We start from the raw sequence: 280,400 nt of genomic DNA on the forward strand, positions 1-280,400 counted from the left end.
TTGAACTTGGTGATGCATGTTTGCATTCTTCCCCCCTCCCTACAAGGCCTGCTATTTAAGGGGTAGTATAGTAAGAGCAGAGTTGGCAGGCATAGCATGGCAACCAGCGTGACCACATGGGAAATGCTATCTGTGACAGTGCAATGTTACTTCTGTGGAAAACCTTTCTCACACTAAGCTCCTTTCTCATACCTTTCTCACACTCAGCTCCTTTCTCACACCTTTCTCACACTCAGCTCCAGCCCCAAATTTCCAGAAATTTCCCAACAAAAGCTGGCAACCCTAAAATGTAGGGTGATTTGATGAGAGGAAAGCACACTTGCACTGTTATTTCAGCATTGCCCCAGCCCAAATGTACGAAGCACAGCAAAGAAGCTTGATGGATTTATTATGGTACTGCAACTTCATGGAATTCAGCTGACTGAACTTGGATTTAAAATTTTCGGAATCAAGAAACAAAGCAAAACTGCATGTCATCAGAAGGCAGAAAGAGGAAACAAAATCCATATCTCAGAAGTCCCATTGTTTCATGAAAAACAGGTACAAAGGTCAGTGTGATACTGTGAGCAAAATGCATGCTAACCATAGTATAGAATTATGACAGAAGCCATCATAAAAAGCTCCAGCTAGATAAAGATACAATGCATTACAAGATAGTAGATTTACCTGAAGTTTGGAAATGATTTCTAATGTTGGAGTAGCTCCTTCAGTAAATTTCACATTCTGATGCTTTGTTATTCTTTATGGTTCCCAAAAATACAACAAAGAGAAATAAATGTCAAAACTTGGATGAACATTTAATTGTCTTTTTCAGGCAGCTAGTTCACTTGTAACTAAAAGAAAGAGCATCTGTACAATAACAGCTTGAGTATATATTTTCACCTATATATGTCATGATGGCAGCCACAGAATGTAAATATTATTCCAGTCCTTCCTGAGATTCCTTTTTCCCACCCACATAGAAAGGCCTTCAGTATTGGCTGTCCAGATAAAGGATAGCTCCTTGGAGAAAAAGGGAGAATGGGTTATTATGGTTAACAGCGTTGTTAAGGAGAACTCTAAAATAACTTGTAGCAATTAAATTATGAATGCATTTACTAATTATTTATGTCCACACATGCTCTCATAGTTTTGTTTATAGACTGAGTCAGTTTTAAAGCTTATTGTCTTGCGCAATTAACTTAAATAAACTGCTAACTGCTCTTCCGAACTCTCATGATAACCAGAACACTAAGGAATTTAGAAGGGCTGTTTGGAAAATGGGATGCAGAGTGTTTAGATGTAGAGATATTTAGATATAGAGATATTTGCAGGGCCAGCAATGGAGATACGTGCTGCAGGAAAGCCCTTTGGAGAGGGTGGGGCGGTACCACAGCAGTGCCATCTTTGCCCAACAGCCCTCTCTGGATTGGGCTGCAAAGCAGCCTGGTGAAATCCATCTGGGAAAGAGATTAACGTTCTAGTTAGGGAACTAGTAAATCTGAAGAACTTCAAAGATGGATAGTTTCCCACCCAAACCTGTCACATTTTTGTGGAAGGGGAATGGGAAAAGGTGTCCTTGAAGAGTGTTATTGTGAATGGGAACTAGGATCTAGGCCAAATCCTGTCCCCTGAAGTGTACAGAGTAATCTCTCTTGATGATTTTGAGTGTATGGACCAAGTGCTGGCTGAGGCCAGGGGACCAGCTTCAGGTCGAATAGTGTGTGTGGAAGATTAACCTTCCATCTGCTCCACAAAACAGTTGCTAATTAGAGAGCAAAACTTCTGATTCCTCTGCAGTCTGCGAAGAATGTGAACGTTGGAGAGGAAATAAAACATCTCTCTACGAACTCACACTGTTCTTTTGTGCTTCTTTATCCCATCCACTTTCAATTAGTACTTCGTTTAAACAATGTCAGATTTTTCCATCACATCTGTGGTGGAAAAATTAGCCAACCATTCTGTATAAGAGAGGTCACGATCTGTATCTTTCTTCAAAGGTTTGACAATGGAAATTCTGTCATCTGTGTGGTGTGAATAAGAAGCCACAAGGAACAAACATACCCTTCTAAAAATATGGCTCAGACAACCCTATGTGTGGCTTAAACAAGCTAACTTATTTGTGCCTTGTTCTACAGACACAGGTAGTTTTGCACTTAAAGACTGAGCTCCAAAGATCTCATGTATGGGCCAAAAGGCACAAGGATCCTGTCCTTTTGTAATGTATTTAGTTTTAGTGAACATGCATCATCATTAAATTGAAACATCTCTCTTTATGACAGTCAAAATCTTTTTTTCCTTGTAGTATAACTGATGTTTTAAACTGCATAGGGTTGTGAAACAGAAACCCCCTTTTTTACAACAGACATTAAGTTCTCTAAGTGAATAAGTTGATTTCAACTGGCATTTTATATATGACATTAGGCAGTTCCCTAGGTTGCGAGATGGTTCTTGGAAAATGTCTTATACAAGATTGGAAACTTTCTGGCCACAGCTGTCTCTGCTCTTCTGCAGAACATTTTAACATGTCAGCATGGGAGGAACCACACATGTGCTGAAGTACAGTGGATTAACTCAGAGGCTGTTTTAAAAGTTTGATTCAAATAAAATTAGCCACACCATACCGGAGTGACTTACTGGAGACAATTTGATTGTAAAAGTTGTTTTCTAATAACTGGATCTTGATTTGATGCTTATGAAATGGTTTCTATTTTGGTAAAGAATTACATTACTTGCAGTTTTACATAGGATTTGATACAAGACAGAGCTTAGCCTCCCCCAACTACACACATGATTTCTCCTGCAATGTTTGGCAACCCTTATACCACTAATATTCCAAGTAATCTGATTTCTGGTCAGTATGACCTGGATTTATCATTCTGTAAGATAAGTTGCTGTATTGCCTAATTAGCATTCAGATATTAAAAAATGAATGGAATTACGCATGTGGCAGCTAGATACTTTGGGAAGCTAAGAGTCAAAGTAGCTGTTGCTCACAAATGTATTGTAACTTTATTCCAAAACAGTTTTCTTAAGGCAAAGCAGCTTCCCCAAGCTGTGACTGAGAGCAGAAGAACAGGGGAGATATTTACTGTTTATTGTTGAAGGCTTTCACAGCTGGAATCGCTGGGATTTTGTGTGGTTTCCAGGCTGTATGGCTGTGTTCTAGTAGCATTTTCTCCTGACATTTCGCCTGCATCTGTGGCTGGCATCTTCAGAGGGTCTGATGGTAATGAAGCAAGTGGAGTATATATACCTGTGAAATGTCCAGGGTGGGAGAAAGAACCATTTGCCTGTTAACAAGTGTAAAGGGTGCAGTTAGCAAGCTTGATTTGCATGTGTTGCGTGGGATCCACCCATTCAACATGTGAGTAACCATGAAGATAGCATAATCAATTAGTGAGGCATCTGCATTGTAGTAGCCTGGCCTTTTGATCCATTTGATTGCTTACTGCCTAGAGACATCTTTTGTCTGGGTAGTGTTCACTAGCCTTTTATGCCTAATAAAGGTTTTTGGATTTGGATTTAGTGTTCACTAGCCCTGTGATTTCTTGCTGATGGCTGTTTTACTGTTTCTCTGATGGCTGTTTTTCTCAAGTTTTTCTCAAGCTCAAGCATTAAAATTATTTCTCAAGCTTCTGCTCCCTGTTTGTATCTGAGGCACACACAACATTCACATGCAGAGAGAAAGAGAGAGAGCAGAATAATGGCTGATAGGAGAATTCTTCTCAACCTCCCAAGGTTATCTTCATTAAGGGAAACTTGTGTAACATCAGTAATTTTCTTTGGTCATTTCCGCACAGTCAAAATATCCTGGGTAGCAAGAAAATTATCCCTGTGCAGCCAAGAATTCCGCATGGTTCCTGGTCCTAAAGCAGGATTGCCCCATGATATTTTCCTCATCCCAGAGTATTAAAAAAACTGCTAAATTGAAGGTTCTTTTAAAAAAAATCGTGCTACAGGCTGCTACCATGCAAAAACCAATCGAGAGAGGGCCAGTTTATTTTTCCAGCCCAACCTCCTGATCTCCCTGCCTGACGTTCACTCAAGCTGCCACTCAAAAACAACAGTCAATCAGAATGCTCGATACCATGGATCCTCAGAGATGCTTCCAGATGCCACTAAAAAACAACAGCCAATCAAAACACAGGACACTGGGCATGCTCAGATATGCTTCCGAAGTAAATACAGAAGTCCTGGGCTTGTGTGAAACAAACTGGAATATTTCATCCCAGTCTTCACTGGATTTCTTAAAAAATGGGCAGACATGCGGAAGGACACCGTGGGATAAAATAGACCCAGGTTTAAAAAGAACACAGTGGTACACAGGTATAATTTTGCTGTGTCTCTCTGCTGGAAGAGCGTGGGGGTGGCAGATACACCCCTGCTGTGAGGTAAGTCAGGCTAAGAGTGTGTAACTGGCCCCAACTGATCCAGTGAACTTCCATGGTACAGTGGGGATTCAAACCTGGGTTCTCCCAGACCCTAATCTGAAACTCTACCCACTAAATAGACCCAGGTTTTTTTTTAAGTGCCTTTCTTTGGAAGGGGTGGGGGATTATCATGGGATCTCTCTAAAAGGCCCAAACATTTCTGGAGCCAGTGCTCCCAGTATCTTTCCTGGTAAGGCTTAAGAGCTGGCAACACAGTTTTGCTCCCCTAGCATTGCCTCTGAGGACATCTACGGTATTTCTTAAAGCTATAGTTACTTGCTTCTACCATTTTAAATTTCAATGGATTTTTAACATTTTAGATTTGTAAAAAAAGATCAGATTTTTCTGCAAACCTGGGTCTTTTCTCAAGTTTGTAGAAAGATCTGTCTTGTCTGTTCGTGTCCACAGTCTCTGGATTTAAGTATCTACAGATCTGGTCATGTTGAGAATTAAATGTATTGATATCCAGCTTCAGTTTCCAAATGGGCTACATTAGTAATGACTTTTCAGAGGCACAGAAAAGGCATGATGGGCTACTCAAAGGTTGTACATTGCTTACCTTTATGCTAGAAATGTGTCAAATGAGAAATAATGTTCAGGAACACTGGACAATCTCAGTAAGGGAATATCAATTTTCAACAGTCAAATACAGTAATCAATTAAATTGAGAATGTGCAACATCCTCACCAATATAGGATGCATTCACACCCATTAATGGTAAGCAGAGAATGTTTATTTTATTTATTTAGGTAGTTTTATTTGCTGTCGTTCCCCTCACAGGCTCAGGGCAGCTTACAATATTTAACAATAAATACAATAAAATATATTAAAACCCAACATGGATCTTATGGAGGATAAAATATCAGGAGAGCAAAGAGAAAGCAGAAATGAAACAAAATAAAGCAGGAGATGCAGGGAAGCCAATGATTGGAAAATGGTAGTAGCCTCATTTTAAATGGTTTGTCTTCATTTTAGAATCGTCTGTTTGAAAATCGCAGAAACTTTGAAGACATATGCCAGAGAATATTCCAATGAGACATGTATATTGCCTGCTTATGCTAAAACTTAGTTTCAAAAATGTTTCAAAAAACACATTTTAAAAAAATATAAAAGTTGTCTACATGTGCAAAATGTAATAACCTTAGTGTTTGCAAGTAAGCTTGCATGTGACCTCAGCAATCTGAAGTGACACAGCTGATATGATAAATCTAGCAGGAAGGATGGAGTCTGAACAGTTCCCAGAACCCATGCTCCTTAATCTTAAGCCAGTGGCTGTTTCATCTAAGTTCTGGAAGAGTAAGGAAACAATAAAATGACTCTTCTTGGTAGGAAAAATGAATCTATTTTTCGCACGAAATGTGGAAACAGAGAAGCACTGAAATATTAATTAATCCTCCACTTTCCAGTCCAGGGGATAGAACCTCTTTGCTAGTTCCCTTGTAGAGTGTGACAGTGTGATAAGGAAAATGAAATTTGAAACAAATCAACTCTGATTTCTCTTGTAATAGTCACTGGCCCTAGTCCAGCTCTGCATACACCCAGGAAGTTTGCATGCATATTTCATATCCATCATTGCTTTGTGAACAGAAAAAAATGAAGAATAAATCCATACTTCCGTTCATCCAGAAGTGATCAATACAATAGCTGATTTTCTGATAATCCTCCGGCCTCAGCACATAACCTGCATCTGAGAAGGAACTACCCTTGTCTGGATGGACATGTCCACTTCAGTTCATAGTATCCTGTTTCCACCTTGGACAAGTTCAGGGAGATGAGTTTTTCTGGAAGTTTGTAGAAGTAGAGTTTCTAACCTCCAGGTGGGGACTGGAGTTCTCCTGGAATTACATCTGATCTCCAGCATACATAAATCCCCACTAATTCCCTCACCTCCCCAAAAGGCAGCATAAAATGCAAACAATGCAGCCTGTGTGTGTGTAAGTGTGAGTGTGTGTAAAGTGCTGTCAAATTGCTGCACAGCCTGTGGGATTGCTCGTGCGAATGGCTCCAGGGCTTCCATTGGCATGAATCATGCCGATGCAGCCCCACAAATCTGACTGTGCGGAAACAGCCCAAGTTAATTCATGCCACAGTATTCCTTGTTACTATGTATGGGTGTTATTACTATGTATTGGTGTGAAATTCGAACAATGAAGAAAGCTGAAATAGACTCTGCTGAAATGTGCCAATGGAAAAGAGCATTATGAATACTGTAGACTGTCCAAGTCCTCCCCCCGCCCCTCAAAAAAATGGTTCTGGAGCAAATCAAGCCTGAAGTGTCCCAAGAAGCTAAAATGACTAAACTGAGGTTGTTGTACTTTAGTCACATAATGAAAACACAAGAGTCACTGAAAAGGGTGGAAGGCAGCAGAAAAAGAGATGGACTGACTTGATAAAGGAAGCCATGCCCCTCCGTTTCCAATCTAGGCTGTTAATAAAATGTTTTGGAGAACATTGATTAATAGTGTTACCATGAGTTGGAAGCAACTTGATGGCACTTAACACACACAGAACAAGAACTAATGGAAACAAACACAAATACACTATCTCCTTACAATGAGTTTGTAATTCTGGCCAATGAATTCCAAACTTGCTTGATATCCCAGGAGAACTTGAGGAGAATACAACCCTGCATCTCTGATTCATATTTACAGCTCTCATTCCAAATAGCCACTGGCTTGCAAATTCATTCAAGTGTGAAGCATTAGTGACATAGCAGCATAATCTCCTTTGGGGTTCAGACTGCCATTGCTTAAGGTTAGATGAAGTAAAGAATCAAAATTATTTCAAATGCCAAGATTGTTTTGTTAATACTGATCTGAAACATGTTTACTCAAAAATAAGTCTTGGTGAGATCTCAGCATGCTTACTTGAAAGTAAATACCACTAAGTGATACAGGCCTTACTCAAGCATCATTATGTAGATGCTGCAGTTCTATGCATCCCATCCAGAAGTAAGTCCTGAGTGTTTTTGAGTAAGCATGCATAGGTTGGGTTATATGAAATGTTACTACATTAATATGAAACTGTGGTGGATGTAAGAGTTTTATAAATATATATATGTGGAATACTGGACTGTGCATGTACCAATTTCAGCATTTTAGCTGATATGAAAGTATCTTAATAAACCAGAAGAACAGCAGTACCTTAAAAAAGTGAGTCATAAATGTAGAATAAATTTTGCTAATCTTTAAGATCCACTGGATTTTTGTGTTTCATTTTGCTACAGTAGACATTTTGAGATTATATTTCATGTTTTTGCCCTATAGGGAGACAGAAAAAATTATTTTTTTAAACAAATCAGGATGCCTTTGATCATATGGGTGAAAACACTTCAACAATTTGATGCTTTGGAAAGCAAGTCCATCAGTTTCAAATGCCTTTTTAAATCAACAAACATATAATGACATTTTATTTTTGAATTTATACAATTGGGGAACTGACAATGGGTCAAATACTTCCTGTATTATAGTTGTGGAAGGAAGTTTCTCCCAGTTCAGCAAGAAGGTCTATAAACCTGATTAGTTTTGATCCTAGAATGATCCCTACAATGTACTTCAACATTCATGTTTTTGTGAAAATAAATCCCCAAATAGAACATCATCGCCACCTACAGGGCAGTTGAATGAATAAAACCTAACAGCAAAACTTTTCAGTTTTTCAGCATTTAAAAAATTTATTTAAAACATTAATATGCACATAGGGTCCCCAAGATGGTGAACATTAAAACATTTTATCATGAAAGCGTAATTTAAAATATGTGTATCTAAAACATTTAAATAATTCAATAAAACAGATAAACACACATAACAACAGAATTGGGGGGGGGGGGGCAGGGGGGAATGTGACTACAGAAAATGGTCCCTGGCGCAAACACCCTCCTGGACTCCGCTGCCCCAGCACGGCCTCCGCAGTGGGGCAGTGGAGTCTGTGTAGTGTTGGGTGAGGTGCTGAGCAACCCTAGTTGTGTTAACTGGAAGAAAAGAAGCAAGGAGAGAGTGATTTTTTCCCTTGGTCGCCCCAAAATCACCACCACATCACAGCTCAAGTACATAGCCACATGCCTGAACACAACAATCACACATACCTCGCTTCGTGGCACTGAAATGGTGCAAAAACATGGTTAAAAAGCATGGAAACTCATAGATCCTCCTGATTTCCTCACTTAATCACCCACAAATTACCGCCAAATCACAGCTCAAGCCCTTAGCCACAACTCTGAACACAACAATCACTCAACCCATGCTCTGTGGCACTGCACTAGTGCAAAAACGAGCAAGATCCAGATGATTTCAAACAGATCATCATAAATTCATATGATTTTTTGATTGGAATGAAATGAAACCACCATAAAACTATAGACCATGTCTTAGTCTACAGGTAGCTCATATTCCAGATGATTTCAAATAGATCCTCATGAATTCATATGATTTTTTCATTGAAATGAAATGAAATCACCATGAAACTGTAGAGCATGCCTTAGTCTACAGGCAGCACCAAAACAAACATGCATCCCATGTTCCATGGCAACGCAGTGGCGCAAAAACCTGTTTGATAAACATGGATCCTCATGATTTTTTCCCTTGGTCACCCCAAAATCACCACATCACAGCTCAAGCTCATTGACACCTGACTGAACACAACAATTACTTTTCCCATGCTCCGTGCTGCCATAGTGGCTCACAAACCTGCTTGAAAAACATGGATCCTCATGGATCTGCCTGTTTTTTTCCCTTGGTCACCCCAAAACCACAACCACATTACAGCTCAAGCCCTTTCACACGTGTCTGAACATGACACTCACTCCTCCCACACTCCGTGGCGCCACAGTGGCTCACAAACCTGCTTGAAAAACATGAATCCTCATGGATCTGACTGGTTCTTTCTCATGGATCTGACTAGTTCTTTCTCTTGGTCACCCCAAAACCACAACCACATCATAGACTAAGCCATTTGACAAGTGCCTGAACACAACAATCTCTCCTCCCATGCTCCATGGCGCCACAGTGGCCCAAAAATGTGCTTGAAAAACATGGATCCTCATGGATTTTTCTGGTTCTTTTCCTTGGTCACCCCAAAACAACAATCACATCACAGCTCAAGCACTTTCACACTTGCCTCAACATGACAAGCCTTACTCCCACACTCCGTGGTTCGGCAGTGGCTCAAAAACCTGTTTGAAAAACATGGATCCTCATGGATTTGCCTGGTTTTTTCCCTTGGTCACCCCAAAACCACAACCACATGGGCTTGTTGTGTTCAGTCAGGTATCAAAGGGCTTGATCTGTGATGTGGTTGTGGCTTTGGGGTGGTTAAGTGAAAAAAACAGGAAGATCCATGAGGATCCATGTTTTTCAAGCAGGTTTTTGGGTCCCTGCTTTGCCATGCAGCGTGGGAGGAGGGCTTGTGTTCAGACATGTGTCAAAGGGTTTATTCTGTGATGTGGTTGTGATTTTGGGGTGATGAAGTGAAAAAACCAGTCAGATCCATGAGGATCCATGGTTTTCAAACAGGTTTTTGAGCCTCTGCTTTGCCACGCAGCGTGGGAGGAGGGCTTGTTTGTTCAGGCATGTGTCAAAGGGTTTGATCTCCGATGTGGTCATGATTTTGGGGTGACCATGTAAAAAAACCAGGAGGATCCATGTTTTTCAAGCATGTTTTTGGGCCACTTTGTTGCCACGGAGTGTGGGATGCATGATTGTTTTGGTGCTGCCTGTAGACTAAGACATGCTCTACAGTTTCATGGTGATTTCATTTCATTCCAATGGAAAAAATCATATGAATTCACGAGGATCCGTTTAAAATCATCTGGATTCTGCTGGTTTATGTGCCACTGCAGCTCCACAGAGCGTGTTATGCGTGGTTGTTGTGTTCAAACATGTGGCTAAGGCCTTGAGCTCTGATTTTCTGGTAATCTTGGGGTGATTAAGTGAGGAAATCAGGAGGATCCATGGGAATCCATGCTTTTTAACCATGTTTTTTTTGCCACTGTAGTGCCGTGAAGCATGGTATGTGTGATTGTTGTGTTCAGACATATGGCTATGTACTTGAGCTGTAATGCGCTAGTGATTTTCGGGTGACTTAGAGGTGAAATCAGAAGGATCCGTGGGGATCCATGCTTTTAAAGCAGGTTTTTGCGCCTCTGCCGCGCCACAGAGCTTGGGATGCATGATTGTTTTGTTCAGACATGTGTCTAAGGCCCCGTGCTGTGCTGTGACTGTGTTTTAGGGATGATTTACAGCACAAATCAGGAGGATCCATAAGGATCCATGTTTTTCAAGCATGTTTTACACCACTGCATTGCCACAGAGCGTGGGATGTGTGATTGTTTTGGTGCTGCCTGTCATCTAAGACATGCTCTACAGTTTCATGGTGGTTTCATTTCATATGAATTCATTAGGCTCCGTTTGGATCCACTTTTTACCTTTGCCAATTTTAACTACCGTTCCTGTACATACCATTTCCCTTTGTTTATTTGCATCACGCTCAGTGTAAGGAGCATCACTGCTGTTCCAGGAGTGATTCCTCCCACTTACCACTAAGGTTCGCTTTACCCCCGGCCGCCGATTAAACCTGCTGCGCCCTTCACCCCCAACCTTGGGCAACAGACGCCAGAACAAAGCAAGCTGGCGGCAGCCTCTACTAGTCTTCCTCAACCATTTGCACATGCGTGCTTGGAGGGCGCTGTTTCCTTGGCAACCGAGGGTTGTTTGAGGCGAAACCATTTTTGCGAGCGTGGAAGGGGGAGATGAGAAGCAGAAGGAAGGGGAAGACCATTTTACTCGGGAGGGGTGGCAGTGTCTTCGGATTGTCGCCGGCGGAGGCGGCTGCAGATGGAAGCAGCGAGGAAGAATTTGGGAAAATGTGAGTCTCTCTCTCTCTCTCTCCCCCCCCCCCCTTTCCTCTTCTTATTTAGTTCCTGGGAACCCGGGCATGAACTGGGCTCTCCCCGGCCGTCCAGGCTGTAGTAACCCTTGGCAGTAGATTGGAGGGAAACTACGTGGCGTGCTTGAGCAGCTCCTTTTTCCCTCCCCAACAGCTCTCTTCAGAGAAGACTCAGCATCATCATAATTCGCCCTGGAAATCTAACAGGGCCACCATAAATTGGCTGCGACCTTAAGGCACTCTCTGTCACCACAAACCTGCAAATGCCTGCTAAGAATTCCTCTTCGTATATAGAGTTCCCACCGGATCCTCCCCACCCCTATTAGGAGCAGGGCCGTATTGGGGCCCTAAAAAAGAGCCACGCCCTCGGCCTGCCCTAACCCTGCCCCTCAAAGGAGGGAGACAGCGCCAGCCCAGGAGGAGGAGGTTGCCCTGTTGAGGCAAGGCCAGGTGACATGTTGCTGTCTTGTCCTGGTAAATGATGCTGTGCGGGACAACCTTGTCCTGTCCTGTGCTTCATAGAGGCCAAGTACACTTCCTTTATGTGGTGAGGCTGGGCCCAGAGGCCCCATCCTGCCCCTCACTGGGAGAAATCAGACTGGGCAGGGAGGCCCTGTTTCTTACAGCAGCAAGGCTGAGTGGTCCAGTCCCATCCCTTTCCAGGGGAGGGGAGGCCAGGCAGGGATGTTCCATCATGTCCTTCACTGGAAGAGCTGAGGCTGGGTGAGGTGTTCCTATCCCCCCTCAGCAGGTGAGATGAAGCCTTTCTGGAAGGCCCTGTCCAATCCAACACTGGGTGAAGACAGACTAGAAGGGGCAGCCTGTCCTATCCCTCACCAGGAGAGTAGAAGCTATGCGGATGGCCTGTCCTGTTCCTTGCTGAGAGAAGTGAGGCCAGGCAGGGTGGCCTGGTTCTTGTAGCAATGAGGCAGAGCCAGGCAGCCTTACCTCTCACTGCATATGGAATGGGCAGCCCTGGCCAGGTGAGGTAAGGCTATGCAAGACAGCTCTGCCCTGTCCCTGGCTGGGTAAGGTGAGTCTACGTGGGCTGACCCTCTTCTGTCAGCTCTCCATGCAAGGTAAGGACAGGCAGGGACAGCCCTATCCTAATGTGGTATGATCATATGGGTGACCCATCCTGTACTTCACTGCAGCTAGGCAGGGCAGCACCACCCCTTGCCAAAGCACCTACCCCTCTATTTTATTTGGGGGTTTCCCTGCTGTGGTGGTGGCTTGCAGGACAGGGTGTCAGAGTTGGGGCAGGGAAGGGAGACTCTTCCCAGGAGCCTTAATGGCTAATCTGTATCTGATTGCAGGAATAGCAGTTTAAGCTCTTCCTATAGTGATGTGATCATGTACTAAGTTTTCTTTTGCATCCAAACTCTGCTTATTCATCCCTCTTCTCCAAACTGGCTATTCTACTATAATTAGAGGGTGAGGGTGATATCTCTCTCAAGATGCTTGTGGTATTCTTACTTAAGCATCCTCTGTAGACACACATGATAATGCATGAGATTGCGGTTTAGAATGGCCTTTACAAGATGTGAAACACATCAAAGTAACAAGAAATTTGTGATGTCTTAAAGACTTGCAGATTTATTGTGGCATAAGCTTTTGAACAGCCAAAGCTCACTTTGGCAGATGATGATGATGATGATGATGATGATGATGATGATGATGATGATGATGATGATGATGATGATGATGATGATGATGATGATGATGATGATGATGATGATGATGATGATGATGATGTGTCCCCACCTATGCCACAATAAACTCATTAGTCTGCTACAAGACTGTTTTCTTTTGCAACACAGCTGTGTTTTTTTAATTCACATGTTGTTAAAGAACAGGAAAATCTCCAGAAAAAGGGACCTGCCACAGAGTGTCTGATACTTGTGTATCCATTTTTTTCTTACATTAAATATTACCTAGAATGACAAAGTACTGTATTTTGAACTAAGTCTTTTTCCATTAAAAAAACCTTTGTAGCAATTGTCGCCGGGCTTTTTTAAAGAATATTTTTTTTATTGGCTAGCAGATTTTTTTTACTTGAAACCAGGGTTTTCTTTTAACTACTGGTGTTTACTATAAGAGGAAATCATGTCTATTTTGGGATGGGCTTGTGCTTGGTAGACATCCTTATCTCATTTAGGTTACTTGATTTAAGAGGCTAAATACACACGCATGCACGCACACGCACACACACAAACACATGAGGGCTTTTTGTATTTCTTTGTAATGTTTAAATAGAAAAGTAATAAATCTCTATTTAAACAAAAAGAGATATATATAGCTTACTTACTTTTGCTGCAGAATAAGTTGGCAGTTTTAGAAGTTCTGAATTTTGTTGACTGAGGGAATAAGTAAATGCTGCAAGGTGGCTTTCTCTATTGTGGTGTTTCTCCACCCTTTCCAAATGTATGCAGTAGGACAGGGAATTATACACCATAATGATGCCAGTACACGTGATTTGTTAAATTCAACATTATTTGGGGGTGGGGGGGAGGGATAGACTCTGGCACAAAACTCCCATTAGTGTTTCTTATGTATACATCTAATTCTGAAGTGTGCCCCCTGCCTAAGGAGACTTTAATCTGCAGATAGGGGGCACATTCACCCAAACAGGTTTTTATGTAGATTTAGGGGATCCCTAAATCTGCAGAAAAATCTGAAACTTAAAAAAAAAAACCACTGGCAGTTTAAATCCCCTGGGCCGTTTCCGCACGGGCGAAATATGACGTCGTGGAAACGGTAAAAGAACCGCCATAGCGAGAGCGTTCGCACGCGCAGCGGCGGAGGTGCGCATTCGCGCCGTCGCGGAAACGCTAAACCGGCGCGAAGACGCCGTATTCAGAAAACGCTGTAAACCACTCTTTTTCCCCCTGTGACGCATCGACGCCGCACTCGTGCGAACAGCCGCAAGGGAGCCGTCTGCAAAATGGCGACTGCCAGACGGCCAAGCTGGGTCACCTTTTCCCCCCCCACACACACACGTTCGTCCCTGGTGCTGTCCCTGCATGGCCAAGCACCTTTCCCAGACCCATGCACTGGGACTGACAGTAGCTGGGAGGGGAGGCACTGACAGATGGGGGACGGGCAGGACATCAGGGCAGTCACGTTGTCCATCGCACTGCTGCGTGGGCATGACGTCGGGCCTGCACGGCTTCGCAAGTGCGCAGGCGCAACATCGCGAGACGCCGCTTCCGCAGCGCTTCAGTGCGAACCGTCACATTTCTGCGGGGCTGCGGACGCCCGCAGCTCCGCCTGTCTGTGTGAACGCTTTTTTTCGTATGCGTCGCAATTTGCGACGTCATCGCATCGCTGCTTTTGGCCGTGCGGAAACGGCCCTGGATTCTTAGGAAAGTGTTGTCTGCTGCTGCAGCAGAGAACTGGACAAGAGAGCAGGGCTGGGAGTGGGGAAGCAGGCCTTGCCACATTAGCCTAGAGCTTGCTAGGCGAGGCAGTAAGATGGCCGGTGGGGGGGGGGGGAGAGGCCTAAAACTGTGATGAGGGGAAGATGGAGTTCCCACTCTGTGAGTTTCATAGAGTTCACTTATTTTCAAAATCCTAGCATTTATATTAGATATAGTTGAGGGATGTGATATACCATGTTGATAGTAATCTTGATTCATGGAATAGGAACAGTAACTCCAAATATTCCTCCAATAGTTTGATAGACTTAATTTCAGAATATTTACTTCAGCAGTAAATATTTGACTTGATTGTTCATTGTGTTCCCCTTACTATAAAAGTAGTAAGTTTTTAAGCTAGTACTGCAACTGATTGAGTAAAATGCCACTTTATCCTGTGGATTGTTTTGCTGCCAAATAAATATGTCAAATTGTACCTTTCACTGATGCATTGTCATATTTCTATTGTTCTTCAGTGTCATTATAAATAATCTTAGAGTGCTGTGCTGACTTAGCAGTGTAGGGTCCTACTGAAACACGAGCAGCGATCACTATTGGCATATGGGACACACTTGTAGCATACTGAATCTATAGGCTATTCTGGGCCTTTTGCAAGTGTGGATTATTTTAATTTGTAATGAATAGTTATGTGTTTTTTATATTTAGCCGTTTTATGTTTTGTGGCCCCTTCAATAATGTCTTGACGTTTTAGGTACTTAATTCTAGTTTTGTAGGGTTAAGTTTGTTCCCTTTTGTTTCTGAATACTTAGTCTATACATTACATGTCATATGTGAACATAAGAACATAGGAACTAGCCTGCTGGATCAGACCATCTAGTCCAGCACTCTGCTACTCGCAGTGACCCACCAGGTGCCTTTGGGAGCTCACATGCAGGATGTGAAAGCAATGGGCTGCTGCTGCTGCTGCTGCTCCTGAGCACCTGGTCTGCTAAGGCATTTGCAATCTGAGATCAAGGAGGATCAAGATTGGTAGTCATAGATCGACTTCTCCATAAATCTGTCCAAGCCCTTTTTAAAGCTAATGTGGAAGCTGAATTCAATTGAGAATAGTAAGCTTCTTTTGCATGGTGCAGTGGCTAAGAGTGTTGGGCTAGTATTTGGAAGACCCAGTGTGAATCCCCACTCATGGAAACTCACTGGTTGACTGTGGGCCAGTTATACTCTGTCAGCCTGACCTACCTTAGAGGGTTGTTGTGAAGATAAAATGGTAAAGAGGAGAATGGCATAAGCTGCTTTTGGTCCCGTTAGGGAGGAAGGAGAGGCATACATTAATTAAATAAGTAATAAATAAATAAATTTTGTGCCATGCCTCAACATAGTTAAAGCATGAAGCTGTTTTAATGAAGCCATTTGCCATGGGGTTGAGAAAAAATGTTTACAAGAACAGCCAATCTCTTGACAAGAGGCACAATGAGGAGTAATCTAAAATAGGTTCCATGAGGTGGCTATTGCCGCAGAATGTCTTGAAGACATTATAGAGCACAAAAATAAGTGGAGAAGGATCAACTAGAAGCAACTGCGTTCAGTTCTTAAGCATTTTGGCCAGCAGAGAACCAGCTGTATTGTTATAACCTAAACCCGTGGTGGCGAACCTATGGCACTCCAGATGTTCATGGACGACAATTCCCTTCAGCCCCTGCTGGCAGAGGTTGATGGGAATTGTCATCCATGAACATCTGGAGTGCCATAGGTTCGCCACCACTGACCTAAACTGTAACTAAGATGAGATTATAGACCAATGTTTCCCAACATTTTCAATGTCACGGTACCCTTGACCTCACTCTTCATATCTCATGGTACCCCTGCCACCCCCCACCTTCCCCTCCCAGTGCCCCTGCTTGCCACGCCTACCCCCCACTAACTTCTCCTCCCAGGGTGAAGGGAAGCACTGTGAAGCGGGAAGTGGCTGCTGACCTTGTGGCAGGTCCTGACCCTGGGCCAGCTCCATGTCCTTGCTGGCACCAGCGAAAGACACTGCAAAAGTTAGGGGGTCTGGTAGCGTTGCCACGGTACCCCTAGGACATGCTCACGGCACACTATGGGTACCACGGAACCCTGGTTGGGAATCACTGTTATAGGCTTTAGTCAGCATATTAGGATGGATTTGTCTCACCTTCCGTGTATCTCATTCTAGTAGGGACTTCTATCACCTCAAATTACAACCCCTTCTACAGTGAGATGGCTCATTGACTATCCTGCTCTTATGGTGTTTTCTTCCTTCCCCAGATACCATTCTAACTCCCAGCATCTTCTGGAAACATTTGCCTTTTCTTTATGGGGCTGGCTTTTAATGATTGAGGTTTAATTGTTTGCTCTGATTCTTAGCCTTTTGACTAAGTTCAAGTGCACTGTATCCGATTGCAGTGGTTCCAGAGGTGGTAACTGTGGCATTCTGTTGCAGCAGATTCGAACAGGAATCTAGTAGTATTTTAGAGACTGACAAGAGTTTTATTCCAGCACAGGGATTACAAATCAGGGCTGAATGAAAAGTTCTGGGGGGGAAAGCTCTTCTAATCTTGAAGGCATACCTGTTTAATTCCGGTTGTAGCATGCTGTCCGATATTTATCAGTACTTATCAATTCAGTGACTTGTTTATATAAATGGTTTAAGGAAGTGTTATATCATCTTTTCAGCAGGGGGTGCTAGAGCCCTTTAAAAATCCACAATAAGGTGATTATGCTTCATGTCAAAAGTCTGTGTAACAGACTTCCCTCTGTGATACACCTCTGAAGATTCCAGCCACAGATGCAGGCGAAACATTAGGAACAAGATCCACCAGACCACGGCCACACAGCCCAGAAAACCCACCAGAACCAATTGAATCCAGCCATGAAAGCCTTTGACAATACATTCCTGTCAAAAGTGGTGGAATTTCAGAGAAGCATTGGGAGATATTCATTGGTTCCCTCATGATCATACTGATTAATGTTTTTTAGGGTTAGTGGGTACAATCTAGGCACCATCATGCAGGAGCTTCTTTTGTGGAAGACCCTTTGAAACGTAAGGGAAGTTTGTGTAGGGTCACAGAATACCAAAACCAGCATGGAAATTCAGTTGCTTGACTACATCACAGTCTAAAACATTTGCACTGTTGTACCTGCAGCACGGCTGTAGTTTTGCAACACTGGTATAAGTGTTATCTGATATCATGTTGCTAATCCATTCCTGTTTGCCTGGTGCTACATATGTGTGACTATCAATACATCTCCAAATAATGTTATTTAAACCCATTTTCTTTTGATCTTCTTTTGTATGCTTGTTTGTTTTAATATGATTCTAAAGACAGGGTAGGCTTCAGTGGGCTTAGAAGGATATAACTCTGCTTAGGATTATGCTACCAATAACAGAAAAGAAGTTATTTAATTACATTTTTTACATTTTTAATTTTATTACATTTTTATGCTGCCCTTCCCCTTGGAGGCTCAGGGAGGCTCACAGCAAAATTACAATATAAAGCGTAGAACTAAAAGGCCAACATGCAGTTCAACATTAAAAATGTAATCCATAAAACCCCAGATGGCGATTTGATTGTTTCCTGATTTTATACTATACCTACCTTGATAAAACACCCACTGAGGTGATAGAGAAGAGGGAGAACACTTAGATGGCACTACTGTAGCTGCCTCAACCATAAGCCTGAAGGAACAGCTCTCTGTCTTGCAGGCCCTGTGGAACTGCATCAAGTCCTGCAGTTCCCAGGTCTCACCCAACAGAGAGTTTCACCAGGCAAAATGGCCAGGGCTGAAAACGCCATCACCCTGATCGAGACTAGCCCGATGTCCTTTGGGCCAGTTTTTATTCGCTGAATGCAGTGCCTGTCGGGAGACATACTAGGAGAGGCAGTTTCGCTCATACAATGGCCCATTTGTTTAAGGCTTTAAATGTAAGCACTAAAACCTTAAATCTGATTTGTTATTCTACCTAAACCCAGTTCAGCTGGCAAAGCACCGATTGTATATGTGTGCCCCACGTTGCCACATTTTGCACGAGTTAGAGTTTCCAAAGCAGACTCAAGGGTAACCCTGCATAGAGTGAATTGCAGTAATTAATCTGTAGGTGACCTTTACATGGATCACTGTAGTTAAGTCAGACTGGGACAAATAGGGAGCCAACCACCTTGCCTGGCAGAGATGCGGGAAAGACTGGCAGGTCACATGTGCAATCTGAGCCCCTATAGATAGGGAGGTATCAAGTATTGCTGCAGGATCAATTGTGTGCCGTTAAGAGCCCTCCGGGGGAGGGCGGTATATAAATATAATCAATCAATCAATCAATAAGAGTTTGCAGTTGGCAGGCCCCACCCAACCCCTTCCAACCCAGCCACAGAATCTCTGTCTTAGATGGATTCAGCTTCGGCTGGCTCTGTTTTAATCATTTCCCCATGGCCTCCAGGCAGCTGACCAGAATATCTGGGGTGGTTTCTAGATGATTGTCCATCAACAGAAATAATAACTTGGTGTCCTCAGCATACTGATGGCACGCAAGCCCCAAAGTGGGTGCATGTAGATACTAACATTGCCTCTTGTAGGACGCCCCACATCAATGGGTGGCATGCAGTGGATCTGTTTAACAATGGCTACCCTCTGTCCCCAACCCTGGAAAAATGAGCAAAGCCACTGCAAGGCTGACCCACGAATCCCAACACCAGCAAGGCAATAAGGCAAGATGACGTGATTGACAGGTCAGACATTCTGACAGATCTAACAACAGTAGCAGCAACAACCCACCCCAGTCCAAGTGTCTCCACAGGTCATCCGTGAAGGCAGTCAGAGCTGCCTCCATCCCACGGCCAGTGTGGAAGCTGAACTAAAATGAATCCAAGTTGGAGGAATCCAAGTTGGAGGAATTGAGCAATTGTGTGGTTTAGGAGCCAAATAGTTGCTTGTGCTCTCTAAGTATAACTTTTTATTGTTTTTCTTTGAAGAGCAGACTTTTCCCATTTTATATGACAAATTGCTTTTTAATTTCTCCTGTAGCAAGAATCTTTGCACACAGTAGGCACTTCCATAGCAGAGATGAAAGCACAAGAGATTGGTTTGAGCTGTCCAAGGAACTGAGATTGCTGTTGGTGAAATAAAGCATTGGAAATAGCTTCATTTTTGATGTAAAGTGATAAAATGTAGTTGAAATCTTGAATTGTGATTCGGAGGATAAATGATAAAAACCAAATTAACTTGCTTTCAAAATATTCCAGTAATATATCCAGTAGTTTGTCCTTAATTGTACTTTATCAGTTGTCTCATTAGCAGCCTGTAAAATATCCTGGTTTTTATATGTTGACACAGAACTTGGACAGAGGAAACTGGAACATATTGAGTAACTCTTGATAAAGACCTGAAAATGCCAGCAGGTGAGAACTTTTTGTGTATTATGTACGTTACAGAATTTTAAACAGTTTTCACAGTGAATACTATGATTGGTAAATGTTATCTGACATGCATACTTTCTTACTGCTTGTGAACCTGGGCCATGATCCAGAGATTACCCTTATGTGCACTTCAGTACATGGTAACTGGTTGTCAGGCTGTGCCACATTCCCATAATGTCCCCATCTGCAACAAATTGCATATGTAAAAATTGAACTGCAGAACCATTTTGCAGACTTTTCTCTCTTTAGTGCAAAGGAAATGTATGTGCTTCCTTCAGGGTATGTCTGCTTTCTGTGCACACTGCTTGCATTACGTCCATGTAATGTATGAAGGACAGTGGCATTCCTGCCTAGGGACAGGGGGTGCCCTATGTCCCCGGGCGCCCCCATTTGGTCACGTGGGGGGTGCCAACATTTCAGGGTCGTTTGTGTGTTTTTAAATGTTTAAGTGTTTTTTCACGTGTTGGCCTGCAGGGGGCCCATTTTTAAAGCTAGCGGCACCATGATTTCAGGATATCATCCAGAGACTGTCCTGGTGATACCACCCAAATTTGGTGATGTTTGATTCAGGAGCAGCAAAGGGGGTGCCCCCATCCCCATTGTTTTCAATGGGAGCTAACCTGAGATGGGGGCTACCCATTTGAGGGACCATAATTTTGGTCCCCCTGAACATAACTTCACCAAACTTGGGTGGAATCATAACAATAGTTAACAGATGATACCCTGAAAATGTGGTGTCACTAGCTTTAAAAATACATCCCTTCCAGGCACCCCAAGAAATTTGCCCAAGATTCTTTGTTTTGCAGTGACTTTGCTCCATTGTAGCCAATGGGGAATTTCTGAGTGTGTAGGCAGGCTGCACATTCTTGAAGAAGGAGTTAGAGGCACCAGATCTTTTCAAGAGAGGTAGGCTCCAGGAGCGCCTCCTGGTAATAGCACCCAGGTTTGGAGACCTTTGCTTCTGGGGGTTCAATTTTATGGGCCCCCAAAAGGCTTATTTTGTTTCCCCGCTCCTGCACATCAAAGCCTGTGGGCTAAGTTCTCTCAGAACTCTCTCAACTTCCCCCCCCCCCCCACTTCAGAAGCAAAGCTCACCAAGCTTGGATGCTATTATGCCCAGCTCTGTGGTGGAGGTTTCAACAGGAGGCACTGTGGTAGTGGTCTTTCTCTGGGCGGGGGCACTTATTTCCTGCAGGGCTGCTGGTGAGTCTCCTGAAAGGAACCAGCCAACTTTGCTAAAGTTTGCCTGTGATGGCCGAATGCTGTGGGCATCAGGTTCACCTTCAACTCAGTGCCTACAGCATTTTCCTCTTCCACACACATTTTAGCAAATTTAGCTGGTTCCTTTCAGGAGACTCACACCAGCAGCTACAGGAAATGCCCCCTCTACTCCAGAAAGCAAAGATCCCCTACCACAGTGCCTCCTGTTGAAACCCTCCACCGACAGAGCCATCTGGGCATGTAAACAGAAAAGCCCCTATTGAAGAGTCTATGGTGGGAAAAGTGAATTCTTTTCCCACCACAGAGACTCTTGCTGGAAGAGCCTGGCAGATTCTGGGAATGTCTGAGTGTGTAAGCTTTTGGCTGGCACATTTTGAAGATAGAGGCTCAGACTTTCAAGGTGGCTCCAAAGAGTGCCTTGGAGTAATAGCATCCAAGCTTTTTCTGGTGAGCTTTGGCTTCTGGAGTGGGAGGGAGTTGAGAGAGTTCTGAGAGAACTCAGCCCACAGGCTTTGATGTGCAGGAGCGGGGAAACAAAATAAGCCTTTTGGGGCCCATAAAATTGAACCCCCAGAAGCAAAGGTCTCCAAACCTGGATGTTATTACCAGGAGGCGCTCCTGGAACCACCCTGAAAGTCTGGTGCCTCTATCTTCAAAAATGTGCAGCCTTCCTACACACTCAGAAATTCCCCATTGGCTACAATGGAGCAAAGTCACTGCAAAACAAAGAATCTTGGGCAAATTTCTTGGGGTGCCTGGAAGGGATGTATTTTTAAAGCTAGTGACACCACATTTTCAGGGTATCATCTGTTAACTATTGTTATGATTCCACCCAAGTTTGGTGAAGTTATGTTCAGGGGGACCAAAGTTATGGTCCCTCAAATGGGTAGCCCCCATCTCAGGTTAGCTCCCATTGAAAACAATGGGGATGGGGGCATTCCATTTGGGCATCCATAACTTTGCTGCCCCTGAACCAAACATCGGCAAACTCGGGTGGTATCATCAGGGCAGTCTCTGGATGATGCCATGAAATCATGGTGCCACTAGCTTTAAAAATGCGCTCCCTGCAGGCCGGAAAAACACCAACCCCCCCCCCCAACCCCAAATACCTTACATTTGCATTTGTTCATGTTTGGGCAGGACATAATCGGACAATTTTTGTCCAAATGTGCTCAAATTTGCCCAGATTCCAGCCGAATATGGTATTTGTTTCATCTGAATCTCCAACCCTCAAAAGTGATGCTGTTTCAGGATGGGGGAGAATCCACCCCCAAACAGCATCACTTTCAATTTTGTTTTAACCGGGGACCCCGGATTCTCCCTTTAAGGTAGATTTGTAAGGAAGAATCTGAGCTCCCTAGTTTAAACACCATTGAAAGTGATGCTGTTTGGGGGTGGATTCCACTGGAGGTGTTTTGTGAGAGATGATGCTGACATTTGTTTGGTAAATGTTTTGCTGGGGGTGATTTGTGAGAGATTTACATGCTTAATGCCGACTTGCACTGGCTTGGAGTTGTTTCTCAGGCTAACAACCTACCTCATAGGGTTGTTGTGATTAGGAAATTAGGAAAAGAGTTGGTGGGGAGAGAGCCATGTATGTTTTGCTGGGAGTGGGAGGTGTTTTGTGATCTGGTGCAAAAAATCATTGTTTGGTCATGGTGGGTGGCACTTCATATGTCGGGCGCGCCAAACTCAGGTTTTGTCCCCGGGCGCCAGTTTGCCTAGGTACGCCCCTGATGAAGGAGGATCACTGTGCTGATGATCAAATTCACTTGTAACAAATCAATTGAAGTTCTTTAATTGTTGCCTGATCTTTATAGTGGAGAGTGAGGCCAAGGCTAAAACCAAGGTTCGCTTTGAAGAAATATTCAGAAGTCACGTTGGGCTAACAGATAAAAAGAAATCAAAGAAGAAAACCTTAAACACTCAGGAAAATATTGTGGTGAGTTGGGTGAACCATGAATGTTTGTAGATCTACAAATACAAAGTGGTCAGCTTTAAACAGCCCTTGTATGTGTGTCTGTGAACAAAATGCCTTAATTAGTGTAAAGAAATTCAGGTCATTCTCTGTAGGGTCCATTTTTCAGGAGAGAGAATCATATGCCTTCACTTTAGTTTCTTTCTAGATTTAATTTTCTGCTACCCATATACTAAAGGATTGTATTCAAAATCACTGTTCATATCAGATTCAACACTGGTACCTCCCTGTTTAAGGTGGAGAGAGTAAGGCCATCATGGGAAGACAACACATAGGAAAAGACAGTAATGCTAGGAAAGGTTGAAAGCAGCAGGAAAAGAGAAACATGAGATGGACTGGCTCAATAAAGGAAGCCATGGTGTTAAGTTTTCAAGACCTGAGCAAGGCAGTTAATGATAGGATGTTTTGGAGGTCATTAATTCATAGGGTTGCCACATAGTTAGGCAATTGTTATTCTTTATCATTTGTAATTGTTATGTGTCTTGTATTATTCCAGTGAATTTTTTTATTTATTTTGCACATGTAAACATCACATACAGAAAGGAAGAAAAGAAAACTGAACAGCAGGAGAGAGGAGGAGGGATGAAATTGTTGGATTCTTTTAAACCGCCATCTATTTTTATACACTATTTATTAATCCACTGTTTTAGCATGTTGTACACATTTGTATAGTTTTAAGGTTCAATGCTGTATTTAAATGTTTTATTGTGTTTTAACTGCTGCAACCCTCCCTGAGCCTTTGGGATAGGATGGAATAAAATGCAATAAAATAAAAAATAAAAATAAAATTTAAAAAACCCAAATTAATAGAGGAACTTCCCTGTATTCCTTTCCTCTTTGGCATGACTTAGTGCCCTTTGGTATAAGATTAATTTGGGATCTTTCTGTTAGTTATAGGCCCACAGTCTGGTGTATGTGTGTACAAAAGGAGGAACAAGCGGTAACAAAATGGTGGTCCCTGGGCGATTAGGGTCTTGGGGGCATCAAACTATCTTTGTGGGGAGATTCTTTTATGGATTTGCAAGAATAGTTGTTAAAGTCTTCAATCATTAGTCAAATCTACCTAGGTAGTTATGCAATTATGTCATTCTAATATTGAAAAATTACATTACAATTGTGTAAAATGATCAGATTACAAATTGGCTGTATTTAAAACAAGTGTTCTTAAGTAGAACTTTTATATTATGTTAAGTATTGCCAGCTTTTGAATTGTGAATTCGTTCTATTGAATGTTATTTTAGTGAGATAATGCGTTCTACTTCTCGGAACTAAATATGACATGATACTTAGGTTTAGCTTTTAAATATTTCGTTAGCTAACATATGGATTCAGAACAGTTTCATAGAGATTCTAGAATATGTTTAATGGATTCTTCTAACAATATGCTTGGAACTCTATAGTAAAAAGGCTACTCAGATCTGAAATCTTTTCATGTGTTCTGTGAATATCCTGTGTTAACTTTAAGAAAAAGTAATTAAGATTCACTTAGACTTTCATTATGCGCAGTAAATGTGTAAAACTAGTCATTTGCAAAATTATTAATGTAATAATGCAGATGTTTATAATTAACAAAAAAGGCTTTTCATTGTCTTGTTTTGATTTTAGCTTGAGACATTCAAAAATCATCTTGATCTAGCTAAAGAGCATGAAAATGACGAGGTAATTATAAACAACACTTATATCCCAGAGGAAAGGAGCCCAAGGTTTACAAAAAACAAGCTCAGAGACAAAACCTCAGTGGCAGAAAAAATAAATAATAATGTCGTCAGTGGAGAGGACAGAATGCAAGCAGGGTCTAGGAAAAAGAAAAAAGAACAACTTAATGAGGAAGAAAACCTGTATGAAGTTACTCTGGACAGTTCTGAAAAACAGATTCATGTTTTTTCAAAGAAAAAAACCAAAAGTGTATTCCAGGCATATGTACCTCATCAAGGGGACAGCAACATAAGAAGTGCCTTGAATGAAGCGAGAGAGAGATTGGAAGTAGATGAGGAAGAACAGCTGATTCAAGCCTATCAGCAGCAAATGGCTAAGGAGGAGGCAAATGCAATTAAGAAGAAAATTAAAAAGAAACTTAAAGAACAGATGTCCAACTTCACCTCCCATGTGCCGAGCCATGAAGTGGTATTGAACAATGAAGTGAGGGAAAAGAAGAAAAAGAAAAAAGAAGTGCCAGTTACATCTGAGCCTGAAACAAGGTATGTGGCAAATGATAATCAGTGTGGAATATGAATCTTCAGCAACTATTTGTCTTCTAGTCCTCAGGGAGGCCAATGCCTGGACTCAGGGTGCCATCTGGCATTCGCTTGGCCTATTATGAGGTGTTGATAGGCTTGAAGGAGCCACATGATAGACATGATTAAAAAACAACTAAGGAACAGTTTATTTTAGTGGTATGTATGACTTAGCTGTTTGGTTGTTTTCCTTTTCTCTTGCCCTTTCAGTATTATTATAACAGAGTTACTAGAGAGCTGGGAGGGGGTTCTGAGAAAGTGTAACAGAGCACATTTCTTGTTTGACTGATTCTGATTTCTAACATAGAACAGAAAGGCTGTTTTTGACAGAAACCCAAACCTTTATAACACACAACAGTGGGCTTCCCACTTCAACAGTTTTTGACAAAAGCAAGATTCACAACAATTTGTCTTAACCCCCAATTTACGTCAAGTTAAGCATGAGACATCAGTGGCTACAGAACGGACAAAGCAGCCAACCTCTGGCCATTCAGAAGGCTTGGCATAACGCCACTATGGCTTCAAAAGGATATTTGGGGGGTGGGGGTTGTATTCCATCCTTCCATCCACCATGATATGCCACATCCGTAAAGAAACAGTGGGGTTCACCTATCTGGGGATGGGTGTGACATTTATCTGACTGATTTTTGTCAAGTCCTGCTTGACAGAATAATCAGCAGACAAGGAATGTTAAGCTGGGCTAATCCCTGACCTGTGGTACCAATAGAACAGGCTGAGGATGGACAGGAAGGGTTAATGGGCAAGCAGTCTGAGACATCTGCATGGTGGAAGACAGGTCTGGAATAGGTATTAAAAATAAAAAAAAGTTTATTTAGGTTGCAGCACAAACAAACTCTAAGGAACAAGCCCTGTTAGATGCAAGGATCAGAGGTTTTAATGTAGTCTTGCCCACGAGGCCCCAAGGAAGAGACGAGACGTGGAGATTCCATCTGGTGGAGAGCGCCAGCGGCAGGAAGCGCGGGATTCCGTGATCCTGGCAACTCTGCCGTGTGCTAGGCTCTGCCTCCTTTTATTAGGGTTTACAAGAGGGGCAGGCAGCTGTATGACCGGACCCGGCAGGCAGAGGCCGAGAGGCGAGGGAGACCATCATGTGATGCATGATCTCACTCGGGGCTGCTACTGCAGGAGGTAAAGCATCCACGCCTGGATCTAATCCCACACCTGGGGCGAGGAGCCCCTTGTGTCCCTTTGTCTGGGGACATCTAGTGACCGCTGGAGTCAGGCATCTCATGACCTGTGACTCATGGGGAACGGGGGTTGGGGGAGCGAGTGCGCCCAGAAGGCCGTAGCCGGCACCGGCATGCCAGGCGCTCCTTCTGTGGTTCTGCTGGGTTCGCCCATGGCTCACCCCTACCATCTCCCCCCGTTCTTGCGTATGTTTTAGGAAGGAAGCCGAATCAGTTGGGGCACCTTAGGGGATGCTTGCCTCCCCAGGAACTCTCGCCAAGCTGGTTGAGCTGTTTGTGCAACATGAGGACCTGGCTTAACTTGCGGCGTAGGGAAAAGTCAAAGGGTCTCTTTACACACATTATAAGCAAGGCTGGAGATTACATTACATAGAAAAGGCTTCAGCAATAAGGCATACAATCAAACCAATGCACCAGAATTGAACAAAGAGTACCTTAGCATCTTGCATACTCACATGCACCTTCATATGAGACTAACAAACAGCAATAAGCAAATCAATAGCGACGCATGATTATCTAAGGTCGCTTTTGATCTAAGCTTTCCCTGCTGTCCGGAGGCCAGGAGCATCCAGAGTAGTTGAGGTGGAAATGATGGACTTACGAAGGGCATCAGAGCCCGTGAACGGCCGACAGTCTTGGCGCTACAGGGGAAACAAGGTCCGGGGACTCCCTACAGGGAAGTCACGCATTTAGAGAAACATACTCCTGCCTCGAAGGGGCAGCCGGCCACAGCTCAAGCAGAGGAGGTCGAGGGAGAGGGTGAGGCGGTGGCGATGCTTCTGCCCTTCCCAGAGGCGGAGCCTGGGCAGGGAGCTGATGGTAAGGCGGGGCTGGAGACAGCAGAGAGTCCCAGTGGAAAGATGAGCCGGGATGTAAATAACAACGCCAAATAACATAACTTCTAAAATCAAGGCATGCTTTAATAACTTCAATCGCATCAAAGGTTACAGTAACAATAAACATTGCTAAACAACACAAGCTGGATGATGTACAGAAGGGAGGCAGCCCATGGCTGCATTAATTGTCCATAATGCATGGTAGAAACTCTTGCTGTTTGACTACCAAAGCTGTAGAGCAATGGTGTTAGGAGTCCATGGATTTCTCCCGAGAGTGTAGGGAGAGCTACTGATAGTCTTTAGCATTGCAAGTTCTCAGTGACTCTCACGCAGCAAGGCCTGTGAGAGAGGGCATGTTCCTGATAACAATCAGGGTGGCTGGAAACAGCCGAGGAGAGTTCCAAAAGGTTAACCTATCCCAGGGAGAATGTCTCACTGGCTGCAACTTCAGACTTCAGCCAGGGGGGGGCGTGCAGAGAGGGAGAGAGAATGGCGGCTGTAGATGAGGGAGCAGCGACACACAGCATCAAACTCTGAGCCATAGCTGGCCCAGGCTGCCAGGCTCCTCTGGGGAATTGCCCAGCCAGGGCTGCGATCTCCATGGAAGAATAGGTGGTAGCTGGGACTCCAGAGAGATCCTCCGCCTTGGCCCAGGCTGGGGAAGCAATCGCAGTTCTCCTCAATAGGGGCCAGCTTTCCTCGCCTCTGGGATTGAGTTGGCCCCATCGAAAGCTGGGAATCCTGTGTGGAAGAGAAACAAAGCAAGGCTTTTTTCCCCCCCGTGGTTTTTTTTTGCCTTTGCTGAGTTAGTATAGAGAATAGTACTTTGGATATGGTCTGCTGAGTGTGAGACCTTGATTGGGTCTATGGGGAGGGACTACTCACTTTCTTTCGTTTGTTTGGCCATTCCAGTGATCGGCTTTGCAACATTCAAGGCATTAGTGAACACACATGACACAGCAGTAAAAGGTCACACCCAGGTCCTGTAATTCCGGGTGCACTTGTTTTGCAAAAAAGCAATCCCACCACTGGCCGTCTAAAGTGTGGGTTTTTTTGAAAAAAGCAATGTAAAACAATTCACTAATTATGAACATATCTTAATAGAGTGCATCACATAGAGAGTGATATGAGAAAGAAAAAGAAGATGCAGGGAGAACAGTTCCTGGAACTGCGGTTTGCTCACACGAAAGCAACTTGAGAGGAGGAGGTTTTGCAAAAAAACCTTTATCAAAATCCTAGATTCGAGGTGGGGCGGTTAGGCCCATTTGCGAAGAGAATGCAAAAAGGCAAATGAAAAAGAAAAGGGAGTGGGGAGGGCTTGGAAGTTGGCCCCCACCTTTGCCCTCCTGTAAAGGGAGGTCCTAGCTGCTAGCCTCGGCTTCCTATCCCTCACACAGTGGAGACTGCTGTGAGATAGGGTGCAGGCTGAGAGACAGACCCCCTGGCACTGTGACTCAAGCCAAGGTGGCACTCAGCTCAGAAATGTGGGATAACGGAAGTAACTCTGGTTTCACATATAAACGGCCTGTGCTACTAATGCTGCAGATGTAGGCCCTCAGATAGACAAAGGAAAAGGTTCTCAAGGAAAAGCTGCCAAGAGAGAACTTCTTGAGGGTTTAAACTAAGATAGAGGTAGCTTGGAAGCAGACTCCACAATGGCATCCTAGGGAGCACTGTGCCCCTTAAAGGCTGATACCATAATGGGTGAAACCTTTCAAGGCATAGGCACACATAATCAAAAAAGGAGGGAGAAACTTTAAATTTAAGCACAAGAGTATAGCTTTGCAGGAGCAATGGAAAGTGCAAACTCTCTCATGAGGGGAAAACTTTAAGGGGTCTCTAAAAAAGGAGGCAAGAGCCACAGAACATACATAAGCATACATAATAACAGGAGGAGGGTTTGCAATTTTGACTCAAGATCCTTCTTCAGCAGGCATCATCCAGTGAAGGCTTAATAAAGCAAGAAACTTGAAAAGGAAGTGTGTATAGCAATTCTTCTCCTAAGCTCTGCAGGAGGTGTATCCAAATCTGAATCATTTTATTGAGCACACAGCCGAGACATATCTGGGAGGAAACAACATGAGCTGGAAACATCCGGCTTCCCTTCCCCTTTCCTGGGGCGGAGCCACGGCTCTTGCTGTGAAAGAAAGGGGTTTAGGTGAGAGTCGATGGGGAATAGTGCAGGCCTTTGTTCTCTATGAGCTTGATTCAACCGCTCATTCTGGTCTTCAGAGGCACGCACGCAGTTGGATTTTATGAAGGTGGTTACAGCTGAATTTGGGGAGCTTACTTGGTCCGGCGAGGGCGTCCCTTGCAGGCTGTGATCCTGCTCTCCTGGGTACTGGACGATTTTCCTGGTACTGGGAGCATTGAGCTTTGTATTTCTGCATGCTCAGAGACTATGAGATCTGGCTTAAACCTTGCGGCTGGAGGGGCCAAGCGGGCCTCTTCTTTGCGATCACGAACACGGGGTGTTCCACGGGAGGTGGAGTCTCAATGTGGCCGGCTGCCAGCTGTTCTCTACCAGCTGATGCATGGCGGCTAGCTTTTCTCCTTGGGTAGCTGCCACTGTTCCACCCAGATGGGGGTTTCCGTGACCCAATGCGAAGGGGAGAGCGGTGGGGCTGGCTTACTCATTTCAGTCACGGCTGCCTCGAGCCTGGCCCTGGGATCCTCCCACTCTAATCACTGGACACCCGAAAAGACGCTGCTAACTGTGAAGTGCCGCTCGAGGCCCCGGGCTTTGGGCTGCTAGTGGATGTCCCTGCTGCACGCTGCAGTGGTGCTGATCGGGTTCGGTGATCACCTGGCTCATGGCTCCTATCGGGCCGGGCAGCGGTAGCTTGTGGGACAGGAGGATCAGCTACGCCAAGCAATTCCGTGGGGCGGCTCCTGTGGGGCTTTATCCCCACCCGCCGCGCAGTGATACCCTGGGCCGTGGGAGGTCAGTGTCCCTGAACGACAGACAATCCTCGCTCAATGGTGGAGGCCTCGGGTGAGGCTAACCCGACCTTTTCGGGAGAGTGGAATCGCCATACCGGGCTAGCAGAACGAGAGCCTCACAGAGGGCGCGGGTCCGGTTCTTGGGGTCGCCTTAGCACTCTCCCCCCCTGGCCCTGGTTGGGGGGGGCCCGCCGATCTTTCCCCAGGGACCCTGCGTCCCTGGGGAGAACCTCCCCTGTCAGGGTCGTGAGGCCCCCACCGGCAGCCTACAATCCCTCCCGAAGTGTCCCCGCTGCCGCAGTTGGAAGCACTTTCGTCTTGGGGCTGTCTCCGGCGGTGGAGGTGCTGCGGCTAGGAGGTTGGCCTGATGGGCGGAAGATCCGGATATCCTGGCAAGCCTTAAGCATGTCGGCCAGCTTGGGGTTCTTCCCTACTGGATCGCTCTGGCGCACCGGGCGGAGGCGTTCTCTTTGGCAAGGCGCAGGGAGGAGCTTCGTGTTGGGCTACGCCATTGTCGACGAGCCCTTCGCAGGGCCTCCTGGAGCCTGTTCAGGAATTCAGCCGTAAGGCTCCTGAGGCCTCTGGCCGGACGTTGGAGAAACTTTGGGCTGGCTGTCCAGCATGGGCACTCTCACAAACGCCTTTGTGGCAGTCAGAGGCAACCTTAAGGGCATCTGGCCGGGCAGGACACCCGCGCTGCTTGGGAAGGGCGGTAAGCCTTCGAGCCATAGAGCTGCGCTGCATAGGCGCACAGAGGCTGCCCTCTGCTTTTGCATTGTTGGCGGTATTCGCTTTCCCAAACAACATATTGCGCAGGGTTCAAGAGCATGTGAAAAGCGGTTCTCCAGTCCGCCGGAACCATCACGTGATTCCGCACGACTGCTTCCAACATGCCTCTCACATAGGAGCTGGTGATCCCCGTCGCCCCGCATTGCCTTGGCGGAGCTCAGTGAGAACGTTATAGCCTATGGGGCGATACTGACTACTAAGCTGGATGACGCCGCCCTCCCCACGTGGTCAGTGAAGTGGGCTGGGCAGATCGCGAGAGAGGTCGGCATCGTCTTCTTCGGCCAGGGTTTCCTCTGCAGATGTCAGGGTAATAATGCTCTGCTAGAGTTTTGAAACTTCGCGCCATTACGTGCGGCATTGACGGAGGTGCGGTGGCTTCCAGAAACGGGAGGGGAAGTGGAGCAGAAGGCGGAGCGAAAGAAGGAGGCATGCAGGGCAAGAGGGCGAAGCCGGAGAGTTTGGATGAGGCAAAGAAGCAAGTGAAACAGGAGGAGGACAGGCGGCCCTGCTTAGTGGATAGAGAAAATTCCGGCTTGAAATTGTAGGTGAAAAGATCAAAAGGAGGGAGATCCATGGCAAAGCATACACCATGTACCTGCAGGCTGATGGCGACATAACACTGTCTCCATCAGCCAGTGTTTAATATCACATTCCAGGCTCTCTGTGCAGAGTGCTACGATGTTTTCCCCAGTCCTTAAGATTGAATGTCCCCTTTCTGGGTACCATGGACATTGCCTATCAATCTCCTCAGCCAGTCGCTGCCAGCTCCCTTTACGGAGACCCTGCCGCTTCGCTAGCACTTTCAGCTCGCTAATCTGCTTGTCAAAGCCGCGGCTTACAAGCGCCCATGCCACCCGGTGTGGTTCGGCCAGACGGCAGAGTGTCCTAGAACACGAATCCCTGGATGCGCTCGATCCAGCGGATGGTCTGTACCGAGGGGTGGGTCCCTGGATGCCCGATCCAGCCGGACGATCGGGTACCGAGAAGCCTTTCCAGGCGCATCGTGGCACGGCGAGGTTCAAGGATTCCTGGGTTTCGCACCAGCTTGTAGTCTTGCCCACGAGGGCCCCAAGGAAGAGACGAGACGTGGAGATTCCATCTGGTGGAGAGCGCCAGCGGCAGGAAGCGCGGGATTCCGTGATCCTGGCAACTCTGCCGTGTGCTAGGCTCTGCCTCCTTTTATTAGGGTTTACAAGAGGGGGGGCAATGTGGGCGGACCGGGAGGCAGGAGAGCGGGAGAGCGGGAGACCATCATGTGATGCATGATCTCATAGGGCTGCTACGTGCAGGAGGAAGCATCCACGTCTGGATCTAATCCACACCTGGGGGCAGGAGCCCCTTTGTCCCTTTGTCTGGGACATCTGGTGACCGTGAGTCAGGAATCTCATGACCTGTGACTCATGGGGAACGGGGGTTGGGGGAGCGAGTGCGCCCAGAAGGCCGTAGCCGGCACCGGCATGCCAGGCGCTCCTTCTATGGTTCTGCTGGGTTCGCGGGCTCACCCCTACATTTAAAGTCAGTCAAGACTACATCATTGATTATGTCATAAAAACAACACCCTTAACATGATATTACAGGTTGCACCTATGACAGATCACTACGTGGGATGCATATACATTTAGAGGTGGAGATTTAGCATTGAGGGGCATTAATCTTTACATTTAAATGAGGCAGGGGTCAGGTATTTCACTCAGATCCATCAGGCTCCCTCTTTCACAAGACCAGTCTAACTATGCCTCAGCCCTACTCACACTTATCTCCTCAAAGTAATGAAAAGAAAATAATTCTTCATTGCACTTTGCTTACCTTGGTGCTTATCATCTCTAACAACATTCCTGGAGAGAAAACACGAATGTTTTCTCTCCTGGTGGGTTTTTTCCTAGAAATCAGGGCAGCTTGAAATACTGGGTGGCTTTATACTGTTAGCTATAGTGCAATTTAGTAATCTGTAGTAAATATTAGTCTAAACTACTACAACTACTGAACCGCAGATACATTTTTCTTAAATGTGTCTACATTTATGTAAGTTGAAGACAGTTAAATGTACTCGTTGAACTCATGCTTGGTATTTCGTGTCTTCCTTTGAAGGGTCACAGAGACCATAGCATGATTCAGTAGGTAGCACAAGGGTTTGTGCTTCTGCTCAGTTCTCAGATAGAGGGAAGGGGGTTGTCATTCCTATCCCTCTCCAGTTCATCTTTCACACATCAGAGCTAACTGATCTCATGAAGCTGATTGACCAAGCTGCCACAAATCCTTACATTCCTGCCTCCCAACCATGTCTCATGAGACTGGAGAATATGGATGTTGCCTAGCAATTATAGTAGGATTCTTCCGATATCATCCCCCATAATGATAGGGCTGTGACTTCAGTGTGACAGTACTAGTGTGACTGGCTCCTACCACATCACCTCTTCTTGTCTTGTTGCTCTCCTCTAGTCTTGTTGCTTCAGCCAGTCCTGCGCATGGTTTGCTTACCTTATCTTGGGAAGAAGCTGGGGGGATGGCAGTTTTCAGAGTTGTGGGATCTATGCATGGTCAGAGTTTTGACACCATCTCAAATATAAAATATTTCATCTTTCCTCTATTGAAATTCAGCTACTTTTCTGGTGAGGGGAAGGGGATGATGAAATATTCTTTACCTGTATCTTTCACAAGCTGTAGTTGCTACTTTATTGACATCTGAGAAGTGTGTATGTTTCTACACATACTCTTGCTAATGATGAAACCTACTTACTTGCAGTTCAGTGTCTCTTTCTGAGCTGCAGAATGACCATAAGGAAGAAGATACTGTTAAAAAGAAATCATTGGAAAGACAACTGAAGTTGGTGCCTGAAGAGAATGACATGTTAAAAGAGGAAGAGCTGCTGGATGGGGACCCTGATCAGCAGACATCTAAAGGGAAGAAAACAAAAAGAACATCTAAAAAAGGTTTGTGTGGTTTGATTCTGTATTTTTTAAGCATAGATGACAGTAAGGATATGTGCATTCTACATCAGGCTATTGTCATTCAGATCACACTGTGTTTATGGAAACAGGTTCAGCATATGCACAAAGTGTGGTTTTGAACATTCCCAGCATGCTTTCAAATCCAGGTTGGCTGGTGGTATGCAAAGCTATCATATGAGCTCATCGTGGATTATTTCGATGACTTATTGGCCATCTGCATCGTGCAATCTAGGTAGAAAACAAACTGTCTTAATTCACCTAGTGAATGGGTAATTTCATCTCAACTATGTTTTAGAAGAATTTCTGAATATAGGCTAATTCATACATTATAATTAACAATAATCATCATATAATAGTTGTAAAGTGAAAGTTCATTTGAAAGGTATCTAGTAATGAGGTGGCTGAACTGGAAATGTGTAAATAACTGCTCAAGCAAGTTTCAGCATCTTCTGAGAATTGTGCCATTCTTGTGAAGAAAAGTGCAGGGGTTGTTTCATTGCCTATGAATTGGCTATCCCTTTACTGATAAAACCTTCAGTACTAGTTTATTTCATATTTGTTTTCAGTTTTGTGTTCAGTAACTTGTTTTATGCACACAAACAAATCAATGAAGTATACCAAACTTGACACTGTATGTAAAAAAATGTTCATAACATTACTGTTTTCCCAGATTAATTTTAATAAGTAACTCTCACGTGAAGCATTATTTTTTCTATTCCTAGCATTAGAAGAAAGTGTAGAAAATGCTGAAGAAAATATGCCATGTGCAGCTGCTGGAAGTGTTTCATCAGAATCAAAACCTCCTTTTGATGATAGTCTTGTTTTGGGTGTTTACATCCATCGAAGTGATCGGCTTAAAACTGATCTCATGGTATCCCATCCGATGGTTAAGATTCATGTTACCGATCAGAAAACTGGCTTGTATGTCAGGAAAGAACATAGGTAATTTATTTTATTTTTTAAAAAAATTAACTTATCCCGGCTTCATTTCTTCTTCTGTTTTCTTTTTGTTATTTCTTTATTACAATAATTCTAGTTTTTTCTTATTAATTTTTTTAAGTATTGATATAACACTTTTCTCCTCAGTGAGGACAAGGTGGCTTACAACGTTGTTTTCTCTTCAGTTTTTTTTAGAACTTGTGTATCATTGCTTAAAGTTTTATATACAGTAAGAATTTGTGCCAAAATATGATTTTCAAATTTCATAGCTTGGGTTTTGGATTTAGGATAAAAGTTGAAAAGTTTCTCATTTTTTCTGAAATTGCCAGTGATGACACCTGCTAATGAAAGTGGATTTCTCCCCAGGAGCCACTTTTTAATCCAGTAAAATTGCTGTAGGAAGGGAGCCATCACAGCCAAATAAAAGCATGAGTTTTTGAGGGGATTGCAGTGGGGAGGAGAATCAAGTTAAGACTGCCCCTCTTCCCTCTTCTATATGTCAAGGAGTGGTAAGATACAACCCAGTAGTTTCTTTGTAGTAAGGGTATTTTTCCCCAGTACCATGAATATCTACAATAAATTGTTTGTATTTTTCTTTGTTGACCATAGTCAAATAAAATAAATAAAACTGAACTGAACAGCATTTATCGTTTTTGTACAGCAGTCGAGCAGTTTCATCTTTTTATGAACAAGAGCAAGTGGAACATATTCTTCCTATCATGACCCAGCCTTATGATTTCAGACAGTTTAAATCGACACTTCCACAATGGGAGGAGCAGATCATATTCAATGAGCGTTTCAACTATTTTCTCCAAGACTGTGAAGAAAGTCCAAGCACAATACTGTTCTTTGAGGTACATGATGGATTGTTGGGGCAATAAAAGTTTGCATTTTGTTGTGTTCTCTTTAATCCTGAAAAATATTTTTTATTTGTAATTGACATTTGTGACATTGTGTACTTGAAAAGCATCACAAATACATTATTTGCATACGTATGTGATGTTGGATTGACAATATTAATATATTGTCTAAATTGGAGCCAAGCAGACTCCTGTTGCAGCAGAGCTGCTTTTCTAGGACTGGGAAATCTGTGGGAAATTTAAAGGGGCAGCTATGTGTTGCCTATCAGTCAGTGGCAGAGTCTAGTGACCTTTTCAAATTCTACTTTTCCAATTTTCATCTAACACCTTTGCAGGGGTATCTGGAAAGCAGACCAGAAGGCAACAGAGGAAGGTGTTTAATGAGAAGTGTTTTTGATCGCTGATAGATACTTTGAACCTGTCCTCTCTGCTAATTTCCCTTCAGAGAACAACTCTATCCATGACCTTCAGTACCCATTTGTTTCTTCTGACTGTGCTGTCCAAATAGTGAGATCTGAGATTCTTCAAGTACAGTAGAAATTTTGATTTCTGTATATACGAACATACAAATTCTCAGAATTCACCATGATAGAGTCCTATCAGAAGATTAGTTTGCCACATTAAATGGCTTTCTGAATTAATGTTCTTGTTTGCAAAATGTGTATATAAATTATGCAACATATTTTACGATTCCAGATCCTTGATTTTTTAAGCATGGGAGACGCCAAGGCCAACTCTAATGTTCAAATTCAGGAAAGTGGTTTCCGAAAAATCTGCTGGGCATTTCTAAAGGTATTAAGACATTTTTATTTACAACGAAATCATTTTACAAGGCATTTAAGGTAAAACCATATCAAAAGCGAGCACAGAAACAGTTCTGTATTTTAGTGGTGAAGCCAACCAAGGTGTTTCTAGTGTCCTGGACCCTGACATGGACGGCCCAGGCTAGCCTGATCTTGGCAGACTTCAAAAGTTAAGCAGGATCAACCATGGCAAGAATTTGGATGGGAGACCTACAGGAAATACTAGGGTGACTTTGCAGAGGCAGGCAATGGCACAGTTCCTCTTTAGTCTCTTGCCTTGAAACCCCTACAGGGTCTTGTTGAAGGCTTTCACGGCCGGATTCAACTGGTTCTGGTGGGTTTTCCAGGCTGTGTGGCCGTGGTCTGGTAGATCTTGTTCCTAACGTTTCACTTGCATCTGTCGCTGGCATCTTCAGAGGTGCATCACAGAGAAAAGTCTGTTATCTGGTAATTTATCTGGTTCAGCAATAAACAGACAAAGGTCTGCATTCCCTGTTCTCATAGATGAGCCAATATTTTTGTGCTAAATTGATTCTTAATGCTAGTTAACGCAACCAGTGAATTACATTATTAGTTATCAAGTGATTTGTTTGACAGTGATGTGGTGGGAACATATTCTTGTGGATGAAATATAAATATATTTGCTATATTTTATCATTCAGTCAGCTGACTATAATGTTATGAATGTTGCACAGTCACGATGTTTTGCCTTTAGGTATTAAGCATGCCAATGTAGTCAATAACTTTGAGTTAGAATTTTTTTTACTTCAAAGACTGTACCTTTTCAGCTTGTAGGCACAAATGGAGTTCTGAATGTTGATGGGAAACTACGCCTTCAGCTTTATTGTCCTCCTGCAAGGTCCAGACCGCAACTGAATGTAGTAGAAGTTTTTGACTGGTGGGAAAGGTATCCCAGAAACCGTTATCCTTCAACATTGTATGTGACTGTAAAGGGCATTAAACTTCCAGATCATGTAAGTGAAGTTTCATATGTATGAACAAAAATTCACCAAAGATTTTTGTGTGTATATGGAATTGGGAAAATTCTTTGTCTTTGTAACTATCAGTAGTAAAGAAACAACAACTGCAAGGCTTCATTACAGATTTAAAATTTTCTGGTACTTTGAATATTTTTTTTTATTTTTACAATATTCAGCATAATTGTATAGAAGATCAAGGCAGCAGAAAAGGATTTTCAGTGTCTTCATTCTCCTTTGTACATAGGAGGTGTGTTACTGAAATTAACTAGTTTGCAGTAGAAATCCATCAAAGGAGAATGTACATATAGCATGTTATTTTTTGTTTTAATTCACGTGACAGTTGATTTTGCAGCTGAATCTGGTTTTGCTCTGGACAGCTCTTTGGAGCAAAACTGAAGGGAAATCTGTACTTTTTGAGCCTTGTTGATTCTACTTTTTCTCTGTTCCCTCCTCCCACCCCCTCCCAAATATCTGGAAAACCATGAATGCTGAGAAGTTTTTTTCCCCTTTAGGTATGCACATCTTTTTTTTAAAAAATAAATAATTTGTGCATATCTGTGACCGCAGTAAAATGGTTATTTCCATGACTGCCCGTTTCAAAACTCCTTTGTGTGCTGAAAAGCATTTTTAATTAAAAAATATTTTGGCACTCAAAGGACTAATATTGAATGGCTAATTTTGAAATGATTCTTTTTATTTTGGTGGTGATATTTATGTTGCCCTACAGAGGCATTTCTCCGAAGTCCCCCAGTTTTTGAGATCATGGAGGCAGAACATTTACCACAATGCAGTGACGCTTCTAGACAATGAAGGAGGGCTTCCCACGAATCAGAAAGATGCGTACGTAAATTATATCATGTCAGCAGGAGTATTTGTAGTCTGGTCTTAATATAGGTTTGTGGCTTCACCTTTTCCTTCAGGCATTCTGAGCCAAGTTATACCTCTGTGTGAACGCCTGAAACCTGAAGGAAAACAGAAACTCACCTGGCAGAGATGCTCCCAAGATTCTCCTCATATGCTACATAGAATTTTTATATGACTGAACATAACTGAATTAAGCTGGAATAAGCTTGCTCTGGCAGGAAGACCCTCTTTAGTGAGGCAACCCAGGGCTTTTGCAGTAGAATCTGTTTGGACATTTCAAACTGCAAGCAATCAAGTGTTGTGATGTGATGAAATTATGTAAATGCACAAGTAAACCAGTCCTGTGAATGGCATGGAGTGGATTGGGTCATTGATCCATTTACAATTAAGTTACTGTTAACGTAATTTTTTCTGGCACCAGTTTTCATTTTCATGTTGACCTGTACTGCATCCACAGTTTTATTTATTTATTTATTTATTTATTTATTTATTAAACTTTTATACCGCCCCATCCTCTAGGGGCTCTGGGCGGTGAACAGCATAAAACATGGTAAAACAAGTCACTAAAATCTTTAAAACAGCGGTAACAAACATTAATAGTAATCCATAGAATAGCTTAAAACTCATAAAACAGCAAAAAACCATAATACATAATAAAAGGCGTCCGACCCCAATTTAAAACCTACCCTATGGGGGGGGGATGGCTGGAACCCCTCAATATGAGGGGACCTGATGCTTAACTACCCTAGGGAGGCAGGAGCAGTAAGGGAGCACCATGTCAGCAACTGGACACTCCAAGGCCCGGTGGAACAACTTTACAGTCTTACAGGCCCCTCGCGGGAGACTCACCCAGGTCCCGCTTGGAGACCCGTGACAACTGGAGGAAGGGTGTTCCCACCAGGCGGGGAGCCAGTGCCGTAAAGGAGTCCCTGGCCAGCGTGGAGGTCAGCCGCATCATAGAGGGGCAGGGGGCCACCAGTAAGATTGGCCTCTGCCCAGGCGCAGAGGCCGAGTTAGAACATATGGGGTGATCACGGTCCCGAGAAGGTGCACGAGGGTCCCAGGCCACGCAAGTAGCCTTAAAGGTCAAAACCCACACCTTGAAAGATGATTGAGATTCAACCCGGAGGCCAATGCAGCTGTGTAAGCACAGGCTGTGGATATTGTTGTGTGTTCTCTGAAAGCGCCTCCTGTGAGCTGAAGCGTGCTGCAGCATGTTGGACCAGTTTAACACTTCCCGAGATCAAGCGCCAAAGGAAGAGCCGGCGTACAGCGAGTTACAATAGTCCAGCCTGGAGGGTTGACCGTTGCATGTGGATCACAGTGGCCAAAGATCCGCCTGGGAGGAGGAAGGGGAGCCAACCGCCCGGGGCCTGTGCCGAAGATGGAAAAAAAAAAAAAAAAAATGCAGTCCGGGTTGCTTATGGGCCACCTGGGTCTCCATTGACGGTAGAGAGCGAATCCAGGTGGACCCCCAGACTGCACTAAACAGAGGGGGTCGAGCGACCAATGAGGCCCCCCTACCACACCGGCGGCTGGAAATCCCCTAACCTCTCACCCCTCGCGGTCTAGCCAGAAGGGATTTCCGTCTTCGATGGATTCAGTTGCAACCTGCTCTGCTGCAACCAACCAGCTACCGCCTCCAAACAATGCTGGAGAGCCGCGGGGGCGACAACGGCTCCCCTCCATCAACAGAGATATGAGGCTGAGTTGATCAATGTCCCAGCATATTGATGACGCAGATCAGCCCAAAGCTCCGCACCAAGCCTGAGCAGAAGTGGTAGCATATAGAGTGTTAAAATAATGGCCCGGGGATAGCTTAGCGCTCCCTGCGGTTACTCACACTGAAGCGGGCACCTCCGGGAGAGCTTCATCCCTGCACCACACTTGCTGACTCCGGTCCGGAGAAGCGAGGCAATCCCACTGAAAGGACAGTGCCCCGTACCCCGGAAGCGGCGGTTGAAGCGGTTGCCAGGTCAAAAGGTCGAAGTGTGCGACCATATCAAGCGCTTCGCTTGGTAAAGATCTAAGCGCAAAACCAGCAGCGCCCGATCCGCCCCGGTCGAGAGTTGCATCACGGGCTGATGTCTGTGATGGCCGAGAAGAAGCGGTCTCCGTCCCATGCCCAGCACTGGAAGCGGACTGGAAGAGTTCGAAAGCGGTCGTCATCCAGGAAACCCTGAGAGACTGCTCCAACACCCACTCTCTCAGCAATTACCTTCCCCAGAAGCGAAAGATTCGAGGCCGGAGGCGGTAATGGCCAGATCATCCTGGATCTAACGATGGTCTTTTCAAGAGTGGGGCGGACCACTGCCTCCTTCCAACCCATCGGGAAGACCCCTTACGCTCAAGGGAGCCATTATTGATGATGTTCAACAGATGGGGTCGTAGCTCCGCCCGGCACAGCTTTTATAAGCCAGGAGGGGCCGCCGGATCCAGAAGGACAGGTAGTAGGTCTAACAGCAGCCAAGGCCCACCTGTCAACAGGCGGCTTCGGAGCAGGGGAGGAACTGTGGCCAAACTTGGGCCACGAAGGCGGCAAGGGAGCCTCCAGTTCACTAATTGTAGATAGCGTGGGGCGGGAAGGTCGGCGGCTGCGTGACTTTATCTGCAAAAAAAAGCTCATGAATGCCCTCACAGCTAATAGCCAATGTCGATGATTTGTAGACCCTTCCGATAAAGGAGGTCAAAGGAACTGAATTATACCGAAATAATTGCCCGGGCGGGGAGCTAGCAGGCGCCAAGAGAGGAGGAGAAAAGCCCTCTTCGTACCTCGCTTCGTTTGCGCATCTCATAGGCCTTCATAAAGCGTCCTATAAGATGTTGTGCGCAGCTCCGTGTGAATTTCACGCCACACTTTCGCTCCTAGTGCGTCTAAAGCATCCGTTTCATATAGTAAAACAGCTCCTACGGTATACCAAGGAGCCTGCCGAACCCGTTTCCGCGAGGCCCGAAGGGCCTTGGGGAGCAACAATCTCCGATGGCATCGAGCGGGAGTTCCAGTCCTCCACCTGCTCATCGAGTGTTGCCCGAAGCGGAGTTCAGGGTCCCGCAGAGCATTCAGAAATGTCCAATCGGATCCACATAAGTCTCAGCGGAAGTGCGGGCATAAATCAACCCCATACGCCACAAACCCGGGTTTTGGCGTGGCTTAGGGCCATCCGAACCTTCAAAGCGTAATGGTCCGAACCATGGCATTCTATCCGTGAGAGGATATGACCATATTAACCCCCAAACCAAAGACCAAATCCAGCGTGTGGCGGCCTCATGGAGGTGGGGCCAGGAGACTTACCAAGGAGAGGCCTAGGTGATGCAGCCATGGATGACTTACCAAGGTTCGCAGCCACTGTACATGGCCCGGTGTCGGCATGGACATTAAGAGTCCCCAGAACAATAAGACTTCAGGAGGAACCGCAATGCCCAGGTGCCGCCACCACACTCCAGCAACGCACCAGCAGGCTGTCCCCTGGTGCGCTAGGCGACCGGTACACCAGGAGGACCGCCATCCCTCTCCACGGCCAACCACTCTAAGGCTGACCACACTCCCATGCGACCGGCAATCTCTGGGATGGGGAGACGCCCTGAAAGGGAATGGAATCACAGGATGAACTGTCGCCACACCTCCCCGGCCCATGTGTGCGTGTAGCTGGGTGGAGAACGCATGAACCCGAGGGTGAAGCGTGACTTCGCCCTAAGAGCGGCGCTTTCACCCCCTCCGCACACCAGGTTTCCCGGTGATACAAGCCAGGTCCATCTGTTGAGCTTGAGATAATCTCGGAGACACAGCGGTTTTATTGTTGATGGACCTGGCATTGATCAGCACCAGCGACGAAGCAGAAGTAACCCTGAACTCTGCCACGTGCGATCTCTTGGGATAAGATTCCCCTAGGAGGTCAGAAGGCGAGCGAGCATGACCGTATCTTGTTAGGTCTTCTATCATATGGCCGCCCGCCCTACAGCTATATATCTACCCGTCCCATCAATACCGGGATCCCCTGCCCCAAAAGTAGGGTTGCCCCACATTGTTCAGCCCAGCTCTCCCCAAAACCTATAGCCTCGCCATTAAACTACTACCACACCAAGCAGGCAGACCAACAGGAGGGTCTGTCCCAGGCAGGGCTGAGCGGGCTTGGCTGCCTTGGGCTGCTGGGTTGGAACTCCTGGGCTGCCAACTGGGCCCACACCTGCAGGTGTTCCGAAATGGGGTGGGTGGGGAAGGACTCCTCACTCCTTCCCAGTGGCAGCGAAGCGGCAGCTCACCAGGTGGGACTTCTACTTGGCAGGCAGGCAGGCAGGCAGACCAACAGGAGGGTCTGTCCCAGGCAGGGCTGAGCAGGCTGGCTGCCTTGGGCTGCTGGTGGAACTCCTGTTGTAGCTGCCAGGCCCCACCCCCTGCAGGTGTTCCCAATGGGGTGGGTGGGGAAGGACTCTCACTCCTTCCCAGTGGCAGCAGGCGGCAGCTCACCCGGTGGACTTCTGCTTGGCAGGCAGGCAGGCAGGCAGACCAACAGGAGGGTCTGTCCCAGGCAGGGCTGAGCAGGCTGGCTCAGGCAGGGCTGAGCAGGAAAATATTTTATGGAATATTTTCCATCTATGAAGATGTATTTCTTTAGTACATATTTTATCTGTTTATAGGTAGATCCTTCTTTTCGTTCTATGATGGCTATTCAGCAGGAATATCATTCTCCATCCTTCTTGGACCTGCATAGTGAAGCATGTAAAATAGCTGATGATTCTGGGCAACAAGTCAAAAGAGAAGAACCATTTAAATGGTCCAGACTTCCAGGACAAGTGAGAATTTGTACACTTTTATCATATGTATAAATGTTTGTGCATATATATATATATGAATTGTTACAGGTTTGCCAGAAATATAGGGGAACAGAAGATAGACTTGACCAAAAAGTTCATGAAGAATGTTGCAGCACCCAGAGTTGCAGCACCCAGAGTAGGCCAAGAAGGGAAATTTAGAGACTCAGCACAGAATAAGCAAAAAAGAACAGTAAGAAGAGTACAAAGTGGCAATGATTATATGGCCTTGTGTAGATTAGAAGCTATCTAACCCATTATCAATAAATACGATGTATTGAGACCCAGGTGCAGAAGCCTCTGATCATAGCAAGAAACCCCAGATGTGAAGATGTAGGTCAAGGTTGGGATTATTGGTTGGAGGCCAGAAGAGATTTATATGTATGAAAAATTGTCCTAATTATTTTTTAATAGTCCTTGTATAAGATAGTTTAAACTTTTTAAAAGTTTATGGTTTAACTGGTATTTTAAAATGTTTATTTTACTGATCATAATTTAATGTGATTGTTTTATTGGTTGTACACCCCCCAGAGCCCTTTGGGGATGGGGCGATATATTAAATCTGACATATAAATAAATAAAAGAGCAAGAAGAAGAGTTTGGATTTATATCCCCTCTTTCTCTCCTGTAGGAGACTCAAAGGGGCTTACAATCTCCTTTCCCTCCCCCTCCCCCACAGCAAACACCCTGTGAGGTGGGTGGGGCTGAGAGAGCTCAGAAGAACTGTGACTAGCCCAAGGTTACCCAGCTGGCATGTGTTGGAGTGTACAGGCTAATCTGAATTCCCCAGATAAGCCTCCGCAGCTCAAGCGGCAGAGCGGGGAATCAAATCCAGTTCCTCCAGATTAGAGTACACCTGCTTTTAACCACTATGCCACTGCTGCCTCTGCTGGGACACTTGAAAAGGAACATACGCACTTGTTAATGATAGATAACCTTGTGCGGTGTTCAAAGTTATGAGATAATCAGTTAGCCAAGAGTGTGTACCCTTATACAGTGGGACACTTAACTATTGTTAGGAGATGATTTTAAAATCCTTCAGATGTGGTATTTTAATGATTAAGAGCTTTTTCTCAGGGGGGGCTCCTTCCCTGTTTACCTTTGGAGTAACTCATATAATAATTAAAGGGCAACTATATGTGTATCTAGGGAATATTTAAAGACAGATGTCGTCAGGGGTCCTCTTGTGCCTGGAAATGAGTATCCATTCAGCAGGGCTACTATATTGGGTTGAGGACACATTCTTCTTTGGCTGTGGAGCTGAAAATGTGCTTCTATGGAAAGCAAGCTGAGAGCATGAGGAAAAAAAGAAAGAAAATTCCTGGAAGTCCCTTGTAGTAGACCTGGTTATTGCCAGAGAATGGGCTTCTCAGCTCCAACACCAGCATCACTCTTTAGGTTGGCACACGGGCAGGGATACCTGTGAATAAGCACTCCCCCTGCTATGCCAGGGCGGTATGGTAACAGTCTCATTGATTTGCATTGTGTAATCCACCTTGAGTCTCCATGAGAAACGACTACAAATAGTTAAATTATTTAGAATCAAGGCTAGTATTAGAATAAATATGAATTCAGCAGTGAAACATGTGCAGTCAATAAAGAAAATTGCTTGATAGCAACTAAAATAATTAAAAAACCAAGGCAGCAGAATGTCCAGAATGGTCCCTAGTCCATTGCAGCCACTTGTGTTACAGTCCGCTCCACGTTTTACTTTAGAAGCTAGCCTTCAGCTTGCTAATAAACTCCTCTCTCCCTTCCTATGAATATTTTCATATATGGAGAAAGATATGGGCAATTCAGATTAACTTGTACTGTGGAATATGTCTTGTAGGGTTCTTGTTATTTTTTACCATTGGTAGAGTGAGGGTGGGAGAAGAAACATGCAGATCTGAGATCTGTACCCAGGTGGTCCTGTTTCATCTCAGTAGAATCCCAAAGATAAAGAACCATGTGACCTGGCACACTATTTTTTTTACATTTGTTTGATAGTTTATAATGTATGTTGTGCAAATAATGATTTTATTTGGTAATGCAGGTTTGTCGAATACCAAACAAGCATCTGTTTTCTCTGCGGGCAGGAGATACAGGATGCTTTTGTATTCGCTTCTCTGAGGATGGCCGAAGATTAGCAGCAGCTTGTGCAGGAAAAGATGGGTATCCTATTATTTGTAAGTTTGTGAAACATGGACATTTTGGGTTTAGGGTGGAGTCACAAAGGAAACATTTTACCTCCAGGATTTTGTTGTGGTGGTTTGTTTTCCTGCTTTGAAAAACTTGCATTAAGACATGCATTCTTCTGTGCTGAGTTGATCGACAGGATCCAGACAGCCATGCATATAACTGTGCATGCGCGTGGGGTTCTCCACTGTTTCCCTTCTTGCTACATGCCCTTGAGCCACATGAAAGTGCCCCTTTCTAATCTGAGGCACTCTCTGGAGTGCCTCAGATGCAGTGTCATGCATGGGGTTGCAGCCAGACGGGAATTGGTAACTTCTCTCCCCAGTGTGTTAGCTGAAGTATCTTCTGCTCACTCATGAGGCTGTTTGGATCTGGACATTTGCAAGACTTAATCATTATTTTCTGTAACTATTTGTTGGGAAAAGCTTTTAAGATTGAGTAGCTGCACTGAAGTCAGTGAGCCTAAGGCTTTTTATCTGAGGCCCTCCCTGCTCAATCTCCCTCTTTTTCCAGAGATGGAAAGGATGGTCCTGGACAATAGGGTCTTTCTGTTGTGGTACCTCCATCCTGGAATGCTCTCACCTTGGAGGTTCACCTTGTGCTGGATTTCCAGTACTTGGTGAAGATTGATTTATTCTCCCATGCTTTAAAGTGAGATGTGCTCTGCTGCTTTGTGTCAGTATTCTCCTCCCTCTTGTGTGATTATTGGGAACTTTTGATTTTTTTTAAATTTCTGCTTTGTAATTTTTGGATTTTGTTCTTTTAATACTAAGTGATGTTAGATTTTCAGAGAGAACAATTTGCTTCCAAATTAAGAATAAATGGAGAAAGTTGAAATCACACGCAAACACAGGTAGTTTTCTTCCTGCTTGACTGATATACTTTTTTTTGTGGCTGCTGTTGTCACCATAAAAAATAACATACTCAGATATTTGATCAAAGATTGTTTTGACTATGAGGCCACCCTGCAGAGGAATATTTGGCAGCTAAGGCTCCTTCATATCGTAAGGGAGTTTGGCTGAGGATAAGAGGTACATGATCTCTTCTCACAATGCCAAATTTCGACTGATCTTTTCCCTTCACCAATGTCCTGAAATTGTTAAATGTCTAGTGTTTTATGTCATATGGGAAGTGAAACAACCCTATCCTAGACAGCTTACGGTCTGAGCTAGATGAACTTCAAGCATTAACATTTACTTACCTCAAGTGACTACCTACCAGATCTTGTGTTCTGAAGACTCAGAGCTTCTGGAATTCAACTGCTATATAGGCAATGATTTGACAATATCTAGCTTCATCATTTTAATTACTGGAAATATCAACTGTATCAGTTTGTATACCATGAAGCGTTTGATTTTGTTAGAAATATACTCTTCAAATTCTTGATGAAAGCAAATACTTTGCACCCATGAGTCTACATAATCTGACTCCCTAACTTTGCACATCTCCAACTGTGCACCCCATCCCCTCCCCATCCCCCCACCAACTTGGGTCAGAAGAGGGTAGATTGAACTTTTAGGCAAGGATCACCCTAAATAATGTGCCACTATAGATATCTGGTTTTAATGTTAAATCATTTTCTATTATTAATGCTGTATTTTTAATTCTCTTGTAAGCCCCCCTGAGCCCAACCTTGGCCAGGATTGGGCGGGGTATAAATAAAATAGAATACATAAAATACATACAAAAAATAAAAATTATTTAATATTAATAATTGCACATTTGTACATATACCTCAATTTTTTTCTTTCTTGTGCTTTGATTAGTGTATGAAATTCCTTCAGGACAACACTTGAGGGAATTTTATGGGCATTTGAACATTGTGTATGATCTCTGCTGGTCAAAAGATAATCAGCATCTCCTTACTGCATCCTCAGATGGCACTGCAAGGTCAGTATAAACTGAGTTTGGCATTTAAATGTTTATATAAGCTAAACATTTGTTGCCTTTTTGTTCTTGTTGCGTTGGATAATTTAGCCACATGTTTTAGTAGTATTTGCTTTGTTTTTATGTGCTGTCTTGAAGATTAAGGCAGAACTATAGCCTTTGAAGACTGAATAAGAATGAGATAATAGCTACCGCAAAATGCTAAGGAAGGGAAAGAACTTGACCATAAGAATGTACTTTAATATATTGTTCCTATCCCTTAATATGATTTAAAAGTGCAAGGTATTTATCACACCTAAGGCTGGGAAAAATCCCAAAATCTAGTCCATTTGTGTGAGTTCTAAATGCAAGAGACGGAGTGGGAATATATGAAAAGGTATTTCCTACAACTTTTGATATCTTGGAATCAGTGGTGGGATTCAAATAATTTAACAACCAGTTCCGGTGGTGGGGTTCAAATAATTTAACAATTGGTTGTATACAAGCACCATTTTAACAACTGGTTCTGCCGAAGTGGTGCGAACCTGCTGAATCCCACCGCTGCTTGGAATGTTCCGTAACAAGCTGGTGCAGTTTGCACCCTATCCTGGCTGGAGTTCTTGATTGATGCTATGTTTCAGAGTTTGGTTGAGGAGAATCAAGTCCTGTATTAAAGAGGAATACATTTTCCTTTCATGATCCCTCACATATATGAACAACCAATGTGAAGAATATGGGGCTTTCTTATGAATATTGTAGTTACCATGAAGTGACCACTTAGGGTGTTTATCCCTGAATATAGCCAATATAGTTTTAGCCTGTCACTCAGAAAGAAGCTCTTTCCCCCAATACCCGGCAGGTTTGTTGCAGCCCTTTATTGGAAGTGAATCTGTCCACTTGGAAGAACATTTCAAATAGTGGGCCAGGATCTACTTTTGAATGTGCTACTTCTCATGGCATGGTGGGGTGTTTAGAAGTAATGCTGCTGCTCTTTGTGCATTTAAATTTCATATTTGCATAGAGCAACAACAGTCTGTTCCAGGTGGAGGAGAAATAAAAAGGGGATAATGTGTCCCTTCTGTTGTGAAAGGTACAAACATAGCTTGAGAGCATAAAGGGTTTATGGAACTGTGTACACCCACTTTAAAACAATTTATATGCATATTTAAAAATATTAATCTAGCATAATGTATCTTCACAAGCATTTTTTGCCCAGCCTCATCCCATCCTCACCATAACTGTGTCCTGAAAAGCCTACACACCATTTTAAGTTCTTATAACATTTGTCATAATTGTTGGGCTAGAACCTGCTGCCTGTCAGAATGATATCAAAACAATTAAACAAATTAAAACTTTTTTAATGAAATGTAACAGTCGGAATTTTAAACTAGTGTGCAGAATGGTGGTGCTGTCAATTGAGGCTCAGATATCCCTGCTGACATGAGTTCTGTTCTGGTTGAAGGAAAGAGTGAATTAGAAGAATTAGAAGAAATTAGAATTAGAACTAAAACTAAAACTAGAATTAGAAGAAAAACTAGTGGTTACCAAGAGTTTTCATTTCCTGTAGCATATGGAATATGAATGGGAAAGCTCAAGTAGCATGTGGAATTAGTAATAATGTAAAATTCTGGACTAGAACCACACACCCTTCTCTAGTCGTCCTTGCTCCCTGATTGGTTTGTCAATATGCAGTTAAAATAAGTAAGAACATATGAAGTTGTAAAGTTCCATTGGTCTATCTAGGCCCATTCTCTAAGGAAGGTCTTCCCGGGCATCTGCAACTAAACATTCTTTATGTGGAGATGCAAGCTCTCTCTCATAATTGAAGCCTGCTTGGGTAGCTTTGGACAAGTTACTATCTCTTCATCTTATATTCCTCGTGCCAAGAATAAAATAGAGTAGCTCTATGGACACAGCCCAAAGCTACTTGGAAGAAGGGTAGGATTCTCTTTCTTGGCATTCATAGAAATATGTGCCATGCAATCTCCCTCAGAATTATTTTATCACTGCTGATATGTTTGCATAAATATTACAATGTTAATACCCTGTGCTTCTTGGGAAACTAGGCTGACAAAATGTGTAGGCATGTCTCTAGTCTTTCACTGGAATATTTAATCAGAGGTTCTTTTTAGATGAAAATCACAGATCCTCCATGATTAAGTGTTTCTATGTATTTTTAGCATCTGACAACAAGGTCAGCAAGGAGAACTCTACAAGAAGTTTTATCAGGTGCCAGAAAACTTGTGCTTCTGTATGGCCTGCAAACTACATGGAAGCCTTTTCTTCATCTGTATCTTGGGAACTCCTTTCTGTCTTATACTGTCAAATCCCAGGAAACACAAAGTATTTCACCTAGAAAACAATCCCAACAAGAAATTGTCCAATACACAATCCATAAAATGAAAGGAATTTCTTTTTTAAAAAACTGCCATTCATAGCAATGGTGCTTGAGCAAGAGAATTTCCAACCTCTGTCTGCACCTGGAGATGAGTTGTGCTGTCCAAAACCATTGCTAACACATTAATTTAGCCATGGTGTCATCCTGAATCTAGTTACTGGCACATATTGTAACCTGTAAAATGTCCTGCAGGCTAAATTTGTGTCATTCTTTCTAGATTTTGATACTACATAACTCCCAGTCGGAACACATGTGACATATCACATAATGATTGCATTTCCCAAATTTTGTTTCCTTCTAGAATGTGGAAAATTGAAGCCCAGGCTACATCTGCTGTGAAGGTTTTACCTCATCCATCATTTGTCTACACAGCTAAGTTCCACCCAGTAGCTGACTATGTTGTTGTGACAGGATGTTATGACTCTATGATTAGGGTTTGGAATGCAAAAGTGAATGAAATTCATGGTCAGCTTCTGCAAGAATTTGATGGCCACAGAAGTTTTATCAATACATTGTGTTTTGATAAAGAAGGTAGGTGTCATGGATGACATTTTCTCATGCATCTTTGCAGTGAAATTGGCTTGTGTAATCTATGGCCCTTTCCACACGGGCCATTTACAGCGGCCCAGGGATGGCAAAAACGCTGTCCCTGGGAAGCTGTTCGTACAGGCAGCGCAGCAGCGCCGTCCTGTGTGGCCCCGAGCGGCGTGAAGGTGCCACTTTCCACCTCCCTTCCGGAGGGAGGTTTTTGGAAGGCGCCGCTTTCCCGCCCCCCCCCCTCACCTCGTCCTCCAGCGTCAGTCTGGAGGGCTGCTGAGACCCACCCATGCTGCCCTCTGACCCCTGGAGGTCGGAGGGCAGCATGGGTGGGTCCCTGCAGCCCTCCAGACCGACGCTGGAGGACGAGGTGAGTTGGGGGGACACAGAAGAGGCGGCTCTGTGTGGAGCCGGCTCTTCTGTGGTGGCATCTGCGGGGGCCGCTCGCACGCTCCCGTGCAAACAACCCCCTCCCCTCCACCGGCATAATTTCTTGTCTCTTGTATGTCAGATAGAGATAGTGAAGATGAGAGGCCTAATAGTTTTGTTCACCATCCTTTTATTGAGAAATACCTTATAATTTAAAACTATCATAAAAAGTCTTTGTGTTTTAGTAGATGTAATTAAGTCTGGAGGGAAAATTATGTGGCCCATTAGATCATGCCTCACGAATCTTAGCCATTAACCGTTAATGGTCCACCCAACCTGGTTGTGGTCCACCCAACCTGGGGGGAGTGGGGAGCGTGTGGGAATTGTTTATTTAAAGCATATTCCACCATTTCACAGACCCTGCTTGTGTCTCACAACAGAAAATATAAAATTATCAAGCAGAACTCATTAAAATTAGCAATCATTAAAAACTAGACAAAAAAACCTAGAAGCAAGTAAAGCATACAACAGCCTAGAGCAGGGGGGCTCAACATTTGAGTCTTTGGTACCTTTGGTGTTTTGAGAGGATGAACGCAAGCCCAGAATGTCTGCTTCGTGAGGTGGGGTGAAATGGAATACCATACACCTCCTGGGAAGAAGGGGGAATGAAATCACATGCTGAATGGAGAAAATCTAGATGTTTGCTAGTCTTACTGATCTTACAGTGGAAAACACTTTCATTTGAGAGAGAGCAGCCAATAGCAAGTCCAGCCTTATAGTGGTCCTGCCCAGTTTCTTAAAACCTCTGTGGACACCAAAAGAAGTGCTAGTTGGCACCATAGTGCCTGCAGGCCCCCTGTTGAGGATCCCTGTCTTACAGCATAAAATATTTGGCAGGCTAAATGATTCTCTAACCATCCTCAGAAGCGGATTATAAAACCAAGTAAAAAAGATCAGACCACAAGTTAAAAGTGTGTTTTTTTTAAAAAAAGTTTTGGTCTGGCACTTAAAAGAGAGTAGGGAGGTACCAGGTGAGCCTTAAGGGGAAGGACATTCCACAGTTGAGGTGCCACTACTGAAAAAAGCACTACCTCTGGTCAGTAGCTGCCTCACCTCTGCAGACTGGGGAATAGAGAGCAGAGTTTGTGAGAAGACTTTTGGTGGGCTTAATTAGTACAGCAGAAGGTGGTCCTTGAAGTATCATGGCTGTAGATCATTTAGGGGCTTATAAGAAGCAGTGTTTTGTATTATGCTTGGAAACAGATGGGCCATATCCCCAGCGATATGATTCAGATTGTGCTTTACTCAGAAAATGCAATATTCTTGCCACAGTTTTAGAAAATATGTGCATTAGAAATAGGAGACAAGTACATGTTTAATTGCTCAAAATGACTATGCTGGAAAGCACTGACAAGACTTGAAACTAGACAGAAGATAAGATGTTATCAGTTTAGTACTAAGCAGAATTCTTTTAAGCCCATTGACTTTAGTGAAGTTAGACATATGTAATTGCTTAAGTATTGCATTACTGGTGCGCACAAACAGCTTTGGGAATTGTTAGAGTAAAGGTATTAGCTAAAAGTGTGAGACTTAAGATTGATTATACTTACTATATTTTCCCCAGTCACATTGATGTTCTCCTCCAGTAAATAAGTAAATAGCATACGTGTGGGAGAAAGCAATTTGCAAATTTGCTGCTACAAATATTGAAGTAGCATTTGCATACCCTTTGCAAGTGTAAGTGCTTTGTGCAATTTGAAGCAATCCTCTTTGAAAGTATTCAGTGAAGAGTGAAAAGAGCCAAGGAATGCTAAGGAATGTACCTCTGGAGAAATTTAGGAGAACTAAAGACATGAAGAAGAATTGCCACAGAAGCCATGCTATGTTTCTGCTCACTGTTGACACGTTTCTATTCATTGTGATGCTTGAATACAGCTAATACCAAAATTACTATTTCAACATACTAAATTCACTAATTATTATTTTCTAGGACTTCACATGTTCTCTGGAGATAGTACAGGGCTAATAATCATCTGGAATACTGTTGTGAAAGGAAGTTCTCAATCATTGATTCAACATTGGGGGATTGATAAGGTATATGTATGTTGTTTTAAGTACCATCAAGTTGCTTCCAATCTATGGTGATTCTATGAATTAATGACCACCAATATATCCTACCCTTAATAGCCTTGCTCAGGTCTTGCAGACTAAAAGCCACAGCTACTTTTATAGTCAATCCATCTCATGTTGGTCTTTCTGTTTTCTCAGCTTTATTGTCTTTTCCAGTGGCTCTTAAGAACATAAGAAAGAGCTTCCTGGATCAGACCAGAGTCTGATCCAGCAGGGGAGCTCACATGCAGGATGTGAAAGCAATGGCCTTCTGCTGCTGCTGCTCCCGAGCACCTGGTCTGCTAAGGCATTTGCAATCCCAGATCAAGGAGGATCAAGATTGGTAGCCATAGATCGATTTCTCTTCTATAAATCTGTCCAAGCCCCTTTTAAAGCTATCCAGGTTAGTGGCCATCACCACCTCCTGTGGCAGCATATTCCAAACACCAATCACACGTTGCGTGAAGAAGTGTTTCCTTTTATTAGTCCTAATTCTTCCCCCCAGCATTTTCAATGAATGCCCCCTGGTTCTAGTATTGTGAGAAAGAGAGAAAAATTTCTCTCTGTCGAAATTTTCTACCCCATGCATAATTTTGTAGACTTCAATCATATCCCCCTCAGACATCTCCTCTCCAAACTAAAGAGTCCCAAACACTGCTGCCTCTCCTCATAGGGAAGGTCCCTTAATCATCCTCGTTGCCCTTCTCTGCCCTTTTTCTATTATCTTCGATATCCTTTTTGAGATGTGGCGACCAGAACTGAACACAGAACTCCAAGTGCGGTCACACCACCGTTTTATATAGGGGCATAACAATTTTTGTCAAGGCAGACCTTTGTCCATTTATTGCTGAACCAGATAAATGATAAATAGATCCTCTGTTGATCACACATAAGAAAGCCTGCTGGTTCAGACCAGAGTCCATCTAGTCCAGCATTCTGCTACTCACAGTGGTCCACCAGATACCTTCGGAAGCTCACATGCAGGATGTGAAAGCAATGGCCTTCTGCTGCTGCTCCCGAGCACCTGGTCTGCTAAGGCATTTGCAATCTCAGATCAAGGAGGATCAAGATTGGTAGCCATAGATCGATTTCTCCTCCATAAATCTGTCCAAGCTCCTTTTAAAGCTATCCAGGTTAGTGGCCATCACCACCTTTTTGAGATGTGGCAACCAGAACTGAACATAGTACTCCAAGTGTGGTTGCACCACTGCTTCATATAAGGGCATGACAGTCTTTGCAGTTTTATTATCAATTCCTTTCCTAATTATCCCCAGCATAGAGTTTGCCTTTTTCACAGCTGCCATGCATTGAGTTGACATTCAAATCCCTTTCCTGGTCTGTGATTGATAGCACTGACCCCTGTAGCGTGTATGTGACGTTTGGATTTTTTTGCCCCTATGTGCATCACTTTACATTTTGTTACATTGAACTGCATTTGCCATTTCTTAGCCCACTCGCCTAATTTATAAAGGTCCACTTGGAGCTTTTTGCAATCCTTTGCAGTTCTCACCACCCTACATAATTTGGTATCATCCACAAACTTGGCCACCATGCTACCCACCCCTACTTCCAGGTTACATATGAATAGGTTAAAGAGCACTGGTCCCAAAATGGATCCTGGGGGGACACCACTCCCTACATCTCTCCATGGTGAGAACTTCCCATTTACACCCACCCTTTGCTTCCTGTTTCTCCACCAGTTTTAATCCATAGGAGGACTTCCCCTTTTATTCCTTGACTGCTGAGTTTTCTCAATAGTCTCTGGTGAGGAACTTTGTCAAAAGCCTTTTGGAAATCCAAGTAGACAGTGTCCACTGGTTCCCCCTCATCCACATGCTTGTTTACAGCCTCAAAGAACTCAAGATCCAGCAGGCTCTTTCTTATTTTCTTATGAGATTTGCCCAGCTACAAACTGCTTTTGTAAACCAATGTAATTTAGAAGGGATCTCTCTTACCTTGAAAGATCAGGAGTATGGTATGGGTATTTTTGATGCCCATATGGTGTTAGTGAAAGGGATGCATTTTGTCAGTAACATATAACATTTTATTTGTACACTTAATTATGCTAAAGACCTGTAGAGGTGTGTTTTGCCTGTGTTGGACTCTTCCTTACACTTGTTGATGTTCCTTTACATATTTCGGAGGGAGGGAGGATGATTTTATGTTGTCAGCTGTCTGTTCAATGGCAAATGGAACTTTTAAGATGGTGATTTTTTAAATGTTTTGTGATTTTATTGAGGTTAATTCTTGTTTTGATGTGTTTTTAATTGAGCTGTAGGCAGCTTTAAGTAGCAAGGTGACCTGTATGCTTTAAAATGAATAAAATAAGTGGAATGTACTGTATCACTGTCATGTTTTGACTAGCTCTAGTGTCTGTATAGGAAATACAAGAAGATGATATTAAAGGGACCCCAATCAACCATTTGGAGGTACATCCAAATGGAAGGCGTTTATTGATCCATGCCAGAGACAGCACTGTGAGAATTATGGATCTTCGAATGTAAGCACTGCAAAGCATCTTAACATCCAGAATTTATATTGTAAGACTAATTTACTATTTAGCTACGATGTGTATTATTTTTCTTTTCCTTTTAACACACACATCCTTTAAAAAGCTTAAATTGCTGCATCATTCCTAGGCAGTGGTAAGAAAGTTTTATTGGACCTTTTGAATGTCCCAGCATTGCAGTCGCAACACAGAATCCATTTAGATTCTTTACCTGAAGGGATGGTCTTCCAACTAGCAGTGTAATTCTGAACCCATTGACTTCAATTGATTTAGAAAGGTAGAACTGTTTAGGATTGCAGGGTAAGCCCATATTATGAACTGCTGGGAAGAGTTTTCACTGGCTCTTATGTCTTGGAGGAATTTGAGTCAGCAATTCATTTACTTTTTGAAGCTGCAGCAACCTTCCCATTTTAGCTAGGGAAAACTGAATGACAGTTGAACCGGGGGTGGGGCTCAGTGGTAGAGCATCTGTTTTATATGCAGTAGGACTTGGGTTGCATCCATTGCCAGAAAACTGCTTCTGCCTTTCTTGCCAGCAGGTGCTCCTAAGCTGCATGCCAAGGAGTTGAACTCAGGCAGAAACCAACATGTAGCTTATTGGGCTACAAAAAAAAAGCCCGAAGAGGCACTTTGGGAGAGCACTTGCTCCTCTCCTGAAGGAACAGAGAACTTGCAGCACCACTCCAGCTTCCTTTGAACTTCTATTGCAAAGGTGGCCCAGACAAGTTTACTTTAAAGTTTAATGTAGCCTTATTTAATCATATTTGTGGGTTCTCTGAGGTAAATCTATGTTGCAACTCTAAGGGAGGACCATCTTGAGCTCCAAGGTGTCCTCTGGGCCTGTCCTGGAATAATAATTCACAATAAATTGAATTTCACTTTAATTGAAACTTTTGGATGATACATCCAAAAAGGTAAACAAGATGTTGGAAAAGAGTTTATTTTTTCTTTTCATTTTAGCTTTGCTACAAAGAAATATATTGGTGCCACAAATTATCGTGAGAAAATCTGCAGTACCTTAACGCCATGTGGAACATTTCTTTTTTCTGGAAGTGAAGATGGTGTAGCATATGTCTGGAATCCAGAAACAGGTATGAGAGTTAATTATACCATGGTAGATGGAATCAAGGCTTTCCTTTGCTAGTTCTTTCAATGTGGCTTAGATGTCTAGATTTGGAGGCAACACATTCTAATTTGCTCAGGCAATTGGGAGTTGGTGTGAAACTGCAAATTATCCCAGCGACATTGCACCACTCATGGACAGCCACTGCAATTACCATCAACCAAAAAAGCTACATTTACTTCCTCTCCTGGCGTAAAGCCTTCACATTCAGTAGCTCAGTTACCCATTCTTCTGGTGGCAGCTGTTTCAAGGTGGGAACCACCTGCCAACCACAAGCCCCACAAGTAAAGGGCCTTGCCCACACTCCTGAAACACAGAGCAGGTGGCCCATTAGGAAATGGTGCTCAGAAAAGCCACAGGTGCCATGTCAAAGAGTTACCTATGGCTTCTGAACCACTTAGTATCACTGCTCTATCCCATTCTGTGCATGAAGGCAAGAAGAAATTAAGAAGGAAGAGTGAGGCTAACATGCAGTTACAATCCTCAAGTTGTGTGAATATTTGTCATGGCAAAACAGGGGCTTGCTTCTTAGCACGATATCTGAATGTAACTTTTGTCTTCTGTTCATGTTTCCCCATCTGCACTGAGCCAAGGATCTACCCCTTTGAATTATGTTTACAAACAGCTGTTGCTAGTGTCGAGTGAATTGCCCTATGGCACAGAATGGGAAGCTGTAGTACTTTAGTCAACGATCTTCTCATCACTTGAGTTTGATCTTGATGGAAGTTGGTTTCAGCTTTCCATCCTTCTGAGATCAGTAAAATGAATACCAGCTTGTTAGAAGTAAAGTGTAGATGACTGGGGAAGACAGTAGCAAACCATCCTGTAAACACAGTCTGCCTAGTAGATGTTGTGATGTGATGTCGCTGCTTAAGTCAGTAACGACACGGTGCTTGCTTACCTTTTTCCAAAAGAATTTTTGTGCCTTTCCTTTTTTTAATCTTGGCACTATATGCTTGAGGTATTTCACTGAACTGTTGTATTCTTCTTGGCATGTCTTGTATGATATATTTTTCAAAAATTTCCACAGCACTAAAAACTGTTTTGCCAGTGTATTGGATTCTTGTTATTATATTTGTCTTTCATTTGTTGTGGAATATCTTGGATGTACGATTTTAAAATAAATGATGTCTTTATATAAGTGGTTTGTGTGCTAGTGAGAGAGGGATAGAGAGGGAATTCCTTTGTTTGCAGTGGCAAATCACCTCATCCAAATACTAACTAGGACTGACCCTGATTAACTTCTGAGATGTGACAAGCTCAGGGTGGTTTGGGCCATCTAAGTCAGGGCACATAATAGGTAAATGTTAGTACTACTTAAAGTACTTTTCAACATCTTTTCCACATGTTAAAATCATGCTGGGTGTTGGTCTCTGATTTGTGAAAAACAGGTAGGGTTTAATGTCTTCATATTGGATTTAAGAACAGTCGGATGGCCATGCAGTAAGATAGATGTGCATTTGAATTTCAGCTTCCTGTGCTTTGTAAGTCACCTGTGTTCTTGGTCTTAGATACAACAGCCATATGGTCTCAGAACTAAAACCTTTTGTAAGCTTATGAAGTGTGATGAATGAACATTTCTTCATTATATAGTTTGAAAGTAAACTAGAATTGCTGCAGAAATTACATAGGAGTAAAATTATGGGCTAATAAAATGCTAGTATTGGTGTATATGCTAAAGGCGGAAATGGAATTACTGTCTAGGGGTGAAGCATGTACTTTATTGAAACAAGCATCAAAAAGGAAGGAAAGTTTTTATGACAACTGCAGGTGTTAAATTAAGAAACAAGCTGTTCTACCAGGGGCTAAATTGTATATACGCCTTTCCTCACACATTGTACGAGGACGTGTTCATGCTTTTGGCCTGGATGTGCTGTGTGATTGACCCTGGGCCTTATTCATACCAAACTTGTGTTCTACTGCTAAGCCAGAGGGCCTTCTCAGTACCTTTATTAATGTTGTTCTTCTGTACACTGACAAATACTTAATATATGTTTGAATGATGCATGTTCTAATTTCCTTGGTCAAATCCCCAATCTTTTCATTTAATCTTAAAACATTTATGTCCTCTGGCTCCTATGGGTTCAAGTTGGCGTAACGTTTACAAAATTTTTTTAAAACAAGTACATATGACAATTCTAGATCTATTTGTCAGAGGAATTTTTTGAATAAGGGACCTACAAAATGGCCATACTGACTGACAGTTAAGTGTATAAAGTTCTGTTTGTCACACCTTCTTTTCTTTTATAGGTGATCAGGTAGCAATGTATTCTGACCTTTCCTTTTCATCTCCCCTTCGTGATGTCGCCTTCCATCCACATGAGCATATGGTGTCATTTTGTGCCTTTGGTCAAAATCACCCGATACTTGTGTACATTTATGATTACAAAGGTAATGTAAGAACACTTTCTGTCCTGGTACTGTAATGTAAATATGTATTTGGAGCATTTTGATCTATTTTAGGAAGTGAATTTCATTATGCTTTGGTCTGACTAATGCAGAATAGAGTGGCACTATTACATTCCTCGATCTAGACACTATACTTCTATTTATGCAGCCTAGAATCACACTGACTTTCTTGGCTGTCACATCACACTACTGACTCATGTTCAGTTTGTGGTTTACTAAGACTCACAGATCCCTTTCACGTGTACTATTGTCAAGCCAGGTGTCACCCATCCGATACATGTACATTTCATTTTTTTTCCTGCCTTTTTCTTACATTTATCTCTGTAGAAATTCATTTTGTTAGTTTTGACTCATAGCAGATGGGAAGTTCTGAGGATTATATTATACTAATAAATTGCCTGTTACCTGTCTATAATCTATGTGCCTAGAAATGTAATTGAAGAGGAAAATTAATTTTAAAACAATTTTTCTTGCAAAACATATCCACAATCTAGTTCTTGTCCTATGTGCATCTATGATTTGTAAAATGTTTAGAATGATTTTGTGAATCATCAATTCTGTGTTGTTCAATTTTCTCCCTCTACAGTTGCCCAGCAAGAAGCTGAACTGGTAAAAGGCTTTAGAGGGCTACATTCATTAGCATCGTCTAGAGGTCCACAGCTTCTTAGCAGTTCTGCAGATATTTCTGTACAGAAGGATTCAATAACGTCTCAACCTGACCAATTTGCCAGTGTTTCAAGAGTATCTTTGAGAATGCAAAAAGTGAAACAGAAGCTGGATTTGGTCACAGTATGTTAATTATTTTTACTATTTCTCCATGTAAAAGGGAGGCAGGATTTTTTTTTGCCTCTTGTTCTTAACTGTGTGGTCCTTGTGCAGAATTAAGCTGTCCCCAATTGACTGAAACCAATAGCCTTGATCTGGCATAACTGTCTAGGATTGCATAGCTGAGTAATAAAATAGATATATTTTACTTAACTTGTACTATTGGCCTTGGCCTTATTTTTTATGTCATTGCAAATGTTTTGACCCTTGGAAAGAATTTCTCTTTTCGGGGCATTGCTGCAGAAAATGGTACTCAGGACAAGAACTGAAATTGTGTGTGCCCCCCCCCCCAAAAAAAATCAGATATTTTTGAAGATAACTGTATCAAAGCAACACCCCCTCCCCTGTTCCCTTAAATGTTTCCACACACACATGTCTCCACTCATATGCAGCACGTGCATAAAATAAAGACCATCTCTACAGCAGGCATCTCTACTCCATGGAATTTTTAAAATTATTGTTCACCACCCCCCCCCAAAGTAAACCAGTTCTCTCTTCCCCATAACTCTTCCCCATTACTGGAAAAGAAAAGCTTGTGAAAAAAGCAGGGAGAGATGAGAAGAGAGAGAAAAGAGAGAAAGAAAGGAGAGAAGGAAGGAGATGTCTGTAGAAACATTCCCAGATAGTTTTAAATGTTGTTTTGATGGGTTTTAATTTTGTGGTATGTCTTGAGTCCCTCTGTGAGCTGTTCTTGGACAGGGCCGATTCTTTAACAATGTACTGTGGGGGGGACTGTAAGAGTAGGAACAAGCATGTCCCTACTTTTATTTGTATTAATTGTAAGGTATACATGTACACAATGGTATTTCCTGGCAGCAACTACAGATATATTTACATTCCCTGTAAGTGGTAAAGCATATGAAAGTGTGTTGATTTTGGATGGCCACTCCGAGGAGTGAAATTCCTGGAGATTTGGGGGTGGAGCCTGCGGAACATGGGTTTCGGGTGGTACCTTAATAGGACATAACTGATCAGAGTTCATAAGAAAGAGCCTGCTGGATCAGACCAGAGTCCATCTAGCACTCTGCTACTTGCAGTGGCCCACCAGGTGCCTTTGGGAGCTCACATGCAGGATGTGAAAGCCTTCTGCTGCTGCTGCTGCTCCTGAGCACCTGGTCTGCTAAGGCATTTGCAATCTCAGATCAAGGAGGATCAAGATTGGTAGCCATAGATCAACTTCTCCTCCAGTTCAAAGCAGGGGAGCTTTCCAGGGGAGCTGATCTCTCCAGAGATAAATATCTAAAGGGGCCTTGCTTAATTTTTTCCCCAGGAGTTCCCTGTCAGCCAGGCTGAAGCAGGAGGATCAAATGGTACAAAAACACTGAGCACCCAGTCAGTGGCTTGGTTTTCGAATTTAACTATTTCTCTCCTTGGCATCACCATCAGTCATACTGAGGTGGGAGCAAAGAAATGTGATACCACCACAGAGAAACTTGTCATAGAGTATAATTGACATGCCCTTTCAGAAACTGGTGAATAAAGGGGGAGAGAGAACTTTAGATTTTTAGGAAATGGGTTGTGGCTGCAGAAATTACTTACTGTTAGGATCTTAGAACTCCGCCTCTCCTTCTCAAAAAAACACAATAACAACCTCCCCCCCCCCCCCCCGGCACACACAACTTTTCCTGAGACTGAAACTCACATTTTGCATGCATTTTAAAATGATGCTAATCAGGCAAGTATTAATCATTTCCAATTGTCATGCCTGATTTCTCTCCCCTCCCCACCCCCTGCCCCTTTATCTGCAGAGAAATAACAGAACAGGCTTCTAGTCTCCACCCCCATTGATCAGCCAGTTGATAGTACCGAAAAGGGGGGGGGGGGAGTTCTGCACCTTGGTCAGCCTTCTTAAAGAAAAGGAGCAAACAAACCTACTCGAAGGAGAAAAGGTCACTAGACAAATTTTCTTCTTTGTGTATACCTAGATGGGCTGAGGGGAAGAAGACTGCCCTCTCACCCTGTTATCGTGGCATGTGGACAAAAGGGTTGGGATGACTTTTTCTTTGTTTGGGAGGGGTGGCACTTGGAGAGTGGAGTTCTTGTTCATCTGCTACCTGCCCGCTGCTCCCCTCTCCCCCTCCCCCCTCCAACACTTTCAGCTTATAGCCTCAAAGTCAATTTGTGTTTTACCCTATAAATAGAAGATGGAAGAGGATGAGATTAATTTTTAGTTCCACTGTTCTGGATCCCCACAATGAATAGGTGGATGTTATTCCTTCTCCCCACGTAGGTTTTATTTAGTGTGTTTTTAAGATGAGGGTTTTATTTTTGCCCTCCTCTCTCTCCACCGTCAGCAGTTGGGAAGCAGTAGTACCATGGCTGATTGATAACCTCTTGCCGAGGTTGGGTAACACCCCACCCTGCAGTTTTAAGTTTGTCTATGGCCCCTTCCGCACACACAAAATAATGTGTTTTCAAACCACTTTCACAACTGTTTGCAAGTGGATTTTGCTATTCCACACAGCTTCAAAGAGCACTGAAAGCAGTTTGAAAGTGCATTATTCTGCATGTGCGGAATGAGCCTATCATATTCCTCCCTTTATTTCCCTTTCTCTTCTTAAAACTGCATTTAAAAAAGACTCCCCCACCAACCCATTTTGCACAGTGCCAGTCTCATTGCTACGCAGACTGGGATGCACATCAAAAGAACCCACCTGAGAGAAAGAAGGATAGATGAAAAAAGACAGTGAAGAGACCTAAAGGTGAAAAGAAAGGAGAGAAACAACCCAGCAGAGGTACACCCATCCCTTCCCTTACCCCCGCACAGAAAAAAACTAGATCCTTTCCATTTCCCCAGCCCTTGCTTACCAGCGCTGCCCAAGCCCAGGTAGAACCTACTCCCCCCAACAAGTAGCAGCTGGTGTCACCCAGCCTGTCTTCCCTCACTTACTGGAGTATTACCTCTACACTAGGTTGTTCCTCTCTTGCCCAGTCCAAGGGCCACGCTCCAGCCACCTTTCTGGCCTGCCACCCACAGGGGAGGCCCCTTCCATGGCCTGCTATGCCACACTCTCTAGACGCTTGCTGCTAGAGGGAGGGAGTGGGGGCTGGCTGAAGTTTATTATGATTGACTATTGCTCTTTTATTGTTCTTGATAAAACACTTTCCTGTGTAAAAGTTTGTGCTGCAGAAAATTTGTTAGACATTGAGTTGCCCCAGAACTCTTAGGTGTTTTGAGATCTAGTCACTCCTGATTAATTCTGTTGCATTTAGTATATATGTGAATAAACAAACATGTGAGACTGCCTGTTCTACCTGAGATGGCTGTCAGTCTGCCTCTTGCTCGCCCTCTGAAGGAAAGTTCCCACAGGCCTCTGAATGGGGGGGGGGGATGGCACCACCTGGTTCTCCCCCACCCCACACACACATGCTGGACTTGTCCTTCTGTATTCTGGGCTGGCCAACAACAACTTCCTTTCAGGTCTGCTCCTGAAGCCTCATTTTTATTCTATCTCCATTCTTCTTCCACACCATTTCCACCTATCCTCAGCCTTTTTTCTCTCCCACTGGAAAGCAGCCTCCAGGTACTTCCCATGTCACTCATCTAGGCTGCCTTCCCATTGGTTCCCTTGTTCCAACTTTCTGCCTCCCCCATGTCTCTCTGCTTCAGCCTCTGCCTATCTTGGCTGCCAGCAGGATCCCAGTCAGGTTGTGTGGAGGGGGAAAGAAGGCAATGATAACTTTCCTTATCTAAGAAGCATTTGTCTGAACCAGGGGTCGGCAACCTTTAACACCCAAAGAGCCATTTGGACCCGTTTTCCATAGAAAAGAAAACACTTGGAGCCACAAATACTTTTTGACATCTAAAATGAAGATAACACTGTATATATTCTCATGCAGGGAGAAGTTCCCTTCTTTGGGGCCCATTTTTACCCATCAAAGCAAAAAAAAAAAGGGGGGGGGGTAAAAAGCCTGCTGTTTTGTACATGAGTCAAATGACCAGCAATAGTATCCCTGTTTCACACATTTCTCTTTTCTTATGTTGAAAGACACTGATTATGCCCCCCCCCAAAAAGAATCCACTCAAATTCCACTTAGATGGTGGATCAAAATTGGTGCCTTTAATGGGGTCGTCAACTTCTGGTGGGGGGGCTGAACTTCTCACCCCCCCTGAGAAAATGTCTGCCATGGAGGGTGGACTTGACAGCCATATTCTTCACAGAGCATGACCCCCACCCTGGTCCCAAAAGCCACAGCTTCTGAGAATCTACCCCCAAATGTCCTGGGATTTGCTTGCCAGGTGTTGGCAACCTACGACAACCATGGCTGAGGATAATCCCAGCCTTCCTCCCTTCCACGATCTACAAGCTTACCCTCCACTGGCTGAAGTAAACCTTCCAAGATCCACGTGTAAGGCTTTCCCCATGCGCTCCTGCCCTCCTTGGCAATGCAGAAGCAAACAATTCCCACCCACCCCCGCCTCCCCATCAAACAGCCCCGATGAGTGCAACCTGGCAGGGCTGCAGGTAATAACTCCTTTAAAACCTGACATTGTCTCACTTGGACTCAGCCAGGCTGCCATCTGCCAGGAAAGCCCCTGGAGCTCAACGGGGGTGCTGGGGGGTCTGCAACCCAAGGGAGAGCTGCTGGGGTCCTCCATATGGTCCCGCCCCCCAAGCAGGACCTGGGGGAGAGGGAAATGAGGCCACCCAAAGCAGGGTCGACCCCTGACCCCCCATTCAAGGGGGGGACTGAGGTTAGGATTGCGCTGAAAATCTGCTGTCCTGCAACTCCCTCCCGTTTCCCTCACTTCTCCGTTCACCTATTCAAGAGGATCCACCAGTGGTGCTCTGCCCTCGCCCTGCGCCGTCATCACCAGCATCAGTCAACCAGGCAGCTGGGACAGGGAAGCCGGAAGTGGCTTGGGATAGCCATCTTGGACTGTGCTTCTCTAGGAACGGGGACTCTTTCACATTAACCCTTAGGGTGACTCTCCGAAGGAGGCTGAGAGGACCCAAGCCACACGGAGCCACAGTGCAAGGATGAAAGAGCCGCATGCGGCTCTGGAGCCGCAGGTTGCAGATCCCTGGTCTGAACAGTCCATACCACCCGATTCTCTGAACCTCCAGCATGTCTTCAGAAACCTACGTTTATAATGCCTAAGTAGAGTGACATCTTTTAAAGTGCATTGACGTAAATGGGCTTAGAATGATATAATTGTGCGGTTAAATACTGAATTCCAGTAGTAAAGCTTCTCAGTCCACTAGTCTCATGTTAGACAACTTTGTGATTATTGTTAACAATAGAAGCCCTGAAGTCTACCATTGTTTTCCACCATCCTTAAAAGCCCATTTGAAAATACAGTGGAACCTCAGTTTTCGTTGGTAATCCGTCCGAAAAGAATCGATGAAAACCAAAACCGATGAAAACTGAGGCAAACTTTTCCATAGGAATCAATGTAAATCCAATTAATCCGTTCTAGGCACTCCAAAAAACATACCAAAAACACATTTTTTGATGAATAAACATAGTGTTTAATGCTGAAAATAGTAACAAACAATAACACTAGGACCAGCTTCAGAGCCAGTGGACCAATGTCGCACCAGAAAGCTGTCCAAAGAGGTCTGTTTCTGACGCCTCTTTAAGATTTGTCTGAAATGGGGCAAGACATTGTCATTAAAACAAGTTGCAGATACGGCCTGCAACAGCTTTGTCCGGGTGATTTTTCTCCACAAACTCATGCACCTTACTGCAAATCGATGAAAACCGAGGCAAATCGATGAAAACAGAGACAAATTTTTCACTGAAAAAATTGATGAAAACCAAAACCGATGAAAACCGAAGGCAATGAAAACCGAGGTTCCACTGTATCAGAAGGGAACTCAGAACTGACCCTAACATAGTACAATTCTGCTATCACTTCCAGTGGAATAGGAGAAATTAATTAGTATCAGAGACTACTAGAGCACAATAATTGATTTTTGTTCCTATTCCTTAAGGAAAACTCATTTGGACTTTCTGTTTTTTAAGGACACGTGACAGAAAAGTTTGTACACAGTTTAGCATAAAGCAGTTAAAGTGTGTGAGCACAACTTAACAGTATATCATCTGAGATCAATATAGTTTAAGATGAAAAACCTACATGCATATGTAACTATTGTTATTACTAGAGGCAAAACACACATAGAAGCATTACCCTGTTGAAAGAAAGTACCATCAATATTTCAGAATTCAATGAAGACTTGAAAATGCGTAATTACAGTAATTGGCATGCTCATAAATTTCAGATGTTTATGTAATGCCTTCCACAAGTGTGTGTCAGTACGTGTTATCTTTGAGGACCATGTATAATTATGGCTTTTTCATCAAGCGATACCACTGCATTTAGAGAACTTGCATTTGCATTCATTTGAAAAGTTCAAATACATTTGAGTGTTTTGCTTTTGCTGATTTCCTCACTATCTTCATTTACTTTATACCAATTATTTTCTTCAACTTTAGAATGATAAAAATATATTTGGATGTTCAGTACTCTCTATTTACCTTATGCAAACCATTCTGTAAAGGCCTTATAAAAAAAAGTTCACGTTAGCAATGATAAAGTTAAATAAAAGCTTTAGAAGGCCAGTACACAATTCCTCTGATTCCTTAACACTTTCCAAGTATTTCCAGTTGCTCTACTTAGTTTCAAAAAAAAAAAAGAGAGAGATGTCCAGAGTTAAGACTGTTTGGAAGTGTATGACATGGAAATCTCCCCCCAACATCAACTCCTGACTGTTGTTACTGAGTAGAGAGAGATACCCAGTTCCCACCTGCCTGGGACCTTTAAAAAAAAAGTTTTCCAAGTTTGAGCTCAGGGCTTGCAAAGATATGCCTGAGTAATCATTAGCTGAAATTAATGGAAATCCCAAAGGAAATTGTAAGAAGTTTATTAACAGGTAACTGCTTTGAACCACACCCACTTGTAAATATCATAAATATTCTAATCCAAGCATAATTATTTCCTACATTTTCAGAAACTTGGATTTGCTTGTAATATTGTGACACTTTATATGGTGAAGTAGTTTTGCATGGGAAACCATTCCAGTGCTGAACAAAAGAGAAGGTAGAGTTTTTCCTAAGTGGCTATTGTCAGCTTCATAGTCGGACAAACACTGTAATTTAAGTATTGTTGTTTGTTCAGGAATGGCATGTCCAAAAGGCATAAAAACTTCAAAAAGATGCCTGAAAAGCTAAAAGGCAAGAAACAGGGCTGACTTTGCCACCTCATTTGACTTGCAAGTATATATGAAAATTTGGATTGTGTAAATTGAAAAGGTTACAACTCTGAATTACCTGCGGGGAAATAGAAAACTGGTTAGCTGGTTGAGTCTTGAACTATTTTCTTTTTGTGTGCAATTTAGTTTTTTTACATGAAAATTAGGCCCATTGAAAATGAATATTTGCATAATTTACATAGAGCTGCTATAATGCAGAAAGATGATGCAAAGCAGCTTTGTTTAAACTTGGCAGAAATATGTGGACTTCTCTTTATCTGTGTTTTCTGTCTTTTTTTTAATGACCTTTTTGTCCATGTGGCCTTTCCTCAACTCCAGCTTTGTGGCAAACTGCCTTTGATAGAACTGCAGGGTTTTAAAAAAAAATTAGCTTAGTTTATATGCATTAAGCAAGCAGAGTTTGAAAAAATGAGTAAATTGGTCTTGGCTATCTTAGGCAACCTTTTCTTGTTGTTGAAAAGGTGTTTAGAAATTATTTTTCACAGCCTGCATTTCAGAAATAATAATTGTTTCCCTGTAATTGTTCAATAGTGGTGTTATTACATGCTAGACTATTAAATGAAAATAGGGCGAAAAGTAAAAGTCTGTTTATTTTTAATGATAGTATCAGAATATGTGTGTAAAGTGCTGTCATGTTGTAGCTGACATGTGGCATTCCCAGCAAGTGGCTTCCAATGCAAGTGAGAAACAGAGAGGGTTAAATGTTGTCTTCTCTGCACCGTCTTCCTTAGTGGCCTCCCTTCCAAGTGCCGACCCTACTTAGCTTTCAAGATGGGGCTATATACCATGCTCCCTTCCCTTCCAGTATCCAAGGACATAGGTAAGAGGGGGTTCTTGGGTTCAAACCCCCCCCCCATTCATGTCCGAAGCTCCGCCCCAACGTTTGTGGGGTTTTAAAACATTTTAGTGGTTTTTTTGTTTTTGGCCTGCAGGGGGCGCATTGTTTGGGCTAGCAGCACCAAACTTTCAGGGATTGTTTGGAGGACTCTCCCGATGATACTACCCGGATTTGGTGAGGTTTGGTTCAGGGGGTCCAAAGTTATAAACTCCCAAAGGGGATGCCCCCATCCTCCATTGTTTCCAAAGGAGTTATGGACCTTTGAGGGTCCATAACTTTGGACACCCTGAATCAAACTTCACCAAACCTGGGAGGTATCATCAGGAGAGTCTCCCTGAATCATTTGACTGCACCAGGCAGGCAGAGATTCTTCCATTCAATTGTATGTTGCAGGGCCTTGAGGTTGTGACCAAGAGCTAATGCGATATACGTGATGGCAGCAGCTGTCTCCATGATTGCTGTGGCATTTTTTCCAGCACAATTGACTGCAGTAATAAAATTTCATAATGGCATGAAGGGAATTTGGCAGTGGGAATTAATGCTACATTTAACCTCAACCTGGGAGATACAACTGACCAAAACTATATTATAAAGATGGTTGTAATAATAATTTAAGGAGTTCTAGCATTTCTAATCAAGATATACTAAGTCAGACTTTTCATCCATCTAGCTCAATATCATATCTGGCAGAGAAAGGTAATTCTCACAACCTCTTACCTGAGAACCTTTGACTGAAATTTGAACCTGAGACCTTCTGCATTCAAAACATTTTCTACTACTGAGTCACAGCCCCTTCCCAGAATTCTTCATTAGAGGATTCCAAGTACAGAATAATGTATTTCTCAGTTCAAAGAAGTATAGGCAGCTGTAGTAGGCAAGAGGCCAAGCAAAGAGCACAAGAATTTGTTTTGAACAATTCAGAGTTCTTGAACTTTACAATAATACCGGATTTGAATACCACAGGGCACCCTTGCCTTGTTCATAGTTTTGAATATTTTAAAAGCAGGAACAACCTGATTCTCTCTACTTCCTCTGACAAATCAGAGAGGTATTTGGGAAATACAGAAATATTTAAACTAACTAGATCCGTTAGAATGTATTGAAGTGTTAATTTTTAAAGTTTTTATACAGTTGGGCACACTGACAAATGCTTTTGGAACATCTTCCCAGATACATTTGCTTGGCACCCACTTTGTAGCCCTTTAAGAGCCTGGTGAAAGTTAGATTGCCAGCTCTGACTTGGGCAATTCATGGAGACCTGGGCGTGGTCTTTGGGGAGAGTGGAATTTGTGAAAGGGGCAGAGCTCAGCAGGGATGTGAGGCCATGAAATCCACCTTCCAAAGCTGCCATTTTTTTTGCAGGGAAACCAATCTCTGTCGTCTGAAGATCAGTTGTCATTCCAGGAGGCCTCCAGACTCAGCTTGGAGGTTGGCAAACCTTGGGCTTGTGTTTGTGCTTATTGCTGATGTGCTAATAGGCCCTTTCACAGTTTTAGCCCTTATCATTTGCTGTTCTATTATTTGCTAATTGGTCACTGTCATTTTATTTTTTTGTTTCAAAACATTAAGGGTATGTTAGAAGGATATGTTAGAAATATTTTAAATAAATAAAATTAATAACTGGCAGAAAATAAATTAAAATCTTTTGAAAGAGTTCTTGAACCGAATTAAAATATGTCAATATAACTAAGAGTCAAGGTACATAGGACATTGAGCTAGGACACTGAGATTCTCCTGAGTAACTTAAACTCAACAAACAAGTTTGAAGCAAGTCCACAGTGGTGGGGCAGAGACAGACTTAACTCTATTTTTTTGAAAAAACATCCCACCCAAGCTGCTATAATAAACAGTTGGAGAAAAAAATAGTCAATCATATTGTACTCATCTTTATTATCCCTACTAGATCCTATGTCGGTTCATGGTGGAAGGCATGATGACTTGAAAAAACATCACAGAGGGCAAATATTAATGCTTCCACTGCAGGGCTGCCACCCTGATTAATATTGATGGATCCCTTGACTGATTTTGGAGCCTAAATTACAATTAGGCAATCCAGTTCCAGATTCCAAGTATCTAGACTTGCCAGGTCTCCCTCTGTAGGCATCCCCCTCTAGTAGCTTACCAAGCAGTGCAAGGAGGGGGGAATACTGAAAAATCATTGTGGTGCTGCTCCAGTTTTCAATTTTGCACTGAATCGAAGAATTACATGACATCATTTACAGGTTTGCCCTGGAACATCACACCATCAATTTGGCAGTGCCCCCATGTCCTCGCCCCCTAGATTCCCTCTGGGTGCCAGGTGCCAGCTGGCAATCCTACAAGTAATACATATAGTTTAGCTTAAGGCATCACCGTACAGTAATACAGAGATCTTTTTGTCTATAATAGATAGAAATATTTATTACTTTGCCGCTTGCTGACCACAATGTTGATGTTACAATTAAAACAAAAAGGCTGCCAACAGGAAGTCTTAGTGTGCTTCTCTAGAAAGCAGGATGGAGTATCTTATAATTTATCTACTTTTCAAGTGGTTTTTTAAAAAATCTCCCATACAGAATTGTCTTTTCAAAAGGCAAACTGTTTAAACATTTCTCTTCATATCATCCAGTGGAATCTACTTCTGCATTGATCTAGCAGTAATTGTGAGGAAAGTGCAATGTTTTGCATTTTATCTCTTGCATTGCAGTTGAGGAAATTACAATGTAGCTTTCTTTCTTTTCTTTTTTTGTAGGCCAACTCCAGTGCCCTCCTTAGTCCATCTCTGCAGTCACCACACTCCAGATTAACTCTGGCAAGCACACTAGGTGGACCTCGGATTCCTCTGTATCCTGTTTCTACCCAAAGTGGTAACATGGCTTACTCTTTTTCTGTTGCTTGGTGGGGGTCTGCTGTGGTAGATTAAATGAACTTTCTCAAACAACATCATGTGGATCCTGAAAGCATTTTGGGTAACAGAAATAGAAATGAGACAGCTTTTTTTCTTCATTGTTCTTATTGATTCAGGTAATTGCTTCAAAAACGTTGACTGTAAAACGATCTATGTAATTCATCTTTTGTGACAGTATTAGCAAAGAGTGTCTTTCCTTTGCAAGTGATAAATAATAGTGGCAGCAGTCTGTGGACGTGTTCACATTCATGCCAATGTCAGGTTTGCCAACAAGAGGGAAAAAAGTTGTCTCCTCTTAATAGAGGCTCATGGGATGTGACTTACCAGGTGGCGTGGCTTGTCTCCATCCCATGAAAAGCTTCATCTGTCTCTTCAACTCATTAAATCTCTATTAATGGAGGAGGTAATTTTTTCTCCAGGCTGTTGGCAACCCTAGTAGGCAAAGCCCCAGCAAGTACTTGAAAGCTGTATTATCCATAGCCATTGGATATCTTTTGGGGGTTTTCCTGGTGTACAATTGGAAGGGAAGAATGTAAAATTCTAGCCTGTGTAGGGAACAACTGAATAAGAGCATTCTGCTACATAAAATTAGTTGCTTAAAATTCCCTGGCAAACAAATGGCTTGTGCAGCTATGCAAAGTATATCAGAATGGTTGACAATAATTTGTAATTCTTCAAGGCAAGATGAAATATTCAACATTTTATAGATGGGGCCAAAGATGGCATTCTTGAAAGTATGTCAGTTTCAAATGATGACCTTTTGGCACGTCACGTGAAATTGCCTTTTATTGAACCAGACCCTTGGTCCATTAAAGTCAGCATTGCCTACTCAGAACAGCAGCACCCCTCCAGGGTTTCAGGTAGACGTCTCTCATGTCACCTGCTTGCCTCGTCTCTTTAACTGGAGATGCCAGGAATTAGATCTGGGACCTTCTTCAGGCCAGGGTGATCATAGAATCATAGAGTTGGAAGAGACCCTAAGGGCCACCAAATCCAACCCCCTGCAATGCAGGAACACATAATCAAAGCACTCCTGACAGATGGCCATCCAGCCTCTTTTTAAAAACGCCAAAGAAGGAGACTCCACCACACTCCAAGGTAGTGCAATCCACTGTCAAACAGCCCCTACTGTCAGGAAGTTTTTTCCTGATGTTTAGGTGGAATCTCTTTTCTTTCACCTGGAACCCATTACTCCTGGTCCTAGGCCCTTTCCCCACCTACCGTTTGCTGCACGCTACTGCCCCCCAATAGCGCATGGTCCAGCGGTGCTCCCCACGAGTCCGGGTGGCAACAACGCAGCCGCCCCGACTCTGCACTCTAACGTCCCTTCAGCGCGCATCATTTTTGACGCTGAAGAAAACGGCACCTTCTGATTGCCCCATGCTCTGGGCAGTGGGGAACACGACCCCGGGGCGGAAATCGCTCGCGCTTAGAGTAGTGCGCTGCAAAACGTAAGTGGGGAAAGGCCCCTAGTCTCTGAAGCAGCAGAAAAAAAGCTTGCTCCCTCACCAACATGACATCCCTTCCAATATGTAAACATGGCTATCATGTCACAACCTACTCTTCACCAAACTAAACACATCCAGCTCCCTAAGTCTCTCCTCATCTTGCATGGATTCCAGACCTTTTACTATTTTGGTTGCCCTCCTCTGGACCCGTTGCAGCTCACCAATATCCTTCCTGTATTCCCAGAACTGCACACAATATTCCAGGTGAGGTCTAACCAATGCAGAATAGAGAGGTACAATTACATCCCTTGATCTAGACACTATACTCCTATGGATACAGTCCAGAATTGCATTGGCTTTCTTAGCCGCCGCATCACATTGCTGACTCGTGTTCAGTTTGTGGTCTACTAAGATTCCCAGATACTTTCGCATGTAGTGTTGTCAAGCCATGCAGTGTTGTCAGGATTCTCCATGACTGAACCACAGTGCTTGCCAAACAGGGGAATTCTTGTTCAGAGTTACTCAAGTCAACTTTGAAATCAGCGGATTTAGACTGGAGTAACTGGAGTAACTCTGCATAAGATTGCCCCCAAACTGTACTGCATGTTTCTGCGATGTTAATAGCACAATTGTTGGCAGAAACATAACATTCTTGGTTTTCTAAGGTGTAGTCATAGACTTCAGTGGACTTGCATTGTAAGTTTCCAGACAACTGGACAAACCATCAGTGATGTTTAAAAACCAACGAACCAACACATAGTTTGCCTGATTCAGAGGTAATAAACTATGGTTTGCCAAGAAAGAGGGAGTAAAAGAGGGAATCCAGGCAGGTCAGAGAAAGAGAGAAGTGCAGATCCAAGGATCAAGTAAGAACTCGGAGAACTGAACCTATATACCTACACCTTTTAAAAGCAAAATATGTGTTGGTTGAGGGGATCTTAGAAAAAAGTTGATCTCAGAAATATGTTTTAACTCTCTTGGTACTGAAACTTGAAAACCTGGATTCCAGGAAAGGAAAAGCTACATACTATTCTGGGGGTACAGAGCTTTATAGATTTTCCCATGAGAAAAATCACATTTGAGATTTAGGTGACACTATACTTCCTGTATTTGGCTTGTGGGCTTCATTGTTATTATCTTAATGCTCATAAGAGTTGTTTTTTTAGCCACGTGGGAAAAATGCATTTATTTTACACATCTTTCACCAACAACTGTAAACTATGAAGAAAGAAATCTTAGTTTTGGTTTGGTTATTACTGTATTTCCCAATAGGCATAAGCAGTAGATATCAGTGTTGTCTCATTGACTTTTATATGCTGAGTTATTTTATTGTCTTTCTGCATGTTGAGACTTTCTTTAATCCTTATTGAAATGACCCTGTCAGTGTTTTTAAATCTGAATTGTGTTAATTTTGTTCATCTGTACACAAAAGGAATCTTCCAATGAATCTTTACAGTGACACAGTGACACTGTAAAGACATTTGGAATAGATGCTGAGTTGTCTCTTTGGTTCTTCGTGTATCAGCAATGAACAGTTTCATAAGCAGAATTTCCAAATGGCCTCTAGGGAGCCTTTATTTCTAGAATGCACCCATTGGCATTATTCTAGAGCAATAATTTAACAGGTAGTCACCGTTTCATGTTGTGACAAGCCTTTTTTTTCTACTGAGGGGGCGCACACAGTCTCCTAAGATTTTGAGGATCTAGGTTTCCAGGTGTTCTACAGGTAGTGTGTGTCTAGATTTTGAGTTTGCTATTGTGAGGTATGTTTTGTGGTGCACAAGGGGATTATTGAGTTTATTGAGGCTGGATTAATATACAAACAACTAAGAAAATTTATTTATTTACTGGTTGGGTTTAAAGGAACAAACTGGCAGCACAGGTATCCTGGTAGACGAAGTAGAAATCTGGCTGGGACGTAAAAATTTAAACTGACTAGGACTTCAGAGTGTAGTTAGACTTTTCCACAATGCTTTCAGACCCAAACAGACTTTCTATGACTAGCCACTAGGTTGGATCCTCTCTCACACACAGGATTTCACTCACACCGACACCAATCTGCCCTTTTCCCAGAGTCCAATTAAATTGTATAAAGTCTGCTGATCACTAGAGACAGTCCTAACGCCGGAGCATTCTTGAGCTAATTTGCTCTGCCACATCTCCAGGCAGAGCTGTCCTTCACTTTGTCTGCTCTTTCTCCTGAGCCAGATCTGAGCAGCCACTGCTCTCTCCCTGAGGCAGAATAGAACTCCCTCTTCTCCTGTGTTGTCTTCAACATTTCCCCCTACTTGAAAATGATTGGATACTGGAGCAGCTGTCTTATGGGCTCATCTGAGTGGCTGATTTTCCCTTTAGGGGCATGACAGCCTCCTGTCTGTCACACAAGTGCTGCACTATAGTAATCTTACCTGACTAAATACTACCATTCTTAAAATTTTATTTATTTATCTATCTATCCATCCATCCATCCATCCATCCATCCATCCATCCATCCATCCATCCATCCATCCATCCATCCATCCATCCATCCATTCATTCATTCCACTTTTATACCGCCCTCCCCCAAAGGGCTCAGGGCAGTTTACAACATAATTACAGGCAAGTGGATAAACAGGATAAAATGCTAAAAATTAATACCAGTTAAAATGCAGCGCTCCAAATCCATAAATATTTAAAACAGATGGCGTTCAACCATTAACTCCTCTAACTCTGAGAGGGGAACAGCGGATCTCAGTTGTTAATGGGCACCTATCAGCAGCCGGCCTCCCCAAAAGCCCGGTGGAATAACTCGGTCTTACAGGCCCTGCGGAATTCATTTAGGTCCCGCAGGGCCCTGATAGCTGGAGGAAGAGCATTCCACCAGGCAGGGGCCAGGGACGTAAAAGCCCTGGCCCTAGTGGAGGCCAGCCGCATCATAGAGGGGGCGGGGATCTCCAGTAGATTGGCCTCTGCCGAGCGCAGAGACCGACGTGGGACATATGGGGCCAGACGGTCCCTGAGGTACGAAGGTCCCAGACCGCGTAAGGCCTTGAAGGTTAACACCAATACCTTGAAGACGATTCGGAATTCGACTGGAAGCCAGTGCAAACGGTGCAACACGGGCGTGATGTGATCTCTGGAGGCACCTCCCGTGAGCAAACGAGCTGCCGCATGCTGGACCAGTTTCAATTTCCAAATCAGTTTCAAGGGTAGGCCCGCGTAGAGCGAGTTGCAATAGTCTAATCTGGAGGTGACCGTTGCATGGATCACTGCGGCCAGATCCGCCTGGGAGAGGAAGAGGGCCAGCCGCCGGGCCTGGCGAAGATGGAAAAACGCAACCCGGGTTACATGGGCCACCTGGGTCTCCATAGAAAGAGACGAATCCAGGTGGACCCCCAGGCTGCGAACTGAGGGGGCCGGTGCCAATGAGACCCCCTCCCACACCGGCGGCTGAAAGCCCCCCGCCCCCCTCCGGCAGCCTAGCCAAAGGATCTCCATCTTTGCTGGATTCAGTTTTAACCTGCTCTGCGTCAACCAACCAGCAACCGCCTCCAAACAATGCTGTAGAGCTGCAGGGGCGGCGTCTGCTCCCCCCTCCATCGACAGAATGAGCTGGGTATCATCAGCATACTGCTGGCACTCCAGCCCAAAACTCCGTACCAGCTGAGCAAGGGGTCGCATATAGATGTTAAATAACAGCGGGGACAAATTGAACTTAGCTCTGCGCTCTCCCTATGGTAATTCCATTGGCAGTGATCCTGCAGATTTCTCTTTACTTCAGGGAAAATGAGATTTATATTTACTCCAAGGTTTTTTTGTTTGTTTTGCCATCAAGTCGCAAGCGGTGTCAGATGTTCAGAGGTGTCATTGCCTGCCTCTGTGTCACCTTCCTGGTGTTCCTTAGAGTACTTTCCAGGGTCCACCCTGCTTAGCTTCTGAGATCTGATGAGATCAGGCTAGCCTGGCTGTTCTGCCCCCCCAAGTGACAATGTTGGAGGTGCCCTGTTCTCGGCTGGGACAGAATGGTCGAGAGACAATCCAATCTTAACAGTTCAAATAATGGCCTTATTCACACAGAGAGACAAGACTTTAACTCCTTCCTGGCTCTAACTAGTGGGGTTACTTTCTTGTCTTCATGATGATAGGAGCTTCAGACTGTGCTCTTTTCTGGCTGCTTTCAGATGATTCACAGTCTCTTGCTTCCTCACGGCTCTGTTGGTCTTTGTCTTTGCTCTGGATGCTGATAGATTTGGCTTGTTATCTTTAGAGCATCACAGAGACTTGTGGACTCCTCTTTGAATCACCATATGGACACATAAATGTCACCAATATTAAGGGGCCCCAGCTTCCCTTTGCACCTCAATGAGACTGACTGATTGGGGATGCTGGGTAAAGAGAGGAAATTGCCTATTGGGAAAAGTCTTAAAGGGGCAGGGACTAACCAAAATACGCTCCCAAGGAAGACTTAACAATAAGGTAAAACCATACTGACTATGGGGAAACTAAATCTTGGAAGGGAAATAACCAAAGACTCTGTGGGGGCATGACACTGGCTATTCGAGATAGAGAGAGAAAAATGGGAGCCAGCTGTGTCATAACACCAACTGGGCATGGTCTGAATATTCTTCCTTATTGTGGGGGCTTTCTGCCATCCACGCAAGGAAATAGGTGGAATTACATTTCTCTACTTAGTTTAATACTCAAGACATAAAGGTGTAATTTGTGCAAAAACCATGCATATGACCTATTGCACATTTATATTCACTGATGTCTTGATGGCACTGAATGGAATACCAGCTCTTTACAAACAAAAATGGTTTAGGAACATGATGGTTCTTGTATCTAAAGCAAACACTTTGGCAAAATTGAGAACAATTAGATTCTTTCATTCATTTAGCACAGCTGATAGTCAGAAGGGGTTTTCCATCCTAGGATAGTGAAGCAGCATCAAAGGGATTTATTTTATTTTCCTCTGAAGAGGCTAAGAACTTCAATTAAAATCCTCTATTATATTTTAAGTGCTTGCAAAAAAAATTGCTGTTGCAAGCAAACAGTAAAAAAAAAAATTGTCGGTATGAAAAGTATGAAAGAACCCTTCCAGGCAGGAGTGGGCAATGCATGCCACCCACTTGGCTTTGTTTTAGAACTTTTGCCCTGAAATCTGCTTGGTAACGTGATAAAAGGCTGAGGTGATGGTTGTATGACTCCAGCACATTCACAGTGCTGATGACCCAGGAGAAAGCTTAGGGACCAGAGGTTCTGTGGAAGGTGTAACCAGCAGGCATTGGCCTGAGAAACAAGAGCCTGTTGGAGAGGTCCTGAGGGTAAAAGATTTAAGAGGCATGTGCGGAAGAACTGGTGAAGGAAAGAAGGAGCCCTAAGAAAGGAGTCAGCTGGGGAATTCAGAAATGCACAAATGTACCAGCTGAATAAGGAGAGAAAGTAGGACTGGATCATCTACATTTCTGGTCATGGGTTTTTAGTCTAAATTTATTGTGGTCATTTTGTTATCCTTTTTTTTATCCTCCTAGTCCTTTGGTTCATAGTCCTCTTTTTGCATGGCATGGTTATAAGTAATGTGCTTTGTGAGCTCAATAAAAGTAGGCTGAGTATTTAAACTCCTGGATATTGAGGTGGAGTATTGCAAGCACATACGGGGGCCGAGCTGAAATTTATATGGAATCAGGCAAGCCATATAATTTGTTTTCATGTAACATTTAGGCTGAGTCTGGGTGGGAAGGGAGAAATTCGCAGAAGGAAAGTTATTGGGGCCTCTGTTGGCTTTCAACAGCCCTGTTTAAACTGACAGCAGACAAACTTATATGGTTATTCCAAGAAGAGCAAATCAGATAACCAGATTCTGTGCTCTCCTTAAATATTACCTAATGGCCTCTCCTGGGAGCTTCTTTCTTACTAAGCTATGCCTTGCCAATCATTTTGGTCAGAGCAGCTATATGTTGAAATATAGAGTTTTGCTCAACATTCTTCTAATACTTACACTGATGCTGCAGATTTCCTGGCCTGTATTTGGGCTTAGTAGGGATCAGCCAAGTTGCCTATGGCTTCCTAGGACCAGGTTCTTTGTATTAGCACTTGCAAGTCCCAACAAAACTTCTCGGCTTTTCTAGAACTGGCGCTACTGTATAATTATAGAGAACATCCAGTGCAGTCTGTATGATGCTGGACTACAAAACGTTCAGGATAAACGAATGGTAAAAATGTTACTCTGGGTCTGTTGGTTGCTGAGGTGGGAAAGGAAAGAAGGCTTCGTGCACAGTATCACATTGTTTGCTTCACTCTTTGGATTGGTTCTGATATAATACCCAATCATGGTTCACAACTATGCAACCATCTTTATGCTTATTAAATGCCTCTTCCTTCCTCCCCTTACACATTGCAAGTCAATTAGAGACTTCCAATGTAGTACAAACTATAGTTCATTGTTACATCTGGACCACACAAAAAAGTCTGGTTCTCCTCCAAACCAGGGCTGCAAACCATAGTTTGTTGGTTGAGATGCAGTGGCAATATGATTTGCACTATATCAGACGTTAACTAATTAACTTGAGGTACAAGTAGAACACAGAAAGGGATAGGGTTGCCAACCTCCAGGTGAGGCCTGGAACTCTCCCAGATGTCAGAGAACAGTTTCTCTAGAGGAAATGGCTATTTTAGAGGAAGGTCTCCATACATTATACCAAGTTGAGCTCCCTCCCGTCCCCCTTCCCTGCCTTCTCCGCCTTCCCCAGGCTCTACCCTCAAAATCTCCAGGAATTTCCCAACCCAGAGCTGGCACCTGTAGAAAAGGAGGAGGGAGTGTATGACCAAAGATTTATTATCAGGGTTGAACCTGTCAAGTTAATTAGTTAATGTTCTGTGGTGGTCTGTGGTGCTGCTGACACTGTTTCCATCACCACATTACATTAGGCTTTCCACATCTTTGGAAAAAATCAAACAATAGTCTCATGCATTCTTATTCCTCACAGCTTTTGCAGCGAGGCAAGGGGGGAGCTTCATTAGGTCATGTGTGCTTATAGATCAATAAGTGTTTGTGTTTTGCTGTGACAAAGGACTTGTGGTGTGAGAACTGCAGTTTGTAACTAGTCCTGCCTGAGATATAGAACTGGGCTTGCATCCGTATCTGGGAAGCATTTAAACACCTGTTGGCCAATATGTTAAGCTAACCACTGAATCAGAATATTTATGATGAAATGCATGGCACTGGGCTTGTGGGATTTTTCAGGAGAGAACTGCAGAGGATGGAGAAACATAATGTTTCTCATTGCAACACTAGTGAAGAAGATTCCTTGAATCCCATTTAATGCTCTTAGGTGAATGGTTTGTGAAATTGCAGCCATTTTAATGTGAAATAGGAATCATGTGTCATTTGAATGTGTTTATGATTGGAGAAGGTTTTAACTATATATATTGAGTTAAATATAGAGGCCCTGCGGTTACAGAGGCTGAAAAGAATTATCTTTATTATTGATTCCCTCCAGCCATCTGTTTCAGAGGGTCCTTTTTGCACAGCACAAATAAGACGTCCTGATGACATCTTTAAAAAAAACTGCCTCCTCATTTTTTGTCCAGACAGCACAACCAGAAAAGACGGCAGAGGAGAAAGAGGCTTCCCCCGCCCCCCGCCATTTCCTCCCACTTGAGTTTAAAGCTCTTGCACCCAATATTTTGTAGTTCTGCAGTGATTCTCCGTGCCTGCAGCCGTTTGCTGAAGGTTTCCCCAGGATGTTTGCTCTGCAGGCTCCGCTGTTGGGGGCCTTTCCAGATTGAAATGTACACGTTGTACTCAGTTCGTCCTGCTGATTCTGGCAATATGTGGTTCCCCATTTTTAAATTTTTGATGAGCTGTCTTTGAAGCCACGCAGACATGACTTCAGAAACCATGCCAATTTTCATATCATGTCTGCTTGACTTTGAAGACAGCTCATTGAAATTTTAAAAGGGGAAAACAATATATTGCTGGAATTGGCAGAATGAGCTGAGTACACCCATATACCTTTTGGGCTAAAAATGTGCCCAGCAGCAGAGGCTGCAGAACAAACATCCCAGGAAAACCTTCAGCAAATGGCTGCAGGCACCGAGAATCACTGCAAGACCATAAAATGTTGGGTGCGAGTGGCAGGGGAAACTGATAAGAGAGCTTTAATGGTTGGGCAGGAAAAATAAGACGTCTTCTCAACTTCTGAGCTCCACACAGCAAGTTGGAGATGACTTGCAGACAACTTCAGGAAAATAAGATCCATATTTTAGTGACTTCAAAAAATACATTTGAGATGAAATATGCGTCCTGAGAATGTCTTTGGGGAACAGGTGTGCATAGTTCCTCCCCAAGGCACCTTTTTTCCCCATCCTCAGGGTATCTTATTTATGCTGTTAAGAATGGATCTCTGCTTTTGAATGTAACTCTTTCATTTAGCCATCATGGCTAAGACCTGTTCCTAGATCTAACCTTCAAGAGATTTTCTTCTTTTACATCTGCCTAAAATAGTAGTCATTACTAGGGGTGGGCAAAAAAAATTCTTGGTATTTTTCCAGTTTGGATTTAATAAGCCTGGAAATTTTCAAAAAATCTGAAAAAGAAAGCTGATATTTCATATTGACTTACTGGGTACTCTGAAGTTTTTTGGGTTATTAAACCCAAGCCCTCCCAAAATACACCTGCCCCCAAAGTCCACGTGGGTCCAGAGGCAGCAGGTGGCGCCCATTGCTGCCTCTGGGACCCATGTGGAGCTGGGAGGGAGGCAGAGTTGGATGCTAAGCCCAGCCCGGCCAGGCCCAGCATCAAACTGCATTATATTGCTGACTCCACCCCCAAAGCTCCATCTAACTTCAGAGGTGTATAAAGCTGGACTGAGCCAGGCTGAGTCTGCAGTTTGATTCCGGGCCAGCCTGCCCCGGTCCAGCTTTAAACTGCAAACTCAAAGCCTGCAGTTGAAAGCTGGACCTGGCCAGGCTGACCCTACCATTGAACTGTGCCCCCACCCCAAACTCCATGTGGAGTTCAGGGGTAGGGCAGGCTGTACCTCAGTATGCAACTGATGGCAGCAGGAGATGGTGGGGGAAAGGTGTTAAAAAAAAAAGCGGTGTCGGTTGAAGCAACCTGAAAGATGACCAAAACAAATTGGCATTTTTTGAGATTTGGCTCCCTTTTATTTATTTATTTATTTATTTTTATTTATTTATTAGATTTTTATACCGCCCCATCCCCGAAGGGCTCTGGGCGGTGTACAACATTTAAAACGCAATATAATTAAATAAACATTTAAAAGCAGCGATAAAATTTCCCAATATAATTACTAAATATAAAACTCAAGTTCAGATTTGAATTTAAATTCAAGCATGTAGGTGGCGCTACCCAGCTGCCTCCTAAAATAGTAAAAGTCCCTCCCTCCCCACGGTAATGCAGCGCGGAGGCATGGCGAAGTCTCCATTAGGTGGTTAGCGGCCCAGATGTTAAGGGCCAAGGAAGGGCACTATTAGCGGGCTGGTTCCCTCCAAAGGCCCGGGGCATGGAACAGAAGCTCAGCCTTACAGGCCCTCCCGCAAGGAACTCCCCTGCTGTCCTCAAGCAGGGGTTCCGGACAGCTGGTGGAAGAGCTGCCCACCAGGCCGGGGCCAGGGCTGTAAAGGTCCTGGCCCGTGTGGGAGGCCAGCCGCATTGCCGAGGGGCCAGGGACCACTACTAGTAGATTGGCCTCCGCTGATCGGAGAGGGATATCGCTGTAGGGACGCATGGGGTGATGTGCGGTCTCTAAGATACGCATGGCCCCAGGCCGCCGAATGGCCTTAAAGGTCAAAGCAATTCAACAATACCTTTGGAAGATGATCCGAACTCTACTGGAAGCTGTAATGCAGCTGTCACGCAGCATTGCAGGCTGAATGTGTTCTCGAAAAGTCAGCTGCCTGTAAGCAAGCAGACGTAGCGTTTGCTGCATGGTGGAACCAGTTTTAATCAATCGCTGGTCAAATGCAAGCGGGAAGGCCCGCCAGAGAGCGAAGTTACAATAGTCTAATCTGGAGATGACCGCTGCAATGGATCACAGAGGCTAGGATCCGGGCTTTGGAGAGGAAGGGGCCAGTCAGCCGTGGCCTGGATCGGCGGAAAAAGCAGCCCGGTGTGTATGGGCCACCTGGGTCTCCATTGAGAGAGACAAATTCCAGGTGGACCCCCCCAGTGGCTGGGCGGACGGAGGGGGTCGGCGCCTACCGTGACCCTCCCACCACCGGGCTGGCTGGAAAGTCCCTCCTCACGGCCGAGCCAGAGGATCTCCGCCTTCCGATGGATTCATAGCCTTTTAACCTGCTCTGTCGCAGAATCTTCCAACCAGCGACCGCTTCCAAACAGTGCTGTAGAGCCGCAGGGGCGGCATGGCTGCTCCTCCATCAATAACAGAATGAGCTGTGGTGTCATCAGCGCATTGGATGGCAATCAGCCCAAAACTCCGCACTGCCAGCTGAGCAAGAGGTCGTAATGTAGATGTTAAATAACAGCGGGGACAGTAATGCCCCTGGGTACACCGCATTGGAGCCGGTGCAACTTCCGGGAGGCCTGGTCCCCGCGACCTCACTTTGCTGATTCCGCCCCGGAGAAACGTAGGTTATCCACTTGAAGGACAGTGCCCCGTGATCTCCGGAGGCGGCCAGGCGGTGGGCCATAAAGCGTCGGGTCGCATCATCATTACCAAACGCCATGGTGAGATCTAACAACACCAGCAGCAGCCGATCCGGGCCTTTGGTCAAGCTGGAATACGGAGTGTATCTGTGGACGGCGAATTTGGAGAACAGTCTCCTCCGGCCCCATGCTCCAGCACGGAAGCCGGACTGGAAGGGGTCAAAAGCCGATGCGGCTATCCAGAAAGCCTTTGAAGCTGCTCCAACACCATTCTCACTCAATTACCTTCCCCAGAAACGAAAGATTCAAACGGGCGGTAATTGGCCAGATCCCTTTGGATCTAACGTGATGGTCTTTTAAGAGTGGGTGGACCACTGCCTCCTTCCTTAACCCATCCGGAAAGGTTCCTTGCTCCAAGAGAACCATTGATGATACTTCAACAGATGGTCGTGAAGCAGAAATCCGCCTCGCAAGTTTCTTTACAAGCCAGGACTGGGCAACGGGATCCAGAGGACAGGGTAGTAGGTCTAACAGCAGCTAAGGCTCTGTCGACAGCGGCTTCAGAGAGCAGGGAAAACTGGGTCAGACAAGGACCCGAAGACGGCAAGGGAGTCTCCAGTTCGCTAATTGTAGCTAACGTGGGATGGGAGGTCGATGGCGGAGCGACGCGATCTTGTCTGCGAAAAGCTCATAAATGCCTCACAGCTGATATCCAATTGGGTTTGAGGATCTCTCCGATAAGGAGGTCAATGACCGAATTATACCTAAATAATTGTGCCGGGCGAGAGCTAGCAGATGCTTGAGGGAGGAGGAGAAGAAAGTCCTCTTCGCCTCCTTCGCCGCCATCTCATAGGCTTTCATAAGCTGCCCTATAGGATGTTCGCTTCGCCACGCAGATTTCCTCCACACTCGCCTAGACGCCTAAGCCCCTCGCTTCATATGGCGCAGCTCCTCTGTATACCACGGAGCGCGGTGAGCTGGGACGTAGAGGACGCCGGGGGCAACAACATCGATGGCATCGGGAGAGTCGGGAATTCCAATCCTCCACCTGCTCATCGAAAGTGTGCCGGCGGGTTCAGGGTCCCGCAGAGCATTCAGGAAACCAAGTGGATCCATAAGTCTCGTATGGGCGGGCGTAAATCAGCCCGTCAGCCTAGACGGGGTTGGTGCGACAAGTCCACCTCGACCTTCAGGGCGAAATGGTCGGACCATGGCACTCTATCAATATGGGATACGACCAGACTAAACCTCCACCCAAACCCCAAGCCCCGCGTGTGCGCAGCAGCATAAATGGGGCCAGAATTTATCAGGGAGAGGCCCAGCGTTGCCATGGATGACACTAGGTCCGCTGGTTGCCGTACATGAGGCAGCGCCGGCATGGACGTTGAAGTCCCCAAGACAATAAGCCTGGGGAATCGCAACGCCCAGTCCGCCACCACCTCCAGCAGCCGCAGCAGGCTGTCTCCCCTGCAGCGCTTAGGCGACCGGTACACCAGGAGAACAGCCAACCTCTCCGAGGCCAACCACTCCAGGCCGACACACTCTATGCCGGTGACCTCTGGGACGGGGGCTGCCCTGAAGGGAATAGATTCACGGATGAACAGTGCTACACCGCCCCCCCGGCCCTGGGTTCGTGATCGGTGAAGACACGCGAAACCCGGGGGCGCGACTTCGCCTAAGGCGACGGTCTCACCCTCGCGCACCCAGGTTTCGGTGATGCATGCCAGGTCCACCTGCTGGGCTCCGAGAAAGTCCCGGAGCACCATGGTCTTATTATTAATGGACCTGGCATTAATTAACACCAAAGACGAAGCAGAGTATCCCTGATCCCAACCACCATCGTTTCTCGGGATAGGTCGGAGGTCAGAAGGCAGACGAGCATAATTGTTTCTCGTGTGTCTTCTATCATATGGCCACCGCCTACCGCAATATCTACCCCGTCCCATCAACACAGGGATCCCTAGCCCCGGAGTTTGTGCCCCCATGACTCTACCAGCCTCCCTTCCCCCTAAAAAACCTGACTGATATCCCTAGTATAACTATCTAAGCCAGTCTTAATCAATCCAGCCTTAAGCTGAATTAGCTATAGTACTAGCTCTAATACAACTCCAGTAGCTACCCACAATATATACTAATACAATTCCACAGCTATCAACTAAAATACAATCTATAATCAACTAACATCTATCAATAATAATACCATCTATCAAAATGATCTAGGTAACCCTAGGTTACCAACGGCAAATCGGGGTTAGGAAAAGGGATGCAAATTGAAGATGCTGGATGAAGATTAAGGGAGACCGTTCCTCAAGGGGGCATCGTTGTCATCTAGGTTCCCAGTGGGATCGGTGGGGGTGATGATAAAAGGTTCTCCTGTGGTAGAATATCTATTATGCAGGCGGTGGGTCCAGGGCTCACACCACCTGAGCCAGCCGCCTAGGTGCAAGTCAGGAGAGCTACAGGATGGAAACTAAAAATGTAGACCAGACAAATATAATCCAGACAACAGCCGGGAGCCACTGCCACTGGCTAGCCCGGTCAGTCCTGAATAAGCAGTGTCAATATATAGAACGCACCCAGCTCTCTCACAGCTGGTGCGTATGTCCTAAGAGTGAAACACCCAGCTCTCTCACAGCTGATGTGTACGTCCTAAAAGAAATGGTGATGTCATCATATGCTCAGATTTCCGCAACTCCCCACTGTATAGTCAACCACTCCACTAAGAAATGCTGCCTTTGTGGGGAGAAAGGGTATTTTTCAGGGTTTTTCCATATCAGAGTATTGAAATGTCTACCCCTAATCATTATATCTGGTGGAAATGAATTAAAAATGTTACTTGTACATTGTGTGGAAAAAATGTTTCTTCGTATCTTTTCTGTATCCGCCCAGCAGTTTCACTAGATGATTCTGGAAGGAGGGAGTTCTCTCTATTCACTTTCTTTACAATGTGTATATAACTCTATACCTTCTCTTACATGTTTTTTCTGAACTACAAAGCATCAGACTCTTATGCCTTTCTGCATAGAAAAGGTACTCCCATACCCTAAAAGGTTTGCATTGTCTTTTTCTGTACTTTTTCAAGCCCAAATCTTTATTGAGCTGTTGTGATCGGAATTGAATTTTAGTATTGTAGCTGAGTACATACGATAAATAATGTCCATATCTCTGTTTTGTTGTTTTTTCTATTTTGAATGAGCCTGATCTAATTAAAAAGGAAATCTAACTGAGATATTTTGGTATGTCTTTAGGAAAGAATAGACAAGAAAATTATAAATTGGCAACATGTTTCTTGAATCAGTGCCACATTCCAGTAATAGTCTAACTTATACTAAGAATTATCATTAACATTAATTAGTCATCAACTTATTATAACATGAATGCCATTTTATGAGTTTAGTTGGACTTAAAAAAATTAAAATAAGGCTCTTATTACTGCTGTTATGTAGAACTGTGTATTGATTTAGTCAGTTCAAGCAGTTGCTACATCTTCAGATCTAATTTCTGTTTTCTGAAGTGATATGCAACCCAGTCCTATCTGTTCACTCTGAAGGAGGTCCCACTTACTTCCAGGAAAGTGTAAAATTATATCCTAAGACTTATTAATTTTCAACATGATTTTAGATGCTCCTTTTTACTTGTGCACTTTTTCATTCTGTGAATGCACAGAAGAGTGGAAAATTAAGAAAGGTGGCTTTTGAATTAAATTTTAAAGATCTGGAATGTGAAGCACTTTTAATCAGTGAGATCCGAGTAGAACAAGTAGATTATTGACTGCAATCTTGGTAAATTGTTTTGAAGCTATCTATTTTGGCTGTGACTTTGTCATGCACACACACAACTTCTGCAGCTTTTGTCACACATTTAATTGAGGGACACTGAATGTGCAGGTTTGTTGGATCTTGGTAGGATGACATGCACCTGGCCAATCAAATGTGGGGAAGGGCAGCCATGAAGGAGCTAGAAAAGATTCTAAAGTGAAAGAATATGTTGCTGGCAATGAAGATCATGATAATTTATAGTGTAGTATTCTGCATTACTATGTATGGGTGTGAAAACTGGACAATGAAGAAAACTGACAGGAGGAAAGATGATTCATTTGAAATGTGGCATTGGAGGAATGTTTTACAGATACCAAGAGCCACCAAAAGTACAAATATTTGGGTTCTAGGTCAAACTAAGCCTGAATTCTCCCTAGAAGCTAAAATGACCACGATGAGGCTATTGTACTCTGTCCATGTCATATGACTTGATTTTTTAGTTTCCAGAATTCCATCAATTTGGCTATCTTGCATTTTGAAAGCTGACACTAATTTCCCCTAGCTGATTGATCATAATAATGCAAAAATTAATAATACAAATATCAGACAGTATGGCTGTTTCTGCACAGCGGCAGGAAACGGCTCTCCACCGGCATTATTCACATGGTCTCATGCAGGCAGCACCAAGGCTGCTGCAAGCCGCTGCAGGTTGTCCCATTCACCTACCTCTCCTCCCTGCGCAGCTCTGGACAACTGGAGGGACATGCCCACACTGCCTTCCGACCTCATGTTGGGGGAGGGCGGAGGGCAATGTGGGCATGTTGCTCCAGCTGTCCAGAGCTGCGCAGGGAGGAGAGGTAGGTGAACGAGAAACCAGAGGGGCCAAAAGCGGAGCCCTCATGCTGGCGTGCTTCGTACCGCACCCGTGGGAAGACACAGCTTTTGAAAAACCTCACTCAGGGAGCGAGTTTCAAAAGCAGCTTCTTTTGGGGGGCGAGCATGGTGCTGCTGTGATGCAGCAGCGCCAGCTGTGCAAACAGCGCCCCAGGGACGGTGTTTTTACCATCTATAGGGCGCTGTTTTCCGCCCGTGCGGAAACAGCCTATGTTTTGAAAAAAATAGCTTACTTGATTCTGTTTACATTAAAATCAAGACTGCCCAGATTCCTCCATTATGTGTTCTTTTTCATTTTACTTCTAGGCATGTTAATTAAAATATTTAACTGGAAGAGTATAGAAATACTGAGCACGATAGTAGCAAAACTTTGAAGATTCCAAAAGCTTTATCAAATGAACATAACTCATATTTATGTGAAATTGGGATATGTTAGGATAATTACCTCTGTGCCTTTGGGATAAAGGAAGTACCACCAGCCAAATTATACAAGGGCGTGGATTAAATCAAGCATTACTCTCTACTTGGCATCGGTTGCTGTTGGTTGCAAAATCAAGATATGACATTGTATTGGGAGAGTAACTTGTCCAAAAATGTTTCTGGCTTTTTTTTTCTTCCTGCTACCATATAATTTTTTTTAAGCCAGCTATATGGGAAATTTTAAAAAGAGGTATTAACAACAATATACGTTAAAAAATAGTATCATGATTAAATCACCAAAAAACCCCCAACCAATTGCTTTAAACCTGGTTTCTCATTTTAACAAGCATATCTGCAAACTGGGTTCTATAACAATACATACTAGTTTCCAATTAAGAAAAGCTGTTATACAGTCCAGAAACACAACCCAAAGGTTTTGGTCATGTGGATCTACAAGTATGGCAGAATTAATTTACTTAAAGGTAAGAGACATTTCTGTTTATGCCAATAAAGGTTATTGTGATTGTGAAAAAAGAGACATTTCTGTCTGACTTTCCAAAGACTTGAAAGAATGCCGTGCAAAACAAGTCATTTGAGGGCTGCAGTGTTGTGCATATTTACTAGGAAACAAGTTCCACAGAACAAAGTGGGATTATTCCCACACTTTCTATAAGCAAGGATATTCGTGCTGTTTCGTTTGTGAAGGAATAGCTTGAATATTTTGCGGAACTCAAATTCGTGGAAGGTATAAAATAGGAGAACAGGATCTGTAAATGATACTAGTTGAATAAAGAATTCAGTCTTTTTGATCCTAGTACCTGTGCTAAATTGCAAGTGTCTGGACTATGCGAAGACGACATTAATAAGTAAAATGTGTTACTTATTATTTCACTTATAAACTTAATTTAGAAGTCAGATTTTCCGCATAGTTATTTACATAGAAAGTGAACTTTTTACTGAATATGTTTGATAGAAGGTCATCATTACATTTTAAGGCATTAAAAGTGTAGGGTTGTTCGCCTGAATTCATGGTTTGTTTGCATTACAATTGGATTTAATTTTAAAACAGTTTTTTTAAAAGATAATTATAACTGATTTTTTTACAAAATTAAAAATCAATTTATTACAATTTAATTGTTGACTTTTGTGCACCCTGACTGTTTCATCAACAGCAAGATGTGTTTACTTTAGAGAAATAAGGGGAAATCTTGGTGGTGTTTCTGTTGGCATATTCCCCTTCCCAGCAGAGTGACAAGAGGAAGCAATAAAAGCTGTTCTAACTGCACTCTCCCCTCTATTGTTCTCTCAATTCATGAACCTTCCATCTTTGGCATGTGGTCTGCATTTACCTGTTGTTTCTTCTGTCCCCCCCCAATAATAAATAAATAAATAAAAATCTACACCCACCTGGAGCATTTGACTGAAGTGCTCACTTTATTTTGCCTGAAAAGTAGAGCCAATAGACTCAATGAAAAAGGGAAAAAGGATGTCAATATTTAGATGGCACAAAACAGTGGCCAGTATTGCTGGGTTGAGTCCAAGGAGGGTCAGTGAAGATATACCAAAATCTTAGGAGAAGGAGAGTGCTAGTTGAATATTGTCATAATTGAATATTGTCATATTCCTTCTAGTAATGGGGTGAGATCACCTCCAGTGTTGATGGAAAAGGATTAAATCAGTATTGTTTCCTTCCTTCCAAGGTCTTTAGTTCTAAGCTGTGTAGTATGTTTGGGGGATGTTGGGCTAGAGTTCAGTAGGAGTTTGGAGTAGTGATGGGCTGTGGAAGAAGGACAGGTGACTCTGGGGATCCCGCTGATTGTATGATGGAAAAATAGTTCAGACAGTTAACTGCTGGTTCTTCTGATCCTTCCTGAATCCCTGGCAGTCCTGGATGCCCTGTCAGCTTCCATTTGACCCTGTAGCTAATTAGTAACAAACAGAATTTTGCCTGAAAAGTAGAGCCTTTATTTTCATTGTTCATTATATTTTAGCCCAATTTTTGGCTTAAGATGGTTTGCAAAATAACTTACTGAAATTTAAAAACACACAATTAAAACATAATTTTGAAAGTTGTTCAGGGAGTCGGGGTCAATAATAGCTTTGGGCTCCTCTCATTATCTCTCTGTCGATACGGAGGAGGGAAGCGCTCAGTTGCTCATGGATCCAGAGGCAGTGAAAGGATGCCTTACTTCAGCCTTGACAATAATAATATAGAAGTCATTATAAACACAGAAACCATTTGGCTTGAATCACTTGATGAATTAGTAGGGGTTTGTCTAACTGAGTTCTCTGTGTAGTACAGCTTATTGAGAGAGGGTGGGAATTGCAGAGGCAAAAATCCTTGGAAATTTTATTTCTGGGTCATTCGGTCTTGCAAAAAAGCCTTGTCAAATAAATGCATCTAGTGTTGGTGTACCAAGAACAGGCCGAGGAAGTTGTTGGTGTCTTGCTAATACTGTTGCTTAGACTCCCTGACTGAGCTCACATTGGCCTTGAACTTTTAATTGTGGGGGATTTAATCCTGGGGGATTTAATTTTTATAATATGGCATTGACCTGCACAAGTGGTTGAAATGATAGAGTCAAGTGGTTGGAATGATTGAATGGTTGGAATGATTGAGTCAAAAGTGCCCTCTACCAGTAACTACATGCTGCAGCCCTTTCGTTTTCAGGGGAACTCTTCAAGGTGAAGCTGCTGAATTTGTCTGGAGCAGTTGGTTATTGTTTGGATTTCCAAATTGTAACACAGATAACCTTTTACCAACTGCAAGGTATTAGAATGATAGTTTTCAATTTCAGGAATCACAGATTTCATGATTCCTAGTTAAAAATGCTGCTCATGATTGATTTCATATTAATGAAAGACACTATAAGCAGCTGTCCACCTCCTCCCTTTTTGCAGAGGAAGGAGAATTTGTTGGGAAAAGAAAGAGGAAAGCTGGCTAGTAGGAAAGTTGGCTAATGGCTGAACTCATTGCTTATTAGATCAGATTCACGCTGTAATTTGCTTTGAGTTTTACAGCCCAATCCAGAGTGAGGAGCATACCTTCCATAGGCACCGGTGCAGCCCTGCGCAGGTGCAGGTGCCCACCCTGCTAGCGCAAGGAGCAAATGCAATGGTGGAGGTTGGAGATCCCTGCTATAGGCTAATTTTACTGAAATTCAGGGGAAGGGTCAGCCTACCTTCTACCCATCTCATGCACCTTTCACTCCCTGTGGCTATTGGCAACTCAGTTCAATCTCTATATTGCCAAATGAGGAAAAAACAAGTAGTTCAGAAAGCCTTGGGTGAACTTACATGATCCCCGTTCAGCAACTTGGATTGAATCCAATCATCTGCCATAAGACAGGATCCCTTACACATTAATGGACAATTTTTCATTATATGTTACTCTTGTAACCTATACATCCAGATTGTAGCCTTAGAACATACACAAGTTAGAACTTGAATGAGAAGCAGTCCCCCCTCCATCAGTCAGTGTAGGAAATTTTTTTAAAGCGTTAGTTTAAATGTGAGACTAACAGCACCAAATTGTGGTGCTAACATAATTTGCAGTGTTGTTAATGAGTAAGAAAACATGCAAATACTACACATAATAAAGACAATTTTCATTGTTTCATCTCCAGATGTTGAACCCTACTGTTCAACAGAATTTCAAAGCGCCTTTTTAAATTCACTTTGCTTCCTGTCTGCCATGTGAGATTGTGTAAATGTATTGTGTAGAATGAGTATGTACTAAAAAATAAATCCCACTTGGTTATGTAGCAGGTTCTTCTGATATCATGGTGAATGGAAAGAAACATGCAGTTGCCATTCCATAAAATTGCTAAGAATATATTTGATTATAATCTCTAATTTAAAAGTTTGTGTCCAAACGTGGTCTGAATCCACCTTACATTCTTCCTTGCAATTCCCCCATACATTAATTTCTGTGAGTCCCTCCCCCTTGAAACTTGAGGGAAGGATTACCAACCCATGGAGAATTGAGGGAAGAACCTGGCGAGGGGAAGGTTTGGGGAAAGTGGTAACACCCAGAGGAACTACTCTCTGTAGTCTGGATGTCAGTTGTAATTCTAGGCAGGAGATCTTCAGGCCTAATAATACTTAATTATATTAATAATACTTAATTATATTGTTCTATCATTGTCACCTTCTTGCCTTCTCTCTCTCTCTCTCTCTCTCTCTCTCTCTCACTCACACACACACACACACATATATAAGGCAGTAAGTTATTGCTTATCAAAGCTCAGGAAATCACAGTATTTAAAAGACAAGTACTACTCAATGGCCACGGTGAAAAAGATGACTTTCCTTCCAAAGGCAACAAGAAAACAAAATGAACTCCTAATGCATAAAAAATGTCTTACAGCTGAATGTGTAGCAGTGTAGCACTATTTTTTTGTATATTTGGCTGTAGCTTAATGAAATAGTTTGAAGTTGGACCCTGGATCTGAAAGAGCTGTTTCTCTGAGACCCATTCCGTACGGGCCAATAAACATGGGTTAAGGATGGTGAAAAATCTGGGGGTTTTTTTTGGGGGGGGGGACTTCACATGGATCCCACCCCTAAAGTGAGTCTGCCCTGTGTTATTTCCCCCAAACCGGATTTTTCAAGAATCGCACTATCCGCGAGTCTTTTAAAAAATCCCAGGTTGTAGCCGCTTGCCAGCAAACGGACGGGCAGAAGGTGCTTTATTCAGTTGCGCTTTCATTTTTAAAAAATTCCCTGCTTACATCTGCATAGCCAAGCAGGTGCAAATGGTCGTATCGTGGTATCGTGAGGTCTCAGCATGTCTGTGGGGGTTCATTTGTGCATGCCTGCATAGATGCGCATCGGTGGGAAGTAAATTTTTTAAAAGATGTGCCTCCATGCAAAGGCATGACACAATCTGCATTGTTTCCGTGGGCTCCAATTGCTACCTGCACGGATGCATGTGAATGTGAAAACAGGAAAGCGGGTTCCTTTATCCTGACTGCAACACATTTGCTGTGCGGAAAGGGCCTAAATCACTCAATTAGTGCTTTAGATATTGCATCTTTTGCTATCTGACCTTCGACAGCTGTAATGTACAAGATCATGAGGCACATAATTTATCATTACATCTTAATCTGTCTTGACATAGTTTGCTGTTCACTTACTATTTGATACTTATGAGCTAACCAACAAAAAGCATTAAAATTGGATCTCGAAGACTTGAATTGGCATCTTTCAGTTGTCTGATACAGTATTTTCTTTGCATGTTGTAGAACCTAAGTATTTTGCTAGTTCCTGTGTTCTGAGACATAATTTCATCAGAGTTTAATAGATAATGTCTGTTTTCTGATACAATTTCCTGACCTGACTGTATCTTGAGAAATCATCCAGCCTAGCCAACAGACCTATCCTGCTGAGAAGCTGAGGAAACTGATTTGGGAAGGTGGTGCTGTTTGGCTCTTTCTGTTCAAAACCAGTAAAGTTTGCCAAGCTATCCCTGGTCACTCACTTACAAGGCTTAGTTAAAGTTAACTCATTTTGAACGAAATGTTAGCCCATTCTTTTACGTTTGAGTCTTGGAAATCTTCAGGTGCCTTACTCTTTTACACATGTTCTCGTTCAGTCTTGTCCGAATCATCTGGTGATTGAAAGGCTAGTTCCTGCCCACCCCACCCCATTTAAAGCTCAGGGTGGAGATTTTGTGAATGGAGCCTGGTAGGAGAGGGATCTCAGCAAGGCATAATGCTACAGAGTCCACCCTCCAGAGCATCTATTTTCTTCAGGGGAATTGATCTCTGACATCTGGAGATCAGGTGTAATACCAAAAGAGCTTTTTTTTGGTGTAATACCAAAAGAGCACAAGGTTGGCAGCCCTACCTGGTGGATCTCTTTGGCAGTTGCTCTTTGTTCTCTCAGCCCCTGCCTGTGACTCCTTCTCTGAGTGGTCACACTGATGTTTCTGTCTCTGTATCTTCAGACCAACTGTTGTTTTCACTAAGCCCATTTTTGTTCACGCAACCAACCACTGTTGTTGCATCCTGTCCCCACAAGCACAATCAACAACCATCAAACAAGGATATACCATGCTCTTGGGCATAGAAACACTTGGCTGATTGAGTTCCTTGGAACTTGGTCAAGCTGCTGTTTAAAATCAGTAGTTTCTTTAGCAGCCTTTGAAAAATCCAAACACTTATTTTCCCCTCAAGTTGTCCTCTCATGTCATTCCAACTTTTTTTTGTATCTGTAACCTTATGAAATTGTCATCTTTATCAAGACATGAAATTATTCCTCTGCATCATGTTCAAATTATCTTTTTTTAAAGTGTAATTCTGAAAATACTACATAAATACCTTGATTCATCCTAAAGTGCTTATACATTTCAGCTTTTTTTTGGTTTGTGCAAATGTGTTTCCCACCATACAGTATACGATATTTGCACATTTGCTGCTTTGCCTGTCATAGGCACTATGCAAAGAAAAAACAAAGGCACAGCTAAAACTCACCCCAATATCAAGGTAAAAGTGGTTTGAGTTTACAGAAAAACATAGGCATTGCTGACTTTGTTCCAGACCTAAGACAGGCAGGTTAGTGCAAAAGGATGGGGGAAAGAGCCTTATTGTAAGCCTTTGAGCAAGGCATGCCACGTACAGTACTTAATTATCTAAAGTGCTCTATAAATCAGTGTTATCATCCTTGTCATCATCAGTGTGGATTTGTTGTAAGATTCCCATGGCAAAGATGCTAAGGGAAATAAGAATGCCATCTAAATTACATGGCATTCTAACATTGTCTCTAAAAGAATTGGCAAAACAGTTAGTGAATTGTAGCATGATACATGGAGTTCAATTCAGTTCAGATTATCCTGTCAGTTGATGCCTCCTTGTGATTGGGGGGGTGGGGGTGGGGGCGTGGACAGGAAGGAATTCATCTCTCTCCAAGTGACTGTCCACAAATCTTTAGGGAGTCTCACTGCATAGTTTATGGAACCAGCCTCTGCATTTCAAATGATGAATGTGTTAAGTGGTGTAAAATGCAATTGCCATGATCCAGCCAAATGTGAGCGCTCTTAAGTCAAGTTGTTCCAACAAGAATATTCAGCATGAGTCTAATCTGGGTCTCAAACGGCTTTACAACTTCTGGATTGTGTTTAAGACATACTAATAAGTAGGACCATGATACTAGAACTCACTGGAAGCCTATCTATTCACAGTTTTTACTAGTAGCAGTCATACCCCAATATATTCAACATGATTCCTTTAAACTGAATTGTGTTTCTTGTGAATTGGGAATGATTATTATTTAGACTTACATTTGGCAAAGATGTAAATTAACAGACAACTAGATAACTGGAGCATATGTAGCCCTATTAACATTCAAACTACTTACGGGTGCAGACACATTCAAACTCAAGTGTTCTAAGATTGTGAGCAAGGTAGGTCTTTGAGATGGTGCCATCTAATTACATATATAAATAGCTTCCAGTGTTCAAATATTTGTGAGGAAATCTCTTATGAGTGTGACTAATACCACTGGCTTAAAGTAGGCAAAGTGCAGGTGGAGGTTGTGCAAGCTTTCCCATGGATACTTGCCAATGCACCTGAATAATTTTGGCCTGCAAACTCCCATAGTCAAGAATGTAGGCATCTAATAAGCAGGTATCACCTAGAGCACTTAACTGAATGGTGCGTGCACATGTGTCATATTTATTTGCTTGCTGGCTTGTACCAGAACATGCATTTTGATGAATGAGCAGAGGCATACGTATATTGTCTTTAATTTTGGTGGAGTTCTGGCTCATTTGCAGTAGAGTTGGTTTTGGCTTGCTTGTCTCTTGACTGTTCTTGAAATTTCTTCAGCTGTGTTAGATGCATGACAAATTACTATTCATATAATGACATAGAAGTTTTCCTTATTCTAAAAGCTTATATACATACATGATTATGAAAGCTGACAACACACAGTGGTCAACATGTTGAACTAGCATATGGGAGAGTTCAAATCACCACTCTGTTGTCTTGAAGCTCAGTGGATGCTCTTGTGACAATTTTTTTTCTCTCTGCCTAACTTGACCTCACAGGATGGGAACATAAAACTGGTGGGGGTAAAAGATCTATACATTTAGCACTAAACTCTTTGGAGAACAGATGGGACGATAAATAAAATAGTAATAATGGTCGACAATCACATAAACACTATCTCAAGATGAAAGCATCATATTCTCAGGCTATGAAACTACCTGATGAATATGTGGAGGAAATGAAGGCTTTTTATGAAGTTCTACATGTTTTTTTTCAGAGATATCTGATATTAGGGATATGCAAAAAAATTGGCATGTTTCAGGTTTGGATTTATTGTACCTGAAAAATATTGGTATTACCAATATTCCTGAATTCAGATTTTCCCCTAGGTTTCTGAAGTTTTGAGGTCCACTATTTGCTATGGGGAAACTTTCCAGGAAGGGGGGGGGGGTGTTTTTAAATTTGCAGGCCCCAAAATTACAGGACAGCTCCTGGGGCCTATCCCTTAAGTAACCAGCTACAGCGTGTCCTCAGCCATCCTCCATTATTTCCTATGGAAGAGGGGACCCTCCGATTTTCTTTCAGGGCAAAAGGTATGCCTCCAAGGAGAAATCACTGGTCAAATGTCTTCCATAAAGATTCAACAAAACAAGTCCAACAGAACCATTTTAGAGCCCAGTATCCCAGCAGAACTCCAGGCCAATGTGCCAAGCCAAACTAAACCAAAATCAAATTGGATAATTTCTGTAGTGGAAACACCAGATGAGGAGATCAGTTCTGCTAGCCCACAGAGCCAGTGGCAATGTGCAGAATACCCAGTGGAACCCAGAGCCACTGTGGGAGTGCAAGCCCAACAGAACCAGTGTCAAACCAGAGAATCTCTACAATGGAAACGGAAGATGGGGGGACAAGCCCAGCAGAACCAATGACAATACATACAAGCTCAGCAAAACCCAGAGCCATTGTTGGCAAGCCCAACAAAACTAATGCCAATCCAGAGAATCTCTGCAGTGCAAACTCAAGTTGGATGGGCACTGTTGCAAGCCCAGCAGAAAGAATGGCTATGTACAGAATGCCCAACAGAACCCAGTGCTACTGTAGCAGTGCAAGATCAACAGGGCTAATTGTCAATTCAGAGAATCACAGAAAGGAGAACAAATCTAATCCAGGGAGGGTGGTTTCCAAACCCAACAGAAAAATGGGACTATATGCAATGGCAGAACCTAGTGCCACTGTTGCAGTGCAAGATCAACAGAACTAATGTAAAACCACAGCAGAACAAATCCAAGCAGTGAGTAACACTGTAAAAACTGCAAAGGAAACACAAACCAACTCTGGCAAAGAAAATAAAATCTATTGAAACTGACAAAGACACTTTGGAATTTAAAAGGGAGAGCCCCCCCCCCCCCGTTTTTAAAAATATGAACATCTTTAAAAGATATTTTCTTCTTTAGAGATGCACAGTTCCCAATGGGAAAAAGATTGACCCATAGTTAGGGAAAAGATTTGCTTAAGTTTAGTAGGAATATATTAATTGCTGCCCAAGGAGGAGAGGGACCATCACCAACCCACCAATGAACACGTTGGGCACCTTTTTTGTGGTAATAAAACTGGCCACAGCTTGTTTTATTGATTGCTGGAAAAGGAAGCAGAAGCGCAGCATAAGGGATGGATCTGATCACTGGGCAGCACTCTTGCTGAACCCAATGCATACTTTCCCTCAGCCTAAGTGTTGGGGGAACCACAAACAGCAAATCATTGGGAGCCAGTTGGACACTTGACTGCTAAATGCCAGGGGGTGCAGGCCATCGAGCAGCCGCTGCATGGGCATTTGCCAATGAGGCCTGTCCCACCCCAAGGTCCCTTAGAGGGACCCCAATCATGGGGAGGCAGACATGCAGGCCCCGCCCCCAAAAGGATCAATCCACATGTACAACCCGGCAAGCTGTGACAGGATAAAAGAAATAATAATGCAAACACCTGTAACAATAAAATGCAACCAAACCATGCAGTAGAGGTCAGAGGCATATGGGGGTAAAATGGTGCCCGGAGACAAACCTCCAGGCACCTGCTCGGGGCGGGGCTCATACAAACCTTCTCTGGGTGCCCTACTGTCCCTCTCGCCCCCTCCCTCCCTCCTTCCCTCCCCACAGCCTGGCTTCTGCCCTCCCCAGAGCCTGGGGAGAGCAGAAGCAACTGCCAGCCTCCGGAGATGTGCTTTTATAGGCACAAAGGCTGGGGGCACAGCTTGGGGGCATGGCCACATACACCCCAAGGCCGCTTCCCCTCTCACTCACTTCCCCCCCATTCCTGGAGGCCAGCTCCTGCCCACCCCAGGGCCTGGGAAGGACAGAAGCCGGTGCCTTTGGGCTCTCGCAGCCCCACTCGCATCATTGTTCCCATGACGTGGGTGGGGCTGAGGGAGCCTGAAGCCACATTGTGTTCAGGCTTCCCCAGCTCCACCCACATCGATGATGATATGGGCAGGGCTGAGGGAGCCCAAAGATGACAAGGCAGCAGGACTTCCTGTTGCCTCGTCCTTCACAAAGGCATTTGGTCACATGGGGGGCTGATTTTGCACCCCCCCCCCCACGTGCCCAGATTAGTTGCGACTGGGGACAGAGGTTACCCCCTGTCCCCAGGCTTATATGCCACTGATAGAGGGAGGGAGGGAAAGGCCAGCAAGTACAGAGGCAAGACACTGCCTCGCCCGGCCATATATGACCATCTGCCCTGGATTCCATCCTCCCAGATGACCTCATCAACCGATACCAGCTGGCCTTTAACAGTCTTGCCCTTTGAGTTCCATGCAGCTGGCGTGGAGGGCAACTCTCTGCTTCCTCACTTGCAGGCAGCAGTGGCAGCACGAGGTGAGTCCTGTGCCATGAGTAAGTGCAAAAGGACAAAAGGGATAAATAAATCCTTTTTCAAATGTGCTATGCAGAATTGGAATGAAATAAATCAATCAAAGAGAAAACACTGAATAGCTTATTCCTATTCTTTCAGATAAAATGAGTAATGCAGTGAAGAGGTGTTGATATCCCTTCTGATGGGAGAAAAACTTTGTGTGGGTGACTCAAAGATTCAATGACAAGGAAAGACAGTATAGCTTTTAGATAATAGTGTCATATCAGGGCCTGAAATAGTATGTGGGCAATGCTTGTGCTATTTTTCCAAATCATTTGAATGGAAATACTGGATTAGCTAACCTCGTGTCTGTTCTGATAGTTAAACCCTCCAACTGTTCCTGACTGAAGGAAGCATAGTTTGGACTAAAAGAATCTGCTGCTTTTTTATTCAAGGTTTTGTGAAATGCATCCTGCCATCATCATCATTTTTTGAAATACAATGATTTATTAGACTGAAAGGGGATAACAAGCAAAATTTCACAGTTTTGTCTTTTCACAGGGAGCTTCGTCCCAGTGGGAAATCCTCTTAGTAGAATGCTATCAGCTGGACTACACACGGTAAGGAGTTCTATTTTTTTCTTTTTGCATATAAAAAAAAAGAATTTAAACTTTTAAAATCTTTCTTCACAAGTCACCATTGTATGGAAGCTTTCTTATACTTCACTTCAGTGACAAAAGGACTGCCTTCTTGAAAATAATCATCCATCTAGGCTTTTCTGCCTCCTACAGCTGCTCTCTGAAAGTCAAAGAACAAAAGATCCAATATTATCTTTGCGCAGTATGCTTGTAATTCATTAGAGTCAAGTGTGGCTGACTGGAATTTTGTATCCTTGGTTTGTCTTTGGATAGATGTCTGTGGAGAATAAGGAAAAGAGATCACAATTGGAGCTGGGCTTGGATGTTCATTAGTGGCATTTTCAGTTGACACTGAAATTAATTTAACATTATTCATTTGATCGTTAGTTGAAGCATTTTGTAGTTACCAGTAGTATAATGACCAGTATGAAATCAGAGTTATATTTTGATGCGTTTTAAAATAATGATTCGGCATAGGAATTGGTCATAGGTTTTAGTGGTAGTCTTTTTGAAGGTTTGTATTCCAAATATTTCCTGTTCCTGTTTCTTGACTTGAATGGCCATACTGCTATAGCAAATTTTGGAAGAAAGAAAAATAAATTTCTCATGTCATTTATATTAGCTGTCTTTCACCTGACAATGGAAAATTATGAATGCTGCATTAAGGTGCTTCCTTGATAACTGAGTTTCTGACTCTGCCAAAGGATTTGTCCTTCATCTCCAATTCTTCTATCAATCCATGTTTCTCTCTCATCTCACTCAGTATCCTCCTTCATAAAATGCTTTGACAATACTTGACTATCTTTTAGTGCTCCAGACTAAAGCTTTGCAGAAATTTTGTGACTACTCAGAGGGTTGTCATAAAAGCAAAGTGTCCCCATTCACTACAGAGCAGAGATACCAATTTATGTGCTGATGATCATAACATACACAAATGCCTGAAGTCAGTAATGTGCTGGATAAGAGTTAAACTGAAGTTAGGTAAAAAGGGCTCCTGATGATGGGTGGTTCAACTAATGATGGAGGTGGTATTTAATTGGATGGAGCTGCACTTAAGGATTCAGCTTGCATCTTGGGGAATCGTTAAAGTCATCTCTTACTGTGGAAAACCAGATGTCTTCTGTTAGTTAGCCACGTCTGAGTAGAGTGTGTTTTGCCATGGTTATACATGCTCTAGTTTGGACTGCCACAATGTATGTGGTTACCTTCGATGACTATTCAGAAATCTCTGCAGTTTCAGAAAATGGCAGCCAGATTTTTAATTGGAACATGTCAAACTGAACAAATTTCATCACTGTTAAATAATCAGCACTGGATCCCAGATTGTTTCTGGGCATGATTTAAACTTCTGGTTTTGATTTATAAAGCCCCACATGGATATCTGAATTCTGAAATCTGAACTCACGTATGAATCTGCCTACTCTCTGACATCTTTTTGGGCCAGTTCACTCATTCTGGCGGACACAGATTGAGTCCCCCCACCCTATGGCCTGTATAACAGTCACATAGGAGTTGTAGATGTGCAGTGCTTGATTCAGATTGAGACTGTGGCATTTGTGGAAAAGCCCAGGGACTTTGCTTCTTTACCCACTGGGGAAAGCCACATGTACATTTGTGGGTTTCATCAACAGTCCAAATAGCACATCTCATAAACCATTTTAGGTCAGGAAAATGGTCTATGAGGAGAAGGCTGAATCCATATCTCCATGCATGACTCAGGTGGTCCATGTAGGAGAACTGAGGAGAACCCACCACTCATGTGTGACTGAGCAGAATCCTCAAGGCATGTATAACTCATGTGTGACTGTTACACGTGATACAGGCAAGGATTTGGACCAAATTTGTATACACAGTGGTGTGTGAATTGGCTTGCTACTTAGAGTGTCTTTGTCTTTGCAAATAGGGGTACATGGACATCTGAGGTAAGATGGTTAATGTAATGCCTCAAAGACCTTGCATGATATCAATTTTCTTTTTCTTTAGGTGCCATATTAAAACATTTTTATTCTTCCAGACTTTTAATATGCTTTCAAATGGTCTTTTTGTGCTTTTCTAATATGTCCCTTAAGTAACTATTAGTTTTACTGTGTTCTTTTATATGTTTTTATGAAATGGTTTTTAGTTTATTGCTATTTTATTTTCTGGAAACTGAAAAGGCTTTACCGGGATGAGATGTCAATTTTTAAAATCAGTATCAATCAGTGTTAATGCCTTAGCAGACCAGGTGCTCTGGAGCAGCAGCAGCAGAAGGCCATTGCTTTCACATCCTGCATGTGAGCTCCCAAAGGCACCTGGTGGGCCACTGAGAGTAGCAGAGTGCTGGACTAGATGGACTCTGGTCTGATCCAAGAGGGTCTTTCTTATGATCTTAATCAATACATCAACTTCTCCTGATATGGGATTGCCACCAAGGAACACCATTTGTACTGGAACTCTCTTGATGTTCAGTAGAGTCTCTGGATAAGGATTGGGGGCATTCTCTCTGAAGACAATGTTTTGTCTTTTTTTGGGGGGGGGGTAATAATTTGCTTTGGATTTTTAGCATTTATCATAATTATATATTTGTTTTGTTTAGTTGGTACTAAAAAGTTCTCATTTTTTATTACAGTGATCTGTAACATATCAGAGCAACATTTTTGTTTATATGTTTGGAGATGTCAGCCCTGAATCTCTGTTGATGGTTTTGACTAAAGAGGGAAAGAATCCATTATTCTCTTTATGTTAAACTTCTTTATTTTTAATGGTGGTGGTAGAAAACTTCTCCTAACAGTATGTAAATTGATGTCCTTTAAAGTTGAAAGTGAAGTGTTTCTGATTAAGGAAGAATGGATCAAAATTGTTTTGGAGTATGTTTGAATAATCTTAGCAATTGAATTATTTCACCTACTTTTCAATTCATTCTTTAAAAAAAAACAGCCCTGAAGGCTTTGTCACAGCAGCTGTGTTTGCATTTCTTTTTTGTGTTTGTACATTGCAGAACTCAATAAAGTGCAGCCTGGCACAGCTTTTTCTCTAGGAAGATTACAGATTCTCATGCTCATTAAATGCTTGAAGGACTATAATCAAATAAGGATCATAGTCCTCTGAAAAGCCAGGAAAGGAACAGTGGTAGCACCAGAAATAATTTAATGATCCATGTTGTATAAAGACCAAAGCACACACAACAGTAGTTTTGTTACTTCTTACATTGATAGCATTTTAACTACTGTCACTCTTGTTTCTTTTCTTCCCAAATAGTTTATAATCATGGCTCCCCTCCCCCCCTCCCCCTACAAAATTCATAATGAGACCTGAAGTTACTTGGGAGCTTTGTCCGTCTAATCCATCCTGAATTCAGCTCAGCTTGTTTTAATGCAGAACTGATATCTGTCAGGGGGATTATATCTATGTGATTGAGATACATTCTTAACTCAATGTAACTGCTTAAAGCTACAAATCAATGCTACTAAAAGATATATGTAACCAGCCTGCTATATGCTACCACTGCCATCTGGAGCATTCTTTCCTTGATCTTTACTTTATGGCTTCACACACTGGCCCTTTCCGCACAGCGGAAAGGGTGCCTCTCCACCAGCAGAAATTATGCCGCAGAAGCCGGCGCAGAAGAGGTGGCTTCGCATGGAGCCAGCCTTTTCAGTGCCACCCTCCACTTCAGCTTCATCCCTTCCAGGTATCACTCTGTAGGTCGCTGGGACCTGGCGCCCAGCTGGCCCTCCGACCCCTGGAGGTCGGAGGGCAGCGTGGGCGGGTCCCTGATGGCCTACAGAGCACGCTGGAGGACGAGGTGAGTGGAGGGGACGGGGAAAGTCCCATCTTCTGAGTGGTGCAGTTCGCAGCACACCGATGGGAAGATGGCATTTTAGAATAACCTTGCTCAATGAGCGAGGTTATTAGGAGCGGCTTGACGCCGCTCCCGGGTGGCCAGGACGGTGCTGTTGCGATCCAGCAGTGCCTCCTGTGCGAACAGCTGCCCAGGGACAGCATTTTTGCCATCCCTGGGCCGCTGTAAATGGCCCGTGCAGAAAGGGCCACTGTGTAGATATCTAGGCTTCCCCTGACACCCTGGTCCCATGGGAAACAGAGTTGCATCCATTACCTCGTGGGGACAGGAAGCCAGGTGGCTTTCTGTTACTATCTGCCGCCAACTTTGGGGCGCCTCAGCTCCAGAGACTGTTTTTCACAACATCTTGGGAAAGCAGGGTGAGGACTTGCAATGGGATAAAGGGGATGGCAAAAGCCAGGTTTGTCAGAACTGGCTTTGCCAAGCTTTGGTGCTTCGATGCCTCATCAGTAAACGCTACTGATCAACACTACAGAGCCTGCTTATTGACTCAAGGTTTGAGACCTAATAATATCTTTACTTTACAAAGAGGTAGAAAAAATGTTGTTTTGTTTCACAGATCAGTTAAGGGGATGAATAGATAGAATCATGTCATTAAAATAGTTTAAATGTTATTTATTTATTTGTATGTATGTATGTATGTATGTATGTATGTATGTATGTATGTATGTATGTATGTATGTATGTATGTATTTGTAGCCCACCCTATCCCCAAAGGTCTCAGAGTGGGTTACAGCATAAGACAAAATTTATAAAATACCAATAACCTAAAAACCAATGCAATCTATACCAACAAAGCTCATTTAAAATCTAGGTCATTATAGTTTCAGTTAAGTCCAGTTGATTTTAATGGAAGACCTAAGCATATGTTTTAACAGCCTATTAGTTCCAGCATGTGAAAAAGCACACCTGGACTCACCCGGGGCGCCGTTGCGGCAGGGGAGGATCAAGAGGCTGCTTTCCTTCCCCTTATGCCTCGGAGGGTGGTCATGTGACGGTTGGAACCATCATGTGACAAGGGAGCCAGGCAGGCTATATAAGCCGGTGTCCGGCTCGGCTCGGCCTCTTCACGAGGCTGCGAGCAAGCAGACCCTCCCTCCCTCCCTAAGTGATGTGGCAGTGTTATGTATGTTATTTAATGTTATGCTTTTTGTCGCAGTCTGGGCAGTTTTTTGGGGCATAGGGGCACATCCTTATCGGGTGGGCATGCCAGACCTTCCCACAGCATGCCAGACCTTCCCACGGCATTGACCTCAATAAGAGGTCTGGGGGTAGTGGAGGGCTTGTCGTTGCAGGCCTGGAAGTCCTGTTTCAAGCTCACTACCCCTGGCAGGAGGGGGTGTCACAAAATGGGTATGCGCCCAAGTGGCACCTAGTAACCTCCTGTCCCGATCCCCATGGGGGATGGTGCCGGGTTCAGCGAATCGCTGCCCAAAGGGCCAGGGGTCAGCCGTGGATGTGTCCCATTTATTCTCGCCCAGCTTCCTACAGTTATTGTTATTAATAAACCGGGCTGCGGCCATTTCTATTCCAACAAATAAGAGTTATCTTGTCGTTACTGGGCAAAGCGAAGTCTGCACATCTGCACGCAAATAAAAGTGCTTCATTGTGGCCAGATTGTGCCTGCAACATAAGGCAGCCCATCTTTTAAATTCAGGCAGTTTTATGACACAATGTTTGATGCAACATTGTTGCCTGAGGTTCAAACCAAAAGGGCTGTTGGGCTAGAGCCTATTTTGGTACACCTAAAACAATTATCTGAATTGTTGCCTAAATCCAGTGATTGTTTAACTGAGGATATAGGTAGGTTCACACACTTATCCCAGTTGATGGTTGTCTTTTGTATGATGGAGTAGAAAGTACTTGCAGACCCGCATGCACACACAAGGATGTAAAGGGTTTGTAAAGCAAGCACATAAAGGCCTGCTGTACTTGAACTCTTCCTACCCCTTTCTTAATCATGAAAATTGGGTCCTTGTCAATTTGTTCCTCTACACAGAGTGACTGAATAACACGTGTACCAGCTTTTATGTTGCTTTAACATAGTTTGGCTACCCCATGCTGGGAAACACAGAATTGCCATACATCTGTCATCCTTGCTTAATATGAGCAGTTTGAATGAGTAGAAACTGGTAGTATGAGACGAAGTGTGGAATATGACTATTAAAAATTAATGTGCTGATGCCTGTCAACTGAAGCTTGGCATTTGATATGTTCATGAAAGTTATGTGCAAAAAATACTAACTACATGCATATAAAAATCTATGGGTTTCCTGCTACTTTCTCTAGCAAGCTGTACATCTAATATAGCTGTATGGATTAGGGATTCTATGTGCCTGCTGGCACTCTAGCGGCTGGAAGGAGAATGAAAAAAAATTAAATGGCCACTGACGATGGTGTAATGACACTTGCAGAAAAATCCAAAAGTGACATCATCCGCCACCAAGAATCTCCAAGAACTAGTAATTCCTAGAGAGGATTGACATAACTTCTGGGAAAAACTTGAAAGCAATATAACTTCTCTAGGGCTCACAAAAAACTCTATGGTTTTACAGTTCCCCTATGTCCCTGCCCTTGAAACTCCCTGCCCTTGAAGTGTCCAGGCTACAATTCTATAGGTTGCAATTGTATATATGAATTACTACACTACAGAAACGAGAGCAAATTAATTGAATGCTGTGTTGGTAACGAAATTACTAACTGGAAAGGAAGTATATAATATGTAACATGAGAGGCGCCTAAATGGTTGAGTGGGATTCTCCATGGGTAGCCATAATGCCTAAAACACCTCACTGAGTGATTCATCCTCAATGTATAAAGAAATCTCTTAATTGTCACCAGCCTTATCTCATGTCAGCTGATAGAGGTCTGCAAACTCCATGATGAACTAATGCACATGAGAAGTTGCTCCAATGATTCAGGTTACAAAACTTGCAAGTCAGAGCTAGATTTTATAACATAAATGTGTAGAAATAGTACACTAACCATTTTCCTTATTGGCCCTTAAGTGTAGGTTACATATAATCTCAAATGCAGTAACAATATAATAAACATTCCTGTAAGTGGGAGCTGTCGAGAAACATAACGCTGGAAAGTACCTCAAGGGTTATCTGCTGCCCAACAGATGAAATTCACAACTACCTTCATCCCACCACCACTACTCTCCCAGAGACCCATGCTTTATGTCTAGAGGAAGGCAGAGAACTTCCAGGATCCCTAGCCAATATGGCTGGGAAGAAATTTACTTCCAGACCCCAAAGTGATGGCCGACATTACTCTTGGTAGGTAAGAAAGAGCTGAGCATTGACTCATCCAAAGAAAAAGTCCACAACTGCCCAGGGAAGCCTGCTCCACTGAGGAACCTCTCTGTCAGGAAGTTCTTCCTGATGTTTAGATGAAAATACTTTCGTTTTAATTTCGACGTGTTTCTGGTCTGACATTCTGGGGTTGTAGAAAACAACTCTGCTCCATCCTCTTCAACTGGGTGTCCAAAACTGAACACAGTATTTCAAGTGAGGTCTTACCAGAGCAAAGGAATACCATATCTTCACATGATCTGGACACTGTACTTCTGTTGATGCAGCCCAAAATCACATTTGCCTTTTTTAGCTACCACATCACACTGTTGACTTTGGATCCACATTTAATAAAACTTTAATGCAACATCTGGGAGCCTTCAAAATATCCCAGGGCATTATAAAGTTTTTAATCTACTAATTCCTAAAGCTTACCTCAATTCAAGGAAGTTTGATGGGGTTTTTGGAGAGCTCATAAATAGCTTTTTTTTAAAAAAAAGAATCATAATGAGAATAGCAGTAATCATCATCATGATGACTTACCCTGAGTAACAAGAGCCACTCCTTCCCTTCAGGTAAAAGTTACTGCCTCCACGGTGTTGCCTACTCTACAAGCCCTTATATCAGGGAAAGAAGACCGAAGAATAGGCTCAAACTTGCACTGCGCTGAGAAATGACTACGAAATAAATGTCAATAGTCCTCTAGTTTATCTAGAGCTGTGATAATGAGATAGCAATGTGTGTAAACAGATTAGCATCATTTGTTTTGACACGGGATTGAGTCACAATTTTAAGCTACAGCAAAGAGGATGCAGAGGTGAGAAGTGCAAAATCTTTGCCCCCTTTCCTTGGCTTATCTCTATGCAGCCCCTCCCTCTTGCTAAACACTTTTCTCCCAGCTTGACTTGCTTCTGGTGTTAGAACCTAGCAGAGAGAAAAGTGCCTGGAGGAAAGAGGCTGAGGGCCAAACGCTGCCACCATTTTAAAGACATAAATGAGCAATATAAAAATGCCATAAGCACAGCCAGACATGGTGGTCTTGCCCCCCTCCCCCTTAGAAATTGCATGTTTTAGGCTTTAAAATAGCAGCAGTGTCCCTGTAGCAGATCTGTGTCGCTGTAGTTGCAGTATCCCTGTTAACAGACATGAGGACACCATCATATCTAATTTGGCCTGAAGGAAGTAAGATGTGAGCCGTGAGGAGAGTCTGTTTCACCAGTGCAAACATAATGTTGCCTTCCAGGTTACACATCATGTGTATATGATGAAATATAAAATGCTAGCTATTGTTACAAAATTATTTTTTTAAGGACCGTAGTATTAGAACTAATATGGTTTCATGGTTAGAGTGTCAGACTAGACCAGGAAGCCTCAGGTTCCAATTTCCTTTCAGCCTTGAAATTCACTGGGTGAACTTCTTAGAGAGGATGCACAGAATACAAATCTAATAGAGCAATATTACAAGATGGATGTTCAGTACAACCAGAAGTAGTACATTGGGATAATACTGTCAGGTAGTGAAGATAGTGGTTAAATAGCATTATAGCTTACTGTTTCAAAATGGTACATTCTACAAAACAATAAGTAGTATCATTATCAAGATTGGAGCCAAGAGCAGGCAAGGCAGATCATTCTGCAAATCTGAGAAATGCTGCAGGTTTGCAGAAAAATCTGAAATTAAAAAAGTTGGAGTAACCCCCCCCCCCCGAATAATAGAAGCAGCCCTCTATGCCGACCTTCTCTCAGTCCACAGTTGTTCCCCTGTGTATTGACTTGGGGAAAGAGTCATTGTGACCAGCCTAGCAGAAACTGACAGGTGACTCACTGCCACACAACTTGCACAGCTGACCAGACCCAGTGACAACCACCTGGTGACTCATTACTGGCATCTACCACATGAAAGCTAGTGTAATGTGGTGGTAACAGTATCAGGCTAGGATCTGGGAGACTCAGGGTTGAATCCCTACTCTGCCATGAATGGGTGACCTTGGGCCAGTCACTCACTCTCTGCCCTATGTCTGTGTCACAGGGCTGTCCTGAGGATAAAAACAGAAAAGAGGAGAATGATTTAAGCTACTTTGGATCCCCGTTGGGGTGTAGGACAGGATATATTAGAAGTTAATAAATACAGCTGGAGATGGAGGCCACATGAAAGGTATACTGGTGGGTGGCAAGAAGAGATGAAAGCACAGAAAGATCACAATATGGGGGTGGGGTGCCAGAAGCAGAGAAAAGAGGAAATAGTGTGGGGAGAGGATAAAAGGAAAGTGAGATGGTGTAAGTCAGACCCAACACCCTCCACCAAATAGCTGAGCCTGCGGCTGGCATTGTACAACTGGACCATAGTTTTCCCACAGGTTTTCTTCCTCATAGGGAAGATGCCTTAAGGAACAAACAAGTCTAAGTAAGTCTATTCAGAATTAAGACTCATGGTATTCCATAGGGCTTACTCTAATGGTAATACCATTAGGATTGTAGCCCCAGTCCTTTAATCATCTTAGTTGTCCTCTTCTGTACTTTTGCCAGTGTTTCGGTGTCTTTTTTTAGATAAGGCAACTAAAACTATATACAGTATTTCAAAGTAGGCCACACCGTATATTTGTTATATCAAGATATTACAGTACTGACTGTTTTCCATCTCTTTCCTAATAATCCCCAGTATGGAGTTTGGCTTTTTCACTTAATTCAGACTGCATCCACCAGCATTGTAAATTAAGATTTTTATTCCAATGTTCATAATCTTGCAGTTACCTACAATGAGCTTCATTTGGCACATTGCTGCCCAGATGAAGTTAGGTAAATACAAGGTGGTACGCTCTAGTGCAAAGATCACAGCTTACTTATATGGTGTATTAATATTGACTGCCTTAGAAGTAAAATATTTGACAAACTATGTAGAGGGTTATCTCAAGATTAACATCTAGATTTGGGTCCAGCAGTGCTGTGAGACCAACAAGATTGGGGGGCTACAGTCTTCCAAGAGTCAAATCTCCCTTTGTCAGTGTGAAGAGCATAACCATTTTGCTTGTATATTGCTGTGTCCAAAGAGACTACATTTTGATTTCTGGAAAAGCTTACTTTAAAAAGCTTACAAAAACTACTTGTTTTCTGTCTCTTTTGTTTTTCACATAGCTTAGAAGCAAGTGTTTGCAATTAACAGTTCGGCCATAACCGACCACCAAGGTTAAATTTTTCATTGGGGCATGAAATCATTCTTGTTATTAGGGTGATGTGGGTTTTCCAGGTTGTATGGTCATGTTCCAGTAGTATTTTCTCCTGATGTTCCTGTAGTATTTTCTCCTGACATTTCTGAAGGTGCCAGCCACAGGTGCAGGCAAAACGTCAGGAGAAAATACTACTTGAACATGGCCATACAACCCGGAAAACTCACAGCACCCTAGTGATTCCAGCTGTGATCCTAACTGGATCAGCTGGATCCTAACTGAAAGTTTCAAAAGGTCAGGGTAACTTGCTCACCTTCCAGAAAGTTCTGACTAACTTAATACATGATTGGTTGGTAATTATTTAGTGTGGCCAGCTTTTACCATAAATTAATCTCCGCAGAGTTAGCAGCCATCTTTCCTTTCTCTTTTGCTTACTTCACTTCTATTTTGCTTGAAGCAATTTGCTCATGTTCTGAGGATTTCGATTATATTTTCTAGCAAATATTTTGTTTGGTAAGTAAGTGTGCTTTATTGTTTTATTGTGCATCTGAAATGCACCTTATGTTTTTGTATTCACTGCACATTTTTACAGCTTTTATTTTACAACTTTTCTTTTAATAAACATTATAACAATTCTGGTCTGTGTTTTGAGTACTGGTTCAGACCCAGGCCTTGGCATTGCTATCACCCCAAAGGCCTGGACAGGTCTTTGACAGTTAGGTACTAGATGTCAGGATTAAATTTCATCTTCTTCACCCTCATCCAGCCCATTGCTGACTCCAATCTGTACACTGATTCTAGAGTGATGTTTTACCAATGCAACTTGTTAATGTTAAATACTTCCTTCTAGAGTGGTGAGTTTCCAGCTTCATTATACATGAAAGGAGACATTAATTCAACCTCTGTCCCAGAAACAGTAAGTTCTGTTCAGTATTTTAACTGCTTTGTTATGCTGTATGCTGATTGAACAGTATTTGATTTAAAGATTAAAAACAATTAACTCTACTAAAGTGACCTGAATTCTTCAACATCGTTTAACAAATATATATCAAACCCTAGCAAACCTATATTCAAAACCAAGTCTATTATTGCTTAAATTTTTGGTTGTCTTTTAAAATCTAAAGAAACAAAAATATTGTGATGCCATGTTGAGCAATAAACAGAATTCACAGGGCTAATGTTGTCTAGGGTCCATCACAAATCTTTTAAAATTAGACAAGGGTTTTTTTTAATCACCCAATTAAAACAGAATTCTGTTGTCTTACTTTGCTACTATGTTTTCTCACAAGTTGAAAATCATCCAGTAGTGTAATATTTTGAATACCTGTTGGCAGAGGGCAAGGCAGAAGTTGAATAAATAAATAAAATTATAACGTAAATTCCATCTTCATGGTTTGGTGTTATCTAACGTCATCTTATACCAATACCAATTTTCTGTATAGTAATAGAAATTGTAAGATAGAATTTTGTACACCACATATCTAAGGAAGATACAAGGAGATCTGTAAGCATTTTTTTTAATTAAAAATGACTGCAAAATAAGAGGAATTTAGAGGGTTGGGGGGGGTTCATATAGTCCCCCCCCCCCCCGAGAGAAACATACAGGCTATTTCATTCCCAGTTAGGCCAATACCCAGCCAAGAGGCACTGAATGTCAGGAATACATTAGGGAAAAGGGTAAAAAAACCCCTCATGTGCTCTATGATCCTTGTTCCAATCCCCCTGCCCAATAAAAAGTGCTTGAAAGAGCTAGTCATGTATCCCCCAATATCTATGGCATTTTGGCACTCAAACTATATTTAATTTATTTGATTTATTTACATTATTTGTAGTCCACCTTTCTCATTTGAACTCAAGGCTGACGTTGTGACTATTTAGACATAACAGATGAGATTTGTGATCAAAATCTCTTGCAAAAAAATTTTTCTTTCAGTCCAGAGCAAAGGGAAGGAGGAGGGTGAACTGGAGCAGGAAGAGGGCACTGCACGTTTTGTGTTGTGATGCAGGGAAGCAGACTACCCACAGTAATATTTGAAACCCAAACATTATTTTGTCCTCCTTAAAGATCTTACCCTCTTTTCTCCCCCATTTCTTTTTTCTCCTTCATCCTTCTCTTTTCTCTTTCATTTTACAGGAGTTTAGTTTCCCAGCAATAGTTGTAGACTCAGAAGGACAAATTTCTAATAACTGAACTTCAGATGTTAAAATACACCCTGCTTCTTTAAAATAAAACATATATAATAAAATAACCAATTCTAGTCAAAAGTAATTTACAAAGGTCTCAAGCCTTGTAGGCAGTCTTCTTTTTCTGAATTTGTAGGCCGCTTTGGGTTGCTATTGTGGCGAAAGGCAGGGTATAAATTAAGTAAATAAATACTGAAGAGACACAAGAAGGACTGGCTCATGAAAGATGCTTTGATACTCTGAGATACCCTTCTTCACTGTTATCCAGCAGGTTTTCTAGTCTAAAAAAACAGTCGTCGTCATCATCATCATTTATTCATAGTCCATGGACTCCATACAATTGGAATACATGAATAGCAGATAAACAATATTATAATTGTGTGGAATTAAAACGACGATAAAACAGTACTATTAACATGTGATACAAAATTATATCTTCGTTATCTTAGCCGATCTGATTCTTGAGGCTTGAGATAAAAAATTTGCAACATCTAAAGTTAATTTAAAAACACTGTCCTCAAGTAGGAATTTAACCTCTGACAATTCAGAACTAAAAGATCTATCATTTAACCATGGAAATAACAATTTCTTATGAGATAAATAATGCCAAGGACAGTCTAATAGGCTATGTTCAATTGATTCAATCATGTGTGATTACATGGGCATAGAAGCAGTGGGGAAAATAGACCCTAGAAGTGTTCTCAGCTGCTGCACTTACAGTTAGAGTTATTATGAAGATCCTTACCAAGCATGAAAAACTGACTGTAATCTCTGTGGTTCATTAATGTCATCATCAGTTTGTTTTGAATCATGATACAGGTCAGGCAAAATTTCTGTTTGGTCCTTGAGTTACATCCTTTTAAGACCATTGATGTCAGTGCTTCAGATGGCCCTGCTTAAAAGGTAAACTAGGTTTTATTCTCATTCTAAACTTCTTTATAGCCCCTTCACTTCCTGACAGAGGTGGAGCAAGGGGAAACTGCGCCCATGGCCCATGCAAGCCCTGTGCCACTGCTGCAGGATCACCTTGCCCCTCCCTGGAACGCCCACACCACGCCTCTTCAACGGCCCGCCCATGCCTCTGCCACTGCTCTGCCCGGAACGCCCACACCACAACTTCTTGATCTTTTATCCTTTTTTGTCTCATTCTTTCTCTGGAAAGATCTAGCCTCCCCAGCAACAGGTTGTGGATTCTCTAATAACGTCAGCAGTGGAATGAACTATAGCTATTAAAGTACAACAGAAATATTGAACAGTATCCCAGAGCACTGTGTCCCCTGTCTAATGCATATTCAGTCTTTCAGTGGCTGTCTTGAACTTTTAGAAATATGTTGTAATGGTAATAGTGTTAGACTAGAAACTATGAGACCCAGGTTCAAATACTTGCTCAGCCATGAAACTGACTTGGTGTACCTCAGGTAAATTACTCTCTCACAACCTAACCTACCTCACATGGTTGTTGTAAGAGTAACATGGAAGAAAGGGGAAGTATATATGCCACCCTGAGTTCTTCTTGGAGGATGGGTGGGGTAAAAATGTACTAGATTAATAGATTTGCTTCACAGGGTAGGAATAGCAAGCTGAAGCCAGTGAGAAGTACACAAATGTTATAATTTCACTCCAGCTGTTAGTTTGAAGAAGGTAAGTTTTTTAAAATGTACAGAGCAATATAATATATTTTTATCTGATTGAGAGTACAAAACACTTTATCATTTCTTTTTGTTGATAAAAATGACACAATCTCTTGAAGAATGTTGCCAGTTAATTATGTGCAATCCAAAACGGTGTGTTTTTTTTCATGTGAAGAGACAGGAACCTACTGGTTAGCAGATGTGAATCCTCTCTATTAAACCAGGAAGTCTGTAAAAGTCGTGTTTCTCCAGTTCAGAATATATAGATCAGTGATTTTCAGACTATCAGAGAATATTGTGGTTTCTTGAAGAATCAGTAATGGTGGACAAAGGATAGCTTGCTTACTGATTCCCATGTTCCCTTTTAACATGCAGTTGCAAGGAAGTATTAAGTATTTTCTTGGATGCACACTTGTTCAATGGGGACCATAGAAGACACCCAACAAGCTTATTTTCTCTCCCCACAATTCTCTGGAGTTTACAGAAGATCTTCAGTACTCAAATTTGTGTGGAAAGGGTTCCTTGTAAGTTGAAGGTTTGGACAGTAAAATGATCCATTGTTCACAACATTTGTCCAAATTATGTTACAGCTAGTTCGGATGAGCCATCAAAATTGAGCTTTTCTACAGGACTCTTTTTCTATTGGAGCAATATTTCAAGTTTTTATTCAGTTTTTTAAAAAATATTTTGTACCTGCATGCTCAAAAAAGTGGATTCTGAAAATGGTATAACAGTTCTAACAAAACAAATGTTATTTGCTTATATACAAACCTTATTTGCTTATAAAAGAAACAGCTGCTGTTTTCGAAGCTTATCTTGGTGCCTTTGGTTGCTTTTAACCCTTCTACAATCCCACAACCCCTTTTATCTTATTTCTCCTGCTGTGTTCCCACCAGCCTCTGCTCTATTAACAAAACCTGAGATGGCCTCAGCTTTCACCACTGTAGCTTTGGTTACAGCAACTTTTCTATAACAGGAAGTGAATGCTGGCCTTTTGTCTCTGTGGTACAGTTGTGATAAAGTTGTGGTGGTCTTATCTTTCTTTTAGGTAGTGGCTCTTTACGACTACACCGCGCATCGATCAGATGAGCTAACCATCCATTGTAGAGACATTATCCAAGTGTTATACAAAGATAATGATAACTGGTGGTTTGGTACCTTAATGAATGGACAGCAAGGCTATTTTCCAGCTAACTATGTGATTGGAGAATGTAAGTATATTGTTTCTCTGTGGTATGGTATGCCTTCAGAAATTTGCCATTCTGTACTTTTGAAAAGATTATGCATCAAGGTACTACATCATGACCAATCTCCACTCTTAAACTGGAAAAGTATGTGTGAAGAAATATAATGATCTGCCTTCTATGTTAACTGGGGCAAGACAGGTAGGTAACATCCAGGCTCCTGACAGATGGCACAGGTTTAGTTACACAACAAGCAAAACCACATCCCCAAAGCTAGTGCCACTTTCTCCTACCAAGCTTTCAAATTAAAAATAATTGACTCAGTATGGCATCTAATTTTCACTTGGACAGAAAAGCACTGTGGCAGGGGAGGAAAAAGTGGGCAAGATGTGTTAGAGGGAAAATGGGTGGAAGGATTGAAAGATGAGGGATTTCTCCTGAGTTTCTCATGGTCCCCACTTGTATATCACAGTATTGGGTATATCAGTGTGTGAAGACACTGCAAACTTCCCTGTCTGTATCATATGAAACAGTCCTGGGAGAGCTATGATTATTCACGATTTGAATTGGTGAATTCAATAACTTTTTTAAAAAGTTACTGACAGGGAATGGAAGAACTAATCCCAAGAATGCTATGGGCTGGATCCAAGCTTCTGCCTGAGCTACTAAAAATATATTTCCACTCATATGATTTCCAAGATATTCTCTCTGCAGCCCATGTCAATTCCTGACTCCCCCCACCCACACCCAGGTGTATAGCTTTCTAGGGCTCAGAGAAGAAGCAGAGAAGGCAGGAAAGCCTCATTCCGTGACTAGAGTTCTCTGGATGATGTGATATCTTGAGATATCTTTCAGGCTTTCACACTGAAAGACTTATGATTCATTTATAGTACATCACGAAGAACAGCTGTCTTCCAGAACAGCAGAAGGTTCCACTCCTCTTCAATGCACGGAGCCAGTAGAGGCAGCTTCACCAGCTATGCCTGAGGTGCGTATTTGGCAGGGAGGGCATCTTGCTGTACATTATGGAATACAGGATTGCGTTTTCCTTTTTTGTGGTAAGCCGGGTTGTTGCCAAGTGCTTTCGGCATATCTTAATTTAAATGCATGGACTTGCAAAGACTAAGCAATTCTCACAGTGTGAATTTGGAAGTTGTTATACCCACATCATAACTATTTGCTATATATCCTGCAAAATATTTTATATGGTTGAAAATGGGAGGTGAAAGTTAACAACAAAAAAGCCATTTGTTACAAATTATATAACAGTAATTCAGTAAAAATATCTATAACATTCATAACATTAAAATGGAAATGGATTATGCTTCTTTCCGACTGCAGCTTCACTAAATAATGTTTGCTAAATTGCTTCCCAAAGTATTATTTAAGGCCATAGTCCACAGGGCTTGTTCACAGTAGTCAAAGTAACAACAAGCTCATCTGCATTTCTAAAAAAGAGTTAATAAACTGTTGCCTCAGGGAATACCTTTACATCAAGGAACACCAATTTTGTAGGCCTTGCTCTACACATTGTGAGTAAACCTGTTTATATCCCTATCCACAAGTGATATTAATAAGGAAGAGACACCAAAAGGAAATATCTCTTGCATTTTTACACCACCCTTCCTCCAAGGAGCTCCTGTCTTTCACTTTATCCAAGTAACAGTTCTGTGAACTGAGGGTGCTTATCCTGCTGCCCCAAGGTTACACAGTGAAACTTCAAGGCAGAGCGGATGTTAGAGCATCGGTCTCCCCAGTCTTTGTCCAGCATTCTAAGAACTGCACTGTCCTGGCTCTCAATATGTAGATTGCTGCGTGGTGATTCAAAACTAGCTTTTAGATTAGCATCATAGTGTGTCTAAAATTGCCCCTATAGGCCTATCAGTTGGTGGTCTATATGACATGTAAGTGTTACTTAGAATGGTCCACTATCATTCTGTTGAAGCTCCAGGTCCCATCCAGTGAACTTTGATAGGTAGCTGCAAAATTTTGTATATACATGGAACTAGTGTGTGTCTGTGTTAATGCCCATGAAGTTGCTTCTGACTCATGGTGACACTATGAATTCTCTATCCAGAAAGGATGCAGTTCTGTTTCTACATTCCTTTGAACTAACAGATCTTCTCCTGCACTGCAATTAATTAAGGGGTCACTTGCATAGATAAGAAATCTTTGTACTCTAAAAAAACCCCCCAAAATAATAAAGCTAAGTGAGGGACAGCAGGAACAGGAGGTCCGAGTAGAGCAAACCTGCGGCCTCTGGCTCAGCTCTGGCATCACCCTAGTTCAGTGGTGGCGAACCTATGGCATGGGTGCCAGAGGTGGCACTCAGAGCCCTCTCTGTGGGCACTCAGCAGTGGCATAGCGCCAAGGGGACAAGGGGTGCGCGACATACTGGGCCCGCACCCCTGCGGGATTGTGGCGAGGGTGTTCTGGGGGCAGGGTGGGGGTGTTTTGGGACATTTCGGGGGCATTCCAGGGCAGGGTGGGGGTGTGGAAGTGGCACAGAGCGCACGCGTGCCCCAGGTGCAGTTTCCCCTTGCTCCGCCCCCGGCACTCAGTCTCTAAAAGGGTCGCCATCACTGCCCTAGTTGGTATCATGCTATTATATTTACTATTTAAAACAGTTATATTGTGATTTTAACTGGAAGCTATACTCCTGTAACGCACACAAGAATTTCACTTGGTATAAAATGCTGCAGCTCTATCAGGACCTAGGCAGAGCCAGCATAGTACAACTATTCTGCAGTCCCTGCTTTGGTTATAGATTCATTCCAGGTTCAATTCAAGATGCCAGTTATTACTTATAATTTAATTCATTACCTGAGACCCACATAGTTACAGGTCCGCCAGTCCCAGTATGCTCCATTGCAACAGGTTTGCTCATTTGAAGGTGCTTCCCTGGAAACAGTTGAGATCAGAGGTTATCCAAACCAGAGCAGTAGGGGTGCCAAGGAGTGCCACATTGGGAGGGTGGTAGGTGGAAATATGGGAGGGGCTGCGATGCTGGCTGCAGGGCCACATCACATCCAGGAGTGGGGAAGTGACATAGGTATCCCTAGGAATTGCTGGAAACTTTGTGGTAAAACCATGGAGTTTCTGGTGATTCCCAGAGCTAGCCTATGTTACCTTTTTTTAAAAAAACTGAAAGTGACATAATGCCGCATGCATTGTGTCACTTAGATTTCCTGTTCCCACTGGGGCAATGCTACTCTTGCCCTGTACTATCAGTTGTGTCTGCTGAGTGGAATAGCCTGCCTAATGAGTTCAGCAATTCTCCAACACTGTCATTCTATAGAATGTGCAAAATGGTAGTTTATAAAGTTTGTAAATACTTTTGGTATTCTATTTGCACTGGCTTTTATTTTTTTTAAATCTACCTTGAGTCTTCTGTGAGAAAAGCAGACAATAAATTAAGCAAAGAGCAAAAGGAAACTTATAGTACAGAAGTTTTCTGCAGCTTTAAAAACTAAAGCAAAACAATAACATCTCATTACACTTAGACCCCAGTAAAACAATTTAAGGGAAAAAAATCAGCCATTCAGTATATAAATGAATAAAACAATTTTTAACTTGGTGGTTAAAAGATAACACTGTTTTACCACTTAGCTATGACTACCAGAAAGGGGTTGCTACCACAGAAAGGGCTCTCTCTCCAGTCATCACCTGCTTCCCTTCTTAAGTCAGGGGCAGCTGGAGCAAGTTTTCTGAAGCAGATCTGAAAGAGTATGCAGGGCACCTGGGACAAAGCCATCCTTTAGGTACTATTGCCCCAACCCCTTAGGGCTTTATAGGTCAAAACCCCCGCTTTGAACTGTGCTCGGAAATAACCTAGGCCCTACTAAAGCACTTTCAATATGGCACAATTCGTAATGAGAAGCACATCCCAGTTAACAATCTGGCTGCCATATTTTTAATTAGCTGAAGTTTCCAAATAGTCTTAAAGACATACAGTGCATTACACTCATCTAAACTGAAGGTCCTCACAGGATGAATAACTGCAGCAAAGTTTCTTCTGTCCAGGAGAATCTGCATCTAGTACACCAGCCAAAGCTGATAATATAGGTTGAAACAGGTTTTGGTCTGATGCCAGCACAGGGCACACCTCAGGCAAGGTTCCATCACTGAAAAAACGCTGTATTTGGTTGCCACCTACCTCACTTCTGCAGGTGGAAGCAGAGAGAGCAAGGCTTATGAGGAATATTTTAGCCTCTTCCATCTTATTGTTGACTCAAGACTGCCTCACCTGAGTCAGATTAAAAAGTAAACATAAAGCTGGGTATCAGCAGCATATTAATTATACTTCACTCTAAATTTTTAGATTGTCTCCCCAAGTAGATTCATCTAGATATTAAACAACAATGCAGATAGACGATAATGTTGCTGAATGTGAGTATAATGAGTACAACTTTACTGTCGCTATCTATAGGCCTGCACATTTAATGCCACATGCTTCTGGAGTTTTAGCACCACCTCCACACGGCATGATACTTGTGGGGGTGTTTTGATACCTGGGAGAAGGTTTCCAATGGCACCTGAGAGGCAGATGTTCAAAACAAGCATTCAGAGGTCAATGGGCATAACAAAAAGATATCTCTCTGGATTGTGGACTGGATTGTAGTATAAGGTTTTTGGAGAACTAATAGCATTGTTGCTGTATGGGATCGGTAGGGGTTTTGTGATTACTTTCCAAAATGTACCTAGGTACATGGTAATATATGGTTAAAAAAATAGTTTTGTATTGATACCATTTCAAAATATCCCCACTCAGCCCTGAAGCTTGCCTGTTAGCCTTAAGCTGGCCTATTTATTTGAGCCTGGCTTACCTGATTGGGTTGTTTGAGGATAAAATGAAGGAGAGGAGACTAGTGAATCTTTGCATATTTAAAATATCCTTGATGTGCTTTATCCCCTCCAAACTTGAGGCAGCTAGTAAAACAGCTGCAGGACACAAACACCATAAGCATCCAGCAAGTTAAAAATCAATGCATAATAAACACAGTTTCATTTTCCATCTTTAGTGAAACCCCACATTTGGACTGTGCATGTGCAGGCTGGCCACGGTATAAGAGTCTCTTAGCGTTTTAGCTAAAGACTAGTCTTTGGGAGACAGGTCTTTTCTCCTCCAGGCTGTCATCTAGTTTCAAACCACAACAAAAGCCACCTTAAGCCTAGTTAGTTCCTTCAGTTCCAAGAGTTGAACTCCCTTGGAAGCTGCCATCAGGTAACTCAGTTCCATCAGTTCCAAACATGGGATGACAGTCCTGACCTTTGTCGCTCAGATCAATTCTGTTGGTTCATGTCTCAGAACCTAGATAACCTCATTCTCCTTCACGTTCTGTGCCCCATCATAGCATATCAGAGTCTCCCCTCAAAGAAGGCCAAGCAGAAGACGTAACTTTGGGGCAAATCTAGATCAGTCTCCAGGCATTGTGAGTCTTCTCCACTACCAGTTCCGTCTATTTGAAACAACTCAGAAGTCATTTTGGTGCCCCCATATACATTCACTGCATTCAGCTTCACCTGACAGATCCTAGTCTGAAGTCAAAAAGGAACCTGTTCTCCCACCATCTCTGGAACATCAGGCTCCTACACATCCTGATCCTACAGCACTTGCTCCTTGGCCCAATTCTTACCCACCTCATCCATGGCACCCATTCTACATGTTGCCAGCCTATGCACCTGACTGGACAGACCTGAGGTCCACCATGATTCTGGACACCCTTGAACTCCAACTTCAGGTTTCGAGACACACGGATTCTCAACTTCCTTTCCCTTCTGCCCCCTCCACAGCAGATTCTGAAGCTGAGGAGGAAGGCCCTGTGACATCTTGCCTCAGCTTGGAGAGACATTCAATGCCTTGCAAATGTTATTTGGAACAAGTGGTTATTGATCCAGACAGACAATACCGCTATAGTGTATTTCCTGAACAAACAAAGGTTATGACCATGTGGGAAGTGGAAGCCTTACACAACATTTCCATGAGGGTGATACATATAGTAGGGTCTACCAATCCAACCAAGACTTGGTTCATTCAAACTCTATTTACGCCCTATTTTCGAGGCTTTGGGCTCCCTCAGGTGGATCTCCCTGAAAAAGGGACTGTTTTCAGATTCCTTGGAAGAGCCACCTGTTTTGTGCCATCAGTTTTCTCTCCCCAGCAAGGTCCTAAGCAAGATCCATTCCGATGGAATGGATTACCAATTGATACCCTTCTGGCCATGCCTCATTTGGTTTTCCAAGATTCTTCAATATTGGGATGGAGTACATAACACTCTGTTTTGCACTGGTTTTGTTGACTATTGGCATGTTACCATTTGCATTTAACAGCAAGGAGGCTAAGACTGCTGATAAATTCACACCTGGAGTTTAAATCCAGCCGAAGAAACTGTCCAGTGGAAACTCTTATTCAAATCAATGGGAACATTTCAATAGATGGGCTACATAAAGAGACCTGTCCCTATCTCTTGCCATTCTTAGAGGTTCTAGAATATTTGCTGTCCCTGCTCTCTAAGGGTCTTCTGGCTTCCTCTTCTGTTAAAGTTCATCTCATTGCTATATCCTCTCATCATGATGTGGCAGAGGGCTCTTCTCTGCTCTCACATAGGCTAACAAGGACATTCCTCAAGGGCCAAGTTACTGTTTTTCCCCCTACTCCCAAGAGCTGGCCACACTCAGTATCAACCCTGCATTCCTTAAAATCTTTAATGAAAGGGTTATCTTACACCCTAGCTTAGACTTTTCACCAAACATGGTCTTTTCAGTTCCACTTGTCTCAAGAAGTGGTGTGGCTGGTATTTTTTTCCATCTCCCACTACTAAGATTGAGAAGCCCCTCTACTTCCTGGATTTTAGGAGGGTCCAAACTCTTCAGGATAGATAAGACCTTATTCTTTTGTTACTCAGGCAAACTGCATCCTCGGACCATTTCTAGATGGGTTGTCCCTGCAGTTGGGTCTTGTTATGAGGCTGCAGGTAAACACTGCCCATTGGACATCTGTGCTCATTCCACTGGTTTAGGCAGGGAAACCTGTTGAGCTTGTTGCAGAGGGGAGGAGTTCTATAGAAGCTAAAAGACTTCTATTCTGTGGCTAGCCTGCATGTGCTCTGTCCCAGTGTGTGTCCTCTGGGGGTTGGGCGGCCTATCAAGTCTAATTAACAACAATAACAACAACAACAACAACAACAACAACAATAATAATAATAAATACAGAAGACACTGGTGAACAACAGGTACATGTAAGTGCAACCCTGTTTTATCTTCCTCCAAATGTGCTCTGGAACCAAACCGACTCACCTTCTGAATGTGGTATGTGAAGCTCCCTCCACAGCCCTTCTGGAACACTATTCTAGAACAATGGATCTTCCATAGAGAGTGCCCATGACTGAAAAGTTGCTGAACAGACCAGTGAAGCTGAGGATATTGCACGAAGAATGCTGTAGATTGCTCTAATCCCCTTGTGGGAAGATGAGGATTAAGATGTAATAGGTAGATAATAGAACATCCCACCTCAGAAAATTCAGAATAAAATTCAAAACATAGAATCCCACCTTGATGATTTTAGATCTCCTGACTCTCTGAATCACACATTTGCTTTCCTCTGCAAAGACTAGTAGTTAAAACTACGTGGGTTATCTCCCATTGGTGTCAAACACACCAACTATACAGTAAATGATCCATACTTTTTATTCTTGTATAGTAGATTCTGTAAGTGGTGAGCTATTTTTTCCTAACATTTACAGCTTTTAACATTTTAAATGTGTGTCTAATGTATGTATGTTTTAAACATGTGAATCTAAATTTATCCCCCCAAAATTGCGCTTCACCCAGAAAAATGTTGTTGATCATTATTTCATTGTCAGAATGTTTGAAAATGACTGTAGTCTTTTGAAGAGAAATTTAATACTCATTCAAGCATAGACTCTTAACTTGTTTTTTTTCTACAAACACCTGAACATTTCAAGGGGTTTTTAAAGTTGAGGAACTGTTTCCTTCTTTTTAACCACAGTGTGAGAATTTCATGGGTGACAGACCTTCTATGTGAAGCGAGGTATATCCTCTCCTCATTCAGGAAGCCTGTGGGTTTTTCATTGTACACGTGTTGACCCCATTTTTTTCTATCTCCCTATTCTCCTTTACTGATTAAAGTTTTTTTTCCCTTTTGTAGACGTCAGCAATCATCAGCAAGTCAGGAGACCTAAGGTTTGTTTCAGAAAATGACACAGAGTCCCTGGCTCCACAGTAAGCAACCAGTTGTATAAAGCACCCCTTTCTGTTTGTTTTTACTGCTTGGAAGTTGCTGAAAGTTTTGTTGTTTTTCCTGTAGTGCTTTAAAACAGACAAAATTAGGGTGTTACCCTAAAATTAGGCAAAACTATTAAGAAAAGAAATGAAAAGAATAGTCTTTACTGCACTAGACTATCCAAAGCTGAAGTGAGATGTATACTGCAAATGCCATCCTATGTTCTAAGGATACCTAATAATAATGTGAAAACTCATTGTAGTTTCCACATGAGAAGAGATGTATATGTTGCCCCACTGTCAGTGCCTCTACTTCAAAGTGCAGCAACAGCACTTCCACAAGTGAAATTTCCCAACAGTTTTCTTGCCCCTTCCCCCACTATCAGTTATCCCTCTCCCAGGGGCCAAATGTCCCTGGGAGTCAAATGTCCCTGGGCCGTGGCCATTTAGTCACATGGGGGTGGAAAATCCCTCACCACCCCTCGCCACCAGAAAAAAAAAGTTGTTTGGTCATGGTGGGAGAGGGCAGCTGCCCATATTGTGCGATGAGAGCGGAAAACTCAGACTTTGGTCCAGGCTACATTTTCCCTAGATACGTCTCTGTCCTCCCCTCTTGGGCCATTGGATCTTTTTCAGTTAGCAATTTCATATTGTTACATTGATATGCTGTTGTAACTGTTCGCGTAACAAGTTCTGTGAATTCCCAACTTCCATCTCTCTGTTCCATGCATTTCCCATTATGTCTCTGCAACTGAAAAGACTGGAGACTTACTGTCCATATATTGTGATACAATTGCTGATTTTACTGAACAAAAACAAAAAAATCCCTTAGTGGTGATGGGGAGAAAATTGCCTCTGCCTTGTTGATATTCTGTTTTGTTGGTTGTTAGCCGCTCTGAGCCCTATGGGGGAGAGCGGGGTACAAGTCCAATAAATGAATGAATGAATGAATGAAGAGTCAGAGAAAATGGCTGCCATGTGGGCTGGAAAACCCCAGCTTTCCCAAGTACACAGTAACCTTCCTGGCTTTAGTGTGATCGTTCACAAAATTTTGGAGCAAAACAGACTTGAAAAGCACCTGTGAAAAACCAGGGAAACCTTAGGGATGTTTTCAATAACTAGGGAGTGCATGAATGCATTATAATGATGTGCAGATGCAGGAAAATGTACTATTTTCCAACACCATTGAAGCTGCAGCATATAACTCATGGTGAAATACCCAGTCACATTTCTTTGTCTCTTGATAGGCTGATGTAAACTGAGCACTGTGATGAGATACATCTTGTTACATGTAATTCCACAATAAAAATGGCAGTTGCACAAATCAGAGCAATGGCCTCTTCTGCATGCCAAATTTACCACAGATTTTCTCTTCAGTTGCACTTACTGCACATGGAGTAAATGAAAAAGGATTAATTGTAATGATTGTGAAATGCCATCTGTGACGCATCCATTTTCCTCACTGCTCATCCATTTTCTCCTCTCCCTTTTCCTCTGTTTTTGAAAGTATTTAAAAGATTTATTTCACATTAGTGATGTTACAGAAGGGCACAGGCACAAGGGCAAAATTGACAAGGGACTTCTGCGTCAGTTTCCTCCTGCAAAAGCAACTTACCTTATCAATTTCAATCACTCCTAACTGTAAACACATTGTATGTTCCCCTTAACATGGCATTGCTCATTTGAGTTGAAATTTACAAAGCTTATATAATTGGCCTGGCTTGTGTTATATCGCTAATGCAATAAAGATTTTTTTAAAAAACCTTTTGAAAATGAAAAATGAGGGGGAAATGGCAGAGGAGAAGGTTGGGTGACTACACAGCACTGTGGATAAGGGCCAGGTGTTTGGTAAGGAAGAATAAAGAGCTTTTCAACATGATCCCACATTCAAGATAAGCTGGCTCAGAAACATATTTTAAAACATCATGGTAAAAGTGCTCAGTGATAGTTCAAGTTGTGAGATTATACCAAAGGAATGCCAATCAAATGTAAATATATCAAGTACAGAGTTCTGTATCCCAGGAGAAGATTATAAAGCAATTATTGCATCAAGATGAGAGCCAAACTAAACACCGGGGCAGCCACAGGTTTATCCCATGGCCACTGCAACCATTTAGAAGCAGTTGTAGTTTTAAAAATTGTCACAAGATTCCAATTTGGCTCAGGTGCACAGCGACCCTAGAAGGGTCTTAATATTAAATACATTTCAAGTAAGATTAGATTAATCACTTTTGGGATTTCTGGTGTATGATCGAAGGCTTTCACGGCCGGATTCAACTGGTTCTGGTGGGTTTTCCGGGCTGTGTGGCCAAACCCAAACACTTAATGATTGGTTCCCCACCCTGGGACATGGACAATATACCACACTAAACTTTCCCTTCTCACTTAGACACAGTGTGAAACAGACTTTTCTCTGTGATACACCTCTGAAGATTCCAGCCACAGATGCAGGCGAAACGTTAGGAACAAAATCCACCAGACCACGGCCACACAGCCCGGAAAACCCACCAAAACCAGTTTCTGGTATATCTTTGTCTAAAAATAATCTTTTAGGGAATTTTTTAAAAAATGTGTTCAGTAAGTAAATGTGGAGCAACTTTTTAACATGATCTGAATTGAAGACTGGTATTAAAAATGCTAAGTATGAATTGCTCAAAATTACATGTGTGATAAAAACTGAATAGAATTGTTCATATTTTATGGCGTTGTAAAATAAAAATATTTTGATATTTTTATTGAGAACATATACCACTGAAAACACACTTATACATAATATTATATTGCAGTTAAGAAGACAAAAATTGAAACCATGTTTTACTGCACAGTAATGAATAGGAGCATCTGAGGTGTGTTACAAACTTGATAAACATACACATGGTCGTCTCCCTTCCAAGTTCTGACCTTGCTTAATTCTGAGTCCTGATGAGATGGAGCTATACCATGCCACCTTTCCTCCCAAAAGAAACCTTATAGAAGACAATAAATCTATATGACATTTAAAATTGAAATATTTGGGGAACCTAGTTTGAACTTCGGTAGGTTTCAGACAACTCTAATTCAGTCTTTTTACTTGACTTTCTCTTTAGAGACCCAAAGAAGACAAAAAAACAAACCATACAAATGAATGAAGCAGAATTCCGGGCAGATTATGGCTTTACATCTAATAGTATTGAGGAACAATCTAAGAAAAACATAACAAAGAAGAAGAAGAAAAGGGCTGGGCAAGCAACAAGGGAAAGTGGAACTTCAGAGGATGCGTTTGACCCAGACGTTCTCCAAGCATAGCCTGGTTTCATATTTCAAAGCAGTGAGGAAAAAAATTGAAATTACGTTTTAGTATGGAACAATGAATCTCACTTGTTGGAAAACCTAGAGCATTATCAAAAACACATTTATAATTAGAATTTTTTTATGGTGAGAGAAGTCAAGGATCCAAAAGTAAGAGCATTAATTATCTGTCACATTAGAACTAACAGTTCCAATGAAATTCAAAATATGACTTTCCTTATGAGTCAACTATACTTTGAAATAAGTTACCGTATAAATTCAATGAAATATTCAGGCTGATATGGGTGTATACGCATGTCACTGAGGTGTTCTTTTAAACTTGAAGGGTACCATTGTGAGAAGAGTTGGAACATGAGTTGGTACAAAGACACAGTTCTGCAAGGTCTCATTTTGGTTCAAATAAAGGCACACAATAGTTGTGTGATACTCTGAAGGAGTTTGAAAACTGGGAAAAAATGAAGTTGAAATACTGTTTCTTATGTCTTCCTAGCTCCTTCAGCATTTTTGTATACTTGTGTTTTCACAAACAACTATCAGTTATAATCAATCTGAATTTGTACATGAGTAAATGCCAGCCACTGTCACTAAGGGATGCAAAAACAGTTTTTATATATATTTTTACTGAAATTTATACTATATGTTAAAGCAAAAAGTTATTCAAGCAATGTTGCCAGACTGATTCTACTTTGTTTTGATTAACTGTTTTTCATCAAAATGTAGGTGGGGTATATTTTTATCTAAGTATATTTTTGTGCTCCAATGTAACTGTTTTTAAATTAAAAAGCATTAAGTTGTGAAAGATTTATTAATGAACATTTCCGGTGACTTTATTTACGGTCCTCTTGAGTAAGTATTTTGATTGTGGATGACCAAGTTATTTATACTGTGTTAGGAAATTCTGCCCCCTTCCTTTCTGTAGCAATAAATAACATAAAATTAGAAACCCTCTTTTTAGTAGTCATGGCCCTTGATGCCATTAAAAAAAAAAGAAGTGAGACTAAGTGTAGACCACTGATGTGTGAAATGCACCCAGATGCAAAGGATAACTTACCAAATATTATGTTATCATCCTTGCATGTTTGTGAGGGAGTAGAAATCTGTAAACATATTTGACCGGCTAGAACTCATTTTGTTTGCTCAAAAAAAGTCTTCTTCAAATGTAGCATACTAGAGAGATGTGTTTTGACCAAGGCCCCTTCCGCTCATGCAGAATAATGCACTTTCAATCCACATTCAATGCACTTCACAACTAGATTTTATTGTGTGAAATAGCAACATCCACTTGCAAACAATTGTGAAAGTGGATTGAAAGTGCATTATTCTGCATGTGCAGAAGGGGCCCAAGAGAGGATATCTTTCTGCCTTTCATCTGCAAACAAGGATAGTAGTACTGGCTTGCCTTGCAGTGATGTTGTCTTGTCCTTTTCCCCAAACCTGAGATATTTCCATAATATTTAAAGATTGCATATGGATGCCTTCTCATTCATTCATTCATTCATTCACCCTTTCCCTCTCCCTCTCTTCCTTTCCTTAAGTTCTCTTCTATTGAAGGAAACTAGTACCTGCAAGAGGCAGCTGGGCTGGCACAATATTTTGAGTCGTTACAATGCAATCACTGCAGTGGCTAAATATGTGAGGTATGATCCTGGTTAAAACCATAGTCATAGAACTTTTAAGTAGTCATAAGCAAGCCAATCTTTCAGCCTCACTCCCATGTAAATGAAGATAATACTAATTTACCACACAAGGTTGTTATAGAACATGACTCTTCTAGAGAAAGCTAGGGTATAAATATTTTAAATAAATAAGCCATATGCATTTGTTTGTTCGAAAGATTGACAGGCCACTGTCAACTTTCATATAAACCTTATAAGAATTACTGGAATAATGTGCATGAAGTTATTTAAACTGTTAAGAAGTTTTATATAAATGCTATGATGTTTCAGGTTTTAAAAAATGCTGTTAGCCTCCCATCCACTCATGAGCCTCTGACGGGGGTTTGGAACTTCCTCCTGTAGACCCAGGTGGTGATAAAACCAATATTTAATAAATACCAGTTTCCTAGATTCTGATGTAACTATAAAAGAGTGGGAATGATACTGAAGTTTAGATGGCTGCATTCACAAGAAAGGCCTCTGAACCAGAAGGTAGAAACATTTCTGCTTACTTAATATCCTAGCCCTTCTCATCTACCTGCTGTTGGTGAAGTCCATGTTTCGTTTCATGTTTTTTTAAGCAAAATATCCAGCCATCTTTGGGTTTTGAAAGTAACAAGTTGAACATGACATTGTGCGACGTATCAGGGAGAGCTGAGCGGTAGCCAGGGTCTGGATGCTCATTTAGAAAGCATTGTTAACTATCAATTTGACATTGTGGATGCTGAAGATAGAAATAACACTTCACATAAACACCAGGGAGATGTTGTAGTTGTCATCAAAGGCAAAGCGCCTCCTTTCATGCTTGCAAACTGGGGCTCCAATTATGTTCACTGCTTTGGAGCTGAATAGAGTGGCTTTGCCACACTTTCCAAATTGAGAGAGCAGAGGCAGCAGCAGTGTTGTCCAAGGCACTGCTCCAAATCACAATTAAGGAGAGAAATCAGATAAAAGACCCAATGTGAAGACTGATGGAGGCTGAAAACACAGAAGTTGCTATTGTCATGGCAGCAGTGTGGATTTTGTTTGCAGTCACCTTTTCTCCCTTTTTATGGGAGGTGCATTCTTCTGCAGTTTTGCATTCCTAGGTGCCGAATTAATAGCTATTTGCCTTTATTCATCACATCAAGTGCACAAATACAAAGTGAACAAAACAGCATGAATGATTTTCAGTATCTAAAATGATTGTATTAAGGCATATTATATTACTAAGGCACTTGTTCCTGAAAATGAGTCAATGCCAGTACATATTTGTAGTCTTTTCAGACAACAACACATCTTTTTTTAAAAAAGAAAACCCATCCATTATCTTTTCAGAGATGATATGTTTTCAAATATGTCAGGAGAGGATCTTTTTTTGGGGGGGGGGGGGTGAAGGAAAACTAAAAAATGTCTACAATCATTTCCAAATGGATAATCAATCAATTAATAATGTGTATGGGGAGAAATTTGAATAGATAAAAGATTATGAAGTTGTTGATCTTTCTTTTGTCACAAATTTGATAGCCATCCCTAAAACTAAATTATCCTAGATTGTCCTGGATGTAAGTGGCTATCTGCACATAGTTACAATATGCAATGCACTCTAGAAAGAACCAGTAGCACACAGAACATTTTGGTTATGTTTTGTTCTCAGTGATGTTCAGTTTGATCATAACTTTATCTAAGCCGCCTGGCAAATACAGTTTGCAAATGTTGATAAATTCCTGTCTGACTTTCAGAATCTGCCCACATTTAACTTTTTGTCCTTTGCCAAACTTATGCTCCTGGTTTACAAATCCTTTTTGGAATGCCTGTAAGACTCACAATCACTGCATATCAGAAGCTTTACAAACATAAAGTTAGATTACAGACATAATTGTATAATACTCATCTGGTTAAACAACAAAACTTCATACTCCAAAGCAGAACTCCTTCACTTGTTTTTTAGATAATTAGAAAATTATTTTAAAAATTAGTGTGGTATTCTCTAATTAAACAAATACTTTCCTCCTACTTTGAGCCTCTAGGCACAAAATTCCATTTCCAAATGAGTTTGTTCACCTGGTTTCACGAAAACACCCTTGTCTAACAAGAATTAAGAATTAATTACAGGAACTAACTTTCAGCAAAAAACAGGTTAAATCCTACTCTCTCAACTCACCAGAAGGCTGTCCTACATGAGCTACAGAGAAATGAATTGGTGCTCTGCAAAATGTAGACCATTTGAATACAATTGGCTTAGTAGAGGAGTGTATTTTTTGTCTATTTCAGTTTTCACTTTATGAATCATTATCCCACATCACCACCCCAAAGCTAAGGATTGGTTTGTCTGTGTGCAGTGGTGGGGGGAGATGGGGGGGGGTCTGAAGAAAAAAACAACGCTTAGTGTTTAGCAGAAGCACAGTGAACAGCATGTGAATGAACCATTAAAATGGAAGAAAGAAGCGGATATATTTGCCCTTGCCTACTCCCACAGCCATCAAATTGCATTTAGGTTTTGCCTTCAGGAGCAGATATTGTAAATCAGAAGCATGGTACTTGTAGCACCACTTAATTCGAAAGCCAAAAGGGGGTGGATCACAATCAAACAAGGGCTAATGAGAACACAGAGGAACACCACAATTGAGAGACTCTGTTGACTAGTGAACTAAGTCCACCGGCTGGACCCAATTGTCTGAGGAAGAATTGGATGTCAGGATCATTTAGGGTTAACAATAGTCCAACACAAGCTAAAGCAGACAGCTATGAAAAATAGCCGGCATGGTAGCCGTTCTGGAGAGACCAGGGATACAAACTTGATAATGAGGAACTTCTTTCACTACATCCTTCTGCTCTAATTACTAAGGTGAATAGGAAATATTTAATCTAAGGCGGGAAGAGGATAAAGCAAAAACATTTGTTTTGTAAACACAAATAGGAGGATATTCTTTAAAGAAATCTATGAAATCACACTAACTTCAGCTGTACAACTAACATTAGCTGGTGTCAAATGTAAGAAAGAGCTTTGTCCTAGAAAAGATCTGTTCAGCTGGCAATAGTTTTTGGAGAAGTAGGTATAATTCTTAATCTATAATCATACAAGTCTGATTAAAAATAGCGTTTCTCCACTAGTAACAAAGACAACAGTCGGCCTGTGGGGTTTAAAAATTAGTAAACAAATGCAAATATTAAATAGATAGATTTAGAAATGCATTATTTTGTGTAGTGGAGAGAAACACTGAAATAAAAATCCGCATCACAAGAACAGTTCTGTGTGAGGAGCAGGCAGAGTGAGTGTGCTCTCTGGACACTGGAAAATGAGCAGAAGTAGAGAAACTTCCTGTCATGAAATTAGGTGGTATCAGTGTTCTCATTTGTGTAAGGTGACCAGATTTTCACCTTTTTAAACCGGGACCCGGGCGCACGCGCACAGCCGCAGGAGCGCACTGCCTTCTGGGGCGCTCCCCTGTTTCCCACCCTGTGACAGGGCGGGAAACCAGGGAGTGCCCCAAAGGCAGCGCGCTCCTGCAGCCGCATGCGCAGGAGGCTGCCGCACTGCCTTATGGGGCGCTCCCTGGCGGGAAAAGGGGAGCGCCCCAGAAGGCAGTGCAGCAGCCTTCCAAAAATCGGGACAGTTAAAAAACCTTGCGGGTCGTGGGACAAATTAGTTTAAGGCGGGACTGTCCCGCCAAAAGCGGGACGTCTGGTCACCTTGCATTTGTGGTAAAAAATTTAATTAATTGTGAGTAAAATATTTTTAATTTCTCATTATTTACCTTTTACTTGTCTCTAGAATTAAAATTTCTTGATTCCTCTTTTAAAAATTATGCCATATCATCCAATCAAAAATTCCAAGCACTTCTCAGATCTTGGAATATCAGTCCATAATTATTAGCATAAGGGAGTATTCACAGTTTGGTAAAATGTTCCAAAGATTAGGCTCATAGTCTGCAGATATTTTGGCTGTCTTGTTTATCTGTCTATGGATGGTGGAATATCTCTCACAAAATGTCTCCTGGCAGCCATCTTTTGGAAGCACCCTGGCTTTGTTATTTCCTGTATTGAGCAGGGGGTGGGATTAAATGGTCCTTAAGCAGTGGTGGGATTCAAATAATTTAACAATCGATTCCGGTTGTGGGATTAAAATAATTTAACAACTGGTTGTTTACAAACATCATTTTAACAACAGGTTCTGCCGAAGTGGTACGGACCTGCTGAATCCCACCACTACCCTAAGGGCTATTCCAGCTCTAGGGTGTCAGGGTAAAGTTGCTCTGAGACAAAGAAGAGGCATTAGAGTAGCAGATATCAATGATCTCGTTATAGTTAGTGGGCTGGCTACAGAAATAAAGGCCCATGTATTCACAGGGTGGTGGACTGTACTTTCAGGTGTTTTCCTGGGTTACCAAGTCTGGGTTGCTAAATTTCTGGAGATTTTGGGTGGTGCCTGAGTAGGACAGAGTTTGGGAAGGGAGCTCAAAAGAGACATTATGCAATACATTCTGCCTTCTGAAACTTCCATGTCCTCAAGTGAAGCAGATCTAGGTGATATTGGACTAGCAACAAATATATTTAAACTACAAGGGACAGAGATCATAAGCAATGTTTTTTAAGCCTGCAAATGCTTTTTAATGGAACAATTGCTCTTACCAGTAAAGACATACATGAATGCATGAAAAAATACATCAATTTTTAGTTACACTTCTATAGTTACAGGGACTGGGAGTACAGAAAACTAGTTGTAGCAGCTGTAATTTTTCTGAGGATTTATCTAACCACAAATACAATGAAATGGGGAAATGGGGCTATATTAAACTGCAAGATGCTGCTGGAACACGGCCATTTCTGCAACATCCTGTAATTAATTTACTATGACAGGTCTGGCAAACTGAAACCCCCAATTCACTTGCGACAGACTTGCCACCATATACATGTTTGAAACTTTGTAGTCATATGAAATGCAGGTAAGCCTGATCAAGAAAATAAGGGGGGGGGGGGTTAACAAAAACATTAATGCACAATACATTTGCCCAAGTGGTTCACCAAACAGGATCTCCAAAACATTGAAAAAAGAAAAACCAGCAGACTACATTTTTTTCAGAGGGTATATTGTAAGAGTTCATCCTAGTCTTATCTTTGATTATGACATTATACCACAACCATCAGGGGCCCATATATAACAAGCATTTTTTATTGAACTTCTAGTAAGCTCAGCATTTAGAATTTTACCGAGTTATTTGAATGAGTAGAACTGAATTGCAAAAGGAAGTCAGATGACTAAGGCTGCAATCCTAAGGGCCCATAGCAGGGAGTAACCCCACTAAATAGCAATGGTCTTAGGTCAGCTCCTATGTGTCCTTCTGGAACCCATTCACCAGTACAATCTCTATGTTTCCACTAGTGCCTGCTTTCAAGGCTGACAGAAAGCCCAAAGGTTTGTTAAAAATAATCTGTTACTTTAAAATGAGCAGATGATTCAGTTTTAGGTAGGAGATCTGCAAGCAAGCTAATAGGTTTATCTTGCAATTGCAAATATCCTTAGTAATGTAACAATATCACAGTGAATATTATCTTAACAGACTTTTTTTTATAGAACAGTAGACTGGTATGCTGGATATAATCGGAGACTGTCTAGTTAGTCGTTCTTGACTGAGGCCAACTTAACTGTTAAGACCTTTCTGAATAGAACTGCCCATTAAGCACCAGAGTGTAAACTAGGGTGGTCAGTGCCGTATCTACCTAGGGACAAGGTCTTCTGGTCACGTGGGGGGCAAAAAATCACGTGACCAGGAAGTCCTGCTGCCTTGTCCGTACCTTGTTCGTGGACCCGTCCGTATCAGTCAAGGCATGCAAAAACGACGAGGCAGCAGGACTTCCTGCTACCTCAAAGCGCCCTCAACCACACCCTGGACTCCCCCCTTCCTTCCCCCCTCCTGCTGACTGGGCTCCCAGCTGGCAGGGGGAGTCGGGGGGGGGTAGGTGGGCACCCTAGACCTTTCCCATGTCCATGGTGACATGGGTGGGTTCAAGGGCAGGGGGTGGAGCCTGGGGGCATCAGGGGCAGAGCTGGGGGCGTCCTGGAGACAATTTGTCTCCGGGCGCCATTTACCCCTGGTACGCCTCTGAGGGTGGTCAAGTGGTTTTATAGTATGCCAGAAACATAAACTATGAGAAGTAAAGTCATCCAAAACTAGTAGTCCAATTTTTCTTAAAGCCTATTCATTTTTACCTGCATAGAGATTTGAAGAGGTTGAATAAGTCATATGCAATAGATTTAAGCACAGTAGTGGAAAAGAAAGATACAGAAATAAGTATGTTTTCACCTACACTTAATCTTTGTTACAGTGGTAATAGGCCACAATTAGTGATAATATTTATTTCCATGCGTGTATTTTAACAAGAGACCATCCACCATTCATGTGAAATATTGTGTATGTCATCTGTAGCATTTTAATAACACCTTTATCTCTAAGCAACAGAAGCAGGATCTAATTTTGGCTTACTTTTCATGTAATGAGTTACTCTAACTTGTCACAACACACTCATGACTTTGATGATTGTGAATGACATCAACATTTAAGATGATTTCTATAGCTATGTTATAACAACACACATAAGCCTTTAATAGGCTTATAAAAAGAAGGAGGGGGGAAGAGGGGGTTAATTCTCATCATGATGGTTGGGTAACATGACATAACCAGAAAGTGACATTTGAAAAGTGCACACAGTGCACCAAATGGGGAATGAATTTAGAAGATTGTCATTGTGGGCATCAAAAGAATCCCTACCAATCTTCTATTGCTAGAAGCTACATTTTGAATAGATCTTTGATCACCTGCAGAGTTTTCTGGTGATAGCTCAGTCTTTGAGGCCTGGTCACAGATGAGAGGTAGGTGTTCAGGTTCTTCATGCAGTCTTGCCTGTTGATAAGGATGCATGGAGAAAGTTAAGTTAAGCCTATGGCATACATAGCTCAAAGGCATTTCCATGATCAACTGTGCATCAAGCTTCTTTGAACATTTTATGGAAAGAGCACCTAAGAAATATTGTAAACAAACAAGTGCTTGTGGTGACTGCTGCAAGTCTCATTCATCTACACTCCCAGTTTTGGCTGTTCAGGTTCTTACAAGGAAGTGATAGTGTAGTGAGAAAAAATGAGAGTTCACATGATCCAGTTTTTGCAAACCTTATGTGTGCAACGTATTGTTGAAGGCTTTATGTGTGCAGTTTGTATTACTGTGTCAGCCAGAGATCAAAAAAGGACTGTTTTATTGGGATGGGGGGTGGGGTGGGGTAGGATTTTATGTAAGTGTTTCAAATCATTATTAGGATTTTCAGATGTTCCTGCAGCTGATTCTCCTGAGAGGATATACAAGGAAATGGGCATGGCTCACACATGTAATTTGGTTCAGGCCAATTAGAACCAGACCTGCTCCTGATTTTTTTGATACCTGCTCATCATGATAATGTTGCAGAAGAGGGCTGTTTACAAGATTGTTCATGTAAACTAGGTGGATCAGCATGCATAGGAACCTTTGGCCCATCTATTTAGACCTTGGCATTTTTTTAGTGAAGAGTTTATCAGAGAAAGGCTCATTTGCTTGTTGCCAGAGGAGAGGGACTGTTCCAATATGGCATTGGATTTTGTTGCAAATGTTTGGCACGTGTATATCCTTACACTACTTCCCCAAAGCTGTCCTCGTCCCTGCCCCCACCTGCCATTCATCTATCTGACAGGAAAACAAGATGACCCACAGAAGAAGAGCCTTTTCTTAGCTGTCTTGAGTCTGCAGAGGGGAGGGTGGGAGGGAAATAAACAGCTCGTCTCTAGTGTTCCAGACCTGCCCATTTTGCCAGCTGGATTCCCAAAGCCAAGCATGTTTGTGTTCACTGAGGATTCCCAATTGGACTGCAACCTCATTGCACATTCTAATAGTGTCACCTGAGAATGGTATAAGTTCCTGGGAGACACCAACATGATGAATGCCATCAACAGTCAGATACAAAAGCAGCACTGGTCCTTATATGTAGCCGAATTTAAATGCTGCATAACCTGCCTGGGATGCCCCTGAGCATATGTGATCCAAACAAGGCAGTAAACTGGGAGCAAGTGCCAACAGGAGCTATGAATGGCAACCACACAGATGCAAAAACCACTTGAAATGCTGCCCATTTGAAATGGCAAATAAATCATCAGCATGACTGAATAGAGTGCTCAGCACAGGCATTGCAAACAAGGGAAGTTCAGTTTTAAACATCAACTTTACAGGAGCCCAATTTCCACCAGTCATAAGAAGTCCTAGCAAGCTGTTCAATAAAGGGCTTTTTACTTCACAGGGGGTTTTGAGGGCAGCATACACCCTACTTCAGCTCTAGAAACTTTGCAATGCAGGAGTTTCAGCTTTTGGGAGATCTTGTTGTTTCACACACTGCAAGAGTAGTCATACCGTATCGGGCCCTCTTTGCTTTCAGGCTGGGGTGGAGTGCAGCCAGAACAGCTGGACGCCTTCGAGTCTTTGTTCTCTTGGAAAGAGGAAGGATTCTTGTTCTCCCAGGCTTTATTACATTCATAAATGAAGAGATAATTATGATCAAGAGATAAAAAGATAAGTGTTGTAGGTACTGACAGGAAAGAAGATAGGCAGCTGCACATCCCCAGTCATCACTACATGACAGAGTTTGCATACTGTACTGGATAAACTAAGGATAAACTACATGCAGAGTAGATGTTTATAATCTATGTCAGTGGTGGCAAACCTTTGGCACTCCAGATGTTATGGACTACAATTCCCATCAGCCCTTGCCAGCACAGCCAATTGGCCATGCTGGCAGGGGCTGATGGGAATTGTAGTCCATAACATCTGGAGTGCCAAAGGTTCGCCACCACGGATCTATGTGAACAATTAAAGTAGTAGCAAACATTGCCCACCCCCCACCCAGTGGTCTATTTCTAGGCCAGCCAGTGTCAGACCATGTGTGGTTTTAAGATTCTGAAACATGTTCCGTTTGAAACCTGTGAGTCACCTGGAACATATCACAGTTTCTGAGAGTATAGCCAACTTTCAAAGTTAATTGAATTTTCCACCAGTTTAAACGTCATAGGTTCTGTCGTTTGGTTGTTGTCTCGCTGAGTCTTCTTTGTTAGAACACCCTGGTTCTGCTCTCCAGGGGATTAACTGATGCCACGGGAGTAGCCATGTTAGTCACATGGTAACAAATGTATTGTAGCAGAATTTTTCATGAGGTGCAGCTCACTCTGTCAGATCTAATGAATGACCTCTTGACTCGCAAAAAGTTATGTTGCAATAAGTTAGCCTTTAAGATGTTATAAAAGTGGCACAGCGAAGTAATTTCAGACTCTGGACTTAATGATATTGTGGATCCCCATTCAGATGACAATAATTAGATGTGAAGCTACATCTTGCTTTTGCCCCCTACACTTTTCTGTTGAGCCTGTGAGTTGAGGCCCCTGATTTCTGCCTCCACATCTGCAGCTAGCAGTGCCATTAGTTACAGGACTTTGTTAGTAAGGAAATGATTGTTAAACATATTTATGATGTTGTGTGGATACGCTCAGGCCTTCTAAGCCTACGGATTCTTAGAAATAAGTTTCATTGAATTCAATAGGAGTTATCTCTTAGAAGATTCAGAGAATAGTCATGGTGGTCTGCAATAAAACAGTTAGATCTGAGACCAATAGAATCTTAGACACCAGCAAGAGTTTCATGGTATAAGCTTTTGAGAGTAAAAAAAACCCCTCCTTTAGTCAGAAAGCTGATACTCTGAAATAGTTGTTGTTGTTCTTGTTGGTGCTAATTGATTCAAATAAGTGTGTGTCTTATTCTCTTTTAAAAAACCCCTTCAGAATAATAGGCATAGTAATGGTGTGTCTTGCCCTGACCTGGATGGCCCAGGATTGCCCGATCACATCCGCTCTCAGAAGCTAAGCAGGGTCAGCCCTGGCTAGTACTTGGATGGGAGACCACCAAGGCAAACCAGGGTTGCTATGCAGAGGAAGGCAAATTACCTCTGAAAGTCTCTTGCCTTGAAACTCGTATGGGGTTGCCATAAGTCAGCTGTAACTTGATGGCACTTAACACACACAGTGATGTGTTTTGTTCTGGTTAGTATGAGGAGAAAAAAGTAGAGATTGTAGATGACTCTACATAGTTGTGTAGGACATGGAGAATGACACTGTGAGAAGCCTTTTTCACCCTTATCTGACCACCAAGGAGGTCCCCTTGCTTCCCAGCAAGTTGCCATGAAGAACCTGGCAACTCTAGGTGTGCCTGGTATATTATAAGGACTCCTGGTGATGAAGTATAGTGTACTCTGAGCACTTTGAAGAGTCTTTCTCAGTGAAGACTGCGATATGACATAGCATGTGAAGAGTTATGCTTGTACATATATGGCCCTATCAGTGTACACAATGCTTCACACAACAGCATACACCCTCCTTACAATCTCCCTGCCACCAGGAGATTAGACTCTCAGTGTTAACAGTACGAGAGACAAACTTTGTGTTCTGAACATTTTTTTTCATGCAAATGTTTTCGAACAGTAAATATCATATTGAGTCAATGGAGGCTGAAGATCTTATCACTGGTAATGCTTTTAGTCCAGGACCAGAGTGAGAGCTTTGCTCACTGAACAGGTCCTCATTCACTAACTTCTCCCATATATAAAATTCACTGACTAAATAATGAGGTGTAATGCTTCACGACACAGAACACAGCAGAGAAAAAGAGTTATGTGCAGCTCTGGTGTGTCATTTGTTAGGGCCTACCTATGCTATGTTGACAGCAGCTATTGTTCCAACACAATTGAAAAGTGTTCAAGTCCTTTGCATCATTAGATTATCACCATGGTGCTAAAGACACAGTTCCTGCACAATCTAGGACTTTTGAGGCATTATCTTTGTCTCCCATCTAATCACCGTGAAAGAAGGAATAAACCATTTCCTACCGTGAACAGAAGCATGACCACACCTGCATATGCAAAATGCCCCTGACAAATGGGGTTAGCAGCATTCCAAGTTCCTTTTCCCCTGTTTAGTATACAACGTGTAACTAATGAATACAACATGTTCTAATAGAGAAGGTTCTGAAAAATGGGACTGATGAAGAATGAAAAATCCCCAAATGAAGACATGGGTGTTTTGGCAGGTAACAATCAACAGACATGACTTTCTGAGTTACAGTTTTGTAATGAGATCCCTGTGGGAGTGTTAGTTTTATATGAACTGTCATGGAATGCACTTTGGTGGTTTAGTTGCACTCCAATTTGACAAAAACCTAACCTTCCACAAAATAGTAAGAACTGACGGCCAGATCTCGCCACTCATTTGTGGAAGTTTCCACCAGACTAAATGGGTTGATGACACCACTGACCCCTATCACCACAAAATACCCCAGAAGTCACTGCATGTTCAACAAGTTCTATCCTAAAACAGTCTGCTTTAGGGCTCATAGTACACATTCTGGTATCTTTTTTTCTTTATAAAGGTAATTAAGACTATCCTTTCGCATGGGTTTTTGCTTGAGCCAAGGGATGTAGAGAGATTTGAAAGTTATGTCAACCGAAAAAAGATACTTTTATATAAAACATTTTATAGCTTGCTTTCTCCTCAAAATGGACTCACCACAGTTCATAACAATTATTACAGCACCAAATTTTAAGCATCAAAAATCCAATAAAATAAAACAGAAAAGCAGATTTTTAAAAAGACATGGCCAGTTGTTTAAATAGACCATTTTGTGGTGCCACCATAGATCAAAATTGTGCTGAAAAGAACATATGGCAGACCGCATTAACAAATAGGATTTCTTTACTGGCATCACTGCCAAAGTATAAGCTCTAAAATGGTTTAAGGCTGAAATGTGTTGTTGTTGGCCCTTGTTTTTAACATCCTTTGCTTTAGCTAAAATGGCACGTGCCATTTCATATTCCCAGTACATCTGAAAACCATGTGGCTACATGGGCTTCAGGCAATGAGAGAGGGGGCTTACAGGTCATTATTTTTATTTCCTGGCCTGGGTCATTGTTCCATTTTGAAGCTCTGTTAAGGCTTTGTTGGAATCACCAACAATACCTATAGGAAGGTCTCCCAGAACTGTCAGGAACTGACCAGGTCCTGGGTCTAAACCACCCTGTCTGCAGAGGAAAATGGATGGCTGTAAGTCCCTAAGATTGCAAATAACGATCTGATGATAAAAGAGATGCTTTGCTCCCAGCTCATCAATACGTTGTCCAACATTAAATGCCAAACTGAGAATGTGTCTTGCTTATCATGTTTGCCCTAGGGTTGCCAGGCATGGCCTGATAAATAGAAGGAGATGAGGGAGGCAGGGATGCTATTTGGGGAGGCAATTAGTGTCCCTGGTGTAATGAAACAACTTCTGACACAACCAGGAAGTGAAATCAATGTGTGAAGGCTCCCACTGAAGTGTTTGCTCCAAACTCTATGGTTTAACCATTCAGTCACCAACTGTAGGTTGGGAAATTCATGGAGATTTAGGGATGGAGCCTAGGGAAGGCAGGGTTTGAGAAGGAGAGAGTGGGATAAAAATGCATAGAGTCCACCTTTCAAAGCAGCCATTTCCTCCAAGGAAACTGATCTCTGTAATCTAGAAATCATTTGCAAATAAGGGAGATCCAGGCCTCACCTGCAGTTGGGTAGCCTTAACAGTGGGGGAGCAGGATTGTCCCAGCTAGCACAGTTCCTAAACTCCATACATTTATTGGATCTTCCACATATAGCCTATGAGACTGCAAGCTATATGTGAGTCTGTACTTTACAAAATGGGTAATCATGTGGAAAGGGCCTACAGCCTGAACATATATAATGGAGGACTCAATCAATAAATGGCAGTTGGAAATGAGGCTAGTGTGGTAATCACCTGCCATGCTATAAGCATTGATTATTTTTGGAATTTGGTCATCAGCAGAGAACATACAATACAGAAATTTATTGTAACAGTATGATGGGGAAGAGTCCAAATGTCCTAGTGCATGGCTCTGAGATTACCAATGTTCACATATTTCTGTAACTTTAATTCCCATTATAGTTGGCCTAATGTGCTTTTTAGAAAATGCACCCATTATCTGAAGTAATTATTATTTTAAATATCTCCTCAACCCCTTCTGAGTCAGAATAAGCAGAGAAAAATGGTTACGGGGGATGGGACTTGAATGACTGAACCTGGGAATGTTCAGGCACCATGATAATGGATGAATTGCTGCACATGGCTCCATAGTTTAACGCAGTTTTGTCTCTCGTTCCACACACATGCAGGGAAGGAAGGAGTGTTTTGTGTGGCTCAGCAGTGAAACGTCCATTGTTGGCAACTATGGTAGATGCAGCGTTTGCCGCTTAATTAATTCCTTTGAAATTATTTAGGATATAGAATATGGCTCGCAGCAGGCTGATCAAATCTCCAAGGCCAGAGTCATATGCCTGCCCCTGCCTTAACAATGCTGTCCTTCTCCATTTCTGTCAAGCAGAAACACCATTGAGTTGAGCAATTGGCTTTCTGAAGCAGAAGGTGGCCAGGCTACTAAAGGCTAAACCAGCGGGGCTGGAAAAGCTAGGCCAATCCATGATGTGATCATTCAGCAGCATTGAACAGGCATATGCCTCTCCTTTTTTAGATTTGCATATACATAGTAAACACCCACACACCACAGTCATATGCACATATAAAGTTTTACACTCAAATAAAAATAGAAGTGTAATGCTGTTATGCTTTCCTCTGCATTTCAGTTTAAAATTGGTTCTTTAAAAAAATCTAAACAGATAAGGTTTCTCACAAACCAGACTGGTATTTTCCATAACTATCCTTAAAATATTCTATACACGTCAAAATAATTTGGAGGAAATATACCAGTAGATTGCAACCTTCCTTCTCTCAATTGTATTTAATACCACATGCTAACTTAAAAAGAAACAGTTACATTCATAAGTATTTGCTAATTCAATTATTTATTCAAGGCAAATTATATATTTAAGGCATAATTCTTAACTTTCCATTTTTTCATGATAAGAATGCTTACTTCTGTAAGTTGGAATCATTTGTATTTTCAACATATTTCATATAACCTGGTATTATCACTGGCATTATCACTAATGAATTCAAGTTTACTCTAATTCTAGTGATCATTAACATTTCTTTGATTCACCTGTTTTCCAGAAATATTTATTCTAATACTATATTTAATAATATATATTTTAATACTCTCTAAGATGAGCAACATCTTTTAAGAATTGTTTAATATGTATTCTATTTTTGTTAGTCCAGCTTTCTCATTGGGCACTTTCACACATGCAGAATAGTTCACTTCCAGTTCACTTTCAATGCACTTAGCAGCTGGATTTTACTGTGCGAAATAGCAAAATCCACTTGCAAACAATTGTGAAAGTGGATTGAAAGTGCATTATTCTGCCTGTGCGAAAATGCCCATGGGGATTCAAGAGAAACCATGGGGATTCAAGGCAAACACAGAACAAACCAATGCGATCAGTATAATGGGTTATCCAAAAGACAATGCAATAGGAATTGACTTGTGGAAATCTGGGAACCAACCAAAGGTGAATCACAATGTAAGTATTTACATGATATATTTTTCTTAAAATGATACACTAGGAGCCTACTTACAGAATTAGATAGTACAAACAAACTATGCACAGTCTAGATTCCCGAACCCCAAGCTTCTGTCTGAACCATATTCTTATGAGCAGTTTTATTTCCTGAGCAAAAAGCCCCCTTGAATAATTCAGTTTGGCATAGCTTATGGAAAGACAGGAAGGGGGGAACCTTTCTGTCCTATTTTGAGACCGGTTCACAACTGTGTTCTGGTTAGCTTAGCAGGCAGTAGATTGGTAATGAATGTATTTGAATGTATTTTCATAGGATGTTTTGTACAATATTCAATTGTTTCGCACTATAGTGCACTTCTTGAGTTTATCAAATACCACACTTGAGAATCATTTTACTTTTGAGTGATACTTTATTTTCAAGGTTAACAGCTATTGCTGTGAGCCAATTCCAGGCAGAGGTGGGATCCAGCAGGTTCTCACCAGTTCCCAAGAGTGGGTTACTAATTATTTGTGTGTGCCGAGAGGAGTTACTAATCTGCTTTTCCGTTAGAAATTCCATTAGGTCCAAAAATCATAAAGTCCTGTTGTTTCCTATGTGGCTGGTTAGCGAAGGTAGAAAACGAGATAATTCTCCCTGTTTTAAAAACATGTTTTAGAAATATGGTAAAGTTCCTTGTTAAAGGAAAGTATCCTTCTTTTGATTTCTAGAAACAAAATTAAGCATTTGAAAGTATTAAGTATTTGACAGGCAGTCAATTAGAGGAGAAGTAGTTGTTTCTGTTGGCAGTAGATGATAGGACTTGCTATAATGAGTTTAAATTATGGACAGAAAGATACCAGCTGGAAATTAGGAACTTCTTTTTTACAGTAAGAGTTTTTTACAGTAACAGAGAAATTATTAATGCCCCACCCCCAGAATGCCCAACCACGCCCCCATCGTGCCCTGCCCAGCCCCATTGCCGCTACGCCACTGTTTGAATCCCACCACCATGGGAACCTGTTACTAAAATTTTTGGATCCCACCACTGATTCCAGGGTAATTTTGTGTATTTAAGTTGAGCCTGGTAACTGATGGGCAGCCAATGGAGTGATTGCAAAATGGAAGTCATATGTATACTTTGTGCACTATATCAAAGAAACCAACTGTGCTACAGCATTCTGTGCCAAATGGGGTCTCCGGATTGACTTTGAGGAGAGACCTATGTGGAATACATTACAGTCGTCTAATCTCAGTGTTACTATGTATGGATCCAGGGATCCAAAAAATTTGTATCAAGGTAGGGGCTATCTTCTAGGCTAGGCTGAGCTGGAAGAAGGCTTTTTTGCAGCTACATTAATTTTTTTCTGTAGCGGTGATGTTGGATCCAGTATAACCCCAAGGCTCTCAAGTGAGTCAGCAAGGCTCAGCTGAATGCCATCAAAACTGGGGGACATTATGTCCTTAAAGACCTCTGCCTCATTACCTCTGTCTATTCAGGTTTCAGTTTATTCACTCGAAGCCATTAAACCACAGCAGCCAGGCAGTGATGTAGGATCTCTACTATATCACCAGCAGTTTGGGTTTCCATTTTCCTTTCTTTAACACTGGATGTGAAGTATGATTTAAGGAGGATAATGTACTAGGTAGCCCTATTAGACGTAATAGTGCTGAGTCTTGGAAAGGAATGTTTCATTGATTTCATTGTTACTATCCAATGATGGATGCCACCTTGAGCCCACAAGGGAAAGGGCGACCTATAAGCTGAATCAATCAATCAATCAGTCAATCAGTCAATCAATCAATCCAGAAAGAGAAGGGTTTCCATACCCCTAGTTTGGGTCCTCTGATTCACCAGATAAGAGTTCATCATTCAGGTGGAGGAATGGGGAATCAAACCCAGTTCTCCAGATTACAGTCCACCTGCTCTTAACCACTACACCATGGTGGCTCTCATAGAGAGATGTATCCGCTGCATAGTGATGACAGCCAATTCCAAAGGTATGAATGACTGACCTAAAGGCTTTATGTAGAGATTGAAAACCCCGAGGGATAGGATTGCTCCCTATGGAACCCCCTGTGATAGCACCTGCACGGGTGGCAACTGCTCTCCAATGGCAATTATTTGAGTCTGGTCCATGAGGTTATTGAACTAGTCCACTAGCTATTGAACTAGTCCAGTGCATAACCCCCGATTCCTACTTCTGCCTTGAAGCACCTCAACAGAATGGCATGGTGTACTGTATCAAAGATGGCAGGTAGATCCAGGAGCAACAAGAATGCCTGTCCTTTGTTTTCATTTAGACCAGGGGTCTTCAAACTATGGCCCTCCAGATGTTCATGGACTACAATTCCCATCAGCCCCTGCCAGCATGGCCAAGTGGTAGGGCTCATGGGAATTGTAGTCGATGAACATCTGGAGGGCCATAGTTTGAAGACCCCTGATTTAGACAGAGGTCTGTCCCATAGTCCAGTATGAATCCAGACTGAACAGGTTCAGAGCACGTGGATTATCCAAGAAGACTTGGAGTTCTGTAACTGCCCAAGAAGAGATTATTAGTTACAGGGTTGTAATTGGCTACATCCTTTTTCTGTAGGGAATTTTTTTAGTAGCAGATTGATAGCCACCTCTTTGAGTGGCTGAGGGGAGGTGTCTTGAGATAGTGATTGATTTATAGTGGATACTCAGGATTTCTTGATGTGATCTTTACATGATTTTAGAAGCAAATTTTAGAAACAAAAGGATTTTAGAAGCAAAAGGATTTTAGATCCTTTTGGCCAAGGATCCCGGGCACAAGTAGTAGCCTTCATGGATCCCAGGAGCTAGACAACATCTTTCCATATATATTTTCATACTTTACTGGACTACCTGATTGAAATATATTTTCCAAGCTTTAACATACATGAAATAAATTGAACTATAGCAGCAAAGGGAATCAGAGCGCACTTTATCAAAAGAACAGCAAAATTCTCCAGGACTCTTGAATTCTTGTTGCATCATTTTCTGTGTTCTCAAGTCAATGAGGTCATCTTTGGCATGGTCTGCATCATTGATTGTGTCTATGTCAGCAAGGAAAGGATGATGAATCCATGTTTCAGTTTTTAGCTTGTCTAAGCAGACGTAACTTTTTAAAAAAGAGTCTGCACTGTTTCCAAGTATCCATAGATTTTTGTCTGCAGAGACATTGAGAAGGCTTTTTCGCTCTGGACTCCAGTCTGCAGAAACACTTCTTCCAGCACTGGAAAGTTTGCATAGTTGTCCATTTTCCATCTCCTCTTCAAGAGTAGCAGCATGGCCAAAAAGGTTCGTAATTTTTTTTAACAACACCCAGAATGATGACTGCAGGACCTTGAATCAAAAGAATTACCTCATTCATATGGCCAAAAATATGCTCCAAGTAAGCCAAGCCATGAAAGAACTCATCCATCTCAAAATCTTCTGAAAGTTGGCTTTCCTTTTCTAACAAAAAAGTGACAATTATACCCAAAGTTCACTCAAGCACTTCAGAACCTACCCGCTGGAAAGCCAACAGACTTCATATTTTGCTCCCATTTCTTGACAAAAACCCCTGGAAAGGCAGTAGTTCAAGGCCCTGATTCTGATGAAGTTGACAGCTTTCATGGCAGTAAGTAAAACTTCTTCCAGGATTCTTGGCAGCCTGTGCTGCCAGTGCATGCCAGTGTGGAAAGCAATGAGTCATGATGACGTGTGGAGCTTCTTTCTTCACCAAAGCAGCCAAACCAGATGTGTTGCCAAGCATTGCAGGTGCTCCATCTGTGCAGGGAGAACCAAGACTTTTCTTTCAGTTGAAGTTTTGCTTGGCAAAGAAATTTTTCATCATTTTCAAAGACGTCAATGACCTTTGTAGTTTCCAAAAGAGCCCCCAAGATAATAACTCTTTTTTTTATAGTGTCAGCATGCACATAATGGATGAAAGCCAGGAGCTCAATGCACTGAGAAATACTAGAAGTTTCATCCAATTGCATACTGAAGGAGAAATAGTGTAGTTGCCAATGACCTGCTTAAAATATTAGAAGAAATGTCAATTATGCTGCAGTTATGACATCACTTTGCAGAGGCACTGTGTCAATTTTCTTCCTCTGCTGCAGGCCACAAACCAGCTTGACCATTTCCAGGGCATATGGCTTCACCCAGGTCTCTCCAGTTGTGTGTGGCTTATTTTACTTGGATCTTCCAGATTTTCAGTGTCATCCTGGTCAGAGATACACCATTCAACATACATTGATGTCATTGGGCTTAGAAGGATATGACTATTTTGCATTATTTGAATATCAGTGTAATTGCCACTTTGCTATAATAGTTGCCTTTTCTCTTATTAGCAACAGCCTGCAGAATATGCTTGAGTGTTATTGGGACACTTCCTCTCACTCATAAACCAGTATGATTTGTGTACACCTCGGGTCACCTCATCCAAATGACTCCAGCAGATGGGGACGCGCTGCCACACCACTTCCCAAGGACTTCCAGGAGGCACGGGGAATCAGCCCACACAAAGAAAGCCCCATCTGCTCAGAAAGCCCTATCTAGGGCTCAGTGGAGTCATGCCACCTTTTGGGGTGGCATAGTTCCAGTGCCCTGGCCACAGCACTCCCAGTTCTGATGCCAACTAAAGTTGTTTGAAATTAACTTTAATTGCAGACATACTCATAAAATAACTTGGAAAATCCACCACATTTTTCTTTGGGCTTTCAGTGGAATCCTCAGTTGTTCATTTCCTGAGCAAAATATTTCTAAGTATTGTCGAAGGCTTTCACGGCCGGAATCACTTGGGTGCTGTGTGGTTTCCGGGCTGTATGGCCGTGTTCTAGCAGCATTCTCTCCTGACGTTTCGCCTGCATCTGTGGCTGGCATCTTCAGAGGATCTAAAGCATGATCCTGTGTGGCATGATCCTCTGAAGATGCCAGCCACAGATACTCTGAAGCGAAGCGCTACAGGGCATCGACCTTACTACCAATAGAACACCACAGCATAAATATAGCGCTAACTTTTTTTGCACAACTTGGATAAGGCATTATGTAGATAGAAATAATGGGAGAAATAATAATGAGAAAGAAATGGTAACTTAGGCTATTCATCTAGATTAAAGCTATTTTCCCAAAGCAGGTCAACATAAAATGTCATATTTCAAGAGTTTGATGAACTAGGGAGCCACTACAGTATGGTAGGGCTTTCTACAATGTGATTATATGTTTCCCTGTGTTGTGGTAAGTGTGGTATAACAATTTTTGGATCCCATCAATTCTACTATGACACTGGGAATGAAGGTGATATCTAGTTGCTGTTTTGTAGTCCACAGCATCAAGATTCCAAGATATGCTGTCACTGTGCATCCACATTGTCAGAAGTATTTTCAGGATGGACAGACCTGAGGTGTTCCTCCAGATTTGTTGGCTTCATGCTTTAAGTGCCAAGAGACCTGCTACACCATAACAGTGGTGCACCATCATAAAGCCCCTGTTGAACTTCTCCTGCCCTGCCCGCCCACCAAACTCCCCTGCTCAGCCGAACTCCCTGCCCCCGCCACCACACCAGAACTCCCCCCCCCCGTTACAAACCTTTTCCTTCATTTGAGTGATGCCGCGCCAGCTGGCAATACACTGGGGGCGCAGGGCCTTATCCGCACCACCCTGTGTGTTGCCAGCCGGTGCCGCTCAGAGGAGAAAAAGGTTTTGGGGGGAGGGGTTTGTAGTTGCATCAGCAGCATGGCGGCAGGAGTTCAGTGGGGGCTGGGAGTTCAGCAGGGGGCTGAGCAGGGAGGAGGGAGTGAGGGGTCAAAATGGGCCATCCATAAGACCTCTCTGCCCCCCATAAATATGCCCCTGCACCAGAAGCACTGCAGCTTTTGTGTCTCATGATATTTGGTGATGAAAGTAAAACCAAAGGATACATAACAATGAACCTTAAAATTTAACGACCCACAGTCCTAGAAAACAAGAGACAAGTATGTCATCCTTAAGGGACATAGTATTTCTTCTGTAATTACTACCTGTGACTGTGAGAAGCTATTCTAGACATGGTAACATGGCAGCAATGACAAGTGTATGTTACCTAATCATGTACAGTTGCATTCCATGCCATTCTAAACTTGTCTGGAGTGAAAAAAAAATTCTTAATAACACAATTTGACATAAAAAGAGGCACTCAGATGCCAGATTTTGGGGGATGGCAGGCTGCATCACCACTGTATTGCTGCCACCATGACCAACCAGCAGCTGGATTGACTAATGCTCATTTCCCAGATTCATTAAAGATAGTACAATAATCACTGTGTGTCCAATGTGAGGCCTGAGAGTTCGGGAAACACTATTGTGTCTATACAAATTGACACACTGTGGGGGGAAGGAGTTATATGCTGCAGCTTCTGTGCAAAGGTTGAAATGATGAGTGGCTTCATAGAGTGATTTTGTTTGTTTATTTAAATAATGTTTACTCCACACTTTCCCCCTAAAGGGGACCTAAAGCAGCTTACAACATTATTCTCCCATCCTCTATTTTGTCCCTATAACAACAACCCTGTGCAGCAGGCTAGACTGTGGCTAAGAAGAGATGTCTGTCATCTGGAACCGGTTGCAAAAGATTTAGGTGAAACATTCAGAGAGGGGCAATGAAGATAGGTGATGAATGCTCCCACTAACTACCTTTTAACCAAGGAGTGACAGAGGTTTTGAAATCCTTCTCGTAGCTCTAGAAAATATATAACCATGTTTTAGCAATCCATCTTGAGGCAGGAAAGAGTTAATTTGTCTCTGTAAAACATTGACAATCACTAGAGACTCCCTCAAGTGAGATAAAAACAAAACTGCACCTGGATGCTGGCAATTGCAGACAGACACATTCTGGTCAGCTATTTCACGCACATGCTTTGTTCTGCCAGCTGCCTTGGTGCTTTGGATGCAGGTGGAAAGATGGACTTTGCTATCTATAAAAAAATTTAATAGTGAAGACCAAGTTCCACTTCACCTCCCAAGGGAGCAAAGTTAGTCTCCAGCTCTGCCACGCAACCAACGAAGCTGCACAAGGCAAAAGGCAGTGTGCCTAGCTGTGAGCTGGAGATCTGTTTTTGCCCCAGAAAGAAAACTAGGAGATTTTTGTATCTCTGGTAGCGGGTGGGGGTGGGTGGGTGAGCAGCCCTAAATGGGGCAACCATACACAGAAGGGCCAAGTATTTGTATAAATTAACTTCCAAACAGGGGTATGATGATGAGAGAGCTATTGTTTTTGTTCATATATGGTAATGAGAAGTGATGGATCTCTCCACAACATCAGAAGTCCTCTCTGTGGTTGGCAAAGCAGCCCCTCACAAAGAACACATAAGAATTTATGTCCTGCCTTTGACAATACAGAAATTTAAAAAGCCCCACCTGCTACTGTAGTCATACTCATTGGAAATTAGGAAGGCTTTGTAAAGAAGAGACAAAAGGAGATTTAATTCATGTGGTCTTTGAATCACAGGCATCATTTCACATTTCTCTGGGGAGTAAGAGTCAAAAGTTTGCTCTTAGGTATATTTAATATAATATGCTTCTTTATTAAATTGTATTTAAGAGTATTTGTTGTAATTATATTTTCATACTTGAAGAGCCCGTATGGTCTGAAATGAGGGGGAGGCAACTGCCCTCTCTTCACAGAATTATTTTCTTTGATTTTTTTTTTCTGAAATAGATGTTTCATTCCTTTCAACTGAACAGACATTTAGGATCATGATTAAATAGCTTTCTGAATACCTGGCTTGCAAAAAAAAAAGACAGAAACACCTTTCTTTGAACTCAGTCATGAGTCTCACAATAGCTAGGAGACCTATTTCTTCTGCCGCTGTTCATGTGTTTGTTCTCCAGTAGAGTGGTTTTGGGTGGCAACATTTCAACAAGGTCGAAAAACATCGTTTTATATTTGGTTTTTTAATATTGAGTCTTGACTCAAGGTCTGGTAAAGCTATCCAGAGGACAAGGTTACCCTGGGTGGGTGGGTGAATCTGGGTCAGAAGAACATTATTAATTTGACCGTATAAGGTGCTTTTCAGGCTGACTACCTAATTAGATTCAATACGTACCTCCCAATTTTGGCCTGTTAGTCCACACACATTGTAGAGACAAGGTATATACCTTCTGGCCAGTCCCTTGTGCCTGTGGAGGAAAGATATTTCTCCTTCTTATACTCTCTCCACTCCTTCCTCAAACTCATTTAATGTGAATATAAATAAATTATCCCATCTTCTTACCTATCAGCAATTCCTACTATCATCCCCTAAAACAAGAGCATTGAACCTTTTTCAAGTCTCATGCAATAGAGTATTAGATCTTTAACCCTTCCCCTAAATTCAGGTACACTTTGTGATGATTGTATACTACATTAATTCAACATAAAGAGCACCTTTTTATTTGTCAAGCAGAGCGATAGCAGGGATGGCCTTCCCAAAATAGATTTAATGGGATATAAATCTATATATTTACTTCCTCTAGAAGGGTGCATGTGAATGGGTGTGTGTGTAAAGTGTTGTTAAGGCAGCCCCAGCAAGAAGCTTTCAAGGCAAGTGAGAAGCAGAGTCTTCCTTGGTGGTCTCCCTTCCAAGTACTGACCCTGCTTAGCTGCCAAGATCTGAGAAGATCAGGCTAAACCATGCTGCCTTCCCTCCTCTCTCCAGTGGTAATCATACTGGAAAGGTTTGAACGGTGACAGAGGGGACATATGACCCAGTCGCCACTTCACATAGTCACTTGGGAGTGCATTTAGCCGGTTCCCCCTCCCCCCAGGAGCGAGCAGGGACTGGTGGACCATCAGAGGCAGAAGGCACCCTCCCGCTTGACCTGGCAGCAGCACTGGCCTCCTCCCCAGGGGGCAAGCAGGAGCCGAGCGGCAAGGCAGTGTCAGAAAGAAACAGGCTGCCACATTGCTCTCCGTTCTGTGCTGCAAACTGCCCTGCCCTACTCACCTGGCCTGCCTGTTTGCCTACCCACCACTTGACCAATCCAGCCCGCTTCCACCTCCACTCTGGCAGCTTCAAGGCTCCCCTGGTGTAGCCAGACATCCAGCCCAGCCTAGCCCAGTGGGTCTCTGGGGGTGGGGTGAGGTTCTAGTCCCGGAGGCGTCATTTTAAGTAGGTACGCCCCTGGTTTTACCTGACATAATCCTCCCTTAAAGTTTAATGAACTAATGCAATGTGAGTTCTTGCATTCATTTGGATATATCCAATATATCTAATTCTCAACGTGGCCCCATCTGGGGATATTGTTGCCATAGACAGAAGATGTTCATAGAGAGGCTGTGAAAAAATATGCTGAATATCACCCTGAAGTTCATAGATAGGCTGTGAAAAACTATTTCTCTAGCAAGCCCTCAATTAAACAGACCCGCTTTACAATGATACAATTTAAAAAGATTACAAACCAAATTATCACCTTGGACTAAAAAATATTTGTCGGGTTTTGAATATGGCTCTCACATTGATTACTGTGGAGAAAAAGGTATTGCTCTCAGACTTCCATCACCCTGTGCTTGGTGTCATGCTCTGAAGTGGTGAGATGAGCCCCCAGGAATGTGCTGCAGTGGCCCGGTGGAGTTCCAGCTCCCACCGCCATTTCAACCCTACCCTGAACCTCTTAGCAGCCTTCTCACTCATCCCAGCATCCAATGGCTAGAACACTTTCTTTCTGCTTCCCGAATCTAATGGATGCTTCAAATGACGTCTTTGGAGCCCGGAGGTGAAAGGGAGCAATTTTCATGCCAACATTCAAAGTGCAGGGACGAAGCTCTACTTACGGGATAGGAGAAGCCTCATGATGAGGGACCCCAGTAGCAGCCGTCATTTTGCTTCAGAAATACTTTGTTAGGGATGATAACAATGGGGAGGGACATTCAGGGGTGCTCCACGAGTTAGTTCACCTGACAGCTTGGTCACTTTCAGCCAAAGAGAGAAAAACCAAAGAATATTGTTTACAAGGGAAGTTTTTGAGCACTTAATCTGAGGGGAGAAATGAAAGCCTATGTAGAACGGTTGTGTGTATGGCTATGTAGACCACCAGGCTAGGAGTGGTGATTGTTTGCCTTTTATTGTTTTATCCTGTGACAGAGGAAACTCATCCCACCACCATTTGTAGATAAGTTAAATAGTGTTTATGAATTCATTGCATTTGAGCTTTCAGTACATTTTTCTATCCAAGGTAACTTTTATATTTTTCACCATGTTTTAGTATTCTCAGTGTTTTAAAAGGATCTTTATTTTTATGAATTCCTTAAATTGGAAACCTTTAAGGGTATTTTTTTATGCTGTATGTTTTTTTATATTTTCAGCATTTCCCAATTAATATCTATTTTTTATGAATTCATGCCATTTCAAACTTCAAGAGTAATTTTATTAAAATTAGAACACGTTTCATGCTTTTGAGTATTTTCAGTAGTTTCAGGTTTTTTTGCCATGCAAGGGAAGGGGAGGGAGTGAGGGTGGCATGCAAGGGAGGGGAGTGGAGGGAGCCTGGCATCTGGACATGGCCCACCCACCCTTGCAGAGGGAGGGGGAGGGGAAGGAGTGAGGGGTGTCATGCAAGGGAAGGGGAGTGAGTGAGGGGTGTGGCATGCAAGGAGGAGGGAGGGGGCATTTTTTATAATCTCCGTAGCGAAGCATGGGTATCCTGCTAGTAAATTTGTAAACCCATCTCATGTTGGTTCTTCATTTTTTCCTGCTGCCTTCAACCTTTCCTAGCATTATTGTCTTTTCCAGTGACTCTTGTCTACTCACTATGTGAATAAAGTGTGACAGCCTCAGTGTAGTAGTCTTATTAGCTTCTAAGGACAGTTCAGTCTTGATTTGAACCAGAACCATTATGTTGTTTGGGGATTTTTTCGGAGGTCCACAGTATCTGTTACACTCTTGTCCAACACCATTACAAAGGAACCAGCTTCCTTCCTGTCAGCTTTCTTTTGATTTTAATAGGGAATACTATGGCATGAATTAACTCTATCTTGTTTGTCAGCAAAACATCCTTATGCTTAAGAATCTTTTCTATCTCATTCATGGCTGCTGTTCCTAGTCCCTTCTAAAGCTGGCTAATTCTTCTGCAGCTCTGTATCAGGCATTATTCAATGGTCCAATCACGACTGACATCAGTATTAATCTATTTCCAGGGCAGGCTATTTGGATGGAAGGTAGTCAAAGCAATAAATTCTACAAAGACAGCAGGCAGTTTCACCTTGTGGGTGATTCTATGAGATTTCAAGAGCCTTTGAACGTATAGCTAATACTTTCATTGCAGCACACTATTAGTATGCCAAAACACACAGCTAGGGAATTATTGCTTTAGGAAGCTCATTGTTCCTTCCACTTTGCCTTGGGGCTAGTCCATTCCAGCTTCTAGGTCAAATCCTCTCATTGCTGGCAATGCTTCTCTCTTCTATGATGGAGCATACATCAGCCTTTAAAACAAGTGCTGGCTTAACTATTTCCCCTATGAGGCTGTTCCCCACTGCAACCAGAGCAGTTCCTCCCATTGGTATTGGCCGAGAAGGCTTTCCGACGGCGGAATCCCACTTGGGTGCTGTGTGGTTTCCGGGCTGTATGGCCGTGTTCTAGCAGCATTCTCTCCTGACGTTTCGCCTGCATCTGTGGCTGGCATCTTCAGAGGAATCTTCCTCTGAAGATGCCAGCCACAGATGCAGGCGAAACGTCAGGAGAGAATGCTGCTAGAACACGGCCATACAGCCCGGAAACCACACAGCACCCAAGTTCCTCCATTCATAGAGATAAACTGAACTTTTACCTTGGACCGGGCTTGCAGTCTTACCCTGTCAAAACTCACACACACATTTAAACCAGGTGCTCAGGAGCAGCAGCAGCAGCAGCAGGCCATTGCTTTCACATCCTGCATGTGAGCTCCCAAAGGCACCTGGTGGGCCACTGCGAGTAGCAGAATGCTGGACTAGATGGGCTCTGGTCTGATCCAGCAGGCTAGTTCTTATGTTCTTATGTTCTTAAAACGGCCAATCTAGGAAGTCCTTTCTACGCTACAGTGGAATCACCATATCATAACCCACCAAGACTCAGGAATTATCTTCCTTCAGGGCCTTTTCAATGAGCCATTCATTTCTGAAATATCAAAACAAACTTTGTCTTCTGAATGACTGCCTGGAGATGACATCAGGAGATGCCATCGTCTTTTTGTCACAATGAGGAACGAAACAAACTCTGTCTAGGTCAGCCAATTTGGTGCTTTCCAAAAGTTATAAGAAAGATAGATTGGGCTGGATCTGTAAGTGTGAAGCAGAATAAACTGTACTGCTGAAGTAAATACTCTTGCAGAGCTTGCTATTGGAATAAGAATATAAGAAGAGCCATGCTGGATCAGACCCAAGGCCCATCTAGTCCAGCATTCTGTTCACACAGTGGCCAACCAGCTACCTCTAGAAAGCCTACAAACAGGAGGTCTACAACTGCATCATCCTGCCTATGTTCCTCAGCAACTGATTTAAAGAGGAATACCACCTGCATTACTGGAGGAAGTTGATATCCATCATGATTAGCAGCCACTGATAGCCCGGACATCCATGAATTTGTCCATTCTCCTTTTGAAGCTGTCCAAGTTGGCGGCCAAGACCACATCCTGTGGCAATGAGTTCTGCAACTTAAGGACATGCTGTATTAAGTACTTCTTTTTTTGCCTGTTTTGAATCTTTTACTCTTCAGCTTCAGCAGATGGCCCCACGTTATAGTATCATAAGAGAGAAAGAAAAGCTTCTCCCTGTCGACTCTCTCTACACTTTTAAAAATAGACCTCTACTCTCTATTCCACTCTCTTTTATAGGTCTCTATCATTACATTTTTCTATGCTAAGCAGTCCTAGTGTTCTAACCACTCCTCGTAGGGCAGTTGCTGTAATCCCCTGATCTTTTTGGTTGCTCTTTTCTGCACCCTTTTAAGCTCTACAATATCCTTTTTCAAGGGGCAATGACAAGAACTGTACACAGTATTCCAAGTGTGGTCTCACCATAGATCCGTACCAGTATGATAGCTGCAGTTTTATTCTCTAGTCCTACACCAATCATGGCCAGCATGGAATTTGCCTTTTTCACAGCATTTCTCATATTGGGTCAATATTTTCATCGAGCTGTCCGCTCCCACCTCAACACCATTTTCTTAGTCTGTTGCTGCCAGATCACATCTGTGTATACGTAAAGTTGGGATTTTTTACCCTTTATGTATGCTTATATTGAATCTTTTTTGCCATTTTAATGCCCAATTCTCCCAAATTTGAAGAGGTCCTTTTGGAGTTCTTCGCAATCTGTTTTTGTGTTAAACCACTCTTAAAAATTTAGTATCATCTGCAAACTTGGCCACCTCACTACACATCTCTAACTCCAGGTTGTTTATGACTGATTTATTGCTTTACCTTTTTTTAGTGGCTGTATTGTACTTTATTGTTTTGACTGTATTGTTGTAGCTGATGTTTTGAATTACAGGCTATTATCCTTTCTAATTTTGAATGTTTGAATTATAGGCTACTATGTATTGTTTATGGGGAACCATGTAAAGGCTATAATGAGTGGCAGATGCACTTAAAACTATGGAAAGAAATTGGTTTTTTAAGATTGTCTTTATATAAATTGATGAGGTAATCATTTATGTTGGGCATACGTTCCTTAGCAAAAGAGATGCAAGCCTCTGTGTAATTCAGCAGTTTGCACACAATTATATAAAGAGTTTTGCATAACAAAGTTATTTGGATAAATGATTTGAAGCTTTGGTCTATATACTACTGGGTAACGCTGTAAGCAGGAACCTACTATGTAATTTTTGCTTATGCACAACAGAAGTCATGCAATTGTAACTACAACTGGAATTAATCAGAAAAGGATCTCTATCTGATTCTTAATCACTATCACTGACAAAGCAAGAATTCAGAAAATATATAAAACTAATTTTCCTTTTTTTGCATGTGCATTGTCTTTGTTCTGCCAGATCACATTCTTTGGAGATCTGTTGATTAATTGGGTTCTGAAGAGCCACAGTGAGTCTTCATGTAAATTGTGCTCCAATTAGCATGAAGTTGGATGTTGCTATAAGTAAATCTTGCCTTTTCTCCACTGCTGCCTGCCAAGTAACATATCTGTGATTGCTTTCAAAAGGGATGTTCTATAAAAAGATTTAAATGTATATGATTCAGACTTCTCCCTTAAGTATTTCTAAAGTCAGCAATTATGTTCCCAGGATATGCGATGTATAGATTATTTTACAGAACAATCACATCCTAGTTGTACCACTTCAAAGCCAAAAGTAAATATACCCTAAGCCATGTTCATATCCTTGATACTGAGGTGTTGCAACATTTGAATAGGCAATTTTATGCGTGATGTGTGTGTTCCCTCTTTTGCTTACACTGTGGTCTTCGATGTGATGGTATTTAGATAAGACTAATCACAGAGAAAGATACGTGTTGATAGAGCTTTGCAACGCAAGTGTTCCTGGAGAGCACAGATTTTCTGGGCTGTTGTCATCCCTCCCCCCTCTCCTCGATTTGCAAATTTGAATTCTGCATGGATATGAAGACATTTGCTCTGTGACAGCATGGCCCAACTTTTTGTCCAATCAGCATGGACAGCTGTAGCCCTCAACAATGGGAAGTATTGTTAGGTCAGTTTTAAAGTAGGTCCTTAAAGTTTATGTGATTATGCAAATGTTGCTCTAAACTACTAAGGCTCTCTTGGATTCTTCACAAATGAGTGCATTGTCACATTTCATTATGTGCATTCAGTCCTGCTGGTTTGGTGGTATCATTTTATCTTTCAGAAATGGATCATGTCAAGACCATTCACTGCCAGTATTACTCTGAAGATTTTTCTTCTAATCTGCTGTGTTAGTTCTGACAAAGTTCAGGGGAAGCCACTAGAAACAGATGTAACAATATGCCTGAATCCCCTTCTGAAATGGACTCAGCCATTTCTTGTTCCTGAGAAAGCATAAGAAGAGGTTTCATTTAAATCAATAATTTGCACAATATTCCCATATTCTCTTGGAAAGGGGGGAGTGGATCAGTTAGAATATTTCACAGTAAAGGGATTTTTAAAAATGGCTTTAAGCCATTGCCAATTTTTGATCACAAATAGCATTATTACAAAAACAGTATCAAGATTAAAATGGCAGGTTCTGTGATGATGGCAAAGTCCTATAGGTTAGCCTCTGCTGCTGCAGTACAACCGACATCTCAGCAGCAATGGCTAAAATGGAATTAGAAACATATTGTATCTCTGAATACCAGGAACTGGGGAGCAGCTATAGGGGAGGGCTTTACCTTTGTATTCTTGTTTATGGACCTTGAATGCCACAGCTCAGCTATTACTGAGAGCTAGACATATTACTACTGTTCAGCTTTCACACCACTGACTGCTCATCAGTTACCTGGCTCAGTTTAAGATATTGGTTATCACAAACAACGCGCTTCATGGCCTTGGATTCTCATATCTGAGAGTCCCAGAGGCGTACTGGGGCCAAATGGCGCCCGAAGGCTAAAACCCCTCCTGGCACCCCCCTGCATGCGGAGCCCGCTTACTCACGAGTAAGTGTGGCTTGCTCGTGAGTAAGCCCAACTCACGAGTAATCCACACTTACTCGTGAATTGGGCTCCAGCCCTCTTTGCTGCCTTGAAGCCGGGGAGCGAGTTTCGGAGGAGGAGCTGAGCAGCCCCTCTTTGCTGCCTAGAAGCTGGGGAGTGAGTTTCCCTCGTGCCCCAGCTTCTAGGAGGGAGGAGGAGTTGAGCAGCCTCTCTTCACTGCCTAGAAGCTGGGGAGTGAGTTTCAAAGGAGGAGCTGAGCAGCCTCTCTTTGTTGCTTAGAAGCCGATGAGTGAGTTATCTGGGCAGGGAGGAGGAGCTGTGGCAGGGGCTCCCAGTCCTGTCCTGCCTAGCCAGGGAAGGAAGAACTGGGAGACCTGGCGGCCTGCTCAGCTTTGCGCCTCTGGCCAGAGGCAAGAAGCTGAGCTGGCTTCCGGGGCTCCCAGTCCTTCCCTCTGTAGCCAGGGAAGGCAGGACTGGGAGCTCCATCGGTGGCTCCGTTTGGCCATCCAGCACCCCCCACATGACCAAAAGAATGCCACTGGAGAGTCCATCTCTCCCTGTATGCTCCACCATGACACAGTGGCGTACCATGGGGAAGACAGAGGGGGTGATGCCCCAGGCACAGGTGTCACCTGAGAAGCGTATTTGGTCACCCTTTCCCCTCAATTTTTGCTGCTTGTTTGTCTGTTGCTTACTCACTCACCCACCACCACTCACGCGTTGCCGCTTCTTCCGCTACCCACCACTCACGCTACTTTTGCTGCTAGTTGCCACTGCTTCTTCCCACTCACCTGCCTGCTTGCTCACCGATGGGGCAGAGCATGGAGCAGGCGAGTGGACAGAAGCAGCACAAATAATGAGCAGAAGCAGTGATAAACAGCAGACAGTGGGAAAAGCAGTGAGCAGACAAATGGAGAGGAAGCGAGGGATGCACTGTTTTATAATAGTGCATCCCTGCCATGATACCTTCACTCATCTAAACAGGGCCTTGTTCATATATCAATCTGCAAATGGGCAAAATCAACTGCCCATATATGTGCCTTGTCCACTGTGGTGTCTACCTATGGAATGGCCTGCCTGAGGAGGTCCCGTCCTGTTGATTGTATTGACTCAGTCTGTATAATGTGCCTTGAGTCCTAATGAGAAAGGCAGACAATAAATAATGTATATAAAAACCATCTTGATCGCTGTGGGGAACAGGATGGTGAATAGATTAATCATCTTTTCTTAAGTTGGGGTGTGATTTTCGCACCTCCCCAGGTGCACCCCCGCCCCCTTGTAGCTCCACTACTGATAAACAGCACTGAATAAACTCTATCCCAGGTCCTGCTTCTCCTTGTCACTCCTCAATCATTGTTGTGAGCTGAAGGTGTACATGGCAAAAGCAGCTATTGTGCAGGTAGCTCCAGTTAGGGTTGACCTACACCCATCACATGACCGTTGTTACACCATATAGTGAAAACTATTATGATAAAGGGATTCAGAGTCACTACCACAAGGGTATAGTTATGTTTCAGGATGGTAAAAGGAAATATTTCTTCACTCAACAAAGTGATTCAGATGTGGAATTGTCTGCCAGTGGATACAGTGATAGAAACAGGCATAGATGACTTTAAAATGAGATTGAACAGATTCATGGAGGATAGGTCTATCAGTGACTTCTAGCCATGTGGCTAAAGGGAATCTCCACATTCAGAGGCCGTCAACCTTTGAATACCAGTGTCATGAGGCAACTTCATAGGAAGGCCTCAGCTTCTATGCTTTGTTTGCCCTACAGAGTAACGAGTTGGTAACTTTGAACAGAATGCTGGATTAGAGACCTACTGGTATGATCCAGTAGGGATCTCTTATGCTCTTACATAGAAAGCAGCTGTGACTGTGTTACTTCCAAATGTAATACTCCTGCTATGAGAATTTGTAGCAGTGCAAATTTAGTTGTACAGTAGATTCTGAGAAATACATCATTTTTCCTTCGAAAGGAAAGGAAAAATTGATTCCTTTCCCCTTGGTGACAGCAAATCTCAGATACAATAATCTCAGATGTATTTTTTTTTAATGTGTAGTGTGCCTTAGGCAAAAATGTAGGGCACAGGTGTTTGAGGGTCTTTACTTTGCTGCATATTGTTCATGGGAAGGACCCAAACACATATGAAATGTGCAACTTTGGTGCAGTGCCAGCCAGCAACAGCTGAAATGGAAACAGGTGTATTTGGGGCTGAGAAGCAGAGTGCTTGTATAATCATTTACATTCATTAAAGAGGCTGCAATTGTGGCATTCTTTTTTTAAAAATGAAGTGACAGAAATGTTTCAAATGTAAGCCATTTTTCATGTAGTGGGACCAACTGCAAGAAAACTTCCCGTCAATCCAGCCAGATGTTTCCCAGTTACCATATCTCACCTAAGCTTCCCGAGGAAGAAACAATATGTCTCGGCATGTGGGGTTTTTAGCTGGATTGTTTCAAATGGTTTTATGATTGTTTTTACTGATTTTTTTTTTAGGAAATTATACATAAATTTTAGGCTTTTGTCATTGTAGGCTTTATGTCATTGTAAGCTGCCATGAGCCCTTTGGGGATAGGGTGGGGCATAAATATAAAAACAAATATATAAATTATTAAATCAAACAGGCATTTTGTCAATAGGGAAAATAAACTTCTAGGGTATATGAACTCAATCATTAAATTTGGGATGGATGCAAAGCTGCTGATTTGGAACAGAAACTTTGTGGTTGTAGTAAGTACTTCTGTGGTTGTAGTAAGTACTTTTGACAAATACACTTAACACAAATGCAGTTAAACAAATATAATTTTTTACAAAATGACACACTTTATTTATCTACAAGGCAGTACAGTGTATTATAAAAAAAGTTAGGTGCAGACCAGGGCTGCACCTAATTCTATTCATTAAGGCAGCAGAGTGAGAATAGGAAGCGACCTTCCCTTAGAATTGGTGAAGGTTGGAGACGGCAGTCCAAAAGACCACTTTTTTTAAAAAAACATGGATTTTGCGCATGGAATCCAAATATGAAGACTGAACAGTAGACAATAGCAGAAGACATAAGCCAAGTTCTGTTCTCCCAACTGTTTGGAAGTTACAATCTTTTGTTATTGCAAAACTGTCAGAATACATACAGACGTGTACATAAAATCTCCCAAAAAAACAGTGTTTCAAAAGTATTGCTTGTAAAAGTGAGGAAATGAAATCATTTTTCAGAAATGCTAGTGCATAGTCAAGTTAGTTAGCCCCCAGGTTTTTCTTTTTCTTGTACCCCTCGATGGCCCTTTTCTGAAGAGTAGCCCATCTACATGCTATAAGACTGTAGCAGCAGAACAAAACAAACCCACAGTATCCATTTGGCATTTACAAAATTAAATTATTGAATAAAAATATAATTTGTTCTCATAAACTATGTTTCATACAGTAATAATTTTTAAAAGCAAGCTATTTTTTAAAGAAAAAGTCCACAGAACACACATGTATAAACAAGTCTAGAGCTCTAATGAGTGGAACCGTACTTCAAACGGCACAGGCGTGCGAGTGTCCGCCATCTTGATATGACCCCCTCTCTTAAATGAGCATTGCTAATGCTTTTCTTGCAGAATTTTATGCCAAGATATTCATTTGATGATTTAAAATAAACTCTTGATAAGTGCCAGCTCTTAAAAGAAATAAAAATTTTTTTTTATTTTTTTTACAAAACCTTTTCACTGGTATGGAAACTCCATACTAAATTAATACTGGTGCATTTGATCTCCAATATTTTTAAAAATCATTTGAAAAATTATTGTTTTTTTAAAGCTGCATTCATATGATTAATTGCATCAAACCAAATACCTAACAACATAGGCAAGCTTCATTAATAAACAGAGGGCTTTTTTAAAGTTGGGTGAAATCCAACTTGAATAGATATATGCTTTTGTGACTATATGCACTTTGTGCTGCTCCCAAATGTTGTACCACCACAACAATAACAATAAAAGGCTTTTCTCCCATTCACAAAAAAAGGGGGTTTTTTAACACGGGAATGGTAAATCCTAAATCAACTGGAAGTGTTTTGAAAAGAAAACATAATGCTAGCTGGAAGACCATTTACATGACCAAAGTTCGAGTTGAGAATGCATTCATGTATTTGCGCCCCGGATCAGAGAAGGTCAGCTGGTCCTCTGACTTTCCACAAGATGCTGAATCCCACGCATTGCTAAAATGCTTAAGAAAGAAAAAGAAAGATTAGACTCTTCATTTTAAAGGACGAGACACAACCCCATGCTTTCTGCAGACCTGGGTTTGTGGATTCAGTGGCCTCTCCCTCAGGGGTCTCCACAACATAAATGACTTGAGTTCAGAATAGGAGTAGCTCAGGTGCACAGCACTGAGAAGTGGGGTTGCAGCTTTTACCAATGAGAGGGGCAGACAACTCTCCCTGTGAAATTAACTGTACATGAACACTTCCTCCCTATTAACTGGGAATCTGACAGATATTTTTACAGGGACCCAATACAAATCTCCTTGCTAAAGCAGTATACTATATAAACCTCTGATTGCCAGAAAAAAGAGGATTCAAACAAACTTAGCTAAAACATTCTTTATAGGGTCAAAAGACTTCTGTTAAGATTCACAATAAATGTCACAGCTTGGAATCAGTTCTTTCCTGGTCACCATTTCTATGTTTATTTCACCCAGGTTCAGCCATTTGAATGCACACAAGCCTTTCAGAATGACATGATCCAAAATGAAAGAAAACATTGAAGCTGGTGATCGAAATACATTTCTTAAGTGCAGTCATTTCCCTCAGTGGAACTGATGCCTGTGGTCTGGAGATTAGTTGGAATTCTGGGAGATCTCTAAGCCCTACCTGGAAGTTGGACTCCCTGCCAAATACTGACTCCTCTTGGTTACAAATACACACTGTAAGCCAGGGTGACTAGCATCAAGCACTGGTCAGGACAAATGAGAACTGGGACTTGGGAAGTTATGTTACTCTCCCACTCTCGACTTTGTTAGCTATTAAAGATCTCTGTTATTTTTCTGCCAGTGGGGTTGGTCCCCTTTTATCAGTATTTAGCGTTTAACTTGCATAGCTCTTTTTTTTGCCAAAATTAATGAGCTGCGTTTATCCTTGAAACTCTACCCCGACTGATACCTATTTTATGTGAGCTTTACCAAAAAGCTGTTTACAGCAAAAGCTGCTTTCCCTATAGTATTCCAATTGTTTATGCTTGCAATTGCCGTGTTTTACTGTTTAACACCTAAGCTAGCTAAAAAGGCAGAGCAAAATAAATTATGGTTGCCGGGGAAAGAAGGTCAAACAATAATGAAGGAAGTGAGGATACAAACTACAAACTTGCACACAAGTGGACAAAAATTTCAGACTTTTTTGGACCAGAGAAAGACACCATTTTTGAAATTCCTACTTCAAATTGTTTTGCAGTGTTGGAGCAAGTTCAGAACAGTAATTATGAGAGAACACAGCCTGATAAGATTCCACACAATGATCAAATTAGGAGTGAAGTTCCAACTGTCTGACAAGTTGCTACTGAGCAGAGATGCAGAGCTCACAGCTGACTCAATTTCCCTGATTATCTAGATTCTAGAAGAAATATGCAAAGGATATTAAAATCACTTTGAAAATTAGATCTGGTCCCTAATGAACCGATGATGCAAAAAAAATATAGACCAGCCTATTTAAACAAGTCCTTATCTCTTAATACTCAAAAATGGAATAAAACAGAAGGTTCTACATGCAGTAATTACTGGCAGACACAGAATCTTACGCTGCAAAGAAATAAGATCAGCTTAACTATTTGTCCTTATAGAGGCAAACTGTTTTCCTGGTCTATAAGAAGTGAGATTCTCATACATCTTAAGTTAATACTGAAATTAAGACCCAATTGGATTGACCTCAAAAATTTTCAGATCTTTTACAATAACAGTACCAGAGCCCAAAATCGGAACTCTATTCTTTAAATGTATTTCTAACAAGGGTTTTTCAAAATAGATCTGTGCCTGAAGGATCTTAATCAATCAGTACATATGGATGAAAAACACTTAACTCACTCAGCACATACAAATTGGCTAGAAAACTCAGTTGAAGAAGAACTACTGCTGTCCTTCAAGACCTTACCAAAATTAGAACAGGATGCAACTCTGAGCTACCTAGGTGATCTCAGAGACAAGCTACAGGACTTAGCGCAAGAGAATATTAACACAACCTCTGCTACTCTCTCTACACAGGCAAAGTTAATTTACTTAAATCCTATGATGATGGAACATCAAATAGAAGTGGAAGAGATTCACTGCCCCCATGAGATGGGAGTTACCAGAAGTGCTGGGAAAAAACCATGAGTACGATTTGGATTTAAGATCATATAAGGACTTCCAACATGATACATTTTCATTGGGAGAATGGAAGACTTGGGACTAGTAACTTAAAGAATTAAACCAAGAGACACATACTCCACCAATACATTGGGGTACTAGAAATCGGTCATCAACTACTTGATTCTGACCTTTTAGGGCAAATGAATTATTTGCAGAAGAGAACTTTGCATAGGAATACTACAGGTATATCTCGGAATGGCTGTATTTTTGAAGATTCGACAGGAGCCTTAGCCTCAATAGAAACTTTAAATTGACAATTGATCAAGATAGTCTCCTGGAAAATCACAGAGTGGAAATGGTATGCTAATTTAAGGAACTTTTTTGCAGATTGGTTCATTTCAGATATAGGTAGGAGGCTAAATGCTCAAGCTTTACAAGAAAGGGTGAAAAATGGGTCTGTTCATTCCAGAGACCTATGATGAAATAGTGCAAACTCTTAATCCCTTCCTTTCAAAAAGCAAATCAGTCTGTTCTCAGATACAGGCTTATAATAAAGATTGGTTAGATCATGATTGTAAAATGGCCCAAAGCACCTTGCTGAGACTGTTTTATAATTTCAAAGCAGGTCTGATTACAAAACAACAAGTACTTGAAGGGAAAAAAATTATAAATCCCTAGTAAGACAAAAGAAAAAGATGGCCATGCATGACAAATAGCAATCTTTAATAATAGCAGCAAAACCAGCGAATATGGTAATCTTTTGGAGGTCAATGTGACAATATAACAAATTTGGTAAAATGGCTATGACCAACTAAATACTGATGGCAGATTGGGAGGATTATTTCTCCAAACTTTATGCTAACCATCAGGCCCTGGTAAGACACCACACTTCTCTGATTAACATATCTAGATGGCTCCCTGTTACACAGGAATAAATTAAAAACATGATTACTGAATTAAAATCTGGGAAAGTTCTAGGGAATGACTTTATACCTCCAGAGCTGCTGAAATTGAATGCAGACTGGTGGGCTCCAATTTTGTGCCCTAACTGTTATGACTAAAAACTATTAATGTGCCCTAACTGTTATGAGATTTATTCATCTGTAACATATTTCGATTTGTAAATGTTTTATATATATATTGTAATATGCATATATTTGTAATCTATATTGTATATAGTTTGTGGATAGCTGGCTTATTGCAGTATTAATATCATTCATTCTTTCACATTTCTTAAGCATAATTTGAAACAACTTTTTCTCGTGGTATTTACAAAGATTGGAAGCCCTCCTCAGAATGGTGCAACACAGAGATAAACGTATTTACCCAGGGTTATATCAAGGTCCTTTGCTTTGTTCCTCAGACATACAAAAATATCTCTTGTGCCTCAAGCTGTTATCACAGTCAACATTTCAGCCATCAATAGAATTTGTGAATACAGATAAATATTTTCATCTCCTGAATATTTTTATGTTCTGTGTTGATATCGGAACTGGTAACTTTGCTAGAACAATTCATTACCCAGAAATGAACAAAATGGGCCATTTGTGTTCCAAATTCCAAGTGCAATTCTGTTACATCACAATTTCCAGGATGCAAATTAAGGGGGAGGGGGGAAAGAGAGGAGAACTATCATGTTTGTAAGGGTGGAAAAAGACCTAAGCCTTTGCTTCTATTCAGTATTGGAGGGAAGAGTGTGTGTGCGTCCTTACAGCATGCCAATGTATGCTCCCTTAAAATGAGCTAGGCAACATGCTTAAACAACAGACCTAGTTCAGTTTTCAGATCACTCACAGAACAGGTTACTATGGGAGTTCCAAGACCAATAACTCTAGATCCCCTTCTCCTTAAATTTTGCTAGATTGCAAGAATGATTTTTTTAAAAAAAATAAATTTTGGTACCACCTTAATTGTTATAAAGTTCTCTAAACAACACATAGATAAAAATCACACAATGACTAAAAACTATCAAGAACAATAAAACCAGCAGACATAATAACACTACCACAATAGAGGTTGAAAGGAATGACTGAACACTGGAGTTCCTGGCAGTCAAACTCATTTTGATATTGAATACAACCAAATTCTGTCCCCCAATCATTTAAAATTTCGAAGGAGAAAAATAACCAATTCTTGGGGCAAACCGAATTTAGCAATCAAGGTGAACCTTGGTATTAGCATATTCATTATGGGCAGTCAAGCTTTCTGCTTTTTTAGTCTGACAGACAGGTAGGTTACAGTAATCTGTTATTCGGCATTCCACCTCTTTCCTAAAGTCAGCTCCCAAAATGCCTGACTACCAATCAGGTAGAATATGTGTCTAAACTAGAGATACAGTATACCCATTTGATTACCTTTTTGCTCAACATAGGGTCTCTACTCCTTCAAATTAACAATAAAGTTTATTATACAGTCAAGAGTCCTTTCAGCAATACTTCTTCAAATTACAGTCAAGGGTAGGCGTGGCATATTTTTCGCTTTAAAGGCATGCTATGTCATGCTTCTGCTCCCATGGAATGTCTGATATTTGGTGAAATTCTAATGTTTTATACAAGCCCAATGATTAGTGCTTGTTCAGGAATGAACTGTTGTTGCCAAAGCAGCTAAGATTTTTGGAAAAAAGGCAGAAAAAGGCTAGGCACTCTTGCCAAAGGTAGATACATATCAGTTGTACGAATGATGGCACGTTTGTGGCAGAAGATCTCCCTTTGCCAGGAATGCAGATTGAGGCAAGGAAATCCACAAGTTCTATTAGAAGCATTCTTTAGCACAGCCACTTAAGATAGCCACCAGTGGAAAAGAGCTGCTTCCTTTCTTTCAGTGGCCAGAACAAGGAGGAAGCCTCAGTGCCTCATTAAGGAGATGTCATATGATATGGTCACCAGATTAAAGCTTAGGAGATAAAATGGTTTTTCATCCAAAAATCAACCTTCATATCTAGGCCTGAGGACACTGTTAGTCACCCTTAAAATTGACCATTTGTAAAAATTTGCTTGGCTGATTTACTAAGCTATGCATATGATTTATTCTATTTACATTCTAATAACAAAACAAAGTGGAAAGTGAACACACATGAATATATAAAGCAGCCTGTTCACTGAATCAGCCCATTGGTCTAGCAGTGCAGTCTACTCTGACAGAGTCTCAAGTTTGCGGTCCTTCTCATCACTGGCAACCTGATCAAAAGAGAGATGCAAGGGACTGAATAGACAACCTTCTATATACAAAGCAGATGCTCTACTACCGAGCCATTAGTTTTTCATGGAGTTACATAGTACTTTTGGATTCTCATACAGACACATAGATCTCTTGGCAACTAGGGTTCTGGAAATAATTTTTTTGCATCTTAAAACAATTGGATCAATTTGCACTAGATGAAGATCATGAAACGATCATATGAGTTGCAACTGTAGTGTTTTATATATTTTCCGTAACCTACTTTGCGTCCATTCTTTTGGAAGAAAAGCGAGGAAGCCATCATTTAAATAAACGAGCAAGCTGAACCAAACACAAAGCTGGCATAAAGAAGTTCTTGTCTAGCGGCTATTTCATTTCATGGAGATGTACCATAAAAACAGCAGCCTGGGTTCATTATCTATGATATGCAGAAGTGGGTGAAGAGCTAAATACATTGCAATGTACAGTGACTTCATATATATTCAGATATTAACCACCCTGTTTGCCACTACAATGTTCTGTTAAGATACAAAGGCTGTTGTATCTTAAGCCCAGTTTGGGTAACAGTCCCATACTGGCCAATTACGCACAGCAAGGCTCCCTCAACTTCAAAGAGAGTTGGCCACAGAGCCAGGGCATGCTCTGCATTATTACCCACAGCCCTGTTTGCAGCAGGACAGGAATTACCAATTAGCAGGATTTTTGCTTGTGTCGGGGGGGGGGGGGATGTTTTGTGTGTTCTCTATCACACATGCATGCTTTAATTTTTAATATAATCTTTAACTTTTATCTTTAATCTTATCAATAGATTGATATAGCAACATTACAAAAGTGGTCTACTAAAGAAAAAGTCTGAATACGGCACCTTTACACTTTGCCCGAACAGATTGTCTTTTATGGCGGAAAGTGAAGGGGGGCATAACAGCAGCACGCAAACTGCAAAACCACAAAAGGACAATGTGAAATGCCATTTGCTAAACTCCCCAGGTTCATGATCATCCATCTTCTGATGTGCTGTAAACCCAAGCATCAAGACTGACAAGCTTTTCCTGGTGTGATCAGGAATCTCTAATTACTTGGGTATAAAATTATGAGGCTGGAGTTCGCCCCTGTTTGTTGATCAAATGCAGGGACAAATTGGGTATTTGGACATTGACTAGTCTAATTATTTTTACATTTATCAAGCATCAGAATTGATTTATAATCTATCAATATGGTATTTGTTTTTTTTAGTCTAAAGATCTAAAGATACGCAGGAGTGGGGAGGCCATGGGCAATAGAAATGATATGGCAGGACAAGAAGTGGGAAGTAGTCGGTAACAGGAAGGAGGGTGAGAGGGAAGCATGTAAAGCAGTGCGGGATGGTGGTGGTAAGACTAGGCAGGCTGGCTACAGGCAGAGGAAAAAGGTCCAGGACAAGCTGTGCCCACTGGCAAAATGTCCTGCTCTGGTAGCAACGTGAAATTAAAATCATGCTATAAGTAGATTTGCTTACCGCAGAGAGAGTGGAAAGTGAAAGTGGGGTTAGAGGAAATATGGTCCTAAAATAAATCTTGCTGCAGCAAACATTCGCCTCCACCATGCAGCAAACACCTTGTGTGTAATTAGCCACTATCTTCCTGCATATGGTAAAGGAGGGATTGCACAGCCCTGTCTTTACCATCAAACCTGTACTTCCCCCAGTGTTCCCAGCTGTTCATACATGGGTTATGTGAACAGTTATACATATAACACCATGGGTATACTAACTCACTCAGTGGCTGATTCCTAAGTGAAAATATTGCCTTGGGGAAGTGTCACTGGTCAAAGTTAATTGTAATGTTTCTCTTAGCTGTTGGGGGAATAACAATTGTGCCCTACCAAGTTTAAAGACTCTTTTTGAGGACATTTGTAAGAGTCCTCTGAATTCCAAGAATTGTGAGTCATGCTATCAACTCACCAAATATGTTGCTGATACTCAGTTAAAATGAAGCATTGGCTCCTGTTTAAAGACCAAACACCAATGTACAAGATGCAGAATCAAGCAGGACCAAGTTCAGAATTAACTTTGTTGAAGGCTGAAGCACAAAATGCAGGAAAGACTAATGATCTCCCTCCCTCCCTCCCTCCCCCCAACTATGACTCCAGAGTCTTACCCCCATGGCTGCTTGTGAGGGACAGAGGAACACAGAGATACCACCATCACAAAACAAAAAGCCAGGGAGAGGGGGCCCCTGTGTTTTTACTGGGAAGTGTTTAGCTCCACTGGCCATACTTGGTAGCCACATGTCTGTGGCAGACATTTCCTATCTCTGCTTGGCAATACTTGCAAGTAAGAACACAGGGTCTTCCTCTTCTTACATGCCCTCTCTCTCATGCCACTAAAATGTTCTGTGCAACGACCGATGTGCAAGTCAGTAGCAATGGGTTTTAACTCCTTGGGATTTCACAAGTGAAAAATCTCACTAGCACACTGAAAATATTTCTTAAACAATAGATTTTCTTGTGAATAAGAAACGTGGACAATTTTCCATAAGCTTACATTAAGTTCACATATAATCATAAAGACCTGGCTTATTTTCAGCCATGGTAGTCTTGGTTCATTTTGTTACACCAGGAATCCTCCCAGCACGTCCTCCTTCTGGTAGCACCATTATCTCATGTATCCTATAACGTGCCTTCTGTTGCCCCCAGGCAGGAGCAAATGGTAAACAAACTGTCAGGGCTTTAACTGGGATATCCAGTTGAAGCACTTTAAGTAAAAGTGAAGCCTTTAGGGGAAGGACAGCAATAAAGTCAAAGCTCGGCAAAGGTGCTTTTTCCACCTACATGAAATGCTGATTCACACACTGTTTTTTTTTCCTATCAGCGAGTTATTCCCACATGGCAACCTCTGTGAAAAAATAATGTGTGAATGTGCAATGTATGTGTTACACAGGAGATTTCTGAATACCAAATATGGAATACACATGAATTCTAATTCATGCTAGCAGTGTGAATGACATATTTACAAACAATCTTTACACGTAGGTTCAAATACAGGGATTGCTCTTGAAAACATCAGAGCTGGATTGTCTCATAAGGCAATTTAAACCATCAACTGAAGTTACTGTGATTAGTATAAATGAGCAAAACACCCACCTGATTGGTTGTAGTGGGTTTTCTGGGCTGTGTGGCTGTGGTTTGGTGGATCTGGCTGTGGCCACACAGCCCGGAAAACCCACCACAACCAGTTGAATCCAACTGTGAAAACCTTCGACAACCCACCTGATTGTTTTACAATGACACAAGATACTGAAAACAGAATAGCTGCCATGTATGTTTCTGGAAGCAAAGCTCATATGAAACTAGAGCTTTGTCCCTGATGAGACTGATAGCTTTTCTTTTTACCTCAGTAATTTTTAAGGGACTGAGAACTGTAGACCATTTATCAATCGAGGCTTTATTATACAGCACTGGGGAAGCAGATCCCTGATGTTCTTATTTTGTATTTTCACAGAAGCTTTACCCAGTGAAGCACCTCCTGCCCATAGGATCACTATGGTACCTAAGGCTGCAATCCTAAGAATAATTACCACTGATTAAAATAGGACACAGAGAGAAAACACATGAAACTACCATGCACTGAATCAAACTGATGGTCCATCAAGGTAATTAGTGTCTAATCCGACAAGGAGAAATGCCCCAGAATCTCAGGCTGAGGTCTTTCACATCACCTGATCCTTTTAACTGGAGATGCTGGGGATTAAACCTGGGATTTTCTGCATGCCAAGAAGCTGTACCTCTGAGCTACATCCCCACCCCACAAAATTACATCTGAGTAAAAATGCATAGGCTTGAATACCGGAGACAGAGATATGATCATGGTCCTAAAGACAGAGACATTTGAGAACTCAAAACTGTGAGGAAAACCCCCCACTATCTTTCAATAAGTGAATGTCAGAACAGTCAGTACAATCAATACGGCTCTCTCACAGTTTTATGATAATTTACATCGTCAGAGGATATGGAAATGCCCCAGCTAACACTACTTTGGCTGTTATCCTTAAGGATGTCAGTTTCCAGAGGGCACATATGTGGAAAAAGATTAAAGCAGAAACAATGCATTGGAAACTCCAGTAGAACAGTTTGTTCATGAAGAGTGTCGGCCATGAAACAGGAATGGAACCCAATGCAGTGTAATCACAAAAAAAGTTGTACAACTGGGACATGTAGGAATGGGGAAGAAGAGATTTCACAAAAACTGTCCTCCTGCTGAGAGGTAATACGACTCATCACCAGTCGGGTTGAGAAGGGTGAAGAGACTCATCTGCTTTTCTCCCTTTCCTTGCTCCCACCTGCCTAGAAGAAGGTTTATGTTGCTGATAGTCCCTGCTACCTATTTGATAGAAGGGCAGGGTGGGCTAGGTGTGCAACCAACCTCACAATGAGCTGAAAGATTCATGTATCAGGATAACTCCAAGATTTCCATGGACATAGAAGTGGGTGGGGGGTGGGGCAGGGAAGTCCTTTCATCAACCATTTATCAGCTCTAAGCCAACAAATAAAAGACTAATGCAAATGTCAAGTTAAGATAATAAATCAATTTTCCGTCATTTACTTAAGGAATAATCAGTCCTAATGTACTTATTTGCCTAAGCAACAGCAATAAAACAGACAAAAAATTTTTTTGGCGCAGCATGGTAGAAACAGAGGTGATTTATTTATTGATGTTCAGGTGAGGGCTAGATGTGAGTTCCACCTAAGTCAAATTTGTAGGGATCCCAAGTTACAATTTTTGCATATGCTGATCCTCACTATTGCCTCCTGGAATTAGTTTGAAAACTAGATTATTTAGCTTAGCTTAATTTTGCGTGCTGTTGTAATTCTTTGCTCCGTAATGTTTGTGTATCTTTCTGATGAATTTTAACTGTTGCAAGCTGATTTGAGAGTTAATCTTGGCTTAAAAGCAGCACATAAATATAATAAAGATTTTCTTAGGCATTTGGCCAGGGGGCAATTACTAACATATAAGTAATTATTTTCCTATTTATTTCTGCGACAACGTAAGCCAGTGGCAATCTACTGTGTTCTATGGCCTACCAAATCCCATATTCAAACAGAATTAGCATCATTCTTTTCTTGGAATGTCATGTAGTCATTCATCACTTCAGAGAGATCAAATCAAATCTCAAGAAAGAAGTGGATGAGTCTTTCATCTTCAAGTGCTGTTCATACAGTATTGGATGCTGTGGACATCCCGCTGATGGAAGAGGGAGTAGCAACATTTATGCCCAACACTTCATGATTCCAGCCTCCCAACTCACATGGCTTTTTTTTTTTACTACAAGGCCCCCACCCCACAGCAACATCTTTTCAGGGGACACAAGGGACTACTGAGCAAAAGGAAAAATGTGGAAAGATCCCTTTCTGCCAAGGTAATGTTTGTAGGATCCATTCTACAGACTAGGTTTGGCTTTCCTTCGATTATGCTCTTCCAGGTGGCTTTCACATTAAACTGGGCTGAAATGCATACTTACAAAAAATAAATTATTGACACATAATAAATATTATTATTTGATGTGAAAATGAAACAAGCAGTCACAGTGAGATGAAATCATCTCTTTCCTCATTCCTGTTGTCAGGATACTGAATGACTCCTCTTTAACTTGTAGAAAAAAGGAACATAACCTATGAACTGCTGTACAAAAATGTTAGCAGGTCAGCTGTTCTGTTTTCCTTACAACTTCATGCGCTTCAATCTTTCCCGTTTGAAAAGTGTAGACTCAACAGCATGCAGTTTGTACAAGTCCTTAGTCAACCACAACTACAGCCTTTTCCCACCGTACAATAAAGCAAAACCTTCTCTTTTGGAATAAAACAAACCTTCCATTTTAGAATTAATTCTTTCAGTTATAACCATTCCTGAATGTGAAAGCATGGTGTAAGGAGATTATTTCAGACTTAAAATTTTTTTTAAAAAATTGTTACCTGAAGTGGGCTACCTGATGATCTATTTCTATGCAATGCAAATAATTTATGGGCATTCTCCTCTTCTTCTGATGGAGGCATCTTTAAACCAGAGCTGGTAAGTAGATTCTGAAGACAAACACCAACAGTAGCAATTACAAAAGAAAAATTAATTAACAGACCAATGAACTGAATGAATGCTGTAAAAAAGCAACCAAGCATAGACACATTAAAAGGTAATTTTGCCATCTGCAGAAATATCCTAGGGAAATTATCTTACAAATAAAATTGAAGTATGAAGTAGCAAGCAGTTTGAGTTCAAGTTCACTGTGCAATCCTTTTCCCAACACTTAGCTACATTCGGGGAAGGGAGGATTATAAACACCTCTCACTCTATGGAATACTCTTTAGTTTTCCCCTCCTTCCACATTTTTTTATGATGGGGAGAAGCTGAAAAAAGGGGCAATAGTGTTGGTGTTGCTCCCTCCACCAAGGGAGGTAATTTTTCCCAGTTTGTGAACTTGTTTTATGGTGTCTTCAGAAAGCCAAATATGACTACAAGCTACTGTGACTCAACAGTGGTCACCATCTCTGACTGGCTGAGGTGATAGTTCCAGGAACCAGAAAAGGCAGGGAAGGGTAAAAATGACATTTGAACAGTCACTAAGCAAGGCTGCAAAAACCTGTGAGCATGCTGGAAAAGGGTAAGCATTTGGAAGTTTTTCAGGGAATGTTTCAAACACCTTGAAAGACCTGTATTTTAATCTGAAAATGTCCACTGGGGAATATTTATCACAGCACTATGTAGTAAGCTCCTTCGAACTCAGTCAAACATATGTCTGATTAACCACACATAGAATGGCTAACCATGTCAAGTCCTTAAGATTATTACAATTAAAAATTTCAGCATACTAAGTACTAAGTATGAGCTTCAACCTAAGCAGCACGTTGAACTGAAAATAATCATACAGCCACATGTACTACCCCAGGACTTTTATCATTTGGATAACAATACTAAAATACAACTCAATAAAACAGAAACAAATATACATATGGACTGCATCTAGATCAAGAAAGTGAAACACCAGTAAACTAGCATCAATGCAAGCTGAAACAGACTATATTACATCTCACGTATATTAAAAAGTACACAATGTGTTTCACAAAAGAATCTGATCAAGATAGCAAGCCTCTCATGGCCAATTAATTCCACTGACCACATAGTGATCCAATTAAGGAAACAGTTTTGCTTCAGCATCTTAGAAGAACCATATCTAAGATGCATTTATGTACAAAACATGAAGAAGAAACGATGGGTGAGAAGGGAAAGCTGGGCATAATCAAGTAAACGTTATTGTAATTCCACTGATTCAGTGGAACAGTGACATACATATGTCATCAATGAAATTTCCATGTACCTAACTTCAGCTGCGTGAAGCCTTTTTGTCTGTCCTGCACTTCAGAAGAGGAGTCAAGTATGGTATAAGCAAGAAGCTCCACCCAGGGGGCTACAATCTTTACTCTGAAAAAAAATTGCACTCAATTTCTGCAGTATGTAGAGGCTATGAGCAAGCCACCCCATGGCTGCAATCCAGCAGAAATATCTTATTGAGATGGATTTGGTTCTCAAGCTGTATCTTCTCTATTCCAATTTAAAATGTATAAGGTTTCCAAAAGGAAACAACAACAAAAACCCCAAACAAGATTCATGACACTAATATGTACCGGCACATCTTCCACAGTTGATGTATATGTGAAAAGCTGTGTGTTCAGACCTTCCCCTTCCCAATGGTTTGAGCAGAAGAAATTTCCCACTTTACATGTCGGAGACTCCACCTGAAAGTAGAAAGAAAGTCATGTTTTAAGTAGCAACAACTCACTTGTTCTATGTCAACTTAGCAGCAAATAGACTGCCAAATGAACTTGGCATACACCTTAAATTAGACGTTCTAACAGTCAATCTACGTACAATGTAACATTGCGTTCCAGGTAATTTTAATAAGTAATATAGTATTTGACTTCAACAGAAACAAATCAAGTACTAATGGTACTGTTCAGTCTAATGGTTACAAAAGGAAGAGGAAAACAGGAAAACTAGAACTGCCTGAGACCAATGATCCATTGAGGCTGTTTTTACACGGTCAAAATATCCCGGGGTAGAACCGGGATCTTAAATACCGTGGCTGATTTGTCACAGTTTCTCCTTCTGCACGGCTCCCAGGTGCTTCCAAGGAGTTGACGAAGGACCGGGACATAATGTCCCAGCTGTTTCCACACTAGCCCACATCTTTTCCCATTTGCACCACAATCTCTTCTGCGATCTCTTCCACGCATGCACAGACAACGTGTTTCTCAAATTCTGATTGGCTGATTCTCCCCGCATTCCCCCACTAGTTTAGTTTTAATTGACTTTGAACCCAATTACACAGAGAAAACTCCTTTTGCGAAGATAAGAGACATGACTTTATTGCAATGGGATAAAATCACAGAGGGAGAAACTGTGGATTAAGACAGAACAGGAGTGCAGTGAAACCCGTGCAGCTTCGGGAACAGTGCGGAATTCCTGGCTGAACAGAGATATTTTCTGTGCTCACCCCGGGATATTTTGACAGTGCAAAAACAGCCTTAGCTTACTATTCTATTTCTCAAAATGTCATGCATAGATGATTCCTGCAACAGTTCAGAGGAATAAGTGGTTGTTATGCTCAGTTCTGTTTTGGTTTAAATGTGTTCATTGATTTTGGGGGTATCTTGACAGTCATTAGTGTTCCTGTTCTTATTGAATATAGAAAGTTCTTTTTCTGCACTGACTTTCCTGAAATAGTTTATTTTTTTCATTTTTTGTAGCAGCAAGTAATCTGCAGACATTTTGTGGCAAACATGGCCAAGTTTAACATAGGCTTCAGTAAAAATGGTTTGACTTGCCTCCTGTTTGATTTTCTTCAGCAAAGGGGATCCATTTTCATGTAGGCCAGAGACAATGCCAGATTCATCAGACTCTTGTTTGATAACATCCTGCAGATTGTCCACAAGATGACTTGGAGTTTGAGGCTAAATGGAAGAAACAATCACACTGGTAACCAATATACAGCATATTCATGGGAATCCCATTCATATAACTGGCTTTTTAAAACGTACCAGCATCTTTAAGGGTCCATATTTGAATTCTTGAGCTGCAAGTGCATTTTTAAATGGAGTAGGTGTTCTTGGAGAACTATCCAATATTGATCTTTTGATAGATGGTGTTCTGAAACCAAGACGACAATGTGAACATGAGAGGAGAAAAGGGGGAAGTGGCCTAAATCCCTTTACTTCATGACTAGGAGAGGCTTAACTTTCGCACTCAGATGTTGCCGACTCGACAATTATCAGTTCTCAGCGCCCTGCCAGCATGGTCAATTGACCATGCTGGCAGGGGCTGATGGGAAATGTAGTCCATAACATCTGGAGTGCCAAAGGTTCGCCACCACGGACTTAGACCATAATGCAGATTAGCACAGTAATGAATAGAAGGAGCTGCCTGCCAGGAAGTCCTGAGTTTCACCTCAGTCACAAGCTCATTGGACAATCTCACATACATCACTTTTCTCAGACTAAACCCTGTTTTGAATATAGTGATGCTGATTACTTATAGTGAGTGCTGTGCAAACTACTGTAATAGTGTACATGAAGAACTCTGGTTGCTAAAAAGGATATTATATAAGTACTATTATTCATATTTTTTAAAGCCAAACTTAAAATGATGTAGTCAACTCACATGTACAAATATATTTCTATTGCGAAGAAATATGTATTGCATGTATGTATTTATTTACCCTTGTCTACCTGTAAAAATATAAGCAGAATCTAAGCCCATTAATTGTTATAATAATATAACTAGTGTCAGCATGCAAAAATGTGACAATAACTTACATGTTATTTTCCTTCTGTGCCTTAAATGCTTGATCTCTGTAAAGTGGTGTTGTAACTGTGACTTTATGAGTACAAAACGGAGTGGAAGTTAGAGTAGGAGTGGTTAAGTCTAGACTTTCTTGGCTGGATGAGGTGTTCAAGAACTGCAAAGATAAAAACCAACAACGTAAAATACAAATTTAGCTTCTCAAAACTACCTTGTTCAGCAGAGGAGTAGAGAAAAATAATTGGGCAACAAATGAACAAGAGTGCTTCTACTCTACTGATACATAAACAGCGAACATCAATACTAGTACGAGTTTATGTGGTAAGAGGATTACACCAAAAGCAATGCTCCTAACACAGAGATTTGAAATTCTAGGGTTTGGCCTATGAAAATATATTTCTGAAGTTTTGTTCCAAGATTATCTATAAAAATATTTATTTGATTCCACTGAATGTCAATGGAAATTTATCTACAAAAGGATGGTCTAATAATATGAAAAACCTTGGAATTTACCTATGGAAGAAAACTGAATTCTATAACATGGAAAAAATACAATTAGATACTTTTAAAATGAGAACACGAACACTGCTTCTTCTAAGGAAACAGACTGCTTCACTTTCTCTATACAGGTCCTATAAAGATACAGTTTTTTCTTTAAAATACTGAAGTTTAGTTTAGAGTACTGCTGCTGCCAAATTTAGGGAACAGCAACTCACTAACATAATACTGTTTCAATCTGGGTGTATGTCTAAAGTATCTAGAAACTACTTGTTCTCATCACTGACACTGGTGAGATAAGTTAACTGGCTTGTAGAGGACACTATACCTCTCTTACTATCAAAAATAGCATATATTTTATCATGCTAACAAGTTAATAAACAATTATATAACATTAATTTTTCCCAGTCAATTTACAGAACAATTTGGATAGTATTTATCATCTGGTCAGCCTGAATTTTGTGGAGACAGTGAACCACACTATGAAAGGGAAAGAATACAAAATAGTTAAAGGAGGCAGAGATTACGGTAAATTCTGGTAGCTGGAGGAATTAAAAGCAGAAGGTAAACAAATGAATAAGTAACCAATACCACCAAGGATTAAGCACACAGAAACAACTTGCCAATTAGAAAATGGTAACCTAGACTCAGCAGTGAAGAAGAGCAATAAGTAGATTCAAAATTGGAGCACAATCAATGAGTGCAAAGGTAATTAGTCATTTGTTCAAAGATTAGTTTGTCTATGTCAGTAACACTCTACTGACTTTTGAGAATTAGTAAAATCTGTGCAGACATCTTGCTCTACCTGCGAGGGAGAGAATGGCAGGCTTTTGACAGGGGAACGCTTAGGTGGTGAACTGCTGGCATCAGCAAATAGGAAGGACTTATTATGGCCACTAGCTAAGTGGCTGGCCTGCAGCCTCTTGGTTCGAAGAATGACCAGCGGAGCTGTGGCCCACTGTGAGGCAGTCAAGGACTTTGGCAAGCCAAGGCACTCCTGACTCAACATAGTTTTGCTCCAGTTTGAGAGAGGCTGTCCTTCGGGCCTATATGCACTGGCCTCTGATTGCGGAAGCTGTGGGGCTTTGCCTGAGGAAACTCGGCCAGGTGAAGTATCTGTTTCTTCTGAGAACTCAAAACTGCTGAGATCACCCCATGATGAAGGATCCTGAAAACAATGGGTAGGAGGCACAAATCTATGAGACAGTATATAAAGGTCCCTTATTTAGTAAAAAAAAACAGTAATGTAACATCTTCAATAAAAGAGAAATCAGAAGTGAAGAAAAAATGGTTCTGCGTGTGATTCAGTTTGACACAGTTCTGATACTAACATGCAATACAGTAAATCAGAATTAATTATGGATTCTTTAAAGATGTAACTCTTTTTCCCCCTTCTACATATATGAGGCAAGAGCTCCCCCCTACCTTTTTTACAAAGATGTGCTGTCTGAGCCATCTGATTTCATCCCTTCTAGGAAGTGTTTATAGTGAACATGTTTAAAATAAGCTTTTGGCTTCAAACTGTAAGTTTAAGGAACCCTACATTAATGTTAAGTTGCTACATGAGGATCTTAGAACCTTCAAATATTTCCTGAGGCCATTTGAAGTTTTCCAGATTTGAATGTTCCACAAAGAAGTAAAAATCTGGATTACACAAGGTTTACCAAGCCACAAGGAATAGAACTAAAATACACTTGATGCCATTTTAAAAAAATTTGGTTTCACATTTAAAAACACTCAGAGCTAATTTTCAGATTCCATTTTATGTCTTCCAGCTTGCTAAATCATTTATTAATAAATGTATATCTTGCCTTTCCCTGGGGATGCAGGGTGGCTAACAGTGAGCAGAAAAGTGCATTAATATCACAAATATACAGCTAACAAAAAGACGGAAAAAGAATTCTTTGAATTTTAGCATATGAGCAAAACAATAATGATTTTTACAAGAGTGCTGTTTATTTGTGCTTGATTAATATTAAAGCCCCCAAACTGCTAAAACTAAATTAACAACCCCATACTTCCCATGTTTACTCAGAATTACCATTTATTTCAACAGGACTTGCTTCCAAGTAATCAGGCACAAAATTGGGCTATAAATATTTTGTAATGGCAGTAAAAAAACACAGTAATTGTGCAGCAATGGCGAAAGTGACTGCTTATACAGAAAGACTATAAAAAAGACAAGAAATTGATGCAGAAATAGCATCTATCTCCAGTCCTACACCAGCTACACATTAGGAAACGACCATTCTACTTACGGAATCTATTAGCTGAAGCGTTTCTGCAAATTCTAAGAGATTCTTAACATTATCCAAGAAGTTACTCTGGTGGACGATCATGCACCTTGCAGGAGAGGCACTTTCTTCAGGCAAGTTGCCATCATCCATGGGTGGTGATGGAGTATAATGATGATGCTCCCCCGAAGAGGAAATGGGTAAACTGTTACCACTACTTCTGGGATTGTCAACAGCTGAGGTGCTGTGCCATCCTGGGTAACCAGATGAGTGGTTCTGGGTCTAAAGGAGGGGGAGGATGGCGAAGAGAGGGGAAGGAAAGAAAAAGGCAGAAGGAACTTAGCAATGAAGTTGCACAAGGTGTCAGATGGCTGCTAAAGGAAAAGATAAAAGTGGTTGCATCATCTAAGCACTTCATGCCTATGAAACAGTTGTCAAGATGTTTCCTTTCATCAATGCAGCAAGAGCTTGTTTGAAAGGGGAGAAAATTTATGGCTCTACTTTTGGCATTACCTCATCTTGTGCAACAAACCCTGCATCCTGGGCATGTATCTACAGTCTAATAGGCATACTGCTATGCTTCTCCTAACTTCACAAAGTGCAGGAAACCTTTTCTTTTTTTCTTTCTTTTTTTCTTTGCTGTGAAAAGTAAGGAGCTGCCAAGATTCTTCTTGTTCAGATTCAACCTCATCCACATCCAAGGCTTTAGGGGTTTAGAGGAGGTGAAATCTACGGCCGCTTTTGAGGTTACTGGCAAAATTTTCCATTGATTTTCATGGATCTTGATTTTACCCAGCTGTTTTCAACTTTGACACTTGGCCTAGGCTCCCTTCTATCTCTGTCTGACACTACAGCTTACGCCAATGCAATGAAAAGGCTGTCAAATCAACGTGGTTAGGAAAGCAGAAGAGCAAATTAACAGAAGTGTCTTTCCTCTGTAACCATGCAAGAGAAGAAATTGCAAAATGCAAACTATAAGTTAGAAGGGGCTGAACTAGCATGTCATGCACAAGTCACTGTACAGTTAACTAAAAATGAATTAATAATTAATCTGAATTAATTATTCATCCAAAGTCTCTGCTGGCTATCACTTGCCATTTTTCTGCAGTTCCTATATTAATTTATTATGTCCGCTTCTTTACTATTATCTCTGCAACCTACGCACTGAAAATAAATAATTAAATAAACACGCATACAGGATTCAGTAATAGCCAGCACTGGTTTCATACATGCAGTTATAGAATCTACTTTTCTTCAAACATAATCAAACATGCACAGATCTTGACAATATTTGGGCTGTGAGTCTCAAATCACCTGAGCTAAAAAACTGGTTTCCCAAGCCAACTGAACTTTACATGAGTCCAATCTGCAGTCTAAATACCGCAAGTATATTGTGGCCTTCCTGGAAGGAGTAGGAAAATCATTAAGGCTATGTCAGATTCAGGCCTGCATGCCTGCCTGTCACTCCTATGCTGTTCAGCATGGTAGACTACAGACAAAATCACTTGAAGATTGGGGGTGGGAAAGAAGGGGTGCAGGACAAGAGCTGTAGTAACCATCAGAGAAGGTACTGCCTCATTTACTTGTGGAAAACTTGCCAGAAAAACTGACTGCCCCTGAACCAGACTGAACTCAGGGATTTGAGGATCACAGATCAAGGGTGTACTATACAGCTGAAGAAAAAGAATACAGCAGAGAATAAAATCTGAAGAACAGGCACTACATTTTCATTACACAGTATTTTCAGAGGAACAGATTTCTCCTCTCAGTTTAAAAGCTAGAGGAGGTGGTGTACTGGTTGCCATCATCTGAAAAAAATAAATCAGTGCAATGGCCACCACTGCTATCAATTAGTGCATAAAACAAATACGCCAGAAATTACACACAAGGATATTTGTGAGGCTGTGTGTGTGTGTGTGTGTGTGTGTGTGTGCGCGCACGCGCAGAAAATGAATAACGGAAATGATGTTATGTTTTCATTCTGTTCAAATGGAAATATAGAGCCTTGGTTAGTGTCTTAAAAATAGCAAAAGTACATTAAGTAAGAAAAGAAACAGAAGCACTGGGGTAAAGCTGCTATCCCTCCATCCAAGCACATGGGGACATTCTTACTGGTAATGCCTGCTGCCCTTTCAGTTCATTCTCAGTCGACATTAGTAGCAACTCTAATTCCTTTATTCGCTTTTCTTTCTCAGGATCTTCATCATTATAGTGTCTCTGCAATTGAGAGTTAAGGGAAAAGACAATATAAAGGCCTGGATGTATGTGGCAACTATGACTATGATGATGGATTGTTGTCTTGTGGAATTGAAGCCAAACCAAGGTGAGGGGTATAGCAGTCCTGGTCCCCTGTAGTTTCCACAGGACAAAAAAACCTGAACTACCTGTGGAATTTTTTGCATAGACATTAAAAAGGAAAAAGTAAAGCCTGAGATGACAAATAATGTGATTAGTCTACCTCACCATACTGGTTTAAAGGAATCAAATTCCTCAAATCTCCATTTTCTTTTTTGCTGGTGCATACATAACTCTGGCTCCATGTTAACCAGGATTGCAGACTGGAATTTCAGGAACGTGTGCCCTTTTCTATTCCGCAGGAGAAATCCCTCCCTTAACAACAGTTCATCCTCACAAATGGTAACCATGGCTAAAACAGAGCAAAACCATCCCGGTGTAAGGGATATTCTGGTATATCCTTAGCTGCTTCTAACAGTGGTGGATCCCTAACAGTATATGTATAATGGATTCAGTCGTTATAAAGGAACGCATTTTCCTTTTTCCCATTTGCACGTGTGCCCTTCACCCATTCAGGCAGCGATTGGAGACCATGGAAACAATCTGAGTTGCTTTTGCGCCTTTGCACGGAGATGCTTCTCTTAATTTTTTTATTTCCTGCAACACATGCATAACTGCGTAGGCATACAGAAATGAACTCTTGCAGACAAACCGATTGTCCCACAATCTGACCTGCATAGTTGTGCATGTGCAACACACAAAAGAAAAAAAGAAATGGCCGGGCAATAATGAATGTGTTGCTGTAGATCTATATGGCAGTCATATTCATTGCCACAGGGAGAAAACATGCTTGGGGAACTTTGTCCACTGTCAAGTGGTCAGAGAATCTGCCAACAACATGCAGGTCAACCCGCACAGAATGCTGGATGGGCAGATTCTCCCTAATAGTGAGCGGTGTGGACCTTAAAGTGAACGGGTGGAAGGGAGAGAAATAAAGCATCTCCTGCCTGTTATGTTTGCACAGCAGCGCCTTCAACCTGGGATTGTGCAAAAGGATCGCTGTTTTAGTAATATTCAAAAATCCCAGGTTGAGGGGAATAAAACAGTCCAAACTTGTTTTGGGAATGGGACCTGTGCAAAGTCCCTGTCCCTCCTGCAAACAGTTTACAAAACATCCTGCAGATATTATATTTGGCCTGTGTGGAATCCACCAGTGAGAAGTTAAACTGCTTAATCATGATTTATTAGAACCACAGCTAGCAGGGAGCCAACCCTTTATCCATGCAGTCTCGCTTCATCATTTGCCATGTTAAAGAGATAAACCTTTGATAATTTTTTTCCATGAGGTAAGACATTTGTAACTAACATTCACATGAAATGTATACCAAATTGACTAAATGTTCTTTTAAAATTATCTACCTGAATAGCTGCAGCAGCTGGCTGAGGAACATTAACAATATTTACATGCAGTGCTACTGGATATGGGATCTGAGCAGCGACCTGGACAAAAAGCAAAAAACAGCCAAAATTACTTATGAGGTTTACATACTTTCCGATGGCCTGGTCGTTTAAACATCAAGCAAAGTCTGTGGTTCTACACTGATCATTCTGTTACTTCAAACAAATTAGTATTTTGTTCTGAATGGAACTGAGGTAATGTCTTTTAAGATGGGGAGCATGTATTTGACCATAAAGCATGAGTGTTGGTTTGTGGTACACTGAAGGCTAAGAAAGAAGGAAGCAGGCCCACAGCATGATTTATAGTTCCCCAAGGAAAAATCCCACAAAAATAAGTTTTGGTAGCTCCTTGCATAACTGAAACCTTTATCATGGTGATATTAATAAGTCAGCATGCCTCTTTTTCAGTCCTGCTGAGAAAAAAACTGTGCTACCAGGGTTCAGGGAAGCATTTGGGCATTCCTTGCAACTGAACCTTTATAAACATCGCTTTTCCGAGACCAATAAAGCCTGAACTTGCAGGCATCTCCTCTTCATTTCTCCAAGGGTTCAACACTATGTGTAAGGACAGGATAGGTCTAATGATGACTTCTAGCCACAATAGTTAAACCGAACCTCCCTACTTATGCATAGTAAGCTTCTGGCCATGGCAGGGGGACAAACAACAGGGCAGTGTTGTTAGCTTTAGTTATGCAGTTTTTAATGTATCTAGCTGACTGATCATTGTGGAAAACAAAGCACGATCAACCTAATGAACTGTTCCTACCAGCTTACATTTTGCGTCTCTGAAATATAATAGGAGTAGTCATTGGTAGGTGTGTTTTGAGTGGTTGTTGGTAGCTGCACTGAAGGCGGAGTGGGGGTATAGCCCATTAAATGGTTACTCTTTTGAAAACTGGCAGCTACTGAAGACTGGCTGGCTTTGGATGACTCTTGAAGATAGCCTTCTTGTTCAACCTTTCGACGCATTGTAGAATTCCAGTGGTTCTTGATAGCATTATCAGTTCTGTGCAAGAATCCATTAATATAAAAATATTGTTAACAAAAAATGATGATTCAAAGCAGCAGATTAACACAGAACAGTTTCACATTCACCCAGCAGTCTTCAATGCAATGGTTTTTACACCACAACCTGTCCTAGTGAGATGTATTCTACTGGAGGTTGGAGCAAGTTCCTCCAGCCTATGACGTTTTCCTCTAGCCTAAGTGGCAATTCCATTAGTGGAAGAACCAGTTAAGTGGAAGAACACTTTTTCGGCTAGGTGAAAGCTTTCAGAAAACTTTGCTCAGTAGAATGGGAGGATACAGGTTGCTGATTTTACATGCCTGAACACGTCCACAAACAACCGATTTTTATCACTGTCAAAATATTTTCTCTATATCTACAGTCCCCTGTAATTGACTGGCAATAAACAAATTAAATTTTGATATACAAAGTCTTCCTTGCATTCCGAATTCCACTGCTGAAGCCAGCTCTCATTATTCTTTCTTCATGATGGATCTCCACTTGGAGAAATGACTCCCTCCTACTGTACCTATGCTGTGGAAAATCATGTACTCCAGTTCTTTGGTGTACCAGAGCCTTCACCTTGTGAAAAATTCTGCCATTCCAAATTGAACTATCCTGAATTCAATACACATGAACCCACATGAAGTTGAGTTATACTGAATCAGACCATTGGTCCATCAAAGTCAGTATGGGCTATTTACAATTATTAGATTCCCTTCTGTTGTATGTAGACAGACTTATTAGAATAATGTGAGTTGGCAGAATGTTGGTCATCATGTCCAGTGGAAGGAAAGGAAAAAAGGCCATTGAAGGAACAATTGGATTTTTTTCACTAGCAATATGGTTTCTCCAAGTGCTCAGATTATAAATTACACTATTGTTGCATTAGATTGAAATAGTATATTACTGCAGCATTAATTTAGATGGTTTTATAATTTTGTTATAGAATGTTTCTATTTATCTCAGGAATGCTTCATGCTTTTCTTCTGGAATGTGGGATGTGTCACAATCATGGATAGTTCCATAGAGGAGTCCAATTAGTCCCATTTTCCATTAATACATATTACAATAAAATACAATGTCCTTTCCTTTTTTGTAACATATAAAGCTGTGTCTGTGGAGAGCCTGTGTAGTGTAATGGTTAGCATTTCAGACAATAATCAGAGAAACCAAGGTTCAGACCCACACTTGGCTATGAAACTAATTAGGGACTCTGAGCCAGTCAATTACTCTCACACTGACCTCACAGCCTAATCTACTTCACAGAGTATAAGGTAAAAACAGGGAGGAGAAAACAAGGTATACCATTCTGAGCTTCTTCATAAGGAAGGACAGTCTAAAAATGAAAGAGGCCCACATGATCACCAAAAACAGCGTTTCTCAAACACTGGTTCAGAGATCTCGTGGGATTTCAGAAAAGTACTAGAGGGAGTCCTCAAGTCTTTAGTAAGAATAGAGGGAAAGTCTGTCTAGGCCCATCTGGCTACTATGAAATTGAAGCCCCTTCAGTCTTCTGAGGCAGAGACTCTCCCCACCATGGGAAATGGTTAGAATTAGCTTGCTCCCCTTTTAAACGGCAAAAACTTGTAGAGCTTCCACCATCACCAGGGGAGGAAAGAGATGTCACTATGTATCCATAAACAGTAACAGCCAACTGAATATGAGAGTTCAGATTTTGTATAGCAGGGCTTTTCCTAATTTCTATGAGCAGCTGAGAAAGGACTGTTGAGGCATGAACATACAGAATCATTTACCTTCTGTGACCTGATCTTGTGGACCATGTACAGACAATACAAACACATTTTTTCTTAAACTTGATTTAAAAGCCTAGCTGATGTGGTTCTCAATGTATTGTTTTGAGAATGGAGTCCTCAATGGAAAATGCATGGTCTGTCTCAGGGTCCAAGAAAATTAAATCAAAATGGGGAACTTCAGGTTGCCAAAAGCTGAATAATTGCAGACCTAAAAGGATATTGTGGGAATCTGCTCACCCTTAAATAATCTCAGATTGTTTACTGGTCCTTTAGAGAAGAGACCTAATAACTTCCTTAAGCTGCTTATCCATTACCCAGGTACAGTCAGAAACTTTTCCCTGAAGTTAAAACTCAAGTTAAGATGCCTTTATCTCAAATAAACACACTCTTTAACCTATCTGGTCAGCCATGTATCCATTCACATACATTAATCAATCAGTAGCAACATTTGACTTTCAATGAACATTTCATTTTTTCAGCCAAGGGAGCAAGAGAAAGAGCATCACCACTTTCCCCAGCTGTTTTTCTTTTTAAAAAGACTGCTACACTATAGTATTACCGTCCAGGCAGCAACTTTGCAATTTCTGCCCATCTGTTTCCCAGTCTCTTGTGCGCCTGGTAAATTATTCTATCTTCTTCTTCAGTCCATGAGGTTTTTTTAACTTCTGGATTCAAGTGGTTATGCCACCGCTCCCTGCATTGTTTCCCGATCCTTCCTTTCAAATGTTTGGCGATGACAGACCAGCGCTTGGGGCCATATTTCTGCACGAGCTCTATCACCTTCAATCAAGCACAAAAACATTGCCTCTAACATTCAGTATAATACAACGAGGCCTGACTGTAATCACACACTGTTGCTTCAGTGACAATTAGAGATGTTACCTATTAAAGAAAACCTATCAAACTGTTTCTTTTAACTAAGTGATAGTTCAAATCGGCATAAATTTGCATAGAATGCTATTTCTGAAGAGAAAACAGTTTTCCTTATTAGATGATGTACCCATTATATGGTGGCAGGCACCATCTTAGAGGAAGTATATTCCCTCTTGTGCCAGATCATGCTAACGGCCTGCTAATGTATTGATTCATTATTAATGTATTGGATATTACATTGATTTAGTCTGATATATATGAATGTGCTGCTAATGCTGCTGTTATTGTTCTTAGTAATTGTTTAGTTCGAAGTGTTAAGTTGCCATCTGAAATTTGGTTCTATTTTAGTCTTATGTATTCGATTAGTGTTATATTGTTGTAATGTATTTGTTTATTATGTTGTTAGCAGCCCTGAGCTCTTCGGGGATAGGGCGGGGTATAAATATAAACTGAAATGAAATAATAATTGTCCCAATGTTATTGGTGGAAAGTGCTGTCAAGTTGCAGTTGACTTACCGCAACCCTATAGTGTTTTCAAGGCAAGAGACAAACAGAGGTAGTTTTTACTGCCTGCCTCTGCATAACAGCCCTGGTCTTCCTTGGTTGTTTCCCATCCAAGTACTAACCCGAGCCAATCCATCTTAGTTTCCAAGAGCTGACTAGATTGGACTAGGCTAAACCATCAATGCAGTGCCTTATTGTAATTACCAAATTAGAAGTAAGAGGAACTGAGAGTGAAATATTGTGGATGTCCTACAGTTACCTAAAGATGCAATGGTTGAAATATCAATCAGGTCTTTTTAAAATCCAATACCATCCAAAGCAGGGTTATATCCTTCTATCTAGCCCATTGACTTTAATGGACTTAGAAGGGTGTAACTCTGCTTAGGATGGTACTTTAAGTATCTCAGTCACCACACTATACCAGATCTCATACAGAGAGTTCACTGTAGCAGTGACCTACAGCACTGGATTCCAAAGACAACTGAAGGATTTAAAAAATATATATGTGGAAATAAATCAAAAGATCCTAAATAAGCTCTGATATTATTTCTTCATATACGAATGTAGGCACAAAACAATTAACCAATTAAATTTGTTACCCGTTGATCTTCTTCTTTTGTCCATGGGCCCTTGATAAGTTCTGGATTTAGCACTTTTTGCCACCGATGCTGACACTGCACATCTGTCCGATTCTAAAAGAATGACAACAGCAACAACAAAATTTCTCCTCAAACAATTATATAAATGCTGCACATAAAAGAAAAATGGAAGTTTGCTTCTATCTCAGTACTGTAGATTTATCCTAGTAATGGGTATATTTGCTTGCTTGACAAGAAATCTTTTTGTTCATGTCAACATTAACAAACAAAAAATAACAAGCAACAGACAACTGATAGACATAAAAGAACAGTAGAACTTTTTCATAATAGCATTTTAATTTTTAGTAGGAATTACTAAACCAGAATCCTGCTTACATCTTAAGAGATTACTTACCTAAAATAATAACCTCTACCTCCACTCACCTTCTTTTGCAACAACTTTTTCAACAACTACAATTAAAAATTATTAGCAAAACTCTGCATTTAATAAGCAGCAACCACTATGGAGCAAAGCCAATTTCTATTCTGTACTAAGGTCTTTCTTTGTTCCACTGATATATAAATGTACCAACCATCTGTTGTATATAAAATACCCCCAAAGGCTTTTTAACATTTTCCTTCCTCCATTTCAAATGAGAACTGAAAGAAATACATTAAAATATGAGTATACATAGTAAGGTGTTCTGCAAGCCTTCCAAATTGCCATAATTGCATTGTCCTCATCTGTAATTATGAAACAACCTCTCCCACTTTTGCCCACTGATAAATGTGTGGTTATAAACAGAAAATGAGGTCTACTTACAGGAAGGAAATTGGCAATAACTTTCCAATCTTCTGTGCCATTCTGCTCCACAAGTTGCTTTAGCTTCTCATCCTAAGAGCCATCAAGAAAAGGCTATATAAGCTCAAGTCAATTGCTTGTTTCAATTCAAAGGGGTTCTTTAAAAAAAACTATCTACAGCACACCTGATTGCGTACTACTGCACCTCTGCCTTTGTCAAGGGGAAAAAAACCTACAGTTTGATTGTGATGCATGTGCCGGAGACATTTTTCTGGGCTACAAGTACAATTTAAAATTATTTTACTGAAAATAGTATGACTTTGTATTTTGAATCAGTACTGGAAGGTATATAGTACAAAAAATTAGAAGGCCAGAAAAATCTAAATAATTCTACTTTTAAAATGTCTGCATGTACACTTAGGCTGCATTTCTGTACACATTCACTCAAGACCTACTATCTCCTTACTACTCACTATCAATTAATCCAAAGTTCAGACCAAAGCTATGAATTGCCACACTAGCAGACAAGCATATAAAATTGCATGTAACAACCATTAAACGGGTATATATAACTTGTAAGTGTACTATTAATACAGTGAATCAAGTCCGCTGGAAGGAATTATTATGTCCTCCGTACTCTACTTTTCCTTAAGGGAGCACACAGCTTCCAACAGGGAGTATTCATCTTCACAATTACCCTGTGCAAGACAAGGCAGAACTAGACATTACATCAGTGCAGGCCTGCTACCCCAAAGAGGCGCATGTACACACACCTGTTATCTCACTCTGTGCTGTGCAGTAAAATTTAATTGTGATCCAGTTTCATTACACATCATCAGCTGGAAATGGGAGGAAAATGCACAATTTGATAGTGTTAGAACTTGGAAACATTTTGATGCATTTTTAAAAGGGAGAGGGTTTTCTTTTTTACACCATGCAGTTTCCCCGTAGACACTTGCCCATAACTTTAGTGAGTTACACTGCAGAGAGTCAAACTAGTTGCTTCCCCACGCCCTGTTCTACACTCCGTCCCTATTCCACACTGGCACTGTTACATTACAGCAAACACCATCACAATACACAGGAATGAACAGACATAAATAGGAAATTAATTAATACACTCCTTTGGCATCTATGGAAACACTTGTATTTTATATGTGGTTTCATACAGTTGCAATGACACTGGAATTAACAACAGCCACTAAAGTGTAAGCAGTTAACATGCAATTTTAGGGTGGGGGATGGAGGAACTGGATGACTCCGGAGTCATCACTCAGGGCCTAACTACATGATACACTGTTCCTAGGTCTGATCAAGCAGACATGCGCCGAAGTTGCAGGTTGAAACTTTGGCCCTTTCTGCACGGGCCATATACAGCGTCCCAGGGGTGGCAAAAACACCATCCCTGGGAGACCGTTCGCACAGGATGCGCGAAGCCGCCCCTCGCTAATCAGGCAAGGTTATTGAGAAACAGCGTCTTCCCAGCAGCGTGGTGCGAACCGCACTGCCGGGAAGCCACTGCTTTCCCCGTTGGCTCCACTCACCTTCTTTTGCAGCGTCCCTCTGGAGGGCTGCAGAGACCCGCCCATCGACTTCTCCTCCATAAATCTGTCCAAGCCCCTTTTAAAGCTATCCAGGTTAGTGGCCATCACCACCTCCTGTGGCAGCATATTCCAAACGCCAATCACGCGTTGCGTGAAGAAATTTTTCCTTTTATTAGTCCTAATTCCTCCCCCAGTATTTTCAATGTATACCCCCTGGATTTAGTATGAGAAAGAGAGAAAAATTTCTCTCTGTTAACATTTTCCATCCCATGCATAATTTTATAGACTTCAATCATATCCCCCCTCAGACGTCTTCTCTTCAAACTAAAGAGTCCCAAACATTGCAGCCTCTCCTCATAAGGAAGGTGCTCCAATCCCTCAATCATCCTAGTTGCCCTTCTCTGCACTTTTTCTATCTCTTCGATATCCTTTTTGAGATGTGGCGACCAGAACTGAACACAGTACTCCAAGTGCGGTCGCACCACTGCTTTATATAAGTGCATGACAATCTTTGCAGTTTTATTATTAACTCCTTTCCTAACTATCCCCAGCATAGATTTTGCCTTTTTCACAGCTGCCATGCATTGAGTTGTCATTCCCATGGAACTATCAACTAAGACGCCCAAATCCCTTTCCTGGTCTGTGACTGATAGCACTGACCCCTGTAGCGTGTATGTGAAGTTTGGATTTTTTGCCCCTATGTGCATCACTTTACATTTTGCTACATTGAACTGTATTTGCCATTTCTTAGCCCACTCACCTAATTTATCAACATCCACTTGAAGCGCTTCACAATCCTTTGCGGTTCTCACCACCCTACATAATTTGGTATAATCCGCAAACTTGGCCACCATGCTACCTACTACTACTTCCAGGTCATTTATGAAAAGGTTAAAGAGCACTGGTCCCAAAACGGATCCTTGGGGGACACCACTCCCTAAATCTCTCTATTGTGAGAACTTCCCATTTACACCCACCTTTTGCTTCCTGTTTCTCAACCAGTTTTGAATCCATAGGAGCAGTGGTGGGATCCAAAAATTTTAGTAACAGGTTCCCATGGTGGTGGGATTCAAACTGTGGCGTAGCGCCAATGGGGCTGGGCGGGGCATGACAGGGGTGTAGCCAGGCATTCTGGGGGCGGTGCATTCCTGGGCGGGGCTGTGGCAAGGACGCAGTCACAAGGCCAGTCCTATGGGCAAGAATCTAATGCACGAGAGGCACAGGGGTCAAAGCACGCCAAAATTCCTCCCATGATATACAGAAGCTTAAATTTGTAAAAGCTATTGCTGCAACTCTTCTCGTCGGCACACACAAATAATTAGTAACCTACTCTCGGGAACCTGTGAGAACCTGCTGGATCCCACCTCTGCATAGGAGGACTTCCCCTCTTATTCCTTGACTACTGAGTTTTCTCAATAGTCTCTGGTGAAGAACTTTGTCAAAAGCCTTTTGGAAATCCAAGTAGACAATGTCCACTGGTTCCCCCTTATCCACATGCCTGTTTACACCCTCAAAGAACTCTAGTAAGTTTGTAAGACAGGACTTGCCTCTGCAAAAGCCATGCTGACTCTTCCTCAGCAGGTGTTGCTTTTTTACATGTTTTATAATCTTATCTTTAACAATAGATTCTACTAATTTACCAGGAACAGATGTCAAACTGACTGGCCTGTAATTTCCTGTGTCCTCTCTAGAGCCTTTCTTAAAGATTGGTGTGACATTGGCCGTCTTCCAGTCTTCAGGGATGGAGGCCGATTTCAGGGATAAGTTGCATATTAAAGTGAGAACATCAGCAATTTCATGCTTGAGCTCTTTAAGAACTCATGGGTGAATGCAATCTGGGCCAGGGGATTTGGTAGAATTTAGTTTATCAATGGCTGCCAGGACTTCTTCCTTGTCTACCACTATCTTCACTAGTTCCTTGGATTCACCTCCTAGGAAGCATGGTTCAGGCACAGCAATTTTCCTCACCTTCTCTTAGGTGAAGACAGATGCAAAGAATTCATTCAGCTTCAAAACTCTGTACTCCAGCTCCCCCATTTTAGGTTGAAGGCTTCTACTATATACCCTGTCTCTGTCCTTAACCTGGGATTTATGTGCTTTGCCCTCTAGCCTTTTGTAGACACTATCACTTATCACATGCACATTGCTATGTTCCACGCTTGTATGTGGTTGATTTAGAAAAACCTCCCTCTCTGACTTCATCCCCAATACTGTATTCTGAACCGAAGTCACCTCAGCTGTTCTGCCACCTTTTTAATGTTGAGCGCCAGCAGCCTGGTTCCTTTTTGGTTAAGATGAAGCCTGTCCCTTTTGTACAGACCCGCCTTGTCCCAAAAAGTTCTCCAGTTCCTAACAAATCGGAAACCCTCTGCCTTACACCACTTTCTCATCCACGCATTTAGACTCTGTATCTCCGCTTGCCTAGCTCGCCCTGAGCGTGGAACAGGTAGCATTTCTGAGAATGCCACCTTGGGGGTCCTGGACTTCAACCTATTACCTAGCAGGCTACATTTAGCCTCCAGAACCTCCCGGCTACATTTCCCAATGTCGTTAATGCCAATGTAGACCACAACTGCTGATTCCACTCCAGCACTGTCTATCAACCTATCTAAACAAAGCGTGACAACCGCAACGTTCGCGCCAGGCAGGCAAGTCACCATGCGGTCATCACGCCTCTCACAAACCCAACTCTCTACATCCCTAATGATCGAATCACCTACTACGAGGAGCCCCCCCATCTCCCCAAGGGGTATCCTCTGTGTGAGAGGATAGTTGATCACCAGCTGAGGATGGGGTCCCATCTAAGGGAGCATCTTCCACCACAAACTAGCACCCTCCGTCCCCCAGACTCTCATTCTCCATGACATCTGAAGAGATGTCACCCTGGGCGTGGGACCTGGCTGTTAGGTCCCTGAGAGCCTTGTCTGTCACTCTCTCTGCCTCTCTCAGCTTCTCCAGGTCTGCCACCTTGGCTTCAAGAGAACACACATGTTTCCTGAGTGCCAGGAGCTCATTGCAGCGAGGGCACACCCACGACTTCTGTCCTAGTGATAGACAGTCATACATGTGACACTCAGTGCAAAACCCTGGAAAGCCCCCACCCCCCCTGCTGGCTTCCTGACTTCATATCTACTTCTGTTTAAATATTAAAATATTAAACTTTTAATGAGTGTCTCCCCCTTGAGCTTTCTGTACCTTCTACTATCCTTCAAGATATGTCCTTATTCAGTAAAACAACTGCACACACCATTAGGCGCACACTGCTGCTTCCAGAGGCGGAGTCACACAGCCAGTAGGAAGCCCCACCTCTCAGCAGCCCCACCTCTCAGAAGCCTGAGGCAAGCACACGGCCAGAACAAAGAAAACAATAAACCCCTGTTTAAAAACCCTGTTTAAAAGATGTGGCTGTTAACCTGTTAACCTCTGTTAAAAAGATGTGGCTGTACGTATTTGGCTTCTGGCTGCTTCCACATGCTTGATTAACGACGTGCTGGGGGCGGTAAATGCACTTCCCTCAGGCCAGCTGTTCGCACATGCGCCATGCACATGCGCGGCCTGACTGCGCTTTCCTTCCTCAGGGGCGGTGTCAGGGTCGCTTAAACAACAACCCTTTAAAGGGTTGTTAGGAAAGTGCCTGGGGAGCATAAAAGTAACTGCTACTGGAAGATAGCCTGTCCGCTTCATTGCTTGCTGGCGATGCCTCACACCTCCCACTCCCAGGGTTTGAGGGCATGGGCTGGCACGTTTCTGCAGGCATTTGCATTATACACCGTGAAAGGGGCGGGACGGGAGGCGGCTTCCTGCAGTGGAGCCGCCTTCGAAGTCAGCTCCTCGGCCATTCATGTGAAGACGTGGGCTGCCTTCCCATGCCTTTCAGAATTTTGGCTATGGGGTGCATCCTGGCCGCATGAAATGGCCTTGAGAAAATCCCTCCAAAAAGAAAACCAGAGCTCACTTAGCTCTTTCTGTCCCACTCCTCTTCTCCACTGCAACTGCTCTGCTGCTGCTTCAGACCTGCTCGGTGTACAGCCTAAGTCACACAGCGCCAATAGAAGTCCACTGTAGAAAGCTCACCTCTCTCTTTAAAGCCTGAGGCAAACACCTGGCCAGAACAAAGAAAACAATAAAACCCCTGTTTAAAAACCCTGTTTAAAAGATGTGGATGTTAACCCCTGTTAAAGAGATGTGGCTAAAAAAATGTGGCTTTGAGAAAACCCCTCCAAAAAGATATCAATCCTAATCAGCCACAATGTGCCTGACAAGGTAAGTTCCAACTATGAAGTCCAAATGCATACCTGCCTGGTGAGGCCCAGCTGTACGAACAAGGTTGTTATGGGATGAACTTGAGAAGCCGTGCTTACTCCTCTTCCCCTGTGTATTTTTTAAAATTTTCCCCTTCTTTCCTGTACTTGGGTTTCCTCTCTGTGTGTAGCTTTGGCTCATTCCGCATAGCATGTTTATAACAAGTTGCAATCATTATAAATGAACTCGTTTCCCCTTTTTATAAATGGAAAACAAATTCATTTTTACGATTGCAACTTGTTATAAACATGCTATGCGGAATGAGCCTTTGTCTCCCAGAAGAGCCGTTGTCCAATTGGTGCTGCCTCCTGCTACAGCCATTTTGTGGTTGAACTCACCATACCAAGTCAGAATTCCAAAGGTGACACAGGGTCAAAAAGGTTGCAAATCCTTTTCCAGGCCGTCTGGCCTTCCGCTGAACTCAGCAAAACTGGGGTCTGGTTTTACTGTTACAGTCCTCACAACAAATGCAGTTAAAAATGATTGCTTTAGACTAACTGGAAGATAACATCTTACAGCCTCTCACATGCATTCAGAGGTTTGTGGAGATGCTATATGTGTTGGGTCAACATGTATAGTACAAAGTTTTCCAACATTATCTCAAATGTATGAAATGCCATGATGCATTCTCAGTGGCCTCCACTTAAGAGTGTAGCAATGTAAAATATTTAGATTTACAGATAGCCATTGTATACCCAAGTACTGATTTCCATGGTTTGTGGACCAGGCTGCAACACAGTGATCTCCCCAAGACTTCTGAGAAAGTTGTTTGAGAACTGCTGCCTTGTGATAAATTGACCTAATAACCTTTACTAAGAGTTTAGGAAGCAAAATAGTGGAACCAGGAGACTACTTAAGACTATTGCAACAACATCCCAAGCATCTACATACTTCACAAGCCTTTATTGGCATAAAATAAACATACAAAATCAGCATACAAAATTTGCCCATTATTGCTCACAATTATAGACACTGGTACCAAAATACTAAATACTAAAATATATACATGGTCCTTCTGTAACTATAGGACATTCCTTCAGCTAAGTTAACTCACTTAAACGTCATCGGATACTGACAGAAGCTAGAAAAATTACTGCTGGCTATATGTGGTCTATAATACACATAGACATTGGTTGGTATTCATCTAGACTTCTACGCTCTATTATTGTTAAAGGAATTTATGCTACATCTCTCACACACTGTGGGATTCCATGTTGTTCAAAAAAGCATAGGTATCTTAAGAGCATCAGTTAGATTGTTATACAGAAATGGGATAAGTGCAGATTGTGACATTCTGATTTTTGCAACCTTACACAATGAAAGAGGGTATGTGATCGAAAGGGTCTCCACCTTAATGCCCATATTGCAGGATTGGACATAGCCTCCTCCTGTTTATCAATTTGTTGATATTCTGCCATTAGGAGCAGCATAGAAGGCATTAGGATTGAATCTGGCCAAAGTGTTGCAAAGCTCTTCTTAATTTAGGGGTTGGTGATCCACTGTAAATAATTGGCCATGTGTCCTTGTTCAATTGGAATAAGCAGGGTCGGGGGGAACATCGCTTCTCAAGCAGCTGTTACTCATATCCCCGATACTCTTTGTTCTAATAGCTTAGTTTTTAAGCAGCTATATGATTATGGTAGGGAAAGAGGGAATAACAACTCTAATGAAAAGCTAAGAGTGTTGATTTTCACTCAACTAGTTTCCTCTCTAAGCCACCTAGAATTTGCTATAGTCGGAAAGCATGAGGGTGGTAACAAACTGGAGTGATCCTGCAAATAGTGGATATCGCTGAGCCAGTATCTTACAAGTTCTCATGTGCCAGGCCATCGGTAGCATATGATATTTGCTCCGCCGAAGTTCTAAACATAGGGCTGCATATGAAGCACAATTTGGTAATGCCCATACTCTTGTGGAAGAAACGGGACTGGGTTGTGTTTTATATTTTTGTTTATAGCCCGGGATCCAAATAGGTGCTCCATAGAGGTTTTGAGAGTCAGCATTTAGCAATTGAACAGCCTTCACGCGGATGGTATATTCTCGTGGCCCACAGTGCAAAAGAAACGCTGAATTGCTAGTGCCCACTGTTGTTAGCTGCAGCGAGGTTAAAGCAAATTTCCCATGGAACCCACTGCCCACCAGTTGCTAGTAAGAGTTATACCCAAATATTTGAACTGGTTAACTTGTTCTATGGGTCTGTTATTGATGGTCCATGTATGATTAGGGTCTTCTAGCCTAAGACCATTATTTTGGTTTTTTTCATAGTTAGCATTACTCTGCTCGTTCCTCTTACCAATATTCAGGCACAGCAATTTAAGAGACGAGTGGAGACCAACTTAGTGTGGGAAAGAAGAACGGGTGTCAGCCAGCATTATTGTGTGTGCAACGTAGGGCACGGTTTAAAAGCTTAGTTTGGTCAGAACATGCCCATTGGCTCCTCTGGAGGGTTGGCACTAGATCAATAAGGAATATATTGAACAAAGTGTGGGCCAATGTACAGCCTTGTTTGACCCCTCTGGTTGTGATGATATTTTCTGTGAGCTGTCCTTTTGTTGCGTGCTCTTATTCTGTGCTAGTGCAAAGTGTGTAGCTGTTTTATAAGAAACAGTAGTCTGGGGTCCATGTGTAACGCCGTCAATTTTCTCCAGAGTAGGGCTCTAGATATGGAGTCAAATGCCCCTTTTAAATCCAGAAAGGCTGCAAACAGTTTACGGTTATTATGAGTTATACTTTTGTTAGCTAAGTGTGCTAAAACTGTTACATGATCCAGTGTTGATTTATTTTTAGTGAATCTAATTTGTTCTCGGTCCTATAATTACTTCTGCTTGCTTGACCCAATCTTCCACTCTCCTAAGGAGTAGTTTTGCATATAGTTTGCCAATTACAGATAATAGGCTTATAGGACGATAGTTTGAAGGATTAGTAATATCACCCTTTTTGTAGATTGGGACAACTATAGACGCCAGCCACATCTTTGGGATGCGGCCCGTGTTATCCAAGCATCTACAGATGCTTCAGGCAAAAGACCTACTAATGTTGAAATATCCACATCAGACAACAATCTTTATCAAGCAAAAATAAGACTATGAAAATTGAGTGCACAAAAATGAAGCCTGCTTAAACTACTACTCCACCTCAGCATCACAAAACAAATTTCTTCTCAGTTTATGCAGAAAATGTAAGGGTTAATGTGAGTTAAAGTTATCAGAGAATTCAATTGCTTAACTTTCAAAAAAAATGGGTGCATACTTAATGTACTTCTAGATGTTTCATTGGTATTTTAACTGCTATTCTAGAAGTGTAATTCAGTTGCTCAGAAGCTTTGTTTGCTTTAACTTCCATGAAATATGCTTTAAACCATTTATTCCTCACACATTTTGGTAAGAACTCATCTCTACAGAATCAAGTGTCTTCATCTGGGACCTAGTGCTTGAATTAACAGTTCCCAATTGCTTAGCTGATTTGTGTGTAATATAGTGGTAATACTCATTGCTAAAAAGGTTATGAGAACGGAAACAAACCCTGCATCACTCCCTTTGTAACACCTGGAGCCTGGTGACTCATCCATAAGAAGATCAGTAATTTGGGCTTTGCTATCTGCCACTCTAAAATGCTTTACAGCCTTCATGACTCATGTGGCAACCACTGAAGACAAATAACACTGGCTTTGATATTAATCAAAAGCAGCTGAAGGTTGACTTCAAAATTGTTCATACTTTATCACCTCATGGCCTGTCTCTATGTAACACTATAACTTAGCCATAGGGTAACATGCAAATCTGAATAATAAACAATGATCAACAGTGTTTTCAGTAACTTTGGATCAGATACATAAAACCAATTTGAACACCTGTACTACACAGTAGGCCAGTTGTCTCAAATTTACTTGAGGTTTGTAAATCTAGCGTCAGAACATAGAAAGGGAATGCAAGCAGGCTTCACCTTTCCCTACAAGACTTAGCAGAGTGAATCTCATTACATTGCCTTATATAAGGAATGGGAAAGGTCTGCAGCCACTGAAACCACGGGTGGAGAAGGCATGCTTCTCATTCCAAATACTTTGGTCCACCAGGTCCTCAAATGTGATTCCTCCATCAGTGAATTTCCAGCTTCTTTCTCCTATTGTAGCCATTCTCCACTGCTATTAGACTGTGTGTCATTCCCTGCCACTTGTCTCACCATCTATCGCCAATGCCTGTGTCCATGTGTGGACGGACACATTAAATGTACTGGGGGGGGGGCACAACTGAGGAGCCAAATAGCAGGCAATTAAATTCACTAAATATCTATGCCATTTCTTTTCAAAGGATATTCCTTACAATCTTTAGGCATAGGATATTTATTAGCACAAAGAAACTTCCTCTCTTTTGATGACAACAAAGACCAGATTTTTTTGTCTGCATTTCTTACTTTTTGTGGCACAAATTGCTATTTACCTCTTCCCGGGTCCACCTGGTTTTTCCTAAATGACGTTTTCCACCCTTGGCCAACAGACCATCATAGTCATGATCGTAAACCTCGAGATCTTCATCCTCCTCATCACTACTGTAGATGCTGGAGAAATAAAACAAAAAGCAAAATGAGATGAGATATGGAGGCTTTTAAAACCAGAAGGGTTTCAGAAATATAGGAAAACAGAAAAATGTTTGTAAAGGTTATGGGGGTAAACATTCAGAAACTTGTGCTACAAGATTTTGTTCTACATTCTGTTCTAGTATTCTGAACTGGTTCTGCTGTTTTTGGTATCCACAGATACAAGCAAAAGGTTGGCAACCTCCTTAATTATGGTGCATGTTTAGACTTGCTCAGACTGCTAGATCAGTGGCAAATTACACATTTGGCAGCCTTTCAACCAATGATGGTTTCAAATTAAAATACAATGTTTGGGACAATAAAGAGAACAGAGCCCGTGTCCTTTGCCCAAGTACATAATCAGAATCTCTAACCTGTGTCATATGATTTTAAGAAAGTTTCATGCTTTCACACTGTCCATAAAGGAGTGTGGATCATCAACTCTCTCATTACAAAGAAGGCTGAATATTTAAAGTAGAAGGAAATATTAATAAATGATTAAGTTGAATACTGTGCACACCTAATCCTTACAAGTTCTGTTGGACTTAATGCTTCCCTTGTAAGTGCACACACTTGGGACTAAGGCTGCAATCCCAAACCTGTTTATCAAGAAGCGAGCCTCAGTGAAGTCACTGGGACTTACTCCCGAGTAAACAAAAGTAGATAATGCAGCACCCCGCAGTGAATTTAATAAGTCTGATTCTCAAACAAATGCAGATGACACTGCACTACATGTGTGCAAAGAATCACAACCTAAACATATTCTAGGGCAACGGGCTCTCAAAACACCACAAGACCATCAAGTGATCAGTCTGTTTTGTCAATAAAGAGTAGTATCAACAAACTCAAAACTCATGGCCAGCCACAGCTATAATCGAGAACACATCTACCACCTTAAACCTTCATAGCACTCAAGTGAATGATCACGTTATTTCATTATAAGCACTTTCCTTATTTCTGGCCCATCTGAAGTATTTCCAAGGGCTTTTAGTCAATAACTTCTCCATACACAGTGCTGGGTAAAAGCAATCTGGTTTTCATAAACAACACTTAACCTATCCAGCAAAATTAAAGCAAAGTATTTTGCAACAGGAGTTGCCTTGCTTCAATATTGTTGTGCAATGTTTTATTTCCAACTTTAAAATATAAACATGACTTCTAAAGCCTCAACTCACAGATTGTATCTATAGTACAGAAGAAAATATGGATAGTTTGAGGCTAATTACAGTGATGCATGAATTGGATAAAACTTAAATACTGTATTTTGATAAATAAGTTTAAGGTAATCCAGCCAAACATTGGAACCATTAAAGATCTTATATTTGAGGTTGAGAACCTCAAACCAATTACACAGAAGGAGCATCATTGAAGTCAATAGGATTACTCAGAATCAGTGAGTAGACTGCTATAATGTAAACTTTCAACTATTTCAAAGTAACTTTTTAAAAAATGACTTTTTAGCTGTAAAATCACATCACAGAACAAGACATGGTTTTGAAATCTGCAGAAATCAAATGCTGAAATGGAGAGGCCACCTCAGGGCTTAGCTGAATGTCAAAACAAAGTCACCACAAGTTCAACTCTTAACATCGCTGAATTATTCTGACATTGTGTGAAATAAGCCTGTTGTAAGAATTATATGGTTAATTTAATAATTAAACATAGTAGCCAGGGTGGGCTCAGAAGTAATATTTCAACTTGAGTCACCTTAAATTTGCATTCAAGGTCTATCATGAGATTAGAGACCAAACATATTTATGTATTTACTTCATGGACACCCCACTTTCCCCCCACTGGTAACTTGAAGAGGTTTAACAACATTCTCCCATCCTCCAATTTATCCTCACAACAACTCTGTGAGCTAGGTTAGGTTGACAGAGCGTGACTATATCCAGCAAAGAGTGCGCATTTGAACCTGGGTCTCCCAGATCCTGATCTGATAGTCTACCTGCTGCACCATGTTGGCTGTCACCATTGTGACCATGAAACACTCATCACATTTATTAGCACATTTACATAATGCATCTGTTGCTGCACTGTACCACTTTGGACTGTATGTGGTAGAGCAAATGTATGAATGCTTTCTTATGTTAAAAAATGACCCTGCAGTATAGAAACAGGAAGATAACTGGCCTTTTTCAGTGTTATATATCCTTAGAGAACATATATAGAATGTATTTTGAACGTATTCAACATTTGATCCTCCACCTACAACTCAAAGTGGTATGGTTCAGTTCAGGTACAACATTATGGAGATATGCTTGCGCTAGTTTTCAGTTCCTTAGGGTTTCCAGCTCTGGGTTGAAAAATACCTGGAGAATTGGGGGGTGGAGCCAGAGGAGGGTGTAGTTTGGAAAAGGGAGGGACTTCAATGCAGTGTACTCCAATTTAGTCCACCTTTCAAAGCAGCCAATTTCTCCAAGGGAACTGATCTCTGTCCTCTGGTGATGAGACCTTATAAAATTTGATCTCTGTTCCCTGGTGATGAGACCTTATAAAATTTGATCTCTGTTCCCTGGTGATGAGACCTTATAAAATTTGTAAAACCAAGTGCACAATTAAAGTGCTACGTAAGTTATACTTTGGAGTATAGTTCTACAACTCAATATGCACTTTTTACTACAGACATATTGGTTGTTTCTGTATGCCTTTGAATCAATGGAATTTCAACAGGGTAAGTCAGTGGTATTTGAGGCTCCTTCCGCAATGCACTTCCTGCACATGCACTTGCAATCAACTTTACAGCTGGATTTTACTGAGTGGAACAGCAAAATCCACTTGCAAACAGTTGTAAAAGTGGATTGAAAGTGCATTATTCTGCATGTGCGGACGGGCCTAAGTTTAGCTGCTTTCTAGATTTTATTTTATTTGCTACCTGATCATGAGTACTTACAAATTAGTTTCATTGGAACTTGGTTCCAAGAGTCATATACTTAGGAGCACAACCTGAGTTTGATGTGAGTCCAATTTCTCTTTCTGAAGTTAATCTTCACTAACATTGCAATCTTGTGCAGTTTTAGGTGAAAGAAAATCCCACTCTGTTTGCAGGTAGTTGTGACTTGCTGGTACACACACACTTCTGCTATGCACACACACAAACCATTGTTTGGTGTGTCCTACATTTGAAATGACTCCAGGCTTGAGGAAGCGAAGGGGTTAACATCGATCCCACCTGCAAACTTTTGTTTAAACGCTGTGCACTCACGAATGACACACTTTTTGCCAAGGAAACCGAGTTGTGCAACCAATTGAAACGCGAGAGAAGGTGGGAGGGGGAGTGATTTGTTGCTGCCGCTTTACTACTAACACCAGATCACTGGTGATTAAGAAAAACTGAGCAGCGCATCAGGCAAGCGAAGGGCAGCTGGACTGACTTCGGCAAGTCAGGTGCTAGAAAGGGAGAACCCCCCTCCACCCGCCCCCGCATCGTTCCTGCCTCTCAATTCCCATTCCTCTCCCCCTTGACAGTTTCAACAGGGAAGCTGTCGGCTGTTCTACAATCCCTCTTGGAGCACTTTGCCTGGTTTAGCCAGGAGATCTTACTTCCTACTATGCACTACATAATACCGGATGTATCATTACAAGCATAATTATTACTTTTTTTTTTTACACAAAGCCTTGCTTCGTCCCCGAGGCTGCGCCTTCGGCACTTACTGAACTATTCCCCCACTTTCGCTCTCCTTGACAAATGCAAAGTGAAAATACCCCTCGGTTTCCCCGCGCAGTGCCGCCGACCTGCAGGAAGGAAGCGAAGGCGAGGCCGTGGAGCGTACGGTGCCCGGACACTGAAGACGGGACAGCCCGGAGGGCATCATTAGTTGCGTGGAAATCCCTTTACTATCGCGCACGCACACACCGGCGGCATGCACGCACGCACGCACTCCCCAGCTCAGCTCCCCTCTCATCCAAATCATTTTGGTTCCCAACCATAAGCAGCAGGTCGAGAGAGAAGGGGAACCCTGCAGGGTGGGACTGGAGGTGAGGGCTTCGTTTTTCGTGCCAAGCCGTGGGGAGGGGGGTGGGGAGAGGAGAAGAGACAGAGGTCGGGTGAAAAGAGAAGAGGGGGGAAAGCGCTGGCGCTGCACGGCGAAAGAGAAAGGCAAGTTCTGGTCCCACGTGGACGAGCGACTGTCCCGAGATAATGAGAAAACAATCTCGCCCTGTGTGAGAGTTTCTGCAGACCACGAGGCGCGGCGTTTCCCTTCCAGCTCGCCCCACGCCGGCCGAGTGCAATGCGAAGGGAAAGCGACGGCGGGCTAGCGGGGGGGGGGGGGGACCCAATATCACCCCACAACACTAAGTTTTCTAGCTTTGATCATCTCTCACGAAGACTCCCCCCCCCCCCACTCGCTCCGCAACGGTTTCTGTTGGCAAAATTGTCCCAAAGAAACAGGAAATCTAGCAACGTTTCCAAGAAAGCTCGGCAGCACGCTCGGCCAGCGAGTGACAGTTCTTGACATGCACCCCTTCCCAGCTCCTTTCTTGCTGCACATCTCCACCCAAAGTCAGCCCACTCCGAGCTGCAAAGATTGCAAAGGGCCGTTGACAACAGGGCATTGCTAGCTTGTTATATTTTCAAACAGGGCGGGGGAGGGATCCGGGAGGCGTAGGGGGTCAGGGGTCCGAAAGAAAACTCTCGGCGCTTGCAAGAGTGGGGCTGAACCTCCTTCCACGCCGCCTGTCACCAACTGATAATTGCAGCTTTACAATGAATGAATGAATGGACAATGAAAATGCAGATCGAGTACCTGCAGTCCAGCAGCTGAACAATTCCGACATTTCCTCTCTTTAGTGCATATGATAAACCATTTGCTCGCCTCCTCGAGCCCCAACCGATCGCAACTCACCAAAGTTCGCCGCGATCGCAGCGGATCCCTTTGCAAAGTTGCAAACTCTTTATTTAATTATTTCAGCCCGCTGAGCGTGGGTGAATCCCCTTCCTTCTGAACAATTTGAACCGTGCATTGCAAAGATCCACTTCTTCCACACGCACATAAGACTTTGGAAGGTCGGGGAGGGGGCAGGAAATGTGGCTTGAAGAGCAGAGAAGAGCTGCTCAGCCTCTCCTGTTTCAGTCTTGCATTTTATTTAAATGTACCATCTTTAACGCACGCTCTGACAGGTGTGCAAAGGAACTGACAGATCACTCCTTAAACTTGCACGATATCCCCGACTCCCTTGCTAGCTGCATAATTTCCAGAATAATTTTATAGCTATGAAACAGATAAGACACAAACATATTTAGACAAAAAAATGCATTCATGTTGCAAAGAGGGGTTGGGTTTGGGGTTTGTTTTTTTACCTGTGCCTAGGTCTCCTTGCCATCCTTGCATTAGTCACTGGGGGAAAGGCGAAAACTGGGTGGGCGGGCGGGGGAGGAGAGGGCTTTATGCCGCTGCAAGAGGTGCTTGGCGTTTCTTGCCTCTTAAGAAGAGCTGCTCCGCCGTAAAGTTCTCAGGAGCAGGAGAGGGGAGGAGGAAACAGGTTGAGATGAAAGAGTAAACTCTGTAAACAGATGCCATCAAACAAAGGGCTTTTTTGGACACTCCCCCTCCCGCCAAATCTGGCGCCCCTGCAGTGCGCAGGCGCTCCTCCAGCCTCTGCAGCTGCTGGCCGCGGGTCTGCTGGCACGGCGAAGTAGCTCCCAGCCCATCCTGCGCTTTGCCCGCTGTGCGGGGTGCTAAGCGCGCGCGGCTGAGGCGGCAGCAGCGGGGAGCTGGGCTGGGGCGGAGGGCGAGTCACGCTAAGCAGGCGGGAGAGGGGCCTTTGCTGCACACCCCCGCTCAGCGGAGACGTGACCTGCTCGCTCACCACCAGCAACACTCCCCAGTCAGTGTGGGCTGCTGCCTCGTGTGTTCGCCCGGGCTGGGTGCGGGCGGACGGGGGACGCCATGTCAGGTTGCGTCAGCGAGGTGCCACCGCTCCAAGCGGACCCTTATTTTCGCTTCGTGAGATAACACGCGGCTAAACGCCCCGCTGGCTTGGCTCCCATTTAAATTCTGGTCGGAGCTGGCACTTTATTCCTTGCCAGGTTCACCTGTGGTTGGGGAGAGGAGTAGTTATGGTGTTCAAATCGGGGGGGGGGGGCAGTAGGACTTCAGTGCATTTTCTGACCCTCAGGTGCGGTTCGGTTTTGCTGTCGCTGTACCTTCATGAAGGAGAAAAGTCACGTTGAATTTCAGCCCGTTCAGCTGCTAAACGCATACTTGCCTGTCACAGAAAAAGTAAGGGAGAGAGTGCAGATTTGGAACAGAGGCTAAAGTGCCAGGGGACAGATTGCAGTGGAATCCACTTTTTATGCTGCCGCTAGCAAACTGCTTCCCTTCTCCCGCCCCCGTTTTCAACTAATGCCTCCAATCCTGATTGTTACAGATCAAGACTAGCCTTTGCTGGGGTGCACCTGCTGTACATGCTTTAGGAGTGGCTGCAGAGTTGTGCATAGAGTCTTAGACTTGGGAGGGGGAAACAAATCCACAGGTCCAGGTTTCTGCACGCTGTGTGTATATGTGGTACCTATTGTGTGCCCTTGTGAAAGTTGGGATAATGATTCTTGCTGTCCCAGATAAATTAAATTGTAGAAAGCCATAATGTGTGCTTTATTGTATTTACAGCCATTCATTATGATTTAGAATTGGCCAGAACAGTTTAAAAATGTTTATTATGACTATTGCCTGCTTTGAGTCCTGTTGATCCGGAGAAAAATTAATATTCAGATCAACACTGAGGTTATGAAATTAACTTGTGGAATCTTTCTGGATTTGTAGTTCATGTCTTTGAATCTCATGTATGTATTCAGGCTATATATGTTGACATATCCACACAGCACTTCTGTCTCACTTGTTTAACGTTCTGTAATTCCTTTCACAGTGAACATGAATTTTCAAAGTGAAATTGACTGGCCTCCAAAAGCCAAAATGGAAATCTAGTATATAACATACAGTGAACACGAATTTTCACAGTGAACATGAATTTTCAAGGTGAAATTGACTGTGGCCTCCAAAAGCTATAACAGAAATCTAGTATATAACATACAGTCCTTAATGCACACAAAGTGGTTTTGAGCTAAGGCTGATGGTGTACAATTAGATGTGCCCAAGAACTTGCTGGTTCATCTCAAATCACAATTATGTGTCAAGACTGCAGAGCTGAATGGGCAGCTTGAGTTGCTCACATCTTGTCACTGAGACTGGTACACACAGTCAAGCATCACCCTCTCCCCCCTGCAAGTGCTGCCCACCACTGCCAATTATTTAAAGGAAGAATTACCATCAATTAGAAACTGGCACTGTCATTAAAAAAATCCTGTGCATTGCTATTTGTTGTTTATCTGAGTATGTGTGACATCCCATCTGTCCAGTTATAGACAGGCCTATCTTCTAAAGATGGTGTCCAGGATAAATGTTGATCTGTGCCCCCCAACCACTCATGGAGTTGGGGGTGATGCAGTTCAAAGCTGGGTTCGATGGAGTCTAGCTTTAAACTTCCAGCTTTAAACTTCCACCCCTGAAGCCTGCAGTTTAAAGCTGGACCCAGCCATGCCAAGTCCAGCCTTGAACTGCAGGCTGTGCCCTGGCCAGGTCCAGCTTTATACTGCTGGTTCTGCCGCCAGAGTCAAGGCTGCAGTTAAAGACTGGCCTCTGCCTAGCCGGGGTCCAGCTTTATACTGCAGGCTTTGAGGCAGAGTCCACAATTCAAAAGTAGACCCAACAGAGTTCAGCCTTGAACTGCCTTCAACTCCATGTGGAGATCAGAGACGGGGGCCCAGTTCAAAGCTGGCCCCAGCTTTGAACTGAGCCCCTGAACTCCACAAGGGTGCAATTTGACAGTGGGAGGGGGCAGGGCTTGGGGGGCTCTGGGCTTCCTCACTCCCCAGTCAAGCTGTGCCCAAGACACTAGCCCTGACTTGCCCACCCTAGTTACCCTCTTGGATATAGAACGGGATGCACATGTGCATTCTTGGTCAGAAATGTTGGCGATCCCTGATCTAAAATACAAATACCGCCAAAAGCCTGGCACTTCTTAAGCAGCTGACTGCATCATGAGCGGGGGCTGGGGTGACCTGCAAGTGCTGCTTGTTTCACTTGAAAGAGTGGATGGTGTTTTAAAGCTATTGGTTTGTTTTCTTTCAAATAGATTACCTTCTTGCTCTGGACCTTCCTTATGCTGAATCCTGTGAATAGATGCCAGCAACTATGCATTTATTAGTGTATGCAAATCATTTATATTACAGATGATTCCTGCTGCACAGGAATAGAGGAGGCAACCTGAATTATTAATTTTCTCCATCATGCAGATGCAAAAGCATTCACAAGACATGAAATGATGAAATCTATTATAGCTTGAGGTAAGGTGCAGCTGTCAAAAGAGGTATGTTTGCCTAGTTTACATATTCAACATGAAGTTTTCACGAACACCTACGTATGATTAGATGTATTATTTATTTAATTGTACCCCACTCTCCTCAACGTAGCGGGCTCAGAGCAGCTTACATCACAAAACTACAATAATAAGCAGAGTAAAGTAATAATATTCTGTAAAACCAGTGTACATGGTGGTTAAGTACATCATGATGAAGCTTCTGGATATTCCCAACCCTATCCTAAAACCCACAACAACAGAAGGGAGGAGTGGAAAAGGAAGGGAAGAGTGAAAGGGAGGCCAGCAGTGGTGGAGCCATATCCTGTTGCTGTCCTCAACTGTTGGCCTGAAGGAACAGCTCCGTCGTGCAGAAATGAAATAAAAGTCTCGTTTGATGAATTATTCCATCAGGATGGAGCCAGTGCTGAAAAAGCCCTGGCTCTAGTTGGGGACAGCAGGACACTTTTTGGACCTGGGACTACCAGCAAGTTGTTATCAGCAGAGCACAACACTGTACTCTAGGGGAACTACCGGCAGATGTAGACTAGCAGGTACGCTAGAGAGGGGAGGCAGGAGGTTAGATTGCAAGAATGCTTGGATATTGCTGCATCACGTTTTTTACTCCAGGACATGTACAAATGGTATTCATGTGTTAACTCCGCTTCTTTATTTTGTACTAAGATACTCGGTTCTTCATCTGCCCTTCTCAAGTTTACTTTTTGAAATGAAAAGAGTGCCCACCTGTAACTGATTCCGTTTGTTGTCTGAAGTGAAACTTGTCTCTCATTGTTGTAGTGATAGAAAGAATAGCAGGGAAATGAAAATGGTGACAGAATGATGAATGGACATGAATCATAATTACAGGAGATACAAAAGAGGAACTCTTATGCAAACAGTATTATTGTTATTATTTACAAAATGTGTATTCTACCTTTCTGCCCCTAAAAGGCCTACCAAGGCAGCTAACAATTTAAAACATGCATGATAAAATCACATTAAAAACCATTAAAATCAACCCCTCAACACACACAACACAATTATAAACAGAGTTAAAATATGTACAAAACAAAAACAGCAATTAAAACATTGTTTGGTTAGAAGCCAGTTGCAGTGGGTGGGAGAAGGTATGGTTGCCAGGTCCAGGTAGGGAATATTTTGGAGATTTGGGGGTGGAGCCTGGAAAGGACAGGGACCTCAGTTGGGTACAATGCTACAGAGTTTACCCTCCAAAGCATCCCTTTTCTCCAGAGGAAATCTCTGTGTTCTGATGAACTGTAATATTGGGGGATCCCCGGGTCCCAATTAGAGGCTGGCAACCTTCATTGGCTAAGAGGGAAGGAATTCCAAGTGAAGCTAAAATGTCTTCACCCATAGCAGACAGACTGTGTGCACAGAAGTACACATTATAAGGTCGATTCTCCACGGGGAAATTCTATCTAGATCAAACCAAGTTTGTAAAGAAACCGCACTTTTTCACTGAGGTTTCAACCTCCCCACTGCAGCATGTATTCAGCGAAGACACGTAGGCCTATCTTGGATCTCAGAAATGTAGCAATCCCCACTACCACACAATCTCCTTTGCGGGTCTCTCCTGATTGGCTGGCGTGCCGTGTTGGGGCGGGAAATTTTTCCCTGTGACTTGCTAACCTGAGGTTCGCTCGTTTGCAAAGATGAATGTTTAAGCGTTTAGGCGCTAAGCAGGTTTTTGCTCGTTTAGAAGTGTGAAAGGTTAATTGTTTAAGCGGTTTTTCATTATGCTAACGTCTCTTACCAATGGCGAAATCGAAACCCGGAAGAGGCTGCACGCGCATTGCTCAGCACCCTCCAAGAGCTGACTGGTTGCTAGACTTGCGTCATACTCCACAGTGGGAATTTCAAACACAGAATGGACCCCATTCCTCCCCACGAAACTGGATCGAAAGCGTGCTACATATTATAGGGAAAAAGTTGTACTTGCAAGCAGGTTCTGCCAGGATGCGGGATAAGTGGGAGAACGAGTGCCAGAAATGGGATGAATCTCTGTTCGTCACTCAAGAAGTGGGGAGTTCTTGCTGAAACCTGGATATTTTGCGCGAGTATCATGCAATTAATTGACTGTGGGGAATCAACCTATGAAACACAGGACTGCTGCTGAAAATGACAGCCTAGTGTTGCTCCTGCCCTTGCTGAATAACATGGCACACAGCTTACCTTGGGTCTGATTGGTTTTGTCAGTAGGCCTGAGGTACATAATATAATATGTAGCTCTGCCCTGAGATAGTAAACTTAGGAAGGAACAAAAATATGAACTCTTTTACAAAGAATTGTCCAATTCTGTCTCCATGCCCTTAGGAGCTCAGTACAACATGCTACAAAGTAAGAATGTTTAGAGGTGGGGCAAAAGTCCTACACAGCCCATGTGAACATTACAGGGATTGGAACCTTCTGTTGTCTTTCTAGGGTCCCTTGTTCACTTACATTTGCATACTGAAATGAGCAGTCATAAAAAAACTTCACCCTCTCCAGGCACTTCCCTCAGACCTCTAGTAATGTACCAAGCCAAATCTGGCAACCCTATCTAAATGTAGAAAAATATGGCATGCTTGTCAAAAAATCTGTGACCATACTCAAAAGAAAGCATTACAGAGGAACAGTATGCAATGGCACCTTCAAGACTAACAATTGTATTATACCTGACTTTAGCTCATGAGTCTTATACTGTCATGAGCCAGCCCCTGAGGACTCTGAGGCAGAACCTGATGACACAGTGCAGCCAGAGTGGGCTGCTCCCGGGGAAGACCAGGCAGTACAGCGAATGCCCAGTCCTTCCCTGCCTGATGACATGTAGGTGGAGGAGCCTGAAGATCTTCCTAGGAACCCAGTGATGAGCCAGCTGTGCATAGGAGGCAGAAGCAGAGGCTACTACTGCAGAAGCACAGAAGGAGTGCTTGTTTGGCAGCAAGGGATGGGAGATTAGAAATCTCTGCATCTGATGAGGACTAACTCATCACAGAATCCTAGCCCCCTGAACAAGGCTCTCTATATAAGCCTTACTGTAAGCTTGCTTCTGCCTAGGTGCAACAAGTGTGTTATCTGTCTCCAATGTATGCCTGGTTCTTCGTTGATTCCTAGCCTGCTCCTTGGTTCTCCTTGACCTATTGCACTGTGACCTGACTATGCCTTGCCTGCCACCTGCCTTGACATATTGGACTGTGATCTGACTACGCCTTACCTGCCGCCTGCCTTGACCCATTGGACTGTGACCTGACTACGCTTGTGCTTCCTGCCTGCTTTGCCCTGTGGGGTCAGACCTGGCCATGCCCCTGCCTGCTGGTAGCACATGTACTGCAAGAAATGTGTAGGCCTTTAAAGTGCTGCAAGACTGTCTTTTTGGCAGTGGCGTAGCTGCAACGGGGACATCCATGGACAACCACCACAGGCGGCCCCCGTTAAGTCATGTGGGGGTCAGAAAATCACCCCCCACACTTCTGGCCTGGTTGGGCCCGGCCCACCCTGGGCGCGACATGCCTGCGCTGTCCAGGCAGGCCTCTCAGCCCATGGTCCGCACGGCTTCTGCCCAAGGGGTGAGCTGAGGCCTGCCCGGGCGGCATCTGGCTGCTGTGTGCCCTGGCCACCCCCTGGTCTGGCCTGGCCCTTGGGCAGCAGTCAAGCTGGCCATGGGTCGAGAGGCCTGCCTGGGCGGTGCCTGACTGCTCTGTTCCTCAAGGGTGGGTCAAGTCAGAGGGGGAAGCTGTGGTGCAGAGCAGCCAGGCTCTGCCGGGCCGGCCTCTCGACACGTTGGATAGATTGGGTGCTGCCCGAGGTGTGGACCAAGCCAGAGAGCAGCCAGGCCCTCCCTGCCTCCGCCCCTCCCCAGGAAGCCCAGGCCCGTGGAGTACCTCTGCAGGCCAGTGGCGAAGCGGCAAGGGGCGGGGGAGGGGGGGTGTTATGCACCAGGCGCACGCCTGGGGGCGGAAAATTGCCCCCGGCCCCTCCCCCTTTTCCTTGCACCCCCACCCCCTTCCCACATTTACCTTAGTTCCTTTTCTTTTTCTAATAATTTTTCAGGCTGAAAAAAGTGGCCTATTTACAATTCAGGCTAAAAACTGCCTGAGGAACTACAGTTCCCAGGAGACCTTGGGGCTCACAAGGTCTCCTGGGAAGTATAGTTCCTCAGGCAGTTTTTAGTTTGAACTGTGAAGAGGCCGCTTTTTTCAGCCTGAAAAATTACTATAAAAAGAAAAGGAACTAAGTGTGGGAAGGGGGGTGGGGGGTGGAAAAAACACACTGCGCACCGGGCGCAGTTTGGCCTTCTACGCCTCTACCGCAGGCCCTCCTCAGCCTCCCCCCACCTTCCCATAAGGGAGCTGCTCTGCGGGCCCTCCCCTCCCTTCCCCCCTCTCCCAAACAGCAAGACAGTCTGTGTTTGGCATGGGGGTGGTCAGTGCTTGGCATCTGTAACCCTTCACATAGCAGTTTTGGAGTTGAAGTAAGTGATTTAAGTTGGGAAAATGATATCACAGGAAGGGATTAAACATATCCCCAGGTACCAACTGCCCTGTTTTCCACTGGCAAGGATGGATTGTGTCCTTTCGCACGTGGTTGTCCGATGAAATTTTGTTCACATAGAGGTGGTAATGGGGAAAGGAAGAGAATTAGCTGAGCTGAGTGTCATACTAGCTTTGCAGGTGATTTTTACTTTAATTTTCAGTTGAGGCTGTTCTATTCCTCAAAAGTAAGTCTTTCTTTCTTTTCTTAGTCAGGAAGAGGATGGAGATTGACAGGTGGGAAGTGCAGCACTCTTATCAGGTAGATAAAACAGAGTTGTTCTTTTTAATAATGGCAGTATGATTTATTACTGATTTTGATTTATGGTGGAAAGATTTCTAATCTTATGGGCAGAGAATTCCAGCAATGTTCAGTCTGATAGCATGCATATTTACTTGCATGTAAGTCCTTCTGAGTTTAATGGGGCTCACTCTTGTATAACTGGGCAAAGGATTGCAGTCTTGAACATCAGAAGTTTCCTTATACTTAATCTGGTAATCATGTATTTATGAATTTGTATTTGAATGTCTGGGTATCTTACGTTGTAATGACCCATGGACATAAACAATAAATCATTAAGCGGGTATACTTAATCATAATTTTCTGAGTTGTTTACTCTGACTGGCAGTGGATTTCAAGATCACAACTACAGATTATTGCCAGCTATGAGCAATTGCCAGAGAAATACTGTCTGCTTTGAGCTGACTGATCAGGCTGAGATTCTAGGAGCACCCTCATATCCTTGAGCTAAATAAGTAGTTTATTAGAATGGAGATCTACAAGTTTTGTTTTATTCAACCAGTGTTGTAACTATCTCATTTAAAAAATGCCATTTGCTTGCTATGGCTTAGATCCAATGTTCTGCAAGCAGAGTTCTGCTTGAGCAAGTGGGCTTTCTTATCAACCTTTTCAAATAGCAGGTCCCCAGATGTCTTTGAAACAGATTATAAATTACAAGATCATCCAAGGCTCATAGTGGTTTCACAACCATAGCTACAAGCCAAAGGCTTATGCCTCTAGCCATTCCCAGACTATAAATGGCTCTGTGCTGTGTTTCCAATGCTGGAGGGCAATGGGGGTGTGTGTGTGCTGGATATAACACCATAAATTGTTTTCACAGCAGTAATGTAAAGCAGTAATAAAACATTTTTAAAGCATTTTTAAAATGTCAAAAAATTATTTCCTCTGTGTGGCATTGACCATTGCTGTATTCAGATTTGTGAGTTGGGGCACGTTCTATAATGTGATGGTGACTTCGAGATGACCTGGTGCAAAAAATGGTTTTCAAGGTGTTGGTATTAACACCAGATCATTTTCAAGGTTTTTGTATTAACCTTTAAGGCACTTCGCAGCCTGGGGCCCTCATTGGGACCGTCTAGCCCAGGGGTAGGGAACCTGCGGCTCTCCCGATGTTCAGGAACTACAATTCCCATCAGCCCCTACCAGCATGGCCAATTGCCCATGCTGGTAGGGGCTGATGGGAATTGTAGTTCCTGAACATCTGGAGAGCCGCAGGTTCCCTACCCCTGGTCTAGCCCCCTGTGTCCCTATTCGGCCTCTGCGTTCTGCAGAGGCCAATTTACTGGTGGTCTCGGGCCCCTCTATGATACGGCTAGCCTCCACCCAGGCCAGGGCTTCAGTGCCCTGGCCCCTGCCTGGTGGAACTCCTTGCCCCCGCCTGTCCATGCCCTGCGGGACCTTGAACAGTTCCGCAGGGCTTGTAAAATGGAATTATCTTGCTGGGCCTTTGAGGGGCGGGGGTGTTAGCTGTTGAACTGCCACCCCCTATTTTCCAACTGGTGGGGAAATTATGCTGCTACCACTATGTCTACCTTGTGATACCAACTGAATACCATGCTGCCATCAAAAAATTTATATATATATATACTGTATTTGTTAATTTATTGATTTTCAGTGGTTATATTGTATTGTGTTTTATCTTGTGAATTTTATATATTGTAAACTACCCAGAGCCCTTTGGGGGTGGGCGATATAAGAATTTAATAAATAATAATAAATAATATATTACATTTCCACTTGCATAGGATCACATTGAGAAGTGAATTCGTGTTACATCTAAAAAGAACTTGAAAGTTTACAAAAGGAGTGTATGTAAGTTCCACATTTGTGAGCCTGCAAAGTTAGTATAAAAGTCTTTGTGAGTGTACAGGTAACTAACAAGTGCTCAAAGAAGACCTGAAAGTCTCCCATGATGGACATTGTTGTAGCCCTTTTCCATTTTTGTAGCCCCTTGTGATTGCTGGGAGTACAATGAATGAATAATTGTAAAGTTTTTTCATGGGTTCAGCACTTTTTCGTATTCAGTCTTGTTTCTGCATGGATGTGTCAGAATGACAGATTTATAGGTGTATGATCTATAGCATATGCTTATTTCAAAACATGTTTATGATTGTATCACGTATTTATCAGTGTGTTTGCCATTTAAGTGTATGAGGTGTGAATCCCTTTGTCATTCTATACAAAGAGAGTACATTTTGGCTTCAAGTTTTGAAAACAGGTGTTTGTATATAATCTGCTCCTTGAGTGTAGTGAATATACAGTTTTGGAGGAATTTTCCAATGGGGTTTAAAATTTTCCCATGTGGTTTAAAAATATTTTGATATATCAGTTTGAAGGCTCAAACAATGCTCCTTATAGTAAGAGATTGCTTACTGCTAGTGGGTGATAATGAAAAGAGAAGTGGTCTTTTTTTGACTTTGTAGAGTAGTTCTGTTAGAAATTCAATTTTTATTTTTCACTTCTGACAGGGGAACCACTGCTTTTATGCTGTCATAAGTGGATGTCTGATAAGCTCTCAAATAGCACAAAAATACTTTTAAAAATACAGAAATGACTCACATTTTGAAACAAATGCAAAATTCTCAGTTTAGGCAGTATTTTTCATAGCTTAGTACTCCAAAGTATTTTTAAGCTCTGTTCCTAAACATACTTATATTAAAATTAGTAGTTCCATGTATTTGATGGGACTTTCTTCCTGGTAAAAAATTCTAGGGTTTAGGTTTTAGTGCCCACAAAGTCAGTGTGTTTAGATAACTTTTGTTCACATGGTTAGAAATAATTATTTTTGAAAAACATCCCATAAATGTTATGGTAACATTAAAATGGTAAAATACAATGCCTAATTCCCATGGCCTTTGAAACTACCTTTCATTGACTTCAAGCCATATTTCACCAAAACTGGATTAAATGGAAATAATTAGGTTAGCGGAATTCCCTTTGATAATACTTCCACTGTCATTGTCCTTTTATTAAAAGTCCACACGACTTTCATAAACGGCTGAAGATCTGATGAATTCTACTTGGTGGCATTTTCTGCTTGATTCCTTGATACATGATTGGCTTTTATGCCAAATAAAGGCTAAATGAAGTGAAATGAAGTGAAATAAGATACATGATTGGGTCCAAAATAAAATATGGAGATAGTTGTGGCAATCAGAAATGTGAACCCAATCAAAATAAAAGCTTTTTCACGCAGTATCCAATTCTTATAGGAAAGTATTAACACATAGTTGTAATATGGACTCAGTATAGTTGCATTATGTGTCTGCCTTACATATTGGCCTTTCTCTGTGAGTAAATGTATTGGGAAATTGTGACTGGGTTCACCTTTACAGAATATGTAAATCTCATGCACAACCAGCAGAAACATCCGCAGGAAGAATTATATTTTACAATCTATATTTGACATGAAATAGGAGTCCAGTGGCACTTTAAATACTCCAGAATAAGTTTTCATCAGTTGGAGCTGACTTCATCACATGTAGTGACTCATGGAAGCATAAACTAGAATAAATGTTGTTAGCCTTAGTGCAACTAGACCCCTGTTTTTTGGTTCTGCATTCTAACATCACTACCTATATGTGAGTTTCATGTCAAATTTGTATGCAAAGTGCCATCAAGTATCAGCCGACTTACCTGTAGGGTTTTCAAGGCAAGAAACGAGCAGAGGTGACTCTTGCCATTGACTACTATTGAGACGCTTTAATTCCTTGGTGGTCTCCCATTCACATGCCAGGGCCACCTGCTTTGCTTCCAAGATCAGGCTAGCTTGGACCTATACAGGAAATTCTGTACAGGAATTGTGTAAGATGCATAGTAAATGTAAGAGTTAAACATGGCTTAAGAGGAGATGCCTTATGCTGCAATTTTAAATGTATTACATGGAATGAAGTTCCAGTGGAATTTCCGTGGTATATTTTGTGCATGTCAGGTGGTGTTAGGTTGTCTCTGATACATGGTGACCATTAACTATGTTCAGGAACAGTACTTTAGATTACCTTCCAGGTTTACAGCTCTTAAGTACATTTACTCAAAAATCAACCCTGTCACCACTAGTTAACGTGTGGTGTCAGATTCTGGTGTTTTGTGAAACTGTTGCCTTAACTTCCTGCTTTGCAACTAACCTCAAATACTCAACATCTGGAGATTGGAGGTAACAGGTTTAATCACGGAGCAGGAAATGGAGCAATTACTTGGCTTTGCACAATATGGAAGCCAGTATTGTAGTTGCAAAGCAATTCTGGAGGCAATAAGGTATTTCATGAAAACTTCCAGATCCATTCCCACTTTCTTCTTTATGTTTTTGGAAGATGGAGAAATACCTGCCCCTCATTTCCTAGGAACAATTTTCACCGTTACAGTCTGGCCTGAATATTGACTTGGTGCCCCATACTGCTCAGGGCCTCAAAATAAGATTTGTTTCAGTTATTTCTGTTAGCTGATTTGGAAACCACTTCAAGGCTCCCAGTTTATGATGATGATCGTAAGCAAAGAAATAAACTTTTATTTTAAAAACAAAACGAATTAAAACCACGTTCTTCATAATATACAATTCTTTCCTTGTTTTCTTTCACAGAAGGAACGTTCTTAATATTTATCCCTCCTCCCCACCCCCCACAGAACTGGATTTTTGTTTTTCCGTACCATGACATCCTAATCCAAATGATGTACAATAAATAATACATATTGTATTATTCACATTTTACACAAAAGAGGATCCTAAGGATGAGATCCAGAATGTTATAGAAGTAACTCTACACATCCTACCTGGCTATATGCTTGTGTTTTTCAAACGTTAGTGTCCAAAGCCACATAGTATCCCATCATTGTTAAAACTTAGGCTGATTCCGCATGGGCCAAAAACAGCAGTGTGAAAACAGTATAAACCCTTTTACACCATTTTCACACCGTTTTCACACTGCTGTTTTTGGCCCATGCGGAATCAGCCTTAGAGAACTTTTCAAAAGCAGTTTGTGAGATGCCACACGGGGTGGTAGCTATTCAAAGAAAAAATGCAAATCCCCCTTCTCTGCTTTGTTGAGCTTCCCCATGTCCAAAGGTGTGCTTAAAGTTGAACATATAGACCTGCCTTGTGTCAGGTCAGATCACTGGTGCATCTAGTTTATTCTGACAGGTAATGGATCTTCACTTAAACACTGGGAAAAGCTGTGCCTGCCAAACGTCTCTGTTGCCTGGCTGTTAAAGGCATAGAAATATCCTTCAAAATATGAGAAGGAACACAAATGGTGGCAAAAGAGAAGCAAGTTAGCTGTAAGGGAGGCAAAAATGGATTATGAGCTGCGAACATCAAGACCATCAACAAGCAGTTCTTCAAGTACATCAAAAGTAGGAAGCCAGCTAGGAAAGTGGTAGGCCCGTTAGATGACGAAGGAACAAAAGGTGTGCTAAAGGAGGACATGGAGATTGCAGAGAAACTGAATGAATTCTTTGCATCTGTCTTCACCCAAGAGGAGGTGAGGAAAATTCCTGCACTTGAAACAAGCTTCTTAGGAGGCAAATCTGAGGAACTAGCGAAGACAGTGGTAGACAAGGAAGAAGTTCTGGCAGCCATTAATAAACCAAATGCTACCAAATCCCCTGGCCCAGATTGCATTCACCCAAGAGTTCTTAAGGAGCTCAAGCATGAAATTGTTGATGTTCTCACTTTAATATGCAACTTATCCCTGAAATCAGCTTCCATCCATGAAGACTGGAAGATGGCCAATGTCACACTAATCTTTAAGAAAGGATCTATGGGGGACCCAGGAAATCACAGGCCAGTCAGTTGGACATCAGTTCCTGGTAAATTAGTAGAATCTATCATTAAAGATAAAATTATTAAACATGTAGAAAAGCAAGACCTGCTGAGGAAGAGTCAGCATGGCTTTTGCAGAGGCAAGTCCTGCCTTACAAACTTACTAGAGTTCTTTGAGGGTGTAAACAGGCATGTGGATAAGGGGGAACCAGTGGACATTGTCTACTTGGATTTCCAAAAGGCTTTTGACAAAGTTCCTCACCAGAGACTATTGAGAAAGCTCAGCAATCAAGGAATAAGATGGGAAATCCTTCTATGGATTAAAAACTGGTTGAGAAACAGGAAGCAAATGGTGAGTGTAAATGGGAAGTTCTCACAATGGAGAGATGTAGGGAGTGGTGTCTCTCAAGGATCCGTTTTGGGACCAGTGCTCTTTAACCTATTCATAAGTGACCTGGAAGTAGGGGTGGGTAGCGTGGTGCAAGTTTGTGGATGATACCAAATTAGGTAGGGTGGTGAGAACCGCAAAGGAGTCAGTGCTATCAGTCACAGACCAGGAAAGGGATTTGGGCGTCTTAGTTGATAGTTCCATGGGAATGTCAACTCAATGCATGGCAACTGTGAAAAAGGCAAACTCTATGCTGGAGATAATTAGGAAAGGAACTGATAATAAAACTGCAAAGATTGTCATGCCCTTATATAAAGCAATGGTACGACCGCACTTGGAGTACTGTGTTCAGTTCTGGTCGCCACATCTCAAAAAGGATATTGAAGAGATAGAAAAAGTGCAGAGAAGGGCAACTAGGATGATTGAGGGACTGGAGCACCTGCCTATGAGGAGAGGCTGCAGCGTTTGGGACTCTTTCGTTTGGAAAGGAGGAGACTGAGGAATGCTGCTGTAAATTTCGTTGTGCTTGCACAATGACAATAAATGCTTATGCTTATGCATGGGGTAGAAAATGTTAACAGAGAGAAATTTTTCTCTCTTTCACACAATACTAGAACCAGGGGGCATACATTGAAAATGCTGGGGGGAAGAATTAGGACTAATGAAAGGAAACACTTATTCATGCAACGCGTGATTGGTGTTTGGAATCTGCTGCCGCAGGAGGTGGTGATGGCCACTAACCTGGATAGCTTTAAAAGGGGCTTGAGGACAGATTTATAGAGGAGAAGTTGATCTATGGCTACCAATCTTGATCCTCCTTGATCTGGGATTGGAAATGCCTTAACAGACCAGGTGCTCGGGAGCAGCAGCAGAAGGCCATTGCTTTCATATCCTGCATGTGAGCTCCCAAAGGCATCTGGTGGGCCACTGCGAGTAGCAGAGTGCTGGATTAGATGGACTTTGGTCTGATCCAGCAGGCTCTTTTGTATGTTCATAAAATGGGTCTTGGCTGCAACATGGCTGCTAAAAAGAGAAAGTAAATTAAAAAAAAGAATGGTAGTAGGACTTGTATGCCAGTAGGAATTATTCTGGGTTATTTCCAAACAGCTACATAAGAACATAAGAACAAGCCAGCTGGATCAGACCAAAGTCCATCTAGTCCAGCTCTCTGCTACTCGCAGTGGTCCACCAGGTGCCTTTGGGAGCTCACATGCAGGAGGTGAAAGCAATGGCCTTCTGTGGCTGTTGCTCCCGAGCACCTGGTCTGTTAAGGCATTTGCAATCTCAGATCAAAGAGGATCAAGATTGGTAGCCATAAATCGACTTCTCCTCCATAAATCTGTCCAAGCCCCTTTTAAAGCTATCCAGGTTAGTGGCCATCACCACCTCCTGTGGCAGCATATTCCAAACACCAATCACACGTTGCGTGAAGAAGTGTTTCCTTTTATTAGTCCTAATATCCCCCCTCAGCCGCCTCCTCTCCAAACTAAAGAGTCCCAAACGCTGCAGCCTCTCCTCATAGGGAAGGTGCTCCAGTCCCTCAATCATCCTTGTTGCCCTTCTCTGCACTTTTTCTATCTCCTCAATATCCTTTTTGAGATGCGGCGACCAGAACTGGACATTCATGAGTTTGATTCATAAGAATAAGAGAAGTTTACTGCAAGATCAGACCAATGGTTCACGTAGCCCAGCGTCCTTTCCCACACTATAGCCAATCAGATTCTTTGAAAATCTAACAGGGCCTGTGCAACGTGCCGGCAGGCCGGAGGGGACAGTAAGGCGTTCGGGAAAGGGGGGGAAATGGCGCCTTCCAGCTGCTGCCATTCGCATAGCAGCGGTTGGAAGACGCTGCTTCCAAAAAACCTCACTCAGGGAGCAAGGTTCGAAAGCAGCATCTTTGCGCCGCGGGGTGGGGGGAGCGAGGGCGGCGCTGCTGTGATGCAGCAGTGTCTCCCAAGCGAACAGCTCCCTAGGGACGTCCATAGGACGTTGTTTATGGCCCATGTGGAAAGGGCCATGGACTGAAATAATTTGTAATCCAGTTTTGCATAAAATCTGGTGCACATGAGTTAAAGATATTTAGTCCACTAGTCCACATTAGAATTAATTTGATCTCATTGCACCAAAGGTTATGTAGCTGTTCTGCAACTTTGTTTTTACACTTCAGTCTGTCACTTATATGGGTAATATTCAACTATGCTGACCCTCACTAAGTCTTCTTAGCTTTTTTCCTTGCTTGTGTGTTTTTATGTGTTTATGTTTTATCCTGTTGTTTTAAACATTTAAAATACAGAAAAATTAAATTCTTTTTAATGTATGAAATGTTTTGATGTTCACTACTTTGTGTGGAAAGGCAACATAGAAATGTTTTAAATAAAGAAACAGACATAAATAGGGCAGGCATCATCCTAGGAGAAGCATTTTTTTGCTGTCATACAAAAGAGGGAATACCGTTCTGTAATGCTACCTGCTGCAGTTAGAATTATCAACTTCTATTTGGTAAATTCCTGGAGATTTGGGAGTGGAGCCTTGGGCTTGGGGAGAGAAGAGTGCTTAGCACAGTATGATGCCATAATGTCTCCAGAAGTCATTTTCTCCATGCGAACTGATCTCTGTAGTCTGGAGATCAGTTATAATTCTGAGACCCCTCTAGGCCCACTTGGAAACTTCCAACCCTAACTGTAGCCCATATATCCATCACTTAAAAACCAAGAAACCTGTTCTTCAAAGTGATTGCTTTGCTCATCTATATATATAAAAAGCAAACAGTGACTTTGTTAGTCACTCCCTAATGCCGAAACGGCTGGACGGATCGCCCCCAAATTGTCACATGACGTTCCTCCCTGTTGCGGGCAGGTAATGGGACCTTCAAATCGCCGAAAGTCCATACCTGAGCCAGGTAAACCATCTTTTTCCTCATGCACCAGGCCATGAAGCTGGCTGTGTTTAACTGTCACCCTTAGAATGTTCGTGCAGCCTGTCTGTCTGTGGCCTGAGGGGTTGGTATGAGGGCTTAGAATGTTCGTGCAGATGGGCAGAGATAAGCAGTGAAAACAGTAAATAGGTAATACTGTTAGGTAATACGAGTGGAAGTGAAACACATACACACTTTGCCGTGTGAGACGTCAGGTGGTGTGTCGTCCCCCCCCCCACATGCAGGTAACTTTCACTGTCTGGGCCTCACCCACTGCTACCACATAACACACATACTTTCATACACATCCAGCTCATCCTCACACACCTCACTCTGCCCTCCCTCACATCCAACCACCACTTACCCACTTCCTCACCCATATTCGCCACAGCTCTCTTTTACTAAAAGCGAGCTGGAGCTTGCCTTTTTCTTCTAAGAAAATCCACGGGGTGGGGGTGAACCAACACTACTGGCTCCGCTTCTTTTGCACATGGCCCTTTAAGAGCCCGGGGAGCTGGCCTCGATCTGAGCGCCTCACCACCCTGCCTCTGCTGCCTGACTGGGATAGCCTGCTTGCCCCAGTTCTGCCTTACCCAAGCCAGGACTCTGCGTGTCAACCAGCCTCAAGGACAGCGGGATTCACACTCTGGACAGTTCTGTTGTGGAATGGAAAGGGTGACCTTACACTAAAAAAACAAGACACCACCATATAACAATGTGAATTGAAAAGGGAAAGAGGGATTCCATTTGACCACCCCAAAAGGCTATGCTGTGGATCATTGGACTTGCATGGACATCTGTGTGGGTTTTAGACTGTGATGAGAAGGACAATTGCCACAGCAACGTGTGGTCGGGCCCCGCTAGTGTAGAAATATATCCCAATGTAACTGACCAACTGATTAAAATCAGCAGTGGCGTAACTAGGCAAACTGGAGCCCTGGGCAAAACCTGAGTTTGATGCCCCGCCCAGGCGCGTGCCCAATGCAACGCGCACCCCCCCCCTTGTAGCTACGCCCAGTGGTGTATCTAGGCAAACTGGAGTTTGGCGCCCCCCATGGGCAGCCACCCTCCCCCACTGTGACCAAGCAATGATTTTTTACACCAGGTTGTTTTAAAGTCACCATCACATTATAGAACATGCCCCAACTCACAAATCTGAGCACAGCAATAAGCCATGCCACACAGCAGAAATAATTTTTTGAAAACATTTTCAAAATGCTTTCAAAATGTTTTATTACTGCTATGAAAACATTTTATGGTGTTGTATCCAGTACCCCCAATTGGGGGAAACAGCATCACTGTCAATGTTTCAAAGGAGAATCTGGGCTCCCTAGTCTAAACAAGTGATGCTGGAATCCACCCCCAAACAGCATCATTTTCAATGGTGTTTAAACTAGGAAGCCCAGATTCTCCTTTTAAATCTACCTTAAAGGGAGAATCTGGGGTTCCCAGTTTAAACATTGGAAGTGATACTATTTTGGGGTTGATTCTCCCCCACCCTGAAACAGCATCACTTGCAATGTTTAAACTGGGGACCTCAGATTCTCCCTTTAAATACATGTCAAAGGCAGGGGGATTTAAAAGGAAAATCTGGGGAAATTTGGGAGGTGCCTGCTGGCAGTGGTGCAATTGTTAAGCTAGCAGCACCAAACTTTCAGGGTATCTTTAGGAGACTCCCCTAATGATACCACCCAGGTTTGGTGAAGTTTGGTTCAAGGGGTCCAAAGTTATGGACCCTCAAAAGTGTAGCCCCCATCTTCTGTTAGCTCCCATTGGAAACAATGGATGATGGGGCACCCCCTTTGGGAGTCCATAGCTTTGGACCCCCTGGACCAAACTTCACAAAACCTGGGTAGTATCAGTAAAAGATTCTCCTGATGATACCTGCCAGGTTTGGTGAAGTTTGGTTCAGGGGGTCCAAAGTTATGGACCCTCAAAAGTATAGCCTCATCTCCTATTAGCTCCCATTGGAAACAATGGGGGATGGGGCACCCCCTTTGGGAGTCCATAACTTTGGACTCCCTGAACCAAACCTCACCAAACCTGGGTGATAGCATCAGGAGAGTCTCCCAAAACATCCCTGAAATTTTGGTGCTGCTAGCCCAGGGGTAGGGAACCTGCGGCTCTCCAGATGTTCAGGAACTACAATTCCCATCAGCCCCTACCAGCATGGCCAATTGGCCATGCTGACAGAGGCTGATGGGAATTGTAGTTCCTGAACATCTGGAGAGCTGCAGGTTCCCTACCCCTGGGCTAGCCTAAAAACTGCGCCCTCTGCAGGCCAAAAATGAACAAACACTGAAAATACAAAAAATCCCACAAACAAACCTGCGCCCCCCACAGGGCTGCGCCCAGGGCAACTGCCCACTTTGCCCAATGGGAGGAACGCCTCTGAAAATCAGTATAGTTACTCAACTAAGATTGTTTAAGCCAAGTATAAATTAGTGTTCATATTCACCACATATCTGTAAATGCAAGAAGATAGTTGAAGAATCAGGAAACTTGTTCCGGTATGTTTTCTGTAAGGCCATAGAAGTGTCATTCAGGGAAATGCATTGAAGTTGGATTCCAATCGGCTGTGTTTCAAGTTCTCATTATACTTGGGGAAATTACACTTGTTGTTAAAAACCTAGTGGGTTAAAGCAACAGCATTTCCTTGCTGTCTCTTCCATAATTTTGTCCTATTTATTATCTAATAAGATTTGCACCTGCCATTAGCAGAGTAGTCTGTAGGGAAAACATCGGTGCTAAAAGACAAAGTGGAATTAGTGTTGTGAAACATAATTTATTTGAATGAAAACTTTACATTTTAACCATTTAAATCTTAACCACTCAGAATGCTGAGTCATGAGAAGTCTGGTGAAAACATATTTATTCTTCCAGATTTGTAGGTGATGCATTTTATTTTCCCATTCTAATAGAAATCTTGGTTGCTTTTTTAAAAATCAGATTGATCCTTTTTTTTGTCTTTGATGCTTGAAACTTTTGCTGATTCCTTAGTTTTATGGAATGTAATTGACAATTTTTGTTAAAACTGCTTGTTTTATTGGCCTCCTGTTATGGTTGGCGAGTTGGATTTTAAGTATAGTTATGATATTTTATTTGTTTTGATTATTTGTTAGCTGTGTCAGGTACCAGTTCTAGTTGAGGGTGTTAAATATACATTTTAAAAACTAAATACCTCTTAGGCATGCTCTTTAATTCAGCTCTCCCCTTCTCGCCACTTCCATTAATGAGGGGTAGAAGACTCATTTAAAGTACACAGTTGGTCAATGCTATCAGGGAAAATCAATAGACAGTTACATTTGATTTCTAAAACCAGCCATATTTTCACTAAACCCAGTGTTGACTAAACAGTTCCCCCTGGATCAACCTGTAAGAGCTGTTAAAAATGGTTCAGATGATCAATTTGAGCCCCTTTACCCAATGAGGCACGCTGGAGTACTCCAATTATGCCCTTCAGTTTTCTTTCTGTAGTGACAAAACAATGAAAATGGACGAAAGTGTCATGTCAACAAACCATCAGAACAATTTCCAATCATGTCAACAGACCATCAAAACTATTTCCAAGTCCAGTCAAGAAGATGCTAAAGCTACCAATATTTTCACACATCATGACATTAATCCAGAATAGTTCAGAATTTAACAAATTACCATTAAGACATCTGATATTGATATTGAGCCCTCCGGGGGAGGGCGGTATAAAAATGCAACAATAAAATAAATAAATAAATAAATATTGATATATTGACATCTGATAATAACTATCATTTTTTGGTGGGTTAGAGTGATGTTGGCCGATTACCCACTGGCACTCTGGCGCACAGTGGGACCAGCAGCATGTTGGGGCAAGAAATCTTGTCCCGATGCGCTTCCAGTGGTGTGGTGGTTAAGAGCAGATGCATTCTAATCTGGAGGAACCGTGTTTGATTCTCCGCTCTGCCGTTTGAGCTGTGGAGGCTTATCTGGGGAATTCAGACTAGCCTGTGCACTCCCACACATGCCAGCTGGGTGACCTTGGGCTAGTCACAGCTTTTCGGAGCTCTCTCAGCCCACCCACCTCCCAGGGTGTTTGTTGTGAGGGGAGAAGGGCAAGGAGATTGTAAGCCCCTTGGAGTCTCCTACAGGAGAGAAAGGGGGGATATAAATCCAAACTCTTCTTCTTCTTTTTGTGGCGCACCGTGAGAGGAGGCGCATTGGGGCAAGATTTCTTGTCTCGATGTGCTTCCTCTTGCTCCTCGCATGCTTCTCACTTTCTGAGGGGAAATGAGAGCACTTCTGGCTAGACTTTTTGCGCCAGAGTGGGGCAAGGGCAGGGAACAGCTTGCAATGGGAAATCGGTGGGTGGGATATAAATCCAATAATAAATTTCAAAAATTACCTGCTTTGTGATATTAAAATCTGCATACTTAAATGTCTGATGTTACATTTTTGTGTAAAACTACTTTTATTTTGGCAAGACTGAAGAGTTCAAGAATTTAGCTGAAAATACAAACATTCATGCAATAGTTCTCTAGTTTTCAAAGGATGCTATATGTAATTTGAAGACCATTGGGAATGTAGTAGAACAAGCTTCTGGTCAGATAGAAACCAGAGACTAAAAACAAGATTGAAGTAAAATATTCAACTATCTTCCCTGTAGCAATGATGTTTCTGACATCATCTTCTGAATTAGGAATTAGGATTTTACAAGTGCCTGCTTAATTCAGTCAAGAAAGGGTTAACTGTTGAGTATGTAGGTACTTGAATGAGCTTCTGGAAATATTTCTCCTTTCTTCTTCCAGAAAAAGAGGCAAGGCAGACACACGGGCATAAATAGATTGAAGAGACACCCAAACTGATCATTTACATAGAGTTTGCTGTTCCTATATTTAGTGTAAATTAATTTGTTATCTGGTAAAATTCTACAAAACAACTCAATCACATATCTGCCCTATTATTTACTCTACTAATTCATTGTAATACAACAAAAGGTTAAGGACACAAACAGTAGTAGAAAATGGCACCTGGGGCAAAATGGTGCCTGGCTGCCCCCCGCCCCTGCAGATGCACATGAAAGGAAAGTGGGCAAGGCCATGGGCGATTTTTCCACACCCCAGGCGCGTGTCCAGTGCAATGCGCACCCCACCCCCCGTCCCCTGGACACAGGTTTCCACTGCACATACTTTTCTCTTTGATGCAAAGTGAGTTGATTATATAAAGAAAGTTCCTAAAGAAGCATGATGTCAGATGAAGAAAGCTCAGTCAGTGCCTCTAACCCAGCAATGACTGTTTCAGCAAATGTGAGTGCAGTAAAAACCCAAAACCCATTTCCCTGGCAAACAGTCCCGCTCTACCAGCTGTATCTTGGTTGGATAAGCAAAAATGTTTCATCTAGCAGTCTCGTATGAAGCATTCTCTTGCTATTCAGAATCTCTCCCATATGACTGAGCAAATCCCTGTGAGTTGGAACTGTTTGAAATGGCTGATTCCAACACATGCTATCTCCTGGCTTCAACAATAGGGGATGAGGAGAGTGCCCTTATTATGAGCTGCAAATCAGCCCATGATCTTTGGAAAGGCAGGGAAGAAAAATTTGGGGAAAATCAGTTAAGAAAATAATATTTCTGAAAAGGAATTTCTGCAGTGCAAGAAAAACGGGGTAATTTGAATGAGCATTTAAAATAGATTTGATTTCTGTTATCCTGGAGTCTTTGCCTGTAAGTTTTGAAAACCAAATGTCAGTGGTTGAGGCCAGAGAGTCATTGGACCTGAATCATGTTCTGAATTATCTAAGGTCCCTTCCGCACATGAAGAATAATCCACTTTCAATGCACTTTGCAGCTGTGTGGTATAGCAAAATCCACTTGCAAATAATTGTGAAAGTGGATTGAAAGTGCATTATTCTGCATGTGCAGATCCCTTCTGCACATGCAGAATAATGCACTTTCAAACCACTTTCACAATTATTTGCAAGTGGATTTTGCTATACCACACAGCTGCAAAGTGCATTGAAAGTGGAGCTGTACACAGCTGTACTTAAGAGATACAGATGCAGAAAGAAAAGCATCAAATGCAATAAAAGGCTTATCTGTGCTTTGACTGGATCATGCCAGTGAAATAATGTAATTTGCTTTAACTGGAATAAAGGGACATGTAGCTAAATATTGCTGTGAAAGAAAATCAGCTGGGAGGCAGAGGTGAAGAACCAAGTAATGCTTATAGAAGAGGTGGTGTTAAAACTTCACCTGTAAAAACAAACAAAGAAAAAGAGAAGGTAAAAGGGGCAGAGAAAAGATGTCCATATATGACTGCAAATGACTGCAAAAGTAAAGTGAATTTATTTCTTTTGGACTCCATGTTTGCAATAATTGAAAATGTTTTATTGAAAGAAAGTGAAGAAGAGAACGTTTTGCAGGCTGATGGTAAACCACTGAAAGTATATGGAAAAGGTACTGTGAGAATTGATGTTTTGAGTTCTACTGGAGAAACATCACAGCATGCCCTAATAGAGACAATATATGCCCCTGATGCTAGTGAAAATTTAATATCAATACCTAGATTGCTGAATGGTGGAAACAAGATTATAACGGATGGAGAAATCTGTTGCATATATGATTCAAAACTTGATATGGAATTGAAAGCTGAAAAGATTGGAATCGTTTTCTAAGAGATTGAAAGTGCTGAGAGAGCCATTCGTTGCATAAAAAGAGGAAGACTGCCCTCGCTCAAGCTGTATGGACTTAGTGAGAGTATGGACTTAGTGAGAAAATGTATAAAAGACTGTGATTTAAAACTAATTGAATGCAGCAACAGTATTGAATGCTGTGCAATAAGCATTTAAGGCCGAATGCACTGCTCCACATTATTCAGGGCAACAAGGAGCAGGAGAAATGGAAGTGCCAGCAAAAGTACATTCAGACCTAATTGGACCTCTAGGGCCTTCTGTTGGTGGAAACAAATATGCGTTGACTTTTATTAATGCAGCAAGCAGATTTGCCCATGTGTATTTTCTCAAATCAAAATATCAGGTATTGAATACATTCAAAGCTTACGTAGCAGCTGTTAAAAACAAGCATGGAAGAGTTCCAGAAATTTTATTCTCAGATAATGGGACAGACTACAGTGCTAGTGAATTCCAAAATTACCTAAAACAAGAAGGTACACAATATGCAAGATTTGTGATATACTCGCCGCCTCAAAATGGTCAAGCACAGTGGTTCTCAACCTGTGGGTCACGACCCCTTTGGGGGTCAAACAACCCTTTCACAGGGGTCGCCTAAGACCATCGGAAAACACATATTTCTGATGGTCTTAGTAACCAAGACACAAATAATTTTATGGTTTGGGGTCACCACAACATGAGGAACTGTATTAAAGGGTCACGGCATTAGGAAGGTTGAGAAGCACTGGTCTAACAGAACACTTTAATTGTACAATACTTGAAACTGCATATTGTTCATTAATGCAGGCTGGACTGCCTGACATCTGTTGGGCAGAAGTTGTCAATACAGATGTATATCTCTAACAACACCATGCAAACCTATTGGAATGATTCCTTTTCAAATATGGCATAAGAGGAAACTTAGGCTCATTCCGCACATGCAGAATAATACACTTTCAAACTGCTTTCAGTGCTCTTTGAAGCTGTGCGGAATGGCAAAATCCACTTAAAAACAGTTGTGAAAGTGGTTTGAAAATGCATTATTTTGCATGTGCAGAAGGGGCCCTAGTTTAAAACACTTGAAGCAAAACCTTACATTAAAATTACCAAAGAGAGAAGAAGAAAACTAGATTCAAGAGCTGAAGTTGGAAGGTGCAATCCAAATTCAAGAGGCTACGGAGTCATGGATCCTAAGACCTGTGAGGTCAAAGTATGCAACGTTGCCTGCATGGATGAAAGCATTTTGTGTGCTTCAAAACAAGATGACTCCACAAAAGAAAGCAGACATAATACTGAAGAAGTCACATTTACAGAGTGGATAATAGCATTGCCTGCCTATACTGCATCCCAACTGACTTTCCAATAAGAAGGGGAAGAAGATGGAGAAAGATCAACAGAAATACAGTAATAACCGTAAGGACATCAGAAAGAAGCTCAAAAGGGGTGCACCAAAGAGATACACCTACCATACGAATGTGCAAAGCCATGATGAACCCAAAAGCTGGGATGAAATGATGAAGCTGCCTCCATGTGAAAAAGAAAAATGGATGATGGCAGTAAAAGAAGAACTAGAGTCTTTTCACAAGAAAATGGTAGCGGGCATACTGACAAACCACTTACCAAGATGAAATTTGAGAATCTGTCAGAAATTATGCCTGGTTGACTTCAAAGCTGACACTTGAGAAGGGGTTTGTTAGGATTTTACAAGTGCCTGTTTCATTCAGTCAAACAAGAGATAACTGTTGACCATATAGAGTACTGATATCAGATGCCTAGAATCTCATGAACTTCTGGAAAGATCTTCCTTCTTCCAGAAGAAAAGGAGAGGCAGACACATAGGCACAAATAGACTGAACAGACACCCAGATGTAGCACTTTAGTACTTTAGTAAAGTTCTTCAGAGCAATTAACTCACATTTCTGCCCTGTTTTTTACTCTGCTAATTCACTGTAAAACAACAAAAGGCCAAGGAAGAGTTAGAAACAGTGTGGAACAAGCAAGCAATGAAATATGTGTATTAAATATAGATAGAACTTTTGTTTAATTGCAAATTGTAGAACTTTATGGAGTTTGATGGAAATATCATCTGAAATGACTGGTTTTTATATCTTATACAATCAGGGAACCTGTCAGAACTTGTGGAAGTCACCTTATCTTCCCCTGTATCCCCTTCTTCCTGCTTATAGCAACCTCCATATAATCTCCTCTTTCCAGGCATCCTTCTCTCTGCCTCATTATCCATCCATCTTTTATCTGCTTCCCCAGTCTTCAGCTTAATTTTTTTAACATAATATTTACTTCATACTGCACCTGTCTTCCCAGTGGTGAATGAAAGCAGCTTGGATGGTTCTCCTCTATTTTATTCTCACAATGATTCTGGCAGGTACATTAGGCTAAGAGAAAGGAAGGAAGAGTCCCAAGGTCACCCAGAAAGCTTCTGTGGCAGAGTGGTGTTTTAATCTGGGTCTCCCAAATCCTAGCCTGACATTCTAAGCACTATAACACACTGACTCACAGCTTTCCTCCCCCCCCCCCCCACCCCATCCCTTTGGCAGCCTCTCCCTGGGAAAAGTCTGGTCAAGTAGCAAAAAAAATGCAATAGCAAATTACTCAGGTGAGTTGTGTGGTGGTTTCCACTAGGTCCAGTAGAGTTGCATGGCCCCAAGTCATCTAGTAGCCACCACTGGACTTGGGTGAGTCAGATACTGTACTGGAAGAATTCTTGAAAAACCAGATAACCTGGCAGGACATGAAGAATGAAGACAACAGGTTACAACCTTGCTTCATTGCCTTCTGCTTTGAAACAGTCTGCAGAAAGACATCATTTTCTGAACAGGCTGAGAAAAGGGTCTTTCATGTTATTGTCTCCTATCAGTATGAACAACTTAAAACACTAAGATGTGGTGATAAAAGGGTTAAGATTTGAACACACCTTAGATTTTCAAATATCTAAACATTTTAAAGACTCATGCCATAAAATATCCCTGCCAAGTTTATTGCTTGTATCAGAATTTGAATAATTTTCACGATTGTTGGTATTTATGTACCCCATTATAACTTTTAAAAAGTACTACTTTGATGTAATTTTTTAAAAAGTATATTCCTCCACTAGTTTTTTTTAGCAGATGGTGACTCAATGAATCTTGGGCCGTTTCCTTTGACAGGAATATGATGGCATGGGGGCCCGGCAAAGCGCCGTCCCAATTTGCCATTCACACGGGGGAAACGCTGGCGTACATGCTGGCAACCCAGCCCCTTATTATCCTGCCATCGACGCCGCGCTGAAGCTGGCGTTTCCCCAGTCTTGCCGAAGCATACTTGTTGGGGAAGCGCCGCCTTAGTACTGCAGTGACGGCAGCAGCGACTTCAAAGGTACCTCCGCCACGCGCTCCTTCCGGCTGCAATCCGGACGCACTCCGGCGCGTCGCCCGAGGCCTGGGGACATACCCTCTTGCCCGCTGGAGCGAGGCGCGGAGCGAGCGTGTCCCCGAACCTCGGCAACGTGAGAGGCCAAGGACATTGGTCGACTGAAGCGCCAGCGCTCAGCGGCCCCGGCATCCCGACTCTCTTTCAGGACCGTCCATGTGGATGGTCCCAGCGTCGGTAGCGAAATGTCATACGTGCTCCCTCCGCCCTCGATGTGGAAACGGCCTTGCATTAACCTGAATGACTTCTCCTAGAGTAACAAACTAGAGGTACCAAAAGGACATAGAATCATCTCCATATTTCACTGTGCTGTTTCTGCTCATCATAAAGTATTTAATAATTCAAGGATTCTACCAAATAGAATTCAGTCCACAGTTCAACTGGTGTAGCTTTGCCAAGTCTCTGTGTGTGATGTTATATTTGAGGTTTCAAAATTGTATTTTAATCCTGAAGACCTGAGTTTACTTGCAGAGAAAGACAGGATATAAATGTTTTAAATATAACAATGAGAGGCATTATTTCCTATGATGTGCATACTCATTTCTTTTGTCACACCGCTCTCTCTAGTCAAGCAGAGTTTGTAGGTTTTAAAATTGTTACAGAAATCAGCAACCGCTGTGAACAGTGACAGTGGCAGGGTGAGGAAGTACACCGCAAATAACAATATTTCTATCATATTACCTTTAGCTCCTTGAATAAATGTTTAGCTTAATCATGCTTGATCACCCAACAGGTCAACTGATGTTCTTCTCATCTTTGGCTTGCAGGGAGCCAATCCTTCCTTGGGCTGTTTGGATGTACCTAATTAAGTTTAGATGCATGAATGCTCTGCTTTCTCATATCTGCTACCATTTCTACTGCCTGTCTGCTGGCTGTCCAATTTTTAAAAGAAACATAGTAAAAAAAAAAAAAGTGGGGGGAGAACCACATACGTAAGATTTTGAAGATGAGATTTGCTGCGGTGTGTTTCTGTATTCCTTCAGTGTCTGTTTATGAACCCAGCTAATCTTGTGATTAGTTCTGGCAAACACTTCTTAAACTGACACCATGGAATGCACAAAAATCAGGCAGTGCAATCTGGCCAATGCTGTTCATTTAAAGGATGCATCTGACTGTGTACATGTACAAGTTGAATTTAATAATCTGGCCATGATTCACAAACTGGTGAATTTAATTGTCTTGTTTAATGGCCATGATTCTAGGAAACATCATCTCTCTTCTCTGGTAATTTAGGTGATTTAGGTGCAGTGGCCTGTCTCTATTGTACTAGGGGTTACTGCAGCAGCTCAAAGGTGCTCAATACAGCGCTACCCTTGAGATGAACTTTGCCAGGAAACATTCAGGGATCCAATCAGAAATTTGTCTGGAATGCCATATAAAGAAAAGGCAAAGTAAATTTGGCTGGTGATTGCATTTATCGTTTTTGAAAGAAAGCATCTTTATGGAAGAATGGAAACCAAAAGGTGCAACAAAGTGTTCTTTTTTGTGTGCAGAGTTATGTTTAGATTACTAACCTAGCAAAATATCCACCATTATGAAGGATGATTATGAGCAGAAGGTTCTGAAAGGAACTCAAGTTGTGTGATTCTTGCTGGAACCTCTGTCAGTGCTGGGCCATGCACTGTCTTGAGTGCACAGTGGATTTTGCTATCTTCTCAGTTACAGGATTTTAGTAATCACATATAAGAAAAAGTAAATAAGTCCACTTCTTATTCCAGCGACCTAATCCATAGCATCACCTCTTTATCTAAGTTTTATTTGATTTTTTAATTCCTCTTAATGTTGAGAATTGGTGTCGGTCCATCCGTCTGTCTGTCTGTGTCAGTCACCTTCTGACTAGCAATGCAGGAGCCAGAAGAAGAGGAGGATTTCTGGAGTCATCTGCTTAGGTTCTCAGTGAAAAGAGAATGCTAGACCAGATGGACCAGCATACCTGTTCCTATATTCTACTAAACATGGGTGCGTGTTTCTTTTTTGTATGTGCCTGTTAGAGGGGAGGAACAAAATTTGCTGAAATAACTTTTTATAAAGAGTTTTCAAAAGAACTTTCTTAATCGAGCATGTCTTCCCTTTGGGCAGAAAAAAAACCTTTAAAAAAGAAGCTAAATAGTCATGCTTTAACAATTTTATGCTTGTACGCCCACTATTTTCATTATTTCTGCAATGATTTTATGTTCTGGATCATGTTGGTTTCAGTACCCCTCTGACTCAATGTTTTATGACTACTTGCTTCCCATACGTTTTGGGAAGAGATTACTTCTTTCTTTTTTCCTAGTCATGTTTTCACTTGTTCTCACAACTAAATGCCAAGTTTATAATGAAGGCTGCCTGTGCTCCTTTTCCTTATGGCACTATGTGGATTTCTCCTTTCTGAGAAAAGTGGGCCATCTACTGTTGGTTTTAATTATGGACTTAAGACCTTGATATACATGGAAACAACAGTGAAATAATCAAGAATGTGCCACCAATACATGCTCAGTATACAATTAAAAGGAATAATGCTGAATGGATTTGTTATTTTCACATAGATCTTTCCTTTTTGAAGGAAGAGTTGGAAGGAAGAGTTGACTTTTGTAAAGGGAATCCATGATTCTGTTTTTACTACTTTTTTTTTACTATTATTACTAACTAATAATCTCCAAGTCAAAATTACAGGCAGATTCTCACCTTTGCTTCATCAAAGATCATAACTCAGTATCTTTCAGACTTTAAAAAATCCTTTTCGAGAGTTACCTTTCACTAACCAAGGTGCTGATGGCATAAATTGATTATGTTCTTTTTTACTTTAGGATATATTTTCTCCTGTAGATGTTCTTATCTAGGAGCACAGATGTATCTCTTGCATAAGTATGTATGTGTATATATCTATGCACCTCACTATATTTCATTGGAGAGACATTGTATATTAGTATGGTGTTCTGGACTCGGAAGTCCCATGTTTATATTGGAGCACCAGAATCTGGATGAGAAAACTGGATTAGGATATAAATTTGCTTCTGCTAATTGTTCTAACCACTGACAAATAGTAGGAGACAAATAAATTGTATTAAAATATTTCTTTAATAACAAAGACCACAATGCTAGGAATGGCACTGCTTCTGTACCATTGTGCTGCCTCTAAAGGGGTTTCAGGCAGCATGGGAAGGGCCAACCTCCACGCACCCTCCCCAGCCACCTGAAAAAAAACCAATTCATAAAAAGGACTTACGCCACATATTTTGTGGTGTAAGTCTGCAGCTGGGGAAGGGGGTGTTCCTTGGCTGAAAGCCCTTAGGAACGCCCCCAGCTGCACTGCCCTCCGATGCCAGTGTTGCTTCAGACTAGAGGACCCTTATGTGTTTGAGCTGTGCAGCACCTGCCCATTGACGTATTTGCTCTCTCTGCCTGTGTAGGTGCCCCTTATGCCAGTGGGGTGAGCACCCTATATCGACGCAAGGTTGTGCCTCTCCCACAGCCTGTTTTGCCTCTCCCCCATATATTGGGCTGTAAAATGTATGGTGTGGCCACAGAAGGAAGCTTGCTTAAAGCTGTGTATAAATGTGTTAACCCATTTAATTGCAAGTTTAGTTGTTCGAATGTGAGTGAAGAGGAAGAACGCTATAAAAATTGCATCTATGAACTTTGCGTTTCTAATTCTTATACACTTCTGAGTCATATCTGCACAGAGAGCTGAGAAAACATTCTATCAGCACTCAACAGCCAATGTCAGGAGTCAGGACAGACATTCTTCCTCTTGCTTGAATGACTATGAATCATCCACTTTTGATTCTTAAATTATTCAGTTTGGTGATGATGTCCAGGCTGGGACAGCCCAGCTAGATTTTCTAATTTCTGTACTTGGGTGTCAAAACATATCTTCTTAATAGTTGTTTTGCCTTGTGATTGTGAGCACTGGAAAAAATGACACATGGAATAATATTACCTTTTAAAAATATGATTCAGACCCTTGCTTTTTAGATATAGGTCAAATGCTTCTATAATTTTAATGTCATGGCAAAAATTGTCAAAAAAGATTGATGGAACAATAAGAGGGTATTCAATCATTTGTGAAGATTTAAAAATTAACAGTATATTTCTATTCATCTCACAGTCCAAAAGTGAATAATAGATAAAATCTTTGGGAATTATTCAATGAAGTAGTAATCACTTTTTGGATCTATAATCTAACCAAAACCAAAATGCAGTGGAGGAATATGTGACGGGTGCCAGCCAATGAGTAAAACTATAGAGTTTTGCCCAAACCCGAACATGTTGCGTCATCAGATATTCACCAGCAGTTGAAATCATGCTGCCAGAATGGCACCATTTAAAAAAATTTCTTCAGCCAGCCTTCACTAGGCCAATGAACAGGGAGATCTGGCCTAGATGTGGAAGAGAGTGCTGCATGTTAGCTGGAACTTTGCTTATTCTGTGTAGTGAAGGAACCCGCTACTGTTCTGTTTAAAAAAACTCATCGGCAACAGGAGTTAATATAAGCCAAGCTCCTGATTTGTGCTCAGTTCTTCTCTTCCGTACCTATATCTCTCTTCTTTTGATTATAGTCATGATGGTCTGAATTAATGAATAAGCTAAATTAATATGTAGGGGATTTCAATTGTGTTTTTATTTCTGTTGTTTTCAACTGCATTGGGGGGGGGGTATTTCCCTGTTTTAACTGATTTTAATTTGCTCTAAGGTGTTCAAAGGACCGTATTGGGAAGGGGGGGGATCATCCTAGAAGTCTAATAAATAAACAAATGTAATTAGGGTAATCAATCTCTAGGGCCGTTTCTGCACGGGCGGAATATGGCGGCCTGGGGACGGCAAAAACGCCGTCCCCAGGCCGCCATTCGCACAGGGGGCGCAGCTGCTGCGCAGCCGCGCCGCCCGACCGGCGTGAAGCCGGCTTCCCAAACCACGCTTCCCCAGCGTGGTTTTTTGGGAACGCCGGCTTGGAGCCGCTGCCATGCGAACGGCAGCGGCTCCAAGGTGCCTTCCCCCCCTCCCTTCACTTTGGTCTTCGCCCTCCGGTTGTCGCTGGGGCCTGGGATTTCCGCTCTGCCACGCTGAAGCAGGCACGCAGGGCAGGGGAGGCATGTCCCCAGGCCCCGGCGATGCGCCGGAGGGCCGGAGACCAGGTAAGTCCACCGTGCGACGGTGCCCAGCGGCGCCATCTTCCTGGTTCTTTCTGGGACCGTCCATGCGGACGGTCCCAGCGGCGTCGGGTCGGCGTCCACTACACCAACCCGGCCGCTTCCGCCTCTGTGCGGAAGCGGCCTATGTGAGGGCTAGAATTCTCCTGGAATTACAATGGATCTCCACACTGCTGTCCCTAGAAAAAGGCAGCTTCAAAAGTCAGAGTCCATGTTATACTATAGATACTAACTGAAATCTCTCCCCAAATTCCCCTTCCACAGGCACTACCCTAAATCTCCAGGAATTATTTGAAAAGTTGTACATGTATAGGATGAATGATGAATTGCTTCAATGTACATACTGTTTGATAAATCTTGTGGGCTGTTCCTTAAGCAGTGCACCCTATTTAGAGTTCTTCTGTGATAGGAAGCTGAGTGGCACAGTAATAATTTCTGAACGAGAATAAGCTGTGAAAGTGTGCATGCTTTATACAAGCGAAAACTCAAATGGAAAAACCCCTTTTAGCTCACATCCAGGTCGGTTTTGCCAGCAGCTTCTAGGGTTTCAATGTGTCTCATTGCTGGATTCGTTGTCATAAAGTTTCCTGTCAGAGTTTTGTTTTCAGACCCCAAAGTAGCAGGATTTCGGTATTTATTTTGAGGTAAAGTACTGGGAACTATTGGTGACATGTTCAACACAGTATCATATTTTTACATCAATCTGAGGGGCTTTTGAATATACCAGAGCAAAGCATGTTTGTGGAAGCATCTCTGCACTTTAAAGTTTTATTTTGTATGGTATGGTGAGACAGGGCACCCATATTTGACCCATTAAAGAAGCACAGGATGCCAACAGCTGGCAGCAGGCAAAAGCATTGTTTTGACTGCAGCAGCTTAAAGGGCTTTGTAATAGGTTATAACATTGCAGTCTCAATATAGGTAGTGATACAACTTCCAAGCTTTGACAGACTAGTCTGGGCTATTTAGGTTACTGGGTCAACCCAAGCCTGAATAAACAATGTGTGCCACTACAACCCTGTAAAGATTCACACATATTGCATATGGGGTATATTTCTATGCCAGGTCAAATTCCTATGAAAACAAATTCCTATGAAAACAAAGATGTTTGTGGTAGCAGATATCATTGTGTTTCACAACACTAAGCAGAATATTTCTTTTACATGCATCTACCATTTTGCCACATTAAATAATTCACACTAGTGTGATTCATTCACAAAGCTCCTTTTTTTTTTGTTTGATAAATAGTATGTTTTAAACCTAGGACAGCCAAACTCCAGGTAGTAACTGGAGAGTTCCTGGAATTTCAATACAGAAATAAGTTCCATTGGAGAAAATGGCTGCATGGGAAAGTGAACTGTATGGCATTATACCCCATTGAATTCCTTCCCCTCCCCAAATGCTGCCCTCTCCAGACTGCACTCCCAAAGTCTCCAGGAATTTCCCAACCCAGTGCTGACAATCCTATTTGAATCTAAGGCCCCTTCCGCACACGCAAAATAATGCGTTTTCAAACCACTTTCACAACTGTTTGCGAGTGGATTTTGCCATTCCGCACAGCTTCAAAGACCACTGAAAGCAGTTTGAAAGTGCATTATTCTGCATGTGCAGAATGAGCCGAAGGCATTCAACAACTAACATGCATTTTAGAAGAAAATGTAACGTTGCTGAATCTATGCACTGTTGATAATTCCAGTAAAAACTTTTCTTGATAAATGATGACCAAATTATCAGCAAGGCATGTATTGTTAGAAGCAACTGATTTATTATCTTGTGCAGTGATAGTGAAAAAACCCCAAACAACCCCAAAAACATTTATGTGCAGATAACTCCTGAAATATGTTTTCATGAGAAATCTCCCATCCATGGTCACAGAATAGCTGGTAATTTAATTTTGGCAAATTTATTCCTAGGAAATCATCTGTACTGTCATTGCATTGACCGATCAAAACATGAAGCTTGGCAAAAAGGTTAGCTTAATTTAGCCATGGTTTCATGTTCATATAAACATTAGCATACTTGGAGATTTATGGTGCAAAAACAAGCGGATGAAACCAAGGGTCTAATCAAAGAATTCTGATATTTCCTAACTTTCTTTCTTGGGGTGATGCCAGTGATGTCATATATTGGCAGAGGATCAATTCTGTCTGGAGTTCTAAGGAGCATATTGTGGTAGATGCATCCAGCATGATGGTTTAACATTCCAAACCACACTTCAGTCACAGTTATGCCACAATAGGATGGCCAGGCAGAACACCTGGGAATTAATGAATTAACCATAATCTGATAGAAAGTCACTGCACTTTATCTCAAAAGTTACATCATTGAGACAAGTGAGGCCTACCATGAAAATAGCATGAAAACTTGTATGCATAAGCTCTGAGAGGAAGGCCAACTAAGCTTAATGCTATGTCTTTGTTTTTAAACTCTTCTTAAATATAATTTTAGATGAGAGAATACCAGTCCAAGCATCTTCGCTAATGTTATACTTTCCTTTGTCACAAGCTGTGTGGATTTTGACAGAGTACCCATTTTATAATCTTGCTTGTACATGCCCCCTCCCTCATTCTTGAGTCTCTTGTTTGAGTTTTTTTGGTCCTTACATCAGAAGTGTACTAGCTTTAATTTTTCTCTCATGTGTCTTCTATTTTGCTGTAGTGGGAATTGATCTGGAAGTTAGCAGCAGGGAAATTTTTTGCAGTGCTAGAGGAAACTGAGGTCTGCGTTGAATATGTTAGAACTCAAAAATCATATCTTGCCATGCATTCTTTGTCTGCAAAGGACAGACCATTCTGTATTGATGTTTCTTCTGGAATCCCCCTCAAAATCTACAGGATCTTAATACTTATACTTCATACAGGTGCATTTGTGACACAGACATCTCTCTTACAGTTTAAACATTTCTGTCAACCTCTTCCTTTGAAACCTATAAAATAGTACAGGCCCCTCTTTCGAGTTTAGCCTCTTTTTTTGGCGTTCTAAATTGGCAGGCCTCTTTGTTTCTTAGCATTCTTTATTCTTACCATCAGGCTTCTCTGCACTTTCTACTGTCTTCCCCGGGGGCCTTACCATGTTTTATTTACTATTTCCGTTCAGTGTTTAAAGGATTATATGATCCTTTCCAACCTCAGCTTAAGAACTAGGAAGAGCTTTCATTTTGTCTGGAAGGCTCTAATTTAAGGTCATATAATATATTGGCCAATTATTAATTAATGAATGGTATTTTTATCCCCATTTCATCTAAAACCAGTCTTCTCTCATAGAAGGAAGCATGATTGCAGCCCCATTTCCACTCCAATGACCTTTGTGATCGCAGTTGCTTTTGGAAGTTCCTATAATGGGTGCAGCAATTTCTTGAGCACCTTTTAAGATAGTGCAGCCTAGCACAGCAAAGGTCTGCCCTCATAAGGATCCTTTGGACTATATGGAAACAAAGGCGTGGGAAAAGCATCCTTTGGCCTTAAAGAGGGTACTATAGATTCTTGCCTATAATACTAGCTGTGATTGGAAAGATAACCGTGCTTCAGTCATGTAACAGATTCACTAATCAAAGCCAATGAAGAACATTCCAGCCACACAGCCATAAACAACTTAGAAAACATCAGTCTAAACATCTATTGATATAGAGCTAAGTGGTTACAGTTCAAATCCCCACCCTGCCATAGAAGCTTACAGGGTAGGGCTGCCAAGTCCACCCTGGCCACTGGTAGAGGCGGGGGGCTGGGTGATCTTGGGCCAGTGACCTACTCTCAACTTAACTGACCTCACAAAATTGTGAGGATAAAGTAGAAGAGGGGAGAATCAGCTGATCTGTGGCCCCACTAGGCAGAAAGATGCGATTTAAATGAAATACATAAATAATAAATTTGGCTGAAAATGTGGGGGGCAGATATAAAGTAGATTGTTTGGTGGGTGGGAGGGAGAGAAGGAAACTGAGAAAGTTGAAGATGTGTGGTCTCCAGAAGGCCGGAAAGAACAAATATTGTGGGGAAAGGCAATACAGGGGGAAACGAGGTGCCCTCTGCAAGTGTTTCCAGGTTCCCCACTGTGCAACTGGTCCCAGCCTGGCAGCCAGCACCAAGTAACTGGGCCATAATTCTCCCAAAGAGGCTTCTAGGTGGAGGGTGGGAGGGGAACCTGAAGATGGGGGCAAAAAAAGTTGGCTGGCTGATGCAAGGAGAGGAGAAAGCAGAAAAAGGGGGAAAGCTATGGAAGTTTCCAGGAAAGGAAAATAGTGGGGAGAAATGAGATGACTCCTGCAAACCCTGTTCATTGCTTCCTATATTTGAATCACTGTGACAGTTATGCAAGTCATGTATCTATTGAACTGGAACGGTGCCAACTGGTTTCTAGTACTTGAGCCTTATCCATACACATGTAAGCGGCATTCTGATGTGGCAGATCTAGCCAAGGATGTAGGTGGGGGGGGGGGGTTTCCCAGGTTTAAACCTCCCTATTACATGTTTGAAGCTCCATCCCCCATTTGTGGTTTTTTTGTATTTTTAAAGTGTTTTTTTGTTTTTGGCCTGCAGAGGGCGCACTTTTTAGGCTAGCAGCACCAGAATTTCAGGGATTTTTTAAGAAGACTCTCCTGATGATACCACCCAGGTTTGGTGAGGTTTGGTTCAGGGGGGTCAAAGTTATGGACACCCAAAGGAGTGCCCCATCCCCCATTGTTTCCAATGGGAGCTAATAGAAGATGGGGACTACACCTTTGAGGGTCCATAAATTTGGACCCCCTGAACCAAACTTCACCAAACCTGGGTGGTATCATTAGGAAAGCCTGAAATTTTGGTGCTGCTAGATTAACAGTTGCACCCCTGAAAGCAGGTACCCCCCAAATTTCCCCAGATTCCCCTTTTAAATCCACACCCTTCGGCATGGATTTAAAGGGAGAATCTGAGGTCCCCAGTTTAAACATTGAAAGTGATGTTGTTTCAGGGTGGGGGATAATCCACCCCCAAACAGCATCACTTTCAATGTTGTTTTAACTGGGGACCCCAGATTCTCCCTTTAAGATGGATTTAAAAGGAGAATCTGGGCTCCCTAGTTTAAACACTGTTGAAAATGGTGCTGTTTGGGGGTGGATTCCAGCATCACAGCGGCTGCCCATGGGGGGGGGGACAACACTCAGATTTTGCACCGGGCTCCATTTTTCCTGGCTATGCCTCTGTCTGGAGGGGAGGGCAGAAGGGACTGCCGGCTGCCAGCTGGGAGCCCAGCCGGTATGGGGGGGGGGCTGGCGGGGCAGGGGAGTCTGCTGTTTCTGGCATGACCCCGTCCCCTGCACACACCACATAAAAAATCTATACCTAAGTCCCTGGATCTAGCCCAGAGGCTATTTTGGATAACTATAGAGGCTGCAGTACAAGACCAGGTTTCTTTAGTTTGGCTAAATATAGGGCAGGTAATGTTTGAATGTGTTATTTTCATTTTTTTTGTTATATTTAGGCTCTATTAGGTCTACATGCAGCAGAATCTTTCATATTGAACATAGTAGTGTTTTTAGCTTTAACAACACTAATTAACTGTTGTGTGAGTAAAAAATGTCATACTATTGGTCCCATTCTCTACAGGTAATGGTACTGAAAGGGTCAACTATATGTCTAGTAGTTCATGTAGTGGAAAAATAGGTTGTACATTCACCATGAACTAGATGCATAAGAACATAAGAAAGAGCCTGCTGGATCAGACCGAATCCATCTAGTCCAGCACTCTGCTACTTGCAGTGGCCCACCAGGTGCCTTTGGGAGCTCACATGCAGGATGTGAAAGCAATGGTCTGCTGCTGCTGCTGCTCCCGAGCACCTGGTCTGCTAAGGCATTTGCAATCTCAGATCAAGGAGGATCACGATTGGTAGCCATAGATCGATCTCTCCTCCATAAATCTGTCCAAGCCCCTTTTAAAGCTATCCAGGTTCATGGCCATCACCACCTCCTGTGGCAGCATATTCCAAACACCAATTACACATTGCGTGAAGAAGTGTTTCCTTTTATTATTATTATTATTATTAGAAGAAGAAGAAGAAGAAGAAGAAGAAGAAGAAGAAGAAGAAGAAGAAGAAGAAGAAGAAGAGTTTGGATTTATATCCCCCCTTTCTCTCCTGTAGGAGACTCAAAGGGGCTGACAATCTCCTTGCTCTTCCCCCCTCACAACAAACACCCTGTGAGGTAGGTGGGGCTGAGAGAGCTCCGAGAAGCTGTGACTAGCCCAAGGTCACCCAGCTGGCGTGTGTGGGAGTTCACAGGCTAATCAGAATTCCCCAGATAAGCCTCCACAGCTCAGGCGGCAAAGCTGGGAATCAAACCCGGTTCCTCCAGATTACATACACGAGCTCTTAACCTCCTATGCCACTGCTGCTCCTAATTAGTCCTAATTCTTCCCCCCAGCATTTTCAATGTAGGCCCCCTGATTCTAGTATTGTGAGAAAGAGAGAAAATTTTCTATCTGTCAACATTTTCTACCCCCTGCATAATTTTATATACTTCAATCATATCCCCCTCAGACATCTCCTCTCCAAACTAGAATCCCAGATGCTGCAGCCTCTCCTCATAAGGAAGGTTCTCCAGTCCCTCAATCATCCTCGTTGCCCTTCTCTGCACTTTTTCTATCTCTTCGATACCCTTTTTGAGATGTGGCCAGAGGCAGAGCTGCAAGGGGCAGGGGTGCGTATTGCACCAGGTGCATGGCTGGGAGCGGAAAATCGCCCCCCCCCCACAGCACCCCCACGTCCCATCCTAGACAGCCTTAAAGTGGAGGTTGGAAAAACAGCCTGTTCACTTGAGACTGGAAATGGCTTCGTGGGAACTACACTTCCCAGGAGGCCTTGCGAGCCCCAAGGTCTCCTGGGAAGTATAGTTCCCACAAGGCCATTTTCAGCCTCAAACTAACAGGCTGCTTTTTCCAGCCTCCACTTTCAGACTGAACGAGGGGTGATGGTTTACATGCCTGTTTACAGCCTCAAAGAACTCTAGTAAGTTTGTCAGGCAGGACTTGCCTCTGCAAAAGTCATGCTGACTCTTCCTCAGCAGGTCTTGCTTTTCTTCATGTTTTATAATTTTATCCTGCCACTGCAAAAATGTAGCACGATGGAGAATTTGATCGGTAATTGATTTCCTACTATGGCACTGATAAATGCTGCCACACCTCTTCATTAAAATGTGAATTCTAAGCATACTTACATGAAAGGCAATTTCTAGAGATGGTGGCATATGAGGAAAGCTCTGGCTGTCATTAGGGAGTGAAAGAGTGAAATTATTGAATAGATGTAAACCTCTCTTATACCACGGGGACCAAGTGGTGGCCGACCACACCTTTCCTCTGCCTCCACTTATTAGAAACATCTTATGTAGGAGCTTTGTAAAGAAGAGCATATTTTGAATACAAGCAGCATAATGTGTAGGTATTCTAAAGGAAAAGGTAACAAAAGTTGACTTGGACCATTTCCTCACTTTTGTTTCTCTCTCAAAAATAGTTTCTCATAATTCTCTAAAGAACTTCTGATCTGGATGAGCATTACTCAACACCTTTTTCCTACAACAGATGTCATGCTGGTATGTGGCTGCATAATGTTAGAGGTTCTTTTTGTTAAATATCACAAGTCAGCACACTAGTTTATGTCAGGTTACTTCACTGGGGGAAAGTGATACCTTGTACTCCTGGTACTGGAAAAGTAAAACCTGCAAGACAAACTTTGAACCAGGCAAGGAAGTGGAGTGGGAATGACAATTGTGGCAGCCTCAGTGCTAAAGAGTTCACACTTTTTGAGTCTAGTTTTAAGGGATATATATGAATATATATAAGGAGCTAATTGCTTCTGTTCTCTCATCCAGTGGATCGCTTATAGCACAGTGCCTTTGGAGCCTGAATGAAAACCTAAATAATGATGATGCATTAGCAAATGGCACTTTTTAAAAAGGTGCAACTGTGTACTGATTATAGAATTAAACTTCTGAAAAAAGGGAGGCAAGAGGGAAATAATATTACAGACATGTACCGCTGGGTAATTGCCACTATGTCTTGTAAGATTTTTTTTGAAGGTAAAGGTAGCCACCTGTGCAATGACTGGGTCACTATTGACCCATGGGTGCCATCACATCACGACATTTACTAGGCAGACTTTGTTTGTGGGATAGTTTGCCATTGCCTTCCCAAGTTGGCTACACTTTATCCTCAGCAAGCTGGGTACTCATTTTACCAACCTCAGAAAGACAGAAAACTGAGTCAACCTTGAGCTGGCTATCTGAAACTGACTTCCATCATAGGGCCCTTCCCCACTTACCTTATGCCGCGCGCTTCTCTACGGAAGTACCGCGGGGTCCCGCGGTACTCCCCACTACTGGGGCGGCGACAACGCAGCCGCCCCGATGCAGCCGCTCTCGCGCCTCCTTAACGCGCGGTTTTCCGCTCCTCTGGAAAACTGAACCTTTTCAATAACCTCGCGGAGAGCGCGGGGTTGTGGGGAAGGGCGGGTGGTCACCCCGGTGTTTCCGACTTCCCGCCGCTCTGAGTGACGTGCCTCATCCCGTCCAATCACGCGAAGGCGGGGCGTGCGCACTGCGCGCGCATCGTCTTCTTCCCCCATTTTCTTTACTGGTAGCCAGGCGTCTGCTCGCAGCCTTGAGTGCACGCGGCCATTTTCATCTGCTCATTCGATTATTCGTTCATTCGATTATTCGTTCATTCGATTATTCGTTCATTCGTTTATTCGAACATTCGAGGGGGTGACATTCGCCAAAAGGGGAGAGGCGTTTTCGTTCGCGATCTATCCAGCCCACCCTCGCCAAAAACCGAAAAGCTGCCTGATCCCATACTGTTCGTCTACTCGCCTGAACGAGTGAACAGGGGTTCTTCGGCATGGTCAAAGCAATTGTGATTTCCTCGCACTTGCGGACAATTGTGGATTTAAAAAAGCAAATGTCGAGTAATGGACGGGCGTCCCCGCAAGGTTTTTGCAATATTTATGGAATTGCAAGGGACGACTGTGCGTTGCGATGTGTGGGCGTGTCTTCCCCGCTCGTTTTTAAAAAATTTGTTCGACTTCCGAGCCAGCGGACAGACTAATCGGAGGGCAGATCTGCCCTGCCCATCAACGGCACACGGACCAATCAGATTGGAGTGATTGGAGACCCGCCCTGACCACCAACGAGTAGCGCGCGGCCGTGGGGGAATGCAAGAATTCTGACGCTGCGCCAGGTTCGCGGTTTTCAAAAGGTCTTCCGAAGGAGCCGCTGCAGTGGGGACTGTGACTGCGCGCTCAAAAACGCCAGCGTTTTATGAAACCGGTAGGCCTGCGCATTATTTTAAAAGTGGGGAAGGGCCCATAATCAGTCTCAGATCATGAGCTGAGTTTTGACTGCAGCTTGCTACTCTGTACCTTTGGGCTCTATTGTGCCATTATGGCCTTTTCCACACAAGTCATTTAGAATGTTTCCAGAATGTTCTCAACCCCCCATTACCATAATGTTTGTCTGCACTCACCTCAAAACATTTCATGGCCATAATATTTTTTCTCATTTGTTGAAACAATGCCTTGTTGATCCATTGATTCAATGCTTTGAAGATCCATTTAATTGATGCTGCATTGATTCCCCCAAAATGGCAAAATCATAGTTCCCACTTAATTGTCTCTTTTCTAAGCTGAAAAGTCCCAGACCTCATAGTTGTACAAATCAGGGCATTAGTACTATTATGTTTTATTGGTGAATTTACTCGTTGTGGTGGGTTTTCCGGGCTGTATGGCCATTGTCTGGTGTAACAGACTTCCCTCTGTGATACACCTCTAAAGATGCCAGCCACAGATGCAGGTGAAACGTTAGGAACAAGATTCACCAGACCACGGCCACACAGCCTGGAAAACCCACCACAAGCAATTGAATCCAGCTGTGAAAGCCTTCAACAATACAGTGAATTTACTGTTCAGATTTTGTTAGATGACTCTACAGCCAATTGTGTGTGGGTGGGTGCATGTGTGTGAGAGAGAAAAAAGGGATTTACTTTCTTCACTCTCTTTTAAATCTAAACTAAACAAAAACACCCATAGCTTTCCTCAATGCAAGGAAGCTCTAACACCTTATTTTGGATCTGTTTTAAATTCAGCTCCTTTGCGAATATCCTCTTAGCAACTCTGAGCCAAGCATTATTTAGTACAAAAAAAAGGGTTTATTTGCTCCTTGCACTCAAGGCTACTTTCTGCAATAGACCATGCCAGTAAGCCAATGTAGTGAAAGGTGTGTATAGGCGGGGTGTGTTTGTGTGTGTTCAACATCAAAATACAGTGAGTGTGGTAATTGTTAAAGAATATCACCAAAAATGACACATTTGAGAGGCAGACAATAAATCATAGACTGAGGCCAGGAGGTAAAGAATCAGAAAGCGGAGGAAGCAATTTTCAGTCTTTGCCTAAACATAAAAGTCAAAACATGTTAAGACCTGAACCTGTGAGAAACTACAGTTTTGTGGTGGTAGGATTTCTTATATTATTATTATTTTACAACAACAAAAAGGATAGCTTTTCAAAAAGTGAAAGTGTTCCAAAATGTTCCAGCAAGTTTAGAAGCAGGAAGGAAATTCTATGCCAAATTAGCACTGATCTTCAGCCTTTACAGGTGTGCATTCTCCCTTCCTCAGCTCTAAATTGGGAAATCCCCTTAATATTGTTTTTATAAAATATAGCCATATGGAGGGAAGTCCATTTCCCCCTATTCATCGCCTGAGGAGCATTCCACCCATTGTCAAAGATTAATTGGGTCCAACTAATGTAGGTTGCAGCCACGGACATTGGCTACACAGAATAACCAGGTCCCAACTGTTCCAGAACTGTAGCTGTTGTCACATTAGGTTAACCCAAACTGCATGATTGAGTGGCTGTTGCATTAGTGTACCCTAAAGCACTATCCATAAGATAACTATGTAACTTTGCAAAGCACCAGTGACCCAACTACAAACAAAAGTCTGTACTACAACAGTGCTGATGAGTGATATTTGAGCATTACTACCCTCTGATTTTTACACATTACATCTATGGTCAAAATTGTTTTGCTGTATCTTAATCATTACGGCTAACATTTAAGCTGTATCTTAATCATTACGGCTAACATTTAAGCTCTTAATTTGTCTCCTTTCAGAATGTAATGGTAAGAAAGACTGCTGAAATCCAAACTCTGAGTCCCTTTGAGGGAAAGGTGGGTCAGAAATGCTTTAAATGAATAATCATACTTCGTACATCAAGGTCTGAATTTAGTAGGTATATTTTTCTTGTCCATAACCAGAATTCTGGCATGTGTCCTATAAGCCCAAGCCCATGTCTCCATGATATTCATCAGGAACCTTAACTATCTAAGAAAGGTCAAAGTTTCCTTGCTATCAACCCTTAGTCCCTTCATATGCAGCTGCTGATAGAGAATTTCACTGTCCATCACAAGCTGATACCATCTATCTTAAGGAAACACATGGCAGTTGCTTTCCTTTCAAGCAGGCAGAAGATGAATAGCTATGATACTGAAGTTGCTGCTAGTATGAAAATTGCAGAAGAGTGACTGATGGGAAATCTGATGTAATAGAAATTGTTTCCATTACTTGACCTTGGGGCAACAATGTTAAACAAATTAGGAGGGTGAAAAAACATTTGGAAACTTAACAAGTGGTTGAATTTGTAAGTATTTAACTTCTTCAGCATCCATTCATCTATAGCCCAGATGACAAAGTTACTGTGCCATCATTCTTCATATTTTATAGGCACAGCATGAAAAAATGTTTCATCAACAAATGTCTAGTAAATTGCTTGTTTTGTATGACTTCAGCCAAACAGCATTCAGTTGTCCTGATCAGGTCAACTCTGGCAGAAAATATACATTATTGTTGTGCAGGTTTTGACCTTACTTTGCTAGTCCCTACTCTGCATTCTTACATTTTCTGTGCCGGCCCCAGCTATGGCTAGATTGCCCATGCTGCTTCTGTACTGATGCTTTCACACCTAACTCTGCTTTTTTTCATTATGGGTCCTCAAAGGCTCCAGTTTTCCTTGTTATGCCCCTGCCCCAGATCCTCCATGCAGGACTCAGCTAGAGAATTGGGTTCTTTTCTACCACCTTCATGTTTCCCAAGCTCTGTGCAGCTTGGGAAACAGGAAAGGGAGGTGGGGGGGGGGTCCGATCCTCTGTGCTGCACTTCTCCCACTTCTCTTCCTGAGGCCCGCAGATCTTAGGAAGGAAGGTGGGAGTGGTTGGAATGTGAGGGACCCACTTCAAACCAGTGGTTGCATAGGACACACCGTGTGAATCCTACATGTCCATTGGCTGGGGGTCCGTTGTCGGACATTCTAAATTCTTAGTGAATTATGTATAAGGATTTCCAGTCTACAGATATCAGTAATGGCTGCTTTGGAAAGTGGACTCTGTGACATTATATCCTGTTGAGGCACCTCCGCTCTGCAAACCCCACTCTCCCCAGGCTGCACCCACAATCTTAGAGAGTTTCTCAACCCAGAAATGGTAGCTTCTCAGAAAGGTCTAATCAAGACAGTCTCTAATCCTTATCAAAAGAAGCAGAGTGCATGCCTGAATTTTAAGAATTTCCCCCTTGGAAGGTTCTTCAATACTATCTTCAAATTGCTGTTTACAATCAGACATTCAAAAAGTTTAGGAATAAGGTGGGAGCATTTGGAAAAAGGGGAGTGCTGCTTGTATGTGCTTATAATTCCCTGCCCATTTCTGCTTTGAACAATAAAAAGATGGCTGCCTTGTTTACATTCTGATGAAGATTCTTTAATAAACCCATGAATTTCATGACTTCTTACAAGTTGTCTCCTAAGGTAGCTCTTCAAATTGGGGTTTAATTATTATTTATATTAACACTCATTGGGCAAATGCTTTATCTTGAAATGCCAAAATGAACAACCTAGAACATGCCAAAGGCTATGAACACAATTTTAATATGTTGTATTTTAATTTTCATCCGTCAGTTTCTGACAGTGATGCATGATGTAACAGGTATAAATAGCATATTAATATGATTAGAATACATTTAGTCAGTAGAACTGGGTTTGATTCCCCACTCCTCCACCTGAGTGGCAGAGGCTTATCTGGTGAACCAGATGTGTTTCTGCACTCCTACATTCCTGCTGGGTGACCTTGGGCTAGTCACAGTTCTTCGGAACTCTCTCAGCCCCACCTACCTCACAGGGTGTCTGTTGTGGGGAGAGGAAGGGAAAGGAGCTTGGAAGCCACCTTGATTCTCCTTACAGGAGAGAAAGGTGGGTATAAATCCAAACAACAACAACTCCTCCTCCTCTGGTAGTCAATTGACATTAATGAGAATTCCACAGAGTAAATTCATACATACAACTCCCTAGCTCTGCACAAAGAAACAAAAACCTAGACCTGGGCTGTTTTCTGTCTACAACAAACAGATACATATCTAGACGGTTTATCTGCACCTATTTACCACATCAGGCTTAGAAGATGTCATTCCAGGAAAAAAGCAGCTTGAACTTTGCATGTGCCTAATTATTGCCTTAGATTTATCTGGAAGACCCAACTTGATGCTACAAATTTTCATTTCAATCTCATATGTATTGTGACTCATTACTGAATGGTGAGTAGAGGACTTAACATCATCACATGCCCAAAGAAACTGCTTCTTTGCTATTATTCTACTGAGAAGTTTAGTTTATGGTAGTAGGAATCACAGACATTGTCAGTAACTCTGACAGCTTTCTTTCTCATGTAATTTATCTGAGGCCCTTTCTGCACAGCAAATGTATAATGGGTTGCAGTCGGGATAAAGTAACCTGCTTTTGCATTCATATGCATCCGTGCAGGCAGTGATTGTTGCCCATGGAAACAATCTGGGTTTCTGTTGCACCTTTGCACAGAGATGCATCTCTCTTTTTCATTTACTTCCCATCCAAGTGTAGCTATGCAGGCATGCACAAATGAATCCCCACGGCCATGCTGTTGTCTCACAATATGACCATCTGCACCTGTGTAACTATGCAGATATCAGCCGTGAAATTTTTCAAAAAGGAAAATGGAGGCGTAAAAAGTGCCTTCTGCTTTGCCGTTTGCGGCTGCAACCTGGGGTTTTTGAAAAGATAGTGTGATTCTCAAAAAAGCTGGTTTGGGGGGAATAACACAGGGCAGACTTATTTTTGGGGTGGGATCTGTACGAAGTCCCCCCCCCCCAAAAAATGTTTTTTTAACCAGCCTACACCTGTGTTTATTGGCCCATGTAGAGGATGCCTGTGTGGATTTTTATTTTCTCTTTTCTCCATGGAGTTCAGGGTGATGAGCGTTATTCTTTCGCATTCCCTATTTTATCCTCAGAACAGTCCTGCAAGGTAGTTTAGGCTGAGAGAGACTAGTCCAATGTAACCCAGAATGCCTCATGGCAGAATGGGGATCTGAACTGGGATCTCCTAGATCCTAGTCTAATACTCTACAGATCTAAATCTCTGGCGCCACATCAAAAACAATTGGAATCTGTTTGTAATCAGTACCATGGATTTCAAAAGAAAAATATCATTCAATTTCGTCTAGGTTATTAACAATATCTTTGTTAAAATGCCTGCTAATGCACAGAGTCACCATGACAGCTTGAGTGAGCAGTTCTCAATCTCAACACACCCATCAGTGAAAAGGAAATGATACTGGAAGAATAGGGGACCAGAATAAAAGAGGATTTAAAGGAACAGCACAAATAATGTATAATACAACATTTTATCAACATTTGGAGTCTCTCCAGCTGAAAACAAGAAAACTGGAGCAGTTGAATTTGAAAGTGCCCTGATTAATATTTATGACACTGAGCAAATGAGCCGATGCTTAGAACATTTACTCACTTGTTAAACTCTTCTTATGTGCAAAACCCAGCACTTTGGAGTAATTCAGGTTGGCTACAATCTTCTCAGAGAAACATTTCAGTAGTCTAATTTGATTTATTTATTTTGTTGGTCTTTTATGCTGCCCTTCCCCTGACGGGCTCATAACAGCTCACAACATGTTCGATAACACATAAAACCAACATAAATACAAATAAAAACATTTAGATCATTTAAAAAACATTCTAATGCCACCAATAGATGTAAAATGAGATGGGGGAAGGGTTCTATTTATGCAATGGAAGCTAAGAAGTCATGAACCTCTCTGAACCCAATGAGCAGCTTGACATTAATGTGTACTCAAAAGGTCAATAGAACTTGTGCTTAAATAAATATGCATTGTACTGGAGTCTGACAGTGATATCTTAAACAGAGTTTCATCATGCTAAACCCATTGATGTCTGTTCAACCATGCTTAGGGTTGCACGGTTAAACACACATTTGAATACTTGGTGACACAACCCTAAATGGAGCCTCTTCGGCTTGATATTTACAGTGACACTACACCAGACTACCTCCAAGATACACATGTGCAAGGGGTTAGTTTCCATCCCATGCATTTCCGAACTGCCTTTAGGATTTTGAATAAATCCTGGAGGATCACTTCCATTTGCCTTTGATGGTATCCTTGGTTCCTATGTGTGAAAGTGCCTTTACATAGGGAATTACTTCCTAGAGAGAGATCATCACATGTAGGGAAAATGTGATGAATGAAGAATGCTCTTTGAATAATCTGTATTGACAGGGAATAGTACAGTGACTGGCTTTAGGATTGTGTGTAAACATGAATTTATGCTTAATTGGTATACTCAGCAACTGTTGAGAGATATCATAAGACAATGTAAAATATTTAATCATATTTACTTACTATTTTTATCTCAAATTCATAGTGCAAGAAGCAGCATATGCTGTTTTCTTTGAATAAATAAAGGCTACTAACCAGGTTTGTAAATCTATCACTTACTTTGCTGGGTCAGGCCAAGGCCTGCAGAGGCCACCATTCCATAAACAGATTTCCTTGGGAAGATAGCAAGTAGACTATGATTGGCACAGCCATCGCCAGGGGCTTATTCCCAGAATGTGGTAATCAGAGGTTTGTTTTGTAGCTGTCTTAGAGTTTATCCCTCATAACAATTCTTATTGGGTTAGTCTGTTGCAGCTAAATGAAATAGAAGTCCCGTGGCACCTTAAAGACTACCAAGATATACTTCAGCATACATTTTCATGACTTACAAATGCTTATACTGGAATATTAAGGTGCCACTAGAATCCCATTTGTTTCCTCATAACACATTCACTATCAATACCAATTACTAAAATTGTGCTCACAGTTTTTGCCAGAACAATTATTGCTTGCTTTTATTGAATCCATTCTATAGTTTCTTTGGTGTTTCTGTCATTTAGTTATGAAAGTTAAAATAAAGTTCAGTCAGAGTTATTTTAAAGTTAAATGCTTTTGTGTTCTATTGATTTGAAAGGGCTGTATCTAAGCATGTGTTCAACTTTCCTGTTGAAGTCAGTAGTACTCTGAAGTACTTAATGCTGGCTGGATTGTATCTCTGTGTTGATAGACAGTACATTATAGATAACTTCTGAACTCTGCAATTTCCTCTCTCTTTTTCCTGTTGTTTGATGAAAAGAGCCCTTGTTCTAATGGAACAATGATCATAATCTCATCCCCATTCACTTCAACTCCCACAGCTTTTGAAACTATAGCTCTGCAAGTGAATTCTACTTTTGATAAAGTGTATTTAAACATTGTTGCTTCCTGTCATCAAACTTAGGCCTCAATTATAAGAACTGCCAATTTTGAGTATACACAGTGATTGAACACTATTTTCATAACTATTCAGTGGCAAAGTACTTTGCATGCAGAGAGTGCCAGGTTCAGTCTCTGGAGTCTAGATGTGCATTCAGATATGAACTGATTAAAAAAAATGGAAAATGCCCCATTAATATAATTATTATACCCTTATTTATTTTAAAAAATTCCTATGCTACCTCTTTAGGGAGAAACATGGAGAAGGTGGATACCACTAGTGCCCCAGTGCATTACGTCACTTCCAGTGCAAAACCGGAGATGACATCATCACTGCAGGGCAACATTCTAGGATATGCAGAAAACTCTACTGTTTAATGGCAGAGTTTGGGGTGAATCCTAGGGGGCCTCCCTGATGTAGCGTTGCCAGCACTGGGTTGGGAAATACCTGGAGATTCTGGGGGTGGAGTTTGAGGACAGTGTGGCTCAGGGAGGGGAGTGATTTCAATAGAGTATAATTCCATAGAGTTCACCTTCCAAAGCTGCTGTTTTCTCAAGGTGAACTGACCTCTGTTGCCTGGATATCAGTTGTCATTTCAGAAGATCTCCGCCTCCCCTGATGTGATGACATCACTCCCAGTTTTGCACCAGAAGTGCCATCACACACTGGTGTGATGCTGGTGCTCCTTCATCACCCAGTTCCTCCTAGTGGCATGCCAGTTTGAAAGGACTCACTGGAATTACAATGTGCTAAGAGAGTCTATAGTAGGGGAAGCATATAAATCCATCCTAAGAAATCCCCAGTGGATCTTTCCTGTCAAATTTAAAGAAGCCCCTGTTAAGTAAGGTTTAAACTTCTTACTTGCCCAACAGGAACATGGAAACACTTAACAACTGTTGTACTGCAATGAATCAGCAGAGCAAATAATAGGGCAGAAATGCAAGTTGTTTTGTAGAACTTTACTAGATAACAAACTAATTTACACTAAATATTAGGAAAAGCGAACTCTATCTATGCAAGTGCTCAGTCTTGGTATCTGCATAGTCTATCTGTGCATGCATGTCTGCTTTTCCTATTTTTCTTGAAGAAGAAGCTGAGAGATCCTTCCAGAAGCTCATGTGATTCTAGTCATGTGACTTCAACAGTTAATTCTTGCTTGACTGGATGAAGCAGGCACTTGTAAAATCCTAACAACCCCCCAAGAAAGCAAGTATCAGGCACAAATAATATATAAATGATAAATAAAATATAGGAATAGGGTGTCACCTCTATATCAAGTACAGGGCAGGCCATAGGTTGCAAAGGCATCAACCAGTCCCTCTTTCCGCTACTCTTCACTACTAATGCAGATGCATGTGTTTTTTCTTCACAAGGATTCTCAGGTGCCCTTGCCAGGCATGGCTCCCTTTCCATTTCCACCCCTACTTGGGCGGCATCTGCTGGTTTTGCCTCACCCCACCCCGACAGCAACCTCAGCCCCGGGGTGATTCCCAGCTTTCTTTGTGTCAATTTCAGGGTGGGCACATGTTTTTCTGTTCAGCAAAGAGGACTTACAGTACAGTGACAGCACAAGTGACAGCACAAACATAATTATCAAAACAATGAGCTAAAACTTCACAAAACACACCTTTCAAACCACCTAAAAACTAGCCACAAAGCAGCATATATTAATCTCCCCCCATGCTCTCTTAAACAGCAGTGTTTTTCAACAGCTTCCCAGTTAACAGTCCAAAGAGTCAACTGTGCTTTTAAAAAGCCCTGGAAAGCTCGCTGGCATAGGAGACCTTCTTGCACCTTCTGGAAGTTGTTCCATGGGGATGGCACCTTCCCAAGAGGGAGCTGCACTGCCTGCTTCTTGACTCATTGAGCATTGTTTTTCATCATATTTCTCCCACTAAGTGGGATCCAACCTACATCTTCTGAATAACTCAAACACAAAACATAATGAACTTGCATAAAGAAGGGTAGGTTTTAAAAATAAAATAAAGGAAATCAAATGCATGGGAAAGACTATTTTGATGCTTGTACATCACCACTGGAAACTCCAGGGCAATGGATATCAGGCTGCTCACAGTGCTTGGAAAACCATTGCAGAAGAGACAGAGCTGGGGGACATGAACCAGTGTTCCACCTGCATGGAAGGCTTCATTTGAAAAGCCTGTGCAGCTTCGCTCTCTTTTTTTCCTCCAGATGTGCATCAGTTATTCTTGTAGTACCTTGGCAAGTTTTTCAACAAGTTGTAAAAATGAAAGCAGAAACATTACTCTTCTGGTTTACATAGGATCTTTTTGTTTTCTGGAAATCAACTGCTATTAATTAGGCCACACATTACTTTTTTTTTTGCCTACTCCACAATAAATTCTACTGACATGTATTTGGCCAACAGTCAGAGGATGTTATCAAAGGCCCATGGAAAGAAATACATGTTCAATGATTTATGCTCTTTCCATCATGCCCCAAATTGTCAGCTCTACAAACAAACATGTTTCATTTCAGTTCCTTTACCCTTAAGCTGTGCTCTCAATGATTTCGTGAAAACTAAAGGAAATTTCTCATTGGAACCACTAGCCAAGGCTACCACCATGTCAATTATTTGCACAAGCCACTCTTATGTAGAAAAACTTCTATGGTGCTTTCTTTTCAGATTGTCTATTGTCATGTAGCAGTACATTTTGCAACGAAATACTTGTATGTTTTACAGCCCACACTAGTTACCCACTTATTTGAAAAAGGGCTAATGACCTAAGATATGCCTAATCAAGAGGCCCCCATAGCAGTACCACAAAACAGTAGTTTAGAGTACTGAAATGTAGAAATCAGAGGTCCTAGCCCAGGGTCAGAACAAGGGAGAACTGTGCCGAGGCGCACCTTCCGCTCCGTTGGCGCTACGCCACTGTCCTAACCAGTATAGATTACTTAGTTTGTGCATAAACTCAATTGTGATGTGAAAAGATGGGAATGGCAGCAGTGTCATCGTGAAGTCTGCAACCAGCATAGCTCAAGATGCTGTGTTAGTACATTATACTCCTATAATTAGGGTGCCCAGGGTATCCACTTTGGCAATAGGGATGTTATATTACCGCTGATGGCAGGACATTTCCTGCCCTCCTCTGCTGCTGCCCACAGTCAGTTGAATGGCAGAAGACAAATGGCCAGCATAATCGGGGTGTTTGATTGGCATCCCTGAGGTGATGCAATTCCCAGCTTGACCTAGAAGAGACATCATCGTGTCAGGCAATGTTCTAGCATTCACCCCAAATTCCTGTGGTTAAGCTATATAGTTTTAGACAAGTGATAAGAGTTCCCCCAGCATGACAACATTATCTCCAGGTCATCCTGGAAGTGATGACATTGCACTGGGGATACTGATCACCTATCTACCTAAGCTCCTTCCTCCTTCAACTCCAGCTGGGGGTGAGCAAACCTCCTGCCCTTTACCTTTGTCCCCCCCCATCTTTCAGTTAGGTGGCATGGAGGAAATAGGGTGGCTGAAATGGCATTCTTTGATGCCATGACATCACTTCTGGCAGTGTAACTGGAAGGGCCATCACCATGTCATGGGACTCTCCAGGATTCTCCTGAAACTCTTTAGTTTTTAACCAGTTGAGTTTACGGGAAATGCTAGAGCATCTCATAAGAACATAAGAACTAGCATGCTGGATCAGACCAGAGTCCATCTAGTCCAGCACTCTGCTACTCACAGTGGCCCACCAGGTGCCTTTGGGAGATCACATGCAGGATGTGAAAGCAATGGCCTTCTGCTGCTGCTGCTCCTGAGCACCTGGTCTGCTAAGGCATTTGCAATCTCAGATCAAGGAGGATCACGATTGGTAGCCATAGATCGACCTCTCCTCCATAAATCTGTCCAAGCCCTTATTAAAGCTATCCAGGTTAGTGGCCATCACCACCTCCTGTGGTAGCATATTCCAAACACCAATCACACGTTGCGTGAAGAAGTGTTTCCTTTTATTAGTCCTTATTCTTCCCCCCAGCATTTTCAATGAATGCCCCCTGGTTGTAGTATTGTGAGAAAGAGAGAAAAATTTCTCTCTGTCAACATTTTCTACCCCATGCATAATTTTATAGACTTCAATCATATCCCCCCTCAGAAGTCTCCTCTCCAAACTAAAGAGTCCCAAACGCTGCAGCCTCTCCTTATAAGGAAGGTGCTCCAGTCCCTCAATCATCCTCGTTGCCCTTCTCTGCACTTTTTCTATCTCTTCGATATCCTTTTTGAGATGTGGCGACCAGAACTGAACACAGTACTCCAAGTGTGGTCGCAGCACAGTGTGGTCTCACAGCACAGTGACATCACAGTGTCAGGGGACACCATTTTGGTAAATCTCTATCCTTTTAAGCTCCTCAGGGTTGCCAGCCCTACCCACACCACATCATTTCTTTTTCTAAAGACAGAGCTAACTGTGAAAGAAGGCAATGTGCATATGCCTTAGAATTTACCCATATGCAAATTTAGAATTTGCCCTGAGTCTGTAAGGAGATGAGCAGCCTAGAAATGTAATAAAATAAGTAAATAAAATATTTTTGCGTGTAAACAAATTTAGTCATGCATATGTAATTCAATCTTAGAATAGTATGACTGTGATCAGGATTGCCAACTTGTGTCTTATCTGGACCTACGTTACAATAGCAGGTGCTGTGGTGTTTTTTCTTGGCATACTAAGGGAATGGGTGGATGAACAGACATCTGACCACAAAACCTTGCACTAGAATAAAATGTTATTAGTCTTTCAGCCGCCACCAGACTCCTGTGATTTTAGTTGGCAGTTGTGATTTCTTTTGTTTCCTTAGAGCAGTTTTATAACATTTTACAGATTTCTTGCAGAGGGTTTTATGCCACATAAGCCATGTATTCATTCATTCTTTCTCCTCCTTAGCATGATCCATTTGCAAAGATTGTGCAATGGCTATGAGGGTGGTGGCAAGAGAAATTATAGCTGCCAGTCAATCAGCACTTGGTAAAGTTGGCTCTACTGCAAAGCTCACAGAACTAACTTCCCCATGCCCAGTGACATAAGTACATCTATCAGCAATGCAATGAGTGCACTTCCACTGCATGGTCACTGCTGTTTCATTTGTACATCTGTAAGTACCCTTAGGTTCTTTTTACAAGTTTTTTTTAATCACATTCTTTCTCCAAGGAATGAGTGCATGGAATTATCCCATTTAATATCCCAATGAGATATGCTGAGAGACAATTGGCACAAAACTACTCAAGGAGCCTCACAGCTCAGCAGAGACATAAAACTTGGTTTCGTAGTCCAAGTTCAACATAGTGTCCACTATATTTAGTGGTTTACTCGCAAGTGACACTGACAATAATACAGTACATAAAACCAATCTAATCCACTCCCTAAATCCATTGAACCCCTTCAAGTAATATTCAACATTACCCAGAATCCAGCTATACTTCACAATAAGGAGACATTGGGCGAATCCCCCCTGGGAAAATAAATCTTGTTCCCCCTGGTGCCATGAGATACAGCACCTTTTCATCCTGGTCTCTGCTTGAGGAAGTTTTTAAAAAACATTTCTGGCAGTGCAGCTTCATAGGAACATAGCAAGTTCTATTTTTTAACTTTTTGGCTGTGAAGCTTTGTTGGTACACTCTCAGCACTAGCTCTCCTTCTCTTTGTAGGTTCATGCCTCCAAAGCCATGACCAGAACAAAACAAAACAAAAAACCCTTCGTGCGCTCTGTGCCCAGCCTGTGCCCAGCACTGTGCTCTGATTGGTACGTGCCTCCTAGGGCGATAAAAATGAACTGTATTGTTTTTCTGCTGCCTCCCCACTGATGCGGCCTTGGCCTGCATTTTTCAAAAAGGTGTACCTTCTTGCTGGTTTTTGAAAAATGTGGGGTGAGGGGGAGAGCATGTGCCAGGGCCGGGATGGAGCCGAGTTGGGCACTGAAGCCATGGGGACTTCTCGCTCAAACTGGGACTTTTACTGTATCATGTGCTTTTTTGACCGTGGGGCCCATTATGAACAAAAACATGCTGGAATTCTGTCTTACCGAGTCTCCAAAACATTGCCATGAATGTCTTCTGACAGTCCATTCTAGAGGGAAGGTGCCACAATAGTGAAGGCCCTCCCCCTGGTGGAAGGAAGTCATGCTACCCCGCGACCTGGGACTACCAGCAAGCCCCATGAGAATGAACAAATAGCACGGGGGGATTAGAACAGGAGAGGTGATCCCGTGGGTATGAGGGTCTTAAATCATTAATGGTTTTTAAGGTACATACCAATACTTTAAATTGGATCTGGAAACTAATTGGTAACAAGTGCAGCTGCTCCAGGATCAGTATTACAAGAGCTGACCATCATGATGACTTGGTTTGATTTCCTACCCCTTCACAGGAAGCCTGCTGGGCTTCCTTGGGTTAGTCACAATTCTCTCAGAGCTCTCTCAGTCCCACCTACTTCACAAGGTGCCTATTGTGGGGAGAGCAAGGGAAGGAATTTGTAAGCTGCTTTGAGATTCCTTTTGATTGAGAAAAGGGTAGTATAGATCCAAACTCTTCTTCTCCGTTCTATTTTCAGAAAAATCCTGTGAGTAGAGTAGGTTGACAGTGTGTGAGTTGCCCAAGAGCATCCAGCAAGCTTCTGTGGCAGATTGGGGAATATGAACTGGGTCTCCTAGATTCTAGTTTAGCCACTGCACCATGCCGGCTCCCTCCATGAGCTCCCACTGAATGGACTGCTGTTAATATAATTCTCTCCACCTTGACTTCATGAAGGATAGCAGTCCAAGCCTCCAGGCTCTGAACCTTCTCTATGAGTCCTATCAGCCTGTCAAAAAGTATAAAAGACCTACACTTTTTTTTAAACAGAAGAAATGTCATGTAATTACAGGTATCATATTTTACAATCAATTATAGCTTCATTAGGAAATCTTCCATTTTGACTGATCAATAATGTCTTTTGTGATGCTGTCTTAATGAGGAAACACATGTCTTTCTGCCCAAAGGCATTGTACATAGGGTATTCCTACAACTATGGAGTTAGTGCCATTATGTGATACACACCATTTAGCTTTGCCAAAAAAAATGGAGGTGGGGGAAGTGGTTGAAAGAAGGGGAGAGATAGTGGCTTATAGTAAAATGTTCAAACTGTCAAATTCTTTCTGAACAAATTAGCTGATTATAATCTTGCTGACATTTGGAGATCATCCAGGATTTATTTTATTCCTCCATAAAGAATGACTTTTTTATTGGATCAAACACAACTTTCTTTCCTAACATCAGCATATTACTAACTGTGCAGGGCCAAATTATTTGTTATGGGAGACCTATGCAGGATCCTAATCTGATTGGTACCTGGATATTCCAATATGTTAAAAGCAAAATCTTTATCTTTCTACCATTCACAAATAGTTATAGACTCACAAACACAGTCCACAGTTGCAGTCTTTCTGCCTTTTCTGCTGGACTATAGCCATCATTTTATTTTATTACTATTTGTTTTCAGTATGTCTTTCTCACTGAGACTTAAGGCAGTCTAGGACCTTTTCTGCATGCTCAATTTACTCCTGATTTTCTTCACAGTCACTCCATAAGTTGCAAATTCAGTTTGTCTGCATTCCTTCCATACATCACCCTCCACTCGGCTTTTTTCATGGTGTAGAGATGGTTTATTTCACCCACATACTCCAAAAATAATCGGGATTTTAGATCTAGGCATTTACTGTCATCCCCACCAACTTCCTTTTTTGTGCATGTGTTACTGTGATACAGTGATGTAATGCTAAAAGATGTTCTTCTACCTTGCATGTCATGAGTTGATTGGAATCTGGTTTTCCTGCCATGGATTTTGAAGGTGTGGGGCAGGGTATTGTTTGGAAAGGTTCTTAAACTCTTCCAATTGTTGGGTTTCCTAGCTGTTTCAATCCCTTGCGGGAATAGAGACTCACTAGCTTGTTTTTCATTTTTTCCCTCCCAGAATGCCTAAGGAAGTGCCATGGAGACATTGCACAGTGTGCTGGTGGCATTAGTGCACATCATTATATTGTGCCTCAAATAGTCAATACACGCTCAGTTATCTGCAGAAGCTTTGTTCAAGAAAAATAGTCCACTGTGATTTGCTGTCTGTCACAATAGCAAACAAGATAGCTAGCTGCGGCATCTCAAGGAAGAATTCCCACTAGGTGCCCTGTTGGTATTGGGTCTATAGGAGCATGGACTATTGGAAAAACTTTGTAGTTGATATGTAGAATAATGAGCAGTGAATGCACATTTTTCAGGTGACCTGCCAAACTTCTACAGAAATTGTTTCAGCCCTGAGAGGATGGCTGCTGCACCACAACATCACTGTATACGACCCAGTTCCCATTGAGAAATAAGTTACTGTTACCATTTGGTACCTGGCAAATATGGACTCCTACTGAGAAGTCTACGGGCAATTCCAATTGGCCATGCCAGCAGGGGCTGATGGGAACTGTAGTCCATGAACATCTGAAGCACCACAGTTGGACACCCCTGTAATAGACACTCCCCCCTTGAAACAAAGCAGCATTTGAAATGGTGGCTCAGCAGCTTTGTCAATGGGGACTTAGCTGCTCCTTGACTCATGCTAGTCTAAATTCAAGAGCATGAAGGGAGAGTTCATGGCAGCCCTGGAAGCATGGCAGGACATTCCAAGTGGCTAGACATCCCACCATGCCCTCATAATAAGACTATGGGAGCTGGCAGAGTATTCACACTGGGAGGACCAATGATATGTGTGTAAGGTTCTTCAGTTGTCATTTTCCATTGCCTCTCCACTCAACAATTGTGGCTGTCCTTTGGCAGAAAAAATGCTTCCCAGAAGAACCCTAAACAGTGGCAAAAGCACATCAACACTTGGCTCTCTCAGTTAATAGCAAATAATAAGATGATGTGAGATGAAATATAACTGGGACTCCTCCATGTATTTAAATGTTATGATACCCTTCCTGCATTACAAATGTGACCTAAACTGACTGTCATTGAATTGTGCTCCAATGTAGACAAAATCCCAGTGAGGTAGTATAGACTGTGTGGGTAACAGATGATGCCTATCAGTTTCCCATGGCCTTCATTCGGTGCACCTAACATTCCAGACATGCCCCATCAGTTTAGTTCACTAGTTTTTGGAAAATATAGGGTTGTGCAAACTGAATTCTACTGCTGTTTAGAATGCTATAGCTGCATTGCATGCTCTATAGATATCAGGAGCTGGTAAACACAGTAATTATAACTCCCTCAACAGCAGCAAGTCATCCACTGTCCCAGCAAGAGCTACCAGCAGTGGTGGAGGAAGAGGAGTGGGAGGGGGTCCAGCCATCGCTTCAAACTTGTGCAGAGGAAGTTTCAGAGTCAGCTTCACCTACATCACTACTTTTTCCATAACAAAATGTTTGGAAAGTTCCACCCAGCAGTTGTTATAGTGTGTCTCATACTATTGCATATAGTTTATTATCTTTATTGTATTTTACCTATTTTATGTTCCTTGGGCTGAACCATCCTGGGAAGAGGAAGAGCAGCCAGCCCATCAGCAGGTTTCACCTCTAACTTCAAGGCTCACAGAAGTGCATGAAGGGAGACAGGAGTCATATATGATTCCATTCTCAAGTCTGTACATTCGCTCCACTGACACACCCAAGGTTTTAAAGCACACTGGTGGCTGGTGGCATGACACTCACATTTTGCTACATTGTTTCCTGGAATACCTCCTTATCATATTACCAGAGGCTTATGGGTAGGAAATGGCACCCAGAGACTACTCCTTCTCCAGGCACCCCCCTCTGGTGCCCCCCTCGCACTTGCCCCCCACACACGAGCCAGGTTTCAAAAACTCTGGCTTTCCTGCATGGAGGTGGAGGGTGGGGCTTGGGGGGCGGGACCCCACCCCTGAGTCACACCCCTTGGTCTGCAAGGAGATCCTTCTTTTAGCAGGCCTAGTCCTGCCTTGGGCTATCTTTTCCAGTTATGGTGATCATTTCAACAACACACCCATGAGCCTTTGCTAAATATGCAAATTACATGTGGCCATGCCCCCATGCCCCTGATCTCCATGCGGACCAGAGGGTGGGGCTTGGGTGGGGGGCTCCGGCTTGCCTGCATGGAAGGGGCATTGGCAGTTTCCCTTTTTCTCTCAGTGGCAGATGCTTTTGCTTTCACTTGGGAGGGGAAAGAGAAGGTGGAAAAACAGGCACCATTAAATGAGGGAAAAATAGTTGGCCCAGAGATTTTGTTAATCTCTCACTGGCAAGGAAAGCCAAGGTCTTGCAGTGGAGGTAGCAGTTCTTTCCTATCACAGAAGAAGCTTCTCCCTGTTCTGGCAGCTAGAGGTCCTTACTGGGATAGGGGAATTTCAGCATATTCCCTCTCCCCCTTAAAAATGCATGTGAAATGGCCATTGAACTAGAGGTCCACAATTGTGGGAGCTTATCTTTGTATACAGGAAAAACAAATGGTCAGGGAATTCATTTATTTATTCATTAGAGGAGCGTGTTCTTTGTTGACCCTCCCATCTGGATTATCAAGAAATTGAGAGAGACCTTTGAGTACAGGACTGTCTTTCCAAGTAGTATAATACATGGCATCTCTGCAGGGGTAAGAGTCTCTTCAACACTATCATCCGAAGAACTTTCCTGGGAATAAGGCTCACTAAATAAATTTGAATAGGACTGTTCACAGAGATTGTATTGTTAGTACATTCAGACATAGCACAGAGAAGAGGCAGCTGGAGTACAAATAGGTGGCTGAAGACACACAGCCTTAAATTTGTTTTTTTATTGAATTTTTTATATAACATTCTAATCATTCATATGTAAACACAGTAAGACAAATATACAAGATATAAATTAATATTTCTTGAATATATTTCGTTAGTCCTAATGTTTAACTAAAGGCAACTTAGAAAACAGAACCAAATATTCAATTAAGATTATTTCTCATCTTATCATCCTGCCATTTCATATCTTTCTCATTACGTTACCTCAGCATACTAAAAGGGTAAATAAAGGTCTTTATAGTATCATTTTTAACAAATTTTCTCATATTTATAAACATTATCCTATCATTGAGTATTAAAATCAATAGTTTGCTAGAAAGCTATAACTGAAATTTAAATTCCTGTATTTTCTCTAATGTACCCACTCCATCGTTCCCAATTTTTATTGTAACTATCTATGGGTAAATTCCTTGTCTGATGTGCCATTTCGTCTACATTGTAAAATTGTTGTACCTTTTCTATCCATTCATCTGTTGTTGGAACACTTTCCGTCTTCCACAACCTACCAGATATTCTGAGGGTGGGCTGCAATATAGAATACTGCTGCTAAAGGAGCTCCCCAAAGGTTCTGCATGAATTCTCATCTCTTAAGCTGTTGTCCTAACAACACTTTCTCCACTAAGTAACATAGGACTTACTTCCAAGTAGATCCGCTTGGGCCTGCTCCCCTAACTGTCTTCAGTCGATGTATTTAGGGACAAAATGGGTGCTCGTGTTAAGGGTTTCGGGAGCTGAGTATCAGCGTGATTTGCTAGCAACATTCTCTCCTGGCGTTTAGCACCATCTTGTGGCTGGCATCTTCAGAGGATCCTCTGAAGATGCCAGCCGACAGACGTGCAGCTAAATCGCCAGAGAGAATGCTGTAAACAGACAGCTCCGAAACCACATTCCAGCCTAATGACCCAAGTGATTCCGCCGCGGAAAGCCTTCGACAATACATATTTTCAAAATATTTCTAAAGCACCAATAAAAAATAGCCATAATACTGCACATGGGAATTGTATTGTGTTGTGCTTCAGACACCTTTGATTTCAAGGCAACCTGCTTCTGAATAATTGGTCAGCTGGAAACTGAGCACAATGGAAACTGGTCAGAATGATGCAATGGGCTCTGAAGTATACCAAAATAAAATCTCAAAAGGTTTAATAAATCCTTATTAATTGCTTGGGTTATTTGAGAACTTTCATTGGGTTATTTGAGAACTTTCGTTTTACTGTATGGGAACTTAATTTGCTCTTGGCAAATAAGGTAAAATGTTTAATTAAACTGAACAAAAATATTTTTGAGACCGAGTGAGTACAAGATAGTGAGGAACAAGAGTGACAGAATCTTGGCGTATCAACAAAAGGAAAGAACACAAAAAGAAAAGGATTAGTGAAAATAAAGATCAAGAGAGGATCAAAAATGTACCTTGGCTAAATTCCAGGAAGCATTTCCTACATTTCATAAGCAGCTCTATTCTTAACTGTTTGGAATGGAGGAACTAGCTGATCTTCACCTAAAGGAATATTGACCACCCTCTGTGCTGGTGAACAGAGGCCTTGCAGATATGGTAGGAATACAGACGGTGACACAGTTATAAACTGACTGAACCTCCCAGTATAAAAGTCCAAGACAGATTAGATTTCCCAACCCTGCCTTGAGATTTAGAGGTGGTGCTATAGAGGGCATACTTTGGGGAAGCGGCTCTGCAGGAATGTGATACCATGTGGAAATTACCACAGACTCCACCCTCTGGATCTGCCATCTCCTCCAAGGGAACTGATCTATGTAGTCTGAAGATCAGTTGTAATTTCAGAGGAACTCCAAACCTCATATGGATGTTAGCAACATTAGTCAATGTACTGATGTTCAAAAAAACGCAGTAGACATCCTTTTTAAGTATTTAGTTGATTGTAGCAGTTGCTTGTGAGATTTCTGCCTTCAAGGAACCAGAGGAGTAGCAATGGGGAAAAGTCCCGTGCACTGGTGCGTCCTCTGCCCCCATCCCGTTCCCATTCCCGTCCTGCCCCCGCCACGCTCCCACAGGGCTGCACTCCTGGTGCATTGTGCCCCCTTGGAGCTACGAACACTTTTTCAATCAGTTTGTCTGACTTGAATCAATCAGTTCTGAATTTTGTCCCTTACTAGGTTGGACTGACAATTTCCTAGTGAGAATTCAAATAAATGATGAGGAAATCAGCCATTTTCTTTACAATCTTCCAAAAGGCTTCAGAGAGACACACGCTCACCTAAGAGCAATAAAACTTATAGAGACATTTCCCACTCCCATTGAGCCCACAGGCCCGCCCAGTGTGTCCATGTTTCTGTGCTGTGCTGTTATTTCTTGGGCCTGACTAGAAGGGACATGTAGGATCAGACCTGAGGATGAATTTGAAAGCTCTCAACAGAAGCTATGAGAATGCAAAATTAATACAGCATCCCACATAGTAGGTAATTTATTCTAATAAAAGCAAAAGTAACAACGACTGCTAAAGAGATAAATTAGGAATGGTGAGGTTAGGATCTAAACTGTTAATATTGCTTGGGAAATAGAGAAGTATAATTACTTCCTGTCATTAGTGCCCAACCACTGTCAAACTGTCCCTGATCTCACTGTCCCATCCACAAATCTCCAGGAATTTCTCAATTCTATGAATGGCTGAACTTGGAAAACTGATCTTAACTCTTGCTGAATTAACTGTGACATTTGTCAAACAAACGTGTGCCCTAGAAATTTCTTTCAAAAAGAGAGAGAGAGAGAGAGAGAGAGAGAGACTTTTAGTTCTCTGCTGACTCATAAGAAAATGTTGGCTGGGATGACTGGGAGACTTTATGTACAAGACATGATAACAGTAAAAACAAATCAAAAATGCCTTGGATCCAGCCAGTTGGAGACCCCCCCCCCCTTTTTTTTAAATAATAGTTTTCTTCATTATCAGCAGATATTGCAAAACACATTTTTAAAAATACAAATGTTGGGTGTGCCCCAAATTTTGCTAAACTCCTTGGGAAGGAGTCAGAAAGTTGAATAAACTTTTTTTTCCTGATGTTCAAATAAAATAACTTCAGCTTTTTTATTTTTCTGTCAAGATAGACATTTCAGACTGAGTAGTTAAAGAATACATTGAAAAAGATTTTAAAGCAAATTGCCCTCTGCATATATATAGGTGGATTTCTGTCAGGATTTGTTACAAAAATTATTTGTGGATAGCTCTAATTTGTGGAAGAATTTACTATGAAACAGTGTCCTTTTTTCTGATTCCAGTGAATGATCTTTCCCTCTCCCCAGATGAACAAGTATTGCTGTATCTGATCCCTGAATGTACCACCTGTCCATATGTTTGCTTCCCATTTCCTCACAAGCCGCTTCAAAAGTGATTAAAGTTTTTTTTTATTTTTAACATGTTTACATTTTGCTTCTTTATATATCTGCAAGGCTATTTACAGCAATAAGTTTCAGAGGGTAGCTGTGTTGGTCTGCAATAGAACATCTGGATTCAAGTGCAGTAGCACCTCAGAGAGCAACAAGATTTTTTGGGTATAAGCATTTGAGAGTCAAGGCTCCAATTGTTATTTCAGTTTTTATCCTGATGCTTTTGGACTCCAATCTAGCTGTTTTACAACAATAACTATCAACACAAAGCACCCACTACAATCCATATGAGATAGTACCACTTCAGATTACATTTGGGAAACTCTCAAAGCCTGGTTCTTCCAGCAACATAGAAACTAACCAACCAAGCCAACTTCATGTACATATTGTCATGGAGAAGATTTATTTGAATTTCTCCATGGCATGCTATCTTTTCATGCGCAGGGAGATTTTTTTGAACTGAGAAATACATTTCCCACATGCAGTTCATAGAAGTAAAGTCCAGGGAGAATCGTACCATGGGCTTTCCTGCACACTTGAATTGGTTCTGATGAGATCACTGTCTCCATTTTTGGGAAAGGATAATGTGACAGTAACCTTCCCCATTGGACTGATTTTCCTATCATCCTTCTTGATTAATGAACACAAAACTGCACGTTTTGTCCACCCTTATTACTTCTAATTGATTATTGTTGGTACTCATGTATTGCTTCGGGTTTTCATCGTCGACGATGGCTGTTGGAAAGAGTTTCGATAGTATGGTCAGCCTGCTAGTTGAGTTTTCCTGACAAAGCTGCTGACCATTCCCAGAGGAATTGCATCTTCAGAGGAAGATCCTCTGAAGATGCCAGCCACAGATGCAGGCGAAACGTCAGGAGAGAATGTTGCTAGAACACGGCCATACAGCCCGGAAACCACACAGCACCCAAGATTATTGTACTGATTGGAGGAATGTGGGAATATTCTTCATGAGTCATCTTATGTCTCACCTCCAACACATCTTACACATGATACACAAGGTAAATGTATCTAAGGCCCTTTCCGCATGGGCCAAAAACAGTGCCCTAGGGACGGGCAAAAAAACGCTTCATCCCTTTAGGGAGTTGTTTGTATGACAGGGGACACTCGCCGTGACATCGCGAGCAGCGCCACCTCTCACGTTTATGTCCCCTGCATTCATTCTACATTCCGCAAAGCTATCTTGCCTCACTGGCTTTCCGGGCTTCGTCACAGAGGCCAGGGGACACGCCCCCCTGGCCTGCTTTTTTTAACTTCCAGAGCCGTTGCTCCAGCCCGTGGGGGCGTGTCCACTGGCCTCTGCGATGAGCCGGAGGCCAGGGGACGAGGTAAGCTTTCAGGGACGTCGCAGCCTGTGCGAAGGCTGCACCGCTGCCTGCCGCCTTCCTGGGACCGTCCAGGCGAATGGTCCTGGGGGGGGGGGGGGGGGCGTCGGCATCTTTTACGCTGACGCACCCCGCACCATTGCTGTGCGAAAAGAGCCTTTGATACGCTGTATCTAAGATTCGCTGCTGACTACAGTGGAACCTCAGTTTTCACTGCTAATCCATCCGGTGATGGGTGGCGAAAACCGGAGATATTCAAAAGTCGCCTCAGAAGCCAAGGCAACCGCCGATCTCCAGGATGACCAAATGGCTGGGGGTGACCGGCGAAGACCGAAACTGTCGATCTCCAAGGGCAACGAACACTGAGGTTTGACTTTACCTAAGCCTATCAGTCACTTGAACACAAATAATTCAAGGTCCAAAGAGCTTCTGTTCTTTTTTACTGTTACCTGGTAGCTGGTACAAACCTTAATTAAAAATAAACTTTGCTACATGTTTTTCCAGATGTAAGTAATCTAGCAAGGCCATACCAGCCAATGTTTAACACTTTTCTAATTCTATTGACCGCTGACCTGGTTTATTGACCGCTGACTAGCCTGATGTCATCAGATCTCAGAAGCTAAGTAGGGTCAACCTGGCAAATTTTTGGATAGGAAACCTTCAAGGAATACCAGGGTCATGATGCAGAGGCAGGTAATGGCAAACCACCTCTAAATGAGTCTTGCCTTAGAAACTACACCATGAGTTGTCATAAATGAGATGTGTCTTGACAGCAAAAAAAAAAAAGTCTGTTGAAGTCTATGGACTTAGATGCATCCTTCTAATGATGCTTAAGATAACGCTGGTACCGAAATGTAAATAATCTCTGGCACTTGGAATTAATATCAAGATAACTGTAGTGGTTTGGCCAAGAACACATATTGAGCTTGTGCTGAAAAAGTAAAGTTAGCTTATCAGAATATATTTCCTTGATTAATACTTTCCTTCAATTATTTTCTTTATACTTTCTGTGTTTTATTTAATTAATTTAGATATCTATACCCTAATTTTCTCTTCAAGCAGCTTAGAACAGGGGTCAAACAAGCTTTTTTGAGCCTTTGAGCGCATTTGGCATGGTGAGCGCAGGAACAAAATGATTGCTACAGATTAACTTCAGTAATATAGTATATATCCTAGTGCTGTGGTGGAACTGCTGCCAAAGCATCATTTTAAACTATTTGAATCTTCAGTAGTCAGTCAGAAGCCTTATGGAACAACAGCCCCACTCACTTCCTAAAAAAACTTGGCTATTGCCAGAAAACATGCTGGTAGGTGCTATGGTGCCCGTGGGCACCCCTGGCTAAGAGCACTGTTCTCCCAATCACCATTTTATCTTGCATCAACAACAATACTGTGGTAGGTTAGGCTGAGAGTGTGAAACTCTCAGGTTGTTTTGCCTGTTTCCAATTTATGCTGATTAGCTAGATTAGTGGTTTTATAGGTAACTGTGCGCAAACACAGTTCCCATTTCAAATCATACCTCAGACATTAATTTTAAAGGCCTCAGGCAATTCATTCTTTCCTCCACCTCAACCACTGTTCCTCAGAAAAATATCTAGGGAAAATGGAGCCCGGGTCAAAACCTAAGTTTTCCACCCACTACCCTGTCCCCCCCCCCCCCATGCTTCCCTTCACCCTGGGAGGAGAAGGTGGAGGGGTGGCAAGCAGGGGCACTGGGAGAGGAAGGTGGGGGTGGCCACCAGGGGCACTTGGTGGGGAAGGTAGAGGGGTGGCAACCAGGGGCACTGGAAGAGGAAGGTGAGGGTGGCAAGCAGGATGAGAGGGAATAGGGGGGGTAACCAGGCCCTGGTGGGAGCGGATGCGTTTGCTGCGGCTGCTGCAGGAGTTGGTGGCAGGCCTAGTATAGGGTTTAGAAGAGTAATGTAAAGCAAACAGGAGAGCAGAGATGGTCTTAGACATGGAGGAATTGGTGCAACTGCCCTGGGCTATGAACTGGACATAACCTCAATCATCCATGCCCCTCCCCAGAGATGAAAAGAACAGGGAGAGGTGATCAGGGCTTCACCATCATGTGCACTTGCTCCCTCTAGGCCTCTGGTAGCTGACTTAGAAAAGACAGGCAGAAGTATGTGTGCACTGAACAGCAGCTGGCCTGATGGCACTATAAGTCAACTGGTTCGAGGGCTCCCCCTTATTTGGTCATGATGTGGCCCTGGTGGGGGGTGGGAGTCCATTCTGGACTGTTGCTCAGTACTCCAAAATCACTAAGACCACTCACAGGAGAAGTAGTACATAAATTTCCTCCTTCCAACATATTGCATTGCTTTAGCCTTTAATGATCCATTTCTTTTCCTCTTGCCATGTGGAGAGGTTGTAATGAACAAATGAAACAGAAGTCTGGTGGTACATTAAAGACTAACAACATTTATTCTGTTTTATTTTGCTACAATAAATTCGACTACCCCTCTGTGATATATGCAAACAAAGCATGAATCACTGGGTAGACAATTCTCCTTAACATCTGCCAGTTAACTATAATGAACATTTACACAGGTTAGGAGATCATGAACAGTGCTAAGTTTTGCAGTCTTAAGAGCAGTCCTTTTATGTTACTGGCTGTGAGTCTGTTCTTCCAGGAGGAGGGGGAGGGAACAGGAAGCAGACATTTATTTAGTGCCATTGGTATAATGGTGCTTTACAGAGTAGTAAGAGTGAAGGAAAGCCCCAGCTTTGAGAAGTTTACACTCTAAATTTAGATGAGGCTGGGAGGGGGGAGTAGTCATGCTTATCCGATAATTGTAGTGGAAGATCTCTGAGAAGAGCTGGCCTCAGAGTTCTTTTTTTTTTAAAGTTAGATCATACAACATGAAATTGAATGATACAGTGGTCCCAAAACATTTTGATAAGACAAATGCACCAACAGAACTTTAATCAAGATGCACCTTCCCCATACCAGTTCATGACCTGGAAGCAAAGGCCTTTAACTCTACAATTTGCTTGTTGGCAATTTCTAAAATAGAAAGGTTGCTGTGGCCCTTATAGGCCATTCTCTGCAGCTGTAGGTTGAGTTTTGACTCGGGGAATCACAAATTAAGTAATTTGCTCTAACACAATTCCATCCCCATAATGAGAAAACATATATTTGCCCCAGTAGGGCAAGTAGCATATCCTGGGAGCCATATTCAGCCCCGTCCATAGGGCCGAGCACCCGGATTTCATTGTTCCTGATGGATTCTGTCAGCATGGCAACTCATATATAAATCTCCAGCTGGGAACTATATAAATTCAACAGTACAAACTATATAACAGTACAAACTATATAAATTCAACAGTACAAACAAGCACACACAATCTACTATTTTGCACACCAGGCTGCAAAATATGCAAATTATCTGTCATGAAAAAAGAAATCTAGGGGTTTGCTGCAAAAAAACCAACAAAACCTCATAGCCACAACTATTGCTCCTGGAGCAGGGCACAAGCTGTTGCTCCTTATCTCTCTCAGCAGGTATGACTCGACATGTGACAATGGTTACAAACACACTTTTCTAACGCTGGCAAACTATTTGTTCACAGAGGAATTAAATGTGTGAGAGGCGCATTCAGTGAGAGACTATAAATAATCACATATACATATCTCTGGAGCAGACTGTCAGGTTAAGCATTCTCATGTATAGAAAAGGTGTTACACTGAAGTAACACTTTTATCCATTTACTGCCCAAATCAGTGTAACTTTTCTCCCAACATTGCTGATGTCAAGAGATCATATTTAAATAAAATTCACAACTGTTTCTTCCTGTCACCTGTTTCTTCCTGTCATGCCAATTGGCCATGCTGGCAGGGGCTGATGGGAATTGTAGTTCATGAACATCTGGAGAGCTGCAAGTTGCAGACCCCTGATTTAAGAGATGGTGTTCCAGTTAAGGTTTCTATGGGCCTTTCCCCACTTACCTTAAGCCATGCGCTACTCTCCGAAAGTAGTGCGGGGTCCCCCGGCACTCCCCACGACAGGGGCGGCGACAGCGCAGCCGCCCCAACGCTGCCGCTGTTAGTGCTCTCAGCGCTGCTGGCATCCCTGGCAGCTCTTTTAAACTGCATGCTTTGTGGATGACTCCTCAGGGGATGCCCAGGCGCTACTGCTAGGGATGTCAGTGGCGCTGAAAGCAGTGCACGGCATAGGGGGAATTAAGGTAAGTGGGGAAAAGCCCCACAATTCTTCAGATAGCTGTACATGGCTGCAATTTGGTTGGTATTCAGGCGGCACCATGGTTACATATGTGCAACATGCAACAAAGTGAAACAAAGTGGAAGACTTTGTTTTTCATTCCATGAAATTTGCTAGGTACTGATACTTATGCCAGCCTTTTTGCCACTGTAGCATTATACCAGGGTGGGGAGTTAGTATACCAACCAGAGGTGTATCTAGGGAAAATGTAGCCTGGTGCAAAAGCTGAGTTTTCGCCCCCCCCCCCCCCAATGGGCGGCTGTCCTCCCCTGCCACAAGCAGACAACATTTTTTGCATCAGGTCTTGAAGTCACTGTATGACAGAGTGTTTGTGTGTGTGTGTGTGTGTGGGGGGGGTGATTTTCCACCATTCCACTAAATGGCCACAGCTCCTGATACCAACTAGGGTTGCCACCATCTAAGTGGGGCCTGGTGAACTCCCAGAAATACACCTCCTTCTAGACTTAGAGAATGGTTGCTAAGGAGGGTGGATGCTATGAAATCACATTCTTGCTGAGTTCCCTCTCTTCCCCAAACCCCACCCTCTCTAGTCTTTACCTCCAAATTTCCTGGAATTTCCTAACCCGAAGTCCTTATCATCCTTATCAGCACAGTGTAGGTGACATGATCACTACTGTATCTCCACATCTACCAATACAACTTTGTGTAAGACCAGCATGGGGCTCAGTTGCTACAAAAACAGTTTCAGACTGGCCTTATAATTGTGCTCTCAGTCAACCAACTGTTTAAAACTTTACCTTTATATTTTGTACTATTTCATACGGGATCACTTCGCATTATCACTTCAAAAATGTGTACAGAAGAAAAAGCACATGCAGTTGCATGAACTGAATACAAACAGCTCTGGCAAGAAGGGAGAAGTCAGTACTATACCCACTGGGCCACAATGACACTTTTTAAACTAAATGTCAGTTAATAGAGATGGATAGGGCTTCATAATGCACTAGTGATATTCTCTGTGTTAGATATTAGATTAGGAGTGATTGCTGGATTAAACAATATTATGTCCAATACATATATTTTTGGTGAAATACTGGCATTGCTCCTAATATTAATTGTTTTTAATTCTCTTTTGTCTGTAATTGACAACTTAATGCTATATGTTTCCTTACTGAAGTTACTATAAGGGGCCCCAGTTAAATTCTTAAACACTGCTGTATTGTCTCATCACTTTCCAGTTGCCAACTTAGACAGGGTGGGTTATGTATGACTGATCAGACCCTACACTTCATACTCTGACTTCAGTGGAGACCAATAAGAATGGAATGAGATTTAACTCGCCCAGATAGTTATTTAAACTTTACATATTTGTTTACCTGTGGACAACAGTGTAGAGGCATTTGGCAGCATGGAATTGCCCTGTGTCCATCTCTTAATTCAAGAGTGAGAACTTCTTGAAGGATGCAACCAGAAGGCTCCCGCTTTGGATTAGTTCAAGCAACACAACGGGTACAGCTAAACTATCCACAGACCACTGAAGGATAGAGATGACATATGCAGAAATAAAGGAGTAGTTATTGGCTGATACCAAGCCACACAGTTCCAAAAATGTACAAGGATTCACAAGGTAATTTCCACATCCTCTCCACTGCAAAGCCTTCCCGCTATTCCCTATGCTTCTTGTGAGGGTCTGCTGACTTACAGGACCAAAATTTCAGGGGGCATAGTGGGGTATAGCAGAAGGAAGTAAGGATCAGACCCCCCCCCCAGCCCCCTTAAACTATCTTATATCTTTAGATTTGCATAGTTCAATACAGGCCACTACTTGGCAAATTAGAGACCAATCCTAATGAGATCTATTTAAAATCCTACTCAGGTCTATTCAAAGGGCTTACTCAGTAAAGTGTAAGGATTACAATGTTGTATTCTGTGTCAAGATGTTTGCAACATGGGCATAAGAATTCCACACATAAGAGTAATAGCAATGTGGTTTCCCTTATGATAAATAGCCTTACTCCCACAAGGTCTTGTGACATGAAGAACACTAAAAATAACGCAGAAAGCAAATCCTGCCACCCAGAAACAACTCTCCACAGAGCTTCCAAATAAACAGTACCCTCCCACCAGTTTTTACTTCATACACTCTCTCATTACTAAGCATTAAGAAAATTGGATGTGGGAGAGTAAACAACTCCAACTGTAACTGCATTGAAGGTGGGTGGATGAGCAGAATATGAGTTTCTCACCAGGGCAAAATATACAGAAATAAGGGCAACTAGGTGGGGACGAGGATTGATATAAGTCAGTTTACATAGCTGGCAGTGGCAGCCATTTTACCTGGAACATTGGTTTGGTTTAAGAACATAAGAACATAAGAACAAGCCAGCTGGATCAGACCAAAGTCCATCTAGTCTAGCTCTCTGCTACTCGCAGTGGCCCACCAGGTGCCTTTGGGAGTTCACATGTAGGATGTGAAAGCAATGGCCTTCTGCGGCTGTTGCTCCCGAGCACCTGGACTGTTAAGGCATTTGCAATCTCAGATCAAAGAGGATCAAGATTGGTGAGCCATAAATCGACTTCTCCCTCCCATAAATCTGTCCAAGCCCCCCTTTTAAAGCATATCCAGGTTAGTGGCCATCACCACCTCCTGTGGCAGCATATTCCAAACACCAATCACACGTTGCGTGAAGAAGTGTTTCCTTTTATTAGTTCTAATTCTTCCCCCCAGCATTTTCAATGAATGCCCCCTGGTTCTAGTATTGTGAGAAAGAGAGAAAAATTTCTCTCATAAGTCAACATTTTTCTACTCCCATGCATAATTTTTTTTTTATAGACTTCAATCATATCCTCCCTTCAGACGCCTCCACTCCAAACTAAAGAGTCCCAAACGCTGCAGCCTTTCCCTCATAAGGGAAGGTGCTCCAGTCCCTCAATCATCCCTCGCTACCTCCCCTTTCTCTGCACTCTTTTTTTTCTATCTCTTCAATATCCTTTTTGAGAGATGTGGTGACCAGAACTGAACACAGTACTCCAAGTGTGGTCGCACTCACTGCTTTATATAGGCGGGCATGACAATCTTCGCAGTTTTATTGTCAATTCCTTTCCCTGATTATCCCCAGCATAGAGCTCTTGCCTTTTTTCACAGCTGCCATACATTGAGTTGACATTCCCTATGGAATCTATCAATTAAGACGCCCAAAATCCCTTCTCTCTCCTGGTCTTGTGACTGATAGCACTGACCCCTGTAGCGTATGTGAAGTTTGGATTTTTTGCCCCTATGTGCATACTACTTTGCATTTTGCTACATTGAACTGCATTATCAAGCATTTTCTATAGCCCACTCACCTTAATTTATCAAGGTCCAGCTTTGAGCTCCTCGCAATCCTTTGTGGTTCTCACCACCTGCTGTACAAAAAATTTGGTATCATCTGCAAACTTGGCCACCACGCTACCCACCCCTACTTCCAGGTCATTTATGAATAGGTTAAAGAGCACTGGTCCCAATATGGATCCTTGGGGGATACCACTCCCCTACATCTCTCCATTGTGAGAATTTCCCATTTACACTCACTCTTTGCTTCCTGTTTCTCAACCAGTTTTTAATCCATAGGAGGACTTCCCCTCTTTGTAGTAATGCACTGCTGACAGCAGCACCGTAGAACGTTAGACGCTTCAACGGACTCACGCTGCTTATCGTGACCGCACCTACCTCATCCCCGCATGAGTCAGCCGGGCCAAGGAACTGTTTGGCTCAATCGACCGGGCGCAGGGACAATGGTCTTGCCCCCAGGTGAGATTAGGCCTGTGACGCTTACGCCTTCTCCAAGACGTAGCCAGATGAGATCATGCATCACATGATGATCTCCTAATTCTCCCGCTGAACTCCCCGTCCTCCTACATCGACAATAAAGGTGCCAGGAACCGCAGACGGAGAGACTTCAAGTAGGGAACATCGACCTCCGGCACTTCCCGCCAGGTTAGGGCGATCTCCATTAGATGTTATCTCCGCTGGCTCGCCTCGCTCTTGAGGCCTGACCGTGGGTCGACTCGGCTGCTGGTGCCGAAAACCCGGGAATCCTCAACCTCCACCCTGCTCACTGCCGCTTGGGAGTGGGCTGCGGTACCGGTCCGCTGGATCGGCGACCAGGGACCACCGCTTCAGTATCGCTTCGTCCTCGCTGGATCGGCGATTCAGAGACACGCTGGCCTCAGGACACTTCATCGGGACGAACACCGTGAGTATGGGAGCTTGCAAAAGCAGGGCTTATGACAAGCACGCTGACTTAACTGAAAGCTTAGCTAAATGCGCGGCAGGGTCCCCAGAAGAGAAGGGAGCGCGAAATTGGTTAGAGATTGAGCTCAGTGTCCATGGTACCCAGTAGTAGGGACAGAATCTTAAGGACTGGTACATCGGGCGACTTTTCGCGATAGAGCTCGCGCTACCGATGTCGCTACAATTGATCGCAGGAGACAATGTTTTGTCGCCATCAGCCTGCAGACCCATACCCTCGAAGCTGTAGGTCATTCTTCGATCTTTCACCCTTCAATTTCAACCCCGAATTCTCTATCCATCAAATTGGACGCTTCGTCCTCCTTCTGCCCTCGCCCTTCACTCCATCTTTAAACTTCTCCCGCTGCTCAGCCTCTAAAGTTCCTCGCCATTTCTCCGGCCACTGCACTCCTCGGGCTTTCAGCCATTACGCTAATGGCGCTGGTTTCAAAACTCTCGAGAACGTGATACTTACCATCTGCAGAAGAAAGCTAGAAAACCCCGACGGAAGACGCATGCCGAGATTCTTGCATTGTAGCCCTTCGCCCATCATACAGATACTGAGGAGGGTGCGCCATTCAGCGGGTTGTCGAAAGCAACGCCTTTAAGCTATAACATCCTCACTGAGTTCAAGTAGCAAATGCGGACGAGTCACTAGCTCCCCACGTGAGAGGCAGGCATGCTGGAGGCCATCGCAAGGAACCACCTAATGGTCTCCAGACGACTGGAAGACCACTCTTCGTGATGCTCCTGGAGCCTCCTGCACAATTTGTGGTCTGGGGAAAGTGAGTTCCGGCCAGCAGTGTCAAACAGGCGACACTCTGGCGGCGTCAACGCCAAGCAGCCCACGGCTTCATGCTTTCGCCAACCCTTCTAACGATCAGATTAGGTTCTGCTCTGAGGCTGCCCCTACGTCGCTTGAGTGCGCTTTGCAGGCATTTGTTATGGGCCCCAAACTGCTGTCCAGAGTTTTCCTCCATCCCGGCAAACCCCAAGGGGATTCTATGCCAGCTTTGTGAATACCAGGCTCCAGGGAAGCCTCAAGAGGCAGGTAGGTGGTAGATAGCTAGGAGGGTTCAAAACGAGCTCCCTCATGCTAAAGAGAACGCCTCCCACGGAGTGCCGCGAGGGGCTTATCACGCCGACCTGGGCAAAATCACTTGAACTGGCCGACATGCTTAAGGCTTTGTTATGACATCCGGGTCCTTCCGCCCACCAAGAAGCTAGGCTCCCTCGCCGAGCACTTTCTCCACTGGCGGGAGGCAGCCTCAGGATGACTACTGCTTTGACCAAGTGCGGCAGACCCGGACATTTTCAGGAGGAATTGTAGCAGGCTGCCCGGGCGGAGGGGCCTAGCCAACTCCTGACGGAGGAGGGTCTTCTCCCAGAGGGCTAAGACCCCCAGGAGGCTCCAAGACCGGCGCCTCCTAATGCTCGCTGGGGGAGGCTCATCGCCCGGGCATTCTCAGCCTGTAGAACCAAGATCCGTGACTCCTCAAACCCTTTTCCTCTCGAGCTCCCCATGAGATCTCCGCCACCCCAGCTCAGGTATAGTGATCCCATCCCCACGGGAGACCATTGGCCTGACCTTGCCAGCTTGCTCCCCCCCTCACGCCTATACTTCCTGCTCTGATACAAATCTCCTTTCTACGCCCAAAGTCACCATGCCTCGGCCTAGTGCCATAGAGATGGCACGCATTTTCAAAATCTCTGCAGAGTCCACAGTCACTGAATTGCAGCAGGGAAGGGAATGCTGACCGGAAGAGGACTGCCGCTTGAGTTCTCCTCAGAATGCCCTTCCTGTAGCTAATCTACAGGACAATGAGGCATGGAAGGGGAAGATGCTCGTCGCACAATGGCCTGGGCCAAAAAAGTCTCTTACGTAGCTAGCTGAAGCCCCCCTTGGCCTTCTCCAGCTGTAAGGTTCAAACCAGATTCTGTAGCCTCTGAGCCACAGCAAAGCCCTAAGCCTCAAAGCTCCCAGTGGCAGCAAAATCGTCCAGCACCTCAGAGAGAGCAAAATCTCAAATCAGAGTTGCAATCCTCTCGCTACTTTTTATATGTGCTCTGTATATGCTTATGGTATAATTAGTAGTTCTTGCCCCTTTCAAGAGAGACCTCTTAAAGTTTTCCCCTCATATAGGGGGATTTTTCCATTGGCTTTCTAAGCTATGCTCTTGTGCTTCCACCAAAGCTTCCTCTTCTGACAGTGTGTGCCAATGCCTCGAAAGGCTTCACCATTACAGCATCCGGCTTAAACGTAGACAGCCTCGCGTGTTCTCTTAGGATACCGATGGGACCTGCTTCAAGCTTCACCCATCACTTAGTTTAAACCTTCAAACTTTTCTTCAAACCTCTCACTTGAGAACCTTTTTCCTTCGCCCATCTGAGCCTATACACTCATGCCACAATGAAGTGGCTGAAGTTTACATACGAAGCCAAATCATTTTCATGCTCCCACATTCTCTGCTGAGCCTCCCCTGGCTAGTCACAGTGCCAAGGGGGTCTTCTCAGCCACACTCTATCTACACAGCCTCCGGCTGTAGCAGGTGAAGCTGAGCTCAAACCTTGACCAAAAGTCCCTTTGCCGGAGGAAGCGCAGAGCCTGACTTCCAAACCCTTCCCCACTGCACCTTCTTTCTGCACACCTCTCCTCTTTCCTAATGGGCTGACGCACCCCACCTCTAGATCTACCAGATCTTGATAAAGGGTTTTTTGCAAACCCCTCTCAATTTGCTCCCTCAGATCAG

The 280,400-nt window shown here is 42.5% G+C and overlaps 2 protein-coding genes across 8 annotated transcripts; one reads left to right on the top strand and one right to left on the bottom strand.

The window, feature by feature from the left end:
- Positions 1-11,151: 11,151 nt before the first annotated feature.
- On the top strand, positions 11,152-127,021 carry AHI1 (Abelson helper integration site 1). Of its 5 annotated transcripts, none has more exons than XM_048490129.1 (25): positions 11,152-11,273; positions 20,018-20,082; positions 23,142-23,263; positions 24,905-25,497; positions 34,053-34,240; positions 34,981-35,200; positions 35,859-36,051; positions 36,754-36,849; positions 37,649-37,834; positions 43,340-43,495; positions 45,549-45,681; positions 47,458-47,581; positions 50,257-50,486; positions 52,852-52,955; positions 55,352-55,470; positions 56,440-56,570; positions 58,853-58,993; positions 59,598-59,800; positions 70,623-70,737; positions 99,307-99,365; positions 110,535-110,600; positions 114,548-114,710; positions 115,574-115,671; positions 122,851-122,924; positions 126,011-127,021. In XM_048490129.1, exons 2-25 carry the CDS (start codon positions 20,073-20,075, stop codon positions 126,207-126,209), a joined length of 3,723 nt encoding a protein of 1,240 aa, XP_048346086.1. In that variant the 5' UTR covers positions 11,152-11,273; positions 20,018-20,072; the 3' UTR covers positions 126,210-127,021. The 5 variants fall into 5 exon arrangements, with proteins under 5 accessions (XP_048346086.1, XP_048346104.1, XP_048346095.1 ...); XM_048490147.1 differs by having other exon boundaries at positions 122,851-122,885; XM_048490138.1 differs by having other exon boundaries at positions 35,862-36,051.
- Positions 127,022-160,764: 33,743 nt separating this feature from the next.
- Positions 160,765-205,301, bottom strand: MYB (MYB proto-oncogene, transcription factor). 3 transcript variants are annotated; one of them, XM_048490194.1, is made up of 16 exons: positions 204,948-205,301; positions 199,510-199,627; positions 189,249-189,320; positions 188,447-188,539; positions 187,030-187,250; positions 184,482-184,713; positions 183,669-183,749; positions 182,127-182,231; positions 180,039-180,296; positions 178,586-178,948; positions 177,297-177,439; positions 176,523-176,631; positions 176,310-176,435; positions 175,110-175,220; positions 173,406-173,513; positions 160,765-162,167 (listed from the first exon to the last, which is right to left on the bottom strand). In XM_048490194.1, the coding sequence occupies exons 1-16, from the start codon at positions 204,968-204,970 to the stop codon at positions 162,051-162,053; spliced, it is 2,280 nt and encodes a 759-aa protein (XP_048346151.1). In that variant the 5' UTR covers positions 204,971-205,301; the 3' UTR covers positions 160,765-162,050. The 3 variants fall into 3 exon arrangements, with proteins under 3 accessions (XP_048346151.1, XP_048346134.1, XP_048346141.1); XM_048490177.1 differs by lacking the exon at positions 178,586-178,948 and having other exon boundaries at positions 204,948-205,294; XM_048490184.1 differs by lacking the exons at positions 178,586-178,948; positions 182,127-182,231 and having other exon boundaries at positions 204,948-205,292.
- Between the last annotated feature and the right edge of the window lie 75,099 nt (positions 205,302-280,400).

Source organism: Sphaerodactylus townsendi, linkage group LG01 (genome assembly GCF_021028975.2).
Source record: "Sphaerodactylus townsendi isolate TG3544 linkage group LG01, MPM_Stown_v2.3, whole genome shotgun sequence".
NCBI classification, from domain to species: domain Eukaryota; kingdom Metazoa; phylum Chordata; class Lepidosauria; order Squamata; family Sphaerodactylidae; genus Sphaerodactylus; species Sphaerodactylus townsendi.

What these genes read in the sequence shown, in the direction of transcription:
- AHI1 (XM_048490129.1), top strand. An exon ending in GCACAATACTGTTCTTTGAG is followed by an intron (nt 36,052 to 36,753) that starts GTACATGATGGA and finishes TTACGATTCCAG; the next exon opens with ATCCTTGATTTTTTAAGCAT. An exon ending in TAACTATGTGATTGGAGAAT is followed by an intron (nt 114,711 to 115,573) that starts GTAAGTATATTG and finishes ATTCATTTATAG; the next exon opens with TACATCACGAAGAACAGCTG.
- MYB (XM_048490194.1), bottom strand. Translation starts at nt 204,970, where the DNA reads ATGGCAAGGAGACCTAGGCACAG. An exon ending in CCAGGTGGACCCGGGAAGAG is followed by an intron (nt 189,321 to 199,509) that starts GTAAATAGCAAT and finishes GATGGCTCTTAG; the next exon opens with GATGAGAAGCTAAAGCAACT. An exon ending in GCAAAGTTGCTGCCTGGACG is followed by an intron (nt 184,714 to 187,029) that starts GTAATACTATAG and finishes ATTCTTGCACAG; the next exon opens with AACTGATAATGCTATCAAGA.